General features: G+C 41.8%; 5 protein-coding genes and 2 long non-coding RNA genes across 24 annotated transcripts in view; 3 read left to right on the top strand and 4 right to left on the bottom strand.

The window, feature by feature from the left end:
• LOC128908170 (uncharacterized) overlaps positions 1-1,734 on the bottom strand; it is a 5,055-nt gene extending 3,321 nt beyond the window's left edge. The window contains exons 1-2 of one of the 2 annotated variants that reach the window (XR_008465878.1): positions 1,627-1,734; positions 1-1,079 (exon numbers count right to left, since the gene is read on the bottom strand). The exon at positions 1-1,079 is cut by the window's left edge and continues 125 nt beyond it. This is a non-coding gene — a long non-coding RNA (uncharacterized LOC128908170). Of the gene's footprint in view, positions 1,080-1,172 lie in introns of both variants that reach the window. The other variant, XR_008465877.1, reaches the window with a different exon arrangement.
• A 40-nt stretch (positions 1,735-1,774) lies between these two features.
• On the top strand, positions 1,775-12,971 carry PSMA6 (proteasome 20S subunit alpha 6). Of its 2 annotated transcripts, none has more exons than XM_054197812.1 (7): positions 1,775-1,965; positions 6,095-6,189; positions 6,943-7,024; positions 7,283-7,438; positions 9,379-9,557; positions 11,751-11,845; positions 12,763-12,971. In XM_054197812.1, the coding sequence occupies exons 1-7, from the start codon at positions 1,890-1,892 to the stop codon at positions 12,818-12,820; spliced, it is 741 nt and encodes a 246-aa protein (XP_054053787.1). In that variant the 5' UTR covers positions 1,775-1,889; the 3' UTR covers positions 12,821-12,971. The 2 variants fall into 2 exon arrangements, with proteins under 2 accessions (XP_054053787.1, XP_054053788.1); XM_054197813.1 differs by lacking the exon at positions 1,775-1,965 and adding an exon at positions 2,340-2,525.
• Positions 12,972-43,188: 30,217 nt separating this feature from the next.
• On the bottom strand, positions 43,189-46,884 carry NFKBIA (NFKB inhibitor alpha). The gene is made up of 6 exons (XM_054200896.1): positions 46,484-46,884; positions 46,026-46,134; positions 45,355-45,565; positions 44,802-44,890; positions 44,424-44,684; positions 43,189-43,918 (listed from the first exon to the last, which is right to left on the bottom strand). Exons 1-6 carry the CDS (start codon positions 46,762-46,764, stop codon positions 43,871-43,873), a joined length of 999 nt encoding a protein of 332 aa, XP_054056871.1. The 5' UTR covers positions 46,765-46,884; the 3' UTR covers positions 43,189-43,870.
• A 41,898-nt stretch (positions 46,885-88,782) lies between these two features.
• On the top strand, positions 88,783-90,186 carry INSM2 (INSM transcriptional repressor 2). The gene has a single exon (XM_054201055.1). The coding sequence runs from the start codon at positions 88,783-88,785 to the stop codon at positions 90,184-90,186; it is 1,404 nt and encodes a 467-aa protein (XP_054057030.1).
• A 2,641-nt stretch (positions 90,187-92,827) lies between these two features.
• Positions 92,828-227,268, bottom strand: RALGAPA1 (Ral GTPase activating protein catalytic subunit alpha 1). Of its 14 annotated transcripts, none has more exons than XR_008466364.1 (43): positions 226,889-227,268; positions 214,233-214,343; positions 213,654-213,703; positions 212,728-212,785; positions 212,050-212,093; positions 210,923-211,100; positions 209,085-209,200; positions 206,102-206,240; positions 200,529-200,737; positions 199,883-200,122; positions 197,599-197,790; positions 196,966-197,103; positions 194,638-194,786; positions 193,279-193,408; positions 192,447-192,684; positions 190,563-190,724; positions 185,978-186,118; positions 178,108-179,670; positions 176,051-176,175; positions 173,597-173,813; positions 172,243-172,419; positions 168,053-168,205; positions 166,308-166,501; positions 166,084-166,182; positions 165,828-165,983; positions 164,200-164,328; positions 162,965-163,090; positions 161,679-161,737; positions 157,873-157,981; positions 151,015-151,125; positions 149,949-150,017; positions 148,003-148,137; positions 147,064-147,247; positions 139,307-140,171; positions 137,701-137,772; positions 136,638-136,761; positions 135,011-135,166; positions 126,461-126,619; positions 124,413-124,540; positions 102,383-102,507; positions 101,702-101,732; positions 95,456-95,520; positions 93,667-93,801 (listed from the first exon to the last, which is right to left on the bottom strand). XR_008466364.1 is itself a non-coding variant. In XM_054201034.1 (42 exons), exons 1-42 carry the CDS (start codon positions 226,992-226,994, stop codon positions 93,705-93,707), a joined length of 7,848 nt encoding a protein of 2,615 aa, XP_054057009.1. In that variant the 5' UTR covers positions 226,995-227,268; the 3' UTR covers positions 92,828-93,704. The 14 variants fall into 14 exon arrangements, 10 of the variants coding, with proteins under 10 accessions (XP_054057009.1, XP_054056999.1, XP_054057006.1 ...); XR_008466365.1 differs by having other exon boundaries at positions 93,673-93,801; positions 95,406-95,520; XR_008466366.1 differs by lacking the exon at positions 95,456-95,520 and adding an exon at positions 100,041-101,420 and having other exon boundaries at positions 93,752-93,801.
• A 3,655-nt stretch (positions 227,269-230,923) lies between these two features.
• On the bottom strand, positions 230,924-236,300 carry LOC128909026 (uncharacterized). Of its 2 annotated transcripts, none has more exons than XR_008466184.1 (4): positions 236,205-236,300; positions 233,328-233,426; positions 232,399-232,447; positions 230,924-231,071 (listed from the first exon to the last, which is right to left on the bottom strand). It is a non-coding gene; the product is annotated as an uncharacterized LOC128909026 (long non-coding RNA). The 2 variants fall into 2 exon arrangements; XR_008466185.1 differs by lacking the exon at positions 236,205-236,300 and adding an exon at positions 233,528-233,565.
• Positions 235,232-260,397, top strand: BRMS1L (BRMS1 like transcriptional repressor). Of its 2 annotated transcripts, XR_008466183.1 has the most exons (11): positions 235,232-235,434; positions 242,600-242,690; positions 246,239-246,366; positions 249,115-249,194; positions 251,626-251,722; positions 252,157-252,240; positions 254,459-254,523; positions 255,954-255,993; positions 256,853-256,979; positions 257,829-258,005; positions 258,712-258,832. XR_008466183.1 is itself a non-coding variant. In XM_054200120.1 (10 exons), exons 1-10 carry the CDS (start codon positions 235,299-235,301, stop codon positions 258,833-258,835), a joined length of 972 nt encoding a protein of 323 aa, XP_054056095.1. In that variant the 5' UTR covers positions 235,232-235,298; the 3' UTR covers positions 258,836-260,397. The 2 variants fall into 2 exon arrangements, 1 of the variants encoding a protein (XP_054056095.1); XM_054200120.1 differs by lacking the exon at positions 257,829-258,005 and having other exon boundaries at positions 258,712-260,397.
• Positions 260,398-288,358: the final 27,961 nt, after the last annotated feature.

The following is a 288,358-nucleotide window of genomic DNA, read 5'->3' as shown; positions in this document are numbered from 1 at the left end:
CCAACAGGTCCATGTCCTCCTTGTGCTGGGGACTCCAGAGCTTCATCTCCAAGCTCACCCACTTAGTGTTTACCACATTAAAAACACATCAGCGAGAACAGTCTTCCTTGGGGTCCTGCAACACTGACTCCCATATGTTGATCAGAGGTGATGAACACTAAACCGAAGTTACGTGACTGCTCTTCTGAAACAAACCTGTACTTTGGAAGCTGACAAAATTGCTACATAGATGGAAAAAGCTTCTGGAAACTCTGTCCTGAAATTAGCATGACTTCCACTCCATCATCTGTGTGGTATTGAGCAACTATTACTCTTTCCTTAGTCTAAGTCAAATATTGAATCTTTGATTCCAAACACTTAAGGATTTTCTTGGTTACTTTTAGGCAATCAGGGTGAATGCTTGATAAATACTTCCATTTTCCCATCCCCTTTTTCTCAAGGGAAAGAAAATCTGACATTAAACTCCAGTGTTATAGACTGGAAAACTTTTGTATGCGGAAGGACTGGGAGGGTGGGAATCCTCGGCCTGGAGAAACAGAGGTCTTAAGAGACATGGAGGTTGTGGGAATTGTGAGTGTTGCGGAGGGGACACAGGGATGGGATGTTCCAGTGCAAAAGTGGCATCGGATGGTGCTGGCAGGTGGAAGGCTAAGATGAGAGGTGGGCGTTTGGATGAGACCACACCACGCGTTGCTCTGCTGAGCAGCTCTTTAAAGCCACATCACGTCACGGGTGCAAGGGGTTCACCTGAGCTCAAGGGGAGACCGGTGAGGGGTATGAAATAACCAGGTGTCATCTCTGCCGTGGGAAGTCCCTCCGGATGGTGGGGGAGGGAGGTGTATCATTAAAGGCTCTCTAGTCTTAAGCCTTCTCCTTGGGCATCCGCTTCTGGCCACAGCTGGAGATGGGGCATGGTCCTGGGCAGGTTCTGCCTCTGACCCAGCAGAGACGTCCCTGTGTCCTGGCATTGGCCGCGCGCTGCAGCTTTGAGCGGTTCACGCCTGCCCACCAAGGGGACAAATTCCGTGTTTGCGAGATGTTTCATTCTCCCAGGGTATGAATAAGCAAGGGAAAGTACACTGAAAAAAATTCAAGAAAGCAGGCTTTTAGTGTATGGCACACGCACGCAAAACGCGCCTCTGATCTGCTATTTCAACAAAGAGTAAGCTCACCTAATAATTATCTTTTAAAATAGAGGTATGGATACCAAACCACAGCTTCTCCAACTCTTTTAATGACCTGACTTTTAAAAAAACAAAACAAAACAAAACAAGAGAAGAAACCCTTCCCACACAGCGTAGGGGAAATCCAAACTGCTGAGAGGCAAGAAGCGCGTACATTCACGGGGTTAAACTGGGGGAATTCCCCTTTGTACTGGACACCGATAAAGAAGTTAAAAGTCTTTTAAACACTCCATTAGGCTGCAGCTGCGGCGGCGGCAATTACTCATTAGGAGTATCTGAAACACCTTTTTTCGCGGTTACTCTATTGCTTTTGCTTTAAAATTATGCGCGTTGAGGAGGACACGTTGAAAAACACTCTGTTTAGGCAGTTCGGAGGGGTTTCGTCTCCCCGGCTGCCTGCGCGGCTCGCCATGACGCTTTTCCCCCGCTTCCTGCGACCTACCGCTCACGACGCGGGCGGCATGTCGCGACAGAGGCTGCTGTCGCCGCCCCCCCCCTTCGCCGCGCTGCGCATGCTCAGAAGGACGGAGGGGAGAGCGGCGGCGGGTGCCTCGGGCATGCGCAGTGGCGGGGGTGGAGCGTGACGCTGCGCGAGCGGCGCGTAACCCGGAAGTGCTCCGGCGGGAGGCCTGGCTGCGGTGGCGGTGGTGGGGCCCTGCACGCTGTGAGCCCCCTCGGCCGCGCCCCCCCCTCCCCGCGCCCGCCATGTCCCGAGGCTCCAGCGCCGGCTTCGACCGCCACATCACCATCTTCTCGCCCGAGGGCCGCCTCTACCAAGTCGGTGGGTGTCCGGCCCCGGGGGATGCTGCCGCTGAATTGCCCCGTCACGGGCCGGGCCTCCACACGCCGTCGCCGCCGCTTCCCGCCCAGGGGGGCTGCGGCCGGCTCGGAAGGCCTCCGCCGAGCCTGGCTGCCTCTGGGGAGGGGGGAAACGTGGCGTTTCCCGTGGCCGCGGCGTCTCGGATCCCGCCCTGCCTGTTCCCGCCGTGCGTGGGGAGAAGCCTGGAGCGGCTGCGATGCCGGCCATGCCGGCGTGGGGGGCTGGGAAAGGGAATTCTGCGTGAAATAAGGAAAGCTGAGAGCCAGGGTGGACCCTCTCGAGTGTCCCCTGCCACGGGGAGGCACCTCCTGTGGTTTCCTGTTGTTTGATTTCAGATGCTTGGAGACTGAACTGACAGCTGTCCAGAAACTGTTTGTTCTCCCTGAAGTGTTTCTTTCAGTTTATTGTGCCAGGCTTATGAGTATTGTGTTTTGGAATCTGAGAACTACAATAGCTGTTTCAAATGGGACTTGAACAGCCTCAAACCCTGCATGCCAGAGTAACAAAATCAGTTTTTAGAGGTAACCCATGCTCTCTTTTGTTACACCTGAATGGCGTGAGTTCTGTACGTCATGGCCTGTGAGATAGCAGCAGCCATCCTTCGTTTCCAGGCTTCTTTGGACATTTTGCAATTAAGCTGCAGCTTAGCTTCATCTTCTTCTTCTGTAGGCCACTGAAGCTTTTATTCATATTTTCACGGTGTACCGCATTCTGCAGAAGAGCCTTATGGTGCTCCTTCTGTGGAATACTCTGTAACAGCATAGTCAGCTCGCAGTCTGGCAGGACAATTCATTGAGAGCGGTCCTGGAGGATCCTCACAACAGGGCTGGGTGAATTGTTTTGACAACATCATCCTGATGCCATCTTCCCCTGGAGTTTCATGGCTCTTCCTCAGCTGCAGTGGCTTCACTGCATGTGCATTGCACAGCATGTCCATACATCCGACTGTTCTTCAGGAAAGGAGTTTGCTGGGACTAGACTGCATGAATTGTCCATGGTAGTCAGTAGTTTCTTTTGTGTCTTCCTGTCAGCTTTTCTCAAGAAGATGGCTATGTGAAATAGGCTTCATGGACAGGTGGCCCCGTCTCGAGCAGTCCTTTCTCCAAGGAGCAACTAGGAAAGTGCCCTGTGTGCAGGTGTGTGTACACAGGTAGAAAGTGACCTGTACTAGGTACCTACATACAGGTGCTGTCTTACACCTGGAGTGTGTATAAGGCTTGTATGCAACTTGCATAGTAAGCTTTATACATATGGGTGGTAGGGACAGCACTTCCTCGGTGGTTCTATGATAGAGTCATGGTCTCCAACCTTCTGTTGCCATTAAAACAGGCTATTTGGTCTGCATTGCCTTTCTGGCTCTATTGCAGTACTACTTGTTGGGAATGGTTTCTGCATCCTGTAGCAAAGAGGAAACTGAGCCTTGGTTTTCTACCTCCTGGGTATATTCAGCCATTAGGTTAATGTGTGAGAAATGTGAAAAATACCTTTTACTCATGTCTTGGAAGCAAGTATCTGCATGTGTATTTGAGAGCCTCTGCACACAGCCTGAAGCTGTCTTAAAGATATTTTGAGTACCTGTGTGCTTTGGGAAGAAAAATACATAAGTATGCATAGCTAACTTCAGGCAAGGATGAGCTCACTCTACCTGCAGCCAGGCTGATAACACAGGCATGGTGCCACATTAGTGTCTCTGTTGGCCAGCATCTAGCCACAGCATGGGCAGAAAGCTCATGTTTGCTTGTGGTCAAATATCCAAACCTAACTTTTTTCTTTCTTTCTTTCATTCTTTTTGAATCCTGTACATCCTTGTCCATGTGCTGGATTCAGATTAACTAGGTGCTCTCAAGGATGGGCATGGACACATGTTGCTTTAAGGCTGCCTTAAAACTCGAGGTTTTTCTGGAAGTTGGCAGTACCTGAAGAGAGATTTCCAGCGTAGTGATATTGGACTGAAATGCCTGTGCTTTGCCTTACATCTGTCTTGTTCTTCCAAAGCTCAAAAAGCTCATGTGCCTTTGAAGCGATCTCATATTAGAAAAGTAATGTTATTTTATACATTTTTCTTGTTGCTTTGGTTAAAATCCCTCAGAGCATCAGTGTTGTCTTGCTATCTATTAGTTCCAGTCGTTGAAGGTGATGTTTCATCTAAGTGGAATTTTAGGAGGTAAAGAAAATTATTATGGTCAAATTTCTGGCTGTTGTGGTGTACTTGAGGAACAGCAAGGGAGTGCTGTTTTCAGAAAGAACGTGTGCAGTACTACTGAAATACTTGCATAGCAGAAAATAGACTTGAAACACCCCTAGCAATTTGGATTTGTTATATTGTAAGAGCTACTTCGCTCTTTGGCTTGTCTCTTTGAAAACTGAGCAGTGCAGATGGTAATAGGAACAGGGTGAGAAGGGACTGCAGCTCAGCAAGCCTTGTTGTCAATACTTGTGAGCAAAAACAGTTTGTAAGGGCACCTATTCCTGCTCCCACCTAAGTGTAAAAGAACCACAGAATGGTTGAGGTTGGAAGGGACCTCTGGAGATCATCTGCACCAACCCCAGGGGGCTCAAGCAGGGCCACCTAGAGCTGGTTGCCCAGGACCATTTGCAGATGGCTTTTGAATATCTCCAAGGATGGAGACTCCACAACCTCTCTGGGCAACCTGTGCCAGCGCTTGGTCAGCCCTCACAGTGAAAAAGTGTTTCTTGGTGCTGAGATGGACCCTCCTGTGTTGCAGGTTGTGCCCATTGCCTCTGGTCCTATCACTGGGAACCACTGAAAGGAGCGTGGCTCTGTCTTTACATCCTCCTGTCAGTTATTTGTACACATAAATAAAAAAGTGTTGCAGAGTCCGGTCCCGGGGCTTCAAAGATGACCAGTTTGTGGGCAGTGCTAGCTCACATCTCACTGGATTCTGTGCTTTGCTGTTGGCTAGCACTGGTCATCCCGGGGAAGGCAAGTGAAGAGGTGAGCGGAGCTGTGCATCTAGCGGAGAGAAAGGGGGAGCATTCTTTATGGCATGTTTGGGTAACCAGTAAATGCTCAGATGCCTGAGAGCGTTGAATACATGGCAATCAGCCCTTCCATAACACTGACTCATCAGATTGAACATCAGGTATTGCAAGAGCTGTTTTTTCATTTTCAGATTATTCCTCTCCTGTTATGCAGTCTCTTCAGTAGATTTGAGTGCAGCTTTTAAAACAGCTAAGTTTAATGCTCACATTATTTTAGAAGACAGTTCTAGCAGTTTGCTGCACTGTTGGTTAGACATGTTCTGAATTCCGTTTTCATTCACACAGCTAACAAAAAGATCATCTGCATTCAGCTGCTGCCTGAAACTTGCCTCTCCTATCCAGGTGTTAGGAAGTTCTGAATGTTTATCATGTGTTGCCAGACAAACGATTTTTAAAGTTGTTGTTCCTGAGGGTTTTGAAACCATTAATCAAGGGAAATTTATTTAATGGATCATATCAAGTAAATCTTAATCTGTTGTATTTATCTGAATAATGCTGTTTAGTTGGCATGTGCATAGTTTTCATTTTAAAAAGTTAATAAAAGCATTGCAGTGTTTGAGTGTCAAGTCAGAAAATGTGATAGTAAGGTTAAAACCAATCTTCTGTGCTTGGTCCATCATTACAGTTTTCATCTGTATCAGTTAAAATCTGCAAAAGAAAATTACATCCTTGCAGTGGTACTAATGCTTGAATTACTAAACTTCTGCATGTTAAGAAGTCTTATGTACGGATTTACAGTTAATGTAGGTTAAGGTTGAACTGTTGGTCATGTGCACAACAGCTTTTTTGTTTTCAAACAAATTCCGTTGCTGTTAAGCATTCTAACTGAACAAAAAGGCAAATTATTAGAAATATTGAAAGGAAGCAGTGATAGCGGTTTTGTGAAGAGTGTCAATGACTTAGTTCCCATCAGAAAGTTCTTGTGTGCATTGTACTAAAGACCTTAGAGACACAAAGTGTTGCACAAGTATTAAAGAATTAAAAAGACCAGAACTTGGTGAGACTTCTGTGTTCGGGGGAGGTGTGTCAGTTATTTGTACTAGTATCTCTAACGCTGTTTTTTATTAACTTTTACAAACTTTTCTAGAATATGCTTTTAAGGCCATAAACCAGGGTGGACTTACATCTGTAGCTGTTCGTGGGAAAGATTCTGCAGTAATTGTAACACAGAAGAAAGTACCTGTAAGTAGTCTGGTTTTGAGGGGGCGGGAGGCTGGAAGGAGATAAAAAAAAAAATGGGGGTGAGACTTTGCAATATTGATATTAATTTATTAGCATTGACATATATTGCAATTTGGATTGAATATCTTATTATTGTTCTGCTTATTGCAAGTTCTAGCTCCATTTAGTGCTTAACTGTGCATTTCCTCACCAAGTACTGTAATATTGGTTTTCTTTGTAGCTGTCAAAGGGCTAAAGCTAAAATACGGAGTCGGGCCTGTTGTACTCTGGCACGCATACATTACTTGGGCTTGTAAGGGCTGAGTTGTTCGTAATCAGTTCCCTGATTTCTTCAGTTCCTACTCAGAGAAAATGTTATACCAATAGCATGCAGAACAGGTTTTCATGAGTGTTTTAGCACAGTGGTGATGTATTGTTGACAAAGGAGGAAAGCCCATGTGCTTGAAGGGCAGCATGCAATAAGGGCTCAAGTTTTTGTACGTGTGCACTCAAAGTTTCTTCAGAGGGAAAAGGACTTTGATGTTGGTTGTGCTCTAGCCTTTTCCAGATATTGGGGTTTTTATCTTCCTCATTCTCCTATTTCTGCCTTCACATGCCTAGAGGAATAAATATTAGAGATCCTGAAAGACAATTTTTAGCTGTTGGTTGATTTTTTTGGGTCTCTTCTGTAAATACCAGAGCATCCAGAATGTGTCTTTTTTTTCTACTTGAAGGACAGTGTTTACTATTAGTTTATTTCTGTTTCCTATTTAGGACAAGTTACTGGATTCCAACACAGTGACTCATTTATTCAAAATTACTGAAAATATTGGCTGTGTGATGACAGGAATGACAGGTATTTAATTCACCATCTTTTATAAGTATCTGAAGCATGTCAATTTTTTTATATAGTTCACCAGGTTTGTATCACATAAAACAAGTAAGTGCTCTAGGAGATTTGTTCCACTCAGTCTGGTTTTGGAGAACTTGTCTAGTTCTAATATGCATATTTAAAGACACCTTAAAGTTGAGCCTGGAATTTGCATTCTCAAGCAATGCGAGGAATAAATGTGGTACATGTTCAGTGAGATTAATATTAGTTCTTTCTGCCTAGCTGACAGCAGATCCCAGGTGCAGAGAGCCCGCTATGAGGCTGCTAACTGGAAGTACAAGTATGGCTATGACATCCCTGTGGATATGCTGTGTAAAAGGATCGCAGATATATCTCAGGTCTATACGCAAAATGCTGAAATGAGGCCTCTTGGTTGCTGTAAGTATAGTGTATGAAATTGATCTTTTCTCTTTCTTGTCTAAGCTTGCAACTTCAAGTATAAGGAATTCTCACCCATTTTCAAATTGTGCGAGATATGGATGTAACTGAAGGAATAAGAGGGATGAACAGCCAAATGAGAGGGAAGTTCTGAATTGGAGTCACGATTTTACCATTGGCTCAGCATTTGAATTGGAGTAAATGATTTAGCCTCTTTTAAAACATGCGATACTATTTCACCTGAGATTTTGGAGCCTAATCTGCTTCTGCACAGCACAGTGATGTGTTTGAATGGGAGACGATCTTTTTACTGGTGTCTCTGTTTGGGTAAATATCACTGATAAAACAGACATATGGAGAGTGCAATTATGCTTGTGCAGGTTTTGTGGCTTTTTCGTCTAAGTAGTATGTATAGGACAAAAATCTGCATAATTTTTGCTCTTAACCATGATATATATTTATATATTTATATAATATATAGAAAAGTAGTGCTTAAAAATCTTTCACTTGCAAACATTCTACACCGGTCTTGTTTTAGAACAGCAAATTCAGCTTAAATAAAAAACCGATGTGTGTAAAGTTGGGTTTTCCTGGTCATCTGTGTGTTCTGGGGTTGAATCTGACTTATTTTTTCTCTTAGATTTGGCTGTGAGCAAGTTGTAACCGTACTGTTGGCCTGTCCGGGAACTGAGATAAAAGACAATGTTTCCTCAATTACTTTTTCATTAAACATTCTGTCTGGGTTTCTTTCTGTTTGCTTGGGGTTTGTTTTTTTTTTTTTCTTTTAAGGAGAATAGTTTCAGAATTGATGAATCACTTCTCGTAATCATAGCAGGCGCTAGCACTTCTCACTAAATAAGTAACATTTCAGGGTTGCACCACAGTTTCCATGATGGGGCAATTTTCCTGTGCTTGTAATGTTCAGGAATGATTGTTTCTTTCTTCCATTGGCATTTCCCATGCCTTGATACTACTGGAAAGTGATTATTTTTATGTTTTTAATACGTGAATAAAAATGTTTTTTTCTTAACTTTCCTTAACTATTTTTGAAAAGACGATGGGAAAATTCTTTCTGTTGTAGTAAGAGCTGCTCAAAGCTTATCAACTATAAGTATTAGTTAAAAGTTACGCAAGTGAAAAACAAAAATAATTTAAAACCTTGACCTTGGTCTGTTTTGGGTTTTTTCGCAAGTGTTGCTTTTGAGTTATTTTTAATATCCATATTTAGACTATACAACTGTAAATCTAGAAGTGTGGGTGAACACAGATGCATCTCAGTGATGTGACCAGTTTATGTTTCTTGAAGTCTGTCCAACTTGAAAGCATTTAGTCAAATGGTCTTCAAAGACTCAGTTTTATGTTCTGATGTTTCCATGCTTAATTTCATATATTATTTTTTTCCTTTAAAGAAAAGAGAAAAAGGAATGTAATGCAGTCTTTTCAGGATTACAGTTGAGAAATCTAAAGTTGATCTTTTGATATTTATATTAAATTCAAAGTATTTGTAGAGTTGCTTCGTGGTAAAAGGTACATGTTAATACAACTATTGTTTACACTTTTAAAGTGTCATGCAATACACAGGAAGAGAACTGTGGCTGGTTTAACTTTGTATCGGGATTAATAATTTTGTATTTCCTGACTTTGTGGTTCGCTACAGGCTGAGCATGGCAAAAATGTTTCCACGTTTAATGAGTAGCCATCTTTGGGAATTATAGAAATGTAGTTTGCGCTAAACCGAGTTGCGCACCTGGTAACGCGACGCTGCTAAGAAATGGCAAATTAGAGATTAAGAGGAAATCATAGCTCTAGGTGTTGGACTGGTTCCTAAAAATGTACCGCTATGCAGTTTTTCACAGGAGAGGAGTATCTATTCTATTCTTTAGTTAAATGAAATTGCTGAAATTGGGGAAAAACATAAATTAACAAATTTTCTCTTCAAGGTATGATTTTGATTGGTATTGATGAAGAACACGGCCCTCAGGTATACAAGTGTGATCCGGCAGGTTACTATTGTGGATTCAAGGCCACAGCTGCAGGAGTTAAACAGACAGAGTCAACCAGTTTTCTTGAAAAGAAAGTAAAGAAGAAATTTGATTGGACATACGAACAAACTGTAGAGGTAGGCCAGCAGAAGGAAATAGAGATTTGTTACAGTATTTTTAATGAATATGCTTCATGTATGCTTGCGATATAGAGGAATGGGGTTAGGCATTTCATGTTTTCTTACAGTTCTGTGTTGCTGCCAGAGCAAGTATAGCTATTCCAACCAGAAAATCTTTTGAAGGTAGTTTGCAAATGTTTAAGTAGTCCTTTAATCTGCTCTTTCTGCTTTATCTTTGCTGAAGCAGAATCTATCATTGTAGCACTCCCACTGTAGCTGGTGGTTAGTTACTGCAGTGCTTGATTCTGGGGATGCCAGTGCAATTTTGTTTTAGTGGCACTTAAAATAATCTTCATGTTAGAAAGCATTTTAGGAGCGGGGTAGTGCTTGTCTGTCAGTTTAGTAAATATAACACCGGTTGTTACACCTACTGTGAAAACTGTTGTTCAAGGCCTATTGTAAAAAATGTATCCTACTCATAAAATAGGTCAATGAACTTATTTTATAAATCATACTTACTTTTTTCACTTACACTGTAGAGATCTGTCTAAACAGTCCTCTTTCATGGCCCACCTATTTCTCCTGCCAGGCTTTGTTCTTGTCTCATAATGTTGTTTGCTGCATCACAAGATCAGCAGCTGAAATAAGGAATAATAACCTAAGCAACTGACTCCCGTGTAAGATTCAACAGAGTACTGTTGAGATTCCTGTGAATGCTATGCAGATTCAGACCTTCAGCTAAATTACATCTGAAGTCTACATTACTGTGAAAGTACCGTTTAAACAGAAAGTTCTTCAGCATAAACTCCTAAGTTTTATACTTATATCTTAATAAGTACTGACTTCCTTAATAATTTCTTTAAAGAGAAGTTCGTGAGAGGGTTAAAAAATCATAGCATACTGAAATTGAATGTATTTGAAATTCCCTCAGAGATCCTTTTTTATCCTGGCTAAGTATTTTTCACATTAAATATATTTTTCTATCACTGCTTGATTATACTGAGCATGTTTCTTAATTGAGCGGTTGGAGGTAGATGAAACAGTCTTGTCATATTCTTGGTTTTAATTCATAAAACCTCCATAGTATGGTGCAGATACTTGATTGGTAATTAATCTGCCAGTCAGATCCTGGATGCGCTTCTGTACCTTTTTGTTGTCATTGTGAAAATGCTGAGATTGTGAATGTAGATCAGACACTGTTACTCTGAAAGTCAGTAGTGACAGGGAGAAACGAAAACAAGAATCATGTTTTTGTAATGTTCTTCAAACACATGCCCAAAAACCTTTTGGTTTTTTTTTTTTTAAAAAAAAAGCTTGCAGTGTGTTAGAGGTAATGCTCCAAGGATAAGAATTTTGTTTGGGGTTTTGGTTGTTTTTTTGGTTTTGTTTTTGGTTTGTTTTTTTTTTTACAACTTGTCAGTCTTCTGATAAGACATCTATATAGTCTCATAGAATTATTGTAGAATCAATGTGTTATCAACATATTGAAAATAAACTTTAGAAAAGTCTTGTCTGGTGTTTGACACCTCGTAACACACTGCTGCTCAGAATTACATGCCAGCATGTCAGAATAACTGATCTGATAAGCATCTAGCTACATAACTGTTTCATGAAACTTCTTTTTGCGTTGAATCATCATTTTAGAAATACATCTTTAGTGTTATTGTGACCAAACTTCAGGGTTAAGTATGAGTGAGGTTGCAAAGAACACCTTTGAAAACAGGTGATGATTGTGGTGGGGAAAAAAATAAGCCATGATGAAATGCAGCTTTTAAAAACAGCCAATGTAATTTTAATTACCAGAAGAAAAGCCAAAATGGAAGCTACGCAAGTGGTATGTGCTTTGAGTAATCTTGAACTGTAATGATGATGTCTGTCTTGTTTGCCACTAGTGAAATACGTTCTGTCCTTGGGACGCGGGGTTTTAAGTTTTGCATGGTAAAGGGTTTTGGTTTTGTTGTGGTTTTTTTTCTGCTACGAAAATGACATGTCCCTTGGTTTTTTGTAGATTGGGCTTTTTAGGGAGAGGACCGTAGAGGGACTGTATTCTGTAACAAGGAGAAACTATTTAAAACTTTTCAGCAGAGGTTTTGAGGTGGAGGGAAATGACTTAAAACTAGAAGGAAGGGTAGTTGTTAATGCTATGTCTATTAAAAAAAGAAAAAGCCTTAGTGCTTTCTGTTTAATAACAGTTTCTTTGTCATTTTTCAGACAGCAATAACATGCCTGTCTACTGTACTATCCATTGATTTCAAACCTTCAGAAATAGAAGTCGGTGTAGTTACAGTGGAAAATCCTAAATTCAGGTAAGTGATCAGTGTTGATAAAACTTGGCGTGTTTCTCTCGTTATGTGCAATTAGTTTTAACTTCTTGTGTAGTGGTAAATAGAAAAAAAGATAAATGTCAGAAGTTGAAGTTCTGGAGGTTTGTTTGTTTGTTTGTTTTTTTTACTCATAACTCTTCAAAATGTGTCGGGGTAAAAGACATTGTTTAAAAAAAAATAACAACATGGTTTTAAAATGTTTGACATGGTTAAGAGATCCAGTAGAGAAAAGTGTTGCCTTTTGTTTCTTAAAAGGGTGTTGCTTCATGTGATGATTAAAACGTAGTTACATGTGGTCTAGATGATTTTTCATGCTTTAAAGAATAAAAATTCTTCTTTGTACTAGTGTCTGGAGTCCACTTCCAAATCATAGTCATGACAACTAATGCAGTAAAGTCTGTTAAAACAGACTTTATATTAGGGAAAATTTTGCAAGTCCCTTAATTTTTTTTTAATCCTTTTCTAAATGGGATCTTTTAATTACTCATGCTCATCTTGTAATTGTAGCAGTTTTTAACATCTTCAGTATATAGTTAATAGATTAAGAATTTTTATGATGTGAAATGTTTTAATTTTACAAAACTAAAAAATCCTGGATTTAAAAATCACTGCAGTGATTTGGAACTGACTGAACTTTTCCTTTCTGAGTATGCTGCATTCCCACCTACTTCACGTGTTCTTTTTCTGCCGTTTGTAACCGCTTTGCTCTCTAGTGCCTTTGATTCTTCCTTTATTTTTCAAAAAAAAATGGAACGTTGGCCTGTGGCCCTGGCAGCAGGACTTTAAATAGCTGGCAGATGCGTTGTATAAAACTTATTTGTGTAGATATTAGGTTGTAATATTGCAGCTTAAGGGGAAGAATCATTTCAGCTATTTAAGATGACTTTTTGTTCTTTCAGGATCCTTACAGAAGCAGAGATTGATGTGCACCTTGTAGCTCTGGCAGAGAGAGACTAATTAGCATTCCCGGTTCCATTGTCTGTGCTTCTGGCCAGAATATTTGGTGAAAAGAAAACACTTATTAATGGCTTTAGATTATGGGTGGAAAACAATGTTCACTATATGATGTATTTTACTCTGTACAAATAAAACAGAGGTTTTTGAAATACTTGTGTCTCCTTTTAATGTATTTTTTTAACTTTCATTTCTATGACATTCTCATCAAAATGCTCGATGACTTCAAGTGTTTCTGTGATGATTGCTTGCCTTTTAGTTGTATTTTAAGAGAAATTTTATACTCTGCACTGTATTTTTCATCTGAGCTATTTGGCTCCTAGTGTGAAGATTTCTATCAGATTATGTGGGGTGTGTGTCTTGAGATTAATTCTTACATTTACATGCGTTCTCTTCTTGCCCTGATGTTGAAAGGCTTATAACATTACTGGTTTACCTGCGGGGAAATCAAGAGGATCTTAATATTTGCTCAGGTTTGTATGAGGATTAGGACAAAAGTTGAAGGAAAAAACTTGAGCTACGATTCCCAGTGCATTCCTTTAGATTGATTTATTTGCGGTGCAGGTAGTGAATTTAAAGACATCTGCTGTAATTAAACAGCTCTGAAGCTAACATTTATTTAGGGGAACAGATTCTATATGTAGTGTAGTTTGGGATTTTGGCTGTTTGCCACCTACCTGGTTTTGAGGCCTTGAGCAGTGTCAGAAACGACACTGGGGCTGTGTGCGGCCAGCAGGCAAAAGTCCATCAGTAAGAGTGTCTCTGGGAAGCAGTTCCCCTTGCTCCTTTAAAGGTTCTGGGTTAGGAGAAAGGAGAAGACCGCAAAAACACAAGTGAAGGTGAAGAAAAATGCCTGTTTGTTTTGCTGCAATTGCAGAGGTTTCAGCCTCAGCAGCAAAAAGGGAGATAAACAAGAAGAGATGCTGAGGAGAAAGAGGACGTTACCAGGCACTTTTAGCTGTTGGGTAGACATGAGAGTCGTCTTGGAAGAGTGCCAAGCTAATGTGACTTATCTCCTGACCTTCATTCCTCTGCCATGCTATTCCTATATTGTCTTTAATTACTCCAAAGTTCTCTTTAATTATTTTTTTTTTTTTTGAGACCTTTGGGTAAGGCCTCATAAGTCATCAGAAACTGGGATTGCTTAATTATTTTTTTTTGCTTTACAGTTAAAGCCCCTTGAATGTGTATTTTTTCAAGTTCCTTGTAGTAAAGGAGATGCAATTATGTGTTTGGTGGCTTTAATAAGAGATAACGCTAACTTTTTGTGGCAGCTGAGTTGAGCAGATTCAAATGTACTGTGAATTGGTGACTTTACAAAGATTCCTGAATTGCCATTTGTGCCTCCAAATTTCAGCTCCCCTCACGTCAGATAGTGCAGTATAGATGGTAAGATGAAGCCACCCTTGCTTCTGGTTTTGGGTTGGTTATCTGAGAATCCTGTGTGGTTTTGTGCCACAATTGGCAGAACAAATACTGATGGAACATTTGGAAAGGTCTGTGTCGCTCCAAGAGACAGCTGGGTTTCTGAAACTTCCTAGGACCTTTCTTCCTAATACTCCAGTTTTATAATAGCATGAAATTTGAGTAGACTTAAGTCATCGTTTACTCTGCCGTGAAATATAATCCACTGATACTTTGGTCTTGATCTTTATATATGTATATAAAAAACTTCACTAATGACTTCTTGAACAAAACAAATTAAAAAAAAAATTATGACAGTTGGGAAGCCGTATGGCTAGAGCACATTTGCATAGTATTTAGCATTAAAACTCCCTGCAACACCCTTAATTCTAAATTTTGGAGCTTGTATATGATTGTATAACTCAGGTGGTGGTTCTGAGAGCAATGGGTGTTTGTTCATACCATGTGCTTTTGCAATGCAGAACATCCCCATCTTGTGTTGAGAGATGATGAGTTAAGCTGTCTGCAATATATTAACTGGGAATGTTGCTTTTTTTTTTTTTAATAAGTAAAGTTAAAATTGCAGCAACTGAAATGCCATTTTTGTTAGTATTTTGTCTTGTAGTGAGAATTCCTGGCACTCTTTTCATACTAATGATAGGGATTTTTCTTTTTCAGTCAAACCTTTTTGTTGTTTTAAGATAAGGCAGCTACGCAGATGGGGATGCCTGACCTGATGGGAAAACCCCACGTATTGCACATACAGACGATGGCATTCCTCGCACCCTGGAGCCGACAGCACCTGCAACGAAACTGCATCAGCCGTGGCTGATAGAGTTGATGATACCGTACCTGGTTATCACCTGCCCTTCCAAACCTGGCACTTGCAGAGAAACGAGAGTATGCAGGACGTGATCCTAACACTTCTGGTTTGGGTAGAGCTTATCAAGAGCGATAGCAGAGCTGGGCTCGCTCCCTGCATTTGTGGTTTGTTGGGCCAGTGCTGAAAACTCTGGTAGATGCAATTAGAGTGTGAAAGCACCCGTAGTTCAGCAGGAATAGGATCAAGTCTTAACTCACAGCGCGCTCTCGTTGTGGTGTAGAGTGTAAGGATGCAAATGCCAAGTACACACAGTCAGCTTAGGTAAATCAGTATTTATTGGACTCGGTGAAAAGCATCTGGATTTCTTAGGAGCAACCCCCCCCAGCCCCAAGGGGGCCCCAGGAGCTGTAACGGCATGTATTACAGACAGAAATAGCTTAATCGGGAGTCTTAACATAAATAGTCTGTGGGTCATCAGGAGCTGTCTGTGTATTCGTCCTGGAAACAAGATCTTAAGGCAGGCGGTAATGAACCTCTCTAGGATTTCAGATACTTCTTAAATGCAACATGTGGCACTGAATCGACCTGTAATAGGCAATGCTAGACCATACCTTTTCACTGGAAAGCCTCCAGTGATGACAGTCTAAGCTACATCTAAGGTAGGTGAGGAGTTCAGGTGGAGCAAGCGTGTGTAGATATATTACAGCCATTTTAATGACATGGAATAACATGCTGCATTCTTCTCTGCTTTCTCTGTCCTGTTTCTCATTAAGCCAATGTCCAGGTGAACCAAATAAATATTTTGGTTCAGTGCACATTGGTGGAAGTGAAATGAAAGAAGGTCTGTAGCTTGCTGGCATCTGCGGGGGAAAAAAAAAAAAAAAAAGAACTTTCCCACTATTATTTTTTCCCTCTGACACAGAAGCAAAGCCTGCTATTTTGAATACTGCAAAACAGCAGCCTTTGTTGGCTCATGAGATGAAGTTTTGTGAAGTGTATCCCTGACAGTATTCATGTTTTCTTCTAGAAAAAAACATACGCTACCAGGGTAATACCAGTAGGGGCATTGCTTTTCGTTTTGTAATCAGTGATGTTTTTCTTTTTTTTTTTTTTTTTTTTTTCAGATGGGAAGTTTGTAAATTGTCATAGCTTGTTCCAGCCAGTTCTTGGTAGTAACAATTTGTTCTGTCCTCTTGTTTTGCTGTAACCTAAACTATTTGGAAACAATGCAAGACATCCTGTAGTTCAGGATCTGTTGGAACAGTGAACTTAAACCTCTCACGCCCAAACTAAAACAAGGATCATCACATGCTTATGCAAAGCTCCTTAAAATAGTGTCTGGATTTTGTTTGTTTATCATGATTATCACATTTAAAAAGAAAAACAAAAATCTCAATCAAACAAAACCCAACACTTTTTCCTGTACTTTGCACCATGTCTGCACAGATAAACTTGAATTTCTTAAATGACTGTCAAAACCCTCAGTTAGTAGCAATATTTGCTGCTGTTCACCAAGCTGTTCTTAGCATAGCAATCTTTTTCTCTAATAGTAGTCTTATACTTGTCACCACCATCTATGAAAATTCCGTGCTACAATGTTAACTAAGGGAACAGTACTTGACTGTAAACCCAGTGAATAAATAGAGCCAGCACATCACCAAGTCAAAATTCAGCTCACTCTGTTTGGCAGAATTGAGTCATCTACGCAGAAGTGTGTGCTTCCATGTTTTGGGTTAGTGTTTTTCTCCTGGTCCTTTTTAGAACACATCAGCCGCAGTTGCGTTCCCCGGCGCCGCAGATGCACCGCGCGGCCCCGCTGTGCAGCTCGTCGGGGCTCAACTGATACAACTGACGTTGAACCACGAGCCTCGGGAGTAAAGTGTCCTAGCTAAGGCATAGTATGCAGTGCAGATTAGGACACACAAGCCAATTTTTATTTTTACTTTTTTTTACCAGCAAATTATATCTGTTTGTTTTCTGTCCCAGAAAACTACCTGTTGTGACACCCACCGGCACAGAGATTTGTGAACATAAGTTATTTATCCTTTATGGGATTCCTTAGACTAGAAAGTAACCCTCTCTCAAGTTAGAGAGTCAAACTTGGTAGCTGTGGATAGAGAAACATGGCGTGAATGTGCATGGACTGGGATTGCGTGGTCAGGAATGGGAATTCCTTTGGGTGGCATCTGATGTTGCTGTGATTTTTGCAGGTACTGTTGTCCTCCTCCCTGTTTTGATCCCAGCTATGTCCAGTCTCTCTCTTCAGCCAGGACTGGTGCTCATTTACATTTGTAACGGCTGTTCTCTTTGCTGAACTGGTGGAAAACATTGTTTTGTTTGTTTCAGTTCCTTGTTGGGTCGGTGACCTCAACGGGCTCACTGTGGGATCAAGTTGGCTGTAGTGCTGGTGTGAAGGAGGGAAGAAGGAAATGGGATTTCACTGCCTCTGGTTTAAGCTGCTGTGGAAACCAAAGCCCGTATCACCGAAGGAACGGGAGTAGCCATATCTCAGTATCCCCTTGACTGCTCTTTGACTTAAACCTATATAGAATCATAGAATCATTTAGGTTGGAAAAGACCCTTGGGATCATCGAGTCCAACCATCAACCCCACTCTACAGAGTTCTCCCCTACACCATATCCCTTAACACCACATCTAAACAACTCTTAAATACATTCAGGGATGGTGACTCCACCACCTCCCTGGGCAGCCTATTCCAGTGTCTAACCACTCTTTCTATGAAGAATTTTTTCCTAATGTCCAGCCTAAACCTACCCTGCTGCAGCTTGAAGCCATTCCCTCTTGTTCTATCACTAATTACCTGTGAGAAGAGACCAGCACCGACCTCTCTACAGTGTCCTTTCAAGTAGCTGTAGAGAGCGATGGGGTCTCCCCTCAGCCTCCTCTTCCTCAAACTAAACAGTCCCAGCTCCTTCAATCGCTCCTCATAAGATTTATTCTCCAGGCCCTTCACCAGGTTCGTTGCCCTCCTCTGCGCTCGCTCCAGCACCTCGATATCTCTCTCGTATTGAGGTGCCCAGAACTGGACACGATACTCAAGGTGTATGATGACACCTGGTCCACCAAAGGGGTATTTGCCTCTGTCAGCAGGTGACGTAAGCCTTAATTTGAGCAGCATCAAGACTACCCCTTATCTAAGCAGGGTCTAGTCTGAAGGTTTCTTTGGGGATGGTGCTGTTACAGCAGCTCTTCCCTTGTTCCTCTGCTCCTGTACCCATTGTGTAGCCCAGCCATTTCCAGGGAATGTGATTTGGAAATGAGTCTATGTTTTAAAAAAATAAAATTAGATTAGAAATGTCATCCAGAGAAGTGGCATGAACTGGGTTTGGACACTGGTTAACCTCAATCCTGGTCCTGCAATAGTAGTACCAGCACAGGGGGCAGTGCAGGACAGGATCCATAAGCGGGGTCTGGTTACACTGGTGGTGCAACCGGTAGGTAGGAATGGCAGTCAAAATCCTCCCTTGTAAGCAAATATTTTTCATCGGGGGGGGGGGATATTAGTTCTCTGAATCTGTCAAAGCCCGCTTTCTGGGATCTAAGAGGAGGCAGCGGATCTCACTGGGCAGGACAGCTTTAGGGCGTTTAGGAAGGTAGAACTTCCACCAAGGTGGCAAGAAAACCTACAGCAAGCTGGCTGCCAAAGGGTTCGGCCGCCTCGGGTTGGGTTTTAACGAGGGCGCGATGGGCAGCGTTTCTTTTCGTTCCCTGTTCCATCTGCATCCCTTAAACCACTTGTAGCTGTGCGTACCTTTAGGCTTTGTGAAGAAATGTATTTGCGTTGAACGTTAGCCTAGTTTCAGTTAACAGTATTTGGAAATGCCTGGCTGACAGGAGGGAAAAAAAAAAAAAAAAGGTATTTCTAACCTAAGGATGTGGTTAACCTTGAAAATACGCTACCAGGTTAGCTTGGTTACTCACTGCCCCCGAAGGTAACAGGATGTGCCTGTAAGAAGGCTGGAGGGTTGCTGTGGAGGCTGTTAGCAGGAGGGACGGGAGAGAAAGGAGGATTTTCAGGGATGACCGGGAATTCTGCCTGACTTGCCATGGGTTTTGTGGCGACTCGCCTGAACCCTCAGTCTCCAGTGGATTTCCCAGCCTGTAGCCCCTGGTTGCTCTGACTCGTGGGTGTCTGCGTGCGCGAGATGCTTGTTGAATGCTTGTGAGGAGATTATGTGATGATGTTCCTTATTCTTATCTCCAGGAGAAGTTTCCATTACTAACCTCTCTTACCTAGTAACAAACCAAGTAAATAAAGTAGAAAATAGTGCAGAATTAACTTTGTAAGGGCAAAAGTAGTTATATCCCTTGGGTGACAACAGTGCTCACCAGGAAGTAATTTTTTCAATTTTTTTTTTCCTACTTTGAGTACTTTGCACTGACACCTACATCTTTCTCACTCCAACGCAGGAAACAGACCTGAGCTCTTGTGTAGGTAGCTCAGCGGGGGCATCTGCCTAAAATGCAGTAATGGTCCATATGTTCAAAGGCAAGAGTTAGAGATGGGCTGCAAAATAAGTCTGTAGAGCAGGGGAAAAAAAAACCAAAAAACAACCCAAAACCCAGATGTTGTGAATGTCCTGGCATCCATGTGAGGGTTTTGATGGTCTGAAAAAGGGCATAAGGTTGTCCAGAAAAGGAAGATAACAAAAAGAATTAGTGATAAGTAGCATTACAAGTGGCTTATATTACCGGAATGAAGTAGCAAAGGTCCTTCCCCTTCAATTTTAAGAGGGGGATTTAGTTATTAATAGAGAAAAAGAGGATAAAATGGATTTTTCTTCTCTCTGATGCTAGACCTATCGACAAACGAAAGCACGTGCAATGCGTTCAGCAGGAGGACAATTGAGAAACCGCTTCTGTTGATGAAGCACATACTTGCAAAATGATGTTACAGCCCTTATTTCAAATGCAGATAATAATGAGTATGGGATGTTTTCCCACTTTGGTAGCAAATCAAAACACATACTGTGGCAATACATGAACGCTTGTGCTTTGTAACAAGAAACAATGTGTGTGGGTAGATACGTGCTGTAATCCAGCTCTGCTGGGAGTGCAGGGCTTTAAAAAGGGCTGGAGAGGCCAAGGTGTGCCGCAAGAGCAGAGCAGCTGAAGGGGCTTCTTTCAGCTCCTAGGCTCAGGTTCATGATGTTTGGCTCTTGGCATGAACAGGCAAGGGTGGGGGTCCACAGCATCTTCACCAGATCTAAGTTGGAAACACCTGCCTTCAGTCGCTGTGTGGTGCCACGCCACCACAGAATGGTCAGGGCTGGAAGGGACCTCTGGAGATCATCTAGTCCGACCCCCCTGCCAGAGCAGGGTCACCTACAGCAGGTTGCACAGAGACGCGTCCAGGCGGGTTTTAAATGTCTCCAGAGACGGAGACTCCACCACCTCTCTGGGCAGCCTGTTCCAGTGCTCTGCCACCCTCAAAGTAAAGAAGTTCCTCCTCATGTTTAGGTGGAACTTCCTATGCTCAAGTTTGTGCCTGTTACCTCTTGTCCTGTCCCCGGGCACCACTGAAAAGAGCCTGGCCCCATCCTCCTGACACCCACCCTTTAAGTATTTATAAGTGTTGATAAGGTCCCCCCTCAGTCGTCTTTTTTCCAGGCTGAAGAGACCCAAATCCCTCAGCCTTTCTTCATAAGAGAGGGGTTCCAGTCCCCTCATCATCTTGGTAGCTCTCTGCTGCACCCTCTCCAGCAGTTCCCTGTCCTTCTTGAGCCGGGGAGCCCAGAATTGGACACAGCACTCCAGGTGCGGCCTCACCAAGGCAGAGTAGAGGCAATGGCATCCACATGATCGCAAGCTTGACCCAGTTCAGGGAGTCCATCTGGGCCGGTACTTGTCCCTTCTTCACTGCAGGATTAAGTTTCGCCTGTCTCGGCTCACGGGCTCACCGCACGGTTGCATGAGCTCCAGCGTTTGTAAAGGGGAGAGGATAACATCTTGTGGAAACAGGGAGGGAAGGACACAGTTCAGCACAGCCCGACAGAGTGCAAAAAGCACACCCCTCGATTTGATTGTGCCACGTACTGCAGGTTGCCATGGTTTTATTGTGTTGGTATCTTAAACCATTTTGAGGCGGATAATTACCTAGGAGAACAAACAATTGCTCCTTGCCAACTTTCCGCGCATCGCGAGCTGGCGGCGCCCGCCAGCAGTACAAGTACAATCCTCCAGATGGTACTTCAGCCCACTCTGCGGGCACCTACTCATTCACAGCCAGCCGAAGCGTGTGAAACTCTTTATGCCGGTGCTTCTTTCAGTTTTGCGTAAAATGGGTGGTTGAAAGGGCTGGATTGAAGACCTGCGGTTACTGCCTGGAATCGTTCCTGCTGGTGAAAGGCTGGAGCTCCCTCCCTCCGCTCTTGACAAATACGGCGGAGCTGCTGAGACAGGTTTGCCGCGCGGGCTAGTACGTGGTTGCCTGCTCTCCCGTAATGCCGTGCCTCTGGTTTGCCTTCTGAAGGTCTGTTGAAAATAAATAAATAAAACAAAGCCAAAAACCTTAAAGTAGATCCGTGCTGAAAGACAGGTGGCTGACACAACTGGAGTATTTGCAATAACTGCGAACAAAACCTCAGCACTGGGTTTTGCGCCTCTGTTGATTATTTTTTTTTAGAGCTGGGAAAGAAACCGGCGATGTCCTGGGGAAGCAGGGTCATGTGAGGATAGCGGGGCTGGAGAAGGAGCCAGCCCCGAGCTCCCCCCTGCTCCTGCGCGCCTCGTGCCACGGGCTGTGGGAGAGGATTCGGAACAGCGATTAAATATAGTTGCGGCAGAACCTGCTTGGCTTGTTCCACTTGGATCCGCGCTTGAAAATTTTGATTAAAAATATCCCCGTGCGGTGCAGTCTCAGCAAGGATGGCACCGGGGCGGACGCGTCTCTCCCCGGCTCCGAGTGCCAGCTGCTGACCCTGCCGTGGGCGGCTCGGCAGGGCTTCGCTCGGCTGCGGCCTTACACCCCGGCTGGCTGCCGGGGAGCCCTCCACCACTGTCACCGGTGGGAAAAATTGCCACCCTTCTTTCGTTACTCTTTTTAATCTTTAGTTATCATTATTCCAACCATTTTTTCACATGAATAGAGAGCAGTCTCATGCCAACTGACCAGCTTCCATAAACTGCTCTTGTTTTCAGATGTCCTTAAAGCCTCTCATGCCCAGGTCCCAGGGATACTTTCCGATTTGAGAGAAGGGATCAGTGCCCTTTTTTGGCGACAAAAATTACGAGAAGTTCTGCAGGAAGTAAATTATAAAATACCAGGATAAGTGTAGTCTGAAATTCGTGAAATCTGTGCTTGTCCTAGTCCTGTCCCCTCCAGCTTCCACAGGTTTAGCAGTTAATTGCTCCTCGACTTAAAAAAGTTAACAGCAGAAACTTTTTCAAGGCAATTTTCCCCACCCCCGGCTGCTCCGAGGCCCACCCTGAGAGAAGCAGCGAAAACCTGGGCTTGTTTTTGTTGGTACCACACCTACCGCACGGGGCTCCACCCGGGAGGGAATTCCCACGCCGGCTAATTGCACCGCAGCAGCAGCGCCAAACACCCAACAGCTTGATTGCAGATCTTGTAAATAAAGTAGAACTCTACATGAATGTGCGTGGCCTCTGCAGAGTCCTTTCCCCCTCTGAAGACTTTCCACGCTAGTGCCTTTGAATCTCCTGCGGCTCGGCCAAGCCGTATCTGCTCAGTGCAGAGAGGTATCATGGCTTTTGCAGCTGGGCCAGTGTGGTTTTTCTGGGTTTTTTTGTTTTGTTTTTTTTTTCTTTTTGACAAACAGTGAATAATGTGTTTTTGTCTGCGAAGACACGAGTGGTCTGGCCTGAGCTTTTATCTCTTGTGGTCATATGGGCAGTGACATCTTTCCACCTAGAGGCTGTAGGTCAAAATCTAATTGTGTTTCAAATACTAACAGTGCAGATAATGGCTTCGCAGCAAAATTCCCTGCTGAGTTAGCTGCTGCGTCTCAGAGGAGTGCGTAATTTTGGGGGTCGGCCTCTTCATAAGCTTGGTGAAAAAAGTTTGCTAGGACCAAATGAAAAGCCAAGTTAAGAGTCGGAGGGTGTGAGCCGGGAGGCGTCGCAGGCTGCGCGGGGACGACGCAGCTTATCTGTGCCGAGGCACACGTACGCTCCCCACCCCACGCTCCCCTCCCTGCCACGGAGCGAGACACGCTCCCACCGCCTCGCAGGGACGTGGGACAGGAGGGCACCCAACCGCCCCAGTTGCCCGCTGGCGCGGCAGGACGGGAGACGCTGAGAAGGACTGGTGGGTGCGATGCTCGCTGCTGGGGAGCAGCCACAGGCTGGCAGCGCGCAGGTGTGGATGGAGCTCACGGGTCAGTCCCACCTTCCCCGGGGTTACGCGTCAATCCCAGCACTGCCAGCAGCGTTTTGTAGTGTCAGCAGGTCCACGAGGAAAGGCAGCAGGAGTTCGTTTGCGGGCTTTGTGTGTGTCTGGCAGGTTCCAGTGTCCCGCCTGGTTTGCGTGGGCCTGCCAGGTGATTGCCACGGGCTGCCTGGGGTGGGGAAACCACCACAGCTTCAACTGGGATCTGAGTTACTGGCTCAGCAAGAAGTAAAGGCACCAAAACCCCCTCCTGGTTTCCCTGTTCCCAGACTTCTCCTCCATTCAAAAGTACTGTGCATAAAGACAGCGTTGCAGTCCGGGAAACCCCTGTCTTGCACAGTTTCCTTCCTCTTTTCTTCTTCCTAAAACGCAGTGGCTTTGTCATTACACAACCACACAGTGTCCTCTGAACAAGGAAAGGAGAGAGCACGCCAGCGTCCCAGCCAGAGCCAGCGCTGGGTGCTGCTCCGTTCATCACAGTCCCTGCAGACTCACCTCCCGGGGAGACCCCTGTGGTACCAGGAGGAGGGAGGATCTGCCTTTTATCCTCAACCGTTTTGTCAGGAGAATGGAGACTGCCTCCGGGCACAGGCAGCTTTTAAAAACCACAAAACTTTCTACCTTTTTTTTTTTTTTGTCCAAAATGTTCCTGATTTGAAGCAGATAAGGAGCAAAGGAAAAAAGACTTGTCATGCAAACGGAGAAGAGGTGCTGTACAACCAGCACGAATAGTTTTTAATTTTAGTAGAAACGCATTTTTCACAAAGAGGAAAATCCCTTCGAATCCCTCAAGCCTGGTTAGTCAGCAATGGGGTCTGGAGAGTTGGGGGGGCTTTGAACACATCGGACAACAAGCCTTCATTCTCCTCCCCCTGCTATCGGCAGGACAGGGACCAGGCATTACCACGGACTGTGTGAAACAGTTCACCCGGGTGAAATGCATTTGCTCCTCTTCTGGAGGTCAGGGATTATTTACTGGCTGCCGAAGGGAAGCTGGTTTAGCCACAGTGCCGATTACCTTCCTCTAGAAATCCCCCCGAGGAGAAGCTGAGTAAGCTGAACCAGTGGATGCTGAGGCCAGAGCAATGCTTTCCTCCTACAGCAGCTGTTGCTGCGTATGACCAAGCAGAAGAAAAAAAAAAAGACAAACAGCCGAACACAAAAAAACATGGAAAAAAGGAAGGGAGGGAAAATGTGCCCAGAGGGATGTTCTGTCACCATGTGGGTCTCTTGCTGTGTTCAGCTGCAAGGCAAAGCTGGCTGAAAAAATGGGAGGAATGTGCCTTTTTTTCACATAAGGAGTGTAGTGCATCCATCCCGCAGTTCCTGTGGGCTTCATTTTCATCCTTTTTTCCTAACTAACCAATCTGACTTGCAGATGTGTGCGTTTTCCACCCCTGACCTGCAGGCTTGCTGGAAACATCCTCAAGCGTTTCCTCCTCTGGGCAAATGATCAGCAGGAGTTGGGGAGACCCCAAGTGCTGCTTGGATTATGGGAAGGTGTCTGAACTTGTGGACCAAACCTTCTGCTTCTGCAGCGCTTCAGAGCAGCACTGTGCAGCAGGGGGGTTAAGTAGGGGGGTAAATGGGAATAGGATGGGGAATACAACCAATTGTCACTGACCTTCCGATCGGCGTGTGTCCCTCTGAGTCTGTACACTCAGTGGAAATCAGACCCTGACGGTGTTTTCCACTTGAATCACTATGCAAGTGGGTGAGAAGAACCCTGGGGAAACAGGTATTAACCAGCAAATGGCACAAGGCATGTCCTGTGCCTTGTTACGCCGTGATGGATTTTCCCCCCGCACCTGCCTGGGGACACCTTGGTGCGGTGAGCCACGGGAGCATCCCCGCTGCGGCTGGGTGGCTCGGTCCCGGCTTGGACCCAAGAGCGGCAGAGGACACCGCCTGCCTGCATTAGGGAAGTGAGAAATGCTTTAATAGGACCCGTCAGGTGTGCACCGTGTTTGTTTTGGTGTGGGTGCTTCCCCAGAAAAACCACAGTCCAGGCCAAATGGGTGGCTCGGCGCCGGCGCTGGCACAGCTCCACTGCTGCAGCCTTCCACGGGAGCCGCCACAGCAGCCTCTCCCCTGGCTTCTGTGGAAGAAAAGAGCATGAGGACAGAAAGATGATCCCCCTGGCAGCTCCGGAGCCCACCAGAAAGCCCTGCCTTCTCCCCAGCCTGTCCCATCAGCGACTCCCCCTGGGGGGGGCATGGAAAAGTGTCTTCGTTCCAAACCTGAGCACAGGAGTTTGTCTTTGCAAGTTACCACAGGAAACGCTCTGCTTTCTGAGCAAAAACACTGAAAAAAAAAAAAAAAGCATCTGCATGGCACACCCATTTGCACTGAAATCCAGTACATCCAGCTAGAAATTGCATCGTCTTGATCCAGGGGTAATTCTCCTTTGAGGATAGTGATTTCAGGCGATGTCTTCACCTGTATCTCTCTGCCCTGATCTGCTTCGGTTGCCTGACAATCGCCTTCCCCCATCGCTCAGAGTTTCTGCAAGTTGTGTTTCTGCCCCCAACCCTGGCCCTCACTGAGAAGTTTTCCTGGTTTCTCGCAGATGTTGTGGGTAGTGTCATACAGTTACCATCCAAACCAGGGTTTGTCTGGCTGCCCCAAGGCAATTCCACACTGGTGTCTGCTTTTCGCTCCTCCAAAGCGGGATCCTCTCCCACTTTGGGGTTTGGATCTTTTCCTTTCACAGCTCTTCTGCAGTGCCTGTGCTCAGTGCAGCACGTCACCGGTTCCAGTGACTTCAAGGCAAATCCACCCTGCCCTGCCTTCTAAGGAAATGGAAGAAAGAAGGGCACGGGCAGCTCAGCTAAGACATAAAGCATCCATGAAGCAGGGAAGAAAGATCAGCTCGAACACATGCCTTGCTGGCTTAGCTAATTAGGGTGGAAGTGGCAAAACCCTCCTTGATGAGCAGCAGCAGGTCATGAGAGCTGAGTCACCAGGATACCTGTCTGTCAGCGGGTGATTCGGGAAATGTCAGCCGTCTCTCAGAGGACCCGCACATGTGACGGCACATGCTGCACACCTCGCAGATGTCCAAAGGGGTCAGATTTAACTGAGCGTGTTACGGAGGTGATGAAGGGTGGCCATCACACCACGATTAACACAAGAAGCAAAGGGAGCCCTGCGTTTAGCGCAGTACGGATACTTTTACTTTCAGCGCTGGTTTTGTTTATACAGCCTGGGTGTGGGCAGGAACCCCACCAAAGCAAGTTTGCAAAAGGCACACTTCATTTGTGGAAGGAACTTGGAATTTCCCAAGGTGAGAGCAGCGGGTTGAACCACCTTTCCATCGAGCAGCTGGCATCCTTTCCAGCGCCCCACCTCGGCCTCCTCACAGGCTGAGAAGGGCTCCGGCTCCCCTGGCTGACGGCCAGCCCTGGAGCTCAGTGCCCGTCTACCTGGTGCCAGGCCTGTTTTCAAGGTGCGAACAGAGCCAACACCTGCGTATGGGGACAGCTGTGCCACTCGTCTCCTCTCCTCCCTGACGCACAGTGGCCTGGGGGGCTGCGGGGGCTGGTGACTGATGCTGCCCATCACCAGGGTGAAGCACTGAGAGCTAGCGGACTTGTCTGCCGGTTTTCTCAATTTTATCAGTTTTGATAGGGCACGGACTTGGTTGTGCGAGTTGCCATTTTGCCTGGTGGTTTCTCCTGGCAGCCCCATCTCCCAGCGTGTCCGACACACGTTTTCCTGGTGTCCTCCTGGCCTTGGCTGCTCCCTTGAGGGGGGCCCTCTCCTACCCCTGACCTGCTCTGTGCTCCCAGGCGTTTGCGGCAGTCCTGCCAGCTTCTGCTCACTCCCATGATAAGCCTTCAGGGCCCTCTCTGTCTTTTTACACAGAGAGTGCACAAACTTCACCTCTCCATTCCCCTGGGCTCAGTGAAAGCCTCTTTGCCTGCTGCTAGGAAGGGATGCTGCTGCTGCTGCCCACCCTTGTAATTTGGTGGGTTTCTAGGAGGGTTTTCTGCGTGCATTGGGCCATGAGGACCTTTCTTCCTCCTTACCCAGTTCTGGAAGTGGTTTTCTGCCTCCCTGCTCTCGCCTATCCCTCCCACTGGAGGTTGCTCCCCCTCAGAGGGCTGGTGGAGTAATTAAAATGCAGTTTCCTGTGTTTGCTTCAGGCAAAGTTATACAGGTTAATTTAAACTCATCTAAGCCACCTTGGCTGGTTCTGTCTGAACCGAACTAGGGGAAAGCTCCTGCAGCCCTCTCTGCCAGCCAGGATGTGGGTGCTGCGGTGGCCGGGCAGACCAGGGTCACCAGCTCTTCCACCAGCAGAGCTGGGGCCGAAGCAAGCCCTGTCCTGGTGGTGTGCTTCTCCACGAGGAACCGAAAACGTCAAACCAGCCCTGTGCTAAACCGAGTCACTGGTCAGCTGGAAACGCTGAGCACAGAGTCTGCCTGAAGATGTGCCTCTCTGGACACCCAGACTCTTGACCCGGCTGGGGCTGGCTGTTTCCTAGGGTCTGCTGTGAACACCATCTGCTGTGAACACCACTGCCCTTTCACAGCCTTTCTATTTTCCTCCTGAAATATGCCAAAGGGAACAGTCTCCCAGGTGAATGCAATAAACTTCCAGATAGTGCACCCACCTAAGAAATGGCTTCTTTGACCCCCTGTCTGAGGACAGCCAGGCACATGTCCCTAGAAGATAAGCCCTGGCCCTCGGGCAGGAGAGAGAGCGAGAAGAGGGGACACGCTGTCTCCTCTCTTTCCCTAATGCCAGGGATTCAGGGCGGTGGCGTAGGGTCAGGAGCAGAGTGTGCAAGATGAGGCTGACTGTGGGATTATGTTGCTCTGCTGGGTGGGAGGAAAGATCATAGAATGTGTTGGGTTGGAAGGGACCTTTAAAGGCCATCTAGTCCACCCCCCTGCAGTGAGCAGGACATCTTTAACTAGATCAGGTTGCTCAGAGCCTCATCAAGCCTGGCCTTGAATGTCTCCAGGGATGGGGCCTCCACCACCTCTCTGGGCAACCTGTTCCAGTGTCTCACCACCCTCATTGTAAAGAACTTCTTCCTAACGTACGGTCTAAACCTACCCTGCTCTAGTTTAAAACCATTGCCCCTCATCCTGTTGCTACATGCCCTTGCAAACAGCCCCTCCCCAGCTTTCCTGTAGGCCCCCTTCAGGTACTGGAAGGCCGCTATAAGGTCTCCCCGGAGCCTTCTCTTCTCCAGGCTGAACAATCCCAACTCTCTCAGCCTGTCTTCATAGGAGAGGTCCTCCAGCCCTCAGATCATCTTCGTGGCCCTCCTCTGGACCCACTCCAACAGGTCCATGTCCTTCTTGTGCTGAGGGCTCCAGAGCTGGATACAGTACTCCAGGTGGGGTCTCACAGGAGCAGAGTAGAGGGGGAGAATCACCTCCCTCGATCTGCTGGCCATGCTTCTTTCATGCAACCCAGGACGCAATTGGCCTTCTGGGCTGCGAGTGCGCATTGTTGGCTCATGTCCAGCTTTTCATCCACCAATATCCCCAAGTCCTTTCCCCCAGGGCTCTGCGGAAAATCTAGTAGTCCTTCCTCCCAGAAGGGTGCATATGATGTCCATCAAAGGATCCTCAGGTGAGGCGCCCACCCATGCAGACCCCAAGCTCTTCAGGGACTTCCAAGGTAAGCAGAGAGGAGTCACTAGTGAGTTGTACACCCTGCAGGAGGTAGGGAAGCTGCTGAGCACAGGCTTTCCAGATGTCGGGTCGGGATACAGGCTTTCACAGCCTACCAGCATCCTGATTTAGGGTCTTAAATCTCTTCTGGGATCCATGCCCAAGTGCTGACTTCCGCTATGCTACTGGAGAATAAGCAGATTTTTCCTGAAGCTGGGACGTAATAGCTCCTGTGTTTCTGTGGCACTTAAGAATGACTCTTCTGTAGGTGCTGCAGCATCAGCTCCAGCTGGGATTGCATTATACTGCTCTTAATTATCTTGCTGCTGGTTGGATAAGATAGTCACTGACACGGGCAGAAGCATCTCCCTGCATCAGTCTACACTACTAATTGCCTAGGAGCCCAAGTGATGGCAAGGTTATACCCCAGCATTTCCAGCATTGGTCATGGCTGAAGACAACATACTGGACTGGAAAGACCTCTGGGCTGGGGATTGCGGTGGCCTTATTAAGTGTCAAACTCAGCCTGTTGCTCAATGAGCTGTTTTCTTGATGTAACCCGGTGTCCCTGACACAGCTCGAAATAGCCTGGCTAGCAAATAACTTGCAGCGCAGTGAGCAACGTGAGCAGCTCCCTCAGTGGCTCCACACGCGCCCAAGGCTGATCATCCCTGGCATAAATTATAGGTTTGCTCAACTCCGAGGATGAGGCCTCTGTTTTGCAGTAGAAGTATAAGAAAACATGAGCTCAGATTGCCCCAAGCACAGCTTTGATTCTCACGTTGTGCAAGTGCTCAGCGAGCGTGTGCAGCTACTGCAGCCCCTGCCAGAGAGACATGCTGGGGCCAATGGAGAAGAGCGACCTTGGAAGCTGTCACGACGACCTCCTGGATGCTCAGGATGTTGTTGCAAAACCACCTTTTTTTTGCCGGGGGCTTCCCTGCTCACACAACTTCTGGCACCACCTTCCTGATGAGTTGTCTCTGGTGGCCAACAGAGGTTGCCAAAAAGCTTTTCCTGCGGCAGAGCTTCTAGGAACGGGTTTGTTTATCGCCTCCAAGCTGCTAAATCTAATCAAACAGAAGACAAGGGTTCAGTGAGCTGAGAAACCTACTCTGCACAGGAGCTTGTGTGACCAGGGTGCTGGCTTTCAGAAGCCAGGACTGGCCATGGCTGGCAGCTCCAGGTTGGTAGTGGGCAGGGAGAAAGGGGGAGAGCATTGGGATCAAGCCAGCAAAAGCAAACCCTGGAAGCTGTGTCTCCTTGTAGGTAGCTCTTGGTGGGTGCCCTTCTCTGAGCGCTGGCATTACTATGTGTCTGGAGTGTGTCCCTACAGGCATCCTGCCAAGAGCTGGAACTAGGTTGGTGGCCCATGGTTTAGGTAGGTGACTTGATTTGGGTGATAGAAGGGTTTGGGGGCGGGGGGATTCCCAGCTTTACACGTCATTTGAGTTTGGATGGCTGCAGGCTTGTGGCAACAAAAAAGCAAGCTCCACCAAAAATGAATAACAAGCTACTCAATTTGTAGCCCTGGCTGCTGAATTAATGGCAAATTTCTGTCCAAACTAGAGCTCAGACTAACCAGGAATGCTAACAGCCTGCCACCGTGTGTGTGTGGGCACGTGGAAAGGGCCAACGGGGCAGTGCACAGCTGCATCCTTGGCTCGCGATCCGCAGGGGAAGATTCCTCTGACCTTTTCCCTGGAGGAGATCCACCCAGCCATGGTGGATGACCAGTCATCCCGCATCTGCACCCTCCCTGGACACGTTCGCTTTTCACCCTTGGAAATTTTGGCTGTGCTGAAGCCGAGGACTTTGGCTGTCTGACATCGAGCAACCCCGGCAGAAGAGCAGCTGTGACCAGTCACCCGAGCATTTGGAAATCCTGGACTCTCGGTTGCACAAGTGCGGCTGAAGTGCCCTGGCTGAACTGCGCCGATTGTCCCCTTGTGTGCCGGAGCTCCCAGGCGTGCAACCTGCCGAGATCACCGCGCGCACACAGCCTTTATTTCAGGCCAGGAAACCCCAAAACAGAAATAGGGCAACCCCTATCAACACAAGCAGCTTGCTGCCATTTCTCCTTAGCAACACACTGGGTTGTTTGGGGTTTTTTTCTTGTTTTGTTTTGTTGTTGGGTTTGTTGTTTTTTTTTCCAGCAAACCATTACCCATCTTGCTTGCAACAAGTTGCACACTTTTCCTCGCAGCAGATCCCAAGCCTACTGCTTGGACTCAGCTGTTTCGGACAGCTTGCAGAGGCAGGCCCTGCAGCGTGCCCAGCTGCCAAGGCAAGGGCTTGCAGGTCCTGATTGCTTTGGCCAGGAGCCATGGCAGACGCACTGGGCTGCCCGCCCCAGGAGATCTCAGCATTTCGTCGGGCAGGAGCAGGCTGGAGGGAGAGTTAGCGTGGAGTTCAGCTCCCGGCTCCTTAGCTGAGTGTTACCAAAGCCTTGCTCAAAGCATGTCTAGATAAAAAATGCTGGGTTCTTCTAGTGAGGTATCTATTCCTCTCCTGAGGGGCTGCACCTATGGGGAGTTGTGGTTATGCATTTTCCAGGAGAAGAGAGAGAGGGCAAAGCTGTTTCTCGCCGTCCTCTCTCCTTCTGCGCAGGGAGGGTTTCTGCTACCCAGTGTTACCGTGCCTGGGAGGGAGCCTCGCTCCATTATCCCGCTGCGGGACAGGGACGGTCTGCAGAGCCCCGTGCTGCCCCAGGGTGCTCTCCTTTCTGCGTGCCTCAGATCAGGGGGACGAAAGGAGAAGCCACGGAGAGCACTTTTCACAGCGCAGCTCTGCTGTGCCCTCTGATGCCGATTCACCTCCTCCCCGATGTGCCAGCCAGCCTGAGGCTGGAGGTGCACCTCTGGCCTTGGCATTCCCCTTCGCTTGGGCAGGCGGCTCCTCGCTCCGTGTTCTGGTCACCAGACGTGCTCAGTGGACTCCAGCAAGCAGGCAGGCTCGTAAAAATGAGGCAATGTTATGCCTATCATTGCCACGCTTCTGCCTTTCCAAGGAGCCGGTCTTTTATCTACCAGCACCACATCTCGCTGCCCTTATGCCTCTGCACAGGCAGAAAAGTCCTCTGGGCTGAGAGAGACTCCAGCAAGGAAGAGGAACTGGCTCATTTGGAAAATATCCTGTGATTCGCTCTGCCAGCCGGTCCTGGAAAAGAGCTCTGCATGGCTCCCCACTTGCTGAGATGTGGTGAACAAATCTCCAGGGAGCAGCTTGAGAGACGGGCTTTTTCAGTAGACACAGCTCAGGGCGGGGAAGGAGCACGCAGCAGGGACCCGAGATGGGAAGGAAACAGGAAGACCTGTTATTATGCGTTTTACCCTCAGAGCAGCAGTCCTCTTCTCTTATTTCCCTTAAAAGAAAGAAAAGGCAAAGATGATTCATGTCCCATTCCCCGGCTCAGCCTTGAAGCAGCGTTAGTGTGACTAAGGTCCTCGCCGCATCATTTCTTTATCCATCTGATGCTGAGAAGGTGGTAGCAGGGCAGGCTGTGATTAACTGGAATTTCTCAATGTCGAAAGTCGTTTGAGAATGGTCCCGGTGATTAATAAAATGACTTGAGGGGCCGTAGGAAAATCTGATCCTATAAATTTTTTTCTGAAGAGCGTGAACCTTTTGAAAGTCCCGTGTGTGAAAGCTTAGAGAACGGCATTTGCATAGAGTGCCTCTGCCAGCAGGGCTGAGCAAAGGTGAAACCCGCCAGGCACGGCAGGGCTGCCGCCCGCCCAGCAAGAAATCCTCCTGAATTTCCACGTAGCTCTGGGTACTGGAGTCCACAGCCTTTTACCTTACTTTATTGCACGTGGCTGGCAGAAGTCTGCTCATTTAGTAGAGCCAAAAGCACCCGAGGGAGGCCTGGTGCACAGGCGATAGCCCAAATCTTGTCTGTCCCAGCAGACATCAAAGTGGGTACGTTTCAGCTGGAAGCACCAACTTCTTTAACACTGTAGGCACTGGTTTTACCGGTTCATATTCCTTGTGGCTCCGCAGAGGAGGGGACCAGCAGCACAGGCTCTCCAGGCAGCTCTGCAAACACCTATTTAAAAGCAGTCCCTGCCCTGGGGAGCTCACAGCCCAAAGCCGGGGCAGAGATGCTACGGGCCACGAGCCCGGTGCGGGCTGTGACTCCATGTCCTGTGGCAGCATTTTACATCTGCTGGTTTGCGGTGCCCCGAGGTGCGTGTGTAGCCAGCCCGGGCGAGGAGCAGCAGAGCTGCACGGGGCGGCAGGGACTTTGCCCCAGCCACACACATGGCGAGCAGCAGAGACGGAGCCAGCCCCGGCCCTTGCCAGCATGTGCCACTGTTCTTACCAAAACGTGCTTTTAAGTAGACGTGATTTTTTACTTTTTTTGTTTTCCTAGGTGCTGTTAAGGAGCAGGATGAGCCCTCCTATGCTGCTACATAAACCACCATCTGTACCTCAGTTTTCCCCGCTGGGGACTCACAGCATTCATACTACAAATATTTTGAGAGGCTAATACCACGTTCAGTCAGGCTCACTGCTGTTACTGAAGTTCCTAATTTAAATCGCTGGCTGTTTGCTAGCAAAAACATTTCCTTTCCTCTCCCTCATTCCTTTGGTATTGATCAGCCTGTTCTGTTCTGGCTTCTCACAGGGAGGTTTCCTCCTGGGACGTCTGCAGCCCTGGTTGGCAGAGGCTGGAAGCTCACAGCTCTCACGGAGGCCCCTCCTGGGGACTCTCAAAACCATGCCAGCAGCGTATGTGACATGGCACACGAGACCTGTGAGGTGCTGTACAGGGACAGAGGGCCCAACAGGTTGCCGGTTAGCAAAAGGGAGATGCTCTGGGTTTGTGCAGGAGCAAGTCCATTAGGTGTATGATTACAGCTGTGCAAGAAATAAGGTAGCTGTCGGCAGTAAGGAGGAGAGGGACACCGATGTAGCTGCCGCCCTACGTCTGAGAAGAATCGTCCTATCTGCAGCTTGACACAGCTCATGCCGCATGCACACAGTTCAGATCATTTCCTCTTTCTTCTGCGTTTCTTGTAATGCCAAAGGCAGCCGTGCGTGTCGAGCTCTCACTTTTAAAAGCAGATCTTCACTACATATTTTGATCACGTCAGAGTAGCAGCCAAAAAAAAAAAAAAAGCCCAACGGATGTTGATGGGATAAAGGGACTTACTTCCCAGACAGGAGAGCAGTCAGTCAGTGCACCAAGATCCCTGTCAATCATAAGTCACAACCGCGCAGGTCCCTTACCCCTGTGCTCAGGGACAGCAGAGCTGAGCAGGTTCTCTGCTGAGGCCTCGGTGTCTTGCAGGTATTTGCATTTACCATCACTGCCTCTTTTTTCTCACCACGGCTTCATAAAAAAAGGTAAAATGAAATCCCATGCAAAGCAGCTCAGTCACTCTGCCCCTGCTTGCACTTTCCTTTCTGAAGAGCTCCTGGAGGCTCACTTCGGAGGTGGTGAGCTCCTGCTTGCTCTGGTGGAGGATGAAAGCACATGGTGCCTCTCTGCTTTAACCCTTTAAAGGGTGACATTTGCAGTGCTTGCTCTCATTTTGAAGCTTGCTTTCTTCCGATTGTCATGACTGTTTACATCCAGGGTTGGTGAGTTATGCCCTGAACTCTGGATTTCCACACGCCGGCGGCAGACCGATGATTTAGGTGGGACCTTGCCCTGCATGCTTCACAGATCTCACACATTTTGTCTTTGACTTCCTCCTGTGGTTTGCTGAAGTAGGTCCCCGACAGCTAACGGGGTAGGGCTTGGGGTGCCAGGCGCTAGAGTGCTGCAGGGACAGGGACACCTCCTGCTCCGACCGCGGGCTCTCACCTCAGGAGCACTTGTGCCCGATGGCCGGCCCCAGACAGGGACTGAGCTGCCACCAGGAGCAAACAGCAACTGCTTTGTAGTGTTGCAGCACTGCTCTTTGGGCTAAATGGTGATGAAACATGATAAAAAAGTCTTCCTTATCATTAGAATAATAGAATCATAGAATGGTTTGGGTTGGAAGGGACGTTAAGGATCACCTTGTTCCAACCCCCCTGCCATGGGCAGGGACAACTCCCACTAGACCAGGCTGCTCAAAGCCCCATCCAACTTGGCCTTGAACAACTCCAGGGATAGAGGCACACTTGCCTTTTAGTTCACCCTTAAGAGCCCCATTTGCGATGGGGCCCAGCAGTGCTGCATCCTTCTTCACCTCTGCCCTGGGCCAGGGTGATCTCCAGCCTGGGGCAAAAGCTCCCTGGCAGACATGTGGGAAGGGACACTGAGGGACAGGACCGCTTGTGCTGTGCCAGCACCGTGTGCCACAACAGCATCTTCACTGACATGGCATTCACCTGCGCACCCCAGCTTGGGCGGGACGCTGCTCCCAAATGATTTCTTTTCTATCCTCAGAGACAGGACTCAGATGCTGTGGAGACTGGAGATGAAGATGATATTGCATGTGCCGTTAAGCAAAAATAAGGCTACACGGAGCTGTCTTTATCCTGTGCTTACAGGGAATATGGAATTTCTATTGACGGCATTCAATGGCCCAGCTGTAAACTCAGTGAAGAGGAACGGCTGCAGAGATAACATTTTTCTTAAGGTGATGTTGAGAAGCCATGTGCAGTGGTGTTTCATGACGAACATGCTTACAATGCAAGGGACTTGCCTCCAGGAAGAGGGCACGCCGAGCTGCGGTTGCTTTATTGCTGAATGAAAGCATCTGCGTGGGAAATACCTAACACTCCCTGGGTCATGTGCGTTGGCTTCACGCCTTGGGTTGAATCAGTCTCCAGGCACGGTCCAAGTCATGGGCAAAATGTCTGGCAGCAGGACACTGGTTGGTGTCAGGATCAGCATCAGTTCACCTGGCAGAAGCTGTATGCTTGCCACGCATTGATTTGCAGGCCCAAAACTTTCAGCACAAGAGTGCCCTCAGGATCAATTTTGGAAACATCACCTCCCATGAGCTGAGTTTTCTTCTCCGTCTATTTAAAGCAGCCAAAGATGGAGTCAATGGGTAGAGGGAAGAGGATGTACGCGTGCGGAGGGCGGTGGATGCTGCGACGGTGAGAGGCAGCCAAGCAGACCTGATGGAAGGCTGCTAGCTGTAAGGCTGACTGAAGGCTTGCCCCTGTGCAAGCCCAAGGAGTTTAATAGCTATTACATAGATGGCAGCTGGATGCAAATTTGGGGGTTGGCTTTTCAGAGGCGACATGGTAAGCCCCAGGTCGGAGGTATGCCCAGCTCACATGACTCAGGAGAAGAACGGGGGAGGAAATTCTGTTATGTTGCAACTGCAAAAGCTTAGGAGAAAAAAAAATTTCAGGTGAGTGAGAAAACAAACACATGAAGTTTCCAATGAGTAAGAAAAAGTGAAATAAATTCTTGTTTTCTGAGTCTACAGAAGTAATCTGTTTCAGTTGGGAAGTTCTGAGATGCTTGTAATCATGTGATTTTTTTAAACAATACAGTGTTTCTAACTGAAACAAAGCAGAGCAAAACATTTCCTTTGCAAAATGGAAAAAATTGGCTGTTTTGAATTATTCCACTTGTTCTTAAATTCGAAGCAGAAAATTTGGAGATATTGGCACTCATTGGCTCATGCTTTCTGCACACACAAGCCTTTGTGAGAAATCTCTGTGGTTCTACTTGTGGCACGGAGCTGCTGTGTGCCCTACTGAGATGCTCTTCTCTAATTTTGTGCTGTGCATGGATGCACTTCTCATCTTCTGCCCCTCAACACAGCTGTTTTTGGGAAGAGGCTTCCCAGAGCACCATGCCTAGGGAGGCTTGGCCTTGACACCGTGTACCTGGAACTGCTCATGGAAGGAAGCCAACTGCCGAGCAACCTACGTGGTTTCCCTTTCATGCTCTGCCCGGACTTCTCTCAAAAAAGGAAATAAAGAGTTATCAGTTCCTTACTCCACAAGTCCCTCAGATAAAGGAGTGGCTCGCAGAGGGAAGCGGGTGATCGGATCACCTTGGGAATCAGCTGTGGGAAGAAGGGAAACTGGCTTTGCGTGCCATCTCCCGGAAGGTGAAGGCAGAAGGCAATCCTGGCCAAAAGTCCCAGCCTTTCCTGGACCTGCTCACCTCCCTTCCCCTGGGACAGAGCCAGAGGGGAGGATGCCATGGGGAAAGCTTAAGCATTTCTGTGTGAAAAGTGCTACTGCTGGGCTGCGAAGGGGATGAGACGACCTCAGCAGTGGACCTGGTGAACCTGCTGGACCCGTGTCTGCTGACGGTGCTGTCTCACCTACCTTTAGCACCCTCGTGGCACCACTGTCATTTTCCCCTCGGCCTTCTTGCCATTTCACAGTTGTTGAACATGCCCTCATGCTGTTTGATTGCTGTTTGCCACGGTGGGGTAGTCCAGCAGCTTGGCACCACGCGTTCCAGCCTGCGGCTGCTGGGATCAGGGCTGCACGGGTGGGAGCACGGAGAGGTCTGGAGCAGATGGACAGACCGACGATGTTGGTTGTTTTACTACAGCTCGGGAAATTTCATAGGCTGTTCGAGAGGAAGGGGAGGTCAAGTGTGCTTGGGGGTGAGTGGGTGGTGTGAATCCCCCTCCTCAGGAGGGTTTTCCCCAAGCCACGCTCGGCAAACCCTGGGGTCAGGAGCCTCCATGCAACTTGGGGGAGGGCAGGTTTGTTTGTTTACTGGGGCGAAACGTCTCAGAGAAGCTGCTGCCACGAGTCAGATCTCAGTTTTTGGATGAAATCCAGAAACATCAGCCTTGACGCACGCTGGAATGGAAACCCATCTGCTTAGAAAAAAACTGAAAGAAGAGGGTGGTTTTGTTCTGCGTGCTGCACAGGCCGGGCGGCCATCCTCGACGACTCTCCGTCCCTCTCAGCTCAGCGTGGCACGCCGAGCTCAGACGTGCTGCGTCCTTTTGCCACGCAGAGAGGAAGGGCACCATGTGGGTCCTCCCACGCGGCATGAGCAAACGCCACGGGGTGGCCTTGAGCACACATCAGTGCTCCTCACACCCACCAGGGCTCCTCGGAGCAGGGGGGGGGTGTAAATCTGCATCTCCCTTGACCCCCCGGGGTGATCCCCAGTGCAAACAAGGAGCGCTGCCGAAGCGGAGCAGCAGCCCTCGCACAGATCTTCTGCAGGGCCTTGGGAAACTCCCTCCTCCAAGCTACTGAAATCCAGGGGTAATAATTAACCGAGCTAAGTGTTGCGCTGTAATTGCGGCCCCGTACCCTTCACTGGGTGCATGTGTGTTAAAAAATATTTGCGTTTTTAAGGCTCTTTCTTGCAGCACTTTGCACACCTTTGCTCATATTTTGCTTTCAGCTGGAGGGGTGTGAGGGATCCTACACTTCCCTTGTAGGATGTGCAGGAAAATGAATCTGAATGCACTGAAACTGAGAATGAGAAAAGGATTTAAATGACAGGGGTGGAGGCGTGTTCCTTCGGAGCAGGGAAGCCCCTGGGGCTGGCGGTGGGCAGGCAAGAGGCCGCACTCCAGCTGCTGGAGAGGCAATGGAGCCCGGTGCTGCCGCTTGTGGCTCCTGTAAAGGGGTAAAACTGCAGAAAGGAGTGAGCGGGGAAAACCCCACCTCTCTTCTGGCAGGGACTGGAAAGTCTTGTTTGGAAAATTGGACAAGGAGACGTTCCTGGGAAAAGCTGAGTGCTGGAGCACGGGGAGGGAGGGAGGGCAGTCAAACCTCCAGGGCGTTGGGGGATTTTCTGTTTCAACCCCTCTGGACTTCTTACATTTCGGCATGATAAATGTGTCGGTGTTTAAAGGCAGCCTTTTGGCCCTCATGTTAATGCTTCGGAGCGCTGTCTGAAGGGACGGGGAGGCGAGAGCTGCCAGAGCTGTGACAGGCGCTTGCTGGAGACAAGCTGTGCAGTGGCCGTCCTAGTGGTGCGTGCCGTCTCTGCTGGCAGGAGGGGACAGGACTTCCCAGCTCCCTTGCCCCACAGGATCCCGGCAGGGGACAGGACTTCCCAGCTCCCTCGCCCCACGGGATCCCAGCAGGGCACAGGACTTCCCAGCTCCCTCGCCCCACAGGATCCCATGCCAGTGCTGGGAGCAGAGCAACACTGGAAAAGCCCTTCCTCCACCCCCCTGAAGTGAGGGCGGGCTTTCGCCCAGGGAGAGGGTCCTCCCTACCATCCCTGCACTCCCTTGTGCAGTTCTTTCTTCTAGGAACAACCAGATGCTTAATTATTTCCACAGCTCAGCTTCTGCAGAAGAATGATCTGTGCTGGAACCCTGCCTGGCCCGCAGTCCACCATCATTGAAGAATTTCTATTAAAATAAGTCACAAATGATACTTTTCCTCCTCCTTGGAGATCACTGTGTCTTTCCTCAGGTTTGATTGATGGTTCCACCTTTTCCTCTCCTCACTCAACTGTTTTGCTCATCCAAATCTGAATTAAAGCTGTGGGGCAAAGCCAGTAGCAGTGGGGCTGCCACTTCGGGGCATAGATTAAGGGTCCTGGTGGCCTCACTGCCTTGTGGTGCATCGAGTCCTGCTGGGACAGGCAGGTCGATGTGTCCACCAGCTGGGTGTGGGGCGCATGGTTGGTAAACACTGTCCATTGGCTCCGTAGTTATAGTGTGTAAAACGCCAAGTAGTCAACAGGGACTCCCTTCCTAATGTCAAAGGGCTGAAGGAGGAGGGGGAGGAGAGCAAGAGTTAAGGCCCCCAGGTTAGGACTGTGGCCCCTCGTGGTGTCCAAGCCCACCGGCAGGCAGCTCCTGGAGCTGCCCATCCCACCTCCTGCCACTGAGGGGGCTGAGACACCCACACCTCTGTGTCAAACAGCCGGCACAGCCCAGGCTGGGCGAGAGGAGCACGCTGCACCATACAAGAGCAGCAGAGCGAGCAGACCTGGGGAGGGCTTTGTCTCCGGACTGCAAAGGTCAGGCTGGCGCTGGAGCCAGTGGGAGATACGCAGCCTCTCTGCACGCATCCTGAGGTGCAAAGCTGCCTTTTGCCCTTGCTTTTACACTTTCCAAAGCTGCAGTGGATGCAGGAGAAGGATTCACAATTTACTGTGGGGCAACCAGGGCTTGGGGTCTGCTCTCCACCATTACCGTCCCATTGCATTTTGTCTGTCACCCCCATAAGGTTCTTGAGAAGTCCAGGGCCAATGCTGAGTGAGGTGAAAGGCAGGAGTGCAGGGACTGAAGGTCTCTAGGTTGTGTTCGGGCGAGGGAGGTGTGCAGGGAGCTGGAGTGCGAGGAGGAAGAGGAGGGTGTGGGAGGAAACGGGGAGTTCAGCTCTTTGTGCGCAATATAAGGAAGTATGGGAATATCCCTGCAGGATTATCAAAGAGATTTACAAGAATGGGGAGCGCGGAAAGGCTGGAAACAAAAATGCAGCCTCATGCTGTGCAATGTCATAAGGTGTGAGTGAGTTCATGGTGAGTTGGCATTGCAGGAGAAGAGGGAAGGGGACCTGCTGAAAGGTGGTCACCGTGGAAGGGACAAAAGAGCAGGCAGGGGTGGATATGGGTGCGAGGACAGCAATAGCAGAGGATGGGCATGGCAGGAGCTGGGGAAAGGAATGAGGCTAGTGGAGAGAGGGTCAGAGTCAGGAAACTGGAACTTCACAGGACCTTGATCTGCAGCAGCAGGGCTACTCTTGAAGCTTGCTGAGCCACCTAGGCAAGGTGGCGAAGGTGCTGGGGGAGAATTTTGAACCCTGAGCCGGCACAGAGAAGCATTGTCAGGAGCTGAGGCGAGGAGGAGGACGAGCAGGAGCAAGCTGGCATGCTCTGCTAATAGCAGCCGGGGCAGCTGAATAAGGAAAAAGTGATGCTGGCAGAATAAACGCGTGAGGAGTTCTTGCTCCGAGTCTTACAAATGGGACTGTGCAACACATCTGCCAGAGTGCCAAGAAGGTAGCATGAAGGCAGCTTATCACCAAAACCACTCTCAGAAGATCTTTCTAAAGGCATAAGCGTGGAAAATCCAGAGACAGGGTGGACGTGCAGCAGTTAAGGGCACATTTTGGAAACTGGAGGGGTGCAGGGGGTGACCTACAGCAGACAATCTTGTTATATCATCAAGCGAGCGGGCAAAGCTCTGCACTGAATAGTCCCACATTAGCAATGCATGAATACACAACATGCCCCGACCTATTTTGCTAACAAACACAGATTCTCACATTAATCTCTGTCCTACTTGCTTTTCCTGCGGTTCCTCCACGTACGATACTTGGTTACTTTTGCATGACCGGGGGAGGCAAACAGTAGCGTAACCAGCATGCGGTACCTGGGCAATGATTTGTTTAGCTGCAAAACTTCCTTGTACATTAAAGCATTTGCTTAATTTATTAAGTTGTTATAGAATTCTTGCAAGATTATAGCAGCAGCTTCCTAAGATACTGTTTGTCTAAATGTTGCAATGGGCGGGAGAGAATGTCCCGCTGCCTCCGAAACTACTCAGCCGACCTGGTACTACTGATAACTGCACTTTCCTTCCTCCCTCTGGCCTTCGAATAAAAAGTATTTGCATTCAGATGGTATCTATTTAAATATTTGCATACCAGGTCCAGCCGTGTACCCGAGCAGTTCCAGAACACTGATATCTATAGCTGGTGAATGCCTCTGCAGGGCCTTGACAGCATTTCCAGCTCCTGTTTTGAATGGTGGGGGGGGGGAATGAAATGGAGCTAATGAGAGGAACGTTGGCTTTTCTATTTCTAACCGTGACAGCATCGTGTTTAGTCAAGAAAGGCTGAAAGTCACCTGGGATTCTTTACTGGTGAAAAACCTGTAGCAGCAGGTGGATGAGCCCCCCCGGTCCCCATCCCCAGCTCAGATTCAGCGGTCGTTCGGGGTGCAGGGTGAGGCCCGGAGAAGAAGGGTTTGGCAGATTCTCACCCAGCTCCACGCCTGGAAAACTTTGCAGGTCTGCCATGCTGGCATGGCCCTGTCTGACAGAAGGAAGTTTCAGCGCGTACACCTGGGCTGTGCTCATGCGATGAGAGTGGAAAGGAAATAAAAATGACTCAGGATGACAATTTTATATAATCCTTTCCACAGTGGCCTTTGGCTCCCATGCAAATGAGGAAGCACCCAGGCAGCCGTGCTGCTCTTCCTCATACCAGAGAGCCCTCCTTAGAGCAGGTGGTATGTCAGGAACCCCTGGGGAAGAGCAGGGCGGAAAATGGGAATGGGTGTCCCTGTGCAACCTGGAGCCATGGCCTTCTCCGGCAGCCCGAGCCGGGCTGGGTGCCAGCAGCACAGAAGTCGCCTGGCCAACGCTCTTGGCAGAGCTCGGTCCTGCGTCAGCAGCTCTGGTGCACCCCGTCCCCGTCCAGGGGGTTTCGGCACAGAAGGAACGGGGCACGGTCACCCCTCACACAACCCATCCTTTGCGTGGTCACACAACGGGCTAAAATCCGGGGCTAAAATTAGTCCTGCACTGCGAGACGCTGCCAACAGAAAATCCGGAGCGGGCGAGGATTTGAGCAAAGTGATTCCATCTGCCCGAACGCCGGAGAGAAGCACGCAGGAATAACTGGAGCGGGTTAAAACCACATCCTCCACCGCTGTGAAGGGAACAAGGAGAGCTGTGGCTCCCGCAGCGGGGAAGGCGGGGGGAGGCCCCACGCCTGTATTTCAGGGGTGGAAGGCAGCAGCACGTGTTCCCGGGCGTGCGCTCCTGCTTCCCGCGGAAATCCCCTTTGGAAAATCCAAAGGTGTCCGAGTTCAAACCGGAGCCGGAGCCGGGTGATACATGAGAGGGTGAGCGGGTGCGGGGCTGAGCGGCAAAACTCCAGCCTCCCCCGGCAAGTCCTGGCAAGAGCTGCCAAGTATCGGAGCTGGAAAAAAAAGGTGCCACGAGGGCGGGTGGGTGGGTGCTGCCACTGACGGCCTCAAAACCCCCTTCTCTAGTGCCGTGCTTGGGTCATGGAGGGGGAATCCCAGCCCCCCGACCCGCCAGCCACAACGGGCGCAGGAAACGACACCTACGTCTGCTTCCAAAATTAGCTGCAGCAGAAGGGCTGGGAGCTGCGAGCTGCTCCGATGTCTTACCACTGCTGAGGGGAACCACCAAAACCCCCTGAGCCTGTGACCCCATCGACCTACTAGGTGTTAAATGTTTCTTAAAAAGCAAACCAGGTGGATTCCCATGTCTCTCGGGACAATGAGGTGGGCCATGAACCACTTCACAGACCAGGTAGGGTAATCTGACTTTTTTTAATAAATACATATCTCACATGTACCAAAATAATTATAAACAAAAAATGTACAGTATTTACACAATATACAATTGCTAAAACGTGTAGCAATTATGACACACATGGTGTGAAACACACAGTTTCCAATGCCCACAGTTAACATTATTGCTACTTTCTCCTAACAGTCAGGAGGTGACCGGTCCCTTGGTTTGACGACTCCGCCGGAGACGCCCCATCGAGAGCAGCTGAGGTCGGTCAGTAAGGCCAGGGAGCGCCCAATGCAAATTCACACACAGCCTCCGAGACGATGGGGTCTTGGTAAGAGCCTGCCTTGCCACGAGAGGACACGCGCTCCTCCTGGGACTTAACGCCACGAGATAGCTCTCTGTAACTAGCAGGCTGGATACGTAGCCTGCTACCTTCGTAGGGTTGAGAAGATGGGCTACGTGGCTCTTTATCGGGTGGTGTGAATAATCACAGATCTCTATTGATGTTACACATCCCACTCCTGTACTTAAACACCTGGAACCATCCTGGTACAATTACATGCTCCTTGCTGGGCAGCGTAGTATTTCCCTCCTGGTTTTTCCCTCCGCATTGCGACTTTCTTTTTAAATGAAGGAAGTCAGTCCTTTTTCTGTACATATATACACAGTCACTTCTTTTCACAGAAAGCTCTGCTTTAAAATGACAGCTGTCGTCCTCCAATAAGGCAGTCATCATATATAAGCTGGAAGAAAAAAACAAAAGGCTGTTAATGCAAAACTCTTACTGGGATTATTGTATCCACTCTGGGATAACTGCCAAATTCTGCATGCCCCGACTTCGGCAGCGTATAAAATTTCTACACTGAAATGGTTACGTTTGCCATTTCGCAGCACTGAGCATGTTACAAAAACAAATGCTGGGGAGGAGAAAACCACCCATTAACTTGAATTTTATCTCACGAGGTTCTGTAGGTGTCAGCAACAGAACTCGCGTTGCGTGAAGTTAACCTCCGCTCCCTTGTGCAATTTTTTTACATTTTATTCTTAAATGTAATCTATTTATATGCTTGCCCCAACTGCCATCTTGCTGATGGCTGGCAGCGTAACCTCGCTTTATGGGTTATTTATACCCATCTGTTATATAGGTAAGAGGCCACTGGAGCATGGCATCAGAGCGGTGCCAACCAAAAAAAACTACAAAGGGCAGGATTTTCCCTTTCTCTTGAAAAGGTGCAAATAGCTACTTACTTCATCCTCTGTGAATTCAGGCTCCGATTCGCTGCTCTCCTCGTCCTCACTTTCTGGCAACATCTGCAGGTCGGCTGTGGTCAGCTGCTTCAGCTGGTCCTGTATGCTGGAGTTGTCTCTTCCCCACGTGAGCTGGTAGGGGGAGTAGCCCTGGTAGGTCACTTTGTTCACGTCCGCCCCGTGTTTCACCAGAAGTGACACCAGGTCTGAATTCTGCAGGTCGACAGCCAAATGTAGTGCCGTTCTGCCATTGCACGGCTCCTGCATGAAAATAAGACAAGGTTTGGCATGTTACGAGAGCCAGAGACGGTGCCAGACCTGTTGATTCTTATGGCTACGCAGCCCTGCTCCGTTAAATTCACGGTATAGATTACATACCTGAGCATTTACGTCTGCTCCCAAGGACAGCAAGTACTCGACAATAGCCAGGTATCCTTGAATAGATGCCAAATGGAGACATGTATGTCCTGCAAAACACAAATGAAGGGAAAATCTGAGTAAGTCTAACCTACTATTCAGTTAAAGTCAAGATGACAGGACAGTCTGCAATTTATCCACGGCAAAAGGGTGTTTTCCAAAAAAGCTTTCCAGTAAGTATGAATAACAGGGTTGGATTTTGGAAAGACTTATTAGAGGCTTTATTCTGTTTGACTGCAACTTATTTTAACCCAAAAAAAAAAAAGGAGCACTGCAAAAGTGCACTAAAAATGCAAAATTCAAAGCCATGAGAGCCAGTAATCAACAGTAAGGAGTCCTACAAGACAGTGACACTTTAAAAAAGTCGGACACTGCTGTGTGCTTTGGACTCCTCAACTCTCAAAGGGGCATAATGATCCTTCTCCACCTATCCAGAGATCTTTGAGCAATACGGGACAACAGCTCTACCCTTGGTACAGCACACCGACACAGATGTACAGCAGTGTGTCCGTACCATTGTAGTTGGTGGCCTGCAGGACAGCGAGGAGGTGGTGCGGCTGGCAGTGCTGCGTGAGGACGCTGACGCTCCTGAGGGAGCCCTGCTGGCAGGCAATGTGCAGGGGGGTGTTCCCTCGGAAGTCCCTGATTTCCAGGTCACATCCGGCCTTCAGAAGATGCTCGGCAATTTCAGGCTGATCGGTGATCACTGCCAGGTGAAGAGGAGTCTGCAGGCAGAAAAGAAAAGGCAAACCTGTGAGTTACAAACTTGGCAGCAATGTCTGGACCGCTTGGTGATTTGTGCCCCCCAGTTAAAAACACCCCCCAGAAACTCAGTTCTTTACGCTTCCCGACATATTGCATTGTTGCCCTTTAGTCTGGAAGTGATGCACTTAGGGCTCTCCGGATACTGAACAGACAATCCATATGAAGGGTATCATTAGCATCCCAATAAAGAGGGATGCAACCCATTGCATCATATTTGAAAAATGCGGGCGTTAAATGGCACTCTCAGAGGAGAGGAAGCGTTGTACTAACGCTGGGGACTTCCCTGAATGTAGGCTTTGATTTACTATCCACCAATTAAAAGAAAATTTTAAAAGGACTTTTGGGGAGGGAATTTCCCAGAGGGCTTTTGTGGGGGTGGGGGGGTACAATCCGGATTTGGGTCTGTGGAGGTGAAAGTACCTGGCTGAGGTTGTTCTGGAAGTTCAGGAAAGCACGGTCCCCGGCCGTCTGCCGGATCACCTCCAGGCTCAGAGCTTTTTCCTCGTGAATAATCGCCAAGTGGAGAAAACTGCAGGGGAAAAAATAAAATGAAAATTAATTAAACGACCCACGCTAAAAGCCCCCTAAACGCCACGTTAAACACCCCCAGACCCCCGGGGGGGTCCGAGGGCAGGGTGATGGGCGGGTGTCGCAAGCCGGGGCTTTCGGCGTCCGGGGCTTTCCGCCGCCGCGGAGCCGCCCGGCCCTGGCGCCCCTCCAGGGACTTTCCGCCCTCCCCGCCCCGCCGCGGCCCAGCGCGGCGCCTCCCCGCCGGCAGCACATCCTGTCCCCGTCCTCACCCTGCCGCGTCCCCCCCGACCTGCGTCCCTATCCCAGTTCCCCCCCTCCACCTCGATCCCCCCCCACCCCCGACTTACGTGTCTCCGTCCTCCGTCAGCTGCTGCGCCCAGGCGGGCGGTTCGCGGGGCTGCAGGCGTATGTCCTCCAGCTCCTTCACCAGCTGCCGGTACTCCTCTTCCTTCATGGAGTCCAAGCCGCTGTCGTGGCGGTCGTCGAGCGGGAACCCGCCCTGACGCTCTTTCTTCGCTTGCTCGTAGCCCTCCATCACCGGCGGCTCGACGGGGCGGCGGGCGCTGATCATGGCGGCGGGGCTCCGGCTTGGCGGCGAGTGAGCGGCGGCGGCGGCGGCGCTGGGCATATACACCCCGGCGAGGGGGATTTCTGCGGGGGAGGAGCCGCCGAGGACGGGAATTTCCAGCCACTCAAAGCCCGACCGACGGGTCTGGTCCTGCTCGGCGCCGCGGGCGATGGCAGGGAGGGCGGATCGCAGCGGGCCGGCCCCTTCCCTCCCCTCCGCCGCCCCGGGAGGGGAGGGAAGAGGCCGGCCCGGGAGGGGACTTGGCGTTTTTCCACGTCGAGGGGGAAGTACTCGCCTCCCCGGCGTCCCCGTCGGTACTTCCCTGCAGCGCCCCGGGCTGCTGCCCCTTGCCGGCTTTCCCGGGGGGCTTTCCCTGCCTTGTCCGGTCATGGGGCTCCCGGTGCCCGCTCCCCGGCAGGGCAGCGGGTGTGCGCACCGCTGCGGGGGTCCTTGCACACTGCAGGGTCCCCTTGCACACCACGGGGCTCTTTGCACCAGGGTCCCCTTGCACGCTGCAGGGGTCCTGGCGCGTTGGGGACCACCTGCACTGCTGGCCTTGATTGCACCCCACATCCCCTCCTGACTTTCCCGCCAGCTTGCTGTTCCGTACGAGGAGCTGTGGGATGTCTCAGGCCGGAAGGCCAGTCTGTAAGCATACAAAGTGGTGGTCATCACACTCGGAGGAGCCCCACCACCCATGAGGTGCAGCGTATCACCACAGCTCTCCTCCATCGCCCTCATCTGCAGCAGATCCCTGACCCTGTGAGGATCATTTCGAGGGCTGGTGAGAGGGACTCCCTGTTGGAGTCGTTAACCAGCGCTCGTTTGATAGCAGGGACAGAATTTGTAGCCAGTCCAGGGTACGAGGTCATGCTGAAAGTTCAGGGAACCAAACACCACCCGAGCGATGCTGAGGCTGCATCAGCATGCTGCATGTCTTCCCTGCTATTGCTTTGGCGGGAATTGCTATTATTTTGGCGGGGAAAATGCCTTTTGGAGAGATTCAGGTTAGTATTGCACATGACTGGTGTTATGGTGTCACGACGCCTGCAGGTGTGCAGGTGCTGCCTCGGCGTTCAGAGGATTTCCCTTCTCTGCTGTGCATAAGTTTTCACTCTGTTTTCAGTGCAGTGGGACCAGGAATGAACAGGAGAATTCTACGCCACTCCTGTACACACAATTTCTGTTCCAGGACTAAACAGGCCTCTTTCAGAAAGTACATATAGGTAACAAACGTTTTTAAAGAAGAAATGACATTTTCTGCCTCTATTCTTACTTCCTCTGGCCATTCCTAATGATTCTTCTCTGCTCCTCTTTACTGCTGTCGTGGCATCCATGGGTAGTGACAACTGGATAAATGCAGGCTCCCACATGGATAAAAGGCATCGTCTGCTGACAGCACTGAATTTTTCCCTGGTGAATTTTTGCTTCTACTTCTCAGATGTGGGGGATTCCCACGAAGAATTTTTCTTCTCTTGCAACTATTGCCGGCCTCGCTGAGTAACAGTGTCTGCGCTTTTTTCCTTTTGTCATTTTCCCATTGGATGGCATCCCTTTGAACAAGAAAAATCCAAAGATGAAAGGGGGAGCCAGAGGAGAGGGCGAATGCCTGACTTTCCGTGAGCAGATGTTCCTGATTTTCAGCCCAGCTGGCCCATTCCTGGACTTTTTTTCATTATTCATCACTTGGCCTGGGACAACCCGCTGGTGCTTTTGGGCAGGTTTAGAAAAAAGCCATACAACTCTTTTCTTTTATAGGTTAAGGGTTATGAAAGTGTTGCGAGCTTCTTGAAACAGTTTCCCCTTTTTAATGTAAATCGCCAGGGGAAATTTAATTAACAAATGAATCTCCTCCTACCCGCTTCCCTGCAAAAAAGGGAGGCTGGGAGTTAGAAAGCAAGCTCCTGCTCTGACTGGCAGGGGAATCAAGCCCGGCCACGGCTGCCTCGGGTTGGGGTTTTGCTAGAACCACGCAGAAATTAAACTTTAAAACTCCCCGTCCCCACTGCGATGTCTGGAAACCAGATTCAGCAAAGTGAGTTCTTTGCCTCCTTCTATAAGCGACCTCCAGCTGCTCTCGCAGGCAAACGCGGAGCTATTTTTAGCAAGCATTTGCCAGCAGAAACCTCTTTTCGGAGGCACGCGAGGTGCTTTTATTTTGTGTGCTGCGTTTTAACCCGGCAGTACTGCAGCCAGTTAGTTGTAGGTGGCGGAAAGGAGATGGAAAATGTTTTCTGGATGGAAAGTGGCGCCGAGGCCAACCCCAGCCCACTTCCTGCCCCAGGGAGATGCTGCCGCTCCGCAGCCCGGCCCGGGGTGTCGGCGGGGGGGGGGGGGGGGGGTGGCCCAGACATGGACCAGCACCCCTGGGTATTAGGCAGCCAAAAAGCACGGATAGAGAAGGGATTCTGCCCTAAACCCTGATGTACATGTAAAGTAGCAGGGGCGGGATGCAGTAAAGATGCAGGGGCAAGCGCAACCCTCGTTAAAATTAAAACAAATAAAGCTGCTGTCTTCTCTGTAACCCCTCACAGCTCATCGTACAATGTTTGCCTAGAGGGACGGCATATGGAAGATAGTATAAAGCAAAGGTTTTGAAGCAGGAGTGAAGGTCATTGATGCTGCTTTTGTGCTACCGAGGTACTTTTTGTGCTACTGTCTTTGGCTTTTTGTTTTTCTTTTTTGAAAGTTAACACATTTTAGCAGTTCTTCTATACAATTTTCTACACGGTCCACAAGAGAAAAAAAAGTAGAAAGAAACAAACTCGGCTTTTGGATATGAGGTTTTTGGATATAGGGTGGAGCCTGTCACACCTCTGATTTCCTAGGTGGCCTCTCACCCAGGTGTTGCAGCTCTGGGAGGCTCAGACGTGACCCCCGGGGACGGAGAGCCAGGACAGGGGTTAGCCCTGCTGAAACAGGAGCAAAGCTTTATGAACGCTGCAGTCATTTGCGCCAAACTAAACCCTCTTTGTCCTCTTGTGCCTTCTGGTTTAATACCTCTGCTGTGTCTGTATTAATTTCACAGGAGCATGTTTTTTTGCTCATCAGCTTGAGAGGAGATTAAGGTTCTCTGACATTCGGGACTATGTTAGTAGCCTCCGTTGCCTGGTCCAGCGGGCACTGCAGGACCAAGGGACTGCCGAAAAGTCACTATAACGATGTAAAAGGCCACAAGAGGTGGTTTTGCACCTGATACCTAAGGGCTAGGTTTTGCAAAAGCCTCCTCCGCTCTGGGTGCCCTGAGCACTCAGTCGGCGGGGCAGCGGGGCTGCGGGGACGAGATGTTTGTTTTTATTCTACCTTGCAGAAAGCAGCTGGCAGGGCGCGGAGAAGCAGCCTTGCGTGCCTGAATGCTGCAAAGGGGCAGTAGGGTTTTAATCAGTTTTTAAAGTACATGAAAGATTCTCGTGCTGCTTCCTCCAGCAAACACATTAAACTGTAATTTCCTGATTGCCACACTAATCATGAGAACCGTCTAGTGCTGTCGCTGTGGTGCTGTTGATTTACCAGAGTTGGTCCCTCAACTTCATCCTTTTGTGATTGCTGCTGCAGATACCTATTAACCGTTTCCTCCCATTTAATTTCCAGGACTATGCACGGCTTGCAGTAAACGTACCGGGAAAGGTGGTTCACAACATCCAGCAGGATCTTGGCCCAGGCAGTTGAAACCAAAAGCAAAGCAAAGCAAATTGGTGCAGTAAAGCTGCTGTCTACATGTGTACGCACACGTGCAGACACTCCTTTGGAATAGGACTCCGGTTTATTGCTCCAAAAGTCTACGGACATTGAATGTGCGATGGAAGCCAGGGAACACTTAACATTATCATTCTGATAACATTTTACAATTAAAATCCACACATCTCAGGCTCCCACTTACAGCTGCTATAGAGATAAGAACCAGGCAGCTCCAAACAATTAGTCCAGTGGTAAACAAGGAAAACATATTTCCCTCCTGCTTTATAATAATAATATGACTATAATTTGAAAGCTTTAAAAAAAATGGCCAAATGAGAAGAAGGAAAGTTAAGCAAAGTCCATTTTTGTCAGCTGGGATGAGGGCTGACGGTGGTGATACACGTGCCACGTGGCCTGAATCCCTACCTCCTCAGACTTTTTCATCGGAGGCTATTATGGGACAGCCAGATGCTCCAAAAAGCAGTATGGTGGATGCAGTAGGAAGCATTTCTCCGCCTTATTTGAGCTGGTACAATATCCAAGCAAACAGTGCGGGGAATAATTTTTGGCACATAAAGCCAAAGTCCAAATTAAGGAGTTTAAAATCCTACCCATGTCCCACAGATATATAAATGGAGTTAACTAGGGTGTCCCGGCCGGAGTCTAATGGTCCCAGACTTCTGACTGGCTACACTAGTCTCTGCTTTTATTTTTAGACTGCAGCTTATTTTTGGCATCTCTTAAAGTGATGTATTGCGTCCCTGGAAAGATCTGCATTTCTCTGTGTGAACTGTGGGCTGTTTATATATCAATTCATTGCATTTCTGGGGATCCTTAGGGATGAGATGTACCGTATCCATTTAAACTGCTTTTATTGTTATGCCTTAAGGGTAAATACAGGGCAAGTCATTTGAAAGTGCCTACCACTTGGAAGACAAGTTTTCCCTGGTGTTATTCCCATTTCTCAGGTGGAAGTTTTGTTAAAGCGCGTTGCTTGCGAAGCTCGAAGCTGATGCTCGCTGCCTGATGCAGCAGAGCTTGCTGCCACGTGTGTTTCATTTAGGAAAGAAGAGACTCGGGCTGGGGGAAGAGAAGAGCGGCAGAGCCAGGCTTCTTGAGCTTGCTGGACAACTTTCCCTTCAGCAATACAAGTAACGTTGCTCCCCACCGGTCCAGCCGCCTCTGTGGTTGCAGACAGAGTGGAAGCACCTGACAGGGAAAATATGAACTGGGAGCGCGCTAATGATTAAAAAGGGACTTTCCCCCTGCAAGCAACTGTGACATTTGGTAATGTTACCGTCTCTAGTTCTTCCCAGCAAGGAGGAGCCTTGCAAATGTGGAGAGAGCGGCATGGCGGGACCATGCAGAAAACCGACCCGGTGAGAATTCGGGAGGGAGAGCTCTGCCTGGCAGAGGCCGAGCGTGGGCAGCCAGCGGGGCCGTGCCGAGGAGGGAGCTGCTTTCCTTTCTGTTCGCATTATGCATCCAGAAGCTCGAAGCTGGATCTGGACACAAATTTCCCAGTGGTACTGGGTGATATTTTGAGCAAACCAAAGACCTGAACTGAGTTAACGCTGGGTTGTCCGAGCGGGGGGCTGCGCAGGGGCAGTGAGAGCACACCGTTTGCTCTGAGCCTCCTCGCGCTCCTGTGCAACCCTTCTCCCTACAGCTGGTGGGTGCAAGTCATCGTGGACAGACACAAAAAGCCAGTACGCTGCTTCTCTGTGAGCAGTGGGAGCTCGCCGCAGCAGACAGACACACGGCGAGCCTTAATTAGAAGCTGAACTGCGTGGGGGCCCAGGGATTTCCCTGGGGACGGATGTGGCAAACGCAGGGGCTAATGCAGCGAGTGCTGTAGCTGTGTGTCTGAGCTAGCAGGGGAGCTGCCAGGGGAGGAAGCAGGAAATACTAGACAATACCAAGAGCATAACCCTGAGAAAAAAAAAAAAAAAGAAGAAAAAAAGCCAACGGAAGATGAACTTCTGGCTGGATGCTTCCTGAAAAAGCCCTGGGACTGCCAGGCGAGGGTCTGTCTGGAGGTCGGTTCCTCCTGTGCGCACCCTCTTTGGAGGAGGGCAGGCTCTCTGCTCCCTGCTCCTTCTCCCGGTCAAAGTCCTTTGGAGCCCCAAAGCCCAGCAGACCACACGGCTCTGGGAGGGGTAACCCCGATCGATCACCAACAAATTGCCTGTGGCTGACGATGGGTGTCAGCAGCAGCTGCTGCCGAGAAGGTGCTAAGGGGGGGCTCAGCTTTAAGTGCAGAACACTCCAGGGCTCTGCTCCCCAAGTTCCTAAGGCTTTAACCTCATTGTTTTCTGGAGTGGTTGAGGGCTGTGCTCGGAGCTGGAGTGTTGGCTGTGCCAGCAGGGAGCGCACGCAGCATTGCCAAGGACTGGATGTGCTTCTGGTGCCATGTCCTGGTCCAGCCCATCCATCCTCTACCCATACCGATGGCTGTTGACGAGAGCGGGGCCGCAGTGCCTGGGGTAATGCAGTTGTTCTTTGGAGGAGAGCAAGCTGGGAGAAGAGCTCCAAGGGACAGCAAAGATTTAGGCTGCATTTACAGGACTGCTAGGTGAGCTCTGGTTTACAGGCTGAGAGAGGCTAAATGCAGGCTCAGGGGGGTTAAATGCAGATTCTTCCAAACTCCAAACACCCCGTGCTCTGCATGCTCCGGGTATTCCTGCACTGCCAGGATGCAGGCTCTCCAGACCGGGTTATAATAGAATCCTCATTTCCTCCCAGAGCTCTTGCTCTCTCATATTCCTGTTTATTTTTGTGCAGCCAACTGCTTACTCCGAGCACGACCGCTCCTGGGGCAGGTGATGGCTGGCAGCCAGTTTGGGGCCACCACCACTTACGGGCGCCAGGGGACAAGCAGTGCCGCCCTGTGGGGCTGCTTCACCTCTGCCACCCGGGTTGGAGGGTCACTGATCCTGCCGGTCCTGTGGTACCTGAGCTGCACGTAGTAAAGGGGAACTGGAAGCAACAGCACGTCTTTCAGAGGATGCCGGGGCTGGTGATTCATTGCTGGAGCCGTGTTGGGGAGGAAGGGGGAGCAGATGGAGACGGACGCAGATCTTCCAGCCTGGGGAAGGTTTAAATTTATCACTCTCCAAGACTGTATCCATTCCTGGGATGATTTCCCATTTAGCGTATGCCTTTTAGGGCTCTGATTTCTTCAGATTTCGTGGGTGTTGTTTACTAACTCATGGCTGTGGTGTTTCCCAGACAGAAATACCTCTCCGGGATAAGCTCCTGCCTTTCTTGGACAGGCGGTTTGTGCACAGGCAGTAAATTCAGCTCTTCTGCGAACTCTCTGTCCTGTGCGTGAGCCGTGGTGACGTCTGTGGGCCTGCACGCGGCATAACCGCAAGGGCACATGATGCCGGCCTTCCTTCGTTGTCCGGGAACACTGGACAAATGGGGAAAATGTAATCCTTGAGTTCTTCCCAGACCAGATTTCTGAGCAGGGAAAAATATAACTTGCTTGGGAAAACCCTGACCTCTGGCAACGCAGACTTAGGGCCATGGGTTTGGTTCTGTGCTTGAGATAGGAAGATTCATGGAGGCTCTGAAACATGTTTGTGGGAAAGCCAACGAGGGAAGTGAGATGGGAGGGGGTGATTTTCCACAGAGCAATGCAGAGAAGCCATATCAGTCCCACTTTGAAACAAGTGTTTCACAGTCATACTACTTAATTCTTCTCCTGCCTGCATCCACAGACATGAGTCCTTTTCTTGGCTGCATCCCCTGCCTCCCAAAGCCCAGCATCCCACCGTGGCCGTCACAGCTACCGCCTGTATCCTCACCAGCTGGCACTTCTTTGCCCCTGTAGACCTGGGAGGCAGAAGACATGGTAGTCAAAGTATCTTCATCTCCCAGGAGCCTACAGGAACCCGACCCTTTGCAGGAGTCAGCTGGCTGTACCATTACCTTGCCTCTCACCCTCTACGTATATAAAGCAACACCCTGTCCCTCATGTTATATTCGTATTTTCCCTTTTAAGGAGAGTCCTCGCTCACCCACCTCTCTGCTGTTCCTGTCGTGGCGGTGTCCGTCTGTCCCACTGGCACGTTTGTGCTCTGAGCTCTGCCTGGGACAGGCTCCTGGCGCTGCTCGGCAAAGCCATGCGCCTGTGCAGTCCCACAGTTCTGTAAGACATCTGGGATGCGTGCAGGCAACGAACAGCAAAAGGGCGTCTGTGGATTGTGGGTGTGAGATGCCCTCTCCCACCCTTCCTAGTGAGCAGCGTCAGGTCCCTGTCACCTCAAGGTCCCCCAGGCTGCGTGACCATGGAGAAGGCTGAGCCCTCCCGTGTGGGGCTGAGCAACAGCTCCCCGCTGTCTGGGCTGGGGTTGCAGCCCCCCCTGCTCCCCTTTGGGTTGGGAACTGTCTGACGGTCTCCGTGACTCCTTCCATATGTTTGGCTCAGCTGATCTCGAATGACAACATATAGCAGAATTAAAACCAAGCCAGATCACCCAATTTCAGGCACAGCATGATGGTGAGACCTAGTTCCACTCCTGTATCCCTTGGTACCTTCCCTCAGCTGCCTCATCTAGAGGTCTCTGATGAACATTGCTTTGATGCTACTGATGCTGGGGAGCACGACGGTGGTCCTGGGAGACCTCGTACCTGGCGGAAGCTGCTGATGACAAGGAAGCAGGCATGAGTACACTCTTGCTGCTGGAGCAGCAATCTGCTCATTTGGGCTTTTCCAGGCAGCTCCAGGTGGGAAAACTTTTAACATGAGCTCTGAGCTCTCTACGTTGGCATGGTGCTGTGCAGGCAGAATCTTACCTGTGTCCCTCTCAATGTGGTGAGGGACACCTGTGGGGAGATGCCCAGAGTCCCTCTCCAGAGGGCAGCATCAGGGGGGGCTTTGCTCATGGGGGTGAGGGTGGGGTGTGCTTTAGAGGGTGGAGGAGAAAATATCTCAGCTTATGTGGGCTGTTGTGCTGCTGCCCTCACAGGTGGCACCCACTCAAGCGGAGTTTGGAAAAACCCCACTTCAGCTTAGTTTAGCTCAGGTTTTTTTAACCCTGTTGGGGTGAGCTGCTGTGAGAAATCGTCCCACATATGATCAAGCTGGCATTGGCGGAGGCAGGAATAGTTCCCAAATGGTTCCTTGCCTAAGGACCGTCTAGAGGGACCCGAATGCGCTGTCTTACGGGAAGGATGAAGCCTCTGGGAGGTGGTCTGGGCAGATACAAGCCTGTCCTCGGGAGCCCAGCTGCACACTAGTTTCAGCTGCATCATCAAAGTGAGTCATTCAATAAAAACAATTAGCTGAAGAAATATCACTAGACAGCAATAATTATCCAAACGTCCTACCATTGACCATTTAGATGACTAAATCCACACAATCAATTGTGTTAGTGAATGCTAATTCTAATCTAATAACCTTCTGATTTATTTGATTATATATAAAGAAATCACCTGCAGTGTTGTGACAGGATGGGGTTGCGGAGTAGCTGGGTGCTTGGGCACCTGCCTGCCCTGTGGCCTCTGTGCACGGGTTGTCCCCGGGTTGCCAACAGCACAGGCAGTGTCCACCAGTCAGGCTGGGGAGCAGAAGAGTGGTGAGATGATGCCTATGGGCCCTTCTACTGGGCAGGCGGCAGCTTTCATGGGCTTCAGAGGGACTTGTGCCCACACAGAAATGTAGTGTGGCCTCTTGGGAGGGGCTACATTCTCCTTTCTGCCTCCTTGCCTGAAGGGTCTTATGGGGTTTGAATCTCCTAAACTGGACAACTGGGCAAAATCACACAAACACCAGAAATCCACATCATCTGCCTGAGAATAAAAGGGTATGGAGGGAACCCATGCTTAAAAATGACGATTACAGTTTCAGCCAACAACAAATCACACTCTGTAACTCATGTTGGAAATGGACCCTCTGGTGCAGGCTTTTACTCTCTCCTCGTGTCCTCATCACTGTGGTACCTAGGCTCTGGAGGCATGCATGTCTTCTCTGAAGGGCTTCATGATCTGGATGGACTGTGATGCATGGTCCATTTTATAATGTATGGATGTTGTTTTGTTGCGTCTGGACATTGGCATCATGCTTGCCACTGCAGTACCTGGATATCTAGAAATGGTGGACGTTATAGATGCAGTGGGGTTCGGCTTGGTGCTGGAATTGCCCTCACTCGTCCCACAAAGGTGCAGTGAGCTCCTCCATCTATCCACAGACCTGCTCTTCTTAGCTAATATCTGTGGGTGCTTGGTAGAGATGAATTCAGGAAATCCTGTTTTTATCAGTATTTCAATAAAGGAAACAGCAAAGGTACCAAGGAGGCAGCCTGCCCTGAAAACTGATGTCTGCCATGGTACTTTCACAGCTCTGTACAAATCGTTATGTGTAGCTCTCCTCGTGCTCTGCAGGAAGGAGCGAGCGCATCTGGCGTAGGGGCTGGTGACGCACTTTCGTAACACGGGGTGCCAGGGATGGCGAAAACCCGGCGCCTCTGCCGTAAGCGGCTGTCAGGCTGCGCTCACGCCACTTACGCCGATGCCCCATCCGTTGAACCACGTTGTTCCCCTGGGGTGAAAAACAGCAGAGGCATCAACAATATTTCTCCCGCTGCCCGCTCTCTGTTCTCGCTATGACGTTGCAGGGTTTTCTAAATGGGGCTAATACGCAGTGAATCACCCCGGCGTGCCGCAGCTGGACCGGCTCGGTCCCGCTTGCACTCGGCATCCGCAGCAGGAGCTGCCCCAGGGAGCTGGGAACGTTTGCCATCAGCTGAGGGAGCCTGGCCGTGCTGTCGGTAGCACATGGGGGCAGCAGGAGCAGCCTTGTCCCACAGGGACAGGGCTTCTCTGCCTGTCTGCTAGTATTAACATTCATTTGCTCTCTGAGGCAGGCTGGGTTTATTTATTATTTTTTTTAGGTCATTCTGTGTAACATAATCATATTGGAGTGGAATTCTTCTGCCTAATCAAATGAAACTTCATGCAGTTAGTTTGTCGTTAGCATTTACTAACGAATGTGATTGTGAGGATTTAGTTTCTCACATGGTTAATAGGATGGCATTTAGATAATTACAGCTGTCTAGCGTCTTTCCACTGCTAATTGCTTTTACTGCCTGGTTCATTTCCAGACCAGCAAGTGAAACTCTGGCACACAGTTGTGCAGGCAAACTGCAGTTGCGGGTTGCTGTATCCCTGATACGATGCTTTGTGGGTGTGAAGCCAGTTCCCAGCTCCAACCTAAGTTTCAGATGAACTCCAGAAAATCACAGCCTTGCTGTGACCCAGCTTTCCCACTTGGCTATGCCATGCCAAGTCACGTAGTCCAGCACTCTTGCTCTGACACTGGTCAACTGACGACACCTAAGGAAGAAAAAACATGTAATGGTCCTGCTCCTGGACTGCGCATCCAGCTTTCAGAGCTTTAGGAGCTTCCCATGCACCTGTGTTTAGCAGCTACTTGTGGATTCAGCTGCAGTGAATTTATCTAATCCCTTGGTGGGCGTCTCCACATCTTTGATCTCCACAATATCCTGTGACGATGACATTTAATTATACATGCGCTGGAAAGAAAACTTCACCAAAACTTCCTGCTGTTTGTTTTAAAACTTCTGTTAAGTGAAACAGGGAATGAGATTTGTTCTTCACCTTTCTAGGCCACCTATGATGTGACTGAGCTGTCACCACCCTCTGCTGTCTCCTTTCCAAGCTTCAGCCAGTCCTGCTTCTAATCTGATTAGGTTTTTTTCTCATATGGGAGCCTTTCCATACCTGGTCACTGTTTACAGATCCTATTTTTTTCTGGCTATCTCTATGATACAGGGTGCAAACCGTATTTAAGAAGCATTTATAGGAAGGCAAAATGATGTTTTCTGCTTTTTTTCTCTATATATTCCTATTAATTCTGATAATTCTTTCTGCTGTTTTGCCCACCATGGAGCCCTGATCTCAGGCTCTGAGATTCGTTTCCTAGTAAAAACAGTTCATTTGCAGCCTGTGACATTTATAAATAGATTTTTTTCCCCTGAGGCACTGTGTAGTGCATTTGTTGAAGTGGAATTTAATGCAAAACTTGACTTCTTATTGCTCTGCTACATCACATTATGAAATATTTCTGCACTTCTTTTCAGCTGTAGTTTAATATTTTCTAAATAATTCTGCATCAGCTGCAGCCTTTGCTACTTTGCTCTTCACTCCCTTTACCAGGTCATTTATGGATATGGTAAAAAACTGGGCATTATTTTCTTTACAGACAAAATCTGAGGGAGGAAACGTCTATTATACAAGCCAAGTGTAGTATGTTACAATGATGATGATAATTCTCATAAAGTTTTGCGTCATTGTCCTGTCCTTTGATAGCTGTCTTGTTGGTAACAAACAATTCAGTAGCTGTTTGGAATAGTACTGTCTTTTTAGGAGCTAAATGGGTCAAGGGTTTCCCGCCAGCAGGGGAGATTCCTGTACTGCTAAGATGAAGAGGACCAGGAGGAAGCTGCTTCTGGCTAACAATTAAATTTAAATTAAGAACTGTGCCCAGTAGTCTGAGAGAGAGGAGCACCCGTGTACCCTCAGAAGCTTTAGCATCCCTCCTGGCAGTTGCTCCTCGGTAGTATTAGGACTTTATTTCATTTTAATTTTAATTTTAATTTTAATTTTAATTTTAATTTTAATTAAAAAGACGTCTTCTTTCTTCTTCTTATTATTATTATCATCATCGTCATTATTACTACTACTACTACCACATTTCATCATTATTTCCCCCTCGTCCTTTCCCCTTTGCTCCTATGGCAAGGTCGGTGCGGTCCCTCCCCTCCGTCCCTCTCCCACCGCAGTGCCGGTGCGGGAGGATGAGGAAGGGGAAGGGGAAGGGGAAGGGACAGGAAGGCTGCTCCGAGTCCCGCCACCGGCGGTGTTCCCGCGGCTGTCGGCCGTCCCCTCCCGGCGCCCCCGGGCCGCTGCCGAGGATGGTGCTGTGTTTCCCTCTAGTGGTGCCTGAGCCCTGCAGGAAAACGAAGCGCCCCCACCAAGGGGACACATTCCCGCCGCTTTGCGGGAACGTGTGGCTGGGTTTCCGAGCTCGCAAAACTCCTCTTTCCTTCGGTTGACCGATCCACGGAGATGGCAGCATGTCTCCGGGCCATAGCAAAAACGTAGCCGTGTTGCCTTCATGAGGCTCCCAAGGTTTGCCTTTATGAAGTACAACTACCTGTAAGGAGGTTGTAGCGAGGTGGGGGTCAGTCTCTTCTCCCAAGTAACAGGCGATAGGGCAAGAGGGAACGGCCTCAAGTTGTGCCAGGGGAGGTTTAGACCGGATATTTGGAAAAAATTTTACAGTGAAAAGGTTATTAAGCACTGGAAGAGGCTGCCCAGGGAAGTGGTTGAGGCACCATCCCTGGAGGTATTTAAAAGACGGGTAGACGTAGTGCTTAGAGATATGGTTTAGTGACAGTTTTTGTCAAAAGTTATGTTGATGGTTGGACTAGATGATCTGAAAGGTCCCTTCCAACCTTGGCAATTCTATGATTCTATTATTCTATACACTTTGCTCTCCTTGTGCACCTGAAGTCATTATTTGTTGTTGCGTTCTGGTTCGATAACAGCACTGTTTGGTGCAGCCCAAGTCCACCAGCATCTGGCCCAGCATTCGTGGCACAGCTGAAAAGCCTGTTTCCAGGAATCCACATTTGGATGAGTTGGGATGCTGAAGCATCATGGTTGTTCCCGGTCGCCTGTTACATCTCTGGGGAAGTCCACGTCAGGCTATGTGACTCTCGCTGATTTGCTGTTATCTAATACTACAAGCAACAGGCAGAAACTGAGGAGCTTTGGTAAAAATAAGCATACTTTAAATCTCCAGGGAACAAAGCATTAAACATAGTGGAACTGAGGTAAAATACATTGTATGGACAAGAAACTCTGCACAAATAACAACCAAAGATGTTCTCTAGCCACTCCATAAACCTTCCAGTGAGTTCCTGCTCCACAGCTAGTTGCAGGGCCTTCAAGCCTTCTAGAGATGCTTAAAGCAATTTTCACACCCTTTAAAAAAATATCCTACATCTCAAGGCAGTTGGAAGTGGACAGCTAAATCCTCTGCTTCCTCTTAGATCTGATGTAAATGCCGTCAACGAGTGTATTGCAGAGATCCTTAATGGCTCGGTGCAGGACGGAGCATGATGGCTTGAGCCCAAAGGCGGGGGAGCCCCGCCTGCAGGGTGTCCTGCCCAAGGATGGGGAGCCAGATGTCCCACCTTCCTGAGCAATTTGGAGTCACTCTGGGCACGCATCATCACATGCCTGCTCCTCACGGCCTATTGACAGTGAATGCTAGAAGGCCTGATGCAAGTGTTTGTAACCTGGCCTGTGCACCATTAACCAAGTCAAAGACTTGGGAGGAGCAAGGTGCAGGACCTGCCGGCCCCAGCCTCTAGCTCTGCTTGCATCAAATCGTTGCCTCGTGTCATTGTGTTGCTGTGTTTCAGAGTAAACCTCTCTCCCCTTGCTCAGTGTCTTCTGACACAAGCAAGACTGTGGGCAGGGCAGAGGTTGAGGGAATTCCATCTGTTGCTGATCCACATTTGACCATCTTGGGACCCTCCTGCTGGCAATGTCACGTAGATTCTCCAGGACTGCCCTTGTCCTCGCTTCCTCTGTGTACTTTCCTGCTAACCTGCCATCTCCCTCTCTCGCGGTCCCTTCAGCAGCACTGAACAGACGCCGTTGACGGCCTGCACTCTTCTCGTCGGTGTCTTGGTGCAGCTCCAGCTCCCCAACCCACAAGCTGCTGACTTGCAGATCCTCTTTTTGATTTTTGTAAGTATGTGCCATCATGAAAATGGCGTTTTGCAAAAATTGTCAAAAGCTCTCCCTGGCAAAGCTCCCTAAGCATAGAGCATCCTTCTTCATATCTGGTTTTCCTCTTCCCCTTGAGAAAGACCTCAGACTTGGGGATGGTATGTGGCATACGTCATCGATTTGGGCAGATGAATATGTGAAAAGATTACGTGGGTCTCCTGATGAGAAAAGGAAACATTGTTTTGTTCCTCGACATCTGGTAGGGGAAGTAGGTGGTTTTTCTGATTATTGCTCTTAAAATTAAAAAGCTATTATGGGTACTTTAAAATGTTATTAGTGTGTTGAAGTAGTAATGTTAATAGTTAAAATAAATAATAATGGTTAATTCGTGTTCATTAATGTTATATCTTTTAAATATTATTGTTATTATATTAAGTCTTGTAGGAAGAGCTTTAAATGTTCTTAATTAGCTTTTACTTAGGCAAAGCACCAGCACTGGGATGGGCAGAGCAATGACTGGCGGACGTGCAGCCAGCTCTCGGAGGGATGCGATCACGGGACTCGGGCACAACTTCGTTTCAAAGCTGTGATGATGACAACTGCCTCTCAGCGTCTCTCTGACCTCAGCCTGAGGTCTATGAATGCCACAACTCCATGTGGCAAAGGACTTGAGCTGCTGAGACACTGATGCTTTAGCGTCCATACAGACCCAAGGTCCTCCGGGATCCTCAACCCCTTACCCTGCAGAGCCCTACTGGAGTGGGGTTGGTACACGGGGGGCAGCTGGGGCTTTCTATGGAAACAGCCTCTGCTCTCTTTTTTCACCAGGTCAGTGGATAAGACACTGGTGACCTGGGCTGCATCCCTTCCTCCCGCTGTGTCTTGGGAGCGCCCAGGCCAGTGGGTCTCCCGTGCCTCACATTTGGCACAGTGCTGCTTCGTGTAGACTCTTCAAAATTTCTTCTATTGCGGAAAAACGGAGCAGCTGGGAAAAACATTTACGCAGAAGAGGTGGTGTGAGTCCCTGCTCGTGGCTAGCCAGTGGCTATTTCATGGGAAAGACAAGATCTTGCTGGAGCATAGCCCAAAGCCCTGGACACCCCTCTCCCCAGGTGAGCACTCCTTTTGCTCCACTGTCTTTGACAATCTCCTGAGGATGCTGAATGTTTACAAGAGGTCAAAAGTGAATGGATGGAAAAATCAATCTATTAAATCTGTTAAACACAAAGACACTGCTCAGGAATTGCCTGAGCTGAAGACTGCTGGCTGTTAAGAGGATATTCAGAGGAAATATCACTTTATGCTCTCCTGTTCCTATATTTTTCCCCAAGCACCCGCTTTTGGCCACTGTAGGAGTCAAAATGCTAGGCTAGACGGGCTTTCAGCAAGCAAACAGAATATTTTTATAAAAATATATTTATAAAATATAAAATAAAATTAGAAAATATGAAGTAAATGCAAAACAAAATGATAAATGATAAAATATAAAATATATTTATACTTATAAAGCTACACGGGTGTTTGTAGCTACCTTCTTGGGAGCGTGTTGCAAAATCCCAAGATTTTTGTGAATGAGTCTTTGGCAGTGACTCTAGTTGTATCGGGAAGCAAAAACTAACCAGATAACAAAGTAATGAAAATGAGACTAACGGCGTTAAGGCTTCAAAGTTAAGGACTTAGAGGGAAGAAAATGTCAAAAGAAGGGGGCTTCCAATTCCCAATTGGATGCCCTCTTGCGTGTACTAGGAATTAGACTTTCTTTACACAGTGGTACTCTGTTTTCAACAAAGGGTCCCTCCCTTGTTCCGATGACAGAGAGGAGGGTGCCTGGAGTCGAATGAGGAGCACAGGGTGGAGGAGAGGGTAGCCTGCAGAGTCCTACCTCCTCCTCCTCCCTGCAGGAGCTCATGGGCAGGGAGGGGAGCTGCTGGTGACCACCGAGGATGGCTGCCAAGTGCCAGAAGACCCTGTCCCTGAGAGCATGCCGGTGTGATGCTGGATATCTCGAGTGAAGCCGTATTTTTCAACAGAAGACATAGACAGCTCCCCTTTCTGGGTGCTAACTGAGGGCACCTGGTGCTTAGTTGTAGAAAATGTTTGTCCCCACCACACCTCAGGTGAGCTAAAGCTGTGCGTGGCTGTCAGCTCCACTGACGATCTAGCAAAATTTCTACTTCAGGGCCCGATTCTAAATAGTTTTTTCACAGGGAACAGGATCAACTCCCAGTACATGGGAGTGCATTCTTGAAGGATGTATCTTTGTTTATAGCAGTGTCCATGCAGTCATTTACAGTTAGGTACTTTAATACATAACATGAGCAAGTGTTTTAATGGCAACAGTACTGATAGCCAGAATGTTATCTAAAGCTTTACATGTAAGCACATGTAAAGGGCATTTTTGCAAAATTGGATGTTTTGATAAAATCATTCTTCCGTTGTGATCAGATATATGCATACAGGTATCTTGTCATGTTGACAGCATGATAAATCTGAGCAGAGAGCAACTGCTCCAAAGACGGTGTGTCCTCTGATGGATGAGCACTATTTGAGGTGTCTAATGCTGCAAAGTTAAGCAGTGATGGGTAGCCCCTCTGCCCAGCACCTCCCCAGCCTGCCGGGCAGATGTCCTGGCAGCCTTTGGCACCTGGAAGTGGACTCTGCTCCCTTAACGCCCAGATTTTCATGAGCCAACAAAGGTTCTTTGGTCCTGTCATCTCTCATACTATTTTCAGTTCCTTGTTTGAGTCTGGTAACACATCCACTTACCTTGATAGCTGCCTTCCTGCCTCAAATGTAACGTTTTGTTGTTATCTTTCAGGGTCACATTTCTCAGCCTTCCCCATCTCCCTCTCTTCTGCCTGGGGAGTCCTGCCTCAGTGGGTGGCACTGCTGGTCTTTGGGGTGACATTGGAGTTGAGGGGTGGGTTACGAATGAGAAATGTCACTCGTGCCTGTACAGGCTTCTTGGTCTGCAGTAAAACTAAGGGGAGTTTCCTTTGGGACACCCATGATGTGGAACAAAACATGGAGATTAAAGGTGGGTTCATCATGCCTAGACTGAGTTGTCTGTGGTCCCAACTGGGCTGCAGATAGACCAAAAAGGCTGTCCAGAAGGTCTGGTTTAGGCTGTGGTGAGTTGCCCCGCAAGATGTCCGCCTCTCCACTGAGCGTGGAAGGCGTTTAACCAACTGATTTAGATTACACACCTATTTTTTAAGTGGCTAACATTTAGTGACACGAGGAGGAACATCTTGACCTTATGTTCCCAGAATTGGTTATTATCACATGAAAGGTGCTTTTTTATTAAAAAAAAACCCCAAACAACAAAACCCTAACCGTTTTCATAATCTGTTACAGGACGACCGAGCTAAGAAAAAGATCAAAGGAAAATAATGTATTTTTCTAATATGTTGCCGTAGTTGTCCCTTGCCAGAAAAAAGAAACAGTCACCATGAAAAAACACACCTGCAACTTGACCTGAAAATTGCCTCCCAACAGTTAACGAAGATACCGCTTCCCTCTGTGCTGAGGTTAAAATGTAATTAAGGTTATGTTGCTTTGGAAAAGTTCATTGATGATGTGGTGGGTAGAGGGAGGCAAGACTGCGGAGATGAAACGTGCTGGAAATTAGCATGAGGTGTTAGGCACTCGCAGCAATCTTTCGCGTGTCCTGGCAGTTTGTCATGAGAGCGTCTACCGAAGGAGGTGATGCTTTGACTGTGATACACAGTGTGAAAACAGGCGATAAACAGGAAGGCTGGTGCAATGGGGAATTTTCTAGAGTACTGGGTCTAAATCCAATGTAAGCAGATTATTAGGAAGGGGGGAAGTATGTGTAAATAACTATTGGCATCGTTTGTCTGTGTTTATCTGCATGAGAAAACTTCCCCTAGGAGTGAAAAGAGAAATTTCTGAAATAAAAACTTATAAAAGATTATCTGCTCAGATTTTGTTCCTTCCCAACACGTCTGGAGGTTACAGCGGACACTGCACCAGAGAGAGTGAAGTTTTTTACCCTTCATTTTTATTATCCGTTTTTATAATTAAAATAACTGGAAACTGTCATTTAGCAGCAATTTTAAAATAACAAGAACAAAACTTGCACAAAGTCCCCAAACAAAACAAAAAACCCTATAGGTGTTGACACATCCTATCATCAGGTTTAAAAGGTAAGTACAAGAAAAACGATTGTTATCAGGTGTGAATTAACATATAGTGAGTTTGCTCACAACTGAAGAAGGTGACAGATATAACACATGCATTAATAAAACTCCAAATGAAAGGTATGGCCATCATTAGGGATGGTACTTGGAGAAATGCTATTGATTCCAGAAATTGAATTTAATTTGATGGCTTTTACTGTAATTAACGCAATGGTTTGTACCAGCATAGATCTCTTAATGTTATTATCTAAGGTGACAAATTATGAAATTAAATGTTCATTTAAGATGTAATTCAAATTTTATAAAGGTTTTCTTGAGTCAATGGGTCTCAGTTAATTTCCTTAATTCCCTGATTTTTTTTATCCTGCCAGTTTTCTGCCAATGAAAGTACTCCCGATTTACATCAATGCTGCAATGAAGGCAACATATACAAAGGAAACGTTCACCGGTTCTGATGAGTTCTTGACAACCCCTATTGCGTATACTTTGCAAGCTTGAAAGGTATTTTCTTTGTAGCGTTAGATTTTAATGGTACTGAGCGTAACGTGCACATATAATAACAATAATTCACTTTCCTTGTGTTTGCCCATTTACCTTGTCATGTATCTGCTAGAGGCAGGGTCTGGTTCTCTTCTCTTTTACACCTGTTTTACCCGATGGCTGTTTATTTTGATGGAGTTACTCCTGATTTAGACCTGTGTGTATGAATCTGTTATCTGAGAGAGGTAAATTAATGCTTTTAATCAAGCCCACTCTTCTGCCTACCCATCAACATCAAAGCGGAGACATGCTATTAGTTATTGAGAAAGGAAGCACAGTGTCAGTAAGCAGCCCTCAGCTATCTCTGCCTCCCCATTACCAGAATTTTAGCACTATTACCTCAAAACCGTGAATACTTTTATCCTCACAGTCACTTGGAAAGGCTATATATCCTGATTTTACAGACCAAAGCCGCGGAAGGATGCAGAATTTAGGCAGAAATTAGGTGCCTCTGAATCCAAATCTAATCCTCAAGACCACTTTGCACAGCTGCTACCCAAAGTCTCCCTACTTTGAAGGTGCCTCTGTTGTGGACATTAAAGTCCCACACAGCTGAAGATTTCTTTCTGGCCAAACCTTGAAGGACCTCGGTCTTGTCAGGACATAGCAGCTGCCTGTCTAAGCTTTCCCCTATCAGAGCCTGTGGCCTCAGCAGGACTCTCCCCAACGGAGGGTGAATCTGCCACCACATACTTGGAGTACACTGAAATCCTCAAGCCAGATTTCACATTTAACTCCAGTGGAATCACTTTCCTTTTTTTTTTTTTTCCTTTCCTTTTCCCAGATACAAAGAGCTCTGGCAGCCTTATCACTGGTCTTCTATCTGGTAGTTGAATGAACAGATCAGTCATGCAGGATGTAGGTGAGATCGCAGCAGGCTCTCCGTTTGGGAGGATTCAGATCTGTCTGTGCATGCTTCCAGTACTGCCCAAGCTAATGGCTAAAAAGTGGGATTTCCCAGTTTGCTGAGATCCACTAATCTCATTGAGGCCTGGCGAAGAAGCGCTGCACCATCTCTGTCTCTGCGTGCCCATGCCATCATCTCAGATGGAACCAGGCCATTGTGCCAAACTTTTTTCCTCAGAGGTGAGTAAGAAATACGGGATTTTGTGCTATATTCCTTGTGGTCTGGGAAAAATATTCCCGTAGACAGCCCTGGTATAAGGTACTGTATAGAACAACTGTTGTATGAAGAAGTATGAGCCATTCTTGGAGCAGGAACTGGAACAGATGTCTAGATTTTCCTCTGGTCATCTTAGCCACCAAGCAACAAAGTTGATGTCCCTCTTCCCCCCTTCTCCATGAGTATTTAAAAAATTCAAGAACAGTGACCTAATTTCTATAGAAAGAGTGGCGACAGCCCCAATACAGTTAACTCTGTCACCAGATGTTGAGGGAAACTCTTAGAAAGGGGAAGGGTGGACTCTCCTTGGACAGATGAAAGCACTGACTCTGGTTTCCTATGTCTTGAGTGAATGTGCTGAACTGTTGCATGAGGGTGTAAAACATGGCATAATACATTACAGAAACACATAATCCCTTCTTCGGTTTTCCAAACATATAGAATGGTTTAGTTTGGAAGGGACTTTAAAGATCATCCAGTTCCAACCCCCTCTATCATGGGCAGGTACACCTTCCACTAGACCAGGTTGCTCAAAGCCCCATCCAGCCTGGTCTTCACACATGGAATCACAGAATCACAAAATGGTTCGCGTTGGAAGGGACCTTAAAGATCACCTTGTTCCAACCCCCCCTGCCATGGGCAGGGACACCTCCCACTAGACCAGGCTGCTCAAAGCCTCATCCAGCCTGGCCTTGAACGCTTCCAGGGATGGGGCATTCACAGCTTCCCTGGGCAACCTGTTCCAGTGCCTCACCACCCTCACAGTAAAGAATTTCTTCCTGATATCCAATCTAAATCTACCCTCTTCTAGTTCGAAGACATTACCCCTCGTCCTATTACTACATGCCCTTGTAAGAAGTCCCTCTCCAGCGTTCTTGCAGGCCCCCTTCAGATACTGGAAGGCCTCTATGATGTCTCCCTGGAGCCTTCTCTTTCACAGGCTGAACAACCCCAACTCTCTCAGCCTGTCTTCATAGGAGAGGTGCTCCAGCCCTCTGATCATCTTCATAGCTACCGTGCCTACCTTAAGAAGAGGGTGCAGGTCTCTGAATCCTGAGTGAGAGGAGGCACCAAGGTGCAATGCTGAGCCGGAGGTCCCACGTCCTCAAGAAAGTTGGAAATTGAGAGTTAGCGGCCTTACCATTGCCCGTTGCCTGCCTTCCCGTGTTCCCCTGCGGCTCTCTGTGATGGCAGCTGTGAGCCTGGCCGCCAAGCGTCCCGGCCTCCCCAGGAGATGCTGGGCGCCGGGGCGAGGGCTGTGCTCCCTGCCAGGGGAACGGGGCACCCGCGGGCGAGGGGACGTGGGCGTGGCCAGTGGGCGCGGCCAGTGGGCGTGGCGGCAGCCCGGGCCGCGCCCGGCGGAGCTGTCCCCGCCCCGCGGTGCTGAAACGCCGCGGTGGCATCTGATCGCGGCCCGGCCCCTGCCCTCGTCACTGCCGCTCCCCAGCGGAGAGCAGCAAGTACGCGGGACGTGGAGAGCAAGGGCCGATTAATTTATATTTTTTTTTTAAATACAGGGTCCCACGTGTAGGCTGCAGTCCCTCTTTATTTGCCGGCTGTAATTTGTAATTGCTTTGCTATTTATCCACAGAGCATCTTCCCCCATATTGAGGGTAACGGCATGAGGAGGCCTCGTGAAGAATACTAATTACTTAAACCCAGAACTTTAAATTTCAGGTCTTAAAGGCAAACGGAGGAATTAATTAAAAAAGGAGATTCGAGCCAGGGTAGGTGGTTAAATGCACTGAGACAATATACGTGCTAGGCTGCTGCCCTGAACAATATTCCTTACCAATGGCAACGGCAGAAAAGAAAATGGGGGAATAAGTTGATAAGCAGTTCAGCCATAGAATAATTTTAAGGAGGCAGTTAGAAAAGTGCAGGCTTATCAAAATAAACATCATACTCCAAAACTGTTGTAATGTCAATTGATGAAAAATTAATAATAGTTACTCCCATAAAAAAACCAATTCTTTAAGCTTAAAACCAAAAAGTTTTACTTCTGCACATGTAATTTGTCAGAGGAGAGAAGTAATGAGTAAAATTATAAATAATAAAGATAACAACAAGTTAATATTAAAGCCTTTAAATACATCTTCGTTAATCTCATAATGACTAACATAAACATTCAGAAAGTAGTTAAGAGAGATTTTTTTAAAAACAAAGGGCTAAGAAATACAATCCTACTGTACCTCAGTAATTGTTAAAGGAAGGACCCATTATCTTAATTATGTTTCTGGAGCAAACATTATTTCAATGTGATAAAAGATGACATGACACTAAAGGTAAAGCTACAGCAGATGTTACATGAGTAACAAGCCAATATGCCCACATTCTGGTAATTTCTCCCCCCCTAGACATGTTCTCATTAATCTGTGATTAATAGGATTTGAGTATAGTAAATGATGTTGATCTATTGTCTGTCTTTGTCCCACACCATAGAGAGAGCAATTTGTCAGCTCAGCTTTTGTGTGACTATTTAATAGCAAAGAGGGGGAGAGAAAAGACGCTAATCTTCTAATTGGCATCCATAGAGAAAGGTCTAAGAACACTGCCTGCCTCGGAATAGCTTGTGTGCAATTCCTATGGCTGCGAGGCTGGGGCAGACGGACAGTTGTACAGCCCCAGGTGCCCATGGAAAAAGAACTGTATGTATCTGTCACACAATCACCCGCCATCCAAAGGGAGACCGGAGAGCAAGGCATGCCGCAGAACAAGGTGCAATTGCTAACTCTTACAAGTCTGTTATGTTTCAGCCTGTTACATGTCAAGGGAGTACTTCTTGACTGGTGTGACTTTTATAAAGACAGAAAGCTTCTTCCTTCCCAGAGCAGAAAGAAGAACGAGGCCGGGGAAGAAAGGGGGACAGTGGTGGGGACCAGAACAGTCCTCTCACTGGGAAAATCAGAATCAATGGAGGGAACATGAAGTGCCCGAACGCATTTCCAGAGATGTCAGGTGAACAATGGCTTCATGCTAAGATGGTGCCACTTATAATTTAACAGTCTTCCTTAGGTGCTAAGGTTACCTAATAAAATGATTGTCTCTCCCGTAGGACAAAATACAAATAATTTCACAATTAAGTCACTAGTCCCAATTCAGCAAAGCATGCGAGCTGCTGCTTAAAACTAGGCATGAGGACAAGTGCTTTGCCTTTCCCCCATCCCTGGGTGTCTATTTGGTGTCCTCCAAAAGGTCAGAATCAAGATTTTTTTTTTGGGTGCAGATGAGGAACGGACCACTCTGGTACACCTACATCTCAGCAAAATGCAGGTTTGTTTCATGTGATGATTTCTTGAGTGGGGAACATGGCTGAAGAGTTCTTCATTCAGTTTAACCACTTGAGCCATTCTGACAATAAAACTATTAAAGTCAATGCAGTAACTCCATAAAAGTATTATTTTTTTGAGGGCCTATGCGAGTTTTTTACTGTTCCAATTTAGGGCACATTTCTGTAAGTAGTTTTATCAATCCAACAGGTGGAACCAGTAAATTGCATCAAAGAAGGGTGGGACTATCTTAAACCAGCTTTGTCACTTGGAAATTGTGCTGTGGACCTGACCATGTTGTTTCTACCTATGTAAGTCTTCAGTGGAAAATCTTTACTGCCTCTGGTTTAATGCATGTGAGCAGGATTTAACGGAAACTGATGAAGGATAAAGACTGGATAGAGAGATGTTTCCCTGCTGCTTGGTGATGTTACTTGTGGGAACGCTTATCACCAAGCACAAAGCGTAGCCCTTTTTCTGCCTTTGGGGGTGAGCACTGGCATTTGTCCCCATTTCAGGCGTGGTGGAGAGAATGCATCCAAACTATCCCCATGGAAACACCCAGAACTTTCCCAGTGGAAGGAGCTCCCTAAGTAGAGATGCTGAAGTTGTCCTGGATCTATTAATTCCACACTGGGAAGTGCAGTGAAAAAAAAACCCTGCCTGAGCTGGGGCTACACGAATGAGCTGTACTAGTACATCCATGTTGGCATGTCTCTGTGCTCTAGCTTGTACGTCTTTCAGAGAGAGGAAAATGTCCATCTTGCTTCTGAACATGAGCTTGTGCAGTACAATGCCAGGCTGTCATGCAATGTGGATTTGTGGGCTGAAGTTTGGGGCTCTTTGCCTTGTTCTCTGGCCTGATGAACTCTAACGGGACACTTGCTCTTCTGGACTGCTTATGATCAAGCAAGGGAGGATTTCATCATCCAAAACTGGAAGGTCTTGGGGCATGCCCAGGACTAGGGTACAGCAGCCTTGGAAAATTGCAGGGTATCTTGGACTATCTCCTCAATTCCCTTTGTAGGGGAGAGAGGGGTCCTGCAGCCTGGATGGACTGTACTTAACCAGCCTTTTTACAGAGAAGTTTTCATGGATTTCCCTGTAGTGGTCACTGGCAGAAGAAGGGCAGAACATACACCCCTTAAGTCCTGCCTTCTGCCATCATTTCAAGGTTTTTTTGGTGTCGGGGCGTAGTGCCACAGAGACTTCCAAGACTGCACACACCTGTCTGCATGCAGGCATTGTGTGAGGGCAGGGGAACCACAGGTAGCCAAAACACTAACCAATGGCCGTACATTCCTTTTTAGAGGTTAGTCTGCTTTATCCTGTCCAAGATACAGTGAAAAATGTTCCAGCTCACAGGGAGTTTCAGTCTAAATGCATACACTTAGGGTAAGTGCAAATCTTACATAGTACTTTTGCACAAATGCACATTGTGGCCAGGTTCAAATACCAGAAGTTCTAGTTCTTTCTAAACTATGAGGTTAGGTTTTATTTTTAAAACGCTCAGAGCTGTGAGAATGGGAAGGTTTGTTAATCCTGTAAGCAAGTAAGTAAGCAAAATGCCCCCGAATGCAGAGCAGGAGGTGCTGGGAGGCTGCGGGTGGCTGTCTGTGATCTGGACTTCATCTGACAAAGTCCTCTGCATCAGGACGTGAATTTATTGCATCTGTCCATCAACACAGCTCATTACATGGAACTTGAACTTAAGCTGTCACATATTTTCCGATAGATTAATCTCTATCTAGCATGTGAAGTTGTTGCGAGCGCTATTTGTTATGTGATATTTCATGCTCTCAGCCTGTTCAAAAAGCTGCTGAGTTAAGGAAGATCAAAATGCAGAGTGACATTTCTCTCTAAAAAGCCATTATTACAGAAAGACTCTGGGACTGTTGAAATGTGAGAATACAGTGCTAGTAGCGAGTGCTATAAAACTGTTATTTTAAAACACGACCCGCTTTCTGCTTGCCCCTTAATATCCCTGTGCTTAGAGAGGGAAGGAGGCTGTGTTTGAAGCAGTTATCTCCTAGGCAGGCAATAGCATCTGGTGATATTAAAATGTCATCAGATGAAAATATATGCAACAGCGTCAACCTCATTTGAATATGAAATGCAAAGACAATCCAAGGCAGACAACTGCTTGTTTAGAGTGATATCTGAATCCAAAGGCTGGATCATCAATAATAGATTAAGGTTTCTTTGCTTGTTGTAAATTAGAGGTTGGATGGGTATTGTCGTTTTGGTTTTTAATTATTTATTGCAGTAGCAAGGCTGGCTGTTATAAAACACCAGGCAGAGTAAAAATGTAAAATACAAAGTGGGAAGAATTAATTTTAAAACCTGACACTAGAATAAAGCTTCAAAACCCGGTATCAGCTACACTGAAAATTAGATAGTAGCATTCTGGTAGTTCTGTCAAAGTCAAATACAGAAGCAATTGCTAAGTGTTGATAGGCAGTGGACAGAAGGTGTAATCCACTGGGAAGGTTTTGATCCAAAATGAAACAGTTTTCTACCCCTGCTAGTCAGGCAGAAATCTAATTACTCTCTTTTGATCTCTATGGAGAGGTAAACCAAAGAGTTATAGGTTATGGACAGTTTTATTGATTTTTATCTCAGAAATCAACAAGTGCAGGCTTTACACTTTACACATACTTGCTTAGCTGGTGTTAGGATCAAATATTTCAAACTGGCTTTCCCTGCTACCAAGTCAATAAGCATTTTAGTTGTTTTGTTCGAGTTGTACTGTTGATGTTAATATTACAGAACTTTTTTGCACTCAGAAGCTTTGGGGGAAAAGTCAACCAGGTTTATATCTGGACATTTTGAAGCAAAAGTCTAAACAGTTGTTTTTCCATCCACTTGTTTTTCTCTTGCAAGACTGCATTGATATATTATGGCTATTATTGGACAAGCATATGTATTTTTAGCTCTGCGTGTGAGAAAAGCATCTTCATTGTAAAGGCTGCAGAACCAGAGTCAGATGAGGACAGGTCTGCCAGTTTTTTAGGGTTTAGCGTCCTTTCCATTGACAAGGTAGAGAAGGATAACTGCGATGCAGCTGGTAGCAACACCTTAAACCATTTCTGGAGTGCTCCCAAGACATTTCTAAGGTAGTCCTGAGGCGCAAGGGAGGAGAAAGCTTTCTGTTCCTAGAGTTTGCAGTGCACCTTTGAGACGAACCAGCCGCAAATTTAATTTCTTGTATTTTAGCATTGAAACATACTTTGGTCCTTTGTCCTGGTTCTGCGGGTGCAGACATTTCTGTGAATACCCACTCTCATCAACTGCAGCTTACAGAAATATTTAATCTTAAAAAAAAGAACAAAACAACTCTTCTTCTCCAAGCTACTTACCATAAATCCTATGTTATTTTGTAGGATGAGTTCCGACATGGGCTGAAATTATCAATGGAGAGGGAAGTCCTTGTTTTTCGTGCAGACCCTCTATAGGCATTTTTGACTAATTATTTGACCATTTTAATACATGGGAAAGATTTCACTGCTAGTCTTAGCTAAAATCTTGGAACACAATGATGTCCCCAATTCAGCAAAAGGAGTTGTGCTGTCAAGCTAAAAGATGTCAAGATTTCATGCCAGAGGCATAATTATTTGGGGTCTATTGCTGTTAATTGCACATTTTCATGCAATCTAATCGGTCTTCAGAATGTGCGTAAAGTCAGGGTCTGCTTGTTCACACACACAAAAAAAAGCCAGTCATTCGTATTTAACTCCGCTGCCAGCGCCACAGGCACAGGCACGGGGGCTGCGATGAGCGTAGCTTCAAGATTATTTTGATAGCTTCTCTTCTTCGTGTCCTGGGAGATAAGGCCGTTTCTCCCACAGCTGCATTTTTCCTGAATGACTGACAACCCCTTTAGAGGAGATCAACCCCTTTTTGTGCCCTTTCACTCACTCGGAGGTTATCAGCTAAAACTGCACTCAGCATTCAATCACATCTTTCCCCTGTGGCCGTAACTCCTGTTAACACAATTAACCTTCTGATGGGAACATAAAATGAATCTAGGGAGGGAAAAAGAGCAGAAATACATTCCCATGTTAAGGATTAAATGGCCATAGTGCTTATAGCGGTGTTTTTTCACCTCTTTCTCTTCCACAACATTGTCCATAAGGGGCTATTAGCAGGAAGTCACCTGTCACAAAATTCTTCCTAGCAATCCCAGCAGCTCTTATTTTATCAGCAATTTTTGGACTTTAAGGTTGATGGAAAATATTATGGGACATAAAACTGGACATAAAACCCAAATTTAAATTTGTATTTGTTTGTGTTTTGGTTTGCTGCCCCCCCCCCCCAAAAAAAAAAAAACAAAACAAACTAAAGATACAGGTTGGTAGACAACATTTCCCGTTTTGGGGAGGGGGAGAGGAATGATGAAGACAAATAACATCTGTCTTCTTTTGGGTTTCTTTTTCTATGATGGTATTTTGAAAAAATAAATGGATCCATTGCGTATTCATCTTTGTTTTCATTTACTGGCTGTGTTTCTGTCCTGAGCTCTGTATATCTCTGTACGTGTCCCCCAGCTGTGCCCTGCACGTATCTACTCTAAGCATGTCTTAGCCACAGCATTTTTGAGAGGTCTGAGTACACCCTGGACCTTCCTGAAGCTGAGACACAAATATTCATTCAATTCTCCCCTTTTTACCTCTCTCTCTGCTCCATGGGTGGCTCGCTGTCCTGACGAGCCAGCGGGGCTGGGGTGGTGGCCAGCAATGCCCCCTCGGCACCGTGCACAGGCTGCAGCCCATGACCCCCAGGCTGCTGGGCAGGTCTGGTGCTTAATGAACCTCTGGTCTGGCCCTGGCTCTCACTCTGATTATCTTGAGCAAGCTAATGCTCTGCCCCATTTTCTTCTACAAAAATATCCACGGAAGATTGTCCCTCAACATTAAGAACACCAAAGCCCTTGAGCGAAGAACTAGACGTGTATTTGAGCTGCTGAGGTAAAGCACTTGGAGGACACTTTGCTGGTTGAACTGGTTTTGTGCAATGCCCCTGGTGACAGATTTAGGGACCTCTGATGATTGTAGCATCAGGTATTGAGCATGCAAATGCCGAATTTATATTTTCAGCATCCTTCACAGGAGTAGAGCTAATTGCTTAAACAGTAACTGAAGCAGGCAGAGAAAGAGAACAAGCCACGTTTTAATTTCTGTAATTCTCATAGGTTTTTGTACACCGTGATGTAAGGAATAGGATCATAATGTGCATTGTAGAAAGAAATGGTCAAGGCAAAATGATTCTATTTTTAGGACAGACTTTAGTATAATGTCCAGTCTGATTTGTATGTTGTTACAGTTCCAAGTTTCTTCCTCACTTTGTTGTTACAGCCCTATTCTCTCAAGTGGGGGGCTAGGGGATGATCTGCGTGTGTGTGTGTGTGTGTGTGTGTGTGCGTGCATGTACTTTCCAGTGTTGCTGCTGTAGCTTTGGAAATGTCTTGAAAGGTTAAAACTTCTCTTGCAAACCCTGCAGCCAATAATGCTGGAATGTGTCCCTGGCAAAATAAAAGAAGGCCTTTGCAGCTAGAGACAAGTGCCGTGTGCTGCTGAAGAAGAGCCAAGGGAACTCTGCGAGTCTGCCAGTTTGCAGGTGGAGCAGCTACCTGGGCATAGAAGAGAAGAATGAGGAAACACGGTTGATGGGAAAAGGAAGATGCAGCGATATCAACTGACAACGAAAGGTTGGGCTGATTTTCGTCTTAGTTTTTTTTTTCTCTATACATATCTTTTATCTCTTCTCTTTTCAGTTCAGATGTGTTAGTTGTTCGCCTGTCTTTGTCCTGAGAATTGATTGTTGCATCCATGGGAGATTGCTGGCACGAAGAAAACACTTACAGTAATTAAAGTGAGGAAAGCTGATGTCAGGCTTGCTTCTCCCTTTCAAAGGAACTAAGATCTTCACCAGAAAACAGTTTAGTTTCAAATCAAACTTCATTCCACTGGATGCAGTGTCCATACTGGCACAATTAAAATCTGGCTTATTGTAGTGCTGTAGCAATGGAGCACGACCATGGAGCTCTGTGGTGGAGATCACGCTTAAGGTAAGGGTACAACAGAAGAATTGTACATAAAAAGGCCAATAAAGGACGAGGCAAGTTTAAATAGGATTGTGTCCCTGGCTCACACTGGTATCCCTTGGCTCACTTTTCACAAGAGACACCAGTTAGCCATTGCCCTTCACCAGGCGACTGCTTCCAACTCAAGAATCCTCTTACGCGTTCCCGCTGCGGTCTCCTTAGAGGAGACAAAATCTGCGTGCGTTTGGTGGGGTCACGGGGAGGTGGCCACGAGGAGACGTGGTGTGTGCCAGGGCAGTGGTTGCACCTGGGACACGGGGTGCAGGGGCGCTTTCTGCCCAGCTGAGCTGGCCATGACAATCACAACCTGCCGTGCCGGTGGGCTGAGGGCAACGTCGGTAACTCGGGTTTTCCCACTGGGCAGAGAGACATGGACATAAACAGAATGGCTGTAAAAATGTGAGTTCAGGACATACTAAGCAGCTCTGATCCTCCTGAAAGACATGTGTGCGCTGGGGTGTTATGCAAATCCTGAAAGGATGCAGCTCCCAGCTCATCCCGTTGTTGAAAAGGATTAAGCCTCTGCGAGCGCTGGGCGCTCGGGGATTATGGCTCAGCATCCAGAGGGGGATGCACCCGGGGTGACTTATGGTATTTAAGGGCTTTTATGCCTTCACTCAAAACCTACAGCTGTTAGGATTTCTTTTACTTGGTTTCTAGAGGTGGCAGACTCTTAGTTTTGCCAAGTCCTGTTGACATGCAGAATATCATGGACTCTCTTCCTTTTCCTGGATCCATACAGAGATGTGCTACTGTGAAAAAAAAAACAGTATTTGAGAGACGGCACCGTGCCTTTTCAGCTAAACCAGGTCACCTTTACACAGAGCAGCTACCACGTGTGTTCTCCTTCACTGCCCGAGACCCACAGCTGTACCAGGTGTATCAGTCACCAGTCTTCTCCCAGAAGAGCCTTGCTATATTTTACAGTCCACGGCACCTCGGATTACTTCTTCATGTAAAAGTTCAGTGTTGCGGTCCAGCCCCTGGGAATCGCAGCGTCTGAACCGGCTCTGCAGCACCGGGGTGATGTGGTTATTAATCCTTCTGATAGGGCTGGAGCAGTCACTGTCTGGTGGAAGGGCTTGCGTGTTACTACACAATACATCAAACCTCCGGTGCGGCGGCTTCTTCTGAAGAGCAGATAAATTTTCCGCTGCCCTGCGTGCCTCTGCGCGGGGCTCTGCCGTCCCACGTGCCGGGGATCTGTGTAACCAGCAGCAGGGGTCGCAACCAAGAGAGGGGAAGCTTAGGTTTGATTATTCTGAAAAATGTGACCTGCTTAAGACGCCACAACGCAACCGTGGGTCTTTTGTAAAGGAGTCTTGTACAATTATTGGAGAAAAGTAAAAGGGGCTTAACTGGGAAATCAACTGAAAAAAAATCTGTAATATAAATTATTCACTCTTCCTCAGCTTTTTCTGGTGGAGGTGGTAGGGCAATCTCCTGCACCAGCAACAGTGGGAAAGCCATACCTTCACCCTGTCATTTTATTTTTTTTTTTTTCCCTTGAGATATACTCTTTCTGTTACAATTCCAGAGAATAAGTAAGGCTGTATGGGTCTCGGCTGCCCACTGCAGTTTTACACTCTGCAATATCTAGTTTTGCTTATCTGGAGCTGAAGCGCAGACAACAAAAAAGAAAACACGGGAAGATGCTGACGGAGTTGGGTCCGCTGTCTCAAAACACCTGCTATTCTCCATTTTTCGGGGCTCATGCTTCCTACCCCTTTCATTCCAGTAGGCACCTCCTGATGAAACGGAAGTAAAATCCATTGGTCTGCGTTTCAGAAAGTAGTTTTTAAACTTCCAAACACAGTAGACATTTTCACCTGTGTTATTCACCAGGCGCAAAAACTGGATGTGGAACAATATCAGAGGAAAACTGGCAGTGTGCGCCTGGAGGTCTCTTTGAAAAAAGGGAGCCATTCACAACTGTATTTCACCCTCAGTCCTAAATAACTGATTTATGTTCCAGGTGAATTTCTACAGCAATTTACAGTTCTTCTCCTTTTTCAATTATCCATTTTTCCCCTATTGAGATCTTATTCATTTTCATTTACTTCTGCAAAATCTTTTTTCCCGCTCACAGTACCATTATGCCTTCCCCGACTATTTCTTTGAAATTAAGTGCTTGGTTCTTTATCTTTTCATCATTAATTACCAATGTCTTTTTGACCTCTGCTTTGTAAGCTACCGTGCCATATTTCTGTTTCCTATCTTTTAGACTCGGTTTAGATATATTTTTTTTTTCTTTAACAACTTGCTCTGAATTGCTTTGTTCTTGTTTTTCAGCCAGTTCCCAGAATGGCCACACAGCCGAACCTTTGCCCTCCTCTCTTGTTTTTCATCTTGTCTCTGTTATAGCAATGGCCTAGTTAAAAATGTATTTTACAGCTCCCTGAGGCCAAGCTGCTCTCCGTTTTTATAATTATGCCGATTATAACCTATATAGGTATCCCGACAACCTTTTGCTATGACTGTGGGCCAGTTTGCACCTGTCTTTTGAGGGCCGGAGGTAATTGGGTGCGAAGAGAAGTGGGTGCCACTGTAGGACTTGGGGTTTGGTTTAGGAGACGGGAATAACATGAGCAGAAGCCGCTCCATGAATGTTGGATTAGCGAAACGTTAGTTTAAAGGGCTGAGGATTTTTTCCTGTGGAAAAATTGTGACCTTTCAGTGAGATGGGGGACACTTCGGAAGTTCAGGAAGATTCAAACCTGTCCTTAGGCACCCAAATTATTTCTTCGGCTGGTTCCACATATATCATTTCACCGTGCCTTACAGTGGCATCTTCATTTGCTTCTTTCTTCATAATCATTCCCAAAGTTTTTGATTTTGTAATTGAAAAAATCCAAGTAGTTCATAAATTATTTTCCTGTCTTTGCCAAACCTCCCATTAGCATCAGTGGAGTCTCATTTAGCGAGCGAGGTTAGGCGCTGCCGTCGCCTCTAAGTATTCCTTTCTTGGGGAGCGATGGCTAGGAAGGAAGGCCTGCTGGTTTTTTCAAAACTGAGAGCGGCTGGGCCTTCTCGCTGAAATATATTTTATAGAAGTGTAAAGGGAGGCATGATAAATGCAGGCATTTGCTGTCATTTTGTTCTTTTAAATAAATAACTGAGCATAATGAGTCTCAGCCACAGAATGAACATAATGAACCTCCAAAAAAGATCTTGTCTGAGAGCAATATTTACCACTGAGGAAGGGATTGTTACAGAAACAAAAATTGTTTAGACGTTAGTGGGTGAGATAAGAATCTATTAAAGGAATTAAAAGCGAAGATGATTCATCACACATTTCTGCTTATTTGTAAGAGACACATGAAAGGCAGGGATTTCAAAACATTTGTATTAGAAAAACATCAATAACAAAGCCCCCTGATTTAATTTTTCAGTCTCTCGGGCTTCAAAAGAAGATGCGACTTGTCCACATTTGCCTTGAAAAACACACAGCACTGGAAACTGGCAAAGGCTGGGTTTGCTTTGCTGCATTTCAGGAGACCCGCGCAATGGGTTAGTGTAAAGATTCAGTATGACGGGGCCATACTTCAATGAGGTTACGCAGGTACCGAAGCAAGGTCTCGCAGCACAACTGTGGTGGAAAATTTGTCTTAAAGTGTTCTTCATAGCGGAATACAGACAATATCGATAATACAATGTAAGATAATACAATTAGATAATATAATAATGCAGGATTTTTATGGGCACGTTTGCTACAGGGGGGTAATAGAGAACACAGCAACAAAAGCAAGAAATAGAGAAAGAAATGAAACCAAAAGAGAACGTGTAAATAAACAAGCAAGCAGTTAGCCAGCGTTCTGACTCTTTTGGAAGAAAACGGGAGTTACGGTTTAGCAAACCCCAATTCCTTTTGTTGTACAGCCCGGGTTTTGCCACACACTACTGTTTTAGATGTCTCCTGTAAGTCGAGCATCTATTAAACAGCTTTTGAAAATGAGCTGGCTTGTACCAGCTCCTGCTAATTTGGACGGGGAGTGGGGGGGGGTCAGTGAAACCCCGACGGGGTGGAAAGCGGCAATAATTTCCCCCGCGTGGGAACGGTACATCGAGGACCAAACACACATTTAAGGCTGAGCAGCAGCCAGGGAAAGGCCGAGCCGGGGAGGAGAGGGAAGAGCTGGATTTGGCTGTTCCCGGGGGAGCTGGAGCCGCCTGCCCGAGCATGGCCGGGAAGAGCTGGAACCGCTGCGTCTCCGCTCCCTTCCTCAGTCTCTGACTCAGCACAGCCCAGCGCCACAGACGTGGTGTCAGGTAGAGCCCACCAGCTCCGCGGATCTGAGGAGACGAGCAGCAGACGTTGAGGAAAACGAAGCTGTGCTGAGCCCGAGGCTGCAGGGTCAGCACCAGACCCCTGCCAGGCTTCTCCGGGCCGCCCCACGGGCTCATTCCCCAAGGATAAGGAGGGTATTGGTGGGGGGCAGAGGGGACGAAAGGGGTAAGGAGGCCCTGAGGTCTCACTTGGTCCTTCGAAAGGAGCTCTCGGACCTAGGAAGGTCAGTGGAAAGTTAAGGGAGCTACATCTGCGTGTGGAGGTGGTCCTCCCCATCCCCCAAAACACCACCATCCCCTGCATGGGCTGGGTACGGCAGGCACCAAAATCCAAACTGGCTTCTGGCCTTTGCTTTTTAGGGAGAAGTGATTCCTTTCTGAGTGCGACTTTATTTTAAAAAAAAAAAAAAAAAAAAAAAAAAAAAGAAAGAAAATCCCCATTTTGAGAATTAAGATAAACTTTATCAGACTTGCTTATTTTAATGACTTTTTTTTCTCTTTACCCCATATCATTGAGAAACACCAAACTGCATTTGTGCTCCCACTTAAAGGTGTGAGGAGCCTTGTAAACCTAAACCGGGCACAGCACATTTCAACCCGAGAGCTGACCATTTTGCACATTCATGACTGTCTGAGGGAAAATGCCTCTATGCTAAGAAATACTTCTAGCCTCGAGAAACACTCCTAGCATAGAAATGCTAGGAGTTTGCTTGTTTGCTACAATGCCCAGTGCTTATTTTAAGTCCTAACTCTGCTATTCTTTATTGCTATTTTCATCTCTGATACGGTTCTGCTTGTGTCTCTCCCAACTGAACATACTGTGCTTCTGTTTAACTGTCTATTTATAGTCATAAGAGAAATAAACATATAAAATAAATGCATCTTGATGCATAGCTGTGCAGGAGTACAGATGTTTTATTAATGAAAATGAATCCAGCTTTTTGTAAGTCATGGCAGCAATATAACATATCATTGTTTGCTCCTCTGCTAGACGGTCCCTGCTGTTTTTACATACAAATTCCTGTAATACTTAATGGACATCTGGAAGAATTCAGCCAATTAATCGAATTCACGCAGGAGCTAGGCTAATGGCTGTCTGAAAGGCAGATTACATTAAATCAAACTTGCAATATGAATGAAAGTACTTAATCATACATGCAACATTCATTAGACGCGGCACAGCAAGTGTTTTGATTACTTTAATGAAAGATCAGGTAAAGTGCATCAACTGAACAGATTGAAGAGACAGCATGCTTACAAATGTTTGATTATGTTGACTATCAACAGAAACAGTGCCAGTAATTTATAGCAAAACATATTTGGAAGAGGAGGAGGAGGATGGAGCCGGTGAACTTGGGAGGGGAAGTGAAATTTGGGCCTTTCCTCTGAGCACTTTAATTAATAGTGAAGATAACAAGACGTTAATCAAATGTCACGAAAGAAGCAAACCAGATGTATTTGAAGAATCCTGTACAGCAACTGCTAGGGATCACTTATGTTTGCAGTACTCGGAGCCCGATGCTGGCTGTGAGTCCCCTGTGTTTTGTCTGACTTCGGAGTAAACAGCGCTAATTCCTATCCGGAAAAAATATTTTCAAGAACAATGAAGTTCACGTGTGAGTTTTTTGGTCTGCAAAAGGCAATGATTTTGGCTTGGTGCTGCTCTCACCCCTGGGCTCTGCTGGAGACACCCTCCAGCCACCCCTGCCCTGGCCCTCTGTGGCCAGCGGCGGCTCCTGGGGAGGAGAGCTCAGCTGAAGAGGAGCTTTGGCTGTGAACCATCCTGAGGCATTGCCACATTTTCCCTTTTCCGACCTCGCCGGTGAGCAGAGCGTTTTGTCGTTGCCCCCTGGGGTTGTCCATGGGTGTTGACCCACCACAGAGGGGCAGAGCCTCCAGCCTGATGTGCCTAGGAGAGCCAGCGCTGCAGCCTGGCCCCCCCCAAGCGTTGTGCATGATGGGCCTTTGCCAGGTTTCACTTTGGAGGTGAGCAGGGTGACCGACCTCAGCAGCTGGAGACACGCTTTCTAAAAAGAGCAGCAGGTGTCTGGCTCAGCACTGCCTTTCCTTTGCCCTTCTTCTTCATATTCCCCGCACGGAGATGAAGCGCCATCTCCTTCTGGGAGCCGTCGCCCTCCTTGCTGCTTTAGTGAGACGTGGGCACCCAGCTCAGATGTGCTTTATTCCTTGTAATGCAGTTTTCCTGCTTTTTTCTTTAGGGTGCTGCTCTGCCCAGCTTTCTGTGTTGGTTTGCTCCCCTCCTCCCATTCTCTGCCACTGTTTTTCCTTCTCACCACCTCCCGTGCTCCATCTGCCCCTTTGCAACTGGTGCTGGTGACAATGGCTGCTACACTGACACCTGCTTTGCAGCGGCCAGGATGTATGTGCACCTTGTTCCTCTGTTCCTGCTATTCCTTTGCATAGGTGAGCAAAGCTGCAATAACATCCTCCCAGCAGCAGCTACCTGCAGCGACAGGGAACCGGGAATTTGGTGGGACCTGAAGAAAATGAAGGGAGAAGTAGACTGGGTACCATGGAGTGGGGACGTGAGAAAGGTCTTGGGCAACAGCCCTGGGGAATTGCTTGTTGCCCCTCTGAGTCAGAGGAATTTCATGGAGGAAGCTGTCCTTGGCACAGGGGGTGTGAAAAATTCTTGGGGGAGGAAAAGAAGAAGAAGGTACTTATTTTCCTGAGGTCTTAGCTCCCTGCACCGAGTCCCACAGGATCAGATGTGCTCCAGCGCCAGCACGACAGCAGGATGAAGTGTGGCCATAACAGAGTATTTGTGGCTGTGATTCACCTGGTCCTGCTCTCTGCTCTCCAAAAGCCTCCTGGATGGAGTCCTGCCTGGACTTTGCTTCCCAGCCCAGGACGCAGCATAGGCACGGCTCAGGAGCTTCCTCTCTCCCATCCTCCTGCTCTCTCGTCTTCCTGTCTCTTGGGTTGTTGCTCTCTCCGCATGCAGAACTGCCCCCCTATCTGCATGTCCATCTGCACGCAGCGCAGCTGGGGCTCGGCCTTGCTGAAAGCCACTGTTGCTATTCATATAATTAATAACCATGACCGTTCTGTACAAGGAGTATCTTTTTCAGTGAATTACAACATATAATGATGTTTGTAGGAAACAGACTGCTGAGTATCTCATGCCGAAGGAAGCCAAAGCTTCCTATTTATGACATGGTGAGATCAATAAATAACTCCATTACAGGCAAATTTGTCATGGCAAATGGCTTCAGCCTGTGGGGTACGAGCTGAAATCCAGCTGAAATCTGTAATGAAATAACAAAAGTCATAACGGTGCCATCGAGGCTCTCGGGTGACTTGTACCAGTTTGGGAATGCTGGGCTGCTCCCTGGAGAGGACCTGGTGTCCTCACGACGGGCTAACGCGGATGGAGGTGGGGAAGAGCCAATGCGTGGGAGCGCTGATTTGTCCCTCACACTGCCGAGGTTCCTCCCCAGTCTGCTCCCTTACGGAGCAGGGACGGGAGCTGTGGCATCACTGTCCTCCCAACATCAGCTTAGTGATGGCAGCGTGGCAACACCAACAGCATCACTTCATTTACAGAAAAGAGGAAGGCTGAATGTTTTCATAGTGTCTTAAAATCCCTTCAAATCCCTCCAGCCCAAGTACCTTCACAATGTTTCCTACCTTCTCTTATGGAAAGCTTCTTGTTAATATTTGAGCAATGAAGAAAACACAGCAGCTGTTAGCATCGTTTTCCCCTCGAGGCAGATGGTCCTCAGGTAAAACAAAACACAATTAAGGTACTAGCAAGGTCAGTTATATTAGACAATCTATATCCTCATAATGCAGATATTTCCTTCAATGTCTGTCACCAGCGTCAAATCCCCAACTGCAGCAAGATAATTGGCAGCCTCCTTCTAGGGGGAAGATGAAATGGCTTGTGCTGCCACCAAAACCAGCCTGGATTTTGTTTGTGTAAGTGACGGAGCCTGGGGGTGGTATCGCTCATCTAGCTATATTGCTGGAGAGTCATGTATCAAGGACAGGCTTCTGAGGCGGCTTCTGTCTCCCTCCTATTTACTGCTCCTTTAATTACAAACCAGATGTCGGGGGAAGATTTAAAAGTCAACTTTATTTGAAATTCTGAAATATAAAAAACTCGACCACAACAATTTTTTTTGTGGTGGGGAGGGGAAACATGAAGGAGAGAAATGTTCTTTAATCCTTTGCTTATAGTTCTTTTCTATTTTATTTTTAACTCTTATTTTTTAAAGTTGTGGTTATTTTTTCTTTTATTAAGTGGCCAAAGGCATTTCTCTTTTTCTTTCTGCCCCCTCAGCCCCCAGAAGAGTTTTTAGGCTTTTCTCTGAGAACCAGACCTCACCCAAGACCTTCTCCCTCCCAGCCAGGATTGCTGTCATACATTCCTCTTGCTGTTTATGCCCCAAGATGTTCAGAAACAAAAAATGCAGCTGCCTGCTTGCTTAACGACGTTTTATTCGGGGACCATGTCACACCTCCTCTCCAGCATCCACACGGGATCCCAGGTGTCAGGCAAGGAGCCAGCGCTGGCCTCCAGGCTCTGCTGGAGATACGGCTGGGGCTGGGAGCAATGGGATTCCTACCTCGCAGACGGAGATCGGAGTCCCTGGCTGGCACGGGGACGCTGGGATGGAGGAGGACCTGGGTCAGGAGCTGCTGGTGCCGCACTCTGGAGCCTCCCAGGCAATCGGATGGAACATCCCCCAGAAGGCACCAGGAGGTCTACGCTCCAACAAAGGAAAGTATCTACAGGAACCTGAAGCCTGTCCTCACTTTGGAAGGTCCTCAAGAGGTTGATCCAGCCATAGAATCATAGAATCATAGAATCATAGAATGGTTCGGGTTGGAAGGGACCTTAAAGATAATCTAGTTCCAACCCCCCTGCCATGGGCAGGGACACCTCCCACTAGACCAGGCTGCTCAAAGCCCCATCCAACCTGGTCTTGATGGGTCTTGACTGAGTCATCATTGAGTCTAATTGCTGAATCGTGGTAAGGCTTGAACAGGTCTCCCAGGCTTATTTTAGCAGCAGAGTTACAGAAAAGGGTAAAGGTCCCTTCCCAGGAAACGGGAAGTTTCTGCCAAAAGGGAGGCAGAGCAGTGCCATACTGCTCCCATTTCCATTCCCTAACATACCAGAAAAGAGGGAATGGTCTGAGGACATAAGAGGAGGAACTGTGTCCTCTTGTTGTCACCCCTACCTGTTCCCCAGGAGTGTCTGTGTCCTTTCTGCTCACCAGCTACTGCATTTTTCCACTAGAAGTTTGGTTTCCTATTTACCATGGGATTAACCCTTTGGTTAATCTAAGGTTCATCTAAGGATGACTCTCATACGTAAGCGGACAATATGTTTGATCAAGTCTAACCTGATTTCATCAGACTGCAGGAACGCAGCATATGGTTAGGAGCAATGACACTGTTCAGTTCCTTGCTCAGGAAAGGCTCGACCCTAAATAAAGTTTCTGTGTTGTATGACGTTCAGGTGGGTTAAGTGCTGCACTCTCAGGTATGTGATGGGACTAATGGAATGTAATAAGTCAGAGGAAAAAAAAATCCAGAAAATTTCCACAGGATTTCAGGCATGTGAGTGTGTGTGCATAAAATACATCCTTATACATAATTTGTGCATCCTTATACGTGATCTGAATTTTCTAATTATAAAATTTTTGGAAGGAGTAAAAGCTGCAGGCCAGAAGACAAACCCATGTAGCAGCTTGGAAAGCTCAGAAGGTGCGAGAAGCAGGTGTAACGCCAGTCACCGGGGTTCAACTCACTTGTGACTGCAGGGAGGGAAGGGAAATCATCTGTAATGACCCTGCAAGTGGCAGCCAGGGCACTGGGAGCCGGCACTGGGGCAGGGGCAGCCTGGAGAAAACAGTATAGTTACTGAGGCAAACGAAGCACAAGGTGGCTGCAAGAATTTCAATCCCAAGATAATTTTGCCAGTCTTTGTGTCAAAGATCCGCGGGCGCTGGCACGTGCTGCCCCAAGACCAATGATGGGACAATGGGTTCTGCGGTTTGGGGTCCCAGAATTGATAATAAACTGGAGGCAGAGGGAGAAGGCAACAAGAAGGCTGCGCTGCGAGCACGCTGTGGAGCGTGGTGGGGACGCAAACGCCCACCGAATCCCGGGGAAGAGCTGAGAAGTGCAGCAGAAGGAGCAGCGGGTGGGGAGGGGGAACAGTGATTCTACCTCTGCGACAGCGGGGAGGGGAGACTCTAAGCTATATCCCCGCAGTCTCACCGCTGGGCCATCCCAGACCCAGGACACTGGGGGCCTGAGGAAACTCCCTGATGCAACTACAGCCTACAACTTTAACCAGAAAAATGTTTGGAGTCCCAGTAAATGCACTCAGTGCACCTGCTTTCCAACTGGCACTTCACCTCCCGCTGCTCCCACCTAGGAAAAGGCATTGTTGGGTTCCTTGCCCCTTAGGACAGAAGCTGAGCTGGACATTCCTACCACAGACTGCTTCTGTGACATAAGCGAATGAAACATTAATGGGAACATTGCTTACAAGGGGAAACTCAAGTAACTATTTACGTATCGCTTGGAGGAACAGTATAGAAGAGAGGATCTGTAACCAGAGATCCAGTTATTCAGTGAGAAATGTAGTTGGGAGGACCCAGTTACAAAGGCCAACCCAAATATTAGGCAAAAATCACGCAGGCAGTCAGTGGAGTGACCTGACTGCGCTGCAGCGTGGCTCATCGGTCCCAATTACAGCGGTTTGTACTAACAAAGGGTGATCTCTAGCCTGCAGAGTCCGTAATCTAATCCAAAATTCAGTGCGACCATGAAAATGGAGGAAAATGGGAGAGTAATGTAAAACACGATTAAGACTTTGCGAAGCAAATATAATCAGAGCACTTACACAGACAAGTGGCTGCGCGTTTGGAGCAGGTGGGGGCAAGTTCTGTTGGTGCACGATGGCTTCCAGTCTCTCTTGCCACTTCTGGAAAGCCCCTCGATCTAGAGGTGCGGGTTCTCCCTTTCTCCCGGTACTCTCTAATTTCTCCTGCTTGGAGATGCTGCCAATACGGTGAGTCCGACCGCACCACCGTGTGCAAGGGATGCCTGTCCCTGGGCCAGGGATGGAGCGAGGCTTTAGCGCGTTCATCTTCAATGGCACGCCATCTTGTGTATACTGCGAGCAAGTGGGTCTCCGGGCGGGATCGGACCGTCCTGACTTCAAAACCGGGCTCGGATCAATGAGTGAGCAATTTAGGAGATGCTGGTAAACGCGCGGTGGGGACGGAGGGGCTGCTGGCAACCCCCTGCAAGCGCAGCCCCCTGCCCACCGAAACAGCAGCATTTCTGGAAAGGCGATGCCCGGTTCGGCAAACACAACCAGGGCCCCGCTTCGGGGACGCACAAGCTGCCACTCGGCGCAGGGCATCCACAAACGGGCCGGGAACTGCAGCTGGGGAGGATGGAGGGGACAGGATTTGGCTCCTTCGCAGTTTGTCGCACCACGACTCAGTCTCGCCTCCCCCGGGCTCACCCACGGGTGAAGCGGCCGGGGGACCGCAGTCACAGCCGTGACACCCATCCGAGACCGCGCATTCTGAGCGGCAGCGGCAATCCTGCTCTTGCCTTGGGACCGCACTTTAACACAAGCTCTTTCTGGCTGCTTATGGGAAAACTCTCCGGCTGTGGCGGTGCTGGAGGGAGGCGCAGGCTCCCAGCAATCGCTGCCTTCAGAGGAAAGGAGAGCGGCCCGGCCCGGGGGCGGATGGAGGCTCCCGGCACAAACACCCCCCAGCAGCAGCATCTCCTGCCGGGACCCTGCCCGGCGCCTCGGCCAAGCCCCGGCGCTGGGGAATCTCCCTCCCCACCGACCCACGCTCCCGCTTCCCGTCCCGCAGGGCGCCGCTCCCCCCGGCTGCGCTCCCGGGGACCCCCCGCCCGTCCCCGCAGCCTCAGCGCGCCCGCCCCTGCAGCCGGGGAGCCCCGGCCCGGCCCGGCCCGGCCGCCGCCGCCTCCCGCCGCCGCCGCCAGCGCCGGCCCCAACTCCTCATTGGCCGCCGCCGCCGCCGGGGGGAGGATGACGCCCGGGCGAGAGCGGGCGGCGGGGGTATAAAGGCCGGCGGGGCCGGTGTCGCCGCGCTCCCGCCGCCCCGCCCCGCCATGCCGCGCGGCTTCCTCGTCAAGCGCAGCCGGCGCCCCGGCGGCTCCTACCGGGCGCGCCCGCGGGAGCGGGACGCGGACCGGGACCCGCCGCCCGCCCCGCCGCCGCCGCCCCCGCCGCCCGCCGCCGGGGGCAGCCCCGCCGCCAGGCAGGGGGCGGAGGAGGAGGAGGAGGGCGAGGAGGAGGAGGGCGTCGCCGCCGCCTGCCCCGCGACGTGGCCCCCCGGCGGCGGCTGCGGCGGCCCCGGGCTCGCCCCGCCGGAGGGGCCGGCCGCCTGGGGGGCGGCGGGGCCCTGCAGCGCGGCGGGGCCGCGGGCGGCTCTTTTCGAGCGGTGCCTCAGCTCCCCCGCCTCCGCCGAGTCCTTCCCCCTGGCCGCCTCCTTCCCGCCCGCCGAGAAGCTGCTGCTGCAGCCCCGCACGCCGCTGCCCGCCCCGCCGCCACCGGTGCCCGCGCTGAAGCGGCCGTCGCGGGCCAAGGCGCCGGCCAAGAAGGCCAAGGCGACGCGGAAGCTGAGCTTCGCCGACGAGGTGACCACCTCGCCCGTGCTGGGGCTGCGCATCAAGGAGGAGGGGCCCGAGGGCCGGCCGGGGCCGGGGCCGCCGGCGGGGCGCACGCCGCTGGGCGAGTTCATCTGCCAGCTGTGCAAGGAGCAGTACGCGGACCCGCTGGCGCTGGCCCAGCACCGCTGCTCCCGCATCGTGCGCGTCGAGTACCGCTGCCCCGAGTGCCACAAGATCTTCAGCTGCCCCGCCAACCTGGCCTCCCACCGCCGCTGGCACAAGCCGCGGCCCGGCCCCAGCGCCGACGGCTCCGCCGCCGCCGCCCCGCCGGGCAAGGAGAACAGCCCCGAGCGGCGGCCCCGCGGCCCCGCCGCGCCGCCGCCGCCCCGTCAGCACCGCGGCGGCGCGGACAGCGCCGGCGGCGCCCCGGCCCCCCCCGGCCCCGGCCCCGCTGCCGGCCCCGCTGCCGCCGCCGGCCCCGGCGGGGAGGCGTTCGCCTGCCCCTGCTGCCAGAAGCGGTTCCGGCGGCAGGCCTACCTCCGCAAGCACCTGGGCACGCACGGGGCGGCGCGGCCCGCCGCCTACGGCCCGCCGGAGCGCGGGCAGCTCGCCTTCGCCTGCCACCTCTGCGGCGCCCGCTTCCCCTCGGCGGACATCAGGGACAAGCACCGGCTGTGGCACGCCGTGCGGGAGGAGCTGCTGCTGCCGCCGCCGCCGCCGCCGCCGCCCGCCGGGCCCCCCGAGGGCGGCGCGGCGGGCGGCGAGCGGCAGGGCTTCCCCTGCAAGCACTGTCCCGCCACCTTCTTCAGCGCGCCCGGGCTGGCGCGACACGCCAGCAAGTGCCACCCGCCGGAGGGCAGGCAGGTCCTGCTGCTCCAGGTGCCCGTCCGGCCCGGCTGCTAGGCCCGCGGCACCCCACGATGGGATTGCTCCGGGAGCCCGGGCCAGCCGAGCCAGTCCTGTCCACGCTGTAATTCCTATGGAAAGTCGCGGTACTCACGGCTACGAAGGCGGAGGAGCCGCCCGCGGATTCCCCCCCCGCCTCTCCGGCCGGTGGGCAGCGAAACTGCTCTCCCGTACCCGCACGGCAGAAGGTTTAGCCGACGGGGCGGTACCGCCGCCTCCGCTGCTCCGGCCGACGGCGTCGGTGCCGAGCCCCGCCGGAGAGGGAGGGAGCGGGGGAGGCACAGCGCGGCCCCTCGGCTGCCCGCCGGGGCGGCCGGAGGAGGGCTGGCGGGGGGGGCGGAACGGCCCCGTGGGGTGGGTACGGCCCTGGGCTGACGGGAGCAGGCGGGGAGCCGGGCCCTGCCAGCATCTGCCGGGATGCGGACAACGCCGGGGAGGCGGGCGTCGGGCCGCTGAGGGTACATCTTCCGTAGCCGCTCTCGGTCCCGGGGCAGAAGTACAGCTGTACATACGATATTTAAAGAGAGGAATTATTTTTCGTGAGAAAAGGAGCCTTGATCTAGTGACCTTGTTTTAATAGCCTTAGCCCCCGAGCTTCAACACTTAATTTACTGTGAGGTGTTTTGTTTGCTGTACTCTGTACTAAGATAGTCGAGAAGGTAAATGTTCATATTGAGTCAATGTCAAAGTCATATAATAGCTAGCAAAACGTATGGAAAATTAATCGTGCTGTCTGCTTAATTAAGATAACGAGGTGTTGGTCTTCGATAGCTAAGTACGCATCTCCCGCTTACTCGGTGTTTCTGTACTCTAGCGACCGTGTAGTAGGCAAAACGCACATCTCCGGCAGCTGCCCGGTCCAAACCCTGCGCTCTTCGTGGTTTGTTAGTGTGGCAGGACAACAGCAAGAAGCGCAGTCGCGCCTCTCTGGGCCACGCAGCGTGTGGCCCTGCCAGCCCCGGTGCCGTGGGCAGGCAGAGGGTCCCTGTCTGGCCTCCAGCCCTTCTCCCCCGTGAGCCGCGCTGTTGACATGAGCTCCTCCGAGTCTTGTGAGCAGTTGAAATTAGAACACGGAAGTCTTTCGGTATGTTGCTGAAGCGCAGATGACAGGCTACCTTCCTTCTCCCTAACCAGACCTACCTTAGGAAAGCAACCCACGGTGTGTATTCCCTGGCTTTTAATGGTGGTCTGGCCAAATGCTTTGAAATACTGTCGCATTTACCAGCTACTGACATTTCAGCCGGGATTTTTATTTATTTATTTATTTATTTATTTCATTTTTTCCATGCACGAGTGCTCATTTCTAAATGTGATAGCAGATGAGGCCAAAAATAAGGAAAAGTTCAATAAAGGATTTAAAAACAAAGCTCACACCTTCCTCGAATTCAGCAGGGCAAAGTGGGTCAGCTGGTGATTGCTGAAGAACCGAACTGATCCCAGCCACAGTCTTTGTTCTAAGATTCTCTCTGAAATGAGCATGCAAAATACTTCAATCTTTTGATTAGCATCCTCTAAAGCAATTATTTCTGTAGTTTTATATTTTGTTAAAAGCAACAAAAGATTCACATGTATTATGCCCAAAGGCTGAATGCAAGCGCTAAGTGCTTTATTTTAAATGTGCTTCACGGACTTTCTCGTTTTAGTTCCAGGACCCGGGCTAATGAATTAATACAATATAACCTAAAGCAGCCAACATTTGCTGTCTGAGAAAGGAGGCTAAACTCGCAGCTTGCTCTTCTCATATGCCAGAAATAAAGCATGTAATTTTAAGTTGTGCATTTTTCCATCATTTGTTGGTAACCGACACTTCGATAAAAATGCCCGCTTATGCCATTAAATGAATTCTCTCCTGGAGAAGGTCGCTATGCTTTTTTAAATCATCGCTCTCCCTTCTCCACTTGTACAGTCAAAGATGGAGGGCTCCGGACCACAGAAACCTGATGATTATTAACTGCTCCTACAATTAGCACTCAAACAAGCAGCCCGCAGGAGGGAACGTCCCGTTCTTTGCGTTACCTGCAGAGCTACGCATATTGTATTTATTAAATTTGGGGGAAATCTCTCAGTATGGTATTCTTGCAATGGGCTGGGAAAGAGCTCTTGAGAACTCATGTGTACTTGTTAATACAAATGGAAAACTAAACTGTGTATCGCACTTCACTGCTCCACGCGTAATATGCTGTTCTTCCATAAATTGGCATTAAGAATCTAATCACTGAGGTGAATGACTAATATACAAAAGGTGGTAAGAATAATTTTATTGTATTATTAAATAGGATGTCTTCTCTTCAGCCATTACAAATTTGTAGATACTACATGAACTACAATACATAATTTATCTTTTTATTGTTGCCCATATGATATATTTACACATGCAGTTAGTACCGATGCCATGCTACATTTTGTTAACAGCATTTTGTTGTTTGCCAGACTCAAAATGTGAGCATTTCATCTTCTGTAGGAAAATATCTCTGGGTGGGTGGAACGCGTGTACTAATCTGCAGAAGGTTGGAATCATCAGCGTTTCAGGCCGGGCTCCTCGAGCATGTTCCCTTTTCTTCCCTAGTACACATCATCAGAGCAATGAATTTCTATCAGGCAAGTGCTTTTTTTTTGTGTGGGTTTTTTTTTTTTAAAATGTAAGAAACAAGAATATACATTTATACCCAACAGCCCCGTGATAAAGGCTAAAACCCATGAAACTCGATGGCATTTACCATTGATACCACTTGGAAAAGAAAACATTATAAAAATATTTGGAAGCCAAGCATAAGTAGAATTTCAGCAGTGTTTGTTTGTTGTTGGCTTTTTTTCCTGGCATCACCTGCACAGTTATGAAACGATATGTTGCTTTGTGAAGGAAGAGCTGGTGCTACGAGCAAGTTACTTCGTTTGGACTCTCTAATGCTTGAAAGGCCGTTGAACTATTTTATTCTTAACATAAATAATCTGTACACGTCCTGTGCATTAACATTGTGACATCGGACAAAGACTTTACAAATGCAACTTCAATTTAAAATTGTACATTCATTTTCAAGTTGTACATATTTCTTTCTTTGTTACAGAGAAAATTGCAATGGGGCAAAATAAATATAGTGTAACCAAACCGCAGTCTCCAATTCCATATGACTCAAGATCAACCAGAGTTAAAAAATGACTACTGTTAAGATGTTGTAATCATCCAGGAAGGTAAAAGATGCAGAGGACAAACTGCACTGAAAAAAAAAAAAAGAAAAAAGAAAAAAAAAAGGCAGCCCAGAGTTTGATAAAAAAACCAAAATCTAAAATATTAAAGTAAAATTCCAGTGTCACTGTTTAAAATAAACATACAGAACAGGGGTAGGCAGGGAAGGGGCACACACACATTAGAGACATTATCCTTTAATGGGAAGCGGTGAGTGGCTGCGGGAAGGGTGGCCGATGGCCGTTCACCAGAAAGCTGCGGGCGTCGCACCACTTAGGACTTGTTGGCCGAGCCAGAGGAGCGGCGCAGCTTCATGGACATGCGGCTCTTGCTAGTCCGAGGAGACATTGGAGAGGCTAAGTCTGTTCCATCCACCTGTGCTGTTGCTGCTGCTGGAGTTTCTCCCGGCTGAGTCTCTGGGCAGAAGCCTGCAGAGGACAGCAAGAACCAGACGGGTCAGTGCCAGCCTCCCGCGCTCGCAGCGAGGGAATCTATTGACAAGGGGCAGAGAGGAATTTCAGTGCTGCTCTCACTCCCACAGCATCTCCTAGCCCTTTACCAGCTGTGGGTGACGGTACTGCACATGGAGCTAGCAGCTGCCACAAACCCACCTCTAGAGAAAAGATGATGCCAGAAACCACTGAGCTATGGGACTGCAGAACCCCCTTGGCCCTCGGCAACTGAGGCAGCACTGAAGTGGGCGACCTTCTCCCGCTAACCGGGAGAACAAGCAGCTCCACTTCCCTCACGGGGATGGGGAGTCGTTATTCAAACCACAACCCAGAAGAAACCGGTCTTTAATGAGAACATGAAGGTTAACAGCTCGTTGCGCATGAAGGGAGCTCTAGGAATGCAGCTGAAGAGGTGGAGTGAATCGGGGGCCAACAGGGAGAGTAAAAACATCTTCTCCCATCCCAACTTTAGTCGGTGCTTCAAAAGGCAAATTCCTACAGGGCCCGCAAGGCAGAAGCTTGAACAGATCATACTAACTGGATGCACCATACGTTAACGTTTCTTTGTAAAAGGAACAAGATGAATTTGAGATAGCGGTATGTAGTTCATTAGCCCAGTGCCCAGAGCGATGCCTCAGTGGGCCCAGAGTCCTCACCGCGAGAGGACAAGGCTCTCCCCTTACTAAGGGCCCGTCTCCAAATCTTCTTCCACAGAGATACAAAAGGAAAAGGAGAAAATATGAGTTAAAATTACGTTCTCCTTCCCATGTTACGGAAAATTAACACTATGAACTCCCAGCCACAGAACTAAACTGCATTTTAATTAGCCGTTTACAGAGCCTGACAGCCCGATTGAACTCAATTACCTCTGTCGCCACTGATCGCTTCTGACCCGTAGAAATTACGGACAGAAGCTTAGTCCTGCAGAAGCCAATGGGGAAACCCCTGCTGACTCCAGTAAGCCAGAATATCACTTGCTATTTCTTCCACATCATGCTATTACTGGCAATTCTTTAAGATAATGATGCAATAATCAGAACTGAAGATCTCTCTCCCTCAGTATACATTTTATATATAAGGGGTGCAAAGAACATTCCAAACTGATCATGATTTTTTTTTTTTTTTTTTTTTAAAGACTCCTCTAAAATAAAATGAGGTCATCAGGTAAGAACTCTACGAGTACATTTAAAACATATTGTCATAAACCTCAGCGATTTAGCGACCTGGCCGTCCTCCTCGCCTGGTCCATCACCTGCCTGCTCCAGAGAGACGGCACGGTGCTTTCTATCTTTTCCAAACTGACACGACCCATCAAAGTGACAGGGAGGAGAAAGGGCTGTTATTTGTTCCCCAGCTGGTGACAGTAATTCTGTTCATGAACCAGGTACTTCATTGCCAAACAATCTGGGAAAGCATGATAATGCCCGACTGACTGTGCCTTACAGAAAAAGGCAGGCAGGGAAACATGCACTCTCATTTTCTGAAATTCTATCTTGTTCTAATTTTACAAGGAATTAAAGCATTTCAAATGGTGGAAGTTAGAGAACAGAAAATAACCGTTGTTGTTTTGCACAGCATACCATTCACAGCTAGCGTGAAAGACCTTCCGTTTCAAGCCTTTGCCCTTTACCTTGATGTGGCCAATGCTTTCTAGTGGAGGTTTTGGAAGGAGAAGAAATATCACAGCATTTCTTTCTTTGTTGAGAATGAAGAAGTGATGAGGAAGGAGGAGTGGAAAGAAGTGAGGAAGGGGAGGGGGGGAGGGAGGGGAAGAAAAGATAAAAGATAACAGGTGTGAGACATGAGACACGAATCGCAGAGATTGAAGGGTATTAACAGATGAGCACAGAAAACGGAATTTCGAATTTCATTATGCAATTGCTGCTCATGCTACAGGTTAAAGAGAGTGATGAGTTAGTTATGCGCAATGAAGCAACAGCTCTGAAATCCGGCGTCATACTTACCAACTAAGCATTACAAGAAAAAAAAAAAGGAAGAGAGAGAGAAAGAAAAGAATTCTATAACATTATAGAGATCCAGCAACCTTATTCACAGCAACTGAGATACATCCTAAACATTGTCTGAAACGCTCGTTTAGAGTCTGTGAAAACAGTTCAATAGTCACACACATACACACAATCGAGAGGGAAAAACAAATGGCAACTTGATATATGGCTTCTGCTCCCCAGTTGTCTCACAGTATTAAGTATGCTAAAATTATAGCCAGTCGCAACATGAGACTCCTGAAATCACGTAAAGAAGAAAAAAAAAATGGAGTATTTAAGCTAGTTAGTCTGCATCGAAGTGCCAAACTCTAGTGTGAAATTTTGTCACAGGTTGGATAAAGAAAACATTAAAACACCCCATTATTTCAATTAAGGTATTATTCTAGTCCTATCTTAAAATTTTGTCTCCAATTCCTGCAGACAAAAGCACAGATTCACGTGCAGTTCCTCCCCCCGCCCCGGCTTTTTTTTTTTTTTTTTTTTTAGGAAACTGACTTAGAGCTATTGAAGAACAGAAGTCATGTAAAGTGATATTCACATCTGAACATATTACACCAGAAAAGTGAAGAATAATGGCACTTAAAATATATTTTAAAGTCTGACAGCAATCAACCGGCTGATTAGTAACTCAAATTCTTTGGATTTTAGATAAGGCTATATATCAATATATACATACATACGCACATACACACACGTGGATATTAAATGTGGTATATAGAAATTTTGCAGGTTTCGTTTCCCCTCCACAGTTTTAAAATCCTCAGTGTAAAATGTTATTATCTTTATCTCTCTACGCAATGAAATATTTAGTCATCCAAAATCTAAAAATAGGGTTAAATAAGAAGGTTTTATTAACAATTGACCTACAACCAGAAAGTTCCATAAAATCAATAAAACAGATGTGTTAGGGTTTTTAAGAGGTTGAAAAATGTCAGGAAGTGATCCATATTTTTCATCTCTTAGGCTTGACAAATGACAAATATCATAGCCTGATGAGCTATGATATTTTGGGGCCATAATGTAAAGCCGTTTCAATCGCTTCTGAACAAGGGGGTGGATCAACAAAGTTGAAATGCGACATTTTCACACTCCATTTGAAAATTTTATGATCTTCTGACAATAGTATGTTGGTTAGTTGACTCAGAAATTAACTATTTAGATGCAAAGAGGAATCCCAACTGCACACAGGCGGAGGTAGAAGTGAGGTGAGGTGGAGGGACCGTAACGCAGGCGCTGGCATGACTCATCTTGCTCGTCAGTTCTGACTTTCAAAGAGGTGAAAAATTCACCGAGCAGAAGCCTGACAGGGTGCTGACGTTTCAGACAGGGTGCCGCATGGTAAGACTACTCTCAGTATGTCTACCTTTATCACACCTTGCTGCCTGGATCAACGTTTTCCTGAGTGCCACCTCTGAGAAGGACCACAGAGGAAAATATCATTTGTGCACGTTGGTAAATTTTGACGGTCTTTTAAGGTACTTCACCTTCCCCGCCTGACCTCCAGGGAAGAGGGCAATCATTTTTGTACAGCTTGTGCCCTTTGCAACTCTTACAAATTCCATCCAAACCCAGCCAAGTTGTCCGTCATGCTCAGCAGAGCTTTGCTAGAGTCAAGGAATTAAGTCTCTTGCTAATTTTGGGAAATGAGGAAACAAAGTGAGAAGCGGATGCAGAGAGAAAGACTGCAAAAGCAGCTGCAAAGCAAGAGGAGAAGGTGAGGAAGAGACAGTGAGTGGCCTAAAGACCAATGAGACTGGAACTGGGTAGGGGAGAAAGAACCAAGAGACAGCCATGAGAAACAACACAGTTTATGTCAAAAGAGCAGCAGAGCCCACGTCCTGTGAAGAATGCTCTTCAGAACCTGGCTGGAAACGTATTGTTCCTCTCTGTCAACTAGTATCTGTGAAACCCACCGGCAAAATTCCCAGTCTTTCCACTAGTGGAGATTGAGACAAAGGCAGTTTTACCATTACTACCAATTATTGCCCTATCTCAGTCTGCAGGAGCTGGTGGTGCATCTAGAGGTTACAGTTTTGCTTATGAATCACGTGGCTGTCAATCGCTATTACAGAAACTTCCTCTTTTGCCCTATGCCTCAAAACAAAAATGGAAGGAATTACACAAGGAAAATGTTGTCACAAGAAAATAAAGTTGTGACGTCAAACATTCAAAAACTAGGCAATGTCAGGATTAAAATTTAATTTTGTCCCCTTGTGTGTACGCACAGGATGCTTTTTAATTGGACAATCATACTCTATTTCTGTCAGTGGGCCAATTTCATTTAATGTAGAAAATTGACCTGTTTGGGTCTCTAGCTGTCCACACAATTTACTGCCTCAAAGAGCTGAGGATCCCCAGCCTACCATCACCCAAGGGGTTAATTTGAGAACAAAAGTTTCAGCTTCAGTTGTTCCAATATGAAATTTTTGGAAAATTTCAGTTAAGTTTGGAGGTTTTGCTCTGATTTGGAGTGGAAAAAAAAAATAAATTCCTAAGTTTGGAGTGGAGTAGGGATAATGCGAAATTCTTGCGAGCCCTGCCGGACATACGGCCCTCGTTTCTGTATTTCAACCTCGCTTCCAATCACAAACTTGAACCACCATCATCAAGAAACTCTTCTACAGTGAGAAAAGCTCCATCGTTCTCCTGTGTGAAGGGGTAATACAGGGTCAAAAAAGATTCTCAGTTCGAAGTTACACGGCAAACAAGCAGCAGAAGAGATTAAGTTGCAGGCTGCTGAATTGGAGTTTCTCTTCTGCAAGGCTGGAGTATCGTTACCTCTACGTTTCCTGCTTCCCTGCCTGTCAGCTGGCATCCCCACTTCCTTTAGGAGCGAGGCAGCAGAATTATTCCGAACACAGGCTTGAAAATAGAAGGAATGATTGCTGGGATCAAAAAGCCTGATGATGCTTTTATTATAAGGAAAATACTACGACTACTGTAGAGAGGCCTCATCTTTATCAGGTTTACTATACCGAGGTACTATTTTTAGTAGGAAGAAAAAAAGAAGATGGAGAGAAACCAAACCCAAGACATCAGTACAATTTAAAGCTCAGAATCTTAGCATCATGGGGTCAATAAGCCCTTCAATATCATTGAGCTTAGCATTGACAGTTCCCTCAACCTGTTCTGGTGTCACAGAAATCTGGTTTACTCAATAGCTATATAGCAGGTGTCACTCTATTGAACAGAGTCGGCACAAAGCAAAAAATACAGAGGGAACTGAATTATATTCTGTGATTAAGCGCAGGTAAATCTCTTTTTTTTTTTTTTAAACGTACACATCCACTACATGAAATCAGGTTCTTAAACATGGGAAAGTGAACTTGCCAGATATTTTGACAGGGCAAACTGAGTACCTAGATAAAACAGCAGCAGCCACAATCACACCACTCTAAGGAAGGAAACGGCTTTTGCTGAGGGCTGAGCCTTTGGTAAAATATGCCAATCTGAGGAAAGCGTGTTTGTTACCCAATGGCATCTTCTCTATTTGCTCTGATTAGCATAACTCAAACAAAAAAAATGGCACGCTGAAACCAGCCAGCAGGATCTCAACAACAAAATTATACCACTTGGTGATGGGCTGTAGTAGCTTCACAGTTGCTATGTATCTTCCTTAGAACAAGAGACTGTATATAATATTTTATAAAAATTAAACATATTCAGCAATCGTAATCTTGGAGATCACAATCCAATTAAAGAATGAAGTCTATAATGTCTGAAATGTGGAAAACTTCTAGTCTCTTCTGGTCAGTTATTTTTTGTTAAAAAGAACAGACATAAATGAAATATTTTGTATTTTAAAAGAAGAATTGTGATGTATTTTTAGAAGCTGGTCAGAAATTTTCAGATGACATGGAAATGTCTGGCAGGGAGCCTGCATGGTTTTGTCCTTGGGGGGTGATGAATGCATGTGGATTCCCAGGCAGGACTCCAGTGCCATTCCGGTGTGCGATCCTGGCACAATTCAGAGCTCCTCACCTATTTTTCAAAAAATATGCCTGTTGTAGGGACCCTGGAATCATAGGGGTATGTATTTTTTTTAATAGTCCATCGGGTGGGATCTTTCCTGGGGTCATGGCCCATCGAAGCTCTGTTGCCACCTCGCTAACAGGTCTGCCTTTACTACGACCGTAAACCAGAAGTTTCCAGGCTAACCCCAAGCCCTGGGGTAACTTTTTGGCAGATGAGTGCAGTGTTAATTTATACCTGCCTCAGGCTTTAGAATTTGTGCGCTCCAGAGTCAGCTTGGAGGCAGACGGTGTGGTGCTACCCCAGACACTCTGTCCTGCTGCCGAGTGTCAGAGCCCCTGGAGCCCCGGATGGAAGAGGAGTCAGCCCCCAGGCTGCAAGCAGGGCTGCCAGAGCATCCCCGGCGTCCCTGGGCTGAAATGAAAGCTGAGAGTCAGGCAGGTCTGGGGACAGGGTCGTTTGACTCTGCCGCTGGGTCACACTGTGCTGCATGTCCATCCTAGGAAGCCCCTGGCTGCTCCTGACACTGATGTGTCGGTCAGTCGCAGTGCACAGCACGGGGTCCAGAAGAATGTGTCCCTCAGGACAGGACATCACGTTTGGTGGTACGCAAACACACATGGAGATGTGAAATACATCGCAAGCTCATATTAATGAGATCCCTGCAAAAAAATATTACACTTGATAGAAAGGTAAAGTCGAAAATCAAGTTTCTAAAAATTGTAATCTTTTTCCAGGTCACGTTAGAGAACACGAAGTACGACTAGGGCAATTTTTAAAGGAATACAGGAATTGCCACTGCAGAGCAGTGTCCTCCAACGCACCAAACTAGTATAGAAAAAGCAGCTTTGCTTCACCCCGAAAGAATGAACTAGAGGAAGAGGGCAGGATGATTTAGCCTGGAATGAGATTTCCGAAAGTGAATAGGCAGAACTGATACACGTGCACTAGAACATGGAATATATACGTGTCGTATAAGTGTCTGGTGTTGAATACTTGCTGAGCGCATTAGGTAGGAAATGTGGCCAGAACTGGTACCCCTGGTTATTGCTTTTAATGTTTCTAGTTACGGATTTTCCCTATTCAAACGTTTTCATACATTAAATTCTGTTACTATTTTTTTTATACTGATTCAATGAATTTTAAATTACTTACTTTTAATTTAGTTTCCTTTTGGTCTTGACTATTTGCACTGGCGTAACTATACCACTTGTTATACTTCGAAACTGCATCTCATTTCTACTCATGGTTTACACTTTCAAGTGAAGGAGTCTCAATGTTTTAACATCTCTAAGTCATTCTTTCCGTAGTCCTATCACAACTCTTCTATAATTTCAGAATTTATTTCCGCATACTTTTGCAATTGAGAAACAATTTTTGAGATAACCACTTGCCAAATGAATTTGTTCTTCCAAAATTCATTTTATTTAGATTTTCCACAGAAGCATTTTGATTTATTCGTCATTAAATAAAGGTTTCCGAACAAGGAATTTCAAGTGTTACACATTCTTCTTCTCCTTCTCTCCTATGTTATCACTGCAGAATGTCTTACAACATCAATGAAAGACAGTACAGGGTACAAAACACACCACTGCCATCCAGTACTACTTGTTCATGCTGAGAAACAAAGGTCAACACAATAAAGTGTTACTCATTCAACAACTGTCTCTACCATTAGTTACCTTAATCCCAGAACCAGTGTTAGTGCTTCATGCAGACCTGAGGTTAGTAAAAGACTAAAACTTTAAGAAGATGTAGTGGTCATTTCTCAATCAGTGTGAAATTCTTTTTAGTGTGAACAAGGGCAACAGGGAAAGTTTGCATACAATTTGGTTACAAGCTTAGTGCTCTAGTAAAAGTAAGAGGAACAAAGGGGTTTTTTGGACACTTTGTCTTACCTTCAGATAAACAGAACTGATATTTAATGATCTAAAAAGAGGGGAAATAAAATAATGAAATAATCATAAGGAGTTCAAGAAATTTCAGAACAGGAAGGCCTTGAGTTACTCATTTTCTTTTACCGATTTTCTCATTAGTAACTGAAAATGCAGTATCCTCTTATAAAACAGGTATTTTACTGGAAAACAAAAGTGACCTTAAAACCAGCTTTGCATCTAATAACCTGGAAACAAAATTGATGATTGCAAGGCTCTCAGATTTGCAATTTAAAACTTTACGTTCTAAAAATGTAGCAAGCCTTGAAACTTTCTTATAGGGAAGGTGTACTTAGATTAAAGAACGGATCTACCTGAACCAGCCTGGAGGAAGGAGAACCAACGCTTCCACAGAGACTTTATACAGGGGAACACGGTAAAATTTACTGTAAAAATGCAGCGTCTGGTTGCTATATTAAAGCAGCTAGCCAAATCTTAATGCCAGGCACTGGCTCACGATGCCGGGCAACAGAATAAAGATTTAAAAGCAACTTTGCCTAGGTTCTCAAATACGTACATACAGTCTTTCAGAGTAATGGTACTTCTTAACGATGTGCCAAGGTCTGAACTTTTAGTCTTTATAAGTAAGGATACTGCATTTCAAATAAGATTGTACAAAAACAGTTCCTTTACTGTAATTCTTACCTGTCTCTGAGGGCAAATGGTGGTAAGGTGCTGGACAGAAAACCTGAGCAGCAAAATCCTCAAAAGTTGTAGGCTCTAGATGATGTTGAACAATTGTTTGCAGGTATCGTGCTCTCTCTTCGTAACTGGTTTAGCCAAGAGTTAAGGAGCAATTTATATCATGTACTAGAGCTGCTAAATATCAGTGTAGTAATTAAAAATTATTGGTTTTGTTAAATACATATCACGTAATTCAGTGATTGTACAGACTTATTTTTAATTCTTTACGTAACTATGATATCATCTGATGCACTGAAGTAACATTAACTGTAAGATAAACACGATTAATGTAAACTTTATGGTTCAACTATCTTTTTTTCACGTGTGATGCAAAACTTTGTGAATTTTTTTTTTTTCAAACACCAGCAACTTAAATACTCTCCTTTAAGTAACTGATTTGGTTGTACTCTGGTCACAAATAAATATAAAAATGTTACCATTTTTGAGAGGTATAGCATGAAAAATAATGTTAGCATTAACAAACTAAGGGATTTTGCACTCTTCCATAACAAGCTGCTTCCATAATCCCTACATACACACACACACAATCGCAGTTAAGATAAATACATAGCGAAATTTGAGTATTGGAAAAAACACCTCGTCAATTGCGCCGTTAAAACAAGCAAGAATATTTGCAAAGAATCCGCAGGACCCTTAAATACTGGCTAACAGGGTGTCGGCAGGGCACTGACAGCAAAATACTGTACTTCTTCCTTTTCCCTGTGTTCTCCCTCTCTGATATTATTGACAAGAGCCCGGTATCTTGAAGTGTTGTTGCTTTTGAAGAACCCTCTCCAGGCTTCTTGTTCCAGCAGGCCTGATTGTGCTGTTAGCACAGAGAGAGCGAGAAAAAGAGAGAGTATTTCTGCTGTTCATGAAAGCAACTATGGAAATGGCTGTCAAAATGTAGAGCAGCAGGCAGCAACATACAATTATCAAGAAAAACTACCATGCTGACTTCATGCCGCATAGTTCCTGAACTGAGAAATCGGTTAACCTTTTCTCTCACAACTTCCAAACTCCTCCAGCTGCACTCAATACATTGAATGAGGGGAGACCTTCTCCAGTTATCTTATAGAACCATAGAGTGATCAGAAATTTTTCCTGGCATTTACACTTCTGCACACTTTTTTTTCCGTATTTTATTTGCAGACAGGGAGATAATTTTCTTCTTACATAGTTCTGTTTTCTTTTCCTAAAAAAAACCCCCAAACAAGTCAGGATGCTGTGGAGGAATGTACTCAGAAACAGTTTCTTGAAGGTTCTCGGTTCTGATTTCAAGTCTGCTGCTCTTTTTGGGGAGGGCAGGGGCAGTGAGGAAATCACCTTTCTGACTTAATTTCACCATCTGTGAAAGGGGGATAATGCTATTCTTGCACACATTTTTAGCAATCTAAACATAAAAACTGCATTACAAGTGATAAGCATTTTTAATAACATGTGCTAGCATAATAAATAAATAATGATGCTACTTTCAGTTATGACAAGCAATAAAATTCTCAGCCCCAAATTACAGCTGGAAACAACACCCTTCATCTTAGCTTTTAAAACTATACTTCAACAATTACGGAGCTTTTTCTATGAAACCTTTTTGCAGTTGCTTTCTGTACAATATTTACAGTAGATTTTGCCTTATATCTAAATATGAAAAAAACATATAGTGATTATAGTATCTGAAAACAACTTCTAGTGAATAAACTGATCTTCATTGTACTTCCTTAGACCACAACTTGGCTACACAGCGAAACTGGGAAACAATTCTCCCTCCAAAATCCATGTTCCAAATTCTCAGCAGAACTCTCCAGACGGAAAAGCTATAATAGAAGCACGGGGACAAGAGAAAATATAAAAATCTCCCATTGTAATGGTTCTTAGGTTGGGGGATAAACACAGTATTGAGCCTTAACAGAGGAGAGTAATATAGCACAGTTTTTAAGAGGCTATGTATAAGTGGTAGAGGATGAAACTGATGGTTGAAGTCTAAATAATACTACATATCTCACAACTTGTTGAAAAGCACTTTTTTCATTGGGGGAGATTCACAGCTGCTGAATTTTCTGCAGTTAATAGAGTCCTTTGATTCACAGCAGTGCCCCTTGCACAAAAAATACTGGCCTTTGTGTATTACCAGAAACTAATTTTCTATTTGGCTGAAAAGGGAAAAATGGGGTTATTGCTTCTCCCTCCTACAGAGCTTTTCATTATGCCTGATGCACTCAACTTCTAAGCTCTTCTGAGAAAAAAAAATAACTGAAGAGGCAAGAGGTAGAAAAATGAGCTTGTTAGCACATTAGAAGTGAAGTATCTTGGTGGGCCCTAGAAATTCCCAGTGGTGTGTTAACTTATCACTCTATGCATGCTGGCACTGATAGTCTCCCAATTGATCACTCTCTTTTCGCACCAAAGGTGCTGCCAGGAAGCAAAGGCTGAAGGCCCACAGGAGAACAGGCTGCTATCAAAACAAGCTGTTTTTAAAAGTCTGCTTGAATGGGTAAAATGTTTCATGAAAAAGTAGGGTGGAGACACCTACCTGCTTTTAAAATGCTATACTTTCAGAGGTCTCTAAATGAAACCTTTTAGTTTATCCTATTATATCCAAAGCTTATACAAGAATAAGACTAAAATGAAGGAAAGTTACTGTTTTGAACGTGACAAGGACATTCCCATTCTCCAATCTAGGTGCCTATCTCCTAACCAAATAAAGAAGTCTCGACACAGATGCTGACTGAGGAAGATAATGATGTTTTCATTACACAGCGGAGAGGACGTGCTTATATCAGTTCTAGAAGTCTAATTCAAATGCACGCTTAGTACACCCAGAGAAAAATAATTCAGCTAGCCAGGTTGCCATTCGTCCTAACAATCCAAAAAACCATCTGCAGCTTGTTAAAAACAGAACACCGCTTAAAAACAAAACAAAAATCTGATGCAAACACCAAGTCCAAAGCTTGGTGTATTCTGCACTAAGAAATGACACGCTCTCCTCAGAACCCCTCTTCTGTATTAGAGACTGAGCAGCTGAGCTTCTAATACTTTTATCTTCTATTCACCTATACTTCGAGAACATTCTAGTATTTTAAAACTCTGTATTTGTATGCTTTTGTGGCTGAGATAATCTAGTTCTATGCTGTGCTTGAATGAAACTATCTGCAAGTGACCATAAACCCACGGTAGTTAATTTCTACATTACTTCTAATAGGCTAGACATTTATTTCTTTAAAACACTGCTCTCTAGGGAAGAGTTATTAGCACCTACAAATTGAGTGGCACATACAAACTCAATGGCTAGTAATAATAGGGCAATGCAAGCTGTATTCTTACTGTGAGTGGATGTTGCCACTGGCATCAGCAATTAAGATGGAATGGGAAGGATGCACAGATAAACCAATGGAGAAAGACTCTGGCACAGAGAGTGACTAAACACTTAAACAACAGTGTTGTGAGCTTTCTGCTTCTGAAGAAGGTGCTAACTGGAACAAAAGAGAACAGATAAAAAGGTAACATACACATTAATTATACAGGCAGTCACCCAAATCTGTCAGCTAAAAACTTGAAGATATGTAATTTGCAAAAAGCATAATGAAAAACCTAATAACTTAATTATACTTTTTCAGAAGATATTTTTTCTGAAAAATACAATAAATACAAGAAAAAAATCAGGTATTGTACCTTTACAGGTCACTCAGGTTGCAGTCATTGCAGCTAAAATTTCATTTGCATTACAATCCATTTTACTTATTCTCTTAATCTGCAATTATTCCTATTAATACTGAAAATACTCTACTTTCCATTATTACTGTAAGCATGCAATTTTTTTAGACCTCTTGATTTGCACTTGGGAACAAGCACTGAAATCCTGGCTGTCAGATCACCTACTTACAATTGATCTGTCTGAAAAACCACATCCCATGTCTTCACCTAACAGCTCTCCGTCACTGTTGACGGGATCACTTTCTTTTCTAACTCAAGCTCTGCTTAGGTTCCTATGGCCAAATACATCTACATCTTGCAGATGCTTTTTACATGATCTAACCCAAAACTTTTTTTAGCCATCTACACAAATAAATTATCCAGGCTCTTACTTCACACCTCAGTTACTGCCCTATCTTTTTCTCTGACCTCAGCAAATGAATTTTATTCCTCCTTATATCTACTCCAAGCATTGCAGAGCCCGCTTTCTGAACGTACTGCTAGGATGGGGCATTCTCTTCAGATACCACCATCAGTCTGCCGCTCCCTAGCACACAGGCAGGCTACTTTCTTTAACTTCATAGTCCATACCTATTTCATCAATTTTATCAAAACTACTCTCACCTCCAGTCAGTTCACACAGGCAGCCACACTCACGTTGACATTTTCAGACAGGTACTTTTGTGCTTTCTTCCACATGGCTTCTTACGCCTAGCATCGGGTCTCCGTAAGCATCCACAAAACAATTCCCCCTCAAACTCTCCCACACTTTGTTACAGTGCTTATCTAAAAAGAAACAAAGAAAATACCTTGGAAGACTTAAGTCCATTGCTGTGTAGGTCACACAACTATTCATACCATCTACTATTGTTTCACTATTGTTATCTGCCTTCATTCGTTGTCTTCAGTTTTATACTTGGCTTTTTTACTTCTAGGGGACAAACAACATCTGCCTTGTGCTGTACTCCACCTCAGGATAATGAGACTGGGGTCTATGCTAAAGATATGTGTGTGCCACAATAATACAAGCAAAACAGCTCTCCTTCTTGCATCTTCATCCACCATCATAATCTTTTTCCTTTATATCCAAAACAATTCCCTCATATTGCCTTTTTTTTTTTTATCCGTGGCTTTGTCATCATTCAATTTGGTGAGGAAATCTCTTTGCTACGTTTCCCCACATCTCCAGTTGTTTAGTCTTTGTTTTTCCTTTCCTGTAATTTTAACCATGCAATCTCCACAAAATCCCATACTACCCACTGCTCAGCCTCTTCTACTGTCTCCATCTTTCAAGTCCTTCTGTTGAATTCATCTCCTCATAGTCATTCCCACAGATTTATTGCGTCACTCTGACTAAACTTTTTCTTTCCATTCTTCTTATTCCCACCTCTCTCAGACTTTAGAACAAAGTCTGCCTGTAGGTTTTAGAACTGAATAAAATGCATTACAACAAATCTACCTAGCATTTTGCAGTAAAAGAAGAGTGGATGTACCATTACTAAGTTACAATCATCCAGAGAATACCAATCCTAAAATGTCATTAACCTGAGGCTGAAAAAAATGAAGAAAGAGCAGTTTCAACATGGTGTAAAATTTCCAAGCCTTTAATTAAGAGTATGACACTTCACAATTCTGTGATCTAAGCATCTAAGTGCTAGACTCACAAAAGGGCTGGAGAAGAAATCCTAGTGCCTGCTCCAAAGACCATTTGATAACAACCGCTTCCTGAGCAGGGAGAGGAATCCGGAGAGTCTCCTCTCCCAGGAAAGTACCGTAACCATTAGGCTATACAGACGAGCATGTACTGTGATTCAGAGGAGATCATATTTTATGAAACGAAGAGCAATTTCAGCAGTGAACGGAGTGTGCCTGATTACAAAATGTCCTCAGTCTCAATGGTTCGAACAGTTCTGTAAGAGGCAGGAGATGTGGCCTCAAAATTGGAAACCGCTCTCTCATTTCCTGGCTGATTGATATAACTAGGGAGTTACCTCCTGTTGTGTTTGTGTGGGCTCTAATCCAGCGAGCGTTCCTTCAAAACTCTTAGCATTGCTGCCCTGCGGGTCAGATGAGCAACGAAATACCTACCCACTCAATGGATAGAGAGAGGCATGAACTGGGCGTTTGGCTGTTCAGGATACAGAGAGGACTCGGGCAGCTCCGGTGCGTGCTAAAGTGGGCAGATCTCCAGGGAAGGGCGCAGTGAAAGCTTTAGATACCTGTGAACTTCAGAGGCATCCAAGACCAAGCATTTGCTGTGGGGAGATTCTCGTCACCTGTGTTTTAGGCTCAGGCACGTGTAAGGCTAGTCGGGAGAAACGTGGGTCAGACTGACAGAGTAGTTACATGCCTCACTGCTCTCAAGACTTCTGGAAAAATATACAGAAAACTTTTTATCATGACAGATTTTCCCAGCAGCTTCTGGAGCGAAGGATTATGTTGGGGAACCTACTCAATGGCACAACGTTAAAAAAAGGGCTGAAGAAATGCACAGTTCATTAATACACTAAAACAGTGATGGAAATATTTGTAATGTCCTCTTTAAATAACCACTATTTAATTCATTCAACAAAATTTAAAAGGAATGCATTTGTAAAGTCACCAATGGCAGAAACCCTGTACTTTTCCAAAAGTCAAAAGAAAGTACTTTTAATTTCAGAAACCACAATAAAATGTTACGCCTCAACTTCCATTTTAGTAGATAACTTCAAGATGATTTTAAACGCAGCAAGGTCACCATAGCTCAGGAAATACCCTAGAACTATGAAGTTCCAGGTTGTAAGTTCAACAATGCTGCAGGCATTTCTACATCCCTACTGATGGGCTGGTCAAGTCCAGGGACTGATAACACAATGTGTTTGGTTTTTTTCTTTTTAAGAAAATAAAAAAAGAAAGGTTTTGTGAAAGGGAATAAAGATGTGGGCTCTTCACTCAATTTTTTTCCATTACTGTGTCCCCCATGTCAGAAAAACTGAACAAAAATGTAAATGAGAAACTTCCATGAATGTTTTGTCCATAAATCTTCCCTCCTGTTGCTTATGTGTGCATCTGTATCTATATCTGTGCACCACTGTGTAGTATATCGCAATATAACTATATATTGGAATATGTGACCACAATACTGACAGAATCCAGTACCTGAGATTCTTTGACTCCGGTGCTAGGAAAAAAAGGAGTTTTTGACGATCACCTAGAAATACCTCTTAGAAAAAAGCCAAAGAATGCATTTCTAAATAGCAAGATGGACTTTTTCAGGTTAAATTACAAACTGCTGTCAGAAATACATATACAGCTGCATCTCTAGCAGTTCTGACTGTTAGCAAAATCACCTAAGAAGTCAATATATATTGATATGATTGTGGAGAGTACGACTTTGTCAGCTAGGCATTTGGAAAATAATTTAGACAAGCAGAAACCAAAGCACTGCTCCATCCTTAACTGGAAAATGAAAATCCTCCACCCAGAGATACTCACTTGTAGGATCAATGGACATCTACAAGAGGTTTTCTAACTGCACGTATACACTATTTATACAAAAAGAGATTAACAATATTTTAAGAAAAGCTACGTAAGCTGACACCCTCCTGTTTTCTACATTTGCCCCCTCAGAAAATTTAGAAGCACACCTCTTCTTTTCTAGAAAAAACCCAAATCTGTGGCATTGTCAACATACAAAAATGCTCCCAGAATATTAAAGGCCAAAGGAAACAAAGAAACAGTGAGGCACAGTGAACGGCATATGCTGGTAGGAGATTTTAAGTTTCTTGCTCCCTGGCCTGAAAAGGTGTGCAAACCCTGCAGAATTAATTGCTACAGTTTGAGGTACTTAAAATGATGAAGCCATCAGTTTTATTTGGCACATCTTTCCCAGCAAATTACAATTCCTGACGTCAAAATGTGAAAGGAGGACTGCCTCCAGCAAAAAGATAAGAAGTACAGGTTAGGACGAAGGCTATACAGAAGCTGAAAGGAAGAGTTAGCCATAGCAGAATTGGGGTTCTAAAGGCAGACAGGACAAAACCCACAGATCACAGAAATGGAAGTTTTTTTTCTGGGAAATCTCACTCTGAAAGAAGAGATTGTGCAGTGGTTGTCAAACCAGCTGAACTCATACTGAGTCGCAGCAATTTGTACTCTTTGTTGGCTCTTAGAATTAAGGATGTAAGTCGGGCTGCTATTGATCCAGTGTTGGAAGCCCTGCAACTAGCTGCGTTTTGTATGTAGGTGGGTGATAAGTATCAACTGGCCACACTGAGAGGAATAGTTAAAGTTCTCTCCTATTCTGAAAAGTGACTCTGTAGAAGTGGCATCATGGTGTTCCCTATTTATTGCATTTCAGCGATTTCCACATCTAGTTTGCACAGTATACAAATAAAAAGATATTTTTTTTTTCCAGCTGCAACTTCTGTTTACTCAAGTCAACTTGAAATCTCAAAGTTAGCCTGGGTTCTTTTCAGTTTCTTAAATACTGCCAATATTGAAAACGGCATATAAATCACAGAATTGAATCATAGAATTGTCAGGGTTGGAAGGGACCTTAAAGATCGTCTCGTTCCAACCCCCCTGCCGTGGGCAGGGATATATTTTGCTCCATGCATCTGTTTACACAACTATGCTCTAAATGAAAGCAGCTTCTGCATATGCAATTGGAACTTAGCCACAACACTGATGATTCATAAAGCAGAATTCAATTCATGCCCATCATGTCTGATGCAAGTTATTTAGGTGAAAGGGAAGAAAAAAAATTACTATGCTTGACACTATTAAACAGGCAAAAGGAAGATTTTATAGTCTTTAAGGTGATTTTTTTCTCTACTGAAACCATATGTTCAATACTAGTGACAGCACTTTTGCAATAAAATGTAAGAATATATTTTCTTACTCATAAAAATGGAACATAAAACTCAGAGAAATCAAAGTTGTATTTTAAAAGTAAACTTCTAGAAACATTCTAGAACTGCAGAATGGACTCAGTGTTAATGATCCAAAAATCACTAATTTTAAGAAGTAATGTATATATGACAATCTACGAATTAATGTGGATCTCTCATTTAAAAAAAGAAAATAAATATGAAAAACAAGTAACAGATTAAGACTGTAGGATTTAAGCAAACATCAAATATAATATCTAACATCTTTAATAAAAACCTTTTTCAACACAAGTTGTAACTGCAAAAGGGTTTTCTGAGGCCATTTCTGAGGTATATTTCTTCATGAAGAAAATAAGGGAATATATAATAGATAAATCCATACAAATTAATCTCATCACTCCAGATCTTGCAATTTGTTTCCAATGTATATAGTTGCATCATTCTTTAAATAAAGACAATGAAAATTAATTTTCATTTTTTACCCTACTAAAAAGTTCCACAAATCTGTGATAAATTAAAAGTTATTGGGCAAATTATAACAACACATACTTTTGCGATTTAGAGGCTTTTTTCTTTAAGGGTACTAATCTTACAGCTAAAGGAGATTACTTCCAGTATATCTATCCTATGGTTAAATGGTTAAAAGTCCTGCAAGGTAAGCATAGGTTAGATAAAGTTGCAGCCACCGAGTGCTTCCAACTCAATGCTATTGCTTTCTGTCTAGTTTACTAACACATTATGTATTGAAAGGCCTTGACTTTATATGAATTTATATAAAAAAAAAATAATCTTGATTTTTGCAAGTGTGAGCACTTTCAAAATTGCTAAATTACTGCAAGAAATTGTAATTGATGCTTACATTTTCATTGGAACACCCAATACATTTAACATTCTGCAACACCATCCTTCTAGGAAAATCTTTGATATATTGTTTATTTTTGTGTTGTTCCACCAGATCTTACAGCTAACCAAATTCTTCAGTGGTTTATAACATCATCTAGGAAGAAAAAGCTGTGATTCATCAGTGCAGACAAAGCTGGGCTTTAATCCATTCCTATAACCATATTGCCAAGTCTATATTGTTTACATTGCGTCTCAATTAAGAGACAGGCAGGACACCTGGTACTTCTTTATCTAAGTCCCACGGGCTGCCAGATGACTCAAAATCCATAACAGGTGCTAAGGCAGTGTGAGTGTAGCACCATTAACACAAGCTGGAATTGGATAAAATTTGGACTGTGCTTAACCACTTAAAACACTCAATTATGAAATGAAAAATGTAACCACTCTGCACCAAGCTCCTTTACAAAAGGCCCTTATCGAGATACGCAGAACTAGAGCGCAAGTGTAATGGACTTAACATAAATTTTCAATTTTAGTATAAACATTCTCCAGAATTAAATGATAAAAACCCCACCTGTATCAAAAAGTTATCTTTTTAAGATAACCATATAAAAATATTATGAGACTGTACTTACTGAATTGAATGAATTCTAATTCTAATCACCTGCTTAGACTGCAAAAAGGACAAAACTGATGCTCAGACTTCTAGCAATTTCAAAGTTAAGGGGAAAAAAATCTGAATTAACAATACTTACTGAATTTTTCAACTCTGTAGAACCCTGAAGTTATTTATTTTAAGGACTCGAGGAAATGAAAACATCTTACGGAAGGATTTGAAAACCAACGAGGTTTAAGTGAAAAACTATAGGATAAAAGATATTCCTTTGCAGTGAAAAATCCCAGTGTAGATCTCTCTTCAGCACTTTTTCTGCTAAGGTGACTGAACTAAGTATTAAGCTTAGACACTGACAGAACACACCTCATGAGAGAAAAAACGAGTATCAGAAATTTTACAGTGGACAATTACTTAAGAACTATCTGTATCTAAACATGCAGTAATCAAATTAAGTTTCTATTTAATATTGTAATTATCAAGAACACAATATAGTGATTTTATTACCAGAGTAAGCAGTAACAAAGTACAGTAAACTGTCATTTAAGACAGTGTCATAGTATCTACGATAAGCAGCATATTGGCTTAAACTAATGCACTATATGCCTCTAGGGAATGACAGGCTCAGAGACTGGATTTTAACATCAGAATCTATCCATTAATCTTGACTTAAATATAATCTACTCTGCAGTAAGAGGAAGAATGGGCATTCAATGAATTATCTGTTTGAAATATAGCAGGAGCATATTAACACAAACATATAGTAGAAAGTCTCAGCTTCAGTACCATTTATTGTGTATTGTTGGTTTTACAAACCCTGAACTGCATTTTAGCATGAAATTAGAAAGATAGTACGATCAAATGGCTAGCAGTATCGGAGGGATGAATACCTCAACACTGTAACAGATACTCATTAAATTTACTGGCTGTGTGGTTAGAAGACTAATGACAGTATTTACAAATACCCCACTTGCCCATGTTTTAGTAACAGGCTATGGAGGTGAAAACAAACAGTGAAAAGAAACATTGCTGAAGCCCTTACGCAGGCAGAATTCCTACTCCAACTTCCAGGGAGGACCAGTCTTACTAATGTACCCAGGACGAGAATCGATGAACCTAGAAGGTATGTCGTGCTAATTGTTTTGAAGCCCATTAGAGCTGCCACTGCTCCAGGCCCTCTTTGGAGGGATGCTCCTGCCGGCAGACAGAGCGGCTCGCAGGCAGCCGGGGGAGGCAGAGGGCCAGCGGGCCACGGGACTGAAGTTTATTAAGGATGTGGCACCAAATGTGCCAAGGAGAGACGTTAAGGGGCTGTGGTCCTCGCTTCATCCCACAGATCATGTGGAACAGTACAGGCCAGGGGGAACTGCAGCCCCACGTACCCACTCCTGATTTTGGGAGAGGGGTTTGTCCCCACTCTGACATGCAGCATTGCATCAGTTTTGACTCAGGTAATTAAGGGTGATGAGCGTAAATATACAGAAGCAAAACTGGCTCTTCGTTCTCTGGTATTAGCATGAATGCTTGAGCCCATGGTTTTCATACATTCAAATATTTTAATTTCTACCTTAAATACTTTCTCTGCATATATAGACAGATTTACTGATGAGAGAAACAGTAAAGAAAATGCCTTTCATGAAGACACCACTACAAACTGTAAAATTATACAAATAAAAGTTATATTAATATTAAATATTGTCCAGTGAAAAGACTGCACGTACAGATACGTATTAATTTGCAATTCCACACTACATAGTAAAAAAGAAAATGCCTCTCATGAGAAATTTTGCCACTAATTCCATTCTGTACTTCAATAAACTTTACAACTACCTTTCTTTTTCCCTTTTATAGTCAAAGAGAATGTTTTCTCTTTACCCTGGCTTGCCACAGTACCAGTACGAGATAATCTACTTATAAGTCTCTTCGGAGGGCAGTAAAGTCGATTTCAAAAACAATTTTTAAAACTCAAAGACAGGCTTCTTCTATTTAAATGAAGAAAACAAATATTAATTTTCGGTCACTTCCCTCTTTCTTTATTTTGAAGGGCAATTAGTAAAGCAGCCCCTTCGCCCTCCTCCCTAGTGCTGTCAAGCTGTTGAGAGCAGTTTGCGGCACTACAATGGTACTATTGTGAACGCAGCCTGGGCTTCCTTCCCACAGAGAGTTAAATGGGCAGTTCCTGCTGCCCGTGATTGGTGTCCAGCGAAACAATACTTAAGAGCCAGGTTTTATCAGTTCCACGCCAAAGAAGTGAAGCCAGGGAACCCAAGCCTTCATATCATGCTGAACCATATGCCAACCCTGCTGGCCCCAAAGGTTTATCACTAAGAATCAGGATCCATCATGTCCCCTGTGAAATTTCACTTCACATACCTTCTGTGAAATGCATGGCTTTGCTGAAAACTGACCTTTTTCCACAATTGGCATGAACAGATGGATGGTAACTATGGTTTGGCAAGCAGAAATTAAAAGATTTTCTAATAGCCCGCATTCTTCTATGTTTGGGAGGAGAAGCATTCAGAAGGAGATAGATATATTTGTGACCCACAGATCTATTCAGGTGCAGTTAATCAGCAATTAAACTATTTTCTCAATGTCTAGAAAGTATACTGAGATTAATTTGATTGGCCAGGCTATGATTAGGACTCATGTCCTTCGCACTACCATATGGTAATTCCAATTAGTGTAATACTAACTTTTAATCCTTGCTTTATGTCAGTTTATTCTGTCTTTCTATTAAGTATGTGGCACATACAAAATAAACTATATACATACACTTTTTTGTTATAATTTTGACCTACTTAATTAGCGAATATTGTTACATGAAGTATATTCCATCTCCAGCTAGATATTTCTATACACCAAAAAGTATTATATAAAAGCCCTTTTTTCAGTAACTGAAATACAGACCTGTAGGAGAACAAAGACAACCAATGTGCTAGTTTCTATTAATCTCCTCCTTTTTTTTTTTGGTACCTATCATCTTCTAATCCGCCTGTTGGCACTGGAAAACATGCCCCAACTGTCTTGATTACCAGATGTAGAACGACGCAGAAACAGTTTGCCAGTATCTTATTCAACTCACCCGAAAGCATCATTCTACTTCGAAGACATTACTGTTTGTCAGTTTTGCTTGTTACAAATTATCTCCCACATTTCCCACCAATTTAAATATCAGAATCAACCATACACAATATTATATACTTATTCTTTATATATACACAGCTTTTGGTGTTTTAACATACAAATCTTTCAAGTTGTTTGCAAGTCACTTATCTGTTATCAGGGTTGAATTTATGACTAGAAAAGGATTAAATCAATAAACAATGCTGTCTTTTACAACATAAAAAATAGGTCTTAAATAGTTTAAAAACATTTCCTTCTTTAAATCTTAGAAACATCAGGAAAAATTGTTTAACCTTCCCTGCTTTTATTCACAGACTTCTAAGAGCTATCAAAGAAATCTGTATGAATTTTAACACCTTAAGGGGGCAAGAGTCTTAACATTTTAATAAAGGGCTTTTGTTATCCAAAATGTTTAATTAATTAATAAGGCTAAGTAGGTATTAACAAAAAACCTGTCAGTTTGTGTTACATACAATGCAATCAACTCTGCATAAGATTGAACTAGTTCATCTTTTTCATTCCAATTTAAGGACTCCCAGCCTTCTCCCTGCAAATTTTTGTTTAAGAGGGATCTATATGCATTTAAAACACATTTTGTATTGAAACAGTGATTGCTCTACTAACTTCCAGCTTACAACATACAAAAATTTCCTACCTTAAAAAGATGCAGTGACAAAAAAGAACTTCCCTCCCGCAAGCGATCTGTACTGACAAATCCAAATTCAGAAGTTCTAGGAGGCTGATAAAGCCACTGCTTTTCAGGGTAGCCCACTGACATCCCTTTATTCTAAAACTGAATGCCGCTGGCACAAGCCTACCCATATTTTATACAGAAATCAGTAGAACCAATACTCCCCCCTCAGATGGGTAAACTAAATTTATGAAAGAATGCAGAAGTAAAAGAACTTACAATATATTTTTCTTAACAGTACAAGAAGATTTGAGTCTCCCCCATAACTGTCTACAACATCAACAGAGCACTCAGCCCTTTATAAGTGCAATTATTAGTAGAAAATTGTATTACTAGAGTCAATCAATTTTGTCTCATGCAGTATTTTGCTTTTTACCACTTTCAAGAGACTCATGCATTTCATTATGGTAGAGTAACTAATAAATAAAGCTGTACTACTAATTAAAAAAAACAAGTTACAGATACCATGTCATGACAATGTGATAACATTATTAACCTTAAACTCATGTGCTTCCACTATACCTCTTGAACAGGTGCTCCCAGCGTCCTAGCTGCTATCTGCAGACAGCCCCTAAGAAGAGGCAGAGACAGAAGAGCTACCTGGGGTAGAGAAGGCAGGCTCTGTGGGATTAGAAGCAGGGCAATTACTGAAGAAAATGTGTTTACCTGAACATGTACAAATCCAGAACTGCTGCTAAGAAAGGCATGTATGTGTGTTTTGCAAAAAACCTCACAGGCTATGTACATGAACATATACTACGTTACAATATAGCTTTCAAGCCTCACACTTCAATTTATTCCTCGTATTAAAAATGCATGAAAACCAATTGAAATGATGTGTATGAAAATGCAGTAAAGCCAGCAGCTTGGTACACACATCTGCAAGTATTTCTCCAGCAGTTATTTGAAGTGTCTATATGACAAACACTAAGGCAAGAGTTTAAAAACCAATCACAAATGTTGGTTCAATCAGTTGTCTCTAGTGGCTAAAATCAAAGGCATTTAAAGTGATGCTTTGGAATTATTCATTGCAAAACAATCCTATTCTTTCAACAGGTAACTAATAAATGATGGCTGAGAACAGGCTTGCACTACCCCTGAGGTCCAATTGTTACCCAGAACACTGCCTACTTTTGCTCCCTGGTGTTGCATTTTAACTCTAATTGCATGATCAAGCCAATAAATTGGACTCAGGGGACAAAAAAACACTACAAAAGTACCTACTCTGACAAAACCAGAGGTTGCAAGAAAATGCACTTCAAACAGAAGTGAGGCAAGACGAGACAAGCGGAGGAGAGGTATCAAGGCTTGAAAGACAGTCATTAATACTGACAGATTACTGTAATTCTGGCTGTCAAGGTGATCGATTTGAGCAGCATATGCCAATCAATACTCTCCTCATTTACTGAGCAGCATTAGATATATAGTTGGGTAAGACGTCCCTAAAACAGGATTTCAAGCCATACTTAACGAACATAAATAGCACAATTTATGCTTTGGAATCTTAGCTGTTTTTTCATTTGGTCTTTTTTTAATTGGGCAAACTTCAGTGTGATGTTATCCACACAAAAGTTACTTTAGATGATGCTATTACACCACATTGCCATTATCCATACAATTACTTTATGTGAGATATTTCAAACTGTACTAATTTTCTGTATAACAGAACACTAATCTTGAATTATGAACATTCTTAAATGCAGCAGTTAAATATTAAGTATTGTACATTTTTCTTTTTTTGCATTAGCGGTTTGCCATTCTGAATACTTTAGCCATCCATGGTTTATAAGAAACCGAATCTTCCTGGTATTTCCTCTGGAATTTTCCTTACAGTAGTCTCATATTGTTCAAATATACTTGTGACATCAAAGGAAAATACATTAATTGGATGTATTAGTCCAGGGGAAAGATCTATAAAGATAATAAAAATAACTACTACTGTCATTGCACACCTACAAGTAAACACACGCATGACTCTATATAGAGATATAAAACTCTCTTATATTTAGGTGTTCTTGTAATGCACAGAGAAACTGTTACGTAGGATTCCTGGAAACTGAAATACCTGAAGAGTCCCTTAAAACAATCAGTCCCTTAAAACAATAAATGCCTTGGAAATCTTCAGTTTTTCATATTTTGCCATTGTACACAGGCATTTAATTAATCACGTTTTGAATTATTAAAAGATCAAGTGAGTTGTCAGCAGAACTAGGATTTGGGAGAACAGCAAAACTGAGCAAGTCAAAGTACAGCAAAGACTGAACACCATATTCTCTACCTTGTGATTCTTGCTTAACTTGGAAAACAATTTCCATTGCTAAACAGTAAAATAGATTTTAGAAATAACTCTATTTTCTTCTGGAAAAAAACAGCGGGGGTCATATGATGAACTCATCCATGGCTCTTACTTGAACTCCTATCAGATAAGTCTACGATGGTATGATTCAGGGATGGGATAAATATTCACTGAAATCCTGAAATTTTCAATTATTTGCTGTGAAGTATATGGAGTAGTATCTAAAAATTGTATCAAGCATTATTTTTAATGTTTGTTTCTTCTCACCTGTGACGACAGAAAAATCAGTAAAAGGTACGTTAAAACCTTATTAAATGTCCTGCATCAAAATTGCACTGCAAGAAATATAGCAAAGTTTGCTGAGAATCTTGGCATATGTCAGTTCAAAGAAATTCTAAACCAGAACATATTAGAAGAGTAATTATAATGGCATGCATTATTCCTCTCACTATACCAAAATTAACTTAGTGGCACTGTGAAAAATGAACTCATGATACATATTTAAGGACAGAGCGCACCCCTTATGCCTTTTCCATTTGATACAGAGTCATTGATGCAGTATTGCTGTATTCATTTTTTTTGTCTTACAGATGCTCATGCATCTATAAGATAGAAAACTTAGAGGAAGGAAAAGTGGCATTGCCAAAAATCAGTGCTTTCCAGCTTTTAACTTCTAAATTTCTGTATTAGTGAGAAATCTCCAAAATCTTTACAAATTCCAGTTTGAGAATGTAAACCAAACAAATATTCTTAATTAATTGAGACAAATGTGGCTAGAGAATTTGAAGAACACTCTTTGCTCACTGTATGTCCTTAACAACAAAGACTTTCTTTTTAAAGATAAGCTTTCCAATGTCTGCAGCTCTGTCTTGAGGCAGGTGATGGTCAAGCCGGCACAACAAACAGTGACACTACCGGTTCCAATAAAACCCTTTCTTGGGGTAGCTGAGTATCACATCAAGCAAGAAACCTTCTTCTGAGCTGCGAGGTTTTTAGTACAGAGGAAATTTCTAACAAACCACTCAAACACATTATTTTATTCATAAAGAAGTTACTGTCTTGTCAGATACCATATGGGGTTAATATCTTCCGTTTCTCTGGAACACAACTGTCTAAAAAGGTTAGCTACAATACATCAAGTACCAACTGTTTAGAAATACAATGTCAAAAAAGATAGGGGGATATAAATTTTCCAGTTTTGATAAAAAAGATTAATTTACCAAATCATTTAGTTGATTTATTCTAAAATATTTTGTAGATGGAATAATTCAAACAGAATTATATTTTTGCTATTTAAGCTAATCTCTTTCATACATAAAAAAAAAAGAAATGTAATGGGCTGAAGGATTCCTGTCATTAGGTGACAATTTTATAGATTACAATAAAAAGGTGAAAATTATGCTATGATCATTACATATATAGAAAACTTATATTCCAGGTGTTCTAGAGTTTCTACAAATTTCAGATTTAAAAGATGCTAAATATGATTTCTTGCTGTGTGTCTAGCTACATATTAGGTAGCATCCTTTTGGAGGGGAATACCACATAAGAGAGAAAGCATTACGGTGTCTATTTGTGATATTTGCACTAACTGCACTGCACTGTAAGTGCAGATAGTTCAGAATAATTGTTAACATTCCAAAATTTGTGTACAACGTGCAAAAAGTAACACAAGTTGTTTCACATTTGGAATTCCACTCCCACAAGGTTTCCAGTTGTTTTGTTGTATGATGTAAATAGTTTTAACAAGTTGGATCCCTGGGGGTGCTTACTATGCTCAGTAAAGAACATTATCTTGGTGTAGCTCTTGGCAACTGGCTGACATCTGTTGCTTATTCAGGAAGATCAAGTAAAATTTTATATGAAGCAACTCTTCCTATTGTTCAAAATATTTAGTATTGACCCATTTCCTACACATGGTAGATTCTGAATTCAGAACGTGACAAAGTGCTTGCCATGAGTAAAACTAGTCCTCATCAGGAATTTCAATGCAATTTAGTAAATAAAGAGTATTTAACAATCCCCTAAATACTGGCCGCCTTATTCTACATCACAGTGAAAGTGATTGTTCTCAACATTCAGTCCCGTTATTACACCTGCAGTTAATGAGTCTTAGAAGTTTGCCAAGCCTACGTGCAGCTGGAGCGTATTCAGGAGATAAGCATGTACTTCTGACAACGACAAAAGCCATGAGAAGAAGAACCACATTAGCTATGAGACAGAGAAGGGGGCACTGCTGCTTCATCAGCAAGACAATACAAGTATCACCTGCTACAGTGTGCATGTTTGCCGCCTGTTGGTGAGGGGGTACTGCTACAAGAAAGCCAGGCCACCAAAAGATAGCGAGGGACTGCAAAATCCTCGAACCAAAGCAAAATCCACAAATCAATGCAGAAACTCCCCCCAAAATGGCAATATTCTCTTCAAGCAGCTGCAGCAACAAAAACGTCAAGCATCAAGTTAAAGGAGGATACATGCCTGACTGATGTTCGATGATGAATTTAGTAAATTTTTAATCTTAAAATACTACTACAGTACAGAAACATATCATTACAGAATTCTGTGAAAAGAATAAAAACACAGAGCAGATGAAACCTTTAAAAATCATTAAAAAAAAATCAAATCTTCAAAATGTTTTGCTATCTGAGTTTGCTATCAGAAGTATCAAAACAACACCAGAAAGAGAAAAGTGACTGACAGAATCGGTCAGTCTCAGAAAGCTACATCAGACCGTACAATACATGCTTAAAGTCAGGGCACACTATAAAAGGGAGATGAGCAGAATTTCCTGTATCCACGCAACCATTATTATACTATTCACACATACTGCCCATTGCCACATCGTGATTAACAGACTAGTGCGATAAGGAAAAAGTTGCAATCAGGTTACATGAAGAGGACTGAATATCCCTGCTGATTACAAATGACAGCCGATTTTTTCAGTCAGGTCTGCACTTAGAAAATGCACTAACTCGGAAAACGGATAAGCCTTTCCTTGGAAATAGGAGGGCAAACTCAGCGCCGCTTTCTTCACATCCCATACGCGAGCAAATCAACAGAGTTCTACTTTAAGAGTTTACCATGATCCATCCTCACCACAAACATCTGCAATGTGACGTTGGAAATATTTTTCTAATATAGATAAGCACAGACGTGCATATCATCATCAGCTCCACCAATTATTACACAGTACGGTGAAATGAACCACACACCTGCAGGCACGGAGACATGCATACCCTAATGCTGGCTTTGAAATTAAGCGAGCTAATACTAAAGCGTAGGGCTTGAAACGTGTTCTCTTTGGCAGAAGTCTCAAGCATTGTTGTTCCCTCAAGATCCACATTAAACTGAATTTCTACTAACCATCATCAAAGTTCCTAATAAGCTAACACTGCTCCAGTCTATTAGATATTCATAAGTAAACAAAAATTAATTTTGAGCAGATCACTTCAGAATTCCCTTTCACCGACATCGTTATGGTCCTTGGCATGTGGGAAGCCTTGAATATCAGCTTCACTTTTCCAGTTGGGGGTCTCCTTTTGGTGTACCTTCTGAAAAATAGCTTTTCTGTACCTTTTTCCCCTCCCTCTTCGAACACACTGTTTTCACCACGCTAAGCCCTCTTTTTCTTTGCTCCAGCAACTCTCCAACACAAGGAACGACCACCTTGGTCAATGAGTCCTGTCTCCACATGAGACATTAAGTCTGGTGGTGTCTCCAGAAAAGCTACTTACCCAGACCATAAAATTCTCCTGTCCCCACACCCTTCAGTCCACAACAAACTTAAAAGCCAGGAGTGAACTGCTACAGCCATAGCTAAAATATGCCAGAGGAAAAAAATGGGAGACAGTAAAGACAACCCTTGATGTCTTCAATACCCCACTATTGCAGGAACGTAATTAAATTCAATTTTCAAATATTCCTAGTTAACACACCATGTCCATGTTACAAGAAACATCCACCAGCCTTTGCCATTCTTGTATGAGGGAAATTCCTTCTTGACCTCAAATCTGGTCATGGGTTGAGAACCAAGAGCACGACCATGACATTTTTAATTAAGAGTCTTTTAAGCCACTGAGAGCTAGGCCAAACTTTGAAGTTTAACATTTTTTTTGCTGTTCTCCGCTCACACAAGTGACTCCACCATAGCCTAATTCAAGCCATGGAAGTTTGTAGAGTTTTTTCTAATTTCAAGGCAAGCAAACAGCATTTAAAGAACTGCCCACATGTCCATTTTAATTTTTAAAGTATTATACAAAGCACTGAGTATAAAATACTTCAAGCCAGGTGGAAAAAGAATTCCATCAACTACTTAACAAAGCTGCCCTTTAACATCAGTGTCCAATCAACAGGTGCTTCATAAGCTTAGCAAGTGATGATACGAAACCCACCAACCAATACTACCTAATATTAAATATATGTAACGCTTTCTGGTTATCGTGCTCACCGTATTAGGAGACAAATATCAACATTTTAATTGAGGCCACATTATATCATAAATGACACGCAGTGCTTTCACGCCTATAAAAAGTACAATCTGAAGAACCGGTTTAAAAATGAATGTGCAATATGCGGCTCTTTGGAATTGGCCAATTCCTAGGAATTGAGCTGGCGAGCTATGTCCAAGGAATTTATTACAACTTCCATATTCTGAAAAGAAGTTTAAACATACAAGTTTGTGGGGTTTTTTGGTACTGAAAGTTTGTTATTTCAAAGTAAATTGTTTTACAATTGCTCATCACTATACATCAATATAATGCTATAAGCCATCACTTTTCATCGTATAATGATGATAATACATTTTAAATTCTTTGATTAAGCCACTTGAGTAATGACAAAAAGATCGGACCTTTCCAAACATAAAAATACAATGAATCAACACCTGTCATCTACAGAAATGGCACAAACGTCATTTAATGTGATCACATCAAAGACCATCCATCATTCATCTGTAAATCCACTTCATCATATCTAATCCAAAACTCTGAATATTAACAGTCAGCCTTAGAAAAACCAGAGTACTTTAGCAACAATCTATCACATGACAGATATAAGTATCTACAGCTTGGGTGGAAATTAAGCACAGAATTTCTTTTGGATCAAAATTTAAGAGTACCATTCAATTTATGAAATTAAAAAATAGTATGTTCCTGTTGATTTAACTAACAGGTACATAACAAAACTCAGTCTTAAGAAAGGGAGAGCTGTAAGTGGCTGACTTACCTTATGTTTTTTACTTTTTCGTTGGTAAATCTACTCCTCCAAGAGCAGCCCTTTCAAAAATCTGCAATTTCAGTTCCAACAAGAAAAAAATGAGATAACCTTTTCTGACATCTTTACAAAATCACTAACATCATTTTGACAACTTTGTATTCTGAGCTGAGTAATAAAATGCGTATGACAAAAATGTAACAAATTTCTCATCTTGAAGGAAAACAGTATTCATATCCTTCTTGGAACTAGAAAACAAAACTAAGTCACATTAATACTGGATAAATACTAAATATCTTTAAGGAAAGAAGGATTATTAACACCACAACATTGTTATTTTAGAAAGTCTACTCACAAAATGGTCATAATTTTGTTTAACAAGTAGCGATAAATATATGTTACAAAATATTAGAAGCAGACGTTTTTTCAGCACTGAATCAATTCTTCACTTAATTAAAAAAAGCTGGTCTTTGTCCGAACTGTCTTCTATAGGTTTAAGTTTCTTAAAGGCGTTATCACCATAAAAAAGTGAAAATATTTTCCCTATGTTATTCTGACAAAGATATAAGATGACAGAAAACATGAGGATCACATCTGTAGAAATGCAAGGGAATGTATATGCCTTGGAAACCATTTGAGTGAAAGGATACAAGTTTTGGTATAATGGGATTAATGATTTCAACGCGCGGCTTGCATTTATAGCTGTTGCACGAACCATAATAGGAAGAATTTTTCCATTCACAATAGCACCATCAAAGAGTGGACCAAAAAATGGAACCTGAATAAAAAATTAAGAAATTCAACATAAAGCAAGATCTTAGCTATAACAATTAGCAATCAACATTAACAATAGAGCACTCAAATATATCATTTTTTTCCTCCTCAACGCTACATAATCAGACCAGTCATTGTGCTCCATGACAGACCTTTTCTCTTGTGGAAATATACAGCCATGTAACTGCTTGATATCCTTGGTAACAGATAACGCACCATTTGAAGAAAATTAAGCAACCATTTGAATACTGTGTCTCATCAAAGCTTAATTCCAACATTTGCTGCCAAAATCCTAGGGACAGTCATGCATGGGATGTTTACGAGGTTGAAAGGCTAGATGACAATACTGTAGGTGGTACTAAGCAAAAGGAATAATTACTCAAATTTTAAAATAATATTTATCATAGCTTTAGATATTACATGTCCATAAGGACCAACTCAATGTGCAACTGTCATGTAATTACTGGTGGACAGACCCTCACCTGACATTTTCTTTTCTTCTTCCTTTCTGTGGTATCTGTACAAATAGATTGTAAGCCCTCTACAGGGGAAATCTGTGGTGAAAGGTCGGCCTCTTTGGACCCTAAGTGCAAAGCCTTATTTGTGACAGCCGTAGAAAACCTTGATGTTTAGTACAGGTAGCACCCAAAAGGTTTACAAAACAGATGGATCTTACGTTTTGGCATTACGTTTTTCTCTAATCAATCATCATTTTGCAATTAAAAAAAAAAGAAATTAACTCTATTAAGTATCTTAATTTCCTGTATGTGTGAATAAAGTTCTGAAGCTGATAACATAAAGCATGTGAAGAAGAGCAAAGTTTGTGTATCAGGTCAGCAAAGGGAGCAGCGGAGTGCAGACTAAATATTCTTCCTGCTAAAATGAAACCAATGCTGCAAAAGAAATTTACATCCCTGTATTATTTTTGCCATCAGTCATTTAATACAGTTTTGAGAATATTGAAATCTGATGGAAGGCACTTCTTTTCACACATAAAGGACCTCTTGTTGGAGTAACAAAAATCCCTGCTCTCAGCAGTTTTCTTTTTCCTTCTTAACCTGCGCACCACCAATAATGCAACTCTTTGTACTCAAAGTACAAAGTTAGAGAAAGAATGTATTTATTAATTAAAAACATAAGTTACCCAGAAATAAAAAGACTGGGTATCATTTCATGCTGATCATCAGATAGAGGTATTCGCCATATAGAGGGAATCCTATTTCTGTCATACGTCATTTATTAATATTAGTGCTTCTAGAAAGAATTTTAATAAAGCATAGGAATTCATGGCAATTGACATCACACACAGAAATCATGCAGTACAAACACTCATGACGACTTCTATTCAGTCAGTGTTCACTACCCTAAACCACTGTTTTAAGAACAGGGCCAGCACAGACATTTGAGGCATTAGAATGAGTGTGTGTTCACATGCCTAAGAGTTGAACAGTCTTGCTTTGCTGAATTAATCTCCAAATTCTTGTGCGGAGTCAAGGAGGAAATGCATACTAGCTTTGAGAAGAAGAAAGGGGAATATGACATGGATGGAGAAAGCTGGAGCATATTATTCAACTCCCACAGTCACGTATCAAATTTGATAAAGAAGTTTGCCAAGTTTATCTTAATATTTAAATGATTACGCAGAATATTCTAGCTTTGTTTCCAGTTTATGATGTTAGCAGGTATGCTTGACAGGATCAGGCCTTTGCAATTTCAAGTTACTGATTTTACTATGCATTGTATTCACTGAGTTCTTCCTCTTCCTCCTACCACCACTGCAAACGTCAATGTTTAAGACACATCACCTTGGATCAATCTATTGGATCTGTTCAATCAATCTGTTACACCAAAACCTCAGATTCAAAACACAACTCAGTTCATATCAAACACACGAAAGAAACACAAAAGAAAGAAAACCCCTTACCTCAGGCTTTTTCATGATCTGGATACTGAACATATGGTTTTTCATGGGATAGATAACTATAAGAACATCACCAAATTCTGTTGGAATTATTCCTCTTCTATAATCTCGGGTATGCTCTGACCAGACAATGTGTACTTCATCATTTCCTAAATGTCTTAGCTGGAAAAGCAGGGATAAAACCCCATCAGTTTAAATATATTCTGCAACCATACAGCTATACTAAGTGCTCATATTTCAAAAGAACAAACCCACTAAAAAGAAATAACAATAAAAAAGAATAAAATAACCAAATTACACTATAGTTCTCTTACAATTTCAATGACACTATTGGTTCCTGCTATACATTTTTACACATTGGTGCCAATGTCTATTTAAATTAACAGATATGTCAGTATTTATTTTCTACGGAAAGCTAAAATTTTGTTTATATTATCTCAAGAATGCAGAGTGACTCAATCTGATTTATTAAAATGCTTTCAAGATTGCCATCATTGACAGGCAGTGAATTACTAAATTCTATAAGAATTCTTAAAGGACGTGAACGAACATCCGTTTAAAAGCTACATATCTGAGCAATCTTTATCCTCATAATTCTAGCCAAATTCCATACTGGCTATTGCAAACAAAAAGTTTTAAACGAAGAACTGCTACCGCATTTTCCACAGCCCCTAGATTAACTAAACTAAATGCTCATTTCCCGTGAAACCTGTATACCTTTGTAAAAGTAACTCACCCTGCCCTCCAAAAAACCCCAAATGGCTTTTGATTTGGCTCAGAATGGCCAAATGGGTTCCTCAAAATCCATGCTGTACTCTCAGTTGTAATCATATAACCAGATTACGGAATATCTTGAACACTTCGGAATTATCTGCACTGAAGCTCCAAAATGCTCCTTCTGCTAAACATTACCATCTGATAATCAAATGCTAACATCACGGAGAGACGCTTTACATACACTGATCAAATACATTCAGATTATTAAGCATGAGCTTCTTTCCAGTAAGGGCTATTTCTGAAAATTCAAGCTGGAATCTCATTTTTTCCTCCTTGTGCATCAGCAATTACAGCTGACAACTGTCTTCACCCGCAGTTGTCAGTTTGTTTGCACAGATTTAGGCAGGCAGAATTTGTCAAACAACTGCCTTGATGTTATTCAAAGGACAGCACTGTGAACTGCTGTTGATAGGTAACATGCAGATACTAATCTGAGCACTTACAAGAAGTTATTGTATATAAAAAGGCAACAATTTTCTGTATTCATTTTCAGAACATAACTGCACTTTAAATAAAAGCAAAACATATACACAGTCAGAGAAATTTCATTGCAAGTATTCACTTGTTTATATTACAAAACCTCCTGGAATGCTACCTTCGTCTTATCTGAAAGCTTATACCGGTTGTCAGCAGCAGACTTTAAAAAAAAAAGAAAAAAAAAGAAGGATAAAGGAAAAAAAGCAACCACCTCTGCTCTTCTCTCCTGGCTTTAAATTGTATCAGACTGAAAAACAGGGTTGTATTTCTACAAGAAAAGGATTTTCTTCCGTGTTGGACTGGGCAAAGGACAGATGGCATCAATACCCTACATCTTGCCTGATGCTCACCAAGTCATTTGTTTTGCCTGGACCGGATCATAGACACATCTAATCTCCAAGGACTGCAGTTTCTTTGAAGTGAGCCGCTCATCCCTCTTTTGTAGATGGCTGAATTATTTTGAACAACACTTAGTTAGGGATGCTCTTGCGCCAACAGCAAACCCAGCCCAACAAAAGAATTGGTTACAACAACATTCACCATGCTGAGTTTTATTTGACTAGATAAGAACAAAACCAGGCAGTAACCTGAATGACTGATGTGCAACACGCAAACACCAGCTGCAAGAACCTTGGATGACACTTGGCAGTGACAAAAATGTCACAAAAGAACTGTGGAATTGTTCTGAAGGCCTGAATCTCTCCTACCTTCCTAGGTGAAGTGACAGTCAAACTATGTGTTGAAATACGGCAACGGAAGGGCTTGAGGGACTGATGGGCCAGCACTTAGAAGCAAGTGAAAGGCTCAGGAGGGATGAGGCTGCCAACCAAGGAGAAAGCAAGAGGCAAATCAGTTTAGATATGAAATTTTGTGGAACATGAAAAAATTACATGATCCCAGATTGAGGGGTGGCCATCTGGTGCACCAACTGAACTGAACTCACAGAACTGACTGCCAAAAAGAAGAACTAGGACCAATACGCCCATCACCGTGCTGCACCATTCCTCATTCAGCAATAGTGAACTACTTTCTACAAGAATTAGCCCTCCTTTACTTACTATCTTTGGCCTCAAAGACAACAATCTCGTACACTGTTAGAAACAAGGGATGGTGACAGTGTACATGTCAAATAAAAGGCTTTAAAATCCAAAACAAAGAAAGTACAGCTTTGTGAGGGCATCACTGCCTCTGAATTTCATTTATCAAAGGTTGCCCCTGTGTACCTGTTACACAGGTTCTAGCACTTCTGTGAAAGCTACTCAGAGAGAGCATCGCTAGTGATGCATACTTTCACATCAGACTGACATAGACTTCGGTGTGATAAAAGTATATCGTGTGGTTATTTCAGAAGGAGGACTACTGACAAAGGACACGTATTTTTGGACGCCAAGCATACTGAAGCTATTAGTGACTTTTCTCTCCACTTTCTAAGTTTGCTTTGTACCCCCACAAAGGTGTGAGGATACATTTCAGGCTAAAAGCACTAATTTCTTCAGAGGAAAAGCAAAATGAATCAGAATATTCCAATGAGTTCCAAGTCCTGTCAGGTGTGTTTCACCTCATTATTACTACCAAGAATGATTTAACAAAGATCCAGTTTGAGTAAAGTGTAGAATGGCACCTCTAACATATAATGGATTGAAAGTCAAAATCAGATGGTGCAAGTAGGTGAATGATGGTATAAACCATGAATGATGGTTTATAACAAGATGTAAAATACTCAAGATCAAAACTACGGCCAATGTCTTGTTTCCATTATAGGAGGTAGAAGACTGACAAAAATAATATACAAGTCATCAAGATTGAGTGTTGCTGATTTCATCTTTATGTTTGGAGAAGAATTAAATTCTAGATAAGTTATTCTGTTCCTTTTTCAAGAGTAGATCAGAAGAAGCTCCGACACTAACCTAGTGCTTCCTATTGCTTCTTTCAGATCTCCTCTGAAAGAAGGAGATCCTTGGTCAGCAAGCAAAGGTTATGAGAACGTTTGAATGGTGGTAATTTGACTCATCAACAACACTTGATTCCTGGAAGAGATCCAATATCCGAAATTGTCTTGAAAAGCTTTCCAAGGTCTGCTAGGTTTTGCATAAACTTTTTAGGAAGAAGAATTTCATTTTTTCTTCTTCATTTTTCAGTTCCCTATTAAAGGACCTTGAAACTGAGCAGTGGTCCACAACAAAGCTCTCCTGCAAGCACAGCAAACGTTTGGAGAATCCATCATTCACTGTTATTGTTACACCACAGGAGAGTCAGCGCCTGCCCTCTTTCAACTTTAATCTGGATTCTTTATGACTTTGTATTGAATTGGAAGCATCCCAGAATTCAGCATCCTGGAACACAAGTGGTACAAAGATACTGAGCTACAACCACCTCTGCTCACTGAAACCTAAAGAACGGGCATCAACATGTGTTCCGAAGAAGAAGATGTGGTCCCAATGTTACCTAACAGAATCAGGTTGGTGTACACAGAATGTACAGGTACCAAGACTGAAATCTGTGTTAATGGTTAGTCAAAACTCAGAACCAGTTGTGTAAGTCAACTACATCTTCACACTCATTTCCTGACCTTGTCTTCCTAAATTTACAACTTTTTATGTGCATAAATCACAGTAAGCAAAACAAAGTGCAAATCCTTATTAGAGACATAAGGCACAGCAATAAGTAATAAAAATCTCTAAAATAATATTATACTTCAAGTAACTGTTAATACACTATAGCTGAAACACCTGTAACTATGGCTTACACATCAATATTCTAAAATGCTAAATACTGCATAAAGGCAGATCAAACTGCTCTAGAGAATTTATTATTTGAGCAAAAGGTGTTAAAGATTAGAAATATATCTTTTATAGCAGCATTCTTCAAGAATGAAGGACAGAGAGAGGAAGGTTTAGCGATAAAAACAACAGTTTAGGATACAGTGGATAAATTTTAACTGCGTGTATGGAAAAGCTATGTTGTAAGAAATGTTACGTATTAAAAACAACAGAGTCTTAAGCACAGACTGAATGTAAGGATCCAGAAAGTGGACCAAATTAAAGATGATTTCAGGCTACGGGCACAAGTGACAGGCACAATGGCCATGTTATCCGTGGTGATCCAGAAAGGTGGCAATGAGAAAGAGATTAAGAGCTCTGTTTTAGCCATTTTGAACCTGAGCTGTCGGGAAGACAACCCTGAGGAGATGTCAGAGACAAACAGATTTTTTTAGGCTTGCTTTGAAACTCTACTCCATTAAAACAAATATATAAAAATGACCTACTGCTAGGTTACCTGAAATTTCAAATTTAACTCAAAATACTTTAAAATATTCTTACTCTATAGCCATCATCATGTGTCAGCTCTCCTAATACATTTATGTTAACTGAATACAAAAGAAACGTGAAATAAATATAACCAGGAGGGATGATCAAATCTAATTTTGATACATTAGTGTCATATGCTGTACATGTTACAATAGCAGCCAGACTTAATACTAAGCTGCAGGCTATACTGAAATTTCCAAATGGCAGATTGTTCTAAGTGATACCAAGTATAATTGAAGTAATAAACGATAGTAAAAGCAAAGCACACTGTCAGGAAGAATTTAAGTATTTACTTTTTAAAATTAAATGAGTTAGGTTTGGAAAGGCAAGACAAGTGAAATAATGCAGGGCTCAATTTACAGAAAATTCCTTTTATTTATCTGTTGCATTAACCCTTGAACTCTTGCCAAAATTACTGTAATTTCTAATACCCACTTACCTAAAGGAGGGAGAAAAAAAGGCTATTATGTTTTCTTATGATACAACAGCTAGCCCCAACTTTTTTCTTCTTCAAAAAGGAAAATGTTTATTATAAAAAGAACGGAAGGAGCAGAAACATCTGAAACAACGGCTTACTGCATTACTTTTGCCCATTAAATGTGAGCAGCATTGCTGTCTACAGTGTATGTACCCTCTAGCTGAATTTTTCCCAAAACTTTGTTCCAACAACTATGCTGTGTTTGGTCGTGGTTTTTTTAAGCAACGTGTGTACTTAATTGTAACTCCCCCCCAAAATTCTATTAATAATTTACATCTATAAACCTTCAAGTTCCCAATACGTGCTAATACCACAATAAAAAAAAACCCAAACTAGCTATAAATCTTTAATGTGGTCAGGACGATGTCACACATATCCTAGAATATGTAATACACCCAAAGCCCACGGTGAGTTAGTATCCCAATCATTAATAACATTACTACTTTTTATTTACATATCTAGTGTATAATATTCTCCCCTACTATGCCTTCACTCCTTTATCAGGCTAAGGAAGGAGGAGCTAGTCAGATGATAAGCTGTAGAGACACATATGCGAGCTTTCTCACTCTGTGGACTGAGAGTCTTCAGTTTCATTTAGTCATGATATTTTCTTTGCATATTTGTTCTTGTACAGGTACTGTAAATACTTTTTATTCAAACCTTTAATTCTAAGAAAAACAAAATGGACTGTATTATCAGCGTTAAATCTTTAATTTACTATTTGCAAATTAAATACCTATTTTATATGTGCATTTCAATGTTAAGTTCCTTTACACATTCAGAGGATTTCCATCTGTTCTCCCTCAATTCATGTCTTTTTTTGCTCTTTTTCATGTCTTCAGAAACAAATGCTTCAGAGGTATCCAAGTCACTTAAAAGTTTTATTTACTACTCTGTAACACTGATGGAAAGTAAGTTTAAAATTGGCTTAGCCTCTGAAACAGCAGAATCTTGATTTTGCAATGGTTGGACTGGCAGGAAGAAGTTTTGTTTTAATTTAATTTAATTTCCATTTATAAGATGAACCTATCATGCACCTCTAGGCACATTTACAATATAAAAAACAGCAGCAGTTCTAAGCCAACTACTGCAAGTTTGCTTGTTTTTCTCCCACTGAATGAAATAGACAAAGAAAGCACATGAAAGACCTGTACAGAAGCTCAACACTCAAGTTTCTCTGGAGGTCATGAACAGTACACGCACTCATAGCAATGGCAATTATTAGCACACACACAGCTTTCAAATGATTTTGAGGTTCCCCTATAATGTGTGTGAGCAGGACAGCATCTCATAAAACGCGTTCCTTCTGCTGATGTGTTCAGTCTAAGCAGCACAAGGAGTTGCAGAACTAGGAAAAGAATTCAGCCTGTTTTCCTACTCATGTCTCCTGATACCACTTGCTCATTTCTCCCAAGATGTAAACTTCAGTTGATGCTTTTCTCAAGTTTGGGACGACTTTCGTAGCATCTCTCTCTGCTGCTGGTTCCTTGATATCTAATGCTTCTTTCCATGCAGTCTTTACCTGCTGAGTAGGAGCACTAAGAGTCTCTCATGCTATCTCCTTTACTTAGCCTACCTTCATGAAACATACATGAAATTAACACCTTTGAAACATATCTCTAATAAATTTGATTGAAATGGGCCAAAAGTTGTTAGGGAAGGGAGAAGAGACATAAAGGCAGGCTCACAAGCCTCCACTCATCAGAAAACTGGGCTTAAAAAGAAGAACAAAAACCACACACCAAGGAAGAACAGGAAAGAAAGCCACAGAGAAGTAAAGCAGCTTGAATAAACAGCCTGTCAGTAGCTGAGCTGCAAATATAATACCAATCTTTTGATACACTCTACATATCCATACAGACCTCGAATATTCCAAACTACTGAAGAGTGAGATTTTGGGTAAAGGAGGAAAGAAATAGGCCTGGGGCAAGCTGGAGTTTTTAAAAAGTCCAGCTGACACCATTTTCACAAGCTAAAATCACAGGAGGATTGGACCAGCACTGAGCCTTGCCTGGCAGGAACAGCTATATGTAGTTTCAGGGTGCTCCTGAATCCTGTTCTGCTGAAGTCCACAGCATTTGCAAATCATTATTAATTAATTTTCACTGTGACCTATCTTCCCCCTTGTCAACACTTTTTAATGCTCTAACTCAGATTTTAAAGAAACACTGTAAGGATAATTACAAGCTGTGTTTTAGAAAACTAAGTTTCCGTTTAAAAAATACAGAAACCGGTCAACTTAGGAAAAAAAATATACACACACTGTTCTATACTAGAACAATAGCAACAATCTTATTTTAAAATTAGTTATTTTGGCTATTAAACAACTTTTATAAATCATTTAACAACCTAAGTATTACCCTGTCTCTACTTCAGGAAATAAAGAACAGAAAGGACCCAGCACCATAGGCATACAAGAAATGTTTTTTTTTAATTTAAAAACAAAAACCACCAAAGAAACCAACCTAAGATGTGACGGTGAGAAGTTAGAGCTCATAGTCAGTCTATAATAATAACAATAACATTTTTTTCTTCAAGTTGAACACAAAGAACAAAAAAGTCATTAATAATTGAAGCTTGCCAGAGGCATGGCTATTTCTCTCTTTACTAACTGTCTACTGTCTAATTTAATTACAAGTATTAAACTCCATGCTGAGGTCAACCAGCTTCAGTTCCTCCAATATTACACTTCAACCAGTGCTCATTAATGTGTCTGCTGAATGGATTAGCACATCTGAAGATGTATGTATGCAGGACGGGGGACAGTCTAATGATAGCCAATTGTTCATTCATAATAGGACACATGTTTGAGACTGTAACTTATTATCACTAACATGAAATTTATTAAATTCTAAAGAAAAAAATACCAATACAGAAAAATATTTTTTTCTTAATGTGGCTATAAGAGATCATATCACTGTTGAGCATTTCTGCCTTCTCCAAGACAAAACACCTCATATACAATAAACATTGTTGAATTCTTAATATTTTTAACTTTTTTTGGGAAGGGAAAATTATGTTAAGAGACAGCACATGACTCTTCAGCGAATAAAAACTCATCCTAGTAAGTACTCACCACTAGTGTGTGTATTTATATACACATATTATATACACACTATATTATATAGTGGTGAATAAATACCACCTAGTATTTATTAATAATGTCATTTTTTGACATTTTTTAATTGTCATTTAAAGTCTCAAAGTATTAAAACATCATTCGGATGTAATGCTTTTTCTTCTACACAAAACATTACCTCCCTTCATTTTTCACCACTATACAGGTGATCTTGCCAACATTTGCAATGATGGCAAAAATCACCACTATGGCAAAATTAGAAATTGGTAGAGAATAATTTATATGGCTTAACATATCTCAGTAAAATACCAACTATTAGCAGGTAAAGGTATTATGATATTTTTTTTTTGTTAGAAAAAGTTACCTGGTTTTCTTTTACTCTAATTTCTCTGGATTTATTACCACAAGAAAATCTGTTATTCAGAAACACTTACCTTTTTTGTTAAAGAGTCATCTGAATCAGAAGGCATTCTTGTTGACACATGGAACATTACTTCTACTGTCGAGGTAGCAAAATACGGAGTGGTCAAACCAGTACTTTTGTTTTTTTGCAGTCCTCCCATAAAGCCACAATGGTTTGTGAGATTTACCTAGAAGTAAAGCCCAGGAAGCATTAGGAGGAAAAAAAAAAAATTATCAGGTGATAAATACATTTTTTACATAGAATTTTTAAAAAATGTACTTTTGACTGAATTTTTAAAAGTGAAGGCTCTTCTCACAGCAGTACAGTTATGCTTATCTAAAAGAGCTCAGATTTGCTGCCTAGACTGACAATAAGCAACTGCAGAGCAGTGGCACTCTGTACTCCAAGGTCACCACCAGGAAGACGAGGTCAGAGAAAGGGAGAGGTTGTGCAAATGAAAATTTAGTGCACTACTCCCTGATCAGTTGACTGGAGTCATTTCCTTGTGCTTTTTGAATTTTTTAAAATGCTGTGATCATCAGCCCTGACCTGAGCTCTGAAGAAACCCTGCATGGTAGCAAGACAGTTTTGTCTTGTTACCTTCCATATCTTTTCCTGATAAATTTTCATTCTGTGAATATGAAAAAAAAATCACAGGAGACTAACTGATAATTCATAAATAAGTTTGTAAGTCTTAGTTCTACGGGAAATAGTTTGACACTGAAATAAATAAGGATGCTTAATGTGCTATTTCACTTTTTCAGCAGTACCTAAATAAAACTATATCTCAGGTGGGATATATTTGCTTTTATGTTAATAAAGGATCCAGAATTTAATGTTAAGAAGTTAAAATATTAGATGTCTCATCATGGAATATTAATGCAAATTAGCAATTCTTTAACCTAGCTAATAAAGGCTAAGAGAATTAACCCACTAAAGAAGGATATCTGAAGACACTAATGTGGTTTGGTTTGTTTTTTTTTTTCTCATGAAGAATCAGGAACATGGGAAATAAACACGCAGCCAGTCAGGAGCAGGAGTGATTCCTGTACTTCTGTGCAACAGTGCCAAGCTGAACTTTACAACGGAAGTTAATCCTGTGCAGCAGAAAGAAAGAATGCAAAAGAGGAAATCCTCATAACAGTATCTAACTAGTGACTGAAGAGTTGCAGGTCCATGTAGATGACAGGGTACATCACAGTATTTCTGACTGCTCAAAGAGACATGGAGTGGAGTGTGTCAACGGCTACATGCCTGCAGGGGAAGGTGGGAAGAAGGGAGGAAGAAAGAAGCTCACGTTCCTATTTTTTGGATTCCCAAATTTGAGCAAATCTCAAATTTCAATAGATTTAGCACTTTACAGGCCTACAGGCAAATCAAGATGCCTCCTAATCAGTCCATGAAAGCTGAGTACAGGACTGCACACTAAAAAATCATCTCTGACTGCGCAAACTTTCTTAAATTGAAAGAGCTTAAAATTAAATAGCTGGTATTGATAATGAAATTATAACTAGAATTATTCTCTAAATCCTACTTGCAAAACAGTGTATTTCAGTACTTGTAAGTAATGCTAAAGAGACAAAGACTTAGAACATCTAAAGGGATCTGTAATTTTCTCTGTAAACAAACTTAGGATAAAAAAAAGTTTTAATAAATACCTCCCAGCCAAGACCGGCTACAAAATCCTCATAGGCTTGACTTCCTCCAGTATTAGTAAGAATGGAGTGTTTATCTTCCTGTCCCTCAGCAACATAAAACACTGCGATCTTGTGTGTCTCTCGGCTGTAAAACAGAGGATGGTCACTGCATTGAAGTGCCTTTACTAATACGAAACCAAAATGTGCGAACAGTACACACAGAGCATGGTTTTTAAAACATCGAAAAAAGACAGTCGAAGTAACGTACAACTATATGGCTTCTTTTTGAAGACCTTCTATATTTCCACATTCCCATTCTCTCTTTTCTAGCCTGGTCTTCTGCAGAGCCTAAAGTTTTGCTGTACATGAACATCATTTACCGCTTTCATCACTTCTAAGATGTAGGATGGTGCTGTCAGTACCAATTGCTAATGGAATTAGCTGGGCTTCTGAAATGAGCAAAACTTGTAACACAGGCATTATCGACACTGCACAGTCCATTAACAACAGTGCCTTGTGAATGCTGTGGCAAGTACATTTTACGCAGCTGAATGATGAATCTTTAAGTACTATAGCAACACCTTCTGCTCATAGCTTGCTGTGAGACACTGGAGCAACTGAAGGAGGTTTCTCACACTCCTAAAACCTCCACTGGATTTTATTTCAACTTCTACAAAAAGAATTCAAAGTTTTTAATTCTGTGCTACAGCTCCAACTACAATCCCACGTCTTCAAATACTAACAGCGTTGGAAAACAGCTAAACCATTAGCCGAAGCTTAAAATGTGGAGACTTTGATATATCAAAGTTTTAAAACTATTCCATGTTATGAATGCAAATGTTCATAATTTTAAGTTATTTTGAAGGTTGTTCTATCTCATGATATTCTACTTGGAGAGTTTCACTCTACAAATAACAGCAATGTAACTTCAATATAACACCAATAACTACAATACGGTGCAAAGTACATGAATGATTTACAAAACTTTAAAAAATTAGTTCAACACTCACATCTACACAATTGGTGCCATTAAAGTACAAGCAAACTTAAAACAAATAAGCAGGTGGACATTAAAAGAATTTACCATTGTCTTGAGTCCAAGTTTCTGAGTTCTCGAAGTAATTTCTCATTTTTCTTCAGGAGATGAAAGCTCCTTCTAAACAGAGAAATTTGTAACTCTTATCACCTGTTCACCGATGGACACAGAACAGTACAAGAATGGTGCAAGAACATTTCCAGGTCTGTTCAAGAACAGTTAACAAATGCTTTTGCCTTTTCAATAGTCCTTTCTTATATAAAACATTAAGATATCTTTAAAAAAATATACCAGCAATTTTTTTTACTCCAGGAAATCTATATCTGTTATAGCCCTGAGTACAACCTTTATTTCTTTCCACTTTCTTTCTGTCAAACTATTGGATCCAACTGCGATCAATCTCTTCTCTACAGAAGAACAGACAGAACTCCCTTTAACGCATATATAAGCTGCGCACTTTACTAGGCCATAATATATATGCTTAGTGACAAAAGACACTCCCATAATCTACTGTCCTAGGGAGTTAGTGCATTCAACACGGAGCTTGTGCTATTCTGAATTGCGGAAGGGAGCAGAACACAGCTCACTAGTCAACCACCCAGCTGTAACAATTTAAAGAAAAAGCAAAACAATATGTTAGAGCAAGAAAGGCACTTTTCATTTCTTTTAAACTGCGCTTAAGATGTTTCCCACAAAACACAGTGGAATGAGTTTAAGAGCAGTACTGTTCAAAACCAGACTGCCTTGAGGAATTAAAGACCTACATAAGAAGGGTTATAACACCAAAATTTTGTCCAATTCCAGTAACACATATTATTTTTGTTTTACAGAATATCCATTTCCCTTCACAGTAAGAAAATATTTCAATGCCTCTAATACGGAATTTGACAGCTATGGCAAAAGCAGATTTCAGAAGGACCCTTAAATGTTAGGATGTTAATAGTTGTACATACCCACATGTATATGCAGACATACACCTAACTACACCCCCACAAAAATAATAATGTCAACACAGACATTACTTTGGTAACTGAATCTGGTTTGTTTCCTGTTATTCTAAACAATACCCAAACAATACCCAAACATTGCCAATGCTGAAATAAATAGTAGGGAACACATCTTTCTCATTAGCTAACACAGATGCAATGCTTTGAGGCTGCATGCAAGCATGCTCTTCGCAGGCAAAGCAGCCAGGACAGTGTCCAGCAACACAATAGCTGAGAATACAACACTTGCGGAGTCTCACTCCGGCACAGAAAGGTAATGATTTTTGCAGGAACATCCACAGGAAGCAAAGAAAGCAAAAAAAATAAAGATGCCTTCTTTACCCATGGTAGTACCCCTTAGTACAGTTGTTGAAAGGATTATTAGAAAAGATATCACTCCTTCAATTCGCCTTCCAACACTGTTCTAAGGAAAAAATATAAATAGCAATAAAGGCAACAGGTTCCTCCTTTCTGTCTCTCTAAATGACAAGTTGAAACGCAAAAGAAAACTGCTATTTTCCCCTTAGTTGCACGTCCCCTCTCCTCTTTTGTTGGCTGGCCTGGAGTATTTTTGGCTTAACCCACTCTATGATCAACTATTATTACATGGTAAGAATAGCACAATTCCTTAAAAGAAAGTTCATAAATTGTGAGTCTTTTCTTTTTACCTTTTATCCCAAGAATTCATTCCCAATATACTGAGAAGTAATCTGCAGTAGTAAAATGCTGACTGGGGCTTTTGTGAGGTTGGCTCATCCTGCTCCATAGCCCTCATATTTAAATCATTGAAATGCTTTTCAACAAACTCCTTCTCTTCTGTGTGCTGTTTCAGAATTGCATTGATGACATCGTTCTCCTGCTTCTCTGAGATGCAGACTGGTTGAGGAGCAGGAATGTTGAGTGAGACACCAGTTCTCTGTAAGCATTCAGGGCTTGTAACACCTAAATACTGCAGGAGCTCATCAAGGGCATCTTCTTCATCCCTAATGGTATCCCATGTTGGCACAGTGTCTCTAAATTTCCTTTTTACTTGGAGTGTAATTCCATCCCTTGCAGATACATCCTCCACGTGCTCAAAGGATGAAAAAGCATCTTCTGGTTTATCTTGCTGAGATAATGAAAGTGCAAAAGAAGTCTGTTGTGAAGATCCACACAAAGATGATGGGCCATACAAAATGGCCGAATCCCACGAGTATTTGCCAGACAGATCACGCACTATAATTCTAACATTTGAATTAGCAGACGCAAGTCCAGCAGACAGTCCTCCCCCAGGCATGTCGTCTTCTGCTTGGATTTGTATGCAAGACACCAGGGAAGTATTGTTTAACACAAAGAACTGAAGGTTTGGGTTCTCAAAAAGTTCAGGAGAAAGTTCAGGGCTTTCGCTGTATGGATTGTCATTGTTTTCACACACTTGACTGGTTAGCATAGCAGGACCTCCGCTCATAGGATAGTGGCCTAAGTGGTTGACTAGATGTGTTATCACAGTACGAGCAGCAACAGAAATTAATCCTTGCTGCATGTGAGTTTTCACTGCAAGAGAAAGAACACAAGTTTTAATAGAAGAGTTCAGAAAACAACAGATTTATGTATTTTTTTTGGTCTCCTCTTCTTCCTGAGTTTTAAATAGAGGATGAGCACTGCAAGGTTAGGATACAGCCAATCCAGTAATGGAAAATACGTATTTTGATGAATACTGGTCTCACATATAAATAGCATGAAAAATCATAAGATAGTTAAAGAAACATCTTCATTACTTTACAGTCTACTATACCTCCTTTACCATAGCTTTGTAATCAGCACGGTTCTTCTAAAATACACAATTTCTTAATCTAGTGAAAATAAATCTTAAATTGCTGATGAAGTAGAGATCATAATTGTCTTGTAAGAAGTTCATTTTCCAACTGCAGTGGATTTTTATATTTATACACATCATTACATTCTGAAAAACAAAGGAACATAGATGCACAAAACCTCTAATCCATCTTAATTTCCCCAGGGAGCATATAGCTGTAGAATAATACTGGGTGATTTTAAAGTACCAAATCAAAGACTGGGCTACCTACACAGAACACAATCTAACAGCAGCAAAATTTTCAAAAAGCAAATCTCATGCCCCAACTGCATTTTAAGAAGTTTCAGGCTGGAAAAACTTGGAGGGAGAAAGAGAAGTTAATTGCGTCTATCATATGTGAAATCCATCTTGTGAGATGCACTGGGATTTCAATGCCAGAGGTTTTGCCACCTCCTTCTTTGTCGCATACCTTCCACTTGCATGCAGTGTTATCTAAATTGACAAAAGGAATTCTTTAATGTTTATACCACACCCTGCTTTGTTGTTATTGTATTCTTCTATCAAATCCACTCTACGCTACCCATGAAGTACAGAGCTGGTCAAAGCGACTCTGTGAGGCAGACAACCCTTAACTGCTCAGAGTACCCACTGAAGAACCCACACATAAAAGTGTTACACTGGAGAAGATCGCAGGTAGAAGAGAAAACAGGATCAATATGGTAAAGCACAGATTTCTCTTTCTTCTCTCTTCTCTCACAGAAAGCAAGCCTCTTTCTTTCAACGGGACCTGGATGCCCCGAATTTGGGATTTACACAGGGAAGATAAAACAAGACTGTATTCCCCAGGATTACATCATATATTTTAAACTATAGTAAACGCTGAAATCTGCTGCAAACACTTCCCACCTTTCTCACCAAAAATCGATCAAACTAGAATGTTCTGAACCATGTTATTTTTTCATTCAGTATTTACTGAGAAAATGTAACCTTTTGGATGTGTAAGTATGGTATAATGAACTCATCTCCCTTTATATTGTGTATTTATACACAATAAAAAATAAGGTTTAACAAATAGATTTCTTTTTGCAGTTTAAGGCATCTTAATTGGTTTAACTGGAAAAATAAAGGTGAATTTATAATGCATACTGACTGTCATGACAAATCTTTTCGTTTCTGAAACACTGGATGCATTCTCCATCTGCATAAGTAAACAATTAATATTTATTTGCCTCTTTTTTTCCCCACAAGGTTTGGGTAAAGCATGTAAAAGATGTCTGGGATTCTGGCTCTTCTCTACCTTTAGGGAGCACTAGATCTGAACTGCAAAAAGGGAAACATTTCATCCTGTTAATAGGTGGCAAAATCAACTTAATTTTTACACTATTCCAAAACTCAGATATTTTGATAAATTAAGGCCTTGAAAAGTAATATGAACAAATCAGATATTATTTTTTTATTATCTCTAACATTCTTGAGGTTTAAAAATTTACAAACAAAAACATTCAGTGAAGCTGAATTAAATGTCCAGATATTGATAGCATACAAGGAAATTAAGTTATAGTGCCATCTGCTGAAATATAAGAAGGAACTGTAAGCAAGTTTATACAAGACAAAGAGAAAATAAGTTGGATGCTTGAAGAATAATTTATCAGTGCAGTACTAACCAGCACGTGGACAATGCAGAGCCTTTTGTCAGGACATTTATGTCAAGTGTTTAGCACTTGGTACTGCACAGATAAGTACAGTAATGCTCTTTTCAGGTTCCTACGAGCAAAGACACGTGAGCTTCCCAGCTACCTGAAGTCTCACACTGCGCAGGTTAAATGCCTTCAGTTAAGTTCTGCTGAAAAGCCTGAAGAAATGAGGGGAACCTGTTAGCATGTAAGTTATTACTACTACTGCTTTGGGGCAAACCCTAAAGATGCCAGACCTGACCATGGTTGTACTGTGCCTGTGCACATGAATTTTCTCCCTTAGGAGCCTAAGGAAAATATGGAAGATAAAGGTGATACAATGATACAAAGAGCAGAACACAGAGTTTAAATCTGGAAGGTCCATTCCCAGTCCCTTCTACAGCCTTTCTCTGAAAATTTTACTCGAATTAAGACAAAAAAATGAAAGAATTGGGGTATAAATTTGTCATCGCCTCTTTTATAAAATGACAGCAGTACTTCTCATTGAGTCTTCTCTCAGAACACTGAATTGTTGATCTAAAAATGACTTAAATCAGAAGTATTAAGAGAAGCATACTGAAAAGTAAACTGTAAGATGTAACTTGTTAGGTTAAAATAAAATAAAGCAGTCTCAAAACAGTTTTGCCACCCAGCAAATCAGATTTTGGTAATGGTTTCCCTTAGCAAAAAAAAAAAAACCAACACACCAACCCAACCAAGCCAAACCCGGTAATGCTTTTTGAAAATATGAGAATTTTAAATTAAATCCACAACTTAAAGGATACATATTAGTAATTTGTTCCTAGAAGCACATCTCCCCAATCAGGCACAACTGGACATTCAATATATTAGAATTCTTAAAATGAGTATCTAAACCACGCTCTTTGCTTCTGGAGGGCAGATGAAAATATGCAATAATGCAAGCCATCACAGCTTTACCATAAATTCTACAAACTAGTCATACCATTACACGTTAAAGCAGTCTAGCTGCCTGCTTTGCTGACCTGTCTTCCTGAGTGAACACATCTCTGCTCTCTCTACAATAGTACAGTCTTTTGCTTGGACATCGTAATTTGTATGTGTACACGATCACTTGGGAATTTGCTAGAAGCATGTTATATTGGCTGTTTTTCTCAGTCTCTGAAATTACCTCTTCTGTGGAAAGGCTGAAGGTCCATCACCACTATTTTGTATCAGTGATATGAATGGAGAATTCCTGAATTTCCTTAAGGTGTGTTGTTAACTCTAATTGAACTTTGGCTGAGCAGCTTTAAACAACTACAGTTATGTAGTAGAAGGAAAAAGTAATGACTGAGGGTGGAATTTAACTCTCCTCACCCTTTTAGCTATCTAAAGAATGATGCACCTGTATGGACTAATTCATCTCAGTTAGAAGCCCAAATTGGAGAAATGGGATGAATCACTCTTTGGAAACTCTTCTCCTTCTCCATTATGTTTAAAGGAAGCCTAAGAGAGTCTGGTTTAGCTTAGCTGTATTTTACACAGCTTAAGGAAGTCTCACCCCTTTCTAATTATAAGCTTCAGGCATAGAAGATGACGTTTTAGAGAACCCATCGCTACAATATCCCTCACAAAACACAAACTGTGCTAATTTGGATGCACCATGTTTTTTTAAAAGTGCACTTTTTGTCTCCTTTCAGTAAAAAGGCAAACAGCAAATATATTAGGAAAAATTGATCTATGCAAAAGAGTTTAAAATATGTTTGGAGAAATAATGACAAATGGGGAAAACTCCATGAAATCAGTAAATGATGGACCACTGTATCTATGCAGTGCAACTACTACCTTCCAATCACAACTATCTCCAACAGATTTGAGATCTATGAAGAACAGGTTGCAAAATGGTTTTGCCTGTAATTGCAAAAAAATTCCCATAAAATATTATTTCCTTATGGCTAGACTCTGTTCAATAGTCTGATTTTGCTATTAACATTAAAAGTTCATAGAGTCATAAAATAGTTTGGGTTGGTAGGGACCCTTTAAAGGTCATCTAGTCCAACTCCCCGGCAATAAGCAGGGACAGATACGTAGCACTTTTTGTTTAATGCTACCTATTTTCACATAACCAATTTTCCCTGTCAATACAAGGGTCATAAAAACGCAATGTTACTTTTTCCTAAATGTTCGCATCATTTAATATAAACAACAGAAAAGCTTTTAAGGAGAGGTTCCATTTTAATTCTCCCTCATAAATATTCATGGCCCTGTAATGACAGGTGAAAGATCAGAAGCAGGTAAGCAGATCACGGCACAATGCAGTCCAAGTTAGCTTTTGCACATCTAAACCGTACAGTGAATGGCTATAGTGCTGTACTATCCTACGAACGCATACCTCTGTCAGCATGACATTAGATCCAGGCTAGTTAGGTGTGGTTAAGTAGCACAGGCAGCACTTATATGCCTGTAGTGTAGCTAGAGGAAGCTGTTGTCAATACTAGCTAGCGGATCAGTTTATCAACCTTCATGTAGACAAGCCCTATGCTTCCTTAGATATACGAAAGTACCACAGACTTGCTGTATGCAACTTCTGACAATGCAAGAAAAGCTTCCTACTGGCGTCCTTATTGTCAGCTACTAAAAGCTCATTCTGGTTTAAATGTAACACTTTGATACACTTAACGCTTAATTTAAAAATTATTCTTTGTGTATCTTATACTGCAATCTACCACTTTACCTGAAACCTACAGAAAGATGGACAAAGGCAATTTCACAGATAATCCTAGGTATAACAGATTCCTTGTGAGAGACAGCACTTGGAAAGTTACTAAAACGGAGAGGGGAACAGTCATCTTCTCTCCCCCCACTGACTGTTTCCAGAGTATTTACCAAATCTTTGCCCTGATGTTTATTGCAGGGCTTGCTCCAACCTCTCAATAGGTCCTGTCCATAAAACTTGTGATGGATCTGACCTTGAACAATGGTAGGCATACAAGGGTATGTCAATCACATCTCTCGAACTGATGAAAAGCACCCTGTCTTAAAAATTCTGTCATTTCAGTACTTTTAACTTTGCTTGTGACCTAAGGAAAGAGTCTAGCAATCCCCACCCTGTCTTTGTAGAACTTCCTTGATTTCCGTACAACTGCCGTCCTGACCATTTCCATTCCTTCAAAAAAGGTATCATGATAGCACTTTTACTCAACTACAAAAAGAGGCTGACGCACTGGCGTACTGCTCTGCTGCTAGCTTGCACTAATTGACCCCCTGTCTTGGTTGAGTCCCAGACTGGTTGTTATCCACTAACTTTACTCCTCTCACTCCCCCAATGATGCCAGGGAGAACAGATGCTGTGCGATCAGTTAGGCACTGCCAATTTTATTCTCTGCCTGGCAATGCAGACTAGAAGTGCCAAGGTTGCAAGACCAAGGTTGCATTATAATGCTGTAGTTTGCCAATTAAATTTCACGATCTGACTTACAATTCCAGAGCCCCGAAACTTTAAAAAACATATGGGCCTTCCTTAATTTAGCTGGAGACATAAAAGGAACATCTGAAATTACTTTTATTTAGAAATTTAACAAGAAATCATAAAAGAACAGATTACATACAGAAATGCAAAATGAAGATATCAATGCTAAGGCTTTGTGCAACTACATTCATTTAAAGAGAAATCTATTCAGGGTTGTCTTTTCAGATTGTCAGATTAAACAAGCCACACAGCATTTGCTGCTAACCCATAATTACAGATTATTACCGAATACAAAAGATGCCAGGCATAAAAAGCTACTACAATTCACTACACTGTAATAGAACATGCAGTGGAAGTTAATTTTGGCAAATGCTTTAAATATTAGCTTTACATAATATGTATAGGTGAGACTGTAATTAGGACAGAATGAATCCTTCGAAGCCTCTTTCATTCTGACCCAGCAGATGATTACTTTTTACTAATAAGACCACAGCCATTTGACAAAAAGCCAACTATAGTACCTTGCTTCATTCTTCAGTAAATTTAATAATTACAGCTCCTCCTGCCAATAGTTCTCAAATCAGACTTGTTCAATCCAATACTGAGCTTATTAGGGGACAGCTCTATGTTTAGAATTCTTTGGCCAAAAAAGTACTTGAGGATGATGAAGCATGCCTTAGACAAGGGCACAATGATTAGCCATTTTCTCTACATAAAAAACAGCACGTAGTCACTACAGACCACAAAATCACCTGCTGTTAGCACACAGCTGCTACAAAGAGCTTCTGCATTTATCTGATTCTTAATACCTTTAAGGAAGCCTAAATGGAACAACTTAATATGGAGGGAGAATAGCACTACATAGAGTTTCTGGTATCAGTATTAATCTCATCTTTTTCAATTTTCTTCCCAATGTAGCCATTTGATATTTACTAGATACACTGCATAACATACACTACTCCTCTGTAGCTCAGTTTCTTGATTCTTCGTTTTTATTTTTGATTCCTGAAGAAAATGCTAATTCCCAGTTTCTTATGGTTCTAAGCAGATGAGAGAAAATTTCTGTCTTTTTAGATAACTCTGCGGTTTTAAACAGCGTAAACAGATCAATGACAAATTATGATAGGCTGAAAAAATGCACACCAAGCTTTCAATATTGCACACTCAGATAGGAAAAAAATCATATATATTCTTAGAAAAAGAAGCAAAATTAAGAAAAAAATAAATTAATTTACAAAAAGTAAAATGAAAAGCAACATTTATCCATGTTGCAGTACTTAACACTTTTTGCTGATACACAGAGCACAGGAGATTCCATATCAAATCGATCTTCATGTTGTTCAGAAGATACTTATTTCAGTTAATCGAACAGTAATTGCTCAAAATTATGTTAGCTCATTCCGTACTAATGGTTCTTACCCAGTGTCTAGGTATAATTTAAAACTTATGCTTTAGACAAACACTTCAATACTGGAAACGAAGATAAAATCTTTTTGAAAGAAAACGTATTTAGGCAATTTGACAGACCTTCAGTGACTGGCTGAAGTTTAGAGGACCGCTCCGAGTCTGGAGAATGCAGTGGTTCTGGTTCCTTCAAGCTTTCTAAATGCATAAAAGGATCGTAATCCACACATGCCAAATCAGAAAGGCTTAGAGGAAAATATTTAGGGTTGCTAAAACACTGAGACCCATAGACACATCCGTGCAGAACCTAGAACAAAACCAGAATTTCATGATATTAATTACTGAAATTCTACTTGATAGTTTTATAAGAAATTAAGTTTATTTTTATTTCAATTTTTAATTGATTTGTTAGAATCAGGTAAGCAGAACAAAATGTTGGAAAATTTTAGATGCTTAATGGTTACAGAAATAAACCCTGGTCTGCCGAGAAAATTGTTAAAACAGTGTCTACACTGAAGTGGAATTTAACAATAAAGAAACAAGAAACAAAACTTACAACAAATCGCTAATCTACCTTTATTTTTAGATCTCCTATCTTCTTTAATTACATATGCTAGGTCTAAGCTGCTGGAGGTTTTAATCCCCTTCCCTTGCAAGAAAAAAAAATACCTGTCTTTGTTCCGTATCCCTACAGACGGCAATTATAACTTAGTGCTTTTTAACTTTGCTTATTGCTAAATAAAATTGCTTGGTATAAAAAAAGCTACTTCCTCATCTGTCTTAAATGTATAGCTGGTCTTTTACAACACAAGTGTCTGCTAGCGGTATGACATACGAGAAGTAACTTGGTTAAGCAGCACAAAATATAACACAAAATTAACAATTCCAGATATACCAAAGGTCAAGCAGTTAAAGTAAAACATACAAGAACTAAGACAGCACTCCACATTTCAGCAGTAGAACGGAGGTCAGCTTACAGAAAAGTTCTGTCTCCACGTCCATGCAAACTGACACTACCTCCATACACAGAAACTCACATTTAGCGAGTAAAGAAACATGTACCTTATATATACAATTAAGAACAGATCTTTCAGTCTTATCATTTTCTGCTCCTGTAGTGTGAAGAGGCTGCAGCAAGGTCTTTAATGGCAAGGCCATTATCCAATCCAATAAGCACAGAAGTAAAGAAACCACCAACTGGAAGAAACACTTTCAATTACAAATCAATTAAACCAGCACCCGCTACTTCACATTTATCACTGTATTTTACTTCTCTGTTTTACTTTCTTTTCTCAATTCAGTAGCGTCAACCTTCTGCAGTAACGGCAGGTCACACTTGTTTAAAAGCCACTGTATCTTCAAATCCTACTGCATCAGTAAAAAATTTGGCTACTGAGATATTTATCAAAGACCATCCACACAAGAGTTTCTCATCATGGTAAGTCTGTGAGCAGATACTCTGCTTAAGAGGATACCCATAATTTTTCAAAATTCATTTGTAGGGTGCTGTTTTTAAAATGACAGATTACACAGGTACAAATTAAGGCTGATGCACATTCTGCCCATAAACCTCACTGTAAAGTGAATCAAGGATTACACAAAACTGAACTGCTTCAGCTGCATTTAGTGCTTTATAAATAACACAGAATTTCCTTCACAAAATGTCAATAATGCCACACAGCATCAGGTACCAGCTGAACGAAATCCAACTGCTTTCTGTATTGCAGGCTACTCAATCAGCAAAAGAACCAACTCCCTCTAGGGGATGTTTTTAAAGACTGTAGAACAGAATTAGATTAAGACACATACACACCGAACTATTAATAACTTACTGGCTTCAAATAATTATTTTTAATTTTTAAAACTTATCTGTGGAAGAGGACACAATTCAGATAAATAGCTGCAAGATTCTCTAAAATATTTTCCAAGTTAAATAAAAGTCTTTCAAAGAAAATCCACTTAACTAATTTCCTAATAAATGACATATAAACATCATACTCATTTCACATAACACATTACAAGTTTGTCTCTCAGAGGCACCATATAACAAACCTAATGATGAAGGGCTCTGAGTATTTTTATATTAAACCAGTTTTTAAGAAACCCATTAGGACTGAGTTTGTCAGACCAGGTAAGCCAATTTCCTATATGATATTTGATGTACAATAATCAGCATTAGTTCATGGGGAAACTTTTTCAGTTATGGGAAGCGTCCTCAAGTGGAAAGGTGGCTGGCTTGGCGTACCACTGTAGTCTACAACAGCCCCTGACTTCTCACAAGCAGAGAGGAGAGGCGAAACGGAGCTCTGGAGGCCAAAACGAGCAGGAGATGAATGCCACCTCCTGTGGGAACGGGTGGCCCGGAACGACAGAGCTGCCAGCGACAAACCGCACTGAAGTGCTTGAGTTTAAATGACCACTGTGTCCCACAGTTCAAGAGCAAAGCCAAATTAGAAGAGATATAATTTTCAGGAGGCACAAAGTACTACTGTGAGCATTAGCTGAAGGTAGAGCCTGTCTTAGCTGAGGGACTGAGGCCCACTGGAAATACAAAAAGAGAGCGATTGTTTTGAGGGATGACAAAATCAAATTCATCTGAAGATTACAGGCTATCTTGCTGAAGAATGCACTTACAATAGAAAGTCCAAAAAATCATGACCTTATAAATATTTTGAAAGGTATTTTCTACAAATTGAGAATATATTTTCACTGTGAGACAAGTTTGAAAAGTCTACATTACTTTCTTTGCTTGTAAATTCACCGAGGATAAGGAAAAAGACAACTTTCTAGTTACTGAAAACAATCAATCTCAATTAATATTTTCCTACAAAAACTTCAGAAGTTCACTTGCATAAGAAATATTGCTGGAATTCTGAGAAGACTACATGGTATTATACTTAAAGAGCTGAATCCCTACTTTAAGGCATGGCTTAAATGTTTCAACAATGCTATGTCACACACCTTTGCAATTAATTTGACACATTAAAAAAGAAATGAAAAGTATTTACCCTCTTGTCCTGTTCATAAGAGGAAGCTTCTGTACTGGGTAGCAGATGGGTAATAGTTGCTATCAGAATCTGAGGAAAATATAGTATAGTTTCTTTAAAAATACAATTTAAATAGTTAAGTTTAAAATAAATTTTTAAGCAAGTAAATGTGGCGCAATACTAGATTCATGGTTAAATTCTATTAAAGTTGAGACAAATTACAGTATTCTTTGCCACTCTGTTTTAAAAAAAACAAAACCTTTTAATTGAATTTTGCAGAAGACATTGAAAGAATACGTTCCGCTTGACTGACATAGGTGCGTTAGGGACAATGAAATTACACAGCCACTCCAACTATGCAGGCAGGAAGAGAATTTGATTCAACAGACTTGTAGGGTGCAGAAAGGAACCCGATGTGGGTTTGTGTATGGTGCTACTTGAGCTCTGTTATTTCTTACAACTACTAGAATTTGTGAACACCCTGCCTCTACTTAATCAACAATATGACTGCCGAGGAGCAGAGAAATGCCTGTTACAGCTCTTAAGAAGCTTCCACACAATTCTCTTCCCGGTTACCTGGGAGACCTCTCTCTTTTCTCTGTGGTTCAGAGTCACAGAGGCCATAGTCTACTTCCTTGTCATTCAATAAGTGTACTCAAAATAATTATTTTTGCTTTATACTGAAATACATTAATGCAAAGTCTTTTGCATACGGATTTACAAAATACAGTTGCAGATCCGTATTTAAGTAACCACTTTCTCACTAAATTTAAATAAACGTATTTGAAAATATTTAATATTTAAAAAAATCTGGACTTTACTGGCAACGTTCTCATGTAAATAGTGACATAGTTGTATCTGAGAAAAAATAAGCATGATATAGCCATTTTACATGTTAATACTGGAGTCAGCAAGTAAATGTGATGTGAACCCCTACTGTTAATGTTCAAGTAAGATTATGCTTATACTAATTCAACATTCTGTGAAACATACTTGTCAATATTCTGGTATTTTAAATTTCAGGGAAATACATTTTACTGTTGCATTTAAAAGAATTAAAAATTTTAATTTTTTTAAAATTACTTACTTGAATAATTCTTAAAGGTGAATCGGCTTGATACACTTGAAGTCTATGTACATAATGTATCAGCATGTTCAGCATACTGCAGGCAACTTGGGCTACTGTTTTATTTGGAAACTAGAAAAGAGAAGAGAGCACAGTAACGATGACTACATGATTTCACGTAAGAGTACATTAGGTGGTAAGGTGGTCAGGAATTTCAGTGACGGTTTTATACATGTAGTTCCTCATGTAACTAAATTTTACAAAAGGAATTATTTCATAGTCATAACCAAATGTTAGCAACTAACATCAAAGGTTTGTGACAGACAATCAGGGAGCTGCATGCAATGATGGAAAGGGGAAAAGAGTCTCCTAACTAACTTCAGACTGGTTAGTACAGTACCAGAAAGCCAGGAAGAACAAATTTATTTCTTGTTACCTTAATGATTATTGTTAACGCATCACTACAAGAAACCAAGGATCCGATTCTGAAATCGGAGTTGTTTGTTGAGATCCAAGACAGGTGAACAGCAGCATACCCAAAATGCAAGACATAGTGAGAGTAATGGTTCTGTTTTTTAGTGACTGCTGTGTACAGCACTTGTCTGAATGGAAATGAATGCACCTCGGGTTCTGTGCTTAATTCCTCTTTTCTCTGTTATCTTTTAAAGGCAGGAGAATGTTGCTGCACTGGAGCCTGCCCTCAACAGTTACCAAAATGCTTAAGTTACTGCCGTTGGTCAAGGCAAAAGTGAATGCATTTGTACAATATGTCCCCAGCCTTGGGAGAGGATGCACACGCTGCCCTGCACTCCAAAGGGGGAAAACAAAGAAAAGAAGAGACAGGGACGTTTCCCTAAATTGTGAATGCACAGGATGTGTAATTGAGGCTTCTTCCTTCACTGCACTTCCCTTAAAACACTAAGCTGGGCACCAAACAACAAGCACAAAGTAAATCTCACAACTGAATTTTATTCACCTAGGACATGAAAATTCTACAAATCTGAGCAAAATAGTTATTAGCGCAGAACTACAGACTTCAGAAGACAGCACAAACTGCACAGAAGAAAAAATTACACGCACCAGCCCCAAGGGAAGGATTTCAGATACACTTATTCAAGCGAATACTCTATCGTTACCAAACCCAAATATTCCAAACTATATAATGATGAACCTCAAAACACTCAGAAAACAATTAGGCAATTCATGCTTCAATTATGAAAATCTCCAATGAAGATGAGTCACATCAGAATTCCTGCATTATTAAAACAAAAAAGTAGTTTACATGTTTTAATCCCACTTTACTTATCAGTGAAGCTGTCACAGGTGTGTGCTGCAAGGTGGCTAAGTGTCTACCTCTGAGCTCAGAAAAGGACAATTATGTTGCAAAATACTCAGATTTTATTTCTTGGCTTATTAGACTCTTTTCTTTATCAGTCCAGTTCTATTAACCTTTCAGGGAAGGGTATATCTCACAAGCCCTTAAAAAAACCCCAACAACCAACAACAAACCATTTAAGAAAGCTGAAACTCCCAGGCAATGAAGTGTGAGCAGAAAATTAAAGACTTCAGAATAAAATTTTTGAATGGCAAAAATGGAAAGGTGGAAAACATACTGGAAGAAAACTCTGTCCTGAGCCAGCTTCTTATCAAAGCAGAGCTATCATTTTTTACATTTACGGTCTTGAAAAGTACAGGCACAGGCAGAAGTATGGAGTACAAAGCTTTAATTAACATTTTTTTTTTTACTTGTGGTATCGATGTAAGCATAAAGAAAGACTATGAATAGCTCTTGTAAGTCTTCTGTCAGAGATGGAAACCAGAGTACACAGAATAGTTAATTCTTGTTCTGACTTTCCCTGCTTCTCAGTTTCCCATTATTGTCGCCTTTTAACTAAAACATGGCAGACATCTTACACCTGCAAGTATTCCCAGAGGTTATGACAAGAACATCATTGTTTTTATCCCTCATGAGACAGCCTCTCTCCATGCTGTGAGAGCACACTGTAAGAGCACAGTAAGCAGGGCACAGGTTCTAATGTTTAAGCTCAAGTGACAACCAAAAAAAATTAAATAAAACTGAAAGCATCACAATTTGATTACAGAACTTGAGATCAAATCCAGATTGCTGGAAACATCCTTACAAGCTTGCAGGAAAACCCCAAAGTCACTGGAGAGGACAAAAGTGGTTGACAAACCAGAGCAGCTTAATAAGGAGTATCCAGATCACTGAATTTGAGAAAAAATTACCTGAGAGAAAGGTGTGGAGACTTTTCAGAGTCTTTGAATAATCAGCCATTGACTACATAAAAACAGAGAGCATTTTCTTCTTTTTATTTTTTAATTTTTTTATAAAAAGAGGATCATCAGGGTCTAAAATGAAGATAAGTGAATGATTTCTAGTGCTGGCTTATGCAAATTAGTTAACCTCTTTCTGTTTCCTGGTTGAAGAGAATTTTTAAATTTTTGTTTTTAATTTAAGAAAGGGAACAAAAGTCAACATTAACATAAATTCCACAGAAAGGCCGAAGGGTGTAAAGTAATGAATATGAACAAAATTCAAATCTTGTGCATTCACATTTTCTTATTCACGGGAAGAGCACCAGGTAGGAAGTTTTGATCAAGAATATGGGGATTGGCCCAAACAGATCAAACACTTCATCTGCTTCAGAAATCTATCCCAGCATGGCCAATGTATCACATTTCAAAAGAATGCACAGACACTTTAGAAGAGACACTTATAGAGCTGTGCGCCCTGGAAGGGCATTTTCCTGAAATCAAGCAGCAACACTGAGTTTATGCTGGATAGCAAAACAATTCACCCCTTTCAAGTCCGCTGCTTTGTTCTGACTTCTTTTCCAATAGCCTTTGGATGTGGCACAAAGGCAGCTGTGCAATGCTACAAACATTTCACCCGCCATTCTCTATCTCTGAAAAATGCTGTATGTTATAAAGCGTAAGAATTCACTACTTTGGTATTTTATATTTAATAGTGTAACAGGGGACGTAGTTTTTTAAAAGTTACTTGATGGAAAAAAAAAAACCCAAAAAAAACTTTCAACGAACTGGCACTCTGCGTGGTACCTAACTGTCAGGGTTTTTCCTCGGAAGAACAGTCTTACCATACTTTTCATCTTCGCATGGGTCCACTGCTTTCTGGATGTTACATAAGTAGTTTAACCTTGTCCATACTTGAAAATAACCTATGGTTAGGAGTCATTCAACTAAGCCTGCACAAGACAATTCCGTGATGTGCCTGCAGCATTTCTGAGAGAAGCATAATATAATCATGAGATGCAGAGGTCTGGATGGCTGGTTAGGAACCTCTGGGCTCAGACTTCGGCAGAAGTTAACACAGATACAGCAGCGTTGACACACTGCTGGGAGACGTGCTGGCTATATTCCGAGTGAGCTGCTGGACTGCGGTTCTGAATACGCTTCTGTATTTCAGAAATAGCCATATAATTGTTGCTAACATTTCTATTCAACGTTACTCGGGCAATTGTACTTATCAGTAAGTTGGACTAGGACTATAGCTCCCTATCCATTCATTTCTCATGAAAATAAGAAAATAATCCATTCCGCGAGTTCAAATCTCTGACTGCTTGGAAGCCAGGAGATTGCTTAGGTAACAAATTAGAGCTAATTTGTTTCTCGCATGATCTATTTAGGAACTTTTAATTCCATGATTAAACTCTATTGTGAATGCATACCACTGCTCAGAACAGGAGAAAATCCAACATGCTCTGGATGCTTTTGCCAACACAAAGCAAAGCAGGGAGAAATACAAAGATCTTCGCCTTCTCATTCAGGGAGTAATTTATGTGTAATATAAATGAGATACAAATAACTGGTTTAATAAATACGTCAAAGAAAAATAAGAGAAATCACAGTGAATGTCAGGATTAAAAATAGTTCAAACTTTGATAAATTGCAGAAGATAAAACCAGCATCATTTGCCTAATACCAAACTCGCACAGGAACTTGATAAAGTGCACTAGTTAAGGGATATTAAAAAGCAAGGGGAAAACCCTGGAAGAGAGTATTAGCAAAGCTGCAAAGGATGAATGTGATTTTGCAAAACAGGAAATTGCAATTTAGAGTCTAATACTAAAAGCCCTGCAGCTACCCATTTTAGATGTAGTCTCAAATCCTGCTTCACAGGATGTGAACAGCTGATCTGCTAAGATACTTTTCAGATTCCCATTGCTGAAAAGAATAGCCCCCAACATCTGACACAAGCCATGTATAACAGGGGTACACCCCAATTTTTATCAATGTGTATATACAGAAAGACTAGACTTCAGAGTTTTGATGTAAAGAAAAAGCATGTAGGAAGGTTCTGTAAATAAATTGGGAAATATTTAAAAAGTTGAAGATATTGTTCACAAATATACAATTTTTCAAAATGTCAGACAATAAAATGTTTTTAATAATATTCTAATTATTCCATAAAATATGAACAAATATAAAAAAGATTTACAAAGGGTAGGAAAACAAAAACACCCATCAAGGAAAAAAAAAAGCCAAAAAAGTGCAGCTTTTTTAACAGAGATGATGAAAGAAATATACTGTTGATGTACTACCACCAATACAAAAATCTCATGACCAGAACTGAAATCCAGTGAGACTAGTTTCAGAGAAGTGACAACTGTCAAAAGGAAAGGCAGACAAATGTCAGAAAATCTCTTCTACTCAGAAGCACTTTATAGGCACTGCACCCCAATGAACTAGCTGTTTCTGAGCAAGCTGCATTTCCAGGTGAGAATCCCTAGCATACCAGCTATGTTTGACAGATACAATCAAAACAGATCAACGATAGCCATAAAAACAGGTGCTCTTTACTTTTCACCAAAATTAGAGTTCTCATTATTCCCTTTCAATGGGTAGTTTATTCACATAAACTTTGATGACAACTCTTGACCTGTCTTTGGATTCAGTTATTGTTCTAACAGGTACTGGCCTGAATGACATGTCCTGGAATGAGCATAGAAAAGCACTTTGCCACAGGAAATCAAACATCCCCCAGTGCTTCCATGAATGCAGCATAAGTTCTCTATACCCCTCTTTAAACATCTGAGAAGCGACACCACATAATGCACGGCTCTTAAGGTAGTGAGGATACGGGGATAATTGGATTTGGTTGGTGGGGGTAAGAAGAGGGCAAGTGAGCAAGAAGCACGAGAAGCTTTTAAGAAACTTCTGATTGGCCTGTGCATTTGTCACCTTCCTGCTTTCTTCCCTCTCCCCCTCTTACACTGGATGCTCTGCTCAGTCTGGCAGCCAAAGAGTACAAGGCAGCAACTTGGCTTGGGACACATTTTTGCATGTGATGGCAGATGGCTCACAAAACCGGGATCCCTTCCAGTTTCCTCTCTACCCTGGCCTTTCCCTTTTGCAATGTGTCAGAAGAATGTACCATGGATGCTTTATGAGCACTATTAATCAGAGTTGGGGAACCTAGGATGCCAATTAGTGGGGAAAGTGACTTCCCTCAGCACCCATGGCTAGCCTAGACAGGAGACACAAGCGCTGGAGAAGGAAAGACGCCGACACGTCTGTACTCCAGAGTCTCTGTATGGATCCCTACTAGGTGTACACAGCAAGGTTTTGGTAATGGAGAGGCTACGGGGGGGTCTCTGTGAGAAGAGGCTAGGGGCTGCCCCATGCCAGACACAGCAGGTTCCAGCCAGCTCTGCAACAGACCCACCAAAGGACGCAGCTGAGCCCATCCACCAAGTGTGCAACGCCTTTGTGAAAACATATTTAAGGAAGGGCAAGCACACCACACAGGTAGAGCAGAGAACAAAACAAAACAAAAAAAAGAACAAGAAACAGCAGGCAAACATGAAGGTCAGAGAAGGAAGTGGGAGAGGAGGTGCTCCAGGTGCTGAGGCATAGGTGCCCTGCAGCCTACGGAAAAGACCATACCAGAGGAGATATCCACAGTGCAGCCGTGGAGTACCCCACACTGCAGTACTGGATATTTCCTGGGGGAACTGCAGTCCACAGACAGCTCACATTGGAACAGAGAGGAAGGAGCAGAAGAGAGGAACCATTATGGACTGACTGTAAATACCCATTCCCCATCCCCTCTGCACTACTTGGGAGTGGGCAGGAGGAGGCAGAGGAGTTGGGAACAAAGGATTGAAATTTGAGCCTGGGAAAGCGGGAGGGCGGGGAAAGGTGGTGTTTTAAATTTTGTCTTTGTTTCTCACTGACCAAATGATTTTAACTGGCAATAAATTAAATTAATTTCCCCAAGTCAAATCTGTTTTGCCCATGATGGCAGCTGGTAAGCAATCTCCCCTGTCTTCATCTTGACCCACAAGATTTTTCATCCTGTTTTCTCCCCCTGTCCTGTTGTGAAGGGGGAGCGAGTGAGCGGCTGGGTAGGATTTTGTCCCTTACCCAAGGTCAATCCACACAGGCTCCTAAATCTACTTACAAACAGATACAGAAAACCTTGTTGGAAGCATGGGTCCAGGATGTGGGAAGGGGTATAGCTGAGCAAAGTCAGACAAAGCCAGTAGTGGTTTTGCTGAAACCTGAACTGCACGGATTATTCATGAAAGCTGGGATGATGGATAAACTGCTATGCTCCAAAGGGTGGAGGTTAGAGTGAAGTGGCTAATGATATACATTAAGATAGCAATCCACTATCTTATTTCCCAGCACACCACTTCCTCCAAATTTAAATAAGGGTAAAGATCTCTTTTTGACAGAGTTCAGAGATTCATGAGCTAAACTGAATTCAGTCTTTTGTAAGGATTGAAAATGAAACTGTGAGGTAAGGATGCTAAAATGTGATCATGGCTTTGAAAAGACGAAGTATCTTTACATGTAAAGGCACTATATGTTGTAAAAGTGTTAGTTTCTCACCTTTAGGGAAACACAAATCACATTCAATGCTTCCTTGATCTGAGGATGATGTGATTCATGAACCAGCTCCTCACAGATCCAGATACCAAGACTGCAAAGAGCAACACATCTGCAAAACAATGTTGGAGAGCAAGTTGTTGAGAATGTGCTACAAGAACGTGCAATTTTTATGATTCATGATATGTCTTGCTAAAATCTAATAAATGTTTTTAATATTTCGAGAAGAACTACACAAAAACCTCTATAATGCTGTAACTTATTTAAAAATGAGAAAAAAATCCCAAAGACCCTGGTGAATGCACAAAAAGGACAGAGGAAACACCCTTCTGAGAAACTGAAAAATCCAAAAGACATCAACACCACCTGCAGTTTTATATGCTTTCTGGATTAAAAACACTACCCGAAATCAATGTATGAGAATTTAATACATAATTTCTTAAGACAAAGTAAAAATTGTGGTGGGAGGTTCCTCCTCCCCAACAGGAGAGCTTGCTCATATTGTTTAGAGTTGCTGGGACACAGAGACAAGAGAGGGGAATGTTATTCATTCATTCATAGATATTTATATTTTTTTAGATTGACAATAAACAAAGATGAACAGAAGAGAGGTAAATGGAAGCAAGAGACAGTACACATATTGTGATTAAACGCTTTGACTTTTGTTGTTGTTTCTTAATCCAAAATCAGGAAATGGAAAAGAAGTGTAAAAGGTAAAGAGTATTTAGATAGATGTGTTCAAATCAACAGAGATGGATGAAATTTGTTCAGAAACGTTAAGGAGCTAGCTTAAGTAATCTCTGAATCATTAGCAATTATCTTCAAGAACACAGGCTGGAAATATTTTGGAAACAACTTCAGAATTCGAAATCCTCTGGATAAAACTGGAGAGCAGTCCAAAAATCAACAAGATGGAAATTGGTCACGGGAACTACAAACTACATCTGGGAAGGAAAAATCATATGCTGGAATAGAAACAGAAACAGAAGTGGCTATGAAGCCTGTGCTGTAGAAAAAGGATTTTTAAGGCTACGCAGAATCATGAAACTGCTAACAGGTAGCAAAAATACAGCTTGGAATTAATTCTACATGATGGGGTAAATAAGATGTCAAACCACCCTGTTTAGTACACTGTCACTGAAATCTCTATTGCAAGACTGCCTCCATTACATTTTGATTAACACAATTTAAGAATAAAGACAAACTTGAGGGAGTCTAAGGAAAAAGTAACAAAAATAATAAACTTTGGGGAATATTACATATGGAGGAAAAGTTGAAGAGTCCAAATCACAATTAAGGAAGGAAATTATAAGAAATCTTCTGATGTGCAGTTAAGTCACTAAAGAGTTTAATTTCCAGTACAAAAGATTTCTTCTATATACTGGCCATTAAAACAACCTGACTGTAAAAATTAGATAAATATTGTAACAGTCTGTCTAAGATTTTCGTAACTGTCTTTGAGAAAATTTTCAGAACCAATTAGGCAAGCTATTGCCAGGAACGTTTTAAACACACTCCAGCCTCGGCAGAGGGAGAGCTTACAGAAGTACTCTTGGTTCCTTCCTGATCTACACTTCTGCTGTTTCCACAGTTTATATTTCAATCCTTTTTGAACAAAAGAAAACAAGAACATAGAATAGATTTAACAATAAGTGTAGACAGTTTGTGTAAGCCAACTCAGAGAATAAACCTTTAGTAGATAGAATGGAATACAGCTCTAAGTCCGCTTTACTATTTAAGGTTTCCTTCACACTACTGAGGCCCATTCCACATCTGATGACATACTGATGTGCAAAATATCCAGGAGTCTGTCAGGTTTCTACCGAGAGCACCACTTTCGCTGTCACTACTCAGAGTGGTCTCTGAAAAACTGTGTAGTTATGTGGCTACAACGTTGTTATTAAAGAATCACAGCCTTAACAGCACAAGGAGGAGAAGAGATGAACACCGTGTTCATCAACCTATCACTTCTTTTCTGGACCATCAGTGGCAGAAGAGGAATTTGATTAATACAGTTATTAATCTTTACAGATGGAGATCTGAGAGTAGAACATATTTCAGATAACTGACTTCCCTGAAGCTCTGTTGGGTCAAGCTTGTAATGAAACGCAAAACATCGACCCTCTGTGGAAGAGATAAGGAACAGAGATTTATAGCCTGGGTAACAATAACAGCACTCAGACTTGCTGGAGATATACAATGCTATGTACCTACGTTCCAAGAAATTTAAGTTCTTTCCTAGGAAACTGCAAAGACAATTAAGCCTCTACCAGTGGCCAAGCTGACATGGCAAAATCATAATGCAGATTTGCAAATATGACCTCTGATAGTAACCCAGGTGAATTCTTTACTGCTGTGAAGCAGATGGCATCAGAGAGGTTATTCCCAAAAGAGACACTGGATAAACTGCCACTGAGGAATGTGGCAATCAAGCTTCAGGAGCTGCGGGAACATCATTATCCCCACAATGAAGACAGACCCACCGCTGTCCCAGGAGGAGGAGAGGGGCACAGGCAATCCAATTTATTCCTTTTTAATCTTCATTTAATGTTATTTCACACAGTGGTCCAACTTTGCATTTTGGGGATAGCATAACTCAACTCTGAAAGGCTGGGCATGCACACGTGCCTCTGCTCCTACACACACCCTCGCAGCCAGACGGGATATGGGGACATGCAGGATGTTCCCTTCCTCTTCCCAGCCACGCTGCCAGAACTGAAGACATTAATGCTGTGTGCTTCAGTGCCACAGGATCAGTAATAATGGTCTGAACCAAATGGATTTAAATCACTTTTTTCAAAAGCAAAGTGGAGACTGTTATGCTTTTTAGAACTCAGTTTTGCAAAAGAACATGAAAATTGAAATGAAAATTATCTCAGGACATTCCTTCCTTCCCCTGTACTGAGAGAGATTGCCAGCTTAAGAGAAGAGCAGGTAAGCGGGCTGATGAAAACCGCTCTTTGTTTTCCAGCAAAACATTTTAAGGTTCAATGAACTGACATTTTTCAGGCATTTCGTTCTAGTATCTTGCATTTGTTAAAGTAACAATTTATTAGTTGAGCATATATAGACACTCCACCCAAAGAGACAGGGTACACAAGCATGCTCTTCCTTGGTAGGCATTACAAGGAACCCTTTCCAATCCCATACACAGGACTCTGTAACTGAAAGCTCATGTGGATGGGTAAGGAGCAACAAAATCCTAAGCAAATTAAGAAACAGAAAAGAAAACTGGTAACTATCTTCTTTGAAAATCTCTGTTTGATGAAGATGCTTAGGTTTAAGCAGCAGAGCAGTCATTCCCAGTTAAATGTTTAGCTCAATATCTTCTGCTTCTTTTGCATACCATAAAGGAAGGCTCATGTACCTTGAATTATTTCTATTTTTCAAATTAAATCATATAGTCTAATAAAAAATAACCATACGTCCCTCATAAGTTACCTTGTCCTTAATCAACCTCAAAAATGCCTCTCTAGTACAGAAAATCCCCGAGTTGAACGCCAGGTTAGGCTGGGAGACCATAGAGCTTATTTTTACCCATATTAACACACATTTCTATCAGCCACTATCAGAGAAAGGATACTGGGCTAGACCAGCATTTGGTCCAATAAGAACGTCTGTTTTGTTATTACCTCTGTTTATAATCAATTTCACATTCACATGGTACACCACAGTTCTAATAGTGGTAAAGAAAACCATGAACAAAATACATACAAACATTTACTTTAAGCTCTTCAATATATCCAACTCAAAACAGTATAATAAAGAAAAGAATCTGTTCATTCCGAAGCTCTTTTTGTATGACCTACCGTGCAGGTCCAGATGGCTCCTCTCTTGCTGAACTTAACACAGTTTTAATTATGAGTTCCTAAAACAAAGAGGAAAATATTCACTGATTTAACAATAACTCCATGATACGAAGCATCAGAAAATTAGAAATTTACTATAGCACACACAGGCACGTTGCTTAGCTGAGTCTCTAGGTTTGTAGTCAGACAGATTGTTTCCTTACCACTACTCCAAGCTTCTAGTCTGCCCCAGATGCTCATTATTGTGCTACCCCAAGAATATCCCACAGGTTACTGTCCTCATTTCTGCTGATTAACTGCTTATCCAATTCTTGACAATACATTTCCATAAAATATCAGAGGTTAAAAAAAAAAAAAAGCCTCCCTAAAGCTAGCTTCTGTGAATAGCCCTGAAGGGTATTATAGAAAATAACTATTACTTTGAGGTTTAGACAAAATTGTATTAATTTTAAAAGTGTTTGGAGGTAGTTGCAGAACAAGTGACTACAGTGCCTTAAAAATGATGTCAAGAATTTTGACTCAACTGCAGTGAAATGTCTGTAAAGCTGTAAGTTGCTCTAAACAAAGCTCAAGTAAATAACCATTACGCAAGAAAAATGAGAAAGATGGAATTGAAAATCAGTCCCCCAAAGGGAGCAAGGTATAAAGCAGCTTCCAAAACATCATCTTGCTCTAAACTGAAAGAGTTTGGAAACTTATTGGGAGCCTTTTTTAGACATAGTAATCATACCTGACACACATACAAGAACCAAAACACATGAACTGAGCTCTGCCTGGTTTCAGTTTAATGGCACGCTACCCAACTCCGTGTTATGATAGAGAGGGTAAGATCTCCATTAATCTTTGCTTTTTGTCTAAAAGAACACACTGATGTACAGAGGTTTTCTAAAGCTCCCAGGAACATGGGTAGATCTCACCAGTTGTGAATTCTAAATAAATTACATAATGTACCTTGAACCTCTCTACCTTCTCCTTCTCAGCTGATTAAGTCTGTGAGACTGCAAGTAGCCATAATGAGAGTAGGCTTAAAAAGGTGAGATAACACATCATTTTCTTTTATAAACATACAAAACCACTTTATTATTAAGTTAACATCAATTATAAAGTATGCTTAGCATTATAAAGTTTGACAAGATTTTATGGGTTCTTGAGCCTTATAATCTATTTGAAATGAATTCTGAAAAATTTTAGACTCTTAAAATTTTAGTTAGTATTTCCTGGAACAATATCATATTAAACGTATAGTTGGTAGCTGAATACCATCCAAATATTCTTAAAATTCCCACCTTAACATCCGTAAACTGAGACACAGCAATGTCAGGAATGTTTGGGTGAAGAGCTGGGAGTTCATGATACAAATTGGGAAAACAGACTAGTGATCCTAAAAGAACTTGTGCTTCAACTCTTGGCGCCTAAAAGGAAAAAAAAAAAAAGAAAAAAAAAGGTGGGGAGAAATATATACTCTCACTGCAATCAGGAGGCTGACATTTCTAGTGGCCTTAAAAGAGAACAATGGCTGAAAATCTACACAGCTATTTCCTTTCTCCTTCTGCAAACTCTGTACAGACCTGAGCAAACCGAGACCGCAGCCCCATGGATGGCTATTCATGCACACCCCATGTTCCCATTTTCCAAGATGGTCAAAAGGAAGCAGAGGAATTGTTAGGACTACAGACAAATGACTTTGCTGCTAATTAGGCTCGGGTCTCAGGTTCACCTAATTGAACAGGGTGTGGAAAACTACTGGACATGATGTGAGGCATCACTGGACATGACAGGTAAGAGCGTTAGGAGCTGACAGAAGTTTCAGATTTCACAGTTGGTTAAAGGGGGAATGATGTGAGAAACAGTCAAAACTCACAGACAGTTGGAGGGGAGTAGTGAGGAGCTTTGAGAAAGTACAGCAATGCAAGGCCAACAGCACATAGGTATCGTGTCAGTATTACTATATAAGGCTGAAGTTGCCTGGATAACAACGCCAGGAATACATCCGAATAGAGCAAACACTAACAGATTTGAATTCTCAAACCTGACCATCAGAGTCATGGCACAGCAGAGATAGGGAGGAATAAATATACTTTTAACATGAAGGTACAGTCAGAATGGACATTTATTTTAAAACATTTTAAAGCGCAGATAAATGGCAGTTACAATTCCAAGAACTCCAAAGTAAAAGAAAACGCTGCTTCAACAGTAATTTTTTCATTCTTCACACAAGGCCAGGCTTGATGAGGCTCTAAGCAACCTGATCTAACTGAAGATGTCCCTGCTCATTGCAGGGGGGGTTGGACTAGATGACCTTTAAAGGTCCCTTCCAACCCAACAGATTCTATGATGTCTTTTGGAGAGGACTTGCATGTGTGGTGTTCTAGAATAAACCACTGACATTATCTGTATTTGCTAACCATTACATTGACTTCTGGGGACAAGTTAACACCCTAGTCAACGAAAAACACTGCTCAGTTTTCTCTCAAACCCTTTCTACTCACACATGAACGAGAACGAACTGATGAATACTTACATTGAGGAATGAAGAAGCAGCCACCCTTCCTGCTGCTACAATGAAATCCATAATAAGCATGGTGGCACCGGGCAAACCAAGCGAAAAGAACTGAGGAGAGCAGTGCTTGATGATTGTATTGACAATATCCTTGCAGGAGGAAAAGGGAGAAAGGGAAAAGAGTAGCAACACAATGAACAATGAATAAAAAAAAAAAAGGCAGGTATTTACCAAAGGTAGACAGTAAAAAAGTGAGAAAGTAAATTAATTGTGGCAATTAAGACACTCATTACTGAGCGAAGAGTAGCATAAAAAGATAAATTCCTTAAGTATACCCATATTAATATAAGTAAACTGTGGCATACTTTATAGATCAATCTAACCTTGGACGCTATTGTATGAGGTTGGTAGCAGGTCACATCTTGTAGTCATTTACATTTAGCTTTTAAGAGTTCTATAAATGATTATCCATTCATTTAAATATGTACAGAAGAGATATAGTGAGATAATCAGCTATTATACCTTCTTAACAACATGCTTAAATCGCCTCCAACAAGTATCACCTGACTACAGCTTTAAAAAAGGTATTAGCCTCTTACATATATCCATATGGAACTAAAAGATAAACAAAGAATTAAAAGAAAATGTTTTATAACATTTCTGGTACACAGTTATTCAACACAGCATATGAAGTTCTTGTAGACTTAGTGAGACAGTTCTTAAAATAAATGTACATGATGCAATTTCTTCAAAAGTATTGGAAAAAGTATAAAATATTTTAATTATTGAAAAACATCCCAAGTTCATAGAAAGGCAAAAAAATAACACTTCTCCTCCTTTGAATAATTCTCCAATAGTAGTGATATCCAACTAAATGTTATAGGAGGATTTGAAATCCAGCAAGAAAAGCAGTGTAAACTGGTTGTTAGAGGACAGAAACTGGAGATCTGTCCTATCCGCAGCCAACTGTGGAATAATTTTGGACTAGTTCTATTTTGCCCAGTTAGCGAAAACAGGGTTGTCTGAACTTTTGATCTCCTTATGCCTCTAATTGCTCCTTTAAAAAAGTTCACAAAACCAACTTTTTCACACTTCTGATGCAAGCTTTTTAAAAGCCATAGTATCTTTTCATTCTTCAGATAACCTCAACAGGTTATCTGTTAAAATACCAAGATTTCAGTCTGAAAATATTCTATGAAAAAGATCTACTCCCACTGATTACATATACACAGTATGTCTCTGTTTGCCGATTCCTGTACTTGCTGTAGAAAAGAACTACTCCGATGTAGTGAGCACAATTTACTTTCCCACTAGCTAAACTGTTGCACCAGGGAGCGAGTAAGAACAGCAGACCTTAGAGAGATCTGCTTCCTTCTGTTTCTTGCATGCTTCAATCTGTAACATACAATCAGTAAAAAAAACACCTTTTCTGCCCTCGTATTTGCTTGAAATGGACTACAAAAAAAAAAAAAGCATTTTTGATTACAAACAAGAGCACAAGGGCCATTTATCAAATTTTAGAAAAAGTATCAGTCACGTAACCATATTCAAAGACAAAGTTAAATTACTCGGCTGAAAATCCATTCAGTATTTTTTATAAAACAATTTTTATTTTTAGTTATTAACCTGAATTTCATAATTAAACTTACTTGATCAACATGAAGAAGTCCACAGTGCATTATGTTGTAGAAATGTGTTAAAAAATCCCTGTTTGGAGAAACATCTTGTCTTCGCTTCATTGTCTTACAAATGAGTTTATAAGCATGTAGCTTTCCTTGTTTGTATTTATCAGTCAGCATTGTTGCCTACAGTTTTAGAACAACACTTATTATTAACAAATCAAAAAATTACATTAAAGACTCTTCTACAACTAGATAAACTTTTATTTCTGTTTCACTGCTTTACCTTGAACAGCCATGGTGTTAAAATTCTCAGTGGTGGAATTAAAACTGGTGGAGATGGTGAAGTTAGGTTATCTGTTGAAATACCAAGATTGTCTCTTATCTGCAATTATTAAAAACAAAACAAAAGGACAAACATTTAAGGGAAATATATAAAGTGGCTGGGTTTTTTCTTCTGAAAATCCTGCCTTATCAGGTCAGGCTGGAGAAAAGGTTCAGTTCTTTTACCTTGGCCAGATTCTGCCACAATTCACAGAGGTAATCAAAAACCTGGGCGTGAATCTCTGGATCCATGATGCTGTTAACATCTCCCAAAATTCCGAGCATTCGCCTCCACATCACAGTAGCAACATCTGCATGCCATCCTGTAAGCGTTCCCCCAGCCATCACGCTGCAACATTCTGAGGGGAATTCACTGGTTTCTGTAATGGAAGAAAGAAGTACAGTGAGACCTACCTCTCCAGAAAAAGAAAAGTTCTGGTATAACTATTATATACATAGTTTTCTTAAAACCAAAAGGAGGGGAAAAAAAAACAAAACAAAACAAAAACATTAGGCTTTCAGAGTAAGATATTTCTTACCCATTCAGCCATCTCAACACTGGAAATATTTAACTACGTCTACTTTCAAACGTGATAGAGGAAGAATTTCCTCTTTCTTATATTCTTTCCATAAGTAACATTTAAGGTCACTTCTGGAGCCTTAACACTGGTCTGACGGACCTAGTCAGGCCACTCCTTTTGTAAGTGCTGTCTTACATTCTTTGGAGTCAACAAACCTCCAGAACTCCACTTGTCTACTTCCAAGCAAAATTACATTTCAACTTTACATTTTTCCTAATAAAACAGAAAGCCGATTCTCCTTAGAATCTACTAAGAATGTATTTTATTGCAAATTGAAGAGGAAGGTGAGACTAAACTTGTCGCTGGCTACCATTCTTTAAGCTGTAAATTTGTATGAGTGGAGAAGCAACATTCAGTAACCTAGCACTACAGTCGAACTCGCACCTAGCTCTCTCTGCATATTAGCTTAATACAAATGAATGTTCTTTTTTAGGTGGAAGATGTTTGATCTAGTTTGTCCATACAGAGAAAACTTCAATAGATTACAATGGCTTAAGTCTACTCAGATCACAGTCAACTAGCTAAACAGCCACATTAAACTAACAAGCCACAGTTTTAAAGCAGCAGGCATCCAGAATCTCCTTTCCACCCCCTCAGACAGATTTTCAAAACACCTTAACACCAGAATTTGCTGAGATCTTCTGAAAAATCTCACAGCTCCTACAGGCATACAAAATCAAAATGAGATCTGAATTCAGCCTAATTACATAGCCTCTTCTTTTGAAAAATCTGGACCACTGTGATAGAGACACTAATGGTTTCTAGCCTGTAGATTTCGAAGTAAAGCAAAATGATGTTACTTCTGTCCATCAGTGGGCTACTTAAAGGAAAAGGGTCCAAAATACACAACAGACACCCTTCTGTTTCCATGAGACCAAATATGGGAGAAATGGGAACTCTGTATTTATAAAGTGAATGTATCCTAGAATTCAATAGCTAAGATAGTGGAGGTAATTATAAATTTGTTCAAATATGAAAGGGAAAACATGCAATATTGCAAGAAGAAATTATAACATTACTTTAGAATCACATCTTATATCTTGTACATCAACGATAGAACAGTCTGTGGCAGGACCACATACCAGATTAAGCTGCCATGAATCTAAGCATCAAAAAGAACGATTATAAATGGGTGGACTATAACCTGCTGCTAACCGTTCCAATGAAATGAGAGATAAAATGCAAAAGGTTTTTGGTTGCTTGTAAATCACCGTAATTAAATATTTTCAAAAGTACAGACCAAATAGCCTTGTACAGGATTGTCTACAACTAATGTGATACTAGTTACTTCACTATATGGCATTGGAAAGAAAGAAAGAACAGCTTTATATTTTCTATTCCAGATATTGCCTAGGTCATCTGGCGTCTGTAAAACAGAGTGGTGGAGCTTCTCATCCAGCTGCAGATCCTTCTGCTCAATATGATCTGCATGAAGAGTGGCAGGAGAGGGTGTCTGTGATCGGGATCCAAGAGCAGATTGGATTGGAGAAGCACTTTCAGAGCCTGCAAATGCAATTTTTAACAGTTACCTTAAAAGCCTTTTCTATTTTCTTGAGCTACTGAAATGTTGTCTAAACATAGCATTAAAAGAAATCTCAACTCCCTTTATATAACAAATCTGGGCAAGAAAAGATATAAAACTGTAAGCAGATCTCCCTGTGAATGGTGCTCTGAAAGAAAATGAATTACATGCAGGAAAGTTGAGAGATGAACATCAAAGTCAGATAGGTAAATGGATTAACAGAGCTCTATATTAGGCCCAAATAATTTTAAATGTGGTTTGTTTTTTTTTCTGCAGCGCGTTCAGTGTTCTGAACCAGTCAAATTTCTCTCCATATTCACTCACATAAATTTCTCTCCAGCAAAGATTTAAGCAGAAGTTTTCCTGGAACAACTGCTTTTCCAGGTTTATGGATGCATGCAAGTTAACTTATAAATAAAAGCTCAAACCAGTAACTGACAATTTTTTATGTTTATCTGCCAATTGGACTGAGAAAATCCGTATGGAGGGACAGTTCTGTAAAGTTAGAGGAATGTTATTTCCTCTAAGACAGGAAAATACAAGTTTTTGAATGGCAGTGCTGCAAAGGCATTCTTCCATGACCACCACTGAGCAGCATCCACTCCAGGAAAATATTTGGTCTCCTCCACTGAGAGATCCATACAGAGGGAGCAGGAACTTGCACTTCTCTTCTGCACTACCTTAGTTTCATTTCCTGAATTTGCCAAAAGATTATTATAAAAAGCTGAGTTTTTTCAGAACAGCCAGACGGCAGAAAAAAAGAGAACAGATATTCACCACGTACTTCCCTACACATCAGCACATGTTATAATGGAAGAATTCAAACCTATTAATTTTATCTTTTAGATAAAAGTAACCTGGACCCAAAAATATTATAATGATATGTGAAGTTCGGTATTAGAGAAAAACTGAACTTTAGGGACAGCAATGAAAAAGTGAGTCTTTTAACACAGTAATTTGCCCAAATTATTGGCTGTGAAGTGTTCTTTCTTCTAAAGAGAACAAATTGTTTACAGAAGTTGAGAGAAAATGTCAGTGTTATCAGAACAGAAATTGCGGTAAACAAACTTAATTACATTGTTAAACTGCAAAGGTCTCTATCTGATTTAAATGGCAAAGGCAATGAAGCTTTTACCATCACTTTAAATCAACACCTCTATGCAGGACAGATGGACATTACTGCTTCACACGCAGACTACACTTAAACGATGCTCAGAGAAATCTTTTCCTACGTCTCTTCCATTCTGCTCACTAAGTGGGGATGGATCAAGAGCAAGAGCAAGAAAGAGTGATGGGGAAGAGAGAAAATGAGGGAGACTGGGATACAGAGGAAAAAAGAAGGAATGAGATGGAGAGAAAAAGCAGGCAGAGGAGGGAGGGAGGGAGGGAAAGAGACCTTCATATGATGGAAGAGAATGGACAAAAATTATTATTGAAAATTTGCTGGACTAGTAAACACCAATCAATAGTAAACTCAATCATTTGCTAAGAATATGAAATAATGCCTATACACCAAGAAGTTTTCCTTCCAAAAACCTTCAAAGCAGAACTACTTAGAAACAAGTTGTTTTCTGAGCAGCAAAACCACTGAAAACTCATTTTTATGACTGTGTTTTGAGGATGAGAATCATAGAATCATAGGGTTGGAAGGGACCTCTGGAGATCATCCAGTCCAACCCCCCTGCCACAGCAGGGTCACCTACAGCAGGTTGCACAGGAATGCATCCAGACGGGTTTTGAATGTCTCCAGAGACGGAGACTCCACCACCTCCCTGGGCAGCCTGTGCCAGTGCTCTGCCACCCTCAAAGGAAAGAAGTTCCTCCTCATGTTTAGGTGGAACTTCCTATGCTCAAGTTTGTGCCCGTTACCTCTTGTCCTGTCACTGGGCACCACTGAAAAGAGCCTGGCCCCATCCTCCTGACACCCACCCTTTAAGTATTTATAAGCGTTGATAAGGTCCCCCCTCAGCCGTCTTTTTTCCAGGCTGAAGAGACCCAAATCCCTCAGCCTTTCTTCATAAGAGAGGGGTTCGAGTCCCCTCATCATCTTGGTAGCTCTCTGCTGCACCCTCTCCAGCAGTTCCCTGTCCTCCTTGAACCGGGGAGCCCAGAACTGGACACAGCACTCCAGGTGCGGCCTCACCAAGGCAGAGTAGAGGGGGAGGATGACCTCCCTCGACCTGCTGGCCACACTCTTCTTGATGCACCCCAGGATGCCATTGGCCTTTTTGGCCACAAGGGCACATTGCTGGCTCATGGTCATCCTGTTGTCCATTAGGACTCCCAGGTCTCTTTCAGCTGAGCTGCTCTCCAGCAGGTCAGCCCCCAGCCTGTACTGGTGCATGGGGTTATTCCTCCCCAGGTGCAGCACCCTACACTTGCCCTTGTTGAATGAGTATGGATTTGCTGGTATCCAATATAGTGAATTCACACTGCAGCCTCCCTGTCATGGCACTCTGCATACACGCAATTTTCACTAGATAGCTGCCTAGCTTTCATAAAATTTCGAAGAAAAGAATGTCTGTTTTCTCCTTATATGTCAATTTAACAGAAATTAGACAATGGGCTCCAACATTGCTGGGCGCGTGGAACAGTCGGACAGAGACAGACAGTTTAATTACACAAGTCTTGCTTCCTCAGGAAACCCAGCTAAAGTTAAACGGATGTGACACAGAAAAGCTGCCTCTCTAAAACAGTGGTCCAAACAACAAGAGACAGCCACAGAACCTCTCAATGGACAACTCAGTCATTAATTGCCATCTTATCAATTCAATTACAGTGCAAACTTGGACAAAAATACTGAACAGTAACGAAATTATTAACATATAAAAACAAACAGACAGAAAAAGAACATATTTTCTGCTAGGACTTTCAGCAGGCAAAGAGAAAAACGAAGAGAACAAAAGTCAAGCTGAACATTGTTGAACAAGCCGAACAACAATGTCCAAGAAAGCTCATGCCATGCTTCTTTAACCAGAAAGGCAATTTTAGAAAGTGAAAATTGTGGCAGGGGAAGTAAAGATGTCTTTCAGTATCTCTGAAAATGCAGAATTTGATATCTCACAGAGAACAAGACACTGTATGTAGTCTATGTATTGCATAGATAAATAGGTACTTGTTCCCAGGGTTGTAACCGGAATGGTTGTGCGTAACAGCTATGGAACAAGGAGTATGAAAATGACTATGGACATCTTTACTTCTCATTTACAAAATCTGGCAAGAGAACATTCCTCCAAATACTCCTCAGAGAGGAAGATTCTCTCTTTCAGAAAGGAGCCCATTCAGTTCGGGTTAACTGCATCACTCGGTGGTTGCTAACCTAACTGTTATTCTCTCCCTCTTTCTCAAGAAACAGCTGCAAAGTAAACTGGTGGAGCCTCAAAGCTCATCAGCTGAGGCTGTGAAACACTGCTTCCTAGCAGGCTTATTTTTTCATTAAAAAAACAGGGAGAAGTACTAAAAGAACAAGAATTCTTAAGTTACACAAATGGAAACTGATCTTACACCGCACAATAACTAACATTTTGCATATTAACAGCTCCCAGTTACACAACAGACAATACATAGAGAGGGTAAGATGGAAGTATATAAAAGAATCCCATGATCCTTCAGTGTGATACATGGGTTTGAAAGAACACTGTCAAAGCCTTCCAAGGAAAAAACTCTTCCTGAAAATTTTGACTACCAGTAATAGAAGGACACTTGTAAAAGATCTAGCATACATTACGTGCTAAGAGTTTTCTCCCTGGTAATTGTATAGATTTTCTCATGAAGGGTTTAAAATGCATTGAGCATCAAGCCAAGGATCTTATGGGTAACTAAGTCAGAAAGGTTTTCCACTTATGTTATTTCACACATTACTTTTCAATAGCAATCAAAAAATAATTGAAATCCAAGAATCATCTAATATAGAATATAGATTCATTACAGAAACTGGAACTTGCATTCTTCAGGACGGGTGGAAAATTTCTGAAATAAGTGTGCTTTTTTTAGTTTTTTTTTCTTTTAACTACTTTACCAGTAATAGTTGCAGCTTCAGCAGACAATGGTTGCTGATTGAGACTACTTGTTTCCGAATCTATGTGGAGTGTAGTTAGACTGGCCACTTCTTGCTCCTCGGCACTCTGTTGCTGTCCTGAAATTGCATCAACGTCAGTGGAAGCTGGTGTCCCTGCCTCAGTGCCAAAGCTGAAATCTGTATGAGGAAAGCACTGTATTAACTTACAACCTAAAAATACCACTAATATTAAAAAAAAAAAAAAAAAAAAAAAGCCCAGGCCCTCCAAAATCCTCCATGGAAAACTTGTATGTACATCTCCTATGCTACCAAAACACTGTTACAAAATTTACATAAAATGTAACAGCACAAAGTAATTGATATTATGAACATTCTCATTTCTGTCACAAAACTGTGACTGTACTTCTGGAGAAGACATTCCTGTTGCATGTCCTGTTTTCTGCTTAGTTGCTGTAAGTGCACCTACATGAAAATAAAGTAAAAATAATGGAAACATACGTTAAGGAATTTATTTGCAAAATTTACAAGCTGGAAGAAATATCCAAGTTGGTCGTTAAAGCACTAACTTCAAGCTAAAAATGTTATGGCAAATGATATTCTAACAAATGGCTTTTTCAACACTACAGACAAAATGTCATGCTGAAAATTAGGTTTAAATACCATCACTTAGTTGCATAACATCTACGTATCTAAAAATTGTCATTTCTTCAATAAATTCTACCACATAAACATTATTTCTCTCTTACATAATACATGAAATCATAATTCCTAGCAACCATAACGACCCCTTCTGTTGAAGAAGAGTGGGAATGGATAAATTAAATGAATGAAAAGCATTATGTTATTACACAAAGCACACTAATTTTAACAAAGCATACTAATTGTACCATGATATTACACTTAGTATCTTGATGAATCAATAGCTACATGAAAACTGCTGTAAAAATATCAGAAGCCCTTTTTTAAGTTCTACCTAAATGTTTTCAAAAGAATTCAAATAACTTCCAAATTAGGCAACATTTCATTTTTATATTTTGTGCAAAAAAGACGGATATGCTCCTGGGAGAAGACGGTATTGCTTTCTAACTTCAGTTCACTGTTCTGCTTTTTGCACAGTAGTATTCCAGTCCTGTTTTGTTTAGGATACTATAAACACAACAGCCTCTCTCAAAAACTCTGCTTGCTCCATTAACTTGCTAATGATTTCAATGGGAAATCAAAATAAGCTCTCTCTATAGAAAACTGCTGGCATACAACTTTACCAAAAAAAAAAAAAAAAGAAAGAAAAAAATGAAAAGGGAAATTTGCGAGCAATCAATCAAAAATGCCATTACTTTTGGAAAAAAATACTTGCTTTCAAATTTGCGGCCATCATACTGGAAGGCGCTGAAAGAGTCAGAGTGGCTATCTGAACTGATGAGGTCACTGCTGCCCGCGCTGGCAGGTGATGTCCATTCGGAAGGTACGCCCGGGTCGTCTATAGGACGCATTTGGTTCTGTTTGTTCAATATATCAGGAAGGTCTTTAGGAACTTCCAGGCTGCCGGGACTGCTTCCTCTTCTTGTCACATTCTAAACATTGAAGAGACAAATTATCTTAGAATATCAGATGGCTTATTTACATAAAACGGAAAAAGTAATCCCACATTGCAAAGGTCAGAACATAACAAATAGTTCCTAAGTACCTAAACCAGAAATTGTCATCATACTACATATACAGCCAAGACTCCAAAACCCCAGACAGGCAGGAGTAAGTGAAGAACCCATGTGGTCACAGAATTTCATAAATACAAATTTTATTGGCACAGTGAATTTTTGGGCACATATCTTAAAAGGCTAGGATTCAGACTAGCATGTGCCACGCATGTATTAGGTAAGGCTTGAGAGAGGAAAAAACAGTAAAATAAGTATTTTAACTCCCGCTTATGTCTCAATTACTTAAGAAAACTTGTTAACCTTGGTTCCAGACAAGAGCAGAAAACAATGTCAAGGAATTTTGTGTTTTCTGGCCCATAGGCTGCCATGCTATAAGCAAAAATATAACGTACACCACAAGCAAATGAATTTACTAATTCATGCATTCATTTCCTTATGATTAAGCCAAAACCTTGGTATTGACCTGGACGCCAAAGACAGCACATAGTAGCAATAAGGCATATAGATTTGTTCATGTAAAAATAAGGTGGTGTTCTACTTGGAGTCTTGTTTAAGTCACTTTTTTCACAGATAGGACTGTTTACTTGAGAGGGAAGAGAGATAAAAGTAGAAAAGCCATTTTAGGAAACAGCTTGAAATCTTTATGCACTAAGAGACTGAAGGCGACTTCCTTTTACTAGGCCCAGTCACTTCTCTATTCTTTTACTACCTTAGTAGTAATTAGAAATTTACTCAGATTGACAAGTTTTTCATGATACAAGGTTTTAGCATTCAAAAGGTGGAGCAACCTAAAACTAATCTTAATAAATTGGTACTCTGTTTTAAGACGACATATCTGGGTTTGTGTGCTAAATTACAAAATCAGTGGCAGATCCAAAATATTTTTTCACCCTTATCTTGGCTGGTTTTTTGCAACCTAAGAAAAGTAACAGTTCTTTTGTCTGAACTATTAATAATCAATCTTCTCACCCATCTATGTGAAAGCAAACAGCGTTCCCTCTCTTTCTCTCTTCCTTTGTGGCCAGCTGTGATTTCTGTTTTATGAATTTGCAGACAAAGTTAACATTTTTTCGTATAGAGTTCAACTTTGCATTTTTGTCTTGTAACTCAAGACTTACTAAAAAGAACACTTTGCCCCACGAATCAAGTTTCATAAACATGATTTCAATACAAAAGAGAAAAAAGCGTACAATTGGACAAACTCTATAGGTTCTCTCTTGCCATTTATAAAAGATGAGGATAAATAAGCGAATTTTTCCAATAACTCCAAAGAATCTTCTTCTGCCCCTTATTAACGACAACCAAACTACTTGCTGACAACTTTCTACAGGAGCATGTCTTAAAATGACCTTCTTGAAAAAAAAAAAAAAAATCTTAAAAAACTCTAAACAGAAAAAAAGAATGGAACAACTTTGAAATGCTACATTTCATTTGTTACCCATTCTGTCCTTCATTTGCAACTTTTTTAATATTTCCCCTTTCATAATAAAACACTTATCTCTTCAAATTAGTTGTCTTGTTCTGTAAGCATTCAACAGTAACCAGAAATTCTTGCTTAAAATTGATTGAAATTTCTCTTTATGAATGACATTCCAAAAACATGACACTTCAGGAAAAGTGCAGGAAGAAAGCATATGAAAAGTTGTTTCAAGTATCAGAGAACTATTTACAAGAAATTATTCAACACTTGTAAGTGAAATTAAAAAATGAAGGAAAAACATATACTAGTGTAGTTTTGTTGTCTGTTGTACTGACTATACCTGTAGAGAATAGTACCATACTACAGTGTGGTACCCAACTACATACCAAACTAAGGACTGCAAATTTACATATCAACTATTATTCTGAAAGTGTCTGTGTACAAAGATCTTTACAGGTGAAATTAAGGCTGTTTAATTTAATGAGACTGTTCATCTGACAGTAACTCCTGCATTGCTTCCACAATGAAGATTCAATAGATATGAAAACACAAATGGCATAAAATGGCATGAATCTATGTCGAAGGCAAGGAATAATTAATTGATATTCTTAATTCTTTGTGATTCATAATATCCAGAGAAATATGTTTTAGTGAACTGATTTATAACATCATCGGTGAGTTCACGCATATATGCAAACTTACATATTGAAATGTAAGAAGTTTAAAGGCTTACCAGTGCACTACCACTGCGGAGCCTCTCAGCTATAAATTCATCCATGAGGTCAGGAACGTTTGTATTGCTACTGCCAATATCACTATCAATAGGGTGCAGCTTTTGACTCATGTCCTCTCTATTAGCTAAAAGCAAATGAACAATTGTATATAGTAAAGAACACATCATAACATTTTCAAAACAAAAGATAAAAAAAATGAGAAAAACCCTGCTAATTAACAGAAATTTAAAAAAAAAATAAAAATCAAAATTGCCAAACATGCATTTGAAGAATTCCCCTCTTTTAAAGCAGATTCTACTTTAAGAATTAGTATGGCTTCTTCGTCCCACTAAGCAGGGGTTAGTTGATTTCCAGTACCACCTTTAAGAGCAAGAAGCTTATAGGTAAGCACTACTCAAAGTTGTTAATGCTTGCTTTAAGGATACAGCGTATATTCTTCCTCCATATCACAAAAAATAAGTAATAAATCCTAAAAATTTTATATGATTCATACAGGCTCCTTTTTCATTGCAATCCTGATGAAGAGCAATGTAGTGGAAAAGGTAAGCTAGGTTTTAACATGTACTAATGACAAATGTCAACGTGGCACTGTATACAGTTAGTATAAATAGTGCAAAGAAATTCTTAGGTAATGAAATTACATGCTAGTACATGGAATGAAAATTCAAACTCTGGATGGTCAATGGTTATGAACAATTAATTAAGTCCACTCATTTATCAGGGTTATATTTTTGATATAACTATACTGCTCATATTTAACTGTGGCTGTTACACCTGACTTCATGATCTTCGTCTTTAAAGTCTTCCAGTTATTCCAGTTCATGTTTTCTCTATAAGAATTTTTCCCTCGATGTCATCTCTCATGAGACCACAGCGTAGTTTATTCTACTATTGAGGCTCTGTTAAATGTTACAGACTTCAAATAAAATTTACTTCTAAAATTAATGCTTCCTAGATATCTCTTTTTCATAAGTCTAGATTCTGCAGAGAAGCAAATCGCTTTTTTGAGACCCACGACAGTCACGTTCTTGTGGTGCTATGCTTACAAAGGCTGCCCTCAGGTGGCATTAACATCTCGATGCAGGATGCATTACGGAATCCTCTGTTAATCATGCCAGCATGACAACGGAAAAAAGAAAACCTACATTACTGCTGAAAGTTAATTTATTGTTCATTTAAGATTATTTAAGATGGGAACTAAGAGAATGGATATTAGAGCGACAGCCTTCTTTTTCGATCAGTCCACAGAGGTCTCATAGTTAGCAGGAGAAGGACTATCATGAGACCTTCATGAACATCCACGATTCCAAGAAAAAAGAAAGCAACCAAAGATGTTGCCAAGATGTAACTGCATCCATTTTGATGAATGAACACAGGAAGGCCTACAGCACGTTTTGATAAAGATTCAAACAAAACCTTATGATTAGACGCACAGAGAGCTGGCGTAATGAAATCATCTCAGTAACAGATGTCTGTTTAAGACTATTTTTTTCAAAGTTATCTAAACTAACCTCCAAATGTAAATTTGAGGGGCATTTTTGTTTTGGAGGAGGAAAAGGAGGAAGAGGAGGAGGAGGAAGAAGAAAACACACTAAATGAGCCAGAAATACAATTAGTTCAACCCAGCTAGTCAAGAGCCAGGTCCTTCTGACAAACAAGCTACACTCAGAGTGGAATAGCACATTCTGATAAAATAGGCATATGCCAATCATTCAGTAGGCTGAATTTTAAGGCTCTGCATGGTAGATGAAAATTGAAAACTCTCAATCCTTTAGTAGGTCATTTACTGTCTCTTCCTCTTCCCTAACCTGATGTTCTTCAGCAGCAAAGAGGTTCAACCAAATATCTTGAAAAGGGAAATTAGTAATTTAAAGTATGTAAAAGTAACTTATGCTGGGAGAAAAATCAGCTGGCTGTAGGCGCATGCATAACCAAACAGGGAAAGCAGTGATCATCCCAAAGCCTTTTGATTGCTTATCAGAGCTTGCTTCAGTTGCATTAAGCCAAACTGGTGCTGCCTTTCTCCTTTTGCGCTCTGCACACTGTTAGTGCTCACCTGCAGCTTTCCTTCCAAAATAGCCCATTACATGACTGTACAGATCCCTCAGTGGAGCCTCTGCTGGCATTCTGTTCTGCCTCTGTGGGGAAACATTTGCCTTCGGCTTCGAAAGAGCATGTACAACAGTTTTATAAACACCACCCAGGGAGCCCTGCTGTTGCGCTGACTCCTGACCTGATGCCCTAAAGGCACTACGATTATGGAACTGATTAACCGCAATACCTTCTTTTTGCACCATGGCTGCTTGAGTTTCTGTAGGTTCCTTAATTTGCTTGCTTCCAACTGAAGCAGCATTGATTGCATCTAGAGGTCTATATATTCCAGGTCTAACCAGCTCTGTGACAGCTGATGAGCTGGTGCTTGCACTGGTACTGCTGCTACCACTACCGCTACTACTGAAGCCACTGAGTTTACGAAGTCTTGCTTTCCAAGCGGCCTCTTTGCTCTCAAGAGGATTGTAAAATTGAACAGATTCTGTAGATGGCCTAAAAGTAACATGAACGCTATTTCTTTTTTTTGTCGTTATTTTCATGATTTTGGCCCTATGAGTTACAGTTTCAGATATACTCCTTTTAGTTGGTGACAGTTTGCTTGTGCCTGTGATGTGAGGCATTTGAGGGTTAACTTGTGCTTTAGGAAGAATTTTCTTTGCATGCATAACACGTGAGTTGGTTACTTTTTCATTAAACTGGGCACTTTTATGCTTTTCAGCTACTGCTGCTTCCACAGCTAAATCTACATCAGCTTCAGTGGCAGCTTGCCTGTACAGGTATCTCTTCCCTTCTTTGCTGCTAGGACTACTTGACCCATGATCGAACATGCTTTCATGTTGTTTATTAATATTTAACTGTCTGGCTTTATCAAGCGCTTGATTTCTTGTAAAAAGGTCTACTTGAGTAGGTGCAATATTACTTATAAAGCCACTTTGGTTTTGTTCTGGGTGCAGCTCTGTGTTATCAGCTCTTTCGGTAACAGTGATGCTATTCGTGCATTGACCGGTCTGATCTCTATTTTCTAATCCATCCAGTGGTAATCTATCATTCCTATTTACTGATGTATCAACTTCGTGAGCAGAAGCCTCACATTTATCTATCTCAAAGTTACCGCAAAGTTCTTCTTTTTCTTTAAGATATTCTCTCAGAGAGGAAAGGAGATCATCTTCACCTTCAAGGTCAACATATTGGCTTTGTTCAAAGGCTGCGTTTGCAAATTCTACCGGCCCTATTAAATGACAAAGATGGTCATAAATACTATCCCCAACTTCCAAGGAGGACTCTCTGCTATTTGTATCAGTGATATGGCTTTCAGTGGATCTATGCATTGAAGAGGTCTCAGTGGAACTCTGTAAGCTTGGAGCATGATGGGATGAACTGTCAATGACAGGAACTGCACCTTTGGCTCGTTCAACTGCAAATGGTTCCAGGATGTCAGAGGTGCTGCTGCTTCGTGGCAGTGGCTGTTCCTCATTTAATGCACCAAAAACTTCACTTGGAGCATCCTCACTCTGTGAAAAATGTCTGACTCGAGGTGGGCGTGGAAGAATTTGAGCATCGTCAATGTCTGTAGGGAAAAAGTATATGTAACATGCACTAAAATTTACATACAGAGACAATATTTATTTACCACTACATCCTAATTACGTGACTTTAAAAGCTAGGAAAGTCCAGAGCCTTGTTTTCTTAAGTACAACAAAAATATTTTTCCAGTACTAGAGTGTTAAAAACACACGCACATAATATCCAGTACAGAATGTAATATAAATGAGTTAGACCATCAGAACACAGTTTTAAATGTTAACATGCATGAGAACAAACAGTGAGACCATGGAACGTTTGGAAATACAGTTAAAGCTAGGGCTGTGCCAATAAGTTCAATAATTCAACCAGTATTATTCCAGCTAACTTGTTCAGGAAATGGTTACCTGGAATGCAAATTAGCTTAACCGTAGTACCCTTCGTGAAATTTACATCTTCAGAAAAATGCACAACTCCAAACAGAACAATTAAGTTTTCTGGAAGGTTAGAACTGCCTATTGAAGTGGCAAACTATTACTTTTTTCATAACTTGCGTGAATATATATGTAAATTACTGAAACATCAGAAAGAATACTATCATATGACTCTATACAATTATTAATATTATGACATGTGTAATATAGTGTATACCTGAAGACTAAAGCTTTAGATGACAGGGAAAATCTAGCCCTATACAGAAAAGATGGCTATACAAAACAGATAATTTAAAGATGTACCCCTTTTCCCTAGAAGGATGTTTTGTCTCTCATCTTCAAAATGCAAAACTAAATACTAAATGGAGGCTTACCTCCCCCTCCTTCTTCCAGTTTTACTCAAGCAAATATGACATTTATGAGAATTGCCAAATTAAGGACTGCTACTGAAAAACACCCTGCAGCCTCACAACAGTTAACCACAGTTAACAGTTAACCAACAGTTAACCGTTAACGAGTAAAACCACTTTTGCTTATGTAAAGACCACAATATTTGTTATCATCATTTAAATTAGTGATTCCTTGTCTCCCTTGAGACTGCTAATATGTTAGCATCACTACAAATCATAGTTAACTGTAATGAAAGCTGCAGTTCCACCATGGATCACCTAGGAATTGTACAGAAATATCTTCAACCCACCTCCCATCATCCACCAAAACCAAGAACCTTCACACTCCTCTTCAGATTTCCTCATATGTTATAGGAACACTACATGCTATCAAATTACCAGTGAAGGCAAGACTAAGAATCTCTTACAGACAATTCAACTATTTGCAAGAATTTGAGCTACCCCTTGCGTCTTTCTACGGGACAGGTACTTGAACAGTAAGGTAAAAACAGCTTTCTCAGTTTTCTGTTGTTTTCTTTTTGAAAGACTCCCTTATTCGCCAGATTTATTTTTTACTACCTATCACTTAAAAAGTTGTGGATATGCTTTTAAAGTCAGGAATAACAATAGAGCTTAAATGAACACCGACAGGAGCTCCTTGCCACAATAAACAGACTTACCTTGTTATTACATCTAGAGGGTTTATCTTCAGGACTGCAATAGTGAATTTACTTAAAATCAGCACAAAATTTAAGCCCCTTTCCCTCCCCTAAGCCTGATGTGTTACTGCCAAAATAAATATTTCCAATTATTACTTCATGGATCTCTATACCTATTTCGGTAATATTTAAATAACGATGATCTGAAGTCACCTTAAAAACCTGTTTTAAAGTGCTCATACTTCTCTGAGAATGTTAGAGCTGGAGCTGAATTTACTCATATTTTCCTTCTAAGCAAAGCGTATAAGCTGGAGGAATGAGATACTTCTGTACTTAACTAAAGGTATGTGTTGGAAGAAGATGAAAAATGGTATCTCCATGCTCAATTTTTCAGAGAAGTTAAAATTCAAAAATTAAATTTTGGCCTGATACAAAGTTTACTCAACTGTGAAGAAGCTATCAGACAGGAAATAGAGAGGTCTATATTGGAACAAGAAAGCAGACATCCAAGCCAATTCAGAAAATAAACATGAACTGAAAATCCTTGTATATAGCACAATTTATTATCCCTTTCCTCTCTCTTCAGCTTTGATAAGCAACAAATTTCTCATCATTGTTCTTGTTCAACTTATTACTAACTATAGAAATTAACACCCTCTGAAATGAATGGCGTCTCTCTCTAGTTGGAACTTGTTATTTCAAACTCTCTATTGACTTGGGCAGAGATTAACACAGGTTATGCTTATATAGTCTCAAAGCCATTTTTTTACAAAGAAAGGACCACAGGATTCAGTCAAAAATATGCAGGATAATGTTATATATGACATTAATATACGTAACTATGATACACTGATCTCATCTTGAGCCCTCAATATGCATCTTTGATACCTTTTATAAACTCAAGCTTATCTAAAGCAGCAGCCTGAGGATTGCACATTGTGCACGCATGCAGTGATTACAGTTTGCTAGGGTGTTAAAAATTACTGGATGGAGAACTCCAAATGCACGCCAAGCAGCTCCACACATTGAAATAAATTCAGCTTAATTTATTTCAATGTTGATCCAGTATTAATTTAAGGTGCTTACGTAGGCATGACTAGCACATACAAGTACATAAACATTTTTCAAACAAACGCGTAGTGCTCGTGCCAATAGAGATTTCTTTTTTGTAGAACAGAGGAAGAAATTAAGGAAATGAAAAATATAGTGTTATTGCAGTATCAGCCCTCAAAAAAAACAGACAATGTTTAGAAACTCAAACGAACAGCTCCTTCAGAACCAGGGCTCACTCTTGCACACAGGTACACAGTCAAATTGGGACACCATCAATTCCTAAGGAGTTTTCACTAACTACGTTGCAATTGTGCATCAGAAGGCCATGCATCTGACACACTGCACGTACTCAGGAGAAACGCTGCCCTGTTCCTAATATGTTACAGTGAGGAAGAGATTGAAACTGGTAGTCCTAGCCAATCTCACACAATCACAACTTTCCTTAAATCAACCTTACCTCCCCTTTTTCTGCTAGAAAGCAGAAATAAAAGGTAGTTTTTCAGCAGCAAGTGCAAGATAGATATGCTAAAATACAAATTCATGGAGACACACATTCTGGCAAGACAGCATGAGTGCAAGTAGAATATTCCCATAAAATGTTGGGACAGGGTTATATTTCATCATGGAAAGCTAGTTCAGAAAGTGGAGAAAAAATACCATGTTTTGCTTCTTAGCATTCATTTTGATTCTTTTATAGGAACACACTCATTCTCTGAGTTTCTGGGATTAAAAAATAATTACAGCCATACTGACATTACAATTATGATTTTTTTATATTTCATCTTAATGATTACTTACTGATTAGGGAGCAAAGTTGTAAAGCCATAAGGTACATCTCTCTTTCATGCTAATACTGCCTTTGATTGTTTTAGTCCCAGTGGACAAGAGAAAAATCTTCCACCTGCAATTTATTAGTCTGCCATTGTGGCCCATTGCTTCCAGGAATCTCGCCTACATCTCACCGACACTTTTTTTCACAAGCAGTCTTGTACCTGAAAGTCCTCAGTAACAGCAGGAATGAATCATTATTTTGCTAGTTATCCTGTAAACGCATAAGACTGGATTTCCTATGATTCTAAACAGGTTAAAAGAAAAGTTCTTTTGAGAAATACTGCAGATTTGCAACAAGTGCACTACACCAAATCACTTTACTAACTAAACATCTTAAAGTGTAAATCTCCACTTCCACTTTCTGGATTCTATTTGAAAAGTTGCAAATATTCTGCACATGGAAATACAGCATAACTTAGAAACTACATGAAGGAATTACAATCTTCAGGAAAAGCATCCTCTGTGATGCTAGCTGACTGGATGTCAATACTGAGCTTTTGCAATAAATTTTGTTAGCCTACTGACTAATCTTCAAGAGAAACATTGTATCTCAATAAATAACAAATTACAGTTGGGTATTCTGCCTTCCTCTTGAAAATTAATATATTGTACTGCATATAAAGTAAAGGTTTTGGCACAAATGCTTTCTTTTGGACTACCTGTCAAGATTCACCAGTGTTCAGTGAGTCAATCTTTCAATGAGGAGTTTCACAGCTAACAAGAAGCTGAATACTACTTCAGAAAACTAAAGATTAGGGCATCCTATTCTTTTGGAATAACTTGAAATATCCTCTCCTTTGAGTTGTGTTGGATCTAAAAGTCAAATTGGATACCATATTCATACACTCGTGAAATAAAAAGGGCTGTCACAGCTAGCTAAACATCATTCATTACCTAAAATGCATTTATGATAGAAAAAATTTGATTACTTCCCAAAACATATGCTGTACCCTCTGGACACAGGCGGCTTTCAGAAAAGAATATATTTACTGTAAGAAGAAAAGGCAAGGAAAAATTATAAAGGCTCATTTAAAAAAAAAAAAAAAAAGAGGAAAGAGCAAGCGCGCACAATTAAAAATGCAGAAAATTAAAAGAGCAAAGTGCACTCTGATCCAGTGGGGATACTTTTTCCTTTACTCTGCTACTTCCCCCATCAACACACTAATAGCTTACTTTTCTTCACTAGAGCTTTTAAGTTTTCTGGCAATGTTAAAGATTCTTGGGCACATCATGAAGCCGTTTCAACAATCATCTGTCGTAAACACCAAAACCAGGAAGCGCCCCGGGCTTTTTCTATGTTAGAAGTACAAAGGTCTGCAAAATTATTTTACTTTTAAGAACTGCATTGGTCATGCAGTTTTCGTATCGGATGAGTATCAACAGAAGGATAATAGCAAGAGAGCCATCAGGTTTGGGACACATTAGAAGAAAGATGCAAGCTATGGATGATAAAATTGACTGCAAAAGCACTTTTGCCTTCTTTAAGACAGGATAATTAAGTACCAGTGATTATCTGACAGAGTTCACTGAGAAAGCTCATTCTCTTCTTCAGGTGCTCTTAAAATCTTCATTAAGAATTGACTATTTTCAACAAAGTTATGGCCAGGTAAGATCTATTTCGTAATAGGTTGTTCATGTATCATTCCTATAAAATCCCTATCTGCTAAGTTCTAATAATTTATATCTCAGAAAATATACCCATTGCATTCATACGTTTATTAATTTATTACATATAATTTGTATTTTACTATTCTTTGTTTTTGGTGTCAAGATTTGCATTCAAACGTTTTATAATTTTTCATTGTGAAAGTCTGGTATCTCTAGAGTGGGTTCCTTATACTTTCCCGATTCTCCATTTATGTTTTTGGATTGAATACTAAGGCACCAAGTTTCTGTTTCACAAGACGACCACCTAATTTTGGACACACATCAAAATACATTTATGAAAATACAGTTCTTGACACTTCTTGGGTAACAAAGGCAGGCAGGAGAGAGAGAAAAGAAAAAAAAAAAAGAACATATCTTCCATAAAAAAATTACTGCCATTAAGTCCTTATATTTGTACACAGTTTTGACTATATATATATATAGTCCTCCCGCTGTGCTTTAATTTTTTTTTTCACTCATTGAGACAAAGGCATAATATGATTGTCAGCTTTCCATGCTACTAATTTACATCTATGTAATAGCTGGAGCACAGGAGAAAAAAAATATATATTGTCTGTAAACTTTCATGCATGAATTTTTAAAATCTATAATTCTAATTGGTGAACCTACTTATTAAAAGCAAATTATCCAAAGAAAGCTACTGTCAAACTTCTAGCCAACCACCCTGCTGGACCAAACATAATATGGAGGAAAACTACAACTCTCTAAAAACATGGATCATTTGAAAAACAACAACGAAACACAGCACTTCAGAATTCCAAACTATATAGATTTTTTTATGTTTTTATATATTAATGAAACCCAGGCATACTGTAAAGCATAGTATATGACACCATATACTTCAGACATTCTTTTTTCATGGGAGCTAAGTTATATCATTACCATGGTTGCCCACAACATCTATGATACTGAATTCAAAAATTTACTTAGAAAGACGTAAATGGCAAGTCAAAGTAAATGTCATTCTTCCTTTCCCTCCCTCACTGATCACAAATAAAACTTTAGGTGAGTTGTACTCTCTGGTAGACAGATGCTGTACTACTGCTTACCAATAAATTGAAAAAGCAAGAGATTTCTCTAATTTTCACTTTTAGGACAGTAAACATTGGCACAGCACTAACTTCCAACAGTTCCAGAATGAATTGCAAAATAGCATGGTATTTTATGTAACTCAAAATATTCATTCTTAATCTCTTCCCCTCTCCCCCCATCCCCCAAGTATTTTTACTTTGAAAAATTTAATGATTTAGCAGAATTTGAAAGCAAAAGGTTTAAAAAAGTGATAAAGGGGGTGCAGAAATTAGCAGAGGTGGCACTACCTGAAAGCTCATCAGAAAGGGGAGTGAGAACAATATCAGGCAAGAAGGGTTTGGAAGTATGGATCAGAACAGGAGCACTTTTAGCACTGCGTATATAGGCCGATGGCAGAGCACATTCACCAATGGATCGGCTTCTCATGGCTTTAAAAAGGAAAAGAAAGAAGTGGGGAAGGAAAAAAGAAGAGTGACTATAATGAAAGGCTTGTGTCACAGAAAAAGCAGCAACAGAGAAAACAAAGATAAAAAGGAAGAAAATTCAAAAATTAAAACATTTCAGCACGGCAGATATTGGCAGAGCTGTAAGAAAGAAAAAAAAAAATCAGTGGACAGATAAGACATTTTGAGTTTTTAACTTTTATGTAAAGCAGCAACAATGCCTTTATTATGACGATTACAGAGATTTTGCATTCAAAATCAAGAAACTAATTAACACTTTTTATTCCCATTGCATCAGGGGTTGAAAAATCAAAGTTAAAGTCACTCCAGAAGCACTCAGAACTTGAAATTTTTTATCAGAAAAAGCAACTTACACTACATTTGCATTTTTCTAGTTTCCTTTGGTTTACTCCTGAAAAAAGTATCTCTGAATTTTACACATACCCACACGCTTGAATTCAAGATTCTCTAAAAGAGATTCAAAAGCATAAGGAGAAAATGACCAATTCTGTGTGGAGAAATTTGCAATACAACTTGTTATAGTTCCACAGTAAGCAAGAAGTGACTGAAGTGAAATGGTTTGACAACAAAGAGCATTAAATTATTTCTTATCCATAGGGTCTGGCTTTTAACTGATACTGGATGAATCTTGCTAAACTGATCCTAATTCACCTTCTCCTATTCTCATCTCCTGCCAACAGTCCTACAGAATGGAAAACTTACATTAAGAATTGTGGCATCAGAATCACGGTTATACCTGCAGCTTTTCCACTAGATTTAAAATAAATCTTTATGACATTTGTTTTCCTTTGTCAGAGTAAGGCATAGCAAGAACCGATACTGCATTCAATCTCAAAGTACACTTGAAGTTCTTCAAAAAGCAATATCCATTGTTTCAAGCAGCTTCCTTTTCAAACTGTTGCAAATTTGATAACTTGTTTTAAAATAGTTGCTGATAAACTTATTTTAAGGAAACTTCAATGCATCTTACATAAATATTGTCAGTACAATATTTAATCTGTCTTTGTACTTTTCTATATATACTTTAGAAACAACATGGAATATAGACTTAGAATCTTAGTGCTCCTGATCTGTACGGGAATCAGAAGTACATCAATGGAGTGCAGCAAAAGTTGAGCACATCACACTTCTAAATCAGGTTAAAGAATTCTCCCTAACAGCAGCATGCAGATAGCTTGGGTAGGTCAATGTACATAGAGCAGAAAACACATTTGACAAACGCAGCACAACTTAAGTGGAGCCTTAACATCAGTTTGAAAAAACAATTCAGAAAGACAGACATTTTAAGACTGAAGCCATTCTCTATTAAATTTAGTTTATAAGATGGAAACCAATTTAAAAAAAAAAAAAAGGCAAGTATGTGTAAGGCTTTAACATCTCTGTTTGAGAGATACAATAATAAAATTCAGGATACAGTGATAGTTAGATGCATTACATTCATCATTGTGCATCTTAAAATCAATGTAGGCAAGAGAAAAAATAACAAGCTACATAGTAAATCTCAAGGGTCTTTTCCAACCTAAATGATTCTACAAATCTAAACAAATCAAGCTTTTGAGATTGGATACTGTGTTGATTACAAATTTTAACAGGAAGTGTCCCTTGTAATTTGGTTGGATCTTTTCCACCGTATTACACTGATAGAAGCAAGTGGGGGGGCAGAACAACCCATTTACTATTTGGAAGGTGGAAATTTTACAGAAACTTTTCAAGGAAAAATTACAGTGTACTATTATTGAAAGCAAAATTAACTTTGAGATGCTGTAAGAGGAAAATATGATCTCAGTGAATTGTTATTTTAAAAAGATGTGTCACATTCAATTGAGCAGTTAAGTAGAGGCAGACTTCATACCAGAATGTGGACTAGATATTTGACAGTTTATAACCTTCCACTGTTGTCTATAGACAAAAGCAGAACAACAGATTTGTAAATTCTTTCTGATCTGTTATTTTTATAGGACTAGAATCTGCTGCCTAAACCACAAATTTGGTATCTAGCCCTACAGACGATTTTTCAACCCATATGCATATCATGTTTAAAGGCCCTTTTCCAAAAATGACTTTACATAAGTTCAGGCTAAAAATGTACACACTGCGTGTCAGAAAAGCTGTGATCTTTATTTGAGTAACACACACACATACACACAAATTTGGTGTGGCAATAAATGTGTGCTGGCATGAGGATGGCTCAAAAAATAGAGGTGCACAGACGTACACAAAATGTGTACAACACAAAGCAGATGAAAAAGAAACCCCAGCTTTTTCTTACCATAAAATATTCAACATGCACATCCTCCCTACTCAGATATAAAGAGTATATTACTCACAATCAAAGGCAATATACTACGTATCAGATATCATGCAACATATCTGAGGTCTGACTCAGTTCCAGACTTAGCTTATGGAGCTTATGTTAAACTGAAGGAAAAGATCTGACCAGCGAAATGTTCTATAGAAAATTTTACTTATTTTGACTATAAACCACTTTTTTTTATTATGTGACCCTGTGTTAATTGGCACAGATTAAGAAGCATCCGGTCAGCTCTCTTAGCAGACGTGAGAGATAATAACAAGCAACTGTTTGCAGACAGTTAAAACATGCTTTTGTAACATATTCTTCATTAACATTGTAAAAAACTGAAGAGTTTGGGATTCTGCATCTGGCAACTCTCTTTGGGCTTTTCATCTTTTAAAATCATCCTACTAATGCAAGCATCACGCTTGTCCACGGATGGTATTCTATAATATGAAATTTTAGCTGGTTACAGTAATACAAACTTGGCTTATTAATATCAAACATGTAAGATAATTGGAGGAAAGGAACAAAACCATGGAAGCTAAAGTACACTGAAACTAAAATCAGATTAGTTTGCTGCTAACCAGGTCAATATATAGCTTGATTAGGACAAATTTCAGTCATTTTAGGACTAACATCATATAAATAGCCATCTTTCAAATAGCAGCAAAACAAAACCATTAATAAATTGACCAAACAACATAACCTTCTGACAGAATATCTGAAATATTAACAATTTGGGAAGGAGAAATTTTAACATGAGCTTTACCTTGTTAAGACAATTAAGATTTAAAACAAAAACACCACAACAGTTAATCACAGACTATCTACAGAGAAGCAGAAATTACATTTAAAGTATCTGCGATCCATAAGGAAAACTTTAGTCAAACTAGGTACTGTCAGCATGAGATACAAAAAAAGCTCTGTAGCACTTAAATGCATGAAAAAGACAGGATATTTTGCAGTAGTGACTTAAATTTCTCATGTGTCTGTACTGCTTATAAACAATTAACTCTCCCACACCAATAAAAGCCTTACAAGAAAACAGTGTTTTTAAATGGAGAATTTTGAAGAATATTCAAATAAAAACTTTGGCTAAATAACCTCTGAGACTTAAAAAAAAAAATATTTGCAAATATTTTTAGAAAGAAAATGTGAATTTCTGAAAAGCTAACACAATTAATATTTTCAACTACCAATATGCATCCCCAGTTTCTAAAACTGTGTCAGAATGTATCTGCTTCCAAGAAGTATCAATGAAGCAACAACATACAATGACTGCAGCCACTGCTACTACAGAGAGTAAAAAAGCAAGAGATACTCCTTAAAAAGTGGTTCTTTCAAATAAAAAAGTAAAATCAGCTTAATTTTCCTTCACATAGGAGATAGCACTGAGATCATCAAGATGAGACAACAGAGTAAAGAAATCTGTAGTCCAGTTCATGTCAAGATATTCTAAGCAAATCATATGAACATAAATGAATCTTCTTTTGAGCAATCCACCTAAAGCCCTGTTTAGCACCACTCATTTCTTACACAGGAAAGACTATCTGCAAGTAGTGAAGTTGAGAAATAGATGACTTCAGCAATGGAGAACTGCACACGTATGTGCCAATCTTTCACTAATGCAAGATTCAGGGTACAGTAAAAGACACCACATTTTATAAACTATGCAGATATATACATATTTCTCACATTTTTCTTTGCACAGTTGGAAAATAACCTATTTTGTGCACAGTTTATGAAAACACACACTTCAAAAGCCTTATATTACCCACCTATGCATACCATTACTCAAACCACTCCAGATTTTTTCTTTTTCCTATACATAAAACAGTATTATTTTTCCAACCCTGCTTAAGCACGTGATCAAACTCATTAAGAATTAATACATCAACTGCATTACTTTTATTTGCAGTAACTGTAACTCTAGTAACCACAAGCTATTCAGCTACCCAAAAGCACATAAGGCTGCATAATTTACACATTTAACTAATTATTAAAGATAGTACACTTTTGTGGAAAGAAGTTATCCACGTCGCTACTGAAGTCAACTGTTAATTTCTTACCCTTTCTCAAATGTCACTTACATCAGCTTTTACAGATACATACCAACTGTTTTCTGCCGTACTATGCTTCTTGCCTTTTCTGTTCCTGGAGAGCCAGTGGTTGTAGCACTGCGTTGTCTCATTGGTGCTTGTCCAGGCTGATCACGGCTCCAGCCTCTAGAAAAGGACTTATCAACGGAAGATTTTGGGAATTCATGTCCAACTCCTGCAAAATAGAATTACAAATCTATTCGCTTCTATTCTGGTATCACCAGATAGAAACCCACTCAGCCACCATTAACACTGAGGGATACTCAAACCTTTTCAGAAGTGTTGGTGCTATTAAACTATTGAGATTTTCTTTTTGGACCAATGAGTGCAAACCCACAAGAAAGCTGGGTTTACAAAGGTCGTAGCCTGATAAAAATGTGTAACTAGAGAAACTTCTCCTTTGCTGTTCCTATTAGACAAGACACACAAAATCGTAAATTAAAAACCACTAATATTGTGGGGGTTTTTTTTCCAAAAAATTTCATTACATTTGAGGAATATGAAATAAAGATGATAAAAACTTTAACACCAAATGCAAAAGTGAAAAAATGGGATGATGGGCTCAGAGAAGATGACTCTGGAAATTCGCAAAAAATACTATACTAAGATTAAGAAGAGGTGGAACCCAATTCAGATTTGACATTTATAATGAAGTAAATAAAGTTCATGAGGACCTATCAAAACAAGCGTATGTTAAAAAAAAAGATCTAAAGAATATTTGCAATGTATTTCCTTATCCACATTGAACTCATATAATCCAAAGTTACACTTGATAAATAATTACAATCCTAAAAGGGCATCTTCTTCAGAAGTGAGCCGTGGTATAACATGTTCATTATTATAATCTCTTTAAGAGAGGGAAATGATCATCCACATAGATTACGTCTTACTGACAAACCCTAGGATATTGTAGAAAGTACCTTTCCTCAGGTTTGACTGGAGAACCATATCAATCAGAAAACAGAGAGATTAAAAAGTAGACTAAAAATTACACTTTTTTCCCATCTTTATTACATAACTAAATATAATCCTGTCTCTCACTATTAGATCTCAAAGCGCTTTTTAAAGGAGAATGGTTATCGTTGCCCACGTTTTGCAGAAGTGGAAACAAAGGCAGAAGTGATTGCTCATGGTCACACGCAAAGTCACTGATGTGGGAAAAGAATCCAGGTTTTGCAACTCTCAGTCCAGCACTCCATGCAGGAGAACAGACTTCCTGTCTCCCTTACCAATTCCAGAAGTGAACCTTTATAAGGAAGTGGCCACCTCCTTTCCCCATATTATGCCCTACAGAGTATTTCCTGCATTGTTTAGGAACCAGTTTTTAAATTGGTACCATTCATATCGATTATTAAAAATATCCTTTCTCTTAAATAGTCCAACAAGGTCTCTTCAACAAAACCTGTCTTCATCATGGCTTAGTGAGGAATTGGAACCCAAACAAAGCTATGTTCATCTTACATTTCATCTTTAAACAGCAGTCATTGGATTTCAGGGTCACTATTCCAATTGTGCTTCCAATAGCCACTTTGCTAACTAGTTGATTTTTACCAGATGTGTAATCTTTGTTATTTTCAAGAAGTTATGATTGGGACTCAGCTATTCAATTACTTTGATATAAGCAGAAAGGCATAACCTACTACAGTATAACATTTTAGGTTAAATTCAACACACTTAAGAACTACATTCCATAAGTGCGTCTTTGCAGGACTGAATCTTTATGGGGAGATTTTGTGGTGGCTCTAAAAAGCTGCCTCATCATAAAGAAATTGAGTTATTTCAGGTGATAGAGATGCTTAATTAAGTGTACTAAAAAGGCTAGACCAAAATCCTGCTGTGCCCAACATCTCATTACCCCAGCTCAAATTCAAATGATGTGGATACAGTGTTGTCTTACCTTTGCCTTTGTGTTTTTTCTGCTTCTGCTCACTTAATTTATCCAACGGCAGGTCACTGAGGTCCAGGCTATACAAGTTTCTAGCTAATACTTTAGTTAGTGTCTCCATTGTCAGTGACCACTCAGTGGCCAGCTCTTCCCAGTATGTCAGAGATGACATCACAGACAGCAGGTCATCCCAAAGTTCTCGAGAGATGTACACGTTTAGATTCGCTTTGATCCAAGCTACTATAAGAGTCTAAAAGAATAAAGTGAGAGAAGTTGGGTTCCGAACATAAGATGACAACATTCAAATGTTACCGCTTAAAAATAAGTTTCTAATTGCCACAGAAATTTCTGCGTAGTCTGGACATTCTTTTCCTCACCAGTACACACAGACTTTTCACCAATTATCAAGTGTTATGTTACCATGGGCTTCTGACATAGATACCGAAGCAACTGGTTTGACTCATGAAAGAGCTTTCGGTATCTTACAAGTTTTGCCAAAGCTTTTTGTAATGCTGTTCTCAATGAATTCTCATCACATTAATATTTTGTGTATCGTTTTTTTTTTTTTCCGACTCCAGAATCTATAGACTTTACAGATCCTCTTCACAGAGAGGCCACCACAACAGCTCTCTGCAACTATAAACCAAAACCCACTGTCACTGTGTCATTAAATACAAGACAGAAAAGTAACAAATGCAGACAGTTCTTTAACCCACACCATTTACATTATACGGGCAACATAATCAATGATTTAAGATGACAAACCAGCCAACAGCAGTTGCTGCATCTAATCTCTTGGTCAAAATTAAGATGAATTAATTAAAGTGAATTTATGTTTAATTGCCTGGAAAAGAGGTCCTGCAAGTCTTCCGGCTAAAGTGGAGTTTTTTCTTCCTTGATACTGCAAGAAAGTTTGGGGTGGTATTTTCAGCACAGATTCAGTAACCCTGAGCAGCACGAGTAGCATCTGTTCCCTGCAAAACAATATTAAACTTGGAGTTACTGTTTTGTTATACTTCTGTATATACCAGGATACTTTTAAAGATAATAACTGAGCTTGACTTGCTCAAACACATTCCAAACAGGACGTAGTGATTACAAACAGCCTAACTTGGTTCTTGCATAAGAAATTAATCTAATCTTCTTTTCACACTTAAGAGTGAGGAACCCCTGTTGCCCTCCAACATCTTCTGCCAAGTTATGCAAGTACTATGACTTCCAATGGCCTGAAATCACAGGCAAAGTTTTAATCATGTATTTCCAAACTGAGCTTTTACTTTTTTTTTTGTTTTTGGTATCAATGACAGGTTTTGGCAATATTACATTATCATTAACGTATTCATCAATTATTTTGTGTGGCACAATTTTTGCCATCACTGTCTAGAGTCACTAGTGAAACTGGGGAAGAAAATACTAATCTAGTGGAATCTGTTTTCAACTATTACTCTCAAATTTCCCAGTGGCTAGCCTGGAACTGACTTCTCATTTCCCCACAAGAGGAGACAAGCTTCACATGACATGTAATGCCAGCTCTACTTACACAGAGTTCAGGAAATACTAGTGACAGATTGAATGCAAGTTAAAATGGAGTAAATCAGCCATTTGAAATCCCCTTGCTACTGCTTTCTTGCAATGGAGAACAGTGGCAAAATACTATTTCATTAGAGACAGGAAATAATAGAAAGTTAATTTGAAAGTGGGTCCCTTGTACCTGCTAGGCACCTTAAGCACTAGAAAGGAACAAAACAGTTAAAACAGTACACGGACTCCTGTACAAAATTACAGATCAAAAGCAACCCACATCTGATTATAATAGTTATCCATGCTTATCCGAGGATTTTTTGGTTTTTTTTTTAAACAAGGCTATGAAGCTTCATATATGTTTCCATATTTAGAACTTTGACACATGAGCAAAACACCCTTGATAAGTCAACAGTAGCTCATTAATAGTAGTCTGTGTACCCTAGCTTACGTCTTTTTTTCACTGAGGGCTAAGCTGCCCTATCTAGGTGCCTACTACTGGATTTAACAGAGCAGATAACTTACCACAGGGGAACACGTTGTCTGTGACATTGAAGTCCCTGTATTTACTGATTTAGAGAAACCGGTTCACATAGGCAATACCACTCTACTGTGTTTACTACCAAGCAAATTTTCACATTTATCTTGTGAATAATATAAGATAAAAGCATTAGCATTTTACCATGTCTTCTTGTCCATAGTCACTTGGACTACCATGTGACGGTAGATATTAAGAATGCGTTTACACATATCAGTGTGTTCGTCCAGCAAAGCTTTAATTTCATTTGCAGGCTCAAGAAAGAATATATTTGAAGAATTTATTATAAAAACCTGCAAGTAGAGAAGAGTGGATGTTATGAGCTTGAAGTACTTCGATGTTTTCAGCAATTCAGTTGGTAGTAACCAGGAAGAGAAAAACCTAAGATTAACAGAAGAGGTTGCATATGCACTCAGAAGTATACATTTAAATACAAGTTAGCTTGATGTGATGATAAAGCAACAATAAGACTGATTTTCCCCCCATTTTTTTCTACAAAACGTATTTGTATATTTTTGCTCTCATAGACAGGTGGTACAACAAACTACTCAATACAATTATTTTAATACGACAGACAAAAATGTCTCAGTAAAGAATTCCACTGCACAAAAGTTCCACCTGTAAGCCCGCAGCTGACAAGTATAATATATGCTAAACTACTTGAAATAGGCCTTGTACACAGTGTGTGCTACAGCATGCCAAGGCCTGTATCATGTTCTGGAAGGAAACTAAGCATGTAATCAGTAAATCTTACCAAAACTAGGAAACGGGATACCTTCTCCAAAGTGTCTGACTTTGGTGGACCGTGAATTAGGGTTTTCAGAAGGAAAATGATGAAAACAAAGTAGGCAAGGACACTGTAGGAGTTACAGGAGCTACTACTGAATTGTTGTTATATTTCTTTGGAAGTTTAGGAAGTATCTGAATCACAGTGAGCCCTAGATTTCCAATTAATTTTTATTTGTCTTTCTTAATCCACATGTACAGGAAATCATTGGTTCTAGAGTTGTGATTTCCCTCTACTGAGAGCTTTGGATTTTAATAATTAAAAACTATTAATATGCAGCTTTACATCCACTAGCCTCAACTAATGAACGTACCTTACTCTAAGTGCCTATAAATAAGTCTATGGAAGAATTAACTGGGAAGAAAACTCAAGACAGAAGTCTTGGATTCTTGATTCACAGATAAAGTCAAATGCGGTTCCAGGTCAGGAAACCTCTCAAATTCAGACATGGTACTGGTTTAGAATGATGTCTTAACTGTGTTTTGGGCTAAAAAAACAATGTATTTGCTAGTCTAAGGAATCTTTGTCTAAAAAACTTCCACATGAAGAATCTCCTAAGCATTCTCAGATGCGTAAACCTTACTAACAGATTGCAAATAGATAAAGATACTTCACTGTTTCTTTTCTCAGAAACACTTCATAACTTAAATAGTCATTGTATGCAAAGATTACAAAGCTAAAATTATTGTAGCATACTTGAATTTGAAAGCAATTTCAGTTATTAAGTTTATTTCTATATATAACAGTGTACAGCACAACAGGAAACCATATTCAGGAAATCATTCAAGCTACTGTAAAAATAATGAGTTCTAATTAGCATTGTCACCCATGGTAAAAGCGCACACAGTGGAGTGGCAAATGCACATGTCTGTTTACTTTGTTTAGAATCAATTCTCTTCTGAATAAAATAACATTACAAAGGCTACAGTCATACACACACCTATATGTATGCATGTGCATGCACATATCATACATAAAATGCACACATTTTACATGACTCTCAAATTATACACGCTTCATGTTCTATATCCTCAACTTCAGTAAAGCATTTTGCTGAACATTTGAAATTAAGACAACTTCTACCCTGCCAAATTTCCTGTAAGAAGTTAGAAAATTTCTGGTAGGGAACTTCTGCAACTCTCCCATTCCTTAACGATATCACTGAAGTAGAGAGTTGGGGTGTCTGATCGAATTTTTCAAACACTTACGTACTCATCCAATCTGTAATTCAGATAAAGATGAGAAAATATCACTGTACAATTTATTATTCAGATTAGGAAAACTGCAGGTTCACATGTTTTGTGTGTGGTGACTCATAACTTAAAAGAAAAAAGCTTGTAAGCATTCTTATTAAACACTTAATTAGAATAATTTGATGATGTGGCACTCAAATAAGAAATTTTTCAGTGATACAATGCAGAGCAGAATGCATGTCCTGATGCAAAATTAAAAGATTTTTTTTACTCTGTTATCCAACTCTTGTGTATTCATTTTCCTAGTAAAGGTCAATAAAGACATAGTGAACCACTGCCATTATTTTAACACCATTTATCATCACACTTTTTAAATCTAAAAAAAAATTTTGCAATACTTGCAGGAGTATTGCATCATATTCCGCTCTTTATGTACTGATAACATGAGCTTTATTATTAGGATGGAAATCAGATGTCAAGTCCATTTCATACCTGCAATACTGACTGCACTCCAGCTCGCACATTTTGCTCTTCAGTATCAATTTCAGACATTTTATGCAAAGTGTCTTCGTAACAGCCATTTCTTGCCCAGTTTGAATTTCGAACATGACTGGAGTTCATCCCTTTTTCCTGAAAAATATTTTTTTCTTAAAATTCTATAGATTTGCAGACAGGTATTTTGGTTTTATATTAAAGGAAAAAGGATACAATAGATATTAAATAATAAACGATAGTAAACAGATGCTTAAGATGCATCTTAAAGACACAAATATATTTTAAGAAGTAACAATTATTTTAAAGTATCTGGACGAAATAACTACTATTTTCCTCATCCTTTTATTTGTAAAAAGTTTTTACACAGCTGAAGATTGGCATACTCTATAATCCACATCTTGAGAACGGTTCATAAAACTACAAGAAATTTTATATTGAACTAACTACATTAAAAATCTACACATAATGGATCAAATTGTTAGCCCATTCATGCACTGTTTAATTACCCTTGATTCTCCCCAACAGATGCTCTGACATAAAATTAAACCACATGTAATCTGTCAAGGAGGCCACTTCTCTGCCTTCTAGCGCATCCAAACGATGCACAAATATTAAGCAACAATATCTTACCTCTTCTCGTTCTTTTGCTTTCTCTGATGAATTGTGGTCAACAACACTTTCATCACAATCTGCAGCTGTACACTGCATTACTTCTTCAGGTTCTTTCATAAATAAAGGCTTGTCTTCTTGCTGAATCCATTCTTGATACACTTTTACCACTTTTCTCATGGCAGCTGCTTCACATATTGGCAAGAGAAATGCCTGTGAGCAGAAAAAGAAACAAAAAACCAGTTACAATACTTGAAATCATGTTGGGCTCTCTAATGTACAGGTTCTAAGGGATAAGAGGGGAAAAAAAACCCCACACAGCCACACAGGATCTTAAATAAATTACTCCTGAATCTAAATGTTTGTTCACTTCTCTATCTGTAAACTAAAAACATGAAAAAAAAGTTTTAACAAGGGAACTTGTCAAGAAAGCACTTAAACTTCACTGACAAAGGGAGAGATATAAGAATCCACACAGACTTACCTACTCAACACCTAGCCTGCTGAAATTAAGACCCAAACACTCATCAAAAGTATGCAAAACGAATGAGCAGGAGTTTCTATTACAACATTTTCCATTCAGAGGACTTGGAAGAGTGGGGTTAAATCAGTTCTAAATGATGTAACAAAAATTGAAGTGACATACGTCACTGGCGGACATGCATCTTATTTTTAGCCAAATGAGATTTTACAAGAGAGTATCCTTATAACAAATGGCTCCCTGAAAAGACTTCAGAATCATTGCTTTAAAAATTCATGCATTTGAGTCAGTGTAACGGCTTGTCACTGCCCTCTTCAGGAGGTTTTCTGTATCTGCTGTACTGGCAACAACTAGTCACAGTTCAGAAACTTTTAACGTTAGTCAGGTTTTAACTAACTATAAATACATTTACCACAGACCATGATGCCCTAATTGTATTTTAAAAAGAACAGATAAACTACACTAACACATGATTTTATGGAGTCCATGGTGCGAATGTTGAAAACTCATTGCCCATGACTTTAAGGAGCGCCTACTTGACAGAAGCGGTATGCTGTCTCTCTGTAAACGGACACACAGTTTTTGTACCCTGGAGTCTAAAATGCATCCATTTTTTTTCTACAGACAATTTTCCCACCATTCAGTACAACCGAAACCTCCTCCTGACTGGAATAACTTAACCCTAATGTTTTAGAAAAATTACAAATATCTGGCATGTTAGAGATGAACTTACACAGAAAACTTCTGGCTAAACAATGACTTAAAGGAGATCTCATAACCAAACATGAAATCCAAATAACCTACATAACTCATGGACTACCTTGCAAAAAGAACAAGTAAAACTGCCTTTGCTGTCCCTTTCACTGGAGAGGGCAGTTTCTAAATAGACCATCAATAATTTAGACTCTGTGTTCAGTCTTTCAGACTCCATAAACCCTTGTGCAGGAGCTGAATTTGGGTAACTTATCTCCTTCAGTAATGCGTCCAAGCTCTTCAACACACTGGTTGTGGATAAGCTTCTGACATTTATTTGCCTCATTCGAAAATATCCTTTCGTCCAGATTGTCATGGAGTTTTTAAATGGTTTTCTGATGTTTAAAACAATTAGTGTCATGCATTTCAATTGAAACAGTGTATTTTTCTTTATTATTATCCAGAACAATCTCTTTGTCTTTTAGATCTATAGCATGGGGCAAATCAGCATCTTGTTCCATTCTCTCACACTGAACTCAAAGTTAGGTATTTTCACATTATAAATAGAGACTTCATATTCTGGCATATGTTCTCAGTTTAAATTTGTTCTATAATAGTTTCCAGTTGAGAAACACTATTTTGAGTATGCTCAGCTAACATTTCTGGTTGCAGAAGCTGTTACCTTCTATGGCCATCTGTCCCACTCTTCTGATGAACACTATCAAGGTAAGGACATTCGATTGCTCCTAAAACAGCTTTTTAAAGGCTGCAGGCTCCCAAAGCAGGCTTATTTTACTATGCTTGGTTGTGAGCTCTAATAGCTACGGGGCTGATGTACAAAAAGATCAAACATTCCTCTCTATGGGGAACCATAAAGTCCAAGTTAAATGTTGTCAAACTGGTTATTAAAGAAATAAAACTAGAAAAATCAGGAACCAGGGATATTCTGCACATAAAATATTACAGAGTTTTTAACTTTTTAATTCTTAAACCTTAAAGGAAAGATGACAGAAAAACCTGTACATTTATATAATGTTCTGCTTAGCAAATACTCTTGAAATAAAGCCGTGATGTGGTGATCTTTTATAGTATAATAATCAAGATTCTTGCACTCTAAAGAGGGTTGTTTACCTGCCGAAAAATCTCAGTTAGAAAATTAACATTGCTTCTTTTAGAAGAAAAGACTTTCCGGACAATTTCAATATCAGTTAAATGCTCTTCATCAATACTGCAGAGACTGGAAGAACTCGGTTCTCTCTCTGTTAGAGTACTTGTATTGGAATGAGATTGTTCTGGCTCTGCATTTCTATCCTGCTTATCAGTACTGTCATTTTTGCTGTCCTCCCTTGAAGCCATGCTAGCAGCTGCTCTCTGAAACAAAAATTAAAGAATACTTCACAGCTCATTTTTAATACAACAATTGAACAGTACAGTTTAAGTTATACAACAGTATAATTTCAAACAGTACAAATAATTCAGAAAAAAACCCAAAGATAGGATTCACTGCATTTCCAAGCTTCTTATGTCTACTCGATTAAAAACAAAATAGCAGAATTTGAAAAAAAAAAGACAAAAAAAACCAGCATAGCAAGTCCTTCTAAAGCAAATTCATAAGCAGAAAATTTAGAAACTCCTTTTTTTAATTGTTCATTAGTTCTAATGTTTTAATTAGTTTCAATTCTTCATTAGTTGTAATTATTGGAGGAGGGCATGCTGCTGATGTAACAATTAAGACAAAAAAAATTAAAACAAACATTTTTTATATATTTGGTTTTACCTGAATATTCTTTGGCACATTTTCACCTTCCATCCCAGGAATATGAGGTCCTGTATGAGGTTTTGGCTCAAGCCAGAAAGACACCAACCATCGAATGACAATAACACGAGCCTTAATAAAAGGTTCCTTTGTGCAATATATTGCCTCATTGGTTTCAGCATCTTTCTTAACCATTACGTAGTGTGGCTTTGGTCTCATTTGCGGTATATCTGTAAGGAAACACACCATCTTAAAAACACATGCAGAGAGAAAGCTCTATATAAAGAACGAAATCCTAAAACCATAACCAATACATGTGAACTTTCAGAGGTGCTGTTCTTTCATATTCTCTGTTGCACAGCTCATCCCAAGATGTGCCAAAATGGACACAACACAGAAAATTTCAGGACTAGAGTACAAGATATCACAAGGCTGTCATTTTCTCCTAGAGGGAGACGATACCGTTGGTCCAACGGACAGCAACTTGTTTCTGCTATGCAAAACCTTTAATTTCTTACCTGAAACTGATTTTTAGAGCCTTACATCCTTGCTTGCTTTTTTTTTTTCTAAACAAGTAAACATGTTTATTTTCATTATTTTCAGCTTCTTTTTAAGCTACATACTATACTCAATATTTAAACTTTAGCAAACTCACTACTTCCCACTTCCATTGAAAACTACAAGGGGAGTTCCACGTACCAAAATAACTGTTAACTAGTCTAGAATATGGCCAATACAAGAAAACTGTCATAGAGAATTAAGATATTGTCAAATTTCTTAATTTTTAACAAGTGTTTATAGTTGTTTAAGTTACTAAGTAACAACTTATATATATCTCATACCATTTTAGAGCCTTTTAAAAGTCCTATATGCTATTTATCCCCTACTACCAAGCCTATTAGGAAAAGCAGATGCAGTTCAGATGCAAGGGATCGCCACATTTCCAAATGCATCCCTAGAAAGATCTCTATGCTGGCCTGCAGCAACCCACAATGAAGCAACATAATTAGCGATAAGGGTCATAGTTCTTTACCAATACAGATCCCAACATCTAATCACGGCTACAACGGCAGAGCTTTAGTTCCCAACTGTATTCCAACGGCAGCTGCAATAAACCTCTACTGGCCCTGCAACAGGTGAAAGATGAATAGAACAGAGAGAAACCCTGCTCCAAAGCCGCGCGAGTTTTGTGGCTACATCTAATGCCACATCTGCACTAGCTAATTTTGCTGGACTTTGCTGCCAGAGCAAAGGCACATGCATCTTCCTAGGACTGAGCTGAAAGATAAGCCTGTGGCAACAGCTTCTGTACTAGCTTGCAGGGGATGTAATGAATGATGCCCAGCAGCGTGCCAACTAGCAGGAACTGCGGTTAGTTGGGGTCTAAAACCTACAGTTCCATTCTCCAGCCCATGTTCTACATTATGGTTCAGAACTGTTTAGCTCTTCTGGTTCTCTACTGTGCTAGCGACAAAGATGCTGACAGTGTCATCAGTATTCCCAAACCTGCTTCAGAAAAATTGAGTCTTTAATAACTCGATCTGGATGGAATTGACATGTGTGGTGTAAACATAACAAAGACTGCAGGGTGGGGACACACAGACAGTTTTTAAATTGTGCATAACGCACATTTCTGCAGGGACAGATATCAACAGCCCAGTTCAACTCCAGACAGGTATCAGCCAACTCAACACTGCAAATCTAATTTCTGGGTTTCACAACTCAAGACAGGGTGTAGAACAGTTCTGCAATACAAATCATCAACCTAAAGCAGATACAAAACTTGCAGGTGCAAATGACATTTCCCTGGGAGTGGTGTCAACTCTATTCCTACTTCTGGAAGGGCAAGTATGAGATCTGCTCTGATACAAAAAGCAGATGAAAATTTGTCTGAGGACTGATTATGACATGTGCTGTCAGAACATACCCTGCTGCTGGTGTTTCAGTATCACAATTTTCATCTGGTGACAGCACATGAAAACAAAACAACCAAAACCACCCAAAAATAAAATCAACAAAAAAGCCCAAACCAAACCAAACAAACACAAAAAAAAACAACACACCAAACAAAAAGGAGGCGTGGAAAATGATGGTCCTACCCACATATGGAGAGGGACAGATTGGAAAGACATGGTACTTCAGCATTTCCTCAACTCTTCTATAGCTTATGGTACATGAGTAAGAGATATGTTCCATGGTTTTACAAGCCAGAATGAAGTTCAAAGATACTAATGGTCGGAGTCAAAGAAGATGCAAAGTCGTCATGCTGAAGAATATAAAGTTGTTCCCTGACTGTTTCTTCCCAATGGAAGGTCAAGAGTTATTTTAAGGGATCCAGCCTAACTTCTGCCAGGTTATAGTATCATAATCCAGCCAGAACAAAACTGGATAGCAGCAAAGAAATAATCAGCTACGATCTAGGCAATTAACATCTGACAGCCATATATACTTTTAGGCATTTGAAGTGAATACAGCCTACCCGTCAGACTGCTGTAAACGTTTCCTTGTTAATATTACAAATACACAACACAACACTCAGCATCAGCATTGAGGATATCCAAGCTGGTGTATCTCAGCGTCATTTCAACAGCCACGTACAAAAGTAGTCATAAACTCATCATGATACTGCTAAACTCAGGAATGTTTCCAGAACAGATTTTAAAGTAACATCCACTATTTTTAATGGAAGCATTATTTTTAGAGGAATAAACAACATGACTCTTGCATATCATCCACCTACATATGTAACAAATGCACAGAATACTTTTTAAAAAGCTTACAAAGAGTTTATTTACTACAAATATAAAACAGTACATTGTTTTCATTCTATGCAAAGCAGCTGATTAGTAAGAAAATTAAAACTTAATACACCTTAAACAGAAGCATGTATAACAGCACAATCACTGAAAAAAAGAAAGCAAATGCCTGTTAGCGCAGTATTTAAAGATGCAAAAATCAGTTCTCTCTGGTATCTATTAGTATTCAGCAGGGTGTGAAGGCTGCAATACTGGCCATGCAGTAACAGCACTCGGACAGTATTTTCAAAGGGACAAGACATCCAGTAGACATGCAGTAAACATGTCTTTGCAGCACACTGCCTCCTTCTGTCGTTTCATGATACCCTCTCAGAACATCCTCTCTCAATCATATTACGTGCTGCAGCTGCTTCTCAAATGTATCCTCCTTCAGTCATTCCTTGAATTTTCACATTTCTGTCCATCTTGGAAGTAGGTGTCAAGGCTCCAGATGAGGACACTGATGTAAAACCAAAGCAAAACAGAAGTTTATTAGAGTGACTCAAACAGTGCAGAAGGAAATATTCCCTTGCCCCAACTTTCCATTTTCCTTTGTTTTGTCTGGGCTTTCCCCACCCCCCACCCTTCCCTCTCTGGGAACTTGGTGTGAGCTGGTGCCAAAAAGGGCAGGAAACTAACTGTAGATGATAGAAGACGTACACTGGGTAGAAAATGAAAAGGCTAGCAGAAACACAGTGATAATGGTGGACGCTTGCAGTTTTGACCACGTTTACTTTTTACAGCTATAAAGGCTTCAGAAGGAATGAAGAGCTGCAGAGAGCTGTAGGACAGCCCACTTTATGGTTTCCCTGTAAATGAAGGGGCCAAATCTAAATGGTTTGGAAATTGCACAGAAAGGCAAGTTACTATGATGGAAGAAACAATACCCCTGCAATCTTACTGCCATATCTGTAGTTCTTACTAAAGAGTTTCCAAAGACTGTATTACAGAATCTAACCAGATATTAAAAGACATTCAAAACAAAACAAACAATCTCATGGGCTCTTCTAAGCCTGTAATACTCAAGCCAGAATTAGGAGGAGGCACAATTCTTGTAACTGGAATGCTCATTGCTCTTTACTGTAACCGATATATGACAATCTGCCTTAACAGAAAGAAAAAGAAAATAAATCTCAATCCAATATACTATCTCCAGTAAAGCCCTATACGAATGCTTGCTTACCAAAACTACTGTTTTGACCTGTACCTCATAACTTCTCCTAAATTAAAAATTATACCAGCAGCATAAGAACTTCTGTTTTTAGTAGCAGGCTCAGTGTCCAAGTTTGCCCTGTTTTCTGCCTAAACAACGTCAATTTTGTTCAGAACAGGCACATGACTGTCTTGAAATAGGATGGGGAGAGGCATGCCAGAGAAGAACTTCTTAGAGGAGAAAAGACTATTTTACTCACCAGTGCTGCTGTTGTTTTCATTACTATATTCTTCCCCAAATCCTTGTCATTGCTGCTGTCTTTGCACAGTTTAAGGCACTGACAGTAGTTTTGTGCCCATTTCTTCCTTTTCTTCCTCATTGTCTTCTTCTTTACTAATGCCTTGGAAGTTTCTCATTTATGGTTCACAGAAAGAGAGAGGACTACTGTAACACTTCTGTTTAAGACTCAGTTGAGATCTTCCTTGAACAAGAAATATGGAACCGATATTTTCTTGTTCTATGATGTCAAGCAGCAGTAGGTTTGCTTTCTCAGCATTTCTTACCATCCCTCTTGTAGCTATTTTATCACTGAACCTCTTCAGTATCTTCACACAACTCTTGTTCTACTGTTGCTTATGGCTCAATTTAGACTGTTTCTTCTCCCCTGGACGAGAAGTTCCAATGTTTGCCTTTCCCAGGAGAACACGGTTTTGAAACACCCATCTCTGAAGGAAGCCACAATCCAAATACATATACATGGACGGGCAGAAGCAGAAAGTAAGACCTTTTCAAGAGACTTCCCAACAGCTTGATTTTAGAATATGAAATTGTGGCTGAAGATCACAACTAACCCTTGGGAGATGTTGCATCAACAGGTAAGAGGAGCACTGAGATGTCCATATTACTCCAGTAACGAAATGGCAGCTTAAAGCCTATGTACATGGTATTGCTTTGCAAACAAGTCTTGAACTCTGTTGGCTTACAACCAATACGTGCATGGGTGCATGCAAACCTGAGCTAGCAAAGTCAAGACATGCAAACAACGTTCTAGTTTATAATAGGCTAACAGCCTCTGAACAAAACTCTAGTTAGATTTGCTTAGCAAACACCTAAAATTGCACTCTCTCTATGGAAATATATGTTCTAGCACCATCAGCTTTAAAGATTGTGTTAAACTGACTTCCTCTTCCTACTGCAAGCTGTTGAGAAAATACAGTTGACGCAAAAACATAACTAACCTTGCTCTGACTGAACCATGAGAGCAAGCACTGTATGATGCAAACACTATGATTCTGTACCAGATAAAGCTAACATCCCCCAAAGAACAGCACACTAACACCTTTTATACCAGCAACAGTAATTTCTCTTCAGAGCACTATTAAAATAATCAACAGACGTCACATTGAAGAACTGTTTTACGTGAACATTTAATTTACCTGAATGAAGTTAATAAAGCAAGATTGACTCTAATGAAGGGGTCAGGTGCCTCCATGAACAGAGAATTGAAAACCACGAACAGACACCATAACATGTCCAAATATTTTTTGAGAATGTTCTTTCTGGGAAAGATGACAAGCAAAAAACTGCTTTGCTATGCTCTCTATTAGAGAAAATTTAATGATGTCATCAGGTGAGTTAACACTTACCAAGTATAGGGTTATACAAGCTGGTCTCCTTACAGATGTTTGGGAAAATAGAAGGTAAGTAGTATTTCTTAAAATTTGAGAATAAAAATGAAAATCCCTTTTCCTGGTTTTCCTTGTTCTTCCATTCTAAACTCTTAACCTTAAAAAAAGAAGTTGGATAAAGTAAACATCTAGAAGAGAAAGATGACTGATGAAACGGCTTCTTTTTAAGTTATTTATTGGGAACATAATCATATGCATTTTAATAAACTTTTAGAAGGATGGAACAGAAACTAACTAGGAAATGTGAATGAGTCAAAGATTGTTCTCTTCCAAAATGTTGCTTCAAAATTAACTTTAACACATCACATACTGAGACAAATCAAAATACATCTGCTTTTATGGTCATCTTGCCAAGTCAGGGAGTAAACCCAAACTGACTGTTTTTAATAAAACTGGGTTTTTATTTCAAAATATTTTATAAGAAAAGGACAATTATCCATGCTACTCTGAACATTTGTTTGACCGTTTCTTTTGACACATTCTGACTAGCAAGTGTCCATATATTCATTATAATAAGTACTTAGATGCATTTATGTGGTTGGTAATATGAAACAAACAAATCTGTCAACAAGCAGCAGCAGAATATACAACTTTAAAGCTGAGTTACACAAGTCTACCCTCATGGATCATGAGTGCTGAGCCTCCCCCATTATAAAATGTTTTCCTACTGAAAAGCATGAAAGTTCTCCTTGATAATAAAACCAACACACAGTTTCGATCTTTGTCCTGAAGAATCCATCTGCCTGTAGAGTTGAGTAATCTGTCAAGTCTACCATAAATAACACAAAGGAAGTTTTCTGAAAAGTGCCTTTTTTTTTCCCCTCCCTCTTTTCCCCCTCCTCTATTCCTTATTGCAAGTCCACAGTTCTATTATGATCTATTTTCAGGGCAACAGGCCTTTAGAATGGAATATATACACATAAATATACTCCCCCCAATATAATTCAATGGAATGTGTGACTGATATGTAAAAGGACGCAAAGTCCTTTACCAGAGCTTAATATCAAAAAGTAACTATTCAGCTTGAAATTATCAGTGCCCCTAAAGAGACTTCAGCAAAAGACTTTAGTATTCACATAGCAAACAAGTTCTATGACACCTGCCTCAATGACTGATCTAAATTTAAATATAGTATTACCCATCTATTACAGAGAAAGCAGTTGTCTTCAAGAGTGAAAGGGATATTTTTATTCAAACTGAACAGTCATCATTAACCTTAGCCTACAGATCTCAAGTATGATGACTTCTATTCAAACTGGGAGATGTTGGAAGCAACAAAATGAGGTTGCAAATTATTCCAGCGCTGCAGGTTCACAGAGTAAGACAGAAGCCATAAACTGTTTCAGTTGAACGTTGGCCATATTTGTGCCACTATCTATTGCCTCTAGCTCAGCCTGCAAAAGCATGAAGAAAAACTTATGTATCAAAACCCAACTGGGTTCTGCTGGACAAGTCTGACCCAGAAGGCAGTACCCTGGTACACTGACAGCACGTCATGCAGCCAAGCAGTTTGCTGGGAATACGACAGCAGAGCAGGCTTGGATGCAGCATGTGCCAACTGGCCAGCACATCGATTACATAAAATACAATAGCTAAGCCACAGCTTTTGACAGGAGCTCTTGCCATGCCCTGTCCTAGGCATCTGAAGTAGTGGCTGAGATCATGGAAGTGTCAGGGTACTAAGGGAAGGACATAGTGTGCACTACAGTTGCACACCATGTGCTAAATACTCATTCAAGTCTTCATTTTCCCTGCACAGTTTAGCTCCATCATCTGCCTTTTAGGTAGCGTGGGATATGCAAAATCTTACTACCCGGTGTTCACATAGCAATGCCACTAAGAGAGCGTAATCACAGCAGTGCAGCTATTTTCAAGCAGAACCGAAGTCATAAGCTTTGCCAGATCTGAAATATTACAAATACGTACTATTTCCCATTGCTTCTCTTTTGAAGAGGTTCCCATGCTCAGCTGTAGCTGTAATCACAAATTTTTCTCTGTGCAGTGTACTGTATTAGGCTTGAGCTTACAAGTGTCCTAAAACTAAAGTGCCGTAAAGTACAGTTGAGATACCAACAGGACTCATGGCACCATCCCTGCAAGATCTGGATAGAAATTATCCTGTTGATCAGAAAAAAAAAAAAGAAAAAATCCAAACAAACAAGAAAAAAAACCCGAACAAGAATACCCCATAAACTCTGGCTAGAAAGCCATAATCTCTGTAACGTACTCTGAACACAACCTGGAGCATTTCTACTAACCAGAGCTTTCCAGTAGCTCAGAGTGTTTCCCTTGAAGAATAGAGAGGCTGTACAGTGACGCTACAGCAACAGCAGAAATTCCAGAAAGACAGCTGGAGGAAAAAACGTGGCCCTAAGCCCAGACACTGGCAGTCAGACCATTGAGTCTGACTTCCTATTTCTATTTCGTTTTGCCAGCTAGCCTGAGCATAAACCTAAGAAAAATGCCAGCAAAAGTTTGCTCAGACTTGTTACAAGCCCATATCACAAAAATTCAATGCTTTCAGTTAGAAGTTCCCCCTTAGTCTGAAAAGCAAAGTCCCTGACCACGAAGAAACACACATTGTAAGAAAGACCAGTTGATCCTTCCACTGGTTGAAGGCAACAGGATGGGGAGGGGGGAAGAGGAAATGGGAAGGGAGCTGGAATCAGCATTTCTGGAAGTTATTTTTTCTCCATGTTGCAAGCTGATGTGAGACCCTGTGCTAACAGACCTATGAATCTTTAAAAAGACAAGTGAAGATTTTCTAGGAGAATTTGCTTTTTGCAAAGGACACTGGGGGGGGGGGGCGGGGGGGCAAGGAGAAGGGATGATTAAAACATTTTCATATACATTTACAGTGCTACTAGTAAGTGTTGTCTTGTAATGGACAAACAGGTGTTAGGTGTTTCATATTTCTTTGCTTGAAAACTATAGAACATACCTGAATTACTATGTATTTCAAAAGTGCTTCTAAGAAATAGCTTGTTAAATCTTCCTGTCCTTTATCTCCTGATTGTGGAGGAACAAGTGGAGTGATTTCCTCTATAGTCACTTGAGCTATTAAAAAGAAACACAAATAAAGAAGTACATTTAACATTAAGACCATTTCTTCACATGCATAAACATCAACCAAGTTACGAAAACAGAAAAAGCAGAAATGTACCAGGGTAAACAAAGACAGTTACAGGCAAAATAATCCACCCATAGATTAATGAAAATTAGGAAATTTTAGCTAATAAACCACCATAGAACTGATTTCTGACATGTGTAAAAACACAGCAGATAACTCATTACTCCCTACACACCTTGGGAATCTACCTGCCAACACACAATTTTTCCAAAAGGCATAGTTAATTTCTTTTGGAATTTAGGCAAACAGTAGAGTAACATTTGTGTTTCACAAATGCCAAATCATTATTTGCATCTCTCACCATTTTCTTTATTTAGCACTTGATCAGTTAGATTTCTGTGAAGTTTTACTAACTCTATACTTCCTTTACCTCTACAGTGAAGCTAGTTCAGAGTTTATTTTTCTCTTGTTCCTGTAGTTAGATGTTCACATTTTACTTTCTGCACTCTACATTTCTATGCTGCCTACATCCCCTGAAACCTATTGTTCCTTTCCTGCTGTAGAGATACAACACATAACTCCAGAACAAGGCAAACTTTTACCTGCAGAGCTGTCCTGCCACAAAATCCGCCTGCTAAATCAGCTTTGTTTCAGTAAATTTAATTACCAGCCAAGGAGACACTGCTTGCTTCTACAAGCAAAGCTTGTGTCAGCTTTAAAACACTGGGTGGAGGTAGAAAAGAAGAAAAAGGCAACAGTACTTCATGTTCAGAGGAAAAAAGCGGTCACCTTCTCATTCACATTTCTGTGAATACACAGTTTGCGCTTATGACCCCATCAAATTGCAATTCATTAATAAATAAGCTTAAAACCCTACTAACAGGAATAAATTGAGGTAGCAGGCAAGATGCTTCCCAAAGCTACCAGTATCTGATATTTATTGACACAGTGAACAGTCAAAGGAAAATCTGTCATAAGAATTATCTTAAGAGAAAAGTCACTCTCGCTCTATTGATTGGAGTCAAGACAATGATCTTCACATTTAAAAACAAAACAAAAACCTAACAACCTAGAAAGTATAACAAGTTTATCTTGGAATACTTAAACCTTGCCACTGATACAGAACTTTCTGACCTCAGATTTCGCAATTTACAAGCTCCAATTCTTTTGGAAGATTCCAAGCCACAAGAATACCACAGCTTTAATTACCTGGTCATCCACAGACAGAGCAGGAAGATCAACCATTTGGCTTTATGCATTGCCCTAACAACCACTCATCCTCTTGAAGCCCATGCCAGAAACTGCTTTGCGTAGCTTGCTCCCTAGGGTATGGCCAAAGCCAGTGCCAGTGTTCAACACAAGCAGAATCTACCTGTGCAAGTTTGCAGTAGATGCAGCATCTGCTTGTAATTCTTAAGAAGAATTACATGAAATTGGTCACTTTATTTTCACATGCTATGTGTTAAGCTACTATAGCCACACTTTTTGAAAATCAACAAATAAAAAACAACCCACCCCTGAAAAACAACAACAACAAAAAGACAAGTTACTATTGGAACAACACCTGATAAACTGCCAAAAAACTCCTTAACAGCTCCATAATCTCCCTAGATACATATGTATGCTAGTTCTTCGTTACCTCAACTTGCCTCCTCTGTGCTCAGAATTGAATTATGTAGATAATTGAGTAATATTACCAAATTACTTACTTTCTTGAACATTAAGTGGAGGGTTAATGAGATTATCTAGTGTTCGGGGGCCATATTCAGACTGTGGTGACGAAAATCCAGGAATCAAGCAAGAAAACATCCATAGCTGTTCTTTACTGCAGTTATTTTGAAGTGCTTGCAGCCACAAAAGAAAGAGACGCACGCCCTCTCGCCGTATCTTAAAGAAGAAAAAAAACAGAACAAGTTAACTTGTCACAGAACACAAAAAGCATTTCTGTTTGTCCTGGATGGAGAGGGAGAACAGGAGTGGTAGAAAAGATGACAATATACAGACAGTCTGACCACCAGCAGTCAGCAGAGCTAAGCTAGCACATCTGCTGCTCCTGCTAAAATGCAAGGACAACCCTGGCACCTTCACTGCTGTTTGCCTCACAGAGTCTCTTTCAAAGGGCTTTCTCTGAAAGAAGAGGAAGAAAACTAACACGATTCTAGTTGCTTAACAACAGCAGTGCAAGACAACATATGAATTTTTCAGAAAATACAAAGATCATCATAAAACTTCTAAATATGTTCGTGAATTATGACACCAGAGTGAGCTCTCTGCAGCAGAAGGGCCCGTTCTACCCTCTTCCATTCATTCTTCAAGGAAGGTGATGGGAGTCCTAGAGCAGTCCCCTGCTGGCTCTCACACTGGAGAATTTCAGCAGCAGCCAAGCCTGCAGGTGGTTTACAGAGTGGCATGGCTGGTTGCTGCAGTACCAAAACTACATGTTCCACCTGGGTGGCTTTTGGCCCAGGGTCAACTGTTACCACGCTACCCACCAATAGGTCTCTTTGGCCTAGATAATCTTCCACTTCCAAGACAGCCTGAGCCCCAAAACCAGTTTCCTTGCTCCTAACGATGAATGGTTAAGGCTTACTTCTGCGTTAATGCAAATCCTTCAACTATTTGCACACATTTTTAACTTGCCTACTCTACATAAGCACATTACTACTGCGATTAGTTCTACTGAGGTAAAGCAGATGATGTGAAGTCATTTTTTCATGACACACAAGTAACGATCTGGTTCTCATTCCTGTGGTTTTACTGTAAAAATTCACCCTTATATTCTCATTTGTATCTTTAAGTTTTTTAGACAAAAGGAGTATGCAACTTTTTCTAATACCTTTAATGAGTTTCCAGTGTGAAGAAGCTTCTTTAAAATCAACCCTAAAAAGAAGGAAAAAAAAAAAGATCTTGTTTGTTTGTTTGTTCTTTCTTTATTAAGTAAGATGTCAGAGTTCTCGGTCAGACTTGATAGTAACTTTTAAACAAGTCCTTGGCAATCTCCAATTTAATCTTGGTGAACTTGATATCCTCAGGCAACTTTCTCAATGCCAGAAGGAAAAAAAAGATCACCTTTCATAGCTTCCTCATAACCCATAAAGTCTTTCCCCAAAGGCTTTCTGGAATGTCTACATTAAAAGTAAGTGATTTTCACGTCATTAATGTGCATAATACCAGCACTACCCATTTACAAATACAGACCTCACCCGAACTTTTAAATTTATTACTAAGAGAAAAAAAAAATAGGAAAAAATAATTACAAAGCAACTTTTCACCTTCCTTTGTTCTTTCTCAGCCACTGTTCTATTTCCAGATTCATGGATTTAATTCTGTCTAGAACAGCCTCTCATTACATTGGTGGGTTTTTTTGTTTGTTTTCTTTTTTTTCTTCCTCTAGCTTGGTTTCAAGACCATAATCCCTGTTATGCCACTTAAAGGTTAAGGAAATGAGTAGCACAAACTACTAATAAAATAAGATTTAAAAAAAAAAAAAGAGAAAGAAAGAAAATCAACTTACCAATACTATGAAATTGCCACCTCTGATGAATCCTTTCTGGGAGGAGCTGCAAAATTTTCTACAAAAAAACAGAACCCAAGGATCTGTGTTGCAGATATCGCACTCAGAAGACCAAAGTGCACTTGCACAAAGGCCACAGATCAGAAGGTGAAGGGTTAACTTAGGAAATTTCAACGGGTTGCATTAGTTGTGCCTATGGTGGAGTTGTAATTCCACCTTTATAGTGGCTTAAGCTAGGACGGTCAGCTGTGAACTTGCTTCTGTGGCACAGGCAAACATTTGCTTCAGCCTTCTCAATAGAGGGGTAATGAGCTACAGCAAAACAATGAAGAAAAGAGCCAGGGCAATAATGGTCTAACACCTCTCCAGCTAGATTAGAGGAAGATGATCTTCAGATGGTAAAAAACAGAGCACAGCCCAGAGTGGTGGTAGACACCCCATCCCTGGAAACTTTCAAGGCTACGTTGGACAGGGCTCTGAGCAACCTGATCTAGTTGAAGATGTCCCTGCTCATTGCAGGGGGGGGTTAGACTAGAATGAAGTCCCATCCAACCCAAACTATTCTATGATAACATCCAATCAAAAGGCCAAGAAGACCACAACTAATCAGAGATCGCATTATAAGAATCTCAAAGTGTACAATACATGGGGGGGTGGGAGGGGAGAGAGACCGCCACCTTAAAGAAATGAACTATCTGCAAACACAGAAAACATCTCTTTCCAGTTAAGACATCTTCCTGCAAAACTGCAAGTGAAATTTTTCCTCACACAAAGCACATATATACAACTCTAAGCAAAAGAAAAGGAATGCGGTTAAGCATAAAGTGTATTTCCAGGCAACTGCAGGATAGCTGTACTGTAATTATTCAACAGGACTTAATTCAAAGTAAAAAAAAACTCATAGAGGAATACTGAAGTTATCTTACCTCAAAAATAAAAAGAATAGAATCTAATTCTTCTCTCTGAGACTTGTGACCTAGATGCAATTAAAAATAAAATAGAAGATACACTTTCATTATCAAAAAAAAATTTAAAGAACATTGACAAAGATCCTTATATGTGTAAAACAAAACCATGCATTTCTACAACCACAAGAATTATTTTGCATTCCTTCTGCAAATAAAAAAAAAGTACATTTTCTAGTTACGGTTTAGAATAGTTACTTTCCATTATGGCATCAACAGCTGGTAGAGATTAAGCTACACAATATCTTGTTAAACAAAACTTAGAATAATTCTGCAGAACACAAAAGTACAACAACCTAGGAATTGTTATTTTGCAAAAGGGCAAAAACAGCTATCAGAGAATAAACTCCTTGCTCACCTCCGTGGCATACATATGGCATACATTGCTCTGCCTTTATTTGTAATGATAGTGCTTACATATATTTCTACGTAACTAATGTTGTCATTTGTGACCAAAGACACCATGCTTTATTTATAACACCCTGCTTTATTTTATAACAAGCACAGAGACAAAAACACTGTTCTACTTGAAACACTTACCTTTTTGTTTAAGACCTACTTCAATAGTCACAAAGTTTTCAAAGAACACATAATATATATGTGAGAAATGTAGGTCAAAAAACTGTTTGAGATCAATTGATTCTGCATTCTCTGAAAAAAAGAACAGAACATTGTTTTTATTTCTTTCAAATATTCAGAGTCAACCACCGCATACCATTATCCAACAGTAAGAACTGAAGATATTTAAAAGAAAAATTATTGTTGGTAAAGAAGTTCTTGAAGTTTTGATTCTTTCAAACTAAAGCTGAAGAAATTCAATATGGCACACCATAAGCACCTTGTGCTTTAAAATAGGAAGCAGCATCTTCTTGCATGACAGATATGCCTGCAAACCCCAGTGATGAACCAGAATTCCACGAGGACCAGCACTGTACAAATGAATGCTGTTTTAATTGTTACTATAATAGAAATAAAGCTAACAACCTGCCCAAACTCCACAACAGAAAGGCCATCACTGTCCCCAACTGTCTTAAGCTTAGTTGTTTCTAGTAGTTAAAGTGGGAGAAGGATGATAAGTGGGACCGCCTCTGCTCTGTAGAGAAACAGGTTGGGAGGAAGCAAACAGCAGTGCTGGATTCCCACTGCTGCCTCCTTGCTTCCTCCAAGCCCCAACATGCACTTTCCTTTCCGGTCTGGTCCAGTCTCCCATACTCCTTTGATTTCGTGGTCTCAGGAGACCAGAAACAGGTGGAAACATCATTGGGAGTGTAGACAGGATATGCTTTCTTGTGCATTCCAGTAAGGTTTCCAGACTCTCTTCCCACAGCCCCCCTAGATGGTTTTGTGCAAATTCCCAGTTAAAGAAATACATGATGATTTATCTAGATTAATGTGAAACTGACTGTTTAAAACAGTCGATTCTTTCAAGCCTTAGTACATACCAAACCAAAAGACGCTCCCTGTCCTGTTATTTAATTACATTGGACTAGAGAAACTAGGTGGACAGAACAATACTATGGAAGCACAGAAGAACAGGGAGACAGTATTTTATGGGGCAAAACTCTCCCCTTTCACAATACTGACATCAAACAAACAAACAAAAAAAACCAACCCCAAAACCATGAAGAGAGGCGAGGCAAACAAAACCTTTATATTCTTCACCAGCTCTATACACTGAGGCATCATCTTTCACTGCAGATATAGCTTTAAGTCCCCTTCTAATTCTTTATTGGATCATAGTTTTAGAATGATGTCAATCTTTATCATCTCACATGACCGGATAAACAACTGGTAGAATATAATGCACAGAAACAATCAGTTGAAAGGCTGGTCAAAAGCGTATTTTCAATTCTATTTTATTATGTAGTTCTACAGGTCTGCCAATTCAATTTTATCACAAGTCTTGCTATAAAAGTTTCAAACACATGTTCAGTTTTTGCAGTATCACAGTATGCTGCCAAGATCTTGCATAATCAGTGTGGTGGAGCCAGAGTGCTCTTGGAGAAGCCAGTGCTATATTGACACCTACGATCAACTCTTAAAGCAAGGCAGCTTAGCGAGCAATAAACATAGTGGTGCGGAGTGGCAAACAGGTGCCTGACCATCTACAGGATTACCTAAACTCCAGTTTTGCACAAACTGCTACACCACGTACAGATCAGCAGCTCAAGCTTAGAGTCTGAAATATTAAAGTAAGGACAAGAAAAAAAAAAAACAAAAACAATTCCACTTTAAACAAACTAGACTATGATTTTCAGGTGGTCAGGGCAAGTACATAGGAAACAGAGCTATGACTAGAGCATAGGCACCACCATTGTATCCACTCCCACTCATGGGGCAGAACCCTAAAGCAAGTTCTAGACTATGGACAAGAAAATACAGCAAGAGGCAAATCGAAAGGTTTTAAGACAGGAGGATTGAAGGGAGAAAGAAAGCAATGATTGAGACTTTCAGGAGAAAGGAGGGTGGCAGAAGATAATCTTTAAGCCTGTACATTTAACTGCTGTGCAGGAGCTACAGATAAAAAGCAGTGGAACGGTTCACTTGATGCAAAGGAACGGAAAACACTAGTTCCAATTACTAAAGAGATCGGAAGCAGTTAAACAGGGTCTCTGCCAGTCAACACACAGGAATGCTGCATTTTTGCAGGCACATTTAATGTTTCGTTTCCTGAAATAGGCCCTCATTCTTTCCCCAGACACGGGTCAACTCCGAAACAGACAAAAAAAACCAAGCCAAACTTATTCTTTAAAGAAGACTCACTCTTAACACAACAGTTCATAATTTTTCGACACACTATTCCTAGATTCTTCAGGAGCCAAGCTAAAGGCTTGCCCACATAACCAGGTGAATGGTGATTCTCATTTTACCACAGAATTACTGTGTGACACTTGCATACATACAACTGGCGCTGTGGTAAGGCATTCTGCCTTTCCAGAGTTCTGTTTGGGGGACAATTTCAGAGGATGATCTTTGTTTATTTATTTTGCATTCATTTATTTAAGAACAATGTGGTGCCAATGACCTCAGAAAAGACTCAGAGGAGCATTGGTAGACCTGTGTTATTATCATTAACGCCCAATTAACACTAAAAGCATCCCTTCAGAATATAGCTATAGCTTGGAAGAGTAGGATGAAAGTACAAAATTCTTTGGGTTTGCAACTTTTCTAGCAAATCCATTTCACCCCAATTTCTTCCTAAGAACTTGGTAGCGTAAATAAAAGCAAGTTTTTGGAATTCAAACGAACAGTTAACAAGTGAATTCTTGCTTTAAGTTCTATTGCTTCAGACAGAAGGAAAAAAAATGGGACATTTTATTTAAGAGGAAATAATATTTTAAAAATTGACTAACCAAAAGAAAACAAAACTCCCACCCCAAACTATTTCTGTTAATGTTGAAAACCAGCTTTCCTTCTAAGGGAGGGAAAACATACTTGTGCATCTGAAATGTTTGCCACCTAGAGTAAAAGACACCTTCTCCTCACATCAAGGATGCTTTTAGTGATTCAGTAAGCTGCTGGTCCAGACATTTGGAACCTCACATCGATCAAGGAAGTCTGGAACTCATTATGCATACCCGGACCAAGAATCACGTCAAGAGAGTGGAGGGGGGGGAAAAGGCAGATCCAGTATGGAGTAATGTAGACCTTAGAAGAGTTTGATTTGGAAATCAGCTAGTCTGGCCGCCTGTGTACATCATTCCATTCCACAGCTACCTCTAAATTGAACACAGTCCATGTGACTAATACATGGATGGAGAGACTATTGCTCTCCTTGATTAATTTACTATTAAAACGTATCACTTACCTATCAATTGATTCATCTTACTAACTTCCAGCTGTATGCTTCTGTTAATGCCTTTTTCATTAATCAAGAATCTGATTTTTTTTTTCCCCCTAACAAGAGTGTTTCTAAAACATTTAGTTCACCTTTATCCTTGTGATCAACTAAAGATACAGTTCTTAAATTCTCTCATCTTAAATCACTTTCTTCAACACTAGGTCATTGTCTCTTCTCTGTGCTCTCCCGAAGTATCACAAATGCTGCATAGAGAGGTAAAAATAATTTCCTCTACAAGGAGCATATGTGTGTCCTTTTCACACAACCTTGAACTGGGAATTTGCAGGAAGTTGCTTGTCTGCTTTGGCCACGTAATCTCTTCTGCCTTTTTAGGAGGAGACACATAGCCTTGTTTTTACGTGAAGTGGGATTAGGCATAAACGGGCTTTCCTCCCTAATTTACAGTTCATTTATTTATTTATTTTTAAACAAAAGAACTTTGTATTCTCCTACCACAGATTCATGTAACTAATGCAAACTAATGTATTCCTTGGGTTCTTGGTACTTACGCCCAGATTGGGGGGTGAGGGGAAGGACTCGAAAATAGTTCTGGCACCATATAAAATAGTTAGAAAAGTTTCTCAGAACGGGAGAGGGGAAAATGGGACAATACATATAGATTACTGAATTCCAACAATGTAAAAACTAAAGCTTCTACTGTACAAAGCACAGTTCCAGTACACTAAAATCCAGACTTCCAGCATCATTTATGGAAGCTGTTTGTCAAGAAAATGCAGTTCTCTTCATGCTTCACAAGAGCAAGAAACACAGATTTCTGATTGCTGAGTTTTCCTTAATAATTTTCTGTAACTTAAAAACTGCTGCAAATCTGATCTCTGCATTAACTCTGTGTGTTCAGTGGTGCTTTTTATTTTTTGTGGTTTTTAAGAAGAAAGTTACATTTAAGCACAAAGAGACACCATACAGGGCACTCTGTCCTTTTCTTCCTCCCATAAAACTTTTCTAAAACTAGCTTTAGTTTTTTCTAGGTTCAGCATTAAGAAGGTAAGCTACTTTTTTTGGTTTAAATTTTTGAAGTTGCACCCAGCTTACAGATTTCTGTTCTATTTTGATGCATGAAACAGAGAACCAAACTAAAAATGGAAGACTAGTTATCTAAGCGATTTGTATGACACTCAATACAAGAGCATTCAAGTACCCCGTTAACTGGAATTCATATTTCCATTAAACCCACTGAAACTTGGAAGTTCTAGTATTACCCCAACTTATAGACTGGAGCTGTAGCACCAAGAGTTAAAGGGAAAAAGAAAGTGGAAAAAAAAAAAAAAAGAAAAACAGAAAAAAAACCCACACAAAAACCCAAACACAACAAACAAAAAATCCCTCTACCTCTCCTACCAACTTCTATGCTTATGCGTGACTGTACTCTTAGGAACCTACTTTCATGTATTTTCAGACGGCCAGCTCTTTTGAAGGTTAATCGTTCAAAACTTTCTGAAAGGTTATGCTCTTTTCAAGTATCTGAGTAGATATTCACAGTGACCTTTTTAGGCAGAGAGGATTCTAGGCCGAAGTCTTGTAAAAAATTTGTTCTGCCACTGAACTCCGCCTAAGACTAAACCCATTTACTGCATGCCTTTTATTATGGTTCAATTATCAGCACATCACTTTTTAACCAGGAATAATTTGAATCCACAAAAGTATTTCACTATTTTAATAAAAACACAACCCTTCAATAGTACACATTAGAAGGGCACTATTTGAACAGCATATCATACTTAGAATTACAATGCAAAAGTACCACCTCAGTGAGCCTAAAAAAAATTATTTTGTCATATGTAAAACATGAACCAAAAGAAACAATACAGATTTTTACTGTGTATTTAAACTTGTAAGAGATCACCTGAGCAAGATTCTGCAAAGCTTACAAGTTTACACATACAACACCCCAGTCCTCTGTAGGAAGAGGATCTCAGTGGGCTTTAACTTATATTTCATACAATTCGCTTTCTCTGTTTATTTCGTTTTCTATATATTACCCTATAAATTATTATTATAAACTAATCTGTAAATCTGTGATGCCTGTTACATATTTATAAATTAGTTGAGATAGCAAATGAAATGCATCTATACTATTTAGATTATTGCCTACTGTATGAAATTAAAATATTATAAAGCAGGTAAACTGGTACTTTCCACACAGGACAGAACTTTACAAGGTGAACAATCAAAACACTGAGCTTAAAACTAAAACAACAACACCCCACCCCAGATCTTAGATATCTATTAACTTTTCTGATGAGAACATTAACATTCACCAGTTCACACATAGCATTGCAGTAATTTACCATAGCATTTAACAGAACAGTCTACACCATTACAGACCAAGTTGTGGTTAATTTTACCTTCGATTTTAAGTGTTTCAGGATTTAATAGTATGTTTATACATAAAGTTGTTATAGCACATAGCATAACGAAAACATTATCCTGTCTCATTCTGAGACTTACTGGCTTTTAAGTCACTTTCCCTCATCCTTACCCAAAAATAAAATACAAGTGACAACTGCGGCAAACAATGACCTGGAAGCCAGCCAGACTTCTAGTTCTATTTCTGTAAAACGGAGGCCCGCTATAGACTGAAGTGTTCGGTATCAGTTCTCATAACAAACTGGTGCCATTAGAAAGCAAGAGGTTTCTAAGCGCTCTCAATTTCAGTTAACGTACAAGCAAAATGGCCAACAGAACTTACTCGTTCTTAATACTCCAAGCTGGAAAATTTAACGGCTACTTTATAGCAAAACAGTACAGAGGTTCAGTTACATACGGACAGTCTCTTGAATAGAAAAGCATGTCATTTAGAAAGGTTAAGTGGAAAACCTCCGGAACTAACTGGTGGTTCTGGCATAGTTAACAGACTGTCAAAGCAAAAGAGACCTGATAACAAACCACAGCGTTTCAAATAGTGAGCTACAAATGCAAATCTATTAAACAAGGGCTTCACATTAGCCATTACTGTTTCAGATCACTAACAGCTATTTAACAAAAACAATTAAATTTTTTTTAAAAGGTGATTTTGTCAAAGAAAATATTATTGAGGTTTTTGCTACTGAAAAAGGCACACACTTCAAGAAATCTTCTAATGGACTTCTGTTTAGCATCAGACAAGTCTGAACTTGCCTGATCACCACCATCTTTTAGATGCAAACATACAATAAAAAAAAAAAATCAGGAATGAATAAGCATGTTAACGAACATCATCGACATACAAACTGTTACAAATTTCAACACCAGCGCTCTACAGGAATGAGCAGAAGCAGCTGACAGCTCTCCAGACTCATTCTTTCAGGTTACTTGCAGACTCCAGAAGAGTTACACTCGTAAACTTTTAAAAAAATGCTTCCATAACAACTCATGCATGTTCCAGAACTTAAGCTTTTCCTTAAGCAACTTCAAACACTTCTGTAGTAATGTACTTGTTTTCATTTTGAACTGCCACAAGCTAAACCCACACAGACCTTTCCTTTGCATCCAAGCGGTCAGAGCTGGCCCTTTGTCCACCCTGTGGCTTTGATCTGACTCCAGCCCTCACCCTTGCGAGCCCGCAGCGCTGGCCACTGCCACTCTCTGCAAGCCCGTGTAACATTAGCCAAAATCCTAAAGCAAAGCAGTTCTTCCCGCTTTTCCCCTGGCCAAAACAGAGCAGAATGGGTTCAGGGTTAAGTCAAGACTGACAGAACATCAAGTCTAATTTCTTAAACTGCGCTCAACCCACAGCCAAACCCATGAATTACAGCGGTGACATGTCCTCTGCAGTTAGAATTACCAGGAAAGAAAAAAAAAATAATCTACAACTCTTGCCAAAAATAATACAGCTTTGCACATCCACAGAAACTTCTGGAACAGTAATCTCCAAAGAAAATTCCAGGCAGCTAGTTTTGCTGTAGCTTCTCACTCGCCTCTCACTTTAACAACCATAAAACATTTTTCATTTATTATTGTATATAAGTAATATTATAATGAGTGATGTTGATGATGTGCAACACCAATGAATGGCATCCAGCTGAAGCATTAGGGCTGACTGCCAGTGAAACAGATTTCTTAAATTAAAATCCCTTTAGGCAAATGGAATCTCTCTTTAAGTATATTGTTTAATATTAAACAATATATCAGAACGGATGTCCAATGCAGCCTGTTCCATTCTGCCCAGTATCACTTGCCTTTTCCCTTTCAGAGATTGCTTACATGATATGTCAAGCACTAACCAACTAACTAACCAACAATAACAAAACAAAATAATAAAAAATACACTCCGTGCTGCAAATACTCTGGTCTCTTAGCATTGCATTTTACAAGCCTTGTCTCCATGGTTCCAGAGATACAAGCAGTGTTTTTTTAAGATAGCAGATGCAAATAAAATAATTTATGAGAAACAATATATTCCTTTTTCCTTTACTCTGGAGTAACGAATTACAGGCCTGTAACTCCTACTCTACAAAATCTGAAGAAGGAAAGAAAAAAAAAAAAAGAAAAAAATTATCGTAAGAGTTCAGCCCTAAAAGTAAAACTTAAACCAAGTACATTCATTTGTCTTGTTTGCACACAGTAAAATTATACAGAAATCATTAAATATTTAGAGGTTTTATTTAAAAAAAAAAAAACAACACAAAAACATATTAACATATTTACAAATTCTGACTGAAACTACATATTCAACAGGTAGCAGCAACATATTTGCTATCAAAACTAGAATAAAACAAGAAGTCAATATTGTTAACGTACGACATTCTGAAAGGGTCATGTATCTAGCTGCCTTAATTATTTACAGAGTTCTCAAAGCATGGTTTTAACAAAAGGATAAATCAAGCACGATTTGATGCTTGAAGAATTATTAGAACAAACTTTTATGAACTACCATTTTAAAACCACAGAATTTTAGTTTGATGATGAAGTGTTATTAAACAGTGTAACACTGATTATAAGAACAATGCAATATTATTTCCATGTTATTTTCTCTTAATGATCCTAAAAACTGCAATTAGCTGCTAACTCACTGGGGACTGCTAAATTTTTATTTTTTTTTTTCTGGAAAAATCACAGGCTTTGTTCTGCAGGCAATACGTAACTCCGCAAGGTACACTACGTGCCTCCATTTCCATCTGATCACACTTGCACTACCTGGGGCTGGCAGCCTTCCTTACAGCAGGGCCTGGCTGAGCCACTGACGTATGGACCACACGGGAATCCCATTAGACATTCCTGCTCGTGGTTGATATGCCTAAACCACCGCAGTAGCTCAGAGTAAACAAAACTGTTACAGCCTTTCCAGCATATAGAAACAAGACCCAAGAATAGTTTGATAAAAAGATCACACACTGATCAAGATGGCATTTGGGAACTGTGTCAGACTTAAAGGTACTTCCCAGAACTAAGGAGGAGAGGGAAAGAAAAAAGGGTGTGTGCGGAATGAACACTTCCCTACAGGAAGAAATTAATACACCTCAAAAGAATCAAATCTCCTAAAGCAGATAGTTCCAGCTGTTTCAAGAAAAATACCCCAGCAGGAAAACAGTGGAAAGCAGATTACCTCCACTCACGGACTGGTATGTCCCATGATATGAGACTTCAATCTCTTTCCAATTTTTCTTAGCATTTCTTAGCTATAAAAATATTTATTACTACTTGGAAGTCTCCTAAAGGCTTTAACCTCTATTAAAAAAAACTTATGCCTGTGACATGCATAAATTGGTCATGTATTATATTTACTTTAACAAATAATTTAATGAATTCTGAATTAGCCACCTGAATTTCACTGAATTTTCCTTGGTTCCTCAATTACAAAAAAGGCTGAATAGAGCCATACTGAAGCAGAGCAGAGAACCAACCAGAGACAGGACACTGGAGTGAAGTGGCAAAGAGCAGTCATCTACAAAAGTTTCAGAAAAACAAACAAACATACAAATGCATCTTCCCCAGTATGCCTAAAATTGATAGTTAGTCTAGCACTCAGGAGCTTCCCAAGCCAGAAATCTTTTACTGTAACTTCAAATTTGGTAGGCCTTAACAGACTTCCTGTAAACATATATGAAAAAGACTAGAAAATATTTTTCAGTATCTGCCCCTACAGAAATGGATTCCAAAGCCTTCAATGTCTTGTCACATTAAAGTTTTACTTTCGTCCGAATCATTCCCATCTCTAAATCTTCTATACACTGACTATAGCAATAAGAGTACTAAAGCTGCAATGATAGTTGATGTAATGGTACACAGCTGTTTTACAAAAACACAAAATTTTCTATATTCTTTATGCAGTCAGAATGATTTGCATTTTTCACTAAATTTAAACTGAGCTGTCACCAATGACAAGATACTTTTTCCTGAAACGATACAACTATGTTATCTTGTAAAAGGCACTTAAATAATTCCATCTAATGTACACTACTTTTAATTTGTTACAAATAAATGTCACTTGCCTTTGTGCTATCCATTCCCTCAGGTTCATATTAGGTTCTCTGAAACTGTCCGGCCTCTGCTGGTCTTTACTAACAACCACATTATACTATCTTAAATATTTTTTTATGATGCCCAACTTGCAGGATCCAACTGTCAACGTTTCACCAAACAAAATTTTTTTGGATTTCTCCTCTTTGGCTAATAGACAACCAGCAGTGTGTAATTCACAAGCACTCCGCCTCTTTCCATGACTATTTCATTAATTTAGCTTACTGGAGAACTGCTGTTTTGGATGCCTTGATAAAATAGAGGGAAATCAAACTGGTACTCCCTTTCCTCCCCTCAAGGCTTAACCGTAAATCCAACGCCACACTTCAGTGTACCACTGCTGAACTAAAGACTAAAAAGTACAGCAAAATGAAATTAACACTGGTCCAATACACGTTGCAGGCCTACTGAAAGGATTTTAAGTTTAAAAACAAGAGAAAATTCTCTCCTTCTCCTGGATGCCGAACAGCAGAGAATTCTCTTCTGGATAGCCTTTTAGTCTCCAATATGCAGGGGCTAAGAGCAATAAACAAGACAAATAATTTTTCATTCATAAAGATGCTGAACAGAGCTGAACTGAGATTTCCTCCCTTTTCCCCTTGGATAGTGCGTTGGCAATAGCTAGCTTGGATCCCCTGAGCACATGGACACGTGCCAATTGTTATGCTGGGGGAGTTGTCACTGAAGCAAAAAGATAAACAGGAAAATGCAGCACTACGCTGCTCCAGCTGCAGGATGGTGCTCCATGCAAAGCCACCTCAGGTAGCAGTCTATCTCATGTGGTTACATTTTTTTTTTTCACCTGGTCCTGCAGACGAGTCAAAGCAGCAATTGGAGAAGAAAGGGCATACAGCTTATGCTTTGAAAGGCAGTTTAGGGAGCAGAGAAATTTAAGGAATAAGGCAAGGAGGTGATCACAGCAAAAGACAGACTTCAAATAGTCTGCTATATACTTCTCTTGCACTACAGCAGGAACACGCAGAGAAACATCCTACTTCCCCTGCCCCCAAAAAAGACCTTATTTTGTACCTCGTGCATCTAAGAGTATCTGCATAATGACAATATCTTCTAGATGCATCCAAGACAGACAAGTTGAAGAGTACTGTTACACCTTTCCCAACTTACAGAGTCAAATACTGTACTCTCCCAAACTTAGAGAAAGGATGTGTGAGCTGTGCTTCAGTGGCTGAGACATACACATGTGCTGGGGGAAGAAGGGGAATGGCCACCACATGAAAACATGCCTCAGCAGATTTAGTCTGTCCCACAGCCAGTAAGCAGAAACCTTAGATTAGATAAGAACGTCTGCTTGACACAGAGCTCATGCCTTGCATCTTACAGAATGCACCCAAGTATTAACAAAGCTGAAGGAAAATCTTATAAATAAAAGACAAGCAACAGAAATACCAAATCTAGAGCAGATCTCGTGAAAATCACGCAGATTGTTTTGCAGACTAAAGCAAAACTAGAAATAACCAACATACTTTAGCCAGGAAACCTAAATTCAGAGAGGTACTTGGTTTCTTTACAATGCTCTTTCCTCTTAAGTTTCAACTGATGAAGTAGCTAAAAATAAATACAAAACATAAAGCAAGCCACAACTGGCTCAGTACAGCTAGTTAAGAAGAGCGGTAACATTCTGAGTGAGGCAAGAGGATAAATCTGACTACTGAAGTGTTTTGAACAGCTAGCTACCCAACTATTCTCCATTTCAAAAGTCTAACTAATTATTACGTTGCAGAAAATAAGTCATGCAGCAGCAGATGCCGCCATACGGGAACACCTGTTCCTTCAACGACCAATACAAAAGAAAATGGGAGCATTAACCGTTTTCCCTTGAAAGGGAAGGATCCAGCTTTGGATGCCAAGGATAGGTACTTAAATACCCCCAAACTGTGGGCAGAACCCAAAATAATCCATTCAGTACTCTGTGCTAAATACAGAATGCAGTTGTCCTTGACCCAGCGCTGTTCACATGTCGATAAACTGTCAGAAGTAACACATGCATTTACAGAACTGAAGGGCCCAAAAGACGCTCTGGAGGAAAATTCTTTTTTCAAGGACAGCTTGACGACAAGGACTTAGATTTTTACAAACATGCAACTAACAGATATTTTGGAATGGTTAACTCTGGGTGTCTTTTTTCCCCACTGTTTTTTCATTAGAAATTGTGATTATGTGCAATAATTGCCTAATTCACTGGTCAGGTTAAACAGCTGCTCACATGGAGCTGCGGCAGTACTTAAGTGCTTATTTTCCCTCCTTGACCAACCGGCAAACCAAAAGTGCTTTCAGACGAGCTGTATGAATGCTCATCTACATCTACTCCAGTGCGTACTTACTGTTGTAGCTCTTACCTTGAGCACATACACGAACATAAGTTGTTACTGTGAGCATTTAGGGGAAACAGATTAGAGCCACAGGCACCATTAGGACTCACCAGCCCCTTCTATTCAAGCCTACCGAGTCAGCAGCATCGATGCAGCTCTAGAGAATAATCCACGGGCGAAGCACACCAGCTTTTCGCCTCCACCCGCGGTTGCCAAATGAAAGCCACCTTCTTTCAAAGGCGGTGGAAACGGACGTGCCTCAGTACAACAGCGGGGAGCGAAGCCGCCCCCGCCGGGACCAGCGGCCCCCGGCACGCAGCCGGAGCCCCGCCAAGCGGGGGCCCTCCCTCCGGCCGCGCTGCCCTGCCGTGCCGTGCCATGCAGGGGGGAGGCTGGGCTGACTGGGGTCTCTCGCCGGAGCAGAGCCCCGAGCCCGCCTCCCGCTGGTCCCTCGAATCTCCCGGTCCTTCCTACTCCGGGACTCGGGGCCAGCAGCCAGACGGACTCCCGAGCCGTGGCCCCTCGCTCCCTCCCTCCCCTCCCTCCCTCCCTGCCGGCCGCCTCACCGATGAGGACGCGCAGGTGCTTGAGGCGGGTGAGCGGGTCCTTGCGGGTGTCCAGCACCTTCTGCGTGGATTTCCGCACGTCCCCGTGCGGCTTCTTGGAGAACATCCCGCCGGGCCCGGCCCGGTCCGGCCCGGCCCCGGCGCCGCGCTCCAGAGGCGGAGAGCGGCCTCCAGATCCGCCCGCACCGGGGCCCCTACATAGCCAGCGGCGGCAGCGCCGCCTCCTCCTGGCTCCGGCTCCGATGCGGCGAGGGTGGAGGGGCGCGGCGCGGAGCCAACTCCCCGCGGGCCCGGAGGGGGGCCGGGCCGGGCCGGGCCGGGCCTAGACTCCCCCTTCCTCCTTCTCCTCCCGCTGCTTCACGACAGCCGTCAGGTGCGACCCCAGGCGTCCCTATGGCAACCGCGCCGTGACGTCACGGCCGGCGCTCCCCAGCGCACCTCCGAGGCGCGGCGGCGGGCGGATGGACGGGGCTCCTCCCTCCCTTCCTCCAGCACGGGAGGGGCAGCTGCCTCTGCCCGGGGCTGTCACGGGCCTCCCGGCCAGAGGATGGAGAGCCGGCACCGGAGCAGCAGAGCCGCGTGCTCGCTTCGGGAGCGGGCAGCAGCGGGTGGTGCGGGAAGCTGTACTTCAGCTATTTGTACGTAAAATACAAAGTTATCCCATTGCAGCGCTACTTCTGGCTATACAGAAGCGTAGTGAGGTATAGGGGGGAATCCCGTGGGGAATAAGGAGATAAAATCCAGGCGGTGACTCCAAGCCTTTACTCACGACGCCTCGGTTGGGCAGCCGCAGCGCTGTGCCTCGCCATTCCTCATCCCACACCGCTCCTCCAAGTGCGGCAGCTCCTCACCCCTGGCTCCTGCCCATAGTCCCTTCCCACTTTCCCTGCCTGCGGCATGGAGACCTGACCATCACGGATGGCTGGGTCCAGCCCCACGCTCTGGGGCAGCCTCGTTTCGTCTGCGTAGGACGGCCATGGCCACGCTGCTCCTACAGCAAAGCCAGAAGCAGGCTCAAGGGACAGCATCTGTCCCCGTCCCGCGCATCACCTCGCCAGCCAGGCCTGCCACAACCGACGGGATATGTACGAGATGCCACATAAACTCTACCACTGAGGGCTCAGTTCATAATATTGAAAAAGCCCAACGTTTCTCCAAAAAGCCTGACTTTAGTTTACAACCGTGAAATTTATGAAATAGAGAATTCTTGGACTTTCCAATAGACATGTGCTGTTGTGTCATTTAAGATTCATGATTTCCAGCATCACTTTGCTTGGACGTTTTTAAGTAGTCCCTAGTGCTCACTTTTGCATTGAGGATATCCAGTTCCCCCAGCTAAAAGCCTGATTACAACAGCTGGAGTTTTTAATATTGGCAATATTTAACTATTTGAGACTTGTTATAAATTGTAAGAGTTGTCAACATTTACGTACCTCTTAGATAAATAACACAACCCGAGTATTTAAATGCATGACCAGTAACAGCTAATATTACAAGCAAAAGGGCAGCGGGATTTAGTCAGCAGGGCATCAGTGATGGAGTCAGTGTCATCTCCCACCAATGTGGTCTGCCCCAAAGCATCTCAGATTCTACCATCTCTGTAAATGAGATCTGAAGATTAGCAATGTTAGGTAATAGCTAGTATTACAATAATTTATTTTACCGTAAGGCAGTACATTTTAGCTTTCTAAGATCTGATAACAATACATTGATTTATGTGCTTTGCTTCCTAAATTTCGTGAATTATAAGGACATTTTTGTATTTTGTCAATCTTTAAAAGATATCTTTTCTTTGGAGAATTTGCTTGCTTTTCTGATAATTTTTTGGTCTTTAACGCAAGACACAGCTTAAAAGTAATAGATAAAGACCTCACCAAAATATTAAATGAGAGGAGGGAGTGGTGTTAACTGAGATAATAATGGCTTCTCCAGAGAACCTCCTTGTGCAGGGCACACCAGACAGGAAGGGCATGTTCTATGCACAGCGAAAGCCGTGATTTTGCAAAGGCTTGACTTTCAAGCATGTGACTTCAACGCTTTGATTATGCATGGAGGACAAGGTTAGAAAATAGCAGGATTAGTTAGGGAGGGGTTAGGTTCTGCTGCATTCCAGGCGGCTATTACTGTACCCAATTCTTTGCTTTTGCACCTTGAAAAAAGAACTTTTCAAACATTTTTGTTCAGCTGTAAGGACACCCCCCATAAGTAAGTTTAACTAAACTTTTAAAGGAGTAGGGTAGACAACTAAGTGCTGCAGAACTCTTTTCTCCTTCTTTTAACCCTCTCTACAGGGCCCCATAGGGCACTCAAAGTAGTGGGGGCAACTGGGTCACACTCGTACCATCAATTAACTTCTCACAATTCATCTAGGATTTATGATTTCCAAAGAATTCAGCTGTTGCCAAGTACTACAACTATGGGGGTTGTCTTGGTTTTGAGAAAGGTGCCTCTCTAAATTGCACCCTGGGCATTAGGATGGTGTGTTGCAATCCTCTGGGTATGTGGCTTTGCCTGTGCTACAGTATTCCTGTTTGGGAACCATCCTGAGTAACACATTTTTAGTTAACTTAACTGGCAACTATTTACTTTGAGAAAAAGACCACCAAACCTAGATATTTAAGGTTTGAATAGTCAAAAACAGGGTTCTGTACTGTTTGGTACTCTAGTGTAACATATTGATACTGGAGATGTTGGACACTTTGACCAAAGCAGTCAAATATCAGGATCCTGTAAGATGTTTCTAATATTAGAAGAATGGAACAGCTAGCTGTTCCTTCAACAAAATCCTGTTCCTCTGCAAAAAAGCACAAATTCCCATTTCATTTACACAACCCCATAGCTCACAGATGAAATGTGTAATCTATATGCTTCTGTAATTAAGGGAAAGAGCTCTTCATGAGCTAATACTCGCCTGTGCAACCAATTCTTGCTTTATTGCTTTTTTTTGTTAAGCAGTGCATCAGCATTAATACCTTTGTGTGAGCATCTGGTACAAAGTCAGAACACTGCAGTCTTTCCAACCACCAAAGATCCCAAGCTTGAATAAATTTTTCCATGAGCTACAGAATTAATGAAGCCAGATGAGTCATGAGTCACCTCCTTTCACAACCACAAACCTTCCTCTGCTTAGTCCTCCCCTACTTATTTGAGATGGGCAAGAGGCCTGACTGCCATTAAGTCCTGACTACGTGTATACAGGTTGGTGAGCTGACTGCTGCCTCTTGGATGGGTAAAAACTAAGTTATGTGTTTCCCTCTGTGGGCCATTAATAGGGGTTCTTTGTTCCAGATACTGTTTCACAAAACACACAGAAACTTGGTATCTTTAACACTTGTGCTCTTATGTAAAATTAGATCTCAATTAGGCAATGGCTTCAAAAGTAGCAGGGAGAGCGCAAGTGAAGAGAAACCCAAACCAAAACCCAACGCAACAATCATTACCTAAGCTTTATTTTCTTAACTAGGACTGTGTCAGCCATGCTTAAAGAACAGAAGGTAGATATGGCCTATTGTGATGAGAAACTTTCGTACCTGTGAAAGTTATTTTCAACTGGTGTAACGATTACTAATTCCTGGCCAGCGGTGTCAGAGAATTTAGACTTTTGCTGTGCAAAGTCACCTCCAACTCACCATGTTTGTGTTCTAATGTAAGCACTAGCACCCTTATCTGATATGAAAGAGGTTTTGAAATGTGAATACACTAACACAGTGGCAGTTACAGCAACTACTTTTTTTAACTGAAAGTGCTCAAACACTCTCTCTCAACCACGGAGATGTTTTCTTTTTCTTCCCCAACTTATGAAATAATTTTGCAATATTGACAAACCCACAAAAGAACTTCCAGAAGAGAAAAGCCCTGCAGAAACTCTGCACGTCTGCCAGCTTCTAGGGGAGAGCCAGTTTTGCAGAGATTGTTTCTGTTTTATCAAAGGAAATATATTGCCCCCAATCTCTCCCCTTATCTCACCTGCAGGAGTAAGCACGGTCTTTTAGAAATAGTCATATCATTTTGAGTTTATTTAGATTAGTAGTTTTGAGCTTACTTTACACCATTTGCAGCATATGCCAGAATATCTTGCGTAGATAATATATGAGCTGAGGGAGGAACATGATCCAATAGCCTTCAAACATAGATAGCAGCTTGCACACCGTGACCACTCCTTTAACTTGGTGCTGACCTTGTCCTGCAGGAAAAATAGTCTTTTCAGTGTTCTTGTGACCCAACTCCTAAGTATTGCACTTTGAAATTGGGAGTGAAGAATCAGATTTAATTTTATAGATCATCCAGTGTATCATTTCTTTGTGATACCGGAAAAAACCTATTTCAAGTGACATAATTTGGTTTGCCAGAGTTCACAAACACCCCAGTGCTACCACTTCTTTCTTAACCCATACTACAGGTGAGGCCCAAGAACTGCCTGAAACCTCACACGTATCTTCCAGATAAATTTATCTCATGATTCTTCTTTCATCGTTAATAACACATACTGATAGACCTGGCGAATATGTTGATGTCCTGTCCCCTTTGGAGGACCTCACCCCCCACAATCAAACTTGTGATGACCAGTCCAAGGCAAACTGCATCTTTGATCTGGGAGAAACTCCTAGTGAGAAGATAGTTCAAACTCATTAAGATGTAGTGCACTATATTGGATCAAACACAGTAAATGCTCTTTTGTCCTTGCTTCTCCTTGAAGGTTTCATCTTACGAAGGTTTTCATCACACCTGTGTCATACTGACTCACATTATGTATCTTTGGCTTCTCTCTTTACAACCCTCCCCTTGTTAGAAATACTCAGTTACTACGCAGTTACTCACTACAACAAAAGCTGCCAATCAGGTTGATAATCAGAAAGCTAGTAACTGCTTTTCAGATTCTAGAGTGATACATGTTTCTACTCACTGTCTCCATTCAACAAATTAGTTGTAAAATTACAGCTCTGCTTCCTAGCTTTTTCTGAAGATGTCTGGTCTAATAGCCACCATGCTTGTGCCAGGTTCCACTTTTCTCTGTGTTTCACAGCTGTCATTCAATAGCCAGATTCAGATTATTGGTTTATGTGCCCAGATTAAGTCCTAGGAAGCTGATGCCTGCATTTCCAAGCTTTTCCTCTTCATACGTGTGAGTTCCCATCTTCAATCATCTCTCTCTTTCCCAAACTGGGAAAGGGGATTTCACCATCTGTCAAGGTCTGTGCTGGCCAGCATTTTATTTATGATTGTTATCATGTCCAAATTTTTCTCAATACCAGCTTTCAACAGAATTGCTAGTTTTGAATTTTACATTGTTGCCAACTGTCCCTGTTAATGGACTGTGTCTCTTTCTAATTGTTCAAAAATAGCACATACCAGCTGTTAATCCCCACTTCCCCATTAAATGCAGAGCCAAGCTGATGAGGACGATCACAATCACCTCCTTCTTAATGACTCTTTCACTCTGATGAAGGGTATAAGTCATGATCCAGAAAAAAACATAGCTTTGTGGGCATCTCATGCTTCTTTTCACGTACCTTGATAAAATGGTCAATCCAGTCCTCTGGTAGCTGACTGGATTCCTAGCTGGTATGTACACACAGTAAGACACAAATCTTTGCAAGTCCTCTAGCAAGCCAGACAGAATGTTTTCTTTCCCCCCTCCTTCTAGCACGCATCTGGCCCTAGACAGCCAATTAAGATAGGTGTTCCCACTTTATATGTTAAGGGTTTATAGATTATCTGATTAATCATATTTCTGGGAACAAATTATAAAACGTCGCTAGCACTGTGCCACCATATGTAGCTCCGGGCAATACCCTTTTCTCTTAGCTTTTCTAACACTCCATTTGGACAGTCAGATTAACTTCAACCAGTAACTATTTTTTTTCTCCTCAAGACACTAGATGTTTGTATTGCTTTAGGTGGGTATTTCCCCCCTCTCCTGGCTACAAACAGAATAGAAGCAGCATGTAAAATCATGTATTTCTAAAAAAAAATAATTCTGGCTCAATTCCCCATCCTGGTTGCTGATTTCCATCGTGGCATGGGAACTTTGATTTCCTTCTGGGGCTTATTTTTAGCTCCTTTAGACCTCGTTCCAACTGTTTGGAAAGGAAATTACAATCAGTCCAAAGGTTTCCTGATTTCCTGACATTCCTTTCCCTGCAACTGTTTCCAGTATTTTTTTCTAGCCCAGAGCATTTGATTTCTAGTCTTTTTATCTTGCTAGTCCAAAGGGCAACACTTGAATTTGGGATTATTAGACATTTTTTACTTATGGTTCCTTTTTGTCAAATCCCCATGGATTCTCTGAAGAGAAATTTCAGATCCAGTTTGTGAAATTCACTGTTTTCCTTTGGGGACGTCTCCAGCTCCTGTTTCAGGCCTCCTCCTAACTCCTTTCGGCCATCTGAATATCAGGCACCCCTACTAACACTTTTTCCACGTTAGCTGGAAGGAATACCTGCTTACGACACAATTTCTTGGTGACGGTCTCTGGAAATTTTCCAAAAACTCTAAGAACCGGCGCTCAGCCACATGTTGGGGTCCCGCAAAGCGGTTCCTAGAGAGGGAAAACCCGAGGGCGAGGTCAGTCGCTGTTGCTCTATTCAATAACCAGAGCCATTATAATCACCCCAGCCCCTGTCCCCTCCGTTCTCCCACCTTCCCCGGGGCTGGGGGCAACCCGGGAACCCCCCCCCGCCCGCCGGCGCAGAGCATGCGCCGGGCGCGGAGCATGCGTGGCCGCCCCCTTCCCCCGGCAGCGCCGTGCCTTTCGGAAGGCTGCAGTCCTCTCAGAAATCGTAGGGGGTGTTTCCTGCCCTGTGCTTAAAATGATAAAAATCGCCATGGGTGCGGGGGAGGCAGTGCCAGGTTCGGCTGGGTCCCCAGGCAGCCACAAAGCCAGAGACAGCAGAACCAGAAGAGATGGAGCTTGCATAGTGAGGGGTGGGGAGGTGGTTAATTTTGTCTAATATTTCTCTCTCTGTGAAGAGGTGGCACACCTACACGCGCTCCTCTTGGTGGAGATACAGGGAAATGAGTTGCTTTGGGTATACAGAGATGTGGGAGAAAAGAAGTGACTAACGTACAGTGCTGGTTGTTGTGGGCGAGGTGGGCAGCTATTGCCATGGAGGTAGAAGTCCATGGGGAAGCTCAGAAGCTATGAGCTGCCTTACAACGTAACAGGCACAACATCCTTCTGGACTGTGGGGAGTGACTAAGCCTGGATCTCTCAATATGAAGAAGTGCCACTGCTGGGTAAATACAACCTTAACGTCACTACAGCAGCACATCATGTCACTGGGACACGCTCTACTGGACCTTCACCTGGCCCAGACGTCAGAAGCAAGCCCGTGGCTGCACAAGCAAGCTTGCCTTTGCCCCAAAGATACTGCCCGTGCTTACCTGCAGGCCAGAGGTGACTGTGTTTCATGGCTTTTGGGGATCCCTGGCAGACTTTCCTCTGCATGCATACGTCCTGAGGTGAAGCTAACCTCATGGCAAGGGGACAGCTGAGACAGCTTGCCCCAGTAAGCACCATTCACCTTCGGTACATCTTACACAGCACAATTAATGGCAGTAGGTGAATGAACGGTAAAGTACTGCCACTCAAAGTCAGAAAACCTACCCCAACCCCACACAAATTACAGCGTATCCGCTTAGTCCCTTCTCAGGCCTGCTCTCACGGGTTGCTGTCATCTTTAGGGGACCGACTTAAGCCTGATTTAATTTAAAGCGTATTACAGAATGTGAAACTGGGGTAGATGCAGGTTCTGGTGGGGAGGTCGCTGTTGACAGGGACCTCTGTCCCCTGGAGCCCAAGGGGGAGGCGAGGGGCAGGCAGTGGGGCCGCAGGGGACGCCTTGCCAGGACGCCAAGCTGCCGGGCAGCAGCCGGGGTGGGGGGGTTGCCAGGCGGGCGGCGCGGCCAGAGGTGAGGTCCCCGCGTCCTCCCTCCGCTGTTCCGGCAGGGAACGGCAACGGTCGAACCCCCGGCCCCGCAGGCCCAGCTCCCCCGCCCAGGCCACCTGCGGGGAGACGCGGGCAGGTGCGACGCGCCCCTAACTCTGCCTGACCGCGACAGAGCACCTCAAGTGACGAGCGGTCCCGTGAATGCCCGCGGACGGGGGCGCGGGAAGCTCTCGCTCCCCGCCGGCCCCTCACGGTCCCCCCGCAGAGCGGCACCGCCCTCTTCTCCCGCCCCGCCCCTCCCCTCTCCGCTCCCGGCGGACGACAATTCCCAGAATGCCCCGCGCGAGGGAGCCACGCAAGCCTGCTGGCGGGGCTCGGCCAATGGGAGGGCGCGGTGGGCGCCGGGCGGGGTAGGTTGCGCGGGCGGGGAGGGGCGGGGCGGGGCTGAGAGGCCGGTGGCGGCAGCGGCGGAGCGGCGGCGGCGGGAAGGGCTGTCCCGGGGCTTGGCGGTGGGGTGGACGATGCCGGTCCATTCTCGGGAGAAGAAGGAGAACAACCACGATGAGATGGAGGTGGACTACGGGGAGAACGAGGGCAGCAGCTCGGAGGAAGAGGAGACCGAGAGCTCGTCCGTGTCCGAGGAGGGGGACAGCTCAGGTACCGGCGGCCGCCCGTGGGGCAGCGTCCCTGAGGGGGGACCGCGGCCGTTCCCTCAGCGCCCAGCGCGCTGCTCCGGGGGAGAGACCGGTCCCGCCCCCCCCCCGGCTCCGGTGGCTGCCGGTGCCCACCCCCGCCGTGACCCCGCCCCCCCGGCCCGGCCCGGCCCGGCCCTTGGCTCGGCCCCGCGGCTGCTCTTCGGGCCGCCGGCCGGGGGGGAGGAAGGTGGTGGGCCGCATGGGGATTGCAGCGCCGGCTTACCCTGAGCCGCCGGCTCCGGAGCCGCCTGGCACCCGGGCTTGGCGGACCGGGCCGCTCCGCTCCGTGTAGGTGCTGTGGGTTGTGCCCTGCTGGGCTTGAGTGCATGGCCCGCAGCGGGGTGCTCGCTAGGGTCTGCACTTAAAGACTGGCATACATACATACATACGTGTGCATGCATGCACATGTGTGTGCTCACATATACATATGTATTTCCTTGTATGCAAAATCGCGAATTTCAGGTAGATGTTTTGAGGCCTGCCTTTGAGGGGGCATTGGCAACCCTGTTGGTGCCATTGGCATTTTTGCAAGGCATTTCAACCTCTACTCTGCTCTACTCCTTTTTTCATAGCTTCCTCTGGACTGCAGGTTTTGAATGATATTAGTAGGTGAAAACAAACTTTAAAAGGATTACTTTTTCTGTGCTCAGTTTCCACTGTGTTAAAGAAGGTTATTATCTGTTCAAACTGCCCTTGTAACTACAACGGGTAAGTTACAAAATGGTCACTTACTGGGAAGCGTACTGGTCATCAGATGCATAACACTGCTGCTTTGAAATCACCGGGGCTCCATAAGTAAGCAAGCTCCATAAGCAGGATCTGTGTCACTAGAAGGGCTAGCTGAAAAACAGTATCTGTGTTCAGTGCTAGCTATGGTCCTAACTTGTGTTTCTGTCAGTTTAAGTGATTTAGAGTGGTCTGCTGGGATCTTGTCCCATGGCTGTACTAGCACATTGACTTATGGCACAAGCGCCGGGCTTGGCACAGTGGAAGGAGTGGGCCGCCATGAGCTAGACAAATTACACAGCTGTGAAACTATATTTTACATATGTTGGCTTGTGATTGATTTATCCGTGTGCGTTAATGTCCTTAATGTACAATTGATTCTTCATTTTTGTTTTTAAAAGATCTGGGAGATCTTGAATGTTAAGTCCTGTGGCTTTTATATTCGCACTGACTGATGGAGTTCAGGGAAAGCCCTGCTATGGTGGTTCCATATGGACTTGTGGAGCTTGCCCTTGTCTGGGCTAGCAAGGTACTGGAGCCCCACAGGTATGGCACAGAGACAGCCAAGCTGGCTCTGCAGAAGTAGAGTGAAGACTTTACTAGTGCTCGGAAAGTGTGGCTGCCACACTGGGAGAGAGTATATCGCTCTCTTAGACCTTGATCTGAGTTAATACTCACTCTGTACCAGAGCTGATCCCCCAGTAAAGGCCTTGATTAATCCACAAATCCAGGTAATCTGACCATGGTTTATACAGACCTTCCTGTGTTTTGGTTGGGTTTTTTTTCCCCCCCTTTTTCCCCTTCTTCTCTCCCATCCCCCCATGCCTTTGAACTGGCAAGTATTGCTGATTGAACCCCTTTTTAAAAGTTAGGCTGCTGGTCCATGGCTGTCCACCTGGATCGAATTGCTGGCTGCCACTGTCCTGCTTCTCGTCCTTACCCACCCTTCCTGGTATGCTGTGTCTTCCTATCCCCTTTCTTGCACTGTCTTCAATGCTTGTTGGGCCTTTGTATGCTAAGGTGTCAGAAAAATAACCCATTAAAAAGGTAGCTAGTGAAAATGTCTCAGTGAAGAGTCTGATATGTAAATGGGAGGTGCTGAGGACTATGTACAGCAGTGGTTAGATAGACCGCAGCTCAATAGTAGCAGAAGTCATAAATTGCAATTTTGTGAGAATATGTAAACACCTCCAACTTAAATCAGTTAACTGGGCACCTACACGTTTTTGTGTATTTGGGACTAATGATTTGCACAAGAGGTCTCCTGGCGCAGGGAGTTCTTTAGTTCTGGGCTGTTCTGTCATCTTGCCTAATGCAATACTATACAGGAGATCTCTTCAATCAGTGAGCTATGGACCACATCCAGGGGCTTGAAAAAGTCATCAAAGTTATTATAAACATAGTGATTTTATTTGTGTCTGGATTAGCAACTGATTTGGCAAAATAAGAATAGCGAAGAAATGGTTCTGAGTAGATAGTGCTGAGGCCCCTGCACCTCCAAAGTAGTTAGGATTTATTTCCAATTATGTAGCCTTTGTTTGGAAGCTGCCTGGAGGACGAGTCATTGTTTCAAATCTTTGCGTTCTCCGTAGGTGTTGGAACGCATTTGATGAGTACCTGGAATGAAGCTTTGGGTTTACCTTGGTAGGAAAAGAACTCGGTTTGTGTTCACCAAAACTGCTGCAAACTGACCCAGTGCCTGATAAGCTGGACCAGTCATGGGACTGGCTTCAAAGCTGTACTGTACTGAAACTTGAATGTGTGCACAGCTTTTATAAACAGTTGGTCTGTTGTTGGTGGAGAGTTTATGGATACAATTACAGATCTGCTACCGAGGAAGGCTGATCAGTCCTTCCTTACGCCTGTTCTCTCATAGTGATTCTGTTGGAAAACAAGGCCAGAAAAACGTGCTTAAACTGCCTGGTTGTTCTGATGAAACCTAAACTAGGCAGCATCTCTGTCTGCTGGTGGTTATGCTGGAAAAAAGGTGAACTTGAGTGAGGGTACCAGGGCAAGCAGCTGGAGGTAATCATATTTTTAAGTTGGAAAAGCATATCTGATTACGTCCTTGTTTGCACAGCAACCTTCTCTGTTCCTTTCAGACGTGACTATTGAAAGCATGCTTCAGTTCTTTTATTATCAGAATTGTACATGGACGAAAAAGGGAACACTGTATTTTGGATGATAAATTAACGGAGATGGCTTTTGAAGAAGTTCTGATATATGAAGTTTGTTACATCTTTGAGGGGAAAACAGAGAGAGTGTAAAGGAGGAATATACAGGCTCGTTGGGCAGTAGGTGGGTGAGACACAGGGCCGTGAAGGACTCCTTGATGAGGTCCAAGAGCAGCACTGCAACTATAACCAGTACTTATTTAGTCCATCTTAGCCTACCAGTTTGTCTTGTAGATAGATGCTGTCTGAGAATGCCCTTTCTTCATCTCTTACTCTAGCTAATCTGTATGACTAAAAAAGTGACACTTTCTGTGTGAGAAAGGAAGGTTGGTACAACAGGTGTAGATTTAACTCTCTCTCCTCCAGCTCACTGGCTGTGGTGTAGTGAGAATTGTCTCTGTTAGTTCCAGCTTTGAAGTTTGCTCTCTTTCAAAGCTTGCCCTCGCTCCGGTTTGTAGTTGTGCTAATTGGTATTTTTAAAGAAAACTGAAGTTTACATGTCCTCAGAGACACTTTGGTTGATCTTTATTCAAGGCAGATAATTCCATGGTTTCACCCTTGTCTTGGTTTCTTCTGAGATTAGGGAGGAGGAAGAGGAATTGTGTTTTAAGTGAACGTAGTCTGTGAGTGTTTCTTTAAAACAATACAAGAAGCTCTCCAGATAATTTCTGTTGCATTCCACAGAGAAATGCTTTTAAGGGAGCACTTAAAAAGTGATGATTAAAGGAAATTATATGCTTGTCTCAGTGTCTTGACAAATATGAATGTACTCCATGGAGGCGTATTGTTCCTACAGACATAAGATGATTAGTACCTCAAGAAATAAGTCTTAATTAAAATTAGTAATAATAAGAAAAAAGATTTTGAGGGAAAGGTGTTTTTTTGGTTAAATTTGTCATTTGCTTTACTCGCATTCAGCCTTCTTTTTTTTTTTTTTTTTCCCCAGTAAATGCTTGAGAATACAGAAAGTGCAGTTAGAAGAAGCATAACTTGCCCTTGAGAGCTATCATTGTTTCTGTCCTGTTCCTTTTGATGCTAGTGTTTAGTGGAGAGTTTTTTATTGACCAGGATATAGAATAGCGTATTAGGGATGAATAAAAAAGCCACAAGTTATGCTTACTATCCCAGATGAAAATTTGGACATTTTTAGAGCCCTTAATATAGGCCACAGCTTATTAAAAAAAGCTATTTTAGGTGCTGTTATTTTTAAGTACTATGGGGGTTTTTGTCTTTCAACCAGGCTGCCCTAGTTACTGATTTGAACTGCTTGAATAAAGTAGGAAAAGAATGACTATGATTTTGGAAGTGTTTAAAAGCACCCTAAATACTTTGTGCAGTATGAAACTTCACAGGAAATCTGAAGTATTGAGAAAGGATAGGCCTATTAGCAAGCGTTTTAATATGAAATGAGGAATCTTTTGTCTCCAGTGATGTAAATTTTCAACTGGAAAGCCATGAGATTTGATCTTAAAACCTCTTACTCTTTCAGTACTGCATATTCCCCAATCTGTATGTTGTTTAAGGTCATGGGGAAGAATTTCCATAACTGCGGAACTGAAGGTATTTCAGGACTCTGGAAAACTTCATAATTTTATGAATCTTACTGGAGGTAAGAGTGAAGGTGAAACAACTGAAGAGCGACTTAGCATGTGAATTGCCATTCAGTATGAATGATAGGTAAATTGTAGACTTCTAGCCAGAAAGTCAAAGACTTGAGCATATATGTAGCTGAGGGGAGACTGGAGAGAGCTATGTGGTATTTCAGCATCTGCAAGATAGTGCCCTCAGATACCAATGCATTATAGTTTCTTTGCAACGCAAGTTTAAAATGTAAGATGCAGTCACTTTCCCCTCCAAGAGTGGGTCTTGCGCTGATCCTCGGCCAGGGTTACAGTTCTAATCTGTTTTCTTTGATATGTAGTCCCTAAACATAAACAATAAAATCCATGTTAATTTAAGGAAAGACTTCCAAGTGATTTCCATACTAAAACAGAACCAAAAGCATAGCTGAACACATCTGAAACACATATTTGAGTTTGAGAATAAAGTGGGAGAACTATCTGTATCCCAGTGCGTGTTCCTAGCTGGCTTCATGGGGAAATGCTTTCAAATTTTAAAGAAGCTTTACTTTTATAGCACATAAATGCTTTAGACAACTCTTTGAGTAATATGACTGCCACATTCCTTAAATTTGGCCAAGTTGAAAGTTGCCTAATCAATTTTGGCTTGAGTATTACATTGGACAGCCAAGTAAAACTGTGCTCTTTAACCTGATTTTCAGCCTTATTCTGGGATTCAGGATCTGCCTTACTTTCGAGAACAATATTTTAAAATAAAATAGTATGTCTTAACAGCCTGATACTTTCTTCCCTCACCCTCCCCAGCATGCTAAGCATTCAGTGTATTTTTTTTGAAGTTTTGTTTTTAAATTTTCTTGCTCTGTTTTCAAATACTTCAGGTTATGTCATGTTTCAAAACTTGGTGCGTGCTGTCTTTTTTGCTTGTACTAACTGTAATGTGACAAACTGTAGTAGGTCTTTAGTTTGGACTCGTGGGTACCATTGTAAATACAGATTAGTAACTGCTCCACTGCCTGCTAATTTTCATGTCCAGGCAGAGAGGGCTAGTGTAGTTTTTAGTCTTAAAAGCTTGTGACGATTTCAGGAAAAAGCTATGTGCAGAAAACTTCATACGCTGAGAGGTCAGAGCAGAAGATCTGAGTTACTCAGATCCTCCGAAGTAGCTATGCTGGCCCTGAAGCTACTCCTTTTACCTCGTCACCTTTGCAAATTGCCGTACTCTTTTGCAAAACAATAAGGATGAAGACTTGCATGCTGCTTTCTGTAGTTCGTGTAGGAGACAGCATAGAGCACTTAAACGTGTCTGTTGGAAAATGTGAGTGAGGAAGAAGCAAAAGGCTCAAGACTTGTTTGTGGTCTAGAAGAGCGAGTCCAGGCTGTCTCTGCTTGGTTCAGGATCCTATTTTGCCTTTCTGCCAGGAGATGGGATTTTTCTTGACAGAGTAACTGCTGAGATGGATATGGCCTCCTTAGGACAGCCCCTTCTCACCAACGCCTGGCCTCTTTGCACCAGTTCAGCCTCAGTTCCTGACTGCTTGGCCATCCTTTCTTCTGCATGTCTTCTCCTACTGCTTGATAATTGGTCTGTTGTACCATAACTGTAGAGAGCTAATTACTGGAGATACTGCTGCTATAAAGCAGTTTCAGGACATCTCTAACTTCTGAATACGGCCTAACAAAGCCTTTTTTTTTTTTTTTCTTCGGGGAAGGATGAGAAAGGGTCAAGAAGTTTGTAGCTTAGCTTTTCTGTTTTCTAGTCTAAGGAAAGGCAGTGGAGGTAACAACTGATTTTTAGTAACATCAAGTGGCAAAATTTTTGGCCAAAAAGTGAGTATTTATTATACTTCACAGTTATGTTCACTAGGTAAATTAAGAAAAAAATCGTGAATATAAATGAAAACAAAAACTCTGCAGAGTTTCATGTTAATTACTCTTGCTGCATAGAAGTGTACAAAAACAAGTTACTGCAAAATTCTAGACTTAGCCGATTAAGAAGTGTTTCATTAGAAATCCAGTCATTTTAAATGGTCATTAAACTACAGATATTTCCACATTAATATTTCAGCTTCAAAGAACTCTCCCAGTTGAACAGGATGAAACCTGTTCTCAAAACCAAGTGTTACTTTTTTAAATTAATAGTTATTAATAAAACAAGACCTTGAATTTTATATGACAAATGTAACATTGAACTGTGCTTTCTTTCCAGGGATTTCTTTTGCTCATAGTAACTCAAGATACACTTGAATTTTCAATGGTGGCTAATAAGTCTTCATGTTTAATGGTGCCTTTCATCTGGTGTGGTATACAATGTTTAGTTTTTCTGTTTCATGTGTTCTTAGATAAACTTTGTATTATCAGTCATGAAATTTAACCTCTTGAAGTCTTACAGAGATGTTTCCTGTTTTGAGGAAGAGAAATTGCTGTTAATGGGATTTCTTGTAGAAGTAGATCGAAGTTTCTTACTTTGTAGTTTATATGTCAAGTGATTCCTTATATTCTGCTGTAAAATGGTAATAATATAATGGATAATCTATTCATGCCTAAAATTCAGGCTTGCTTCAGATTGACTGGAAACAAAATATCCAGTTTATTTAGTTATACATTACACTGTTCAAAATAAATTACCTTTTTTTTTTTTTATTCATAGAAATGGATGATGAGGACTGTGAAAGAAGAAGAATGGAGTGTTTAGATGAAATGTCCAATCTTGAAAAGCAATTTACAGACCTTAAAGATCAGTAAGTATTTTAATGTTTTAAGTGCCTCATTTGAGGATCCATTCCATGAGAATATTGTGTGCAGTTGGTGTTTTTTGTCTTTCATATGTATGGATGCTACTTTTGGAGAAGAATAAGGATAGGGAGTTCTGAAATTATTTGCAGGCAGTTGCTTCAGAATACTTTTTATGTATTTATTTATTTTCTGATTTGCTGTAAGAATGACTTTGAAGTGTAGTTGCTGTGAAGGGCTGATGTGGGTCTATTGCATCAAAATCCTTAGCAGAACCAAGGAATTGCGATTTTAGGGAAATTTGTGATTCTGTTTATTTATTCACTCAAGGTCTTTCTCATCTGTTTATATATATGGGACAGAACCAAGCACTGTCTTTGCTAAGTAAGATATTAGGGGTTTTTTTGCAGGGTATCACAGCAGTTTTTAGAGTTGGTACCAATTAAAGTTTCTTGTCATTACTGCAAACCAGATACCAATACTAAAAAAAAAATGAAAATGCTCTTAGGTCTGTCTATAGTTTGCCATAATATCTACATCAGTAGTAAAGACCTAATAAGTAGAAGAGACCAAATTAATAGCCACAGTTACTCAAAAGTGAATTTCATTTGTATTAGAGCCAGTCTTTTGTAGGTATTTTAAGCTGGCTTTTTTTCACACGTGTCCAGACAAGGTAGATGCATCTGTTCCAATTTGGTGGTAATTTGGCAACTAACTTAATTAGGTACCTATTAAATGAAGCTTTGAGGAGACCTTGTCTATTCTTAGGTGTATATTTTCATATACTGCAGAACTGAGACATAGAACTTGCTTTGCCTAACAGGACACTGTGAGGCCTGTCTAATAGGGTCTGTAAAGAATTGCTCAACAAGCAATTTCTTGCTGCAGTGTCTAGAGAAGACTGTTTGTCCTGCTGCTCTTCTTTGGGCTGAGCATGGAGTGACCTGGGAAGTGGATCCAACTGATGAGTATTGGAGCCAGTTGGTACTGACTGGTTTGGCATTTAGAAAACTGCCAGCTTTTGAGTTCAGTCCTACTCTTTCATCTGCTGGACAGCTTGGATGACTGAAAACAGTTTGTGGAAACAAACCTTTAAGGAGTGAATATGGAGAGTGGTCTTGGGAGGAACGAAACAAGGTATTTAGGGATTGTGAATGGTGTTTGGGAGGTGGTAGGGCTGTGATATATGAGGAGGAAGGCATTGTGTAGACACTGGTTAGTTGAGAGATTGGGGTGTTCGTAGGGACTGGAAGAACTGTGATGGTGGGAATACTGGGAAATAAGCATTAGAATGATGGAAGAAGGATTGTAGGGAAGAGCAGCCATGAGTAGGGAGGTGATAAAGCTAGGAAAGAAGAAAAAGATGCATAAACAATAGGATGTTTAGTCACAACCAATAGCAGAGATGAAGAAGTGTTTTCTGCCTCCTCTTTCTTTTCAGGGAAACTGAATTTGGATGCTGTAAGTAGGATTTACAATGGTTGATAGCAGTTATCCATTTGAGGCAAAACACTGTTTGAAAATACTGGATAAACAGTTTTAGTCCATCAACTGCTGCATGGTACCAGGTGCTTGCAGCACCCAGTCCATAACTGTTTGCTCTGATGTAGCTGGAACTTGGTGCTGTGTAACCAAATGTTAGTGAGCCACCCAACCATGTGTGCTGTGCACCCGTGCTATATTCTAGTGAAATAATTCTGCTGGAGGTCCATGTTAACCATTGTGTGCATAGCATGCTTATCAAGGATTGATCCCAGCAGATTGAGCTTTGATCAGCTGCAGGCTATGTCAGTTGACTGCAGGACAGATTGCGGGTATCATACTCCTAACAGTTTGCAGGTAAGAAGGAGGGGAGTGATCACTGACCATTGCTAGGTTAGGTACACATGTTTGAACTATGGACTTGTCATCAAAGTAAAATGATGAGCAGGCTGGTGGCAGATGAACAGGAAGTATTTCTTAAGAAGGTTTTGATGTATCAGCGTACATGAACTTTCTCCTGTCTAATTCATTATTTAACCTACGCATTTCAAACAAATAAAAAAGTAGTGTCCCTCTCCCAAAGACATCTGTTACATCTGTGTAAACAGATATAACAAAGATATGTTTATCTGTGTAAACAGATAACATCTGATGTGTTCTTAACACGTAAAACAGAGTTTGTATGTTTGCTTTAATTCTATAGCTTTTGATTGTGAGGTGCAAGGTAAAAAATGAGAACAGGAAACACTGGTTATATTGATGATTCATAAAGTTAGAAGGGACCTTAAAGATTAGAAGGTTAGAGTTGTGAGGGACCTTAAAGATCATCTAGTTCCAACCTCCCTGCCATAGGCAGGGACACCTCCCACTAGACCAGGCTGCTCAAAGCCCCATCCAGCCTGGCCTTGAATGCTTCCAGGGATGGGGCATCCCTAACTTCTCTGGGCAGCCCCTTCCAGTGGATCACCACCCTCATAGTAAAAAATTTCTTCCTAATACCTAATCTAAATCTACCCTCTTCCAGTTTAAAACCATTACCCCTCGTCCTATCGCTACACTCCCTCATAAAGAGTCCCTCTCTGCCTTTCCTGTAGGCCCCTTTTAGGTACTGGAAGGCTGCTGTAAGGTCTCTCCGAAGCCTTCTCTTCTCCAGGCTGAACAGCCCCAACTCTCTCAGCCTGTCCTCATAGGAGGGGTGCTCCAGCCCTCTGATCATCTTCATAGCCCTCCTCTGGACCCGTTCCAGCAGGTCCATGTCCTTCTTATGTTGGGAGCAATGGTTCTACCATTGAACACTATATTTAAGTTATCAGTCACAGAGAGTAGAGCATTACTGTGGTTGAAATACTTGTAATTGATATTACATTAAATCCTTCAAAATGCAAGCAGACCTCTTCGTTGTCTGCCAGTAAATGTCAGCCTTTATAGAAGGAAAGAATTTTAGATAAAATAAAAATATTTTAAATACTTTTTTTTCAGAAATGGAGGATGTCAGTTACAAATTATCCTGTGATATTTGTGATAGTATGCAATATGTAGATTTTCACAGAAGATGAAATGAGGGTTGCTTAATAAGAGCCTGCCTCTCTTTTTCCTTGGTTGATGGTGGGGTGGGAGCAAATATGTGAACATGAAAGCGAATAGGTGTTTCTATCCACAAAATGTCTATCTTTCTCTTCCATGATGTAAGCCATATTATTCTTATGTATATGCATCCTTTCCTGCCCTCTTCCATGTTGATTCACCTCCTATTCCATCTTAATCCTATTAACAGCTGTGTGATTTTTTTTTTCTTCTTCCTTAGAGATGGAGATACATTTAATTTAATCTTTACTTTCTACATTTGTTATTGTCTGCATGTGTTTGCCAAACCAGGTTTAATAGACATGATGAATACTGTTCAAAAAGAAAATATGTATTGGAAAATTCAAATGGTAACAAATCTTAACTTTGCTTCAGTGGGTGTTCCATACATTAGCAAAGAGATGCAGAATAGTTCTTTTAAAAGTATTTCTTCTAACTTGTGTTTGATTTTAAATAAAATGCCTATTTTTTTTATTTCTATTATTTTAAGACTTTACAAAGAAAGATTAAGCCAAGTGGATGCAAAACTACAAGAGGTCATAGCTGGAAAAGCACCTGAATATTTAGAACCATTGGCAGCTTTACAAGAAAATATGCAAATCCGAACCAAGGTGGCAGGTAGGCATGTAAAACGGGTATTGCTGTTTCAACAGTATAAAATTGTCATACATTTTAAGGTCAATCTTCTTTTTTCTTTAGAATTGTTAAAGGAGTGTGTTTTAAAGTTGGAAATACTGTGGCATAGTTTTAAATGTAAAATATTTTTTCAAGTCGAAATGCATAGGTTACTTACCTCTTTGCGCAAGTTGCCTGATAGCATCATACTAAAAACACGGCTTTTTTTAGTGTTTCATTCAATGTCTGTCTGTGTGCAGTAAGCACAAAACTACTGAATTAAAAACAGTAATAATTTTTATTAGTCAGAAAATTTGGGATCAAGCCTACGCACTGGTCACTGTTGAAATGAGGAGATATGTAGGTGCTATCTCATGATGAACTGCTTGCCAGATCATCCTAGATTATCATGTTTTTCCTGCTTTTCAAGTCTGCATCTCTTCTACTCCTCTGCTCCCATCCTCCTGTTCCATCTGGGGAAGGAGGAAAACTCTTGTCCTTAGCAGCTTTTATCTATGCTGCATTTTAATTATTAAAACTAATGTTTAAATAGGCTTTTATACTCATAGAAGAAGCAGGCAAGAACTTTTATCTTCTTCTGGGATACAACCATATAGTCATATGGAATTGTGGTATTATAGGAGGACAAAGTTCTGTACTTCCCTATTGTGAATTATAAATTCTTTTCATGTTACAGCTCGACTCCTTTAGGGAGTAATTGAGCTGTCTAAGGGTTACCTAACACAGGCTGTCAGAGAGCCAAAAGGCAGATAGTCGTGATCTCTCTAGCCAGAGATGCTATGCATGTCTTTTCTAAGAAATTCAGCAGAAGCACGGTGCAGGCAAACTGGAAAATGGAAAGCCTGCTTACACTTTCATAATACTAGTGCTACTTCAGTTCTACTCAGTATGTCTTCATTGGTACTTTTGTCGTCAGGCTATGAGGAGAATTTGAAATCTTTTGGTCTATTGCATTTCGTTCCCTTCTGGTCCATAATGCTTTTTATCAGCTGGTGATCCAGAATTTGTGTGTTCTAATATCGTAACCCAAATTTACTTGTCTAGTCCTTAGTAGCCCACTTGGGCTTTGCAGAAGGCTCATAAGTGAACTTGCAGAAGGCTTGATGTAAAAGCAACCTTAACCCAGACTTTTGATTTTCATTTTTAAATGTGGCTGTCTGTCGGTGCTCTCACATAGGTGCGTATGGATAGGCAGAATATTAGAGATTCTCCTGATTTGTCTTCAGCAGCATTGAAAAGCCATGTTCCAATGTAAAAAGAGCCTGGGGTAAAAACTACAAAGTTTCCTTGAAGCTGAGACTAGAAATCAGGATTGGTTTTGTTTTTCCTTTTGTCCCCAACTGAATGAAATAAGTAAAATTATTTTAGAGAAAGTAAGAAACTGCGGAACAAGCTTATTTTCTCTTACTGTTTGAGAGCCCTGACAGAAGTGGGTAGTAGCAGGACTTGAGCCCCAGCAGGTAACCGCTGAGGACCTACTTCTATGTGAGAGAGGGCAGGAAGGGGTGAATAAAACCAAACTAAACTATGTTTAGCTAAACTATGGATATAAGTAGTAGAAAAGAAATCGCTGTTCCTCTGCTCTCTAAGGCACTGACCACTATTCACACGAAATGTGGATCAGCAAGTCGGGAATACAACTGTTTCTTTTAGAAGTATTCATATCTACACTGCTCGATTTCAGGCAAGTGAGCAGTGATTGTAAATTGGTAGACCTAGATATACCAGTCAGCCATAAATATTTTAAAAAAAAAAAAAAAAAGCCAACATGACATACTGATGTAAGAAAAGAACATTTTGAATTCTAGTTCAAAAGTGACTTCGCATCAAAAAGATGATTGACATAATACTTGCAGTTTGTTTTTCAGAGGAATTGCCGGTAATGGTATTGTTCCTCTTGCACTGTGTTCGTTTATTATAGTCTACTGCATTCTAAGGAAAGTTGTTTTGGGTATTTCTTCAGTTGCTAGACAGCACCGGCGTGTGTGCAATCTTAACTCCTCAAGGTGGTAATCTGGAACAATTTAAATATTTTGCGTTGAATGCATTGACTATATTAAATCCAGTTCTATCTATACCTGCCAGATATTACATTTCAGATACTTTTCAGATTTTTTCAGCTGTCTGTTTAGTAGACATGTTTTCAGAAATGTATAAGAAATGCTTCTAATACTCCGAAGCAATATCCTTTGTATCACGAGGTGGCTATTTCTAAGAATGGAGCAGAGTCTTGCTAATTGGTGTGATTTATTGAGGTCATGCATTATAAAGTAAGCCTTATTCTAAATATTGATTTGTAAAAGCTGGTTCATTCATTCAGTTTTCTAGCTGTCTAAAAACCCCAAAACATTATTTAAAACTCTAATTAGAAAATAAGAGGCCATTTAGTACTTCATGGACTTGAAAACTGAGGATAGGCAGGATAATTTGATCAGAAATATGAAATAGACCTATCTTGTAAAGTTAGCATGACCACTGGTGTAATTTGTTGACAGATAGGGAAAAAAGTTATTAAAATAGCATTTATTTTTCCTCTGATCTTCAGAATTAGGGATTACTTGTTCTTATTTTTACTCTGTAAAGCAACCAGCCACTGTAAGTGCCTAATATAATACATCTGTATCTTCCACTATGTACGTGTATTGGGACTTGTGGACAGTCTTAAAAGAGAATTCTGAAGTCAGGTATTAGCTAAAGAAAGTAATATTGCTGTAATTTGTCTGATTACAGGTATCTATAGAGAGCTTTGTCTGGAATCTGTGAAGAACAAGTATGAATGTGAAATTCAAGCCTCTCGACAGCATTGTGAGGTTGTGCCTGCTATTTTCATCAATAGCTAACCTAGTCTAACTTTACTGTGTGTCATGCTTTCCAAGTTCAGTGCACGTTTTTATTGTTGTTATTTGCTAATTGAATCTAGTTGCCTTGTGATATTTAAGCACACTTAAGAGGTTATTCAAAGCATATAAAACAATTTAGCTTTTTTTTGTTTGGCTTTCCATATAAGTATAGCTAAAGTTTCTTATTTTTCATTAACACGTTCTTACTAATAGGTTCGCACATGATTTTTTTTAACCTTTATTACAAAAAGATTACCAAGAACAATACAAATACTCCAGTACATGTATGTCCAATGCTGTAACATAACTGCTTAGATCCTGAGGTTTGCATCATAGTACTCCTCAACCATCCATTACTTAAAGATGTTTTCTTCCGAGTGGTTCACCATATTTCTGAAGTCTGTGGCTCCTACTATACCAATAAAGCAAGAATGTGCATGCGTACTTTTAAAAAAAATTTCCATTTTCTTGATACCTTGGGAAAGAGCAAGGTATAATGAAGGGACTACTCATTACTGACTGTCGTCTTTCCTGTGAATACTCCTGAGCTTGGACAGAATCCTGTAAGATTTGCAGGGTTTCTCATCCATGATTGAATGATTTGCTTTGGCTATGTATCATTCCTCTTTACAGTGGTCCTTGTCCCTTCTTTAGCTATTGTGTTTCTACTGTGAAACCTTCAAAATTCAAATAGTCACCATCCCATAAGGCTCTCTTGGGGGAAAAGCTCTTTAAAGTCAGCAGTGCTGCTTGTAGAGTCACTATTTCACTGGAAAATAACCATTCAGCAAGAATGCTTCTGATGCCTTTAACAGCTTTTCACACCTTATTTGTCACCAAGTGCTTGAAGCAAAACAGATGTCTAAACACCAACACTATTTAATTTTAAAATGGAATTTTAAAATGGTCTCAGAACAGACAACAGTCATTTAGCATTTCAGATACATGTAGGAGGCTTCCACCTTTTCAGTCCCGCTGGGAATTTTTTTTTATAATGAGGGATTGAAAAGCTATATAAAAGGAGGTCTTTGGAATTTAAATACGTTGTAACTTGAAGGGAATGGTAAACATGACAGTCATTTAAGTAAATCAGGGTTCTTTGTTTTCATATATTCCTGAACTGTTTTGCTTCCCCCCAGCATAGGAGGGAACACTGGTAAAGGTGAGTTTCTGTTAATATGCTGTGCTATGGGCAGGAGCAGTTGAGGGACAGACATCTGCTGACTTGGCTCTTGGGACTGCAGCTTCTGGCAGAGACATGGTAGCAAATAGTTAGACACAGTGACTTATGGCTGCTTAAGCTGTCTTTTCAGTAAGTCCAAGCTGTCTGATTTCCAGAGTTGTTAAAGATGTTGCTCAGTGAAAAAGAATTTTAAAATGTAACAGTCAGCCCTACTCCATGTTTTAGGAAATGTGCAAGCTTATGAAAGAACAGTAAATTTATTTCCTTGAGGCTTGGAACTCAGCTTAATTCCAAGTTACTGGTTTAGAGAGTTTAGTGTTTTTCAATGCTGCCTTTAAAAGGGTAACTGATCTATATAGATACTGTGTAATTTCAGTATCAGTCCTATGTGGTGGACTGTAATTGAGAGCAGCTTACTACAAAGTTGATGTTCTGAAACGCTGAGAGATGGAAGAGAGTGCAGACTGCACAAAACGCTGCAGAAAGTTCACATCACAGTGTGGTTTTGTTTGCCTTTGTATATAAAAAGTGCTAATGATATACCTAACATTGAAGTCATCAGGTAAATCTATTTGAATCAGAAATTGCCTTTTAAAAGGACAAGCTAGCTAACTTTTCTAAAGTAGTGCTTTTAAAGTGTTTCTCACAGCTTTAAGGTAGACAATTATGCTTTCACAACTATCTAGATCATTTTACGTGCTCAATAAATTCTTACTTTTGTGGGAAGGCTTTTTTCAGATCTATGAAAACAGACAATTATAAATATTGTGGTAATAGATAATAATTCTCTATAAATGACTGCAGGTTTATTAATATTGGAAGCAGCTTAATAAAAAGCTTTCCATGAAAACATTATATTTTCTGATCTGTTATTCATTGTGAATAAATCTTTGCTATCCAAAAGGAAAATACTGTATTTGTGTAAAAATACAAATAGTTATTAGGGAGATCTAGCTGTATGCTTTTGTATACTTAGTTATTCTTGGTACTGATATTTGATAACTTTATTTACACTTATGCCAAGTGAGTGTGCTGTCTTTAAGGAGCTAGGATATTGTGCTAAAAAAGTGGATAGAGGTCATATGCTTTATGGCTTTTGAAGAATTTTCACCTAAAGCTACTCTTACCTTCCTTCTGCTGAGGCTTTAAATTGTTATCACATATATTTAGAGGACAGAACTTAGAAATCACACATTTTTACATTACTTGCTTTTTTAGAGTGAAAAGCTTCTGTTGTATGATACTGTACAAAGTGAACTAGAAGAGAAGATTAGAAGACTTGAAGAGGACAGGCATAGCATTGACATTACCTCAGGTGGATGGAAATTCAAAGCTGTTTTTTTTTTTTGTTGGGGTTTTTTTGGTGTTTTTTTGGGGGGGTTTATGTTTGTGGTTGTTTTTGTTTTTCCTTTCATGTTCTGGTAGCTACTGATTAGTTGACTGTACACATAGTATGTCTGGTGAGTTTCAGGTTATCCAGTAGAATGCTATTCAGCTGTAGACTTTGGGGAGGGGGTTGAATTTTAGCTTAAACCAAACTTTGTTCTTGTAATTGTCAGCATCCTTTATATGTTTTGAGGGTATTAATCTGTGACTATATTATCATGTAAAGCCTTCTTTCTGTTCAGAAACAGCATCTCACCAAAAAATGTGGGTTTTTTCCATTCTTGGACAATGGTTTCTGCTGTAAAAAGAGATAGGCATGTAAAAGTTTCTAATTCATAGCATGTTCTTACTATGTCTTTTCAGAATTATGGAATGATGAGTTACAGTCCAGGAAGAAAAGGAAGGATCCATTTAGTCCAGATAAGAAGAAACCTGTTGTTGTATCAGATATCCTTTTACTGAAATCACTGTACTTTCTAGTCGTGTTCACTGGTTTATAGCTAGTCTTATTACATATGTCATTACTAACAAATTGGATGCATTCTCAAAATTGATTTTTGCATGGCAGATGTTATTCTAATTCAGATTAGAGAAACCATGTTGACACATCCCACTATGAAAATTGAAATTAAGATTCTTTTAGCGAACTACTAGTTTCATATAGAGAATATTTCTAAAAACTGATTTTTCTAACTCTTCAAAAAACCAGAGCCACAGGCAAAAGCAGGAAAAAAGTTAGGCATTATGTTTGCAAAGTATAACTTGACTTGTGTAACTTCTCCTGTATAACTTTGCTTCTCAGACTGGGACATCTTTACCTCACTTTATTGCTTTTTAACAATTCCATAGACTTTAGAACCCTCTTTGATTAAAAGTTTATAATTCCAAGAATTGAGATGGTTTGGGATGCGTTTGTGGGTTTGGGGTTCCTGTAGAGTGAGTCTAGTATTTAAGAATTTTTCACTGATGACTTCTTCCTAGCTGTTGATAAGCGTGTAGTGCAGTTGAAACTTCTTAAGGTACAACACCTAAGAAGCAGTATCATCTTTCTCCAGAGAAGGGAGATGCCTTTGCAAACTGAGTGTTCTCTCTACCCCTACCCCCAGCCTAACATTTTTATAGGATAGACATGTGATGGCTTAGAAGTTGCCAGAATCATGGAGACTACCTAAAAGAGACCGCTTTCTAAGTATTGACATTATATGGTATAAAGGCCATTTTTTATTGCTAAGCTGCTGCAAAAAAACCATTGCTATCTTCGCAAGGTTTTGTAATGTGAAGAGAAGGTGGGAAGGAAGAAGTTATTGAAAAAACTGTCATCATTGGGACACCCTCCTTCAGGGTGGTTGATTTATTGGAACACATCCCAGATGCATGATTTGTCCTAATAATGACTGTTCTTTCATTAGGATGTGTCATAAATTCAGTTTAGTAGAGATGGTTTTTAACTATTGCTTAAAAGCCAAGTGGTATTAATCAATGCAGGTACAAGTGGCTTCATTAGTTTCTTAACTCGTTTTAGCAATTTCAGTGCCAGGTTGTGTGAAAGTGTATTTTCTTTAGCTATTAGTTGTCCGTGTCTTCAGGATGTCCATATAAATAGCATCAGATTCTGTGAATTATAAGCTACCTTGCCATTTTAGAATGTGTTCCAAATGGAAGATATTAACATAGTATTAGGTCTAAAACCCCAGCAATTTCAGGAAATTCATAAGGCTGAAAATCCTTTCAGTTCTGAAGTAAATTAATTTGCTCTTTTTGCTTATGATTTTATAATACTTGTGAACTTGTCAGTTTGTACAGATCTGTGTAAAGCGAATACGTAGAAATTTGACATGGCTTTTGATTTGTAATTGTTTGCTATTTAGAGGAAAACAAATTTGAAAATGGCTAATGATTCTTAAAATTTCAAATGGAATGCAAGTTAAAGCTCTCAATGCCATTTTAGGAGATTGTGGTTTTAAACATTCATAGCACCTTTTTCTAAACTTGTTTCTCCCCATTTCATCTATGAAAAACAAAGTAAAAACTGAAGGCTGCTATAATGGAATAGCTATGCTATATGGAGTTTTGTTTTGAATGTCACGTATTGTTCTAATACACAATTTTTACTTTACATTTGATAGTTCAAGGAATGGTCTTTGCCTTTCTGCCTCCTGTTTTGGGATATTTGATATTCAGAGATGTGGTGCTGTTTCCATTTTTCTGTCAAAGACATATGATGCAGAATACTGAAAAAAATAATGATTTTATTAAAGCTGATAGTAGTATAGATGCTGATTTGCAGCGTTATATTGAAATTACAGTGAATTTTAATTGAATTTTAATTGAATTTAATTAATTTGTAAACTTAATTGTAGTATTGCAAATAGAATGATTTTTGGAACTGTTAGGGATAGAATGGTTGTATCACAATTGTTTATCTTATTGTCATGTTGAACTCCAGTAGCCTGAATATCTACATGCTATTACTTATCTCTTTTATAATTTTTAAAATGTACTTCTAGGTTGCATAATTCAAAGATGCATTTGTTTTTGCTGAGCTTTCACTTTGTGTAGGTATTCTTTGTGTGAAAGATTGGCAGAACAGAGCTATTTATGTCTTTCTACAAACAGTAGAGTATTTTTATTATTGCTGTTTAAGAGTTTTCCCTAACTTTTCCACGCCCCTATATAGTTTATATGTTACAAGACCTTGATATACTTGAAGACTGGACAACAATAAGGAAGGTAAGATGAAAGGATGGATGTCAGTGGCTGTGGGTTTTGTTTGGGTTCTTGTCTAGTCCTTTTCCCTCTTAAAAATATTTAAATGTATTTCTTATGTGATCAAAACTCTAAATAGATTTTTATTTCTTCAGTAGTCAGCTAATCATTCCAGTTCAAGCAATGTTATTGCTGCTTTTTCTGACTCTACCCGAATTATGCAAGGGAATCCAATAAAGTGGCAGAAGAGGTTATCTCTAAAATGGGTAGTCCGTAACTTTCCATAAAGGGAGCCTAAAGCCTGCGTCAAGAGGATCTGCTTTCTTTCAGTCTAGCATAATTGGGTGGAAACTATGCTAGGATAGTTTGATAGGATTTTGTTTTAAATTAAGTTTTTTTTTTTTAAAAAACATATATATCATATGGTATGTTTTCACATAGTAAATAGTTTATTTTATGAAGATGTCTATGCTTCTACCTTTTCTTTTTTTTTGGTGTAAAGTGAAACGCTGTGTTTTTCCCAGATTATGTGAGAATCGGGGTTTGCAGGAAGAGAAATTTGTTTGACCAATTGCTGTATTTGAAAAAATAAATCCAGCTTTTAAGTGCAGAATGCCTTTTTCAGATCTTTGTCATATTGTTAAAGCAACTTCCTGGAATGAATCTCTATCCTTACCTTGTAGCTGCAGTCAGAAAATTTCCCCTAGTACTTCCCAGTTTATGGAATAGCAAATTACTTATGCGAATTCAAAAACTTGGTGGGAAATGGCTTTGAGTCAGTTTCTATCCTGCTTTATACTTGCACGTATTTCCTAAACAAGGAGTAAAATGTGATGCCTGTGTGAAAACTTGTCTGACTTTTCCTAACACATCAGAGGAACAGCACAAATTAATTTTCCCTCAGTTTCTTTCCTGTAGTGTAACATGATTTTAAATAATAGCAACAAACCCAGAATCTACTGTGTATTTTGTCTTTTCTGGAAATAATTTTAAAAACCCAAAAGCAAACAAACAACCCCCAAAAATACTTAAGAGGTTTTTTTTTTAAACCTACTTAATACGACACGTTCACACGAGAGAAAATTTGTATGCTTATGAGTGTAATGTATAAATCAAAAGAGTTAGGTTGTTCATATAGCATTTTGTTTTTCAGAATGAGTTGATGTCATTTTGTATTTTCTCGACAGAATTACAAAACAGCAATTTTAATTAGAAAACCTCCCGAGTTATTTGAAATCAAAACTTTCTAAAGAAGGTGATTTTTTTCACCCTCAAAATGCTGTTTTATGTAGTTACCGAGTTACTGTTGAACACATTTTTATTTTAGGCTTGTTCTGATTGTGGTTTTTGCATGTAAAAGCAAGTATCCTGAGCTACGCTGCACAATTACAGCTGGCAGTTTAGAAAAAAAGACTACGCTTGCTGACTAACTTCATTTTCTTTTGTGTTTCAAGGCAATGGCTACGCTGGGGCCACACAGAGTAAAGCCAGAACGTAAGTAAACATTGTCTGGTTTCACAAGACAGAACTTGCTGTGTGCAGCGATGCAAACTCCATCTAGGCAGATCGTATTTATTTTAGCCCTGGTACGCTGATGGAGGATGGGGTGAGGTAGCTGGAAGATGTGGCTTTTGTCTTTCCCCTCTCTCAAGTGCTGATACTCGTAGCTCGATTGCTGATGATTGTGTTGAGACCTGAATTCTAGAAAATTATCAAAAATAATGTAGGCTTCTGAAAGCGGGTTACACCAATTAGTATGAGCAAGCTATGCCAGTGTTTACACAAGACGAGGCAGGAAACTAAGAGCGTCCGGACCTTAAGGGTGCATTCTAAAGGATCCTCACGTTCACTGCAAGCTACAGCCCTGAAAAAGTAGAGCTATGGGAAAGGAGTGTTAACTGATATTTGGCACTGAGGTGAGAAGCACATTAATGCTAGGCAAAATCAAATACTTGGAGACAGTGAGTAAGGAGGAAAAGGGAGAGGAGGCAAGCAGGTAGTGTATTTCTTTAGTGATGTATTACTACTTGCATGTTGTGATAATGTGCTGATGAAGAGGTTTCAGGTTCTGCCATTTGAAGTCTTCTCTATATTGCATTGCTCCATTTGTGAAAAATTCATATCGCAGATACGAAGGTTGTGGGGAAGAGAATTTCTATCTAAAAATTGAAATATAACTTTTAATTTATCTGACTGGAAATAAGACGGTATCTTGCCTTCAGTTTTCTCGGGTCCCTGCAATTATTAAGACAGAGACTACTTCTGATAATGGAAAAAATGTGTTTTCTATGTAAATAACATCTAACTGACTTCTGCCGAGTCAATATTAAGTGACTTTTATTGATCATTTTAGCACCTGTCAAATTAGAAAAGCATCTACATAGCGCTAGATCTGAAGAAGGAAGACTCTATTATGATGGAGAGTGGTATGGACGTGGTCAGACGATATGCATTGATAAGAAAGATGAATGTCCTACAAGGTAAAGATTACTCAGTTTATGCAGCTCTGTACATTCACGTTAAGCAATAGATAGGATGATGGCATTGAAGAATAGGCTTGTTTGGAAATACTGCCACCTCGGTATCATACATCAATTCACCTTGGAAGACAGGCATTATCAAAGAAGGTTGAGCGCTGGACTTCTGAGAGAGGCTGGTAAAGGTTGGACTTCACCAAAGGTAATGACATGTTTGTCAAGCTAGGATCTGACTAACAATTTAAGCTCTTACTATTTTCTGAATAGCCTTTGAGTAAGTTTTGTTTAGTATCTTGGGAGTTCGTTGCTTTGAGAATTTGGTCTGTTGGCCCACCCAAAAAAAATTACGAAAAACCACTTTATACTATTAAAGATAAGCTTTGTTTTCAGTTCAGTAATACTCTGAAAGAAGAGAGTTGGAACTTTTTTTTATGGCTTTTCCTCCTCTTAACAAAGTTTCTACCTGGAAACGGTCTAAATATTACAGTGCAAATTTGGTTGAATATTTAAGATATATAAATTTATTTTCTATGGCTAATTATGGATAATAATTGTCAATTTTATAAGATGAGTATATTTAAAACAACAGTTAAAATTAAATGTATATCATACCTTTTACTGAATGGGGCAAATCAATATAAGAGCAGTGTTTATTAAATATGCACAGCTACCCATGAAAATTAACTTTAACTCCATATAGCAGTAGTTTACTGTAAAACTGGCTGTTTCTTTCTTTCCCTGTGTATGAAGGGGAACAGATTTTAGTGATTTTGATGTTTGTTCAGGGCTGAAACAGGAAGGTATTTTAGTAAACTATATATTCTTTCTGAAATGTAAAAAATTCTGAATTAGTTTTGCAGAACGGAGCAGTTGTACTGGGCCAAAAAAAGATCTTACTGTCCAGTGTCTGACGACAGCCAAAAGCTGATGTTTAACAGGGCGAGCATACAGTGGAACTTTCCCAGCCTTTCAAGATTTCAGCAACTTGCAAGGCTGAAGAGTTTCCTGGAGGGAGTTTTGTCACACTCAGTATGTGATAGATCTTTCTTCCATTAACTGTTTTAATCTCTGGTTTTGAGCCTTTTTCTGTCATCAGTTCTACTTGATTTTTTTTTTTTTTTTTTTTTTTTTCCCTAGGGGCATGAGGGGGGAGTTGTGCTCACTGTTTGTATTGAGGTTTACCACAGGGAGCATAAAAACATCATTCATATAAGAATGGTTCAGTAAATCAGGCTTTGACTTTATTTCTTATGGTCTTGGTATAGTGACTAGCAGTTGAATACTTCTTTTGCTGTAAATTTTGGGCTTCAATCTGAATACAAAATATTTGGAAAAAAGTTAAACAAAGTAATTTCTGGGTATGTTTTCCAACAGATCTTTTTTTTTTTCCATAGGTAGTCTATTGTGTTTTCTGTGGGTGACTTTTCTATGGTGTTCTTCTAAACAATTAAAGTATTTGTACATGTTGAGGGTTTTCTCATAGGAGAAGAAAATAGATAGATGGCTGAAAAAATACATACCTTCACTACAGACACATGCAGTTACCAAAGAATTCTGTTAAAACCATCCTTACAACGGAGCCAGTATCTTTTGGGCCTAGCACTTACAACTAATGCATATTTTCATTTACTGTATGGAAATACTGCTGCAGTTTTGAGGTTATTTATTAGCTTATAAGGTTTCTAAATTCTTCTTGTTTTTCTTCCCCTGACCCTTCTTCCCTCATTTTCTGTAGTGCCATAATTACAACAATTAACCATGATGAAGTTTGGTTTAAAAGACCGGATGGGAGCAAGTCCAAGCTGTATATTTCTCAGCTACAGAAAGGAAAATATTCAATAAAGCATAATCACAACTGACCGTTGCTAACGAGATATGAAACAAGTGGTATTGCCATGCTTGATGTGCCATGGGGTGAAAGATGTATTTAATAGTGTTTTGTATTCCTTATAAATTTACAGCAGTATCTGATGTGTATTTGTAGTGCTATATGTGAACTTCATATGGATGGCCTTCAGAAATCTGAGGATGTTAAATCCTGTTGACAGACATTTTACCTCCAAATTGGGTCCAGTGCCTAAGATATGAAGTACGCTCATCAAGTATAATGGCTCAGAACTTCTCATATTCGTAAAATGAAAAAGAAAAAAAAAAGTTGTTGGTTTTTTTTTTCCCATTGGTGACCAGTTGGTGTGATAAAAATGATAACCATAATTACCAGCAATTCACTTCATTTTCGGTGAACATGTCATGCTTCTCTTGTGGATGTAAATTTAGCCTGTTCAGCTGTTGCTTTTGAATAGATTGTAACATGCATAAGCATTCTTTTAAATGAAGTGGACTGATTTATTAAAATTATTGCCCTCAAAAGCTCTGCTAGTACTGACTGTGTTATATTTTGTAAGGTTTACTATATTGCTTGTAATGAGACAAAGCTACGTTTTTGAGGAGCACTTTTCAAGTTTAGGACCCTATTCTATAGCAAACAAAATTATTGGTGATTTTTTTTTTCTTCTTCCCCAGATTGCCAGCAAAATTTATGCATAAAGTAGACAGTGTCGCTCCAACCTGTGTTCTATGTAGTCCACAAAGAAAAACTGTGGGGGTGGTTATGTAAATACTGTTGCATGCTCTGCTTGTTTGGTCCACAGTTGTATGAAATACTACGAATCTTTTTTTCAAAAGGAAAGTATTTCCCCAGAAATCACGTGTCTGGGAAAATTTACACTGACTTTTTCACCAAACACTATTTTCCAAATTTTTGTACCCTACTTCATCTTACTGTACACCAGAATTATTTCCTGCAGCTTAGAAAGCTGAATTTCTCTTAACCCTTACTGTTTAAGCCACGGAGAAAAGTCCTAAATCCTTGATGTTACTGTGATGTGCTTGGAACATCTAGAATGATAGATGGGATTGCTGAAGAATTATTAATGCGTTGGTTATGTGCACTTTAATCTCCATTTATGTTGGTTCTTCTTGGAGAAAGAAAGCATCCATTTGCTTTAAATAATCACAGCAAATAAGTATTTTTATTGTAACATATAAATGTTTTATTCCTATATTGATTGTCTCTTCTAGTGCAGGGTGGTAGTTACTTTCCAAATGCCAAATCATTTTCTGCCGAGTGTTGCTTTTCTACAATTGTATGACATTATTAAGCAAATGTACAGAAAGTAACAATTGACATGTTGGCTTTTAACAATATGAACTGTATGTATACAGTTGTTTGATAAACATTTTGTAATAAAATATTCGTATTTTTTAACTTAGTATATAAATAAATGATCTGTGGTAGTGGACATCTTCTATGTTGTTTTGCTCTTTGGTTTTCTAGTCTTGTTGGAATTGATGATGTACCAAATGCTAAAGGGAAATCTATTTCAGTTTTCGGAAGGCCTAAATCTTTTTAAAGACCTTTGACTTGCACTTTTTTGTTTTGAGAGTTTATATATATAGATTTTGTTTCTTTGTTTTTACTATTTTTTTTCTTTAATATTTTGTGGAAGTACTATTCCGCGCTGTTTATAAATCAAATGTGAACACTGTTAAGAACCTCTTAGCTATTGATGTGCTTGAAATCATTTGTATTTAGGGCCTTCTGGGCACCCGAAACAGTTTCCGTGGTACACCCCTTTTCTCCTTCCTCTCCTATATTCTGCACCTCTGTAGCTGCAATTATTTCTAAAGCTGTTTCTAATGCTGTCTCCTTGGTTGCAGAGCTTTGCTTTGGACAGCTCTGCAATTTGGACTGACACTTGGTGAGTGTGGCTTCTTTACTCAGAACAAACATCATTCATGTCAACATGACAGGTGCTAAGCATAGCAGTATAGGTTAGTGATCAACCATCTAGGATCTACCTGTTCCATTACTAGAATTCCAAGAAACTGAGCTATGGCTTTCCTTTTTACATGTAATCACTTCTGTGTATGCAATTGGAAAGGTATGAGGTTGGTTTCTTTTTATAATTGGTTAATTGTTTCGTGCCTAGACAAATCATATTTGGTACATGCTATATATCTTTTTAATATTTGAACAGTTAGTGGTTTGCTCGCTCCATCATAGAATGTAAGAGGTCAGATTTTAGTCCTTTGAAGTACAGAGGGTTTTAGCCTGTTGTCCACGTGTTTTAGCTTTTACACTGCCACAGTAAAGCTTTTCAAGCCTTGGTAGCATTATTTTAACCTAAATATAGGATTAAGATCTGTAAAGTGATGAAAGGAAAAAGAAGTTGGGCATAGCATTTATTCCATGAGATACAATATGCGAAAAGGGAAGTAAATGAAGAGTAAGAGGCGTTGAGTGACAAATTGCTTTCTGTACACGTATAGAAAAGGCTTCTATATCAATAGTTATGTTTCAGAGGAGATACAATTTGTTTTTTGCCAATCACACAGAGCAAGCTGATCTGTTCATTATTCCCATAATAAAGTAAATGGTATATTTAGTTGAAATGCAATTGATTTAACTTGACAACACTTAATGCATAAGTATCACGTGGAATTTAGCTTAGGTATCTTGTAACAAGCAGCTCTTAAAATTTCCAAATGCAGTTGGATTTTGGTACTTCGTTGCACTGTTTGTTTTAAAACTATAAAAACTGGCTATTTATAATCCATGGAACATGTTGTTTTGTATTTGTAAGCCAAGGCCTGCGTAACTAGCTCACCACCCCCATCAAGTGGCAAAAGATGATTAAGTACTAAAATTTTCACTCGTTTTGAAAACCTATGCTGTCTTCCACCATCGGGTTCAGTTTGTTTGGGGTGAGGTTTCTTATTTGTTTTTGGGTTTTTTTTGATTTTTTTTTTTTTCCTTTGGAGTGGAAAGAAAAAAATAAGTTTTGGCTTTTACTAAAAGGGAGAAGTACTAATACTGCTCACGGTCTCCTGGAGAAATTCTTCAATTAGTACTGTGAGAAGAGCTGCTTCTTTTGCCTTTTTTTGAGGACAAGGGGAAGAGGTAGGGAGAAATGCAGTAAATGCTGCAGTAAATCAGCAAGGGATTTGCAGTCTCCGATTTAATCAAAAGCACAGCATGTATTCAGTAAGCCTGATATTTCCTGGAAATGCCAGCCTGACTGTACTTGCATGGCATTGTGTACGCTTTTATTTCTCTGTGTGGAAAACCTGGTCTTGATGGAAGAGAGAAGACTTCCGACGTTTAAGACTCATTTCTGTTTTTTCTGGAACTGCCAGTCTGGAAAGCTGAAAAGTGATGTGCTGAGCTGACTCCTGTTTCCGCGTGCTGGCTCCTGTAGATCTCGTTTCTAGAAATCTAACTTTCCCAGATGTTGTATAAAGAGTTTGGATGCTGAAGTGGAGCTGAGAGATCAGCTAGTGGGCAGAGGATGCAAAGTTAGGTGTGATGCTGAATGCAATGTTGAAGAAATTCCAGCTCCAGAATAAAGATTGGAGAGGTGAATGGAATAAATGAGCTGATGACGTATATGTCAAATGCCAGCATTTAAAAAAAAATGGCAAGATGAGTAACAGCGCTAGTTACCCTGGGCATTGACAGAGGCAACTTCTGATAGGGAAAAATACTGTATGATTTTGTAAGTAAGGATTGTTTCACATGGCAAGGGGTTAAAAAAAAGGCTTTGTAGGCAAACTTTTGCCATTTCCAAGCTTTAAGAGTGTCAATATTACTCTTACAGTATGGTTTGTGTGCATGAAAGAGTATAAATGTATAGGACTTGGGTCATTTAGTAAGGCAGTAATCTCCAAATTCTCCTAAACCAATGTTTTCAGATGTTTTAACTACAGACACGACTTATTGTAAGACCTGACTTGCTAGATCTTTTTAAAGATCTGTGTTATGTTTTTGAAGATAGGAATTTCTTTGAACAATAGGAAAGTACAGAAAGCTCCCATTGTTTAAGAGGTGGTTAGCAGCAGTGGAACATGTATTTTTTATTTTTTATTTTTATTTTGTTTTTTTAGCATATCGGTTCGGTAGGAAAATCTTCCGACCTCACCACTGTCTCTGTGAACAAGCTGGAATAGGGCAATGCAAATTAAAATAAGCTGCGTTATTTCTTTGAACAGGGCAACGTTAGCGGATCCTCCTTTTCCTATAAGCAAAATAAATCTGAATCAGTTGGCACAAGTAGGAATATTACAATCTGCTTTTCCTCCCTGCACATGGGGGGGTGTGGTGGGGGTACCCTTGCTCCTGTGCTCTGGAGACCCGTGTTGCTGAAAGCCTGCAGGTGGCAGTAAATCTATGCTGAAGTTACTTAACAGTAGTTAGAGAATTTTCCATTTAGATCCTGTTAGGTGGTTTGTTTTTTGTTTTTTTTTTTTTTTTTTTTTTTTTTACACTGTTTCTTTTAGTTGTGGCAGTACTACAACTGGCTTTAATCCTAATGCATACTAATTAAGGGATATTTGGAAAGAACAGATAGTACCCAGAGGTCTAAAGAAGGATTATCTTTTGCTACTGTATCGTGAAAGAAAATTGCTATGTAAAGGCTTAGGGAGGAACAGAAATGGATTAGATGCTTTCTAGTTGCTATAGAAACAAAATATGTAATTAAACAAAATGAAATGTATTACAACTCTTGCACTGATGAAAGTACTTAGGAAAGGTTGGACAATGGATGAGTGTTTTATATTGCAACACCAAACCGAGAAATAAACGGAGGGTTTGGGTTTATTTTTGTAATGTAATTTTCACCTACTGCACTTTTTGTGCTCGGTTAACTGAAACCAAAAATGTTTTGTTTCCTAAGGTGAATCTATAAAAAGGGATGTCAATAATAATAAACAATAAGTAATGCAGGGGGGATCTGCATCAATACTATCGCAAATTAATAATATTATTATTAATGTGATACTAATGATACTAGGAAATGAATGCAAGTCTTAAGCACGTGCTTTTTCGGGGAAAAAACCCAAACATTCTTTTATGAGTATTAACTGTTTAATTACACTTGGTTTAAAATAACTTTTACCATGTCACTTCAATGTTTCTTGTTCTATAAAAGTATATTAACAGTTTCATACCCTTGCTCTATAGCTAATGAAGACAATTTCATAACAAAAAAATGCGTGTCCAAAGAACTTTAATTGGAGAGTAAGTGCTGCGGGTTTAGGTTGCGTTTCAAATGAGGTAGCAGCGAGTGCCAGCTGCCAGAAGAGGGCACTTTGAGGTTTATCATCAAATGCTGTTTACTCTTAAAGTTTCACTCGAGTTCTCAGAATTCTCCTTTTGTTTCTTGTATCATAAAATTTCACTATTTCAAGTTCAGAAATGGAGCAGTGGTTGTTACTTTGTTAGCTTAACTCTGACGGTGATCGTGTCTGCTGTTTGTGAATTGAGGAGGCACGTTTCCATGGAAGAATCTCTTACTTAGCACGTGTCTCAACATGTGGCCAGGGGAAGCGGATGGAAATTGGTTGGCTTTGTATTTTACACCACCACCACTCCAGGCCAAAAAAAAGAGTATACGTATAGCAAGAATGATGGTATATGATCCTTATCTTTATTGGTCAGAGTAAAGGAAAGGAAGGAAGGTGAAAAGAAATCCCACATCCACTTCAATGTGTGATTTCAAGTTCAGGTCATTATTATAAAACATGTCTAAAATATAAGAATCTACCCTATGCAGACACTCTTTACCTTGGAAGTACTTTACGTGGTACGCCTGCACCTGCTTGCCAGGCTTCTATGTGGAATGAATCTGGTTTATCCCTTCTTCAATCCTGAAGAGCTCATTATCTGCCTTGATTTAGCACGCCTGTTCCCAGGGCTCTGCAGCTCTGGGTGGAAACAAACAGTAGGGAACGTGGAAAGCGGACGCAAAGAGCCAGATCTGTTGCAGAGGCACCGTGTGTCCGGTCCCTACCTGCTCACTCAAGACCAAAAGGGACACAGAGAGGGGGAAAAAAGGAGGGAGAAAAATCTGGGTTAGGAATTCATTTTGGATCTGCCGGTCTTGTATTCCTCCAGTAACCAGTTGCTTCACCCTCAGGTGTGTGCGTCCTGTTGTGCTTGACTATAGTGATTTCTGAAGCAGCTTAAGCATTAGTCCAGGCAACCAATCCTATCAAAGTGTCTTTGAACAAACAAACAAATGTATTGATTTTTCCCTTTGCTTTGCTTTTTTGGGACAGGAGGTGGGGGTGTTCAAACCCATTTAAGTCCTCAGTATTTCAGGATACCTGCCACTACTAAGATTTCTGAAGGCAAATTTTTCCTTTTTTTCACCAGGCAAAGTTGCTCGGAGTTTTTGATAGCTACAGACTAAGCCTGCTGTAACTGTTAAACTGATTTTTGTTTGGTTTTGTTTGTTTGGCTTTTTTTAAAATGTTTTCAGAATTTTTTAGACAATAATGAATACATTAAATAAATATCCATTTTACAGTCAAGACCCCAAATTTCACTTAGCTGGGAAAATCAATAATATAACTGCAACCTAAAATGTAACAAAACCCATGAATTTTGCAAATATTTTTAAAAGTGGGGGGAGACACCCCCAAAAATGGGGTGGACATGACTCATGAAATCACTTGGACAGGTAAACTTTACATGTGTTTTAGTAAAAATTTTGATTAATTACTAAGAAAAAAGTTTCTGTTTTGCAATGTTATGGAAGCTTCTTTATAGGCCTTTGAAGACTCTGAAATGAAAACGTACGTTTCACTAATATTGTCTATAAAATTTACCTCCATGTCTAATAAAATGTTTTGAACGTTTTTTGTTTGGTTTTTTGTTTGTTTTTTTTTTTTCTGAACCTAAATGGGATTTTCCACTCCCCTCTCTTTTTGTGCTCTCTTGTATGGAAGACGGTGACATTTTGACGTTTTCCCGAGAAACGACACCTGCCAAACAAACAAACAAAAAAACCCTAAAATGAGGCCGTCACTAAGGTGCCATGAAATCCTTGCATAGATTATGGACCTGAGAGGGTTGTGTCCTCAATGATGCAGGAGACCCCTGTCATCCGCCAAGAGAGCTGACTGGGAATACACTCCAGCTAAAGATGTAGGTCCAGTGAGAACAGAGAAGCAAGACAACCGGAGTTATAAAACTCACTAAAACACCCGTGAAGAAGAAAAATCTGAATCCTCTGGTCTGCTGTGGACTCTCCAGTAACAGGTTGCTCGTCCTGCCTCCCAGCTTGGCTGCTTTGGCATACTTGCCTTAACGCTTCGTAAGACATTCCTGCAAATCTTTTGCTTCTTGCTCTCAGAATCCCACCTCCTCCATCTGAGTTACTTCAAATGCCTACAATGAATCACCTGGTGGCCACTGCTTTCTCTCTTGCTGTAAGGCCGCAGCACCCTGGGTTAATGCAACCCCCTGCTCACAGGTAAGGAGAAGTACCTCACCACAAGCAATGTATTTAAGTGTTATCACTTGTTATTTTTTATTATCTCACAATAATGCAAAATCGTCACAATTTACCTCTCCTCTGAAATTATTAAAAACATGCTTCTGTGCTATGCTCCAACGGTGTGTGTTCACAATCTGTAAAATACGAAATTCTTAAATTTCTATGGCTAGCACTACGCTGTTGTTCTCATACTTACTAACATTATTACAAATTACTTGACCCTTAAACCATCTGCAACTTCCTAAAGGCTGCGACAATTCATGTTCTCTTGATCCCTGACTTCCTTTTAACCAACCAAACCATTTCCAACCGTTCTTATCTTGGTAAAATGCTTGTAAATATCATTCTCCTTTAGTTTGCAACTCAGCTCTTGATTGTTCTGGTACGAGGTCACAGCTAAAGTATTGCAGTCAGGGTATTTATTGGCCAATGCGTCACTCCAAAGCAGCTGGGGTAGCTCCTATGACAGGCACAGAACTGTGTGATGACCAGTAGAGCTGTGCCATGGTGGCTGAGAGGGGATAAAACTTCAGAAAGGCAGTGAGGTGTAGCTCTGTCGGTTGAGGAGCCAGCTGTGTTCTCCGCTTCGTCTGTCCTGAGCAACAGTACTGCTGGGCAGCTGCTGTGGAAGGTCTTCTCCACCGTCTGGTCTCGGTTGTGTGCGTCTTGGAGATGAGGGAGATATGCCAGAGGTAGAAGAAAGCTGGGCTTGGAGGGTTCCATGTCAACTGAGGTAGCTGCCTTGGGCATGACATAATTAGCAAGTAAATTAAGGTAATCTTCAGTGCTGTCTCCAAAATAACTGAACCTCAGTTGCCACTGGTAAAATACAGATGTGCTTGTACCTCATATAAGAGAGATGTCTACAGAATCAGTCCTCTTCTGTCAGGTTCTTGACCGCAACAAATAAGGTTACAATAAACTATTTGTGCTTTATTGTTTGAACCTACCTTTCTGTGAGGTGAAAGCATGGAGGGCAGACGTAACTGATTTGTGTTTCTTTTTTCCCAAGCTTCATTCGAGTAAATATTGAGATGTTTCTGCATGCCTTTATTTTTAGTCTTAGTGAGCCTCAAGACAAGATCAAATGGCTGTTGGATGTGTTAATTCTACATGCTCAGTATACAACCTCCAAATAAATTCAAAGGAGGAAAATCTTGTCATAACCACCATTTGGAGAAAGAAATAAAGGATGGTCTTCAAGAAGAGAGGGGGCTGGAAAGGTGTATGTTTTCAGATTTCATCGAAAGAGCAAAAGATGTGGCAAAGAGTATAAAAGTTTAATCTTTTAAAAGGAGCTGTGTAGTACTCTTTATACGTATTCTTAGATATCAAGGAAGACTATAGGATATTATAGCACATCCCATTTTTTTAACCGAAATAAACTGGAATGCTCACACTGACTCCATGATGAGGCAAGGAGGGATTTGTACCAGGAAATACAGTGCTAAGTATTAATTGAGGGGAGATTGTGGCTAGATGTGAGAGATACCAAAGCGCCTGAGACACATCCAAAACCTCAGGGCACCAGAGTCGAAGGTCTTGTGCTGTCCCCGGTTATTTTGAGCCTCTCATGGCCAGGACCCAGAGCAGCAGTTACACAGCTGAATCTGTCCTCAGACTAATTACAGTACAGCAGCTGCCTTGCTGAGTTGCCTGAATCACAGAATGATAGGGGAGGGACCTCTTGAGATCATCTAGTCCAACCCCCCTGCCACAGCAGGGTCACCTAGAGCAGGTTGCACAGGAACGCGTCCAGGCGGGTTTTGAATGTCTCCAGAGACAGAGACTCCACCACATCTCTGGGCAGCCTGTGCCAGTGCTCTGCCACCCTCAAAGTAAAGAAGTTCCTCCTCATGTTGAGATGGAACTTCCTATGCTCAAGTTTGTGCCCGTTACCTCTTGTCCTGTCACTGGGCACCACTGAAAAGAGCCTGGCCCCATCCTCCTGACACCCACCCTTTAAGTATTTATAAGTGTTGATAAGATTCCCCCCTCAGTCGTCTTTTTTCCAGACTAAAGAGACCCAGGTCCCTCAGTCTGTCTTAATAAGAGAGATGTTCTAGTCACCTAATCATCTTGGTAGCCCTTTGCTGTACCCTCTCCAGCAGTTCCCTGTCCTTCCTGGGTCGGGAAGCCCAGAACTGGACACAGTACTCCAGATGCGTCCTCACCAAGGCAGAGTAGAGGGGGAGGATGACCTCCCCCGACCTGCTGGCCACACTCTTCTTGTTTCTTACCTCTGTTGCCAGCCTTTCTGCCAGCCGGAGGCAGCCTGCAGAAGCATCGGGTGTTGTCTAGTGGCAAAAGCGTTGTTCGGTGTGCAAATGGCCTCCACGGTAGTGGTCAACTACATACTAGAGTGTATCCATTAAGCATTAATGATAACAATTTTTTCTTTTTATTATGCAATGACTCCAACAAGCCAAGAAAGTTCCAGGCCCTTGGTACTGAGGACACTGCCCGCAGGTGCGGGATACGCGGCTTCACCTCTGCAGGATCTCTCTGGACGTGGATGTGTAGTTGAATCAGGGCTGTTGTAGCCGCCTGCAGATGCCTACTCCGTCTACCTGCTTGCTCTCGCCTCAAAACCCTGCAAGGCTTTGCTGCTCAGTTCCTAAATCCCACTGGGAGTTTGGCTTTGCATTTCGGCACGTGTCTGACCCCACTTCCTCGGTGGGAAGTCACGAAGTTCAATGCGTCAGATACGGGTTTGCTCAGATGATCTGTTGGTGAGAACCCTAGAACTACCGAAAATAGCCAGTTATATTATACAGAATGCATTTTGAGCCCAGCACAATAAACATTTCTTTTTTTTTTTTTTTTTGCATTAAAGACTATGAATCGGACCCAGTTTTTAATCACACAAGCAGCATTTTGTTGAAATGGTTATTGGATTGAAGTACACGAGTAACTTGAGTGAGATGAAGTCTGTGCAAGGTACGTAACCGATAGCTGACCATTTTAATTTTTTTCACCATTTTAACAGCAGGAATCAAATCACTAATGCATTTTGTGAGTGTATCATTTCTGTTTCAAGAACTCACTTGTGCTGAACAGCTTAAAACTCAGCACCTGTGGTAAAAGCTGGGAGATACTGTGATAAAATATACTATTAATTGCAAATCGTTTTTAAATTCTCGTATTTGTCCAGCTTCTCTCATTCTCCTGTTGTGTGGTCTTGCTACTTGTATGACTGCAGTATTCATTAAGTTGCTAAATAGAAAGCAAAGGAAAGCTTTTCGGGTTGAAACGCATTTTTTTTTTTTTTTAATTCTTTCTTCCAACGTTTCCCTTTTAAATAGTTTGAGATGCATATAAATATTGCTAATGATTAGGCAGTAGTCAGCCAATTCCAACTTGCCTACAAATGAACCATTTTTAATCAGGCTTCATCTGAATTGGGCTCTATCATAAAAATTTCAGGCGCAACTCGGAGAAAGCTGTTTCTCATTTTAAGTAATGCTCTTTCTTTGTGGGTTTTTGTTTGTTTGGGGTTTTTTTGTTGTTGTCAGTTTTTGGTTTTTTCCCTTCCTGGGGTATAAATAACCCAGTATTGTTTGGAATAATATAGAATAAAAATGTTTTCCTGGCCATGTAGGATTCAGGATGTGGGTTGTTTTATTATTGTACTTTATAATGCAAGAAAGATTCTTACTATGGAAGACTAACCGTATCCCACTCTTATCTTATGGAGGAGGCCATTACAGCAAGGGTTATCTCCTGATGCCTAGTATCAGGCTAATCTTATTGTCTCTGATTTCATCTCTGGAAACATACCTAACCAGACTGTTATTAGCAATCACTTTTGGTGATAATAATTTGGAAAAATTTTCAACATCACCAGCTTTTGGGAATTGGTGTCCCTCACTTGGAAGGCGCGATCCAGCATGGGTGGGCAGCCGCTTTACTGGCTGTGAGGTTACAGCCCCCCAGCCGGGACTGGGCGGCAGAAGCACCCCTGAAGCTTTAAAGACAAGAGGTGAAAGATGTTGTAGCTGGTGGAAGAGGAGCAAGAGTGACCTTAACCCTCAGCCTTCAGGTCTCCTCTGCCTCCCTCCATAGGGAACAGCAATATGTAAGCCATCCTCTCCCACCCACAAGTTCTCGCGCTGGCTGTAGCAAAATGCTTTCTCTGAAACCTCTCGCTGCCTTATCAGATGCAATTAAAGCTCATGAAGTTCCGGTTGTTAGAGTGAAGGGACTGACAGACAAACAGGTGGTGGTGGTGGTGGTAGAGTTGAGTAGGACTCTTTTCCTTAGAAAACTAAGCTAGGTACTTGTATTTAATATAAAAAAAAATAGTGAGTAAGCAAACTAAAGCCAGGGACAGGGTTTTGTTTCTTTGGCATCTTTGTTCATAACTTTTCTAATCCTTTATGCGTTAATTGCAAATTTAATCCTGAATACCCATACTGCTGCCTGCTGTCCATATTTGTTTTCTTAGTACCCTGTGGCCTGAAAGTTAGCACAGAATATGACATTTCTTTTCTAAACTGCTAGGAATTAATCTAATACAATCAGATAAAGGGTATTATGGATATATTTTAAAGTTTTCTATGCGTGTCAGCATGTTTAGGAACTCGATTTTTATGGTTGGTGCAACAAGTTTAAATATGTGTAATAGATACTCATTTTCTTTGGGAGGTTTTTCTTTTTTTTTTTCAGTGTCATGAGGGATTCTTCAGAAAAGCAGAAAAATAAACAGGGTTTAGGGATTTGCAGCTTGGCCAAGCGACGGGGTGTTGCTGGGTGCCTCCGGGATGCCAGCAGGCGTGCTCCGTGGCTCTGGTGATCCGGGTGCCTCCGGGATGCCAGCAGGCGTGCTCCGTGGCTCTGGTGATCCCCGCCAGGAGACAGCTGTGCACCGGGGAGCTGGCGAGCCCCTGTCACAGCGAACCCGAGAAGCCGCAGGCCTGCGCTGCACTTACTTAGCAGCTTATATATTGCGTTTATAGGTTTGCTTTCAGGCCTGTGCTGAGCTGCAGGTACGCCTTGGCCACAGGATAAACGTCGACAGTGAACTGTGATGATGGAAGCTGCGGGCAGGTCCCGTTCGGTACCAGGGGTTACACCACCCATGCGTCCTTGTCTTTATCTGAAAATGTGGCAACAAGTTCTCCTGTGAGCATCCTTTTTTTTTTGTTTGACAGTGGAAATGAATAGCATTCTTTTAAGAAAATCCCATAAAATCTTAAAAGCCCCAAATGGGGTAGGGATCCAGCAGCGTACTGTGCGCTGATTGGAGACCCATCTGATGCCTTGTAGCTTGGGATTCCCAGCAGCTGAAGAGATGTAAAATCATCTGTACTATCCTCTGCTCTTTTGTAGTATCAGCTCCACTAAAAGACATTTTAAGTGATCCTTCAGAGAGCCTGAGTGCCTTTCTTGTTGGAATCGTAACAAACCAGGACCTCTTGGTGGAGAGCAATGGCACGCTGATTTTGAAGGAGAAATGTAAAACCAAATGATACCAGTCTGTGTTGCTGGTACGGCTTGAAGAGAGGGAATGTGCGGAGAAAAGAAAAGTACTATTCTGTCTGCTCTGGATGTCTGTTATTAAATTCCAGACTTTAGATTTTATTTTATATGTTGTAGATAAGTCTATTGATGTTGTTTTAGCTGCGTACATGCTAGATAGTCTCCAAACAGGAGGTCTGGTTCTGCACCTGAGAAACTCGTGGATGAACTGTTGCATTCCTGGAAGGTCTTATGGACATTGCATAGTACTGCAGAGGTATAAAATCTGCTTGTGTGGGTGCGCAAGTGCTGGAGGATCAGGCTTTTGGTGTTTAGAGATGAGGGAGAATTACCTGCCATCCGTCAGATCTTACATTTAAAACTTCTGTACTGCTGTAGCGCTCAAGCTGCTCTGACTCTGTGCCATGGATGGTATTCCCTCCACACTGGTAGCTACAGGTGTGAGCCATAGCATCAGTTGAAATTTCTGTTGACTTCGCGTAATATACAACTTTTGCTTTTAATGTTTTGCCTAAGATTAGTCTAGGAAAGCTATAGGTGTTTTTTTTTTCCTTTGTGGTCTATGATTTAAAACAAAAATATTTGCCAGTTTTACACATGCAGATAGAAAATGGGGAGCGATGTGACTAGCTGTAAAGTGTGCGCAAGGTTAGCTTTTCTGTGAATTCAGGGTTGGGTATCAGCACCTAGAGGAATGCAGAGTCCTCTGGTGGCCCAGTGGCTGAAGGATCGTGTTTGCTTCCCTGATTTTATTACTCACTTAAATGAAATCCTCTTTGCGTTTTTGCCACTGGGTCTTGTGAATGCTGGGGTGGGTACAGTGAGAGAAATGGGAAGTGAACTCTTCAGTGCCTACTGCCTGCTTAAATGTGCCTCAGAGGACAGCCTGGGGCATCCGAGCTTTGCGGTCCTGGGGTCGTTGGCTAAGGATTTTGGAGGAAGCCGTGCGCACATACTTTTAAGTGCTGTGTAGTAAGCCGAGTTGAATCCCTCTGTGAGGTTCTTGATTTCATGGAATGTTGAAAGTTTCACAGCAGCTGCTCTTGAATAAACAAGATTATTAAATTAAAAGTGAAAATATGAACGCAATTGGTACACTAACATTTGTGTATTTTCCTTTTAAAATGGTTTATTTTTCAATCTTAATTTGTGTGCAGTGAATATTCACTTTTAGCAGCTTTTATCTGCCATTAATTTGTTAACATTCATGCCCTGTAATCCAGAAATATAAATTTTGTGATTTTTTTTTTTTTTTTTAATAAATGTGTGTGTTTGCGCTTCTGGTATTTTAAGCGTAAACGGATACTTGGTTATTTGGTTAGTATAAGAAAATCTGATACTCTTATTGTGCAATTTCCTTGCAGCTGCAGATGATACAAAAAAATACTTGACCAGTGAAAGTGTCTTTACTGTGCTGTTGCTATACATAAGTGATAAATGTTTACTAGCACTTGTTAGTAAATCCTCAGATGCTCAGCGTAGTGTAACAGCCTTGTTCTAAAGGCAGCTTCAAGTGTAGTGCCCTGTGAATGGGAGAGAATACTGATAACGATGTCGGTGTGTAAGATTCACACCACTACAGTGTAATCAGGTTTTCCTGGATTTTTATAAAGAGCAACTGTGAATTAATCCTCTGTATTTTTGTCTCAAGCATTAAAAAGTACATTATATTTCCAGAACCAAAGCTGAAAAACAACCCCCACCATAGGGAAGTTACCCTTGGGCTTTGGTAAAAGTTCAAGAGGTGGCTTTTGACATGTAATGATTCTTGTCTATGCAAGTTGTTTTATGGTATAGCAGGCTTTTCTTTTTCCTAACAAATGGCAGAGAAATACACTTGCTATTCTCAACAAATGTTTTTGAATACTAATTTTTTTTTTTTAAAAAAGCACCTTTTTGGAATAGTATTCTAGCATTCAAGCTGCTTCATCTTTCGGTCTTGGCTCTCTGCAGTTGCCAGTTGCCAATTGCCAATTTCAGCTTGGCTACTTGGGATCTGATACCCAGTGTGACTGTAGGTGTCACCTCAAGTACACTTAAAGAACGTGTGCACCAATGCAGTGCATGGAGGTAAAGCAGAGAAATGAGTACAAACCAACGTTCTTTGATGTATATCTCCATTTCCATCTGCTGCTCCTCTTCCTTGAATGATGTATGTCCTAATGCGAGACGTTGATGTTGCCAGTTAAAGCCGGTTTAAGTGGCGCTTTCCAACCTCTCCACATCGGTGTGTTTTTGTTTGTTACTTTGTTTTGTTTTGGTTGGTTGGGGTTTTTTTCCCCACTTGGGTTCTCATTGCTTGAGACCCTGGCACCTTGCTTTAGCTGAAATTTCAATAAGTAGGTTTTTCTTAAGATTTAGCCCTACGTGCCTTAGGTTTGGAAAAATGAGTTCTAGGCACTGAGGTATTATTGAAAATCTTCTGCCCTGAAATCACTGGATATTTATGAGAACCATTAAAGAACAAAAAGACGTCTGTAGCTACATGCCAGTTTGCATTCTGCTATTGTTGATCTCTCCTTTATTTTTCTCTTGGTCAGTTGGTTCAGATATTTTTCCAATTATCAATAAAAAGTACATAATGATGAAAAAAGGTTATTCACAGGTAGCTTGGTAATAATCAACTTTAAAAGTAATGGTTTAAAATTCTAAAAATTAAATATTAATATCAAGAAAGCACAGATGCTCATGCACATGTGCACACACAAAGGTGTTATTGCCTTTTCAGTTATGCTTCTGCTGTTCCAGAAAACCAAACATTATGTTAAATCTGGAGAGACAATTGTTCACAGTCCTTGTGCCCCGGAGTAGCTGTAGATAATACTAGAAACAGCAACTACTTATCTCATCCGAAAATATGTTCCAACTCTTTTGAACTCAAACTGCAGTCCAGTTGAAACTATCTCAATCAGTGATTTTTTAATTTATTTCTGCCTTTAATAGTCATGCAATGGCCTTGCGATGTTATATCAACTAAAATGCTTCTCAAAACCAAGTCTTCAGAAGGTAAAGACGTAGTATTACATGCTGTGTTCATCTTTATGATATTTCCCGAAAGACCTAAAATTTCACCCTACAGCAGTTTCTCCTTCCCTTTCTGTCTGTCTCTTCTGAGAACAGAACAAGGTGTCTCGCTAGAGTGCGGGTTTTGTTTGGTTTGTTGATTGGTTTTTAAGTCTTTGAGATGCTGGAATTAACAGTAAAGCTGCTAAAAGGCAAAATAAAATGAAAAAATCTTTTCTTGCTTACGTCCCTTTGTAAGACATTCTTACCAAATATATTTCTGTGTTTTCAGGGTCATGTTGGCCTCTAGTTTTCTCATACAATTTGCACAGAAAATGAATATATGCTAACTATATAAATTAACTATTAAATCCAAGGATTTTTATTATTCTGAGAAGAAAGGGCTGCAGAAGCCTTATAGGAAAAAAAAGGTGTGCGAATATCGAACATTCTTATTAACCCGTTCTGATTTACGTCCTGCACTGTTATTTATGAATGGCTTCCCTCTGATTAGATTTGAAATGTAAAACAAGTCTCACTGATATAATAAAGATTAAAAAGTACGAGTGCAAGTATTAACCACTTAAACTGTGCCAAAATCTTCTAGTCTGTGTAACTGATTGTATAACTCAGAAAAGTATTCTAAAACGTTCTATATGGTCATTAAGATAATTTTATGTGAAACAGGTTCAATCAATAAGTGAAAATCTCGTTTCTGTTTCAAAGATTAATTTTTTTCTTTTTTCTTTTTTTTTTTTCCCCAGACTGCAGTGTGGAAAACTTGAGTTTTGTTCCATGCTGACAAAAATAAAAAACCTTTTAGTAACGTTCTTTGCACCACAGAGGGAACACTTTGTATTCGTTAGGAAAACTGTGGGACTAATGTAGAAGGTGTATAATCTGCTATATCTAACCGCTGCAAAAATAAAAGCCTCAAGCATTGTTGGCCGTGTAGACATTTTCTGCTTCAAAATACTTTATAAAATCAGGTTCACATCTTGCGAGAGGCCAAAAATAGTATTACGGCAAAACTATATTAGGGAAGCATAAGTCTAACATTCCAGCATAATTTACACTAGGATTACAGCACACCTAGACATATGTGTATTTATACACATGTGTAAACATACAAATATATACAAATATACCTCAGTCTCTCCAAAGGAAGACTGCAAACCTGCGGCTCTATGTCCAATGCACGTAACTCACCCCTTAAACTGCTTATCTGCTCAGATTTATCACAACTCAGAAACAGTCTTATTTCAAGAAATGAAGTATTCTGTCAGGGATTGCAGGACAGTTTCATATATTACTATTAAACCTATACTATAAGCAGAGTTACTTGGCGCAGGATGTGTTCACCTATAGGAACACAAGGTTCTTTGATGTATATCTCCATTTCTGTCTGCTACTCTTCCTTGAATTATTTCGGTCCTAACACGAGATGTTGATGTTGCCAGCTAAAGACCGTTTAAGTGGCACTTTCCAAACTCTCCATGTGTGTGTGGTTTTGTTTGTTGGTTTTTGTTTGTCGTTTTTGTTTTTCCACTTGGGTTCTTGTTGCCTGAGACCCTGGCACCTTGCTTTAGCTGAAATTTCCGTAAGTTTTTTGTAAGATTTAACCCTAAGTGCCTTAGGTTTTGGATACTTCTTGGTGACCCCATAGCAAAAGCTGAGATGTCTTCCCATGGGTACCACCTGCTGCTTTGCTGGCTGCATGGTGCCATGGGCGTGCGTCGTGTCATCCTGTGGTCAGGTATTTCTGTTCCCCTCTGCAGCCCTGTCTCATGTGTGTCTTAGTCTCCCGGTGGATCAGACAGACCTTTCTCTGAGACGTGACTCAGCCTTGATGTACAGACTGTGGGAACGGTGAGTTTTATGCTGCCATCTGAATTTGGCACAGATGTGCTAGGGGATGCCCTGAGAGGTGTGGGGCAGGATGGTGCCCAGCTCCAACGAGGCAGCAGAGCTCTGCCTTGGCTAATGCCCATGGCAGGAGTTCAGGAGCCTGCTGGTGGCACGCTGCTCTCAGCTGAATCCCAGCTTAATGTACCAGGCTACTTGTGACACAGTAAACGTACTGCTCGTCAGTGACAGAGCTGGGTGAAGAAGCCCTGAGCCAGACACAGTGCTAGCAATCCTTTCCTGGCTCTAGACTGGCAGGCAAAGGCTCAGGCTACGAGAGGGGCTGTTTCCAACACGTCCTAAATGATACATTGCAATACAATGTGGTGAGGAATATTTTGGTATGTTGTGGTGATGTCACTTTTTGTCACTTTTTCTTACCTTAAAGCAGTTTTAACGTAGCTCGTACTCCCTGCAGGCTCAATACATAGCCCACGTATAGCCATGTCCGAAATGGGTTCATCATCTGTTTGCAGCAAAGGCCATGCCTTCTGTGAACTGTCTGTCCCACACCCGGGTGCAGCAGAGCAACGTGTCCTAGAACAAATCCACATATGTAACATTTACATTGGTAATTTATAGCTTGGGACAGCAGTCTGTGGCAATTCCATGTATTCACAGGAAAAGTAAGTATCACATCATCCTTCTGTTATACTAGATGCAATGCATATTTAAAAAAAAACACATTTACTTTTTTAAACACTGAGATAATATTAACAGATGCTTTTTTTAGAATATTAACAGATACATTTTTAGAAAAAGAGCATTCTTTCCCCAGATAAGATCTATAAACAGATGGAATGATGACAAATTTAATGAGATACTGAATAGCTGCAGTGTTTCCTTTTTGTTCGATAAGAGTTTTTGTTTTAAAAAAATTGTGAACTTGGGCTGTTAGACGGAGCAGCAAAATGTCATGTCTGCCCGATCCTCCTTTTTAACATCAGATTTTGAAGACTTCCATTGTATTTGCAGGAGGATGGATTTTGCTGCTGCCCGGGGACCGAGAGCTGAGGAGCAGGATGGAGGTGGAGCCCAAATGCCCAATGGCCTCTTGAAGGCAACATGGGAAGCGACAGAAGCTGACAGAGCTGGAAATGAGACTTCTTCGTGAAGGAATGTTTTCTTCGGCTGCTTGTGTCATGGGAAAGTTTTCTGTTTGCTTTCTCTTTACAAAGAAAAGGTACTTCATTTGTCTCATTTTAGCTGTATGTTCTAAAGCTTTGAGCAGAACTATTTACTTACAGAAAAATCATCTTTGATTGTTATGTGAGCTGATGCACTTGTTCACAGTTAACGCGTCTCTCATCTTAAACTGCTATGAGCTTATGAAATTAAAACTAGTACCATTCTTATATAATAGACCTCTTGTGCTGTACTGCGCTTACTAAAATATGATAAGATTTAGGAAATATTTGAATCAACTAATCCTAGAACTTTGGTAATATTTCCAAGAAACACGTGCATCACAAAGTTCTGTATCAGCCGTTGATCTCTCTTACTCTTAGACACAAGGCTTTTCCCTTTTATACCTGTTTCATTTTAACAGCCAGTGCGTGTGCTGTTGCTCAGCTACAAAACACTTGAAAAAGTTGTGGGATGCAGGTATTCTGCCGGATTACTTTTGCCATGTTTTGTTTATCGGAAGCTGTATTTTCATTTAAATTTTCATTACAGATTTGTATTACAGTAGTTGCGTTTTTCTGTGAAGGGCAGCTAAGGTACTAAACAGACAAACCCAGAGCAGTAATTAGTCTGGGAGAGATCAAAGGGTGCTCTTCTAAAGCCCGACAATTTGATGGGGGCGAGTAAAACCAATAGTCCATCTTTTGCCTTCAACTCCCATTAATTTTCGCTCTCGGTTGCCGCAGAGCAGCTGCTTCCCTGTCAGTCCAGGGCCCTGCTTGAAAAACAAATCCATTTGGATGTCAGAAATGCCATTTCAATGGGCTTAGCAGGAACAACTACTCTTTAACCTAACCCTTCTCTTCTGCGAGGGACTCATGGGAAGAAGAAAATCCTTGAGCAACTGTGTCTCCAAAACCCATCAGAACACGTCACAAGGCGGGAAGTCGTGTCTGAAGCCAGTGCCACGTCCCGAGATGTGAGTTGGTCTGATTCTTTGCTGAGTGACAGACACAAACCATGTGGGATTTGAAAAAAAAAAGGAGAGAGAAAAGATTGAATGACAGCCAAATACTCTGATGAGAAGAAGCTGCAGAGCTGGAATGGTAGTATTAACAGCCCACCATTAGTATTGTCGGCAGAGAGATTTCTTCCTTAATGCACCGTGCTGAGGTAGATGATCTCTTGAAATCTCTTTCAGCCCAGCATTTTTATGATTTCATGGCAATATCTCAGTGTTTTTGCTAGTACTCAAAGTCCTGTTCTCTCTTCTTTCTCTGCCCTATATTGTCAAGTAGCTAGGGCAAAAAAAAGAGAGGTTTGATTAAAGTTCCTATCCCTTAAAAGCAGAGGCTACTGCTGGGCTCTGTAAGAAGAGAGAAGGTGGGAGCGTGTCTGTGTTCCCGTTCGGGGTGGGTGGAGTGCGAGGTGGCAGAAAAGGAGATCCTCACCCGGCAAGGGGAAAAAGGAAACACCACCCCCACCACCAGCCCCCGAGAACTACAGGAGGAAATGATGGAGGAAATTTTACACGCGGGAGGGGAAGATAGCATAAAAGTTGCAGAATGCCTTGGGATGAAGGAGAATAAGAGAAGAGAGCATCACGCTGCAAAAAGCATGCCATGAGCGGAGCGTTCCCTTCCCTTTACTGGTGTTTTCCCTGCCCTCTTGGTGAAGGACAATTCTATGGTCCCTTGCATGGGATTGGGGATGGAGGTGGCGAGGCTTCTCTACTACTCGACTACAGGTTTAGTCAAGGACCTCTGCTACGAGATTCTGGTCTGAATTTTGATCTCTGTGGGGTTCTCCCTTTTCTCTGGTTTTAGGTGAACACTTGGTAGACTATAGCAGCAGTGAAAGGCTCTCTCCTCGCCTGGCTGGGAACCGGACTGGTAGTTTATCAAACTAAGGCAAACTGGTGGTGCTTGCTTTCTTCTAGCACTGGTGGAAGAACTAATATTCACTCCTGGTTTTAACGTTTGCAGGACAGAGTAGCTGGAGTCAAATACTTCTGTCTGTAATGGTTCGCACTGGTACTATATCCTAAAAATCCTAACAGTTCTCAGTTACCTAAATATGCGGAAAACGCCTCTGCTCATCACATCTTTCCCACAGAGATCTGTGATCATTTAAAAGTGTGCTCATTTTCTTAAGTATTTTTTGCGAACGATATAAATCCAGGTACATTTTTTCCTACAAGTTACCTGTAGGCACTCTTTTGCAACATCTCCCACCCCCCGCCACGTTCATGTCTTTGCATTACAGAATGGTCAAGAATGTGCTCAGCCGTGGTTTGACTGGAAAGCTGCCCTGGTCTGTGCCGATGGGAGACCTGCACCTCCCTCCCAGCCTGCAGCGCGCCCGTATCCTGCAGCGCCAAAAACTTCCGTGCTCCAGAGACTGCAAAGTGGGAGGAAGGTTTGGACAATTGTTTTACAGTTGTATTTTATTTTTTTTCGGCGTCAAACACAGACATTGTAGTAAAACCAGCTTATTGCGTTGTCAAATGGCTGGGACAGGGGTCATTCTCTCACTCAGCATCCGTTAACGGGTGGGCTAATTGTGAATCCTTGTGGCATGCCGACTGCCTGCACACACAGCCAAATGGAAATGATCTCTGCTGCCACAAATGTTCTAACGTAGGTTGCTTTAAAGGGGGATAGTAGTTGTCATTTGCAACACAGGAGCAACCTCTTCGAGTTTAATTTTTAAATTATCAGACAATCGTAAAGACGTTTAACTCAGGTAGCCATAATGCTACTTTCTTAATGTGATATGAAGCCTTTTAAAAACATGTCTTTAAAAAGAAGCCCACTTGCATTAAAGAGAGAGAACCTTTTCTCTTACTGCTTTTGTTCTGATCTCCTTTGAAGTGACAATATCTGAGATCTATGTAAAACTCAAGTGCTGTGTATGATTATAGGAATGACATGATATTAGGTGGTTGACCTGCCTATTATAGAATTTGTGAGGCACAGAACTTTTTATCACACAGTGATAAATATCACACTATGAAGAACTGAAGCTGCTACTTCCCATTTGAAATGGATCCAGTTTTAAGCCAGCTGTACTACTTTAGACACAGGTATTCTTTGCTTTTTTTTTAGAGTAGAGAGAAATAAATCTTGATCTTTTTTCCCACCTCTTTATGGTACCAACTGGTATTTCAGAAAACGATCCTGTTCTATATTTGTATATATTGAAAATATATTAAGAAGTGTAAGAAAAAAATTGTTTTAGCCAAAGACTGCTTTAGTTAAATGAATTATTCCTCTGAGTGTGAACAGGCAGCTATGTTAAGCACATCTGTAGGATTGAGGCCTTAAATGCATGACCTTCCACTACTCGCTTTATGTTCTGTGGCCAGACAACCTAGTGAGAACCCCTGGATGAAAGAGAAGCAATCAGTATTGTAAATCCTAACATTTTGAAAGCAAGTAAAAGCTATTAGTTGCGATTTTTTAAGGAAGATTAAAAAAAATAAAATTTAAAATCTGAATATAAATGTGATCCTATAAAACACTCCGGTGTGTCCTTTAAGACTAAGAGTTGTGTAAGAAGAGCCGTTGTGCCAGCTGGGTGCAGAAGCCTACTGCGCATCCCTCTGGGAGAGGCAGCAGGTCCCTCGGTGTGCCCCGGCTGTGCGCGGCAGCAACGCGAAGGAGTGACTTCTGGAAGAGGAGAATTGGAGATGTGGAAGGAGGGGGCCAGCTGTGAAATTACTGCAGTTTATGTTTTTGTGCACATTTATAAAGGCATCGAAGACTAAGCTGTACAAAGCAGCAGGAGTTTCTTTCCCGCTTCCCAATTTAAAGTTCCACAGGGATCTGCGGAGCCTTTACAGTCATTGGCATACAGAGTAAGAGAAGGAGGAAAAAATGAAAAGCAGGTGATTCTGTGCTAAGTACAAGCAATTTCCCTTGGGGCAAATTAGTTTGAAAAAGTTTCACCTGGTGTTATTCTGGTAGAATCTCTCTTAGGATATCTTTTTGAAATTGTATAGCAACATTTAAGGTCAAAACATGAAAAAAAAATATTGTTGTTCCTGAACAACAAATCCAAAGTCCAACTGTAATCAAAATTATTACAAAATGTGTAATGAAGATGAACACAGCTAAAGGGTTCCTGAAGTCTGCAGGTTAGACCTCTTAGACAAAATTTCTGCTGAATTTTCTGGAGCTTTTGTGTGCTGGACGTGAAGCGGAAAACAAGTAGTAACAATTAGTAAACAGTTAGGTACGAGGGAAAACATTTATTTTATTAGGATATGCTTTGCATTTTCTTCCATCTTTCAAAAGCTCCAAGAAAGAAAACATGCAGAAAGTTTCATGGAAAGGGTCATGGAAAACCTGATGCAAATGGATAGATGTCAATAAAGGGTTCATTTATGTCTTATGGTAATTTCTCTATGTTTTTTTAGAATTAAAAGCAAAACCTCTTTTTTCAGTGGAGCTGTTGTATTGCTTTTAACAAGTAATCATATATCCCAGAGCCAGGTTGATTTAATGGTTATTTGAAAATGTTATCATTCTATATCACTTTTTTTTATGTTATCAACCTGAATTTGGAATTAGGTTAATTATGTATGAGTGAAGAACCTATTGATAAATAATGCAAATCACATCCAGACCATTAAACAAACAAGTAAACTAAAATCTTAGTTTGGTGTTTGTACTGACACCATTAATTCTGTATTCGCAGTAATAGATTTTTTTAAAAGTTGGAAAAAACACCCACCATTTACCAGTCTGCATGATGCCATTGGGTGAAAAATACCTGCATCTCATTAATCGTAGCTCTCTATTAATTCTGTCATTATAGTGGATTTTCTTTGCATTAAGGTGGAGGAAATGTTGAATCTGTTCCTTGTGCAGGACTGACTATTGCTTAGTTCATGTTTATGGCCCAAAATTTCTCTCCTTTCTATATAAAGTGGAAGGTGTACCCTGCTAGTAAGCAGGGGATCCAAACAAGAGCCAAAGTCCAAATAAGAGGGTGTTTTTCCCCCAGGTTTGACTGCTAGGGAATTTTTCCTCTTGCCTTTGTAGTGCGGTGCTTAATTATCTTCCCAAAATCATCTGGGAATTGTATTTAACCAATTCCCTGTAGCACAAAGGCCTAGAACATTGGTGTGGTTTCTTCTGTTTCTTTGTGTGACTTGGCAGTCGTGGCTTTTGGTTTCAGATTAGTTATAGAGCTAGGGAAAGCTTTCTGGTGAGTGGTCTGCGTCCATGACCTGTCATTGCTTGTAATTGGGAATCACTTTTGGAAGGAGTCCAAAGTTTTTGGAAGGAGTCCAAAGTTTGGGTTGGAAGGGACCTTAAAGATCGTCTAGTTCCAACCCCCCTGCCATGGGCAGGGACACCTCCCACTAGACCAGGCTGCTCAAAGCCCCATCCAGCCTGGCCTTGAACGCTTCCAGGGAAGGGGCATCCCCAGCTTCTCTGGGCAACCCGTTCCAGTGCCTCACCACCCTCACAGTAAAGAATTTCTTCACGATATCTAATGTAAATCTCCCCTTTTTCAGTTTAAAACTGTTACCCCTCATCCTATTGCTACACTCGCTCAAAAAGAGTCCCTACACATCCTTCCTGTAGGCCCCCTTCAGGTTCTGGACGGCCATTATAAGGTCTCTCTGGAGCCTTCTCTTCTCCAGGCTGAATAACCCCAACTCTCTTAGCCTGACCTCATAGGAAAGATGCTCCAGCCCTCTGATCATCTTCGTGGCCCTCTTCTGGACCTACTCCAACAGGTCCATGTCCTTCCTATGCTGAAGGTTCTAGAGCTAGACACAGTACTCCAGGTGAGGAGTCTCACCAGTGCAGAGTAGAGGGGAAGAATCACCTTTCTCAACCTGCTGGCCACGTTTCTTTTGATGCAGTGAGCTTCTCGTCTACCAACACCCCCAAGTCCTTCTCCTCAGGGCTGTTTTCAAGCCATTCTCCCACCCAGCCTGTATTTGTGCTTGGGATTGCCCCAACCCACATGGAGGACCCTGCACTTGGCATTGATTCATTCATAAGAGGGCCCACCTCTCAAGCCTGTCTAGGTCCGTCTGGATGGCATCCCTTCCCCCCAGCATGTTGACTGCACTATACAGCTTGCTGTCATCAGCAAACTTGCGGAGGGTGCACTCAATCCCACTGTCCATGTTGCCAACAAAGATGTTAAACAGTACCAGTCCCAGTACCGACTAATGAGGAATGCCACTTGTTACTGATTTCCATTTGGACATTGAGCTGTTGACTGCAACACTTTGAGTGCGGCCATCCAGCCAACTCCTTATTCACTGAGTGGTCCATCCATCAAATCCATATCTTTCCGATTTAGAGACCAGGAAGTCACATGGAACAGTGTCAAATGCTTTGCACAAGTCCAGGTAGATGACATCTGTTGCTCTCCCCTTATCCACCAACAATATAACCCCATTGTAGAAGGCCACCAAATTTGTCAGGCATGACTTGCCCTTGGTGAAGCCATGTTGGCTGTCACCACTCGCCTCCTTATTTTCAATGTGCCTTAGCACAGTTTCTAGGAGGATCTGCTCCATGATCTTGCTGGGCACAGTGGTCAGACTGACTGGCCTGTAGTTCCCTGGGTCTTCCTTTTTACCCTTTTTGAAAATGGGGGTTATGTTTCCCCTTTTCCAGTCAGTGGGAACTTCACCAGACTGCCATGACTTTTCAAATATAATGGAAAGTGGCTTAGCAACATCATCCACCAGTTCCCTCAGGACCCGCGGATGGATTTCATCAGGTCCCATGGACTTGTGCACCTTCAGGTTCCTTAGATGGTCTCGAACCTGATCTTCTCCTGTGGTGGGCGGTTATTCATTGTCATAGCCCCTGTTTTTGCCTTTTGTGACTTGGGTGGTGTGGCTAGAGCCCTTGCCAGTGAAGACCAAGGTGAAAAAGTCATTCAGTACCTCAGCTTTCTCCATATCCTGGGTGACCAGGTCTCCTGTTTCCTTCTGGAGAGGGCCCATGTCTTCCCTAGTCTTCCCTTTATCTCTGACGTACTTGTAGAAGTTTTTCATGTTGTCCTTGATGTCCCTAGCCAGATTTAATTCTATCATCAGGGCTTTAGCTCGCCTAATCTGTTTCCTGGCTGCTCGGACAGTTTCTCTGTGTTCCTCCCAGTTGGCCTCTCCTTGCTTCCACCTTCTGTAGGCCTCCTTTTTGCTTTTGAGCCTGTCCAGGAGGTCCTAGTTCATCCATGCAGGCCTCCTGGCTTTTTTGCCTGACTTCTTTCTTGGGATACACTGCTCCTGAACTTGGAGGAGGTGATCCTTGAATACTAACCAGCTTCTTTGGGCCCTTCTACCCTCCAGTGCTTTATCCCATGTTACCGTGCCAAGCAGATCCTTCAAGAGGCCCAAGTCTGTTCTCCTGAAGTCCAGAGTAGTGAGTTTGCTGCGCACCTCCCTCGGTGCCCTGAGGATCTTGAACTCTACCATTTCATGATCACTGCAGCCAAGGATACCCTTGAGCCTGCCATTCCCCCCTAGCTCCTCCTTGTTGGTAAGGACAAGGTCCAGCATGGCTCCTCTCCTCATTGGCTCCTCAACCATTTGGAGAAGAAAGTTGTCATCGACACACTCCAAGAGCTTCATGGATTTCTTGTGCCCCGCTGTGTTGTCCCTCCAACAGATATTGGAGTGGTTGAAGTCCCCCATGAGAACCAGGGTCTGTGAACACGATGCCACTCCTATCTCAGCCTCCTGAAGTGCTGGAATTTCCCCCGGCAGGGGAATTTTCTTTAGAGGTTTTTGTTTTCTCCCTTTTCATCTCATATGAACAATTTGAATATGAATGCAAGTCTTCAGACCTAACAGAGGAAGGTGTCTGTCTTGTTCAGAAATTATATGTTTTGTGGAGATGGTTACTTCCCTTCTGCCGCACATTTACCACCTGCTATGACCACAGCACAGTGGAAATCTACTGCCAAAGTTATGAGTTGTTAATTAGAGCAGAAACTGTGGCAGTTCTTTGCTTGGGATGTGCTTTGCAAATTCACTTTGTATAGATGTTGCATTCAGAATTGTTAGAAGCCCTGTTTTTGTTGTGCCCTATTTTTTGTTCAAAACATTAGAGGTGAGCACTGGGCTCGAGTGAGAAGACACGACGTTCATGTTCATAGTGAGTTCAACCATATTTTGATTTAATTTCGTTTTTCAAAATAAGTGGAAATAACTTAATATGTCCCCTAAGAATTAATGAAATGGTGTAATAATGTGTCTCGTACTGTTGTGAATACCAAAAGAGTTTCCTTTCTTGCTTGCAAGGTCCATTCATGCAGCTCAGAAAAAGTAAAGGGAATTATTTACGTGTACCTTAAAAAGTAAGTTTTGTGCTTCGTGCAAAATGAGACTTTAACGTTGCCTACAGTTGGTGTGAATAGTAAAAGAAAGAGGAAACAAAAAAGTCCTTTGGAGTTCGGTTCAAGGGGGTCTGACACGCTACAAGAGAGCCACATGACATCTGCACATTTTTCTCTACCTTAGCGCTGGAAAGAGGTTAGAATTACCAGGAAATGTTGCCCTGTGATTTCTGTATTGAAGTGGCTGCATCTGTGCCACCTGTTGATGACATGATTGGAGCATTAGTTCTTGCTCTGCCTTAGCACTATTGATAAGTCTGCTTAACATCGCCACAGGGGAGGCTTTGTTGGAGGCTGCAGTCACTTCGCCTGAGCAATGGTGTACATTGGCTCCTCCATTCAACTCTTTTTTCTGACATTAGCGCATTTGAATGGGCCACCAGTGAAGCCATTCAGTGAGAACATGCAGCGGGGCTCCTGGGTGGCCCGGGGCCGGGCTGAGAACCCCCGTTAATGGACTGCCAGCCGCGGCCCATTGAGCTCCATGAACTCGGTGACCAAAGAAAAGTGAGACAAAGATGTCCCTCAGCGCAACGTGTAGGTCAGCGCCGGACAAAGGCAGACAGTGACCAATCGAACCTATTTGATTACTCCGCTGAAAAGGGGACGCCGGCCACAACGGGAGCGCTGCTCCCGCCGGGGCTGCGCCGCTCCTGCGCTGCGCTCCGCTCCGCCCTGCGCGCCGACCTGCGCCGTTCCTGCGCTCCTCTCCGCCCCGCGCTCCCGTCTGCGCCGCCCCTGCGCGCCGCTCCGCACCGCGCCCATCACCCGGGCGTCGGGAGCGCGCCGGCTGAGGATTTAGCTGAGCTCTTGTGCTACTCACGGCGGGATTCGCGTTCCCTTTACGCTTGCAGCCGGTACAATAATCGCGCACAAAAATGCTGCTCATAAACACGCATATAACTCTCTTGTGCGTTGTTCACCTATGTAGCGCGTACGCATCTGTATGTAGACAAGATGTCAGCGGCAGCTAAGTGAATCAAGTGCAGAATTAAACTTCTCATCTGACTATTTGTGCCTATTATCTTGATAAAGCTAACAATCTCTTTCAAGCATTGACCAAAGGTTGGTGAATTCAAGACGGAAAGTAGCAGATACTGTGTTGCGTCAACTCTCCTAAATAACAAATACGTTCAATATTAAAATCACCTCCTATCGAAAGAGGATTTTCATTGCATTTTGACAGTGATTACAAAATATTTGTTCGTTGGGTTTGAGGTTTTTTGTGGGGTTTTTTTGTGTTGTTTTTTTTTTTTTGCGTTTTTTTTTTTTTTGGCATCTCACTTACACCTGCTGGAACTAACAGCTCCTGTTCACAGTTATCAAAGGTACTCTGCTAAGTCAGTCAGACAGCAGGTAGTGAGGGCTTTTCTTCTCACAGTTACGGAAAAAAGGCCAGGGGAGCAGTCAGCCCTGAGCTCCTTACAGCTCCACAGCTAAGACTCTCTGATTTGGATCAGTGGCTTCAAAGCCATTGGTTGGCGTGTGCAAGACTACTTCTGTCCTTGCGTCTTTTTATGGTCTCTCTGAAGTCCTTTGGCCAAGAGTTTTCCATGAAGATTAAGAGAAGAGCTGTGAGAAACACCCTGAACCCCAGGCAGATGCTGTTTGCTCAGTTGTCAAAGTTGTTGATTTGACGAACTGACGGAGATGTGCCTCTACTATTTATCTGTGTGGACCTTTGTTTGGTTTTGGCCTTGTGAAAATATCCCTCAAAAATTTGTATGGGTGCTAAATGTCCTTGCAGCTAGGGGGAAACCATGTACATGCGACTTTATGTTGTATTTCCCGCACCTCATTCCCCGCTCGCTTCAGGAAAAACCCTTTGGACTGAGCTGTCTGGTACCCAGAAAATGTATACTTGTTTTGTAATCAATCTATCTCCCACAGATCTAACCCTGCCTTTTCTAGATCACTTCTCCCGTCTTAAAAGTGCATGTGAGTCTTCTATAGCAGAAGACAATACGACAAGCTCTCAGCTTCTTGTAAACAACAAATTTCCATTTTGATTGACAATGAAGGACAGAAGAGAAAGGAGTAATTTCTGTTTCTTGACACTGTAATACCTTACAGCAAATATTCTCTACCAAGGTTTTTGTTTAGTTTTGTGTTTTTGTCAAAATTAAGACAAAGTGGACCTAGCCT

Source organism: Rissa tridactyla, chromosome 4 (assembly GCF_028500815.1).
Source record: "Rissa tridactyla isolate bRisTri1 chromosome 4, bRisTri1.patW.cur.20221130, whole genome shotgun sequence".
NCBI lineage: Eukaryota > Metazoa > Chordata > Aves > Charadriiformes > Laridae > Rissa > Rissa tridactyla.
Note: the sequence above shows the minus strand (reverse complement) of the source record. Positions and strands in the feature narration are given on the sequence as shown.

Excerpts from the sequence above, each read along its gene's own strand:
- PSMA6 (XM_054197812.1), top strand. The coding sequence starts at position 1,890 with ATGTCCCGAGGCTCCAGCGCCGGCTTCGACCGCCACATCACCATCTTC. Across the intron at positions 1,966-6,094 it reads GGGCCGCCTCTACCAAGTCG|AATATGCTTTTAAGGCCATA; the intron begins GTGGGTGTCCGG and ends AAACTTTTCTAG. Across the intron at positions 9,558-11,750 it reads CATACGAACAAACTGTAGAG|ACAGCAATAACATGCCTGTC; the intron begins GTAGGCCAGCAG and ends GTCATTTTTCAG.
- NFKBIA (XM_054200896.1), bottom strand. The coding sequence starts at position 46,764 with ATGCCCAGCGCCGCCGCCGCCGCCGCTCACTCGCCGCCAAGCCGGAGC. Across the intron at positions 46,135-46,483 it reads CTGACGGAGGACGGAGACAC|TTTTCTCCACTTGGCGATTA; the intron begins GTAAGTCGGGGG and ends TTTCCCCTGCAG. Across the intron at positions 44,891-45,354 it reads GCAGGCCACCAACTACAATG|GACATACATGTCTCCATTTG; the intron begins GTACGGACACAC and ends TGTGTTTTGCAG.
- INSM2 (XM_054201055.1), top strand. The coding sequence starts at position 88,783 with ATGCCGCGCGGCTTCCTCGTCAAGCGCAGCCGGCGCCCCGGCGGCTCC.
- RALGAPA1 (XM_054201034.1), bottom strand. The coding sequence starts at position 226,994 with ATGTTCTCCAAGAAGCCGCACGGGGACGTGCGGAAATCCACGCAGAAG. Across the intron at positions 212,786-213,653 it reads CTATTCTTTTTATTTTTGAG|AAAATTTTGCAGCTCCTCCC; the intron begins GTAAGATAACTT and ends GTTTTTTTGTAG. Across the intron at positions 137,773-139,306 it reads ATGAATTCTTGGGATAAAAG|AAGGAGCTTTCATCTCCTGA; the intron begins GTAAAAAGAAAA and ends TTCTCTGTTTAG.
- BRMS1L (XM_054200120.1), top strand. The coding sequence starts at position 235,299 with ATGCCGGTCCATTCTCGGGAGAAGAAGGAGAACAACCACGATGAGATG. Across the intron at positions 249,195-251,625 it reads CCTCTCGACAGCATTGTGAG|AGTGAAAAGCTTCTGTTGTA; the intron begins GTTGTGCCTGCT and ends TTGCTTTTTTAG. Across the intron at positions 255,994-256,852 it reads ACACAGAGTAAAGCCAGAAC|CACCTGTCAAATTAGAAAAG; the intron begins GTAAGTAAACAT and ends TGATCATTTTAG.